Source organism: Amaranthus tricolor, chromosome 9 (genome assembly GCF_026212465.1).
Source record: "Amaranthus tricolor cultivar Red isolate AtriRed21 chromosome 9, ASM2621246v1, whole genome shotgun sequence".
In the NCBI taxonomy this organism is placed as follows: Eukaryota; Viridiplantae; Streptophyta; class Magnoliopsida; order Caryophyllales; family Amaranthaceae; genus Amaranthus; species Amaranthus tricolor.
The window spans coordinates 24,203,548-24,453,950 of record NC_080055.1 but is presented as its reverse complement, the minus strand read 5'-3'; the positions used below and the strand labels follow the sequence as shown (position 1 = coordinate 24,453,950).

At 33.1% G+C, this 250,403-nt stretch overlaps 23 protein-coding genes, 1 long non-coding RNA gene and 1 pseudogene across 34 annotated transcripts in view; 13 read left to right on the top strand and 12 right to left on the bottom strand.

Annotated features, from left to right (window-relative positions):
* The first annotated feature begins 3,372 nt into the window (after positions 1–3,372).
* LOC130824435 (cytidine deaminase 1) lies at positions 3,373–4,799 on the top strand. The gene has a single exon (XM_057689444.1). The coding sequence runs from the start codon at positions 3,584–3,586 to the stop codon at positions 4,553–4,555; it is 972 nt and encodes a 323-aa protein (XP_057545427.1). The 5' UTR covers positions 3,373–3,583; the 3' UTR covers positions 4,556–4,799.
* Positions 4,800–13,171: 8,372 nt separating this feature from the next.
* On the bottom strand, positions 13,172–14,261 carry LOC130824434 (PRA1 family protein F3-like). The gene has a single exon (XM_057689443.1). The coding sequence runs from the start codon at positions 14,047–14,049 to the stop codon at positions 13,420–13,422; it is 630 nt and encodes a 209-aa protein (XP_057545426.1). The 5' UTR covers positions 14,050–14,261; the 3' UTR covers positions 13,172–13,419.
* A 3,294-nt stretch (positions 14,262–17,555) lies between these two features.
* Positions 17,556–19,567, bottom strand: LOC130824432 (uncharacterized). Its single transcript, XM_057689441.1, has one exon. It carries the CDS (start codon positions 19,418–19,420, stop codon positions 17,960–17,962), a length of 1,461 nt encoding a protein of 486 aa, XP_057545424.1. The 5' UTR covers positions 19,421–19,567; the 3' UTR covers positions 17,556–17,959.
* A 1,199-nt stretch (positions 19,568–20,766) lies between these two features.
* LOC130824433 (enhanced ethylene response protein 5) lies at positions 20,767–28,560 on the top strand. The gene is made up of 13 exons (XM_057689442.1): positions 20,767–21,042; positions 21,157–21,275; positions 21,363–21,456; positions 21,565–21,654; positions 23,142–23,207; positions 23,439–23,528; positions 23,627–23,683; positions 25,557–25,618; positions 26,461–26,548; positions 27,128–27,204; positions 27,292–27,366; positions 27,661–27,766; positions 27,843–28,560. Exons 1-13 carry the CDS (start codon positions 20,875–20,877, stop codon positions 27,972–27,974), a joined length of 1,224 nt encoding a protein of 407 aa, XP_057545425.1. The 5' UTR covers positions 20,767–20,874; the 3' UTR covers positions 27,975–28,560.
* A 388-nt stretch (positions 28,561–28,948) lies between these two features.
* Positions 28,949–36,067, bottom strand: LOC130824431 (uncharacterized). Of its 5 annotated transcripts, XM_057689435.1 has the most exons (13): positions 35,841–36,067; positions 35,689–35,748; positions 34,687–34,738; positions 34,226–34,299; positions 34,019–34,135; positions 33,438–33,568; positions 32,939–33,024; positions 31,941–32,043; positions 31,733–31,852; positions 30,179–31,030; positions 29,624–29,734; positions 29,396–29,463; positions 28,949–29,073 (listed from the first exon to the last, which is right to left on the bottom strand). In XM_057689435.1, exons 1-12 carry the CDS (start codon positions 35,863–35,865, stop codon positions 29,398–29,400), a joined length of 1,797 nt encoding a protein of 598 aa, XP_057545418.1. In that variant the 5' UTR covers positions 35,866–36,067; the 3' UTR covers positions 28,949–29,073; positions 29,396–29,397. The 5 variants fall into 5 exon arrangements, with proteins under 5 accessions (XP_057545418.1, XP_057545419.1, XP_057545420.1 ...); XM_057689436.1 differs by lacking the exon at positions 34,019–34,135; XM_057689437.1 differs by lacking the exon at positions 34,019–34,135 and having other exon boundaries at positions 34,216–34,738; positions 35,841–35,877.
* A 4,704-nt stretch (positions 36,068–40,771) lies between these two features.
* On the bottom strand, positions 40,772–42,910 carry LOC130823415 (uncharacterized). The gene is made up of 2 exons (XM_057688034.1): positions 41,386–42,910; positions 40,772–41,271 (listed from the first exon to the last, which is right to left on the bottom strand). Exons 1-2 carry the CDS (start codon positions 42,908–42,910, stop codon positions 40,772–40,774), a joined length of 2,025 nt encoding a protein of 674 aa, XP_057544017.1.
* Positions 42,911–44,304: 1,394 nt separating this feature from the next.
* LOC130824430 (serine carboxypeptidase-like 13) lies at positions 44,305–58,269 on the top strand. Of its 3 annotated transcripts, none has more exons than XM_057689432.1 (14): positions 44,305–44,763; positions 45,224–45,369; positions 47,487–47,569; positions 48,264–48,386; positions 50,505–50,607; positions 51,441–51,478; positions 52,038–52,139; positions 53,126–53,221; positions 53,910–54,020; positions 55,197–55,268; positions 56,571–56,692; positions 57,419–57,532; positions 57,757–57,811; positions 57,939–58,269. In XM_057689432.1, the coding sequence occupies exons 1-14, from the start codon at positions 44,621–44,623 to the stop codon at positions 58,020–58,022; spliced, it is 1,392 nt and encodes a 463-aa protein (XP_057545415.1). In that variant the 5' UTR covers positions 44,305–44,620; the 3' UTR covers positions 58,023–58,269. The 3 variants fall into 3 exon arrangements, with proteins under 3 accessions (XP_057545415.1, XP_057545416.1, XP_057545417.1); XM_057689433.1 differs by having other exon boundaries at positions 57,946–58,263; XM_057689434.1 differs by lacking the exon at positions 55,197–55,268 and having other exon boundaries at positions 57,939–58,262.
* A 3,201-nt stretch (positions 58,270–61,470) lies between these two features.
* Positions 61,471–65,333, bottom strand: LOC130824429 (uncharacterized). Its single transcript, XM_057689430.1, has 2 exons — positions 65,092–65,333; positions 61,471–62,257 (listed from the first exon to the last, which is right to left on the bottom strand). Exons 1-2 carry the CDS (start codon positions 65,159–65,161, stop codon positions 61,938–61,940), a joined length of 390 nt encoding a protein of 129 aa, XP_057545413.1. The 5' UTR covers positions 65,162–65,333; the 3' UTR covers positions 61,471–61,937.
* Positions 65,334–66,536: 1,203 nt separating this feature from the next.
* On the top strand, positions 66,537–77,174 carry LOC130824428 (rab escort protein 1). Of its 2 annotated transcripts, XM_057689428.1 has the most exons (9): positions 66,537–67,282; positions 72,062–72,184; positions 72,308–72,407; positions 73,210–73,248; positions 73,350–73,608; positions 73,684–73,759; positions 74,295–74,505; positions 76,277–76,357; positions 76,613–77,153. In XM_057689428.1, exons 1-9 carry the CDS (start codon positions 66,591–66,593, stop codon positions 76,700–76,702), a joined length of 1,671 nt encoding a protein of 556 aa, XP_057545411.1. In that variant the 5' UTR covers positions 66,537–66,590; the 3' UTR covers positions 76,703–77,153. The 2 variants fall into 2 exon arrangements, with proteins under 2 accessions (XP_057545411.1, XP_057545412.1); XM_057689429.1 differs by lacking the exon at positions 76,277–76,357 and having other exon boundaries at positions 66,548–67,282; positions 76,613–77,174.
* Positions 77,175–79,412: 2,238 nt separating this feature from the next.
* On the bottom strand, positions 79,413–82,883 carry LOC130824427 (NAC domain-containing protein 17-like). The gene is made up of 5 exons (XM_057689427.1): positions 82,625–82,883; positions 81,284–81,834; positions 80,988–81,164; positions 80,231–80,855; positions 79,413–79,888 (listed from the first exon to the last, which is right to left on the bottom strand). The coding sequence occupies exons 1-5, from the start codon at positions 82,785–82,787 to the stop codon at positions 79,512–79,514; spliced, it is 1,893 nt and encodes a 630-aa protein (XP_057545410.1). The 5' UTR covers positions 82,788–82,883; the 3' UTR covers positions 79,413–79,511.
* Positions 82,884–90,202: 7,319 nt separating this feature from the next.
* Positions 90,203–102,605, top strand: LOC130824425 (uncharacterized). Its single transcript, XM_057689426.1, has 5 exons — positions 90,203–90,403; positions 90,957–91,028; positions 100,428–100,594; positions 101,625–101,736; positions 101,962–102,605. The coding sequence occupies exons 1-5, from the start codon at positions 90,365–90,367 to the stop codon at positions 102,175–102,177; spliced, it is 606 nt and encodes a 201-aa protein (XP_057545409.1). The 5' UTR covers positions 90,203–90,364; the 3' UTR covers positions 102,178–102,605.
* A 2,155-nt stretch (positions 102,606–104,760) lies between these two features.
* LOC130824424 (uncharacterized) lies at positions 104,761–118,682 on the top strand. 2 transcript variants are annotated; one of them, XM_057689424.1, is made up of 12 exons: positions 104,761–105,258; positions 106,276–108,141; positions 108,216–108,350; positions 112,672–112,791; positions 112,903–113,010; positions 113,495–113,596; positions 113,694–113,801; positions 113,890–114,261; positions 114,365–114,649; positions 116,021–116,407; positions 116,492–116,735; positions 117,385–118,682. In XM_057689424.1, exons 1-12 carry the CDS (start codon positions 105,168–105,170, stop codon positions 118,073–118,075), a joined length of 4,509 nt encoding a protein of 1,502 aa, XP_057545407.1. In that variant the 5' UTR covers positions 104,761–105,167; the 3' UTR covers positions 118,076–118,682. The 2 variants fall into 2 exon arrangements, with proteins under 2 accessions (XP_057545407.1, XP_057545408.1); XM_057689425.1 differs by lacking the exons at positions 112,672–112,791; positions 112,903–113,010.
* Positions 118,683–119,518: 836 nt separating this feature from the next.
* On the top strand, positions 119,519–124,277 carry LOC130824422 (transmembrane 9 superfamily member 7-like). The gene is made up of 7 exons (XM_057689420.1): positions 119,519–119,773; positions 120,723–120,887; positions 121,045–121,154; positions 121,309–121,414; positions 121,493–121,605; positions 122,382–122,523; positions 122,598–124,277. Exons 1-7 carry the CDS (start codon positions 119,660–119,662, stop codon positions 123,753–123,755), a joined length of 1,908 nt encoding a protein of 635 aa, XP_057545403.1. The 5' UTR covers positions 119,519–119,659; the 3' UTR covers positions 123,756–124,277.
* A 634-nt stretch (positions 124,278–124,911) lies between these two features.
* Positions 124,912–132,164, bottom strand: LOC130824423 (DNA repair protein recA homolog 3, mitochondrial). 2 transcript variants are annotated; one of them, XM_057689422.1, is made up of 8 exons: positions 131,852–132,164; positions 131,606–131,663; positions 130,614–130,831; positions 130,234–130,321; positions 128,353–128,525; positions 126,997–127,143; positions 126,536–126,667; positions 124,912–125,804 (listed from the first exon to the last, which is right to left on the bottom strand). In XM_057689422.1, the coding sequence occupies exons 1-8, from the start codon at positions 131,906–131,908 to the stop codon at positions 125,442–125,444; spliced, it is 1,236 nt and encodes a 411-aa protein (XP_057545405.1). In that variant the 5' UTR covers positions 131,909–132,164; the 3' UTR covers positions 124,912–125,441. The 2 variants fall into 2 exon arrangements, with proteins under 2 accessions (XP_057545405.1, XP_057545406.1); XM_057689423.1 differs by having other exon boundaries at positions 128,464–128,525; positions 131,852–132,149.
* A 14,657-nt stretch (positions 132,165–146,821) lies between these two features.
* Positions 146,822–152,980, top strand: LOC130824421 (uncharacterized). Its single transcript, XM_057689419.1, has 10 exons — positions 146,822–147,384; positions 147,504–147,598; positions 148,822–148,889; positions 148,975–149,018; positions 149,164–149,241; positions 149,317–149,470; positions 151,199–151,351; positions 151,862–151,972; positions 152,096–152,161; positions 152,243–152,980. Exons 1-10 carry the CDS (start codon positions 147,059–147,061, stop codon positions 152,339–152,341), a joined length of 1,194 nt encoding a protein of 397 aa, XP_057545402.1. The 5' UTR covers positions 146,822–147,058; the 3' UTR covers positions 152,342–152,980.
* Positions 152,981–155,204: 2,224 nt separating this feature from the next.
* Positions 155,205–158,279, top strand: LOC130824420 (heat stress transcription factor A-7a-like). The gene is made up of 3 exons (XM_057689418.1): positions 155,205–155,739; positions 156,453–157,197; positions 157,284–158,279. Exons 1-3 carry the CDS (start codon positions 155,386–155,388, stop codon positions 157,289–157,291), a joined length of 1,107 nt encoding a protein of 368 aa, XP_057545401.1. The 5' UTR covers positions 155,205–155,385; the 3' UTR covers positions 157,292–158,279.
* Positions 158,280–158,658: 379 nt separating this feature from the next.
* LOC130824418 (BTB/POZ domain and ankyrin repeat-containing protein NPR1-like) lies at positions 158,659–164,851 on the bottom strand. Its single transcript, XM_057689417.1, has 4 exons — positions 164,056–164,851; positions 161,492–162,239; positions 160,058–160,249; positions 158,659–159,124 (listed from the first exon to the last, which is right to left on the bottom strand). Exons 1-4 carry the CDS (start codon positions 164,641–164,643, stop codon positions 158,862–158,864), a joined length of 1,791 nt encoding a protein of 596 aa, XP_057545400.1. The 5' UTR covers positions 164,644–164,851; the 3' UTR covers positions 158,659–158,861.
* A 2,829-nt stretch (positions 164,852–167,680) lies between these two features.
* Positions 167,681–184,443, bottom strand: LOC130824417 (diacylglycerol O-acyltransferase 1A). Its single transcript, XM_057689416.1, has 16 exons — positions 183,695–184,443; positions 176,968–177,048; positions 176,807–176,880; positions 176,592–176,667; positions 175,569–175,636; positions 174,920–175,043; positions 174,138–174,224; positions 173,420–173,521; positions 173,186–173,322; positions 172,402–172,483; positions 172,255–172,275; positions 170,776–170,838; positions 169,910–169,957; positions 169,135–169,197; positions 168,962–169,015; positions 167,681–168,192 (listed from the first exon to the last, which is right to left on the bottom strand). The coding sequence occupies exons 1-16, from the start codon at positions 184,022–184,024 to the stop codon at positions 168,088–168,090; spliced, it is 1,515 nt and encodes a 504-aa protein (XP_057545399.1). The 5' UTR covers positions 184,025–184,443; the 3' UTR covers positions 167,681–168,087.
* An 11,388-nt stretch (positions 184,444–195,831) lies between these two features.
* LOC130824415 (U-box domain-containing protein 34-like) lies at positions 195,832–204,412 on the top strand. The gene is made up of 9 exons (XM_057689414.1): positions 195,832–196,170; positions 196,966–197,087; positions 198,241–198,362; positions 198,658–198,779; positions 199,723–200,042; positions 200,144–200,245; positions 200,973–201,401; positions 201,871–202,620; positions 204,085–204,412. The coding sequence occupies exons 1-9, from the start codon at positions 196,014–196,016 to the stop codon at positions 204,277–204,279; spliced, it is 2,319 nt and encodes a 772-aa protein (XP_057545397.1). The 5' UTR covers positions 195,832–196,013; the 3' UTR covers positions 204,280–204,412.
* A 2,711-nt stretch (positions 204,413–207,123) lies between these two features.
* On the top strand, positions 207,124–210,239 carry LOC130824416 (40S ribosomal protein S3-1-like). Its single transcript, XM_057689415.1, has 5 exons — positions 207,124–207,430; positions 207,528–207,699; positions 209,486–209,540; positions 209,627–209,758; positions 209,841–210,239. Exons 1-5 carry the CDS (start codon positions 207,253–207,255, stop codon positions 210,018–210,020), a joined length of 717 nt encoding a protein of 238 aa, XP_057545398.1. The 5' UTR covers positions 207,124–207,252; the 3' UTR covers positions 210,021–210,239.
* A 1,111-nt stretch (positions 210,240–211,350) lies between these two features.
* On the bottom strand, positions 211,351–216,938 carry LOC130824414 (mechanosensitive ion channel protein 10-like). The gene is made up of 6 exons (XM_057689413.1): positions 216,804–216,938; positions 214,300–215,896; positions 213,455–213,578; positions 212,304–212,597; positions 211,890–212,092; positions 211,351–211,790 (listed from the first exon to the last, which is right to left on the bottom strand). Exons 2-6 carry the CDS (start codon positions 215,697–215,699, stop codon positions 211,526–211,528), a joined length of 2,286 nt encoding a protein of 761 aa, XP_057545396.1. The 5' UTR covers positions 215,700–215,896; positions 216,804–216,938; the 3' UTR covers positions 211,351–211,525.
* Positions 216,939–218,163: 1,225 nt separating this feature from the next.
* LOC130824413 (uncharacterized) lies at positions 218,164–223,659 on the bottom strand. Of its 2 annotated transcripts, none has more exons than XR_009046717.1 (4): positions 223,368–223,659; positions 222,967–223,002; positions 221,359–221,530; positions 218,164–219,496 (listed from the first exon to the last, which is right to left on the bottom strand). It is a non-coding gene; the product is annotated as an uncharacterized LOC130824413 (long non-coding RNA). The 2 variants fall into 2 exon arrangements; XR_009046716.1 differs by lacking the exon at positions 218,164–219,496 and adding an exon at positions 220,881–221,262 and having other exon boundaries at positions 223,368–223,587.
* Positions 223,660–225,835: 2,176 nt separating this feature from the next.
* Positions 225,836–226,969, top strand: LOC130824412 (RING-H2 finger protein ATL52-like). The gene has a single exon (XM_057689412.1). The coding sequence runs from the start codon at positions 226,430–226,432 to the stop codon at positions 226,937–226,939; it is 510 nt and encodes a 169-aa protein (XP_057545395.1). The 5' UTR covers positions 225,836–226,429; the 3' UTR covers positions 226,940–226,969.
* Positions 226,970–227,168: 199 nt separating this feature from the next.
* On the bottom strand, positions 227,169–230,379 carry LOC130824411 (vacuolar protein sorting-associated protein 2 homolog 1-like; annotated as a pseudogene).
* Positions 230,380–247,015: 16,636 nt separating this feature from the next.
* Positions 247,016–250,403, top strand: part of LOC130824410 (uncharacterized) — a 6,705-nt gene continuing 3,317 nt past the window's right edge. Inside the window, exons 1-4 of the mRNA XM_057689410.1 lie at positions 247,016–247,322; positions 249,129–249,281; positions 249,756–249,849; positions 249,943–250,025. Of these exons, the coding sequence (XP_057545393.1) occupies positions 247,158–247,322; positions 249,129–249,281; positions 249,756–249,849; positions 249,943–250,025 (495 nt within the window). The 5' untranslated portion in view covers positions 247,016–247,157. The remainder of the gene's footprint in view (positions 247,323–249,128; positions 249,282–249,755; positions 249,850–249,942; positions 250,026–250,403) is intronic.

Here is a 250,403-nt window from a genome sequence, read left to right as displayed (position 1 = left end):
CAAAATCTTCAATTATGGTTAATTTGCTGGGATTTATATATAAAAAAAAAGTTATAGTTTCATAGTTATTTTTTTCTTTTGTCATCATATCTCTAAAGGTAGATTATATTTCAGTTGTACTGATTATGGAGGGATAATGCAATATTAATAGGTGTTTCCCTTTCCATTAGCATACCAAACAACAAATAATAACAACCATTATCCTTACCCTTACCCTTCTTAAAAGGTTCCCTTTCCATTCCATTTTCAATCTTTATACCAAACACCCCCTAAGTAGCCATGGTGATTGAGATCGCGATAATAGTGAGTGTTGGGAATTGAGGGTGCTTTATATGTAATTGTTGTTTTAAATCTTTTTCTTTTGGCGATTTTATATTAGTCATATAATGAGATCGTATTATATAAAGATACTGAAAAAATAATTATATTTATAAAATTATTATGTTCAATAACACTTGATTTGGAATGATTTATAAAGCTAAAGGTATGGCAATCCACATGCAATATTTGTGGGTGAGGGCTTAAGCTTTACCACCTCTAAGAGTCTTGTGGTATGGTAAAGGTCAAACAAATCACATAAGCAACACTTTCTTCTACTTGTTTGGAATCTTTTATGACTAAACCCCTTTGTTTTTTATGACTTTACCTACATTCATTTAATGTATACTCATCATTTCTTACATTTTCTTTAACTCTCATATTGATACCATCTATTTCTATACTTTAATAAAGATATTAATTTCAATGATAACGTGTTGTAATTATATTTATTTTTTCTACTATTATTTTTCATGATAATAAGCAAATTATTTGTTTTCATCAATATTAAGCAACAAATTTTTTTATAACAAATATATAAATATTCTCTATCATAATTAATATATTTTTATATTCAAATATAATATTCTTTTTGTTTTTTTTTCTTTGTCTATTTTAGAAATTTTCACCTTAGAAAAGACAAATTTAAATCTTAACATATAATTTTATAAAATACAACTTTAACAAAAATTTATAATAGCTATTTAGAAATATTAAAGCTCAAAACAAGTGTAAAAAGTAATTGAATAAATAAAAAATTACAAAAAATTATCAATTTAATTTATTTATAAGAATCAAACGGTTCTAAATAAATTAAGATATTCCGTGTATTTTGCACAAAAAGTTAGAACTAGTTATTTATAATATTTGTAACTTCTTTGTAGTTTCATGAAACTTCCTTGATGGAGTCTCATGCTTACTGACCCAATCATTTATCCCATCTTGGAACAACATTTGAGGACATATTATTATTATTTGTATTATTATATTACTTTACTTTAAGATATCCAAATTTATTTTATCAATTAATATTGATTTGGACATCATACATTTTTTTTTTAGATTATGTTTCCGTGTGACAATTTAAAATAAAATATTATATACTAATAATTATATTATTTATAGTATTCAATTTATATATAGAAAATGTTTCACGGTATGTATTCTACGAATTAGCTTAGTTATTGGAAAAACTTTTTACTTTTTATTATTTTGACTAACAAGTATATGGCTATATATTTCTATACCAAAATAAAAAGAGGTAATTTAATTTGTTGGACACTATAAGTTATCGCAAACAAAGCAAGTAAGGGAAGGAGGGAGCTAGCTCTCTTCTCGTTCGAGTTGTGGGTTGCTCAGTCAAGAAAACATGCTTGATTGAGTCTGAAACTTTCTATTTCCTTCTAATTCCTTTAAAAACTATGTGCTCGATCAAGCATCTAGCTCGTTTGATCAAACGGTCTGTACAATTAAATTTTTACGCAATTTAAAGTATGTTTTTAGCCAATGTGCAAGTGCTTCTCATGAGGGAGTGAGGGACATATATAGTATATCTGTAGGTATGGAAGTTATATATGTATCCCATACTCTATACATAGAGGGGATGGATCATCATTTTGCTTGTTAGAAAATCTAACATTCTATTTGTTTTGGGGCCAAAGTAAGGCTTAATCAATACCTTAATATAAAAACTTATAAGAATCAGTAGCCACTAAACCAGCTAATAAGCTTATTTTCAACTTAAAAGGTCTTTTTACGATTTAGCCTATTTTTATGATTAGTCATTGTTAATCACATAAGTCATTTTCTTTATCTGAATTTTCAATTTTACTTCTATCTATATATTTATGATCACTTATCGAACAGTAACTAAGGCATAGCAAATAATTAATATTACAACAACAAAATGAAACGAAGTAATAAAATATATTTATAGTAAATGATATATGTAGGCTTTAATGCTACATATAAGTATTAATGATAACAAATATTCTCTTATAGTTACTAGAAAGTAAAAGTAAAAATATATGTGCATTAATGCAACTACAACTCCTTATAAAACTATTGAAAATTTGAAAACAATCGTTTCACAAATCAAAAACACCCATCCACCTTTCTAATTCTCCTCCATTCATCTTCTCTCTAAAAATACTCCCATAATCTTTCCAAGTACCAATTTTTTTGTTTCCTCTTTAATTCTTTTCGTTGAATTTTTTTATAAAAAATTGGATAATAATATAATGTTTATATTTTTTTTTTTCAGTTAATTCAATCGGATAATTATGTCACAAGTTGAGTCTTTCATTTTAATCAGTAGGTATGTTATATTCTATTTTTCCATTTTTTGTTTTTTAAGATTTTATTTCCTTTTAATTTTGGCCAATTAATTAACAATATCATTTTATTGCATATAGGTAAATATGACTTTTAGAGGTGCAAACTTAGTGTGAAATACGATTTTTGGATTATATAAAGATAGAAGATGTAATTTTCAGGTTTTCTTTACAAAAGTAGAAACTTTATTTAATATTTTGAGGAAGTTTGTATTGAAAGATAATTAATTGCAACTCATATTATTAATTACATAGTATCTAATTATTTATGTAGCATCATTTAATAAAGGAGTTAGATTCTTTTCAAAAGAATAAAAATGGCATTAATGAAGAGAATATGTACTTATTATATCTTGTATATTTATCTCATTGTAAGTGTTTATTTATCTTTTTCATTAATTTTAGCAACTTTATAAATTTCACCAGAATTTTCAAATTTAATTTTTTGAATACTGGCCTTTAGGACTGTACATAAAAATTAGTAAATTACATTTATTATTAATAATTTTAGATTTTTAAAACAATCTAATATAAAAAATTGAAAATAATTAATAATTTTTTATAGTTATTTTAAATTTCCAAGAAAATATTTATAATAAAATAATAATATATAATTAATTCTTATATTTTCCAAGCAAAAATAACAATGAATTACATAAAAAAATATACAAGATTGGATAATATATATTATTTTTTTTTTAAAAAAAAAAATTGTCTCCTTTGAAATCCCACTATAAATCCCCCTTATTGTTGTACTTTCCTAAATTTATCCTCAAACACCCTCATCTCCCCCAAAACACACTCTTTCTCTTATCAATCTTTTTCCCAAATCCATCTCTTTCACATCTAATCAAAACCCATCATCATCAATTTCAATTCCTACCCAGAAATTTCATCATTCACCATTTTCTTATTAACAATCCCCACAAAAAATGGATCACCTCAAATTCATGATCAATAAATCCGAAGCAGAATCAATTTGCAAAAAATTAGGCCTAAATTCTGTCCTAAATCTTCTCCCAATCATAGCGAAATCGGCTCAAACCCTAGCTCGCAGTCCAATCTCCAATTTCCCCGTCGCCGCCGTCGGATTATCCTCCGATGGCCGAATCTTCATCGGCGTTAATGTCGAATTTCCTGGATTACCCCTTCATCATTCCATCCATGCCGAACAATTTCTGATAACAAATATGTCTCTTCACCCAGAAACCCATCTGAAGAACATTGTTGTTTCGGCGTATCCTTGCGGTCATTGCCGTCAATTTCTGCAAGAAATTCGTGGTGCGCCTGATATTCAGATCTTAGTTTTGAATACCCATAAATGTGATGAACAAACCCTAATTAATCGGCACCGGATTGATGTAGAAACAGATTCTTTTACACCTTTATCTCAATTTTTACCTCATAGATTTGGTCCTGATGATCTTTTACATAAAGATGTACCCCTAATTTTAGAAACCCAGAACAACAATTTGATTCATGATGCTGATAAAATTACCCAAATTGGTAATTTGTGTAATGGGTTTTCTCAAATTAGGGAAACAGAATTGGTTTTAGCTGCATTTGAGGCTGCAAATAGGTCCCATGCGCCGTATAGTGGGTGTCCTTCTGGGGTTGCTTTGGTTGATGATAATGGTAGAATCTATACAGGGTCATACATGGAATCTGCTGCTTATAATCCTAGTATGGGTCCTGCTCAAGCTGCCATTGTTGCTTATATGGCAGCGGCGGAAGGTGGTGAAGGTGGCTGTAATGGTGGTTTTGAGAGGATTTCTGGGGCTGTTCTGGTTGAAATTGAAGGTGCAACGGTTAGACAAGAAGAGACTGTAAGATTGTTTTTTAAAGCTGTTTCTCCTAAATGTAAGTTTCATGTCTTCCATTGCCAGAAATCAAATTGTTCTTGAATGGATCATGGGAATCATGAAAATGTCACTATTTATTCAGCAATAGTTACAACTGGTTCTGACATATTAGGTGGAAAAATATTCGTATTGAGCGGAAGTATAATGGAATGGAGGAAGTATTAATTATGTTTTATAATTTGATAATAATAATTAAGCTGTAATCTAATCATTGTGTATAGAAATAATTTTGAAATGGTTTAAGTTTCTACATTTAGTATTGGTCAATGTTTTTTTTTTTTTTTTTTTTTGTCTTTTGATTAGGCTAAAAGATCAAAACTTTTTTTTAAAAGTTAATTTACGATCAAATCATCTCAGTAAAGTAATTGATTAAAATAATTTATTATAAATAAGTTATTTTTAAATAAATATCACCATTGAAATTCAACTCTTCAAACCAATTAATATAATTGATTAAATTAATCACTCAAATCGAATAATTGTCACTTTACAGACAACCCCTAATCCAAGATAATACAATTTTTGAGTGAATGGATGTACTACGAAATATGAATAGTAATTCTATTGGAGCATAAAAGACTGTTCCATTGATTGTTTAGTCTCTCCTATGATCTATAAAAGGTGGTACTTAACTTACAGATTAAAATAAAATATAAATTATAATGATAAGTAGGGCTAAAAATTAATCAGCAAGTATTGTATGAGCTCGTCTCAGAGATTGTCCCACTGTGAGACGAGTCCATACAAGCAGCCCATTAGAAAAAAAAATCAAAAAAAAAAATTTGAATTCTACAAAGCGCAGTTTTTTTTTTAAGACTTTGGCTGATCCAATTAAGGCCGTCTTGTGGTGAAACGGTCTCAATAAAAAATTAGTGAAAATTAATAGTTTAAGAATTTTGATCGAATAAGAGGAGTAAGAAATTTTAGACTTAGAGACACTAAAATTTATTTTTAGGATATATATTTCTTTGTTCTGAAATACTTGTAATATTGCAGCTAATGTGTAAGAAAAAATATAGTTAAGTAGTATCTTATTTGAATGGTCTAATCGTATCATAATATTAAATTTTTATAATTTTTAGTTAAATTATACTTAAGATATAAATGATTAAAATTACACATTAAATTATACTTCCTCCTTTCTAAATTACTTGCAACATTTAGGATTATTACACTGTTCATTCATCACTCTTAATTTGCGATTAATTTTAATGTATAAGTTAATATAATCAAGTGAAATCTTGTTATAATTTTTTATCATAAGATATTAAGTATTAAATTAATATATAAAATTAGGTGAAAAAATATATATTGTAATTAATTTATAAGAGAGGAAGTATCAACTTTGCCCTTTCATAATGCCAAAAGGAAGAGCTAGCTTGCTAATGATTGCTGTGGAAAAATTTTTATTAGTGGCCACTTGGCATCCTAATTTTAATCGTACACGTATATTCATTACCTCATATGAATTGAAAACTTAGTCCAACAAACAACGTTACTCGCATGTTGTACTTTTAACTTTAATAATTCCTAATCAATAATCATATTGGTAAATTATTATAAAAGATAAAAATAAAATAATAATTAAATAAAATTAAAAAAATAAATTAAAATCACAAAATTTTCACCCTATCAAATTTTACCATATAAGACTTTATAAATCACTGATATTTACCAAGATCCCATCTTTTTACAGCTCATCTTATATGAGACCGTCTCACCATGAGACGAGCCCATATAAGTAAGCCCATTTCTCTAAATGATCACTTTGAAATTATAAGCAATCACTTTAAAGTTATAAGTGACAACTTTAAGACTATAAAAAGTCATCACTTTAAAAATAAATATACATTGGGCAATCTAATTAAAATGGTCTCACCGTGAGACCGTTTCATATGAAAATTTATAATCCTTTTAATTTTACAATATTTTCTATTAATATATATATTTTTTTAATTTATATTTGTATGTTTTTTTGTTTCTCAGGATTTTTAATTTTAACCCCGCAATTTAAACTTTGTTATTATCTTTATACTCATGTTATCGGTGGATATTACTATCTTTTAGAAACAAGAAAGTTCTAATTATCGATGCTCATTTCCTTGAATGTCATATAATCTGTGCACTACTTCCACTATTTCATCTAATTTTACTCAACATTTATTCAACATTTATTCAAATAATAATTTTTTATGGCCTTTTCTATTAGTCAAAAAAAAAATAATGATTAATACTCAATTTTTAAGTTGAACCCTAATAGCGAATATGAGTAACTTTTAATTTGACTTTTGACTCTTTTGACACACTTTTTTCAAGTAAACAACATCAATAGTTAAATTATATCAAATATCTCCATAATAGCTAAGTAAATTTAAAGTTATACTACAAGTCTACAACTATAGTAAATTGAGAAACCAAATTAAATAAAGTAAAAGTTAAATTTATTTAATTTACAATATAATAAAAAAAAAATTTAATTTTAAAAAAATTCCATCTTTAAGTAATCATCTATTAAAAATTTCACTTTTACATTATTTTTGAAAATCTGATCTTTGCACCTAATTTTCTTTTAAAGTACTTTCAGGTTGCATTAACTTGGAGTAGCAGGTTTACTTTAAAAAAAAGTTATGACACGTGTCACCAATAATTGGCTATTATATTTTCATTTAAAAAAAAACCCCAACTACCACCACTCTGCCTCCACTCCAAACCCCAACTACCAACACCATCTTGCCCACTCCCCACCCCAACTGCCACCACCATCCTGCCCACTCCCCACCCCAATTGCCACCCTCATTCCCCACCCTAATTGCCACCACTCCATCTCTCCTATCCTCTGCATTCAACACTACCACCATACTCCCACCATGTTGGGTTCCCACCAACACCAATCCACCACCATCCCATCTTCCTGAATAACCCATAACCCACCTCCTCTCTTGAATCAACTCGTAATCCACCTCCTCCATGGAAAACCCATAACCCTCTACTACCACTATCCCGTCCCCTGAAACACTCGCTCTACATAAGGGGTAAATAACTCACTACCATCAAACCTCCATCCAACCCTTGAAATTACAACCCACAAATTAAATCAAATAGGAAAGAGGGGTAAATAGCCAACCACCATCAACCAACACAACGTAGTCCTCCCACCACCACATGAACAACCGCAAATACACCACCACCTCATGAACAACCGCAAATACACCACCACCGTCAATCAACCACCACAAATTGAATCAATTACTTCTTCTCTAAATTTATAATCTCTTCTTCCTCAAAATTCCTATGAACTTGTAAAGAAGAAAAAATTAACCATTCACTCTTCCATTGTTATGATTCTAATTGCATATATTTTGATTGTAATTTTGGAAAGAAGAACATAATTAAAAAAATAGGATGCCCCAATTAGAGTACAAACTAACTCTTTATATAATGCTAGTCTAATAGAGTAGCAGGGGTGGAGGGAGGGGGCTGGTTAGGGTTGTAGAATAAGATATATATAGAGTGGTGGTGGTGGAAGAGCCGAAGAGGGTAGGTAGTAAAGGAAGGGGAAGTTCTTTTGGGCATATTAATGGTGGAGGTTGGGCAGGTTGGAAGGGATGGTGGAAGGCAGTGAGATGGAATGTAATTGTTCCCTTGTTTTTGAGTTTTAAAAATTTAAAAATAAAAGAAAATTAAAAAACTTACTTATTTAACCAGTAATAGCTAATTTGAATCTTTAAAAGAAAATGTAGTGTAAAGGTTAAATTTTTAAAAAATAATCAAAAGGTAAGATTTTTAAAAGAGAATCACCTAAAGATAGGATTTTTTAAATTAAATTTTCATAAAAAAAATTAGAGAATATTTTCAAGTATAAATTATTATTAAATGAAGTGAATCAATCCCAAGTCTTTCTTTAGGATATTCAGCATTTACTAAGCATGAAGTTCAATTACTTCATAGTTGCTGATGTGCAGTGTACATGCATATTCTAATCTTAAATTGTACTTCAACTAAATGGAACAAAGAAAACGGTTTCGTCGCACTCTACTTGCCAATTTTCATTTCACGGATCTTTGTGATAGTATCTTTCAAAGACCATCTATAATTGAACCGGTCAATTATATATGCTTTAAAATATTGTAAGTATACATTTAAAATGATATATGTAGGCATTTAAGATATTGAAAGAAGACATTTAGAATATGGTAAATAAACATTAAAAATAATATAAGTAGGCATTAAAAATACAGTAGGTAGACATTAATCGTTAATAAGTTAGGCATGAAATACGTCTAACAAAAAGACGATCTCTCAAGAGACTAGCTATTTTTATTTTTATTTATTTCAATCATGTCTTTAGATATAAATTCATCACTTTTATTTCTATTTTAATTTTAAATAGTAGTATATTTTATTCTCCGTTTTAAAAGCAAATGAGACAATTTGACTAGTACGGAGTGTATAACCCTTTGAATTTCTATATTTCTTTTAACTGTTTCCAAAGTTAAATGTTTGTTTGTTGAAGCTTTCCCATACTATACTTGAGATTGTGTCAAGACAAAGTAGATTTCATCTCTTAATATTGGAGTATTAGTTTACATATGTGATCCGTATTTGGTAAATGATTGTTCGATTATTATTTTTATAATTTGCTTGTTTGACTATTTATATTGACTTTTAAGCTAGTTGTATTACTAAAATTAGATATTGGTTGTTTGATATTTATTAGAGAAAAATATATAAAATAATTAAAGTAGCCTTTTCATTTTAGCTTGATAGCCTCAAAAGCATTTTACCCTATTTAATTGGTTTTTTAACCAATAATAAGCCAAAAGTTTACCAAAAATCCAACAAAAAGTAAATTATCATACACCTCTATGATTTAATTAAGGATAACAACGCTTAGGGCTGTATATAAAAATTAACAAATTCTATTTATTACCAAAATTTTAGGTTTTCAAGAGAATCTAGTACTAAAATTAGGAAACAATTAATATTTTTTGGAAATTATATTTATATTCCCAAGAAAGAATTAATGACAAAATAATAAATATAATTAAGAATCTTATGTTTTCAATGCAAAAACAATACTCCATAAATACATTAAAAAAATACAAGATTCTTTCTTATATATAACTCTTTAAGGTTATATATATTATTTTCCTTTAATTAAATAGAAAGTAAGAAAGCATTGTGATTGGTAAAGGTGCATATTCAGGTGTTCGAACATATTTCAGAATTGATCAGAATATTTCGATTGTTGTGTAATTGTGTTTAAGTAAATACTTTGTCAATTTGATTCGATTTTGTTATGCAGTTATTTTAGATTGAATATAAATTTTGTTAGCTATTTCACATCTCTATTTTTTTGGGATTATAAAGTAGGATGAAAACATGTTTGAAACTAAATAAGAATCAAACTCAATACATTACCCAAAAAAAAGCGATACACTACCAAAAGTCATTTTATTCATCATTTTGGTTTGGCTCTTCCTAAGCTTGAAGCTTATTTCTTATTCATAGAGAAAATATTTCATTTATACGTTCGTAGTAGCAAGCTATAGTCGCACAGTCAACCAACAAATTGTATGAAAGTGCAACTCGTTGCGAATTACCCTACATGCTTATTCAAAAACCCTTTGATATACAACTTCTCAATCGATTGTATGTTTTGCACCATATCATCCGGATACTCCTAAATATTCCTTTCAATTAATTGTTAAATCCCTTCTTGGAGTGCATAGTCACTTATGATGTTCAAATTCACTCCCATACATAATTTGTCTCTTGAAATGGAGTTCAAAGCCTTATTTCCATTTCCTTTGAAGCCTGCATTACATGTCTTTAGAGCTTCTTTTCTAATGAAGAATATGATTTGTCTCTTGAGATTTCTAAAAAACAATTGTAGCTTGTGATTATTTATCTCTCTTTTGTAGATTATCTTTTAATTATTGTCCTTAAAAGATTATGTATTTATTATTAACCCAAAAAAAATTATGGGATAATTAACTTATCTAGTCAATTTGGGCACATTAATAAGTACATCTCTTGTGCAAACAGGAAAAGAGAAAAATTAAGTAAAAAGTTAAAAATCAGAATTTTTAAAAAAATATTGCAAACCCACATAGAACATACTACTACTAGACTAATAAAGCACAAAGACAAAATGAATGATATTCAACTATGAGTAATGAGTTGAGCAAGCTTCCAACTAGAGATAGACATACACCAGCTTGTTCCAGAATATCACTTTCTCATTATTGGCACAAGGATCAATCATTACATTAAGGGTAGGAGGTTTTTGGATAGATGGAAATGCATGAAAAGAATTAATTAATCATGGTAATTTGTAAAATGACCAAAAAGAAAAACAAAATAAAGACCAATAAAGTAAACAAAACAAAAAAAAGATAAATTAAAATCCTAAAAGTCTCCTTCTATCAACTTCTTCTACATAAGGGTAATTTGCCAATAAAAATCACCGTTAATTACTTAGACTTCCTCTGAAAAGAAAGATGAGGATGATGGATTTGAAAAATGAATGATTTAGGGAAAATTATCATCTTTCTTCATTTATCATCTTTCTTCATTTATCATCTTTTTCCTCCTAAAGCAAGACTTTGCTTTCTAAATAGACATGACAACTTGATATTTATCTGACGACTCGATTTTAAACCGACCTGAAACATTTAACTAAAAATTGACCCGACGACCCAACTGAACACCTTTACCTTCTATTTCTCTTCTCTTCCTTTTCCTTCCTCTTTTCCCTTCCAAAATGATCAAATAAAGCATAATGCAAGAGCAAGACGACAAGCATTTAAGTTACATGACAACAATTTCATCTACATTTGCCGCCGACAATTCCCTTTCATCACCAACTATATCAATCTAAACTAGTACTCCACCTATCCCATGAATAATACACCTTTATATTTGGTATAATATTAATTTTAAATTAAAGTAATTAATAGAATAAAACAACACATAGATAAGTGGAAAAATGAGAGAATACGTTTATGCATGAGATTAAAAAATAATATTATTACCAAAGAAAAAATTCAAGCAAGACAAACTTGAATTAAAGAAATAATATGAACTATAACTAAAAATACAAAAAAAAATTTAATTGGACATACTATAAACAAATGGGCAAATTTCCCGTGAAAGAGGGAGTAGCAATATAGTCCCTCCTATCCATCTTTAAGTGTCCCATTTACTTTATGCACTCTATCCAATGTACTTATTTAATCCTTAATAAATCGAGTTATGTATAAATAAAAATTATAAAAAGTTGATATTAATAATCTTTACATCAAAACGAATCAAATAAGATCTCACATGACTATGTTTTAACTTATAGATTAATAATAAAATGCAATTTAAGAGTGATAAATAAACAGTGTCTCAAAAGTAAATGGGACACCTAAGCTGAATAGGAGGGAGTATAAAAGTACATTGCACGGGAGTCATGGACATAACTGACAACCTAAGACATTAATAATTAAACCAAACATTACCAATATTTAAAGAGGTTCTGAGTATGTTTAACATGTTTTACCGCACATGATCCTAAAAAATTAAAGGTCTCAAATATTAAATTATATAATATACGTCAAGTGTTTAAATATAAAAGTAATTATTAAAATATCCTAATTTTTAAACTTACACAGGACCTTTAAAAAATTCTATCAATTTTTATTTCGCCTTGCCAATATTATTAATTCGTTTCTTTGTTATCACTAATAAAAGTAAAGTTATGTAACTCTGCCTGAACATGAACGGGGAATGGGATGGTTCTTTACTGGCATTATAACAAAGGCGTAGGAAGAGAAATGAGCTATCTCCTACAAAAACTCACATTGCTTAGGCTGAAGAACCAAAGTAGAAATAATTTTACCAATCTAGAGATGTTCACAGACCTAGTTATGTAGAAGCTTCCACCGGTTACTATCTTCTACACGACAATTTAAAGTCTTAATCTCAAAGGACGAGAGTTACCTAAATAAATTTTAAAAACCAATAACAATGATGTTAGAGCGTTGATCCTAATAACAGTTTTTGAATTTGTCCTAAATCATCAGTAGTTTTCTTTCTGAAAGTTATTATTCGTATCTTCATGATTGTTATATCCATTTCATTAGGTTTATGTCATACAGGTCATCGGATTGATTTCAGCTTAGGTGTTTTGTGTCGGTTCAAAATCAGGTCTTATGTCCACGTTGATTTGATCGGCTAAATGTCGGATCGTTGAATCTGTTTTGAAGACTTTAGTATTAGGTCATTATTCTCCTTTGAAGGAAATTCCTATGGTTTATCGTCATCTACCTCTCTCAAGACCACCCAGATCATAGCATTTGTAAGCACGATATATAAAACTATAAGAGTATACAACCATGAACCATTGACCATTTCATTATCCTAATGTCAATATGTGGCTCCCGCCTAAGATGAGATTTGTGAATTTCGAATGTGGGCAACCTTACACTAATTACTAATAAAGCTGAAAAAAAAATTATTTCCAAAAACCTAATGGTAACAAACATAATATGCAACTTCACGTAATTAGAAAGTGCATTATAATTTCAGATCAAAAAACTACAAATCGTTGGCCCGATTGAAATAAGGGCCGATGATGATAGATTGAGTTCTCAACAAAAGCAATCAAACTAAACCAACAACCGAATTTCATACAAATCAAATTAGGCAAAAATCATTTCCAAATTGCCCTCAGTAATTCAACATACAAATCAAAATTTCGAACCAGAAAAAATAAAGGGAATCGAAATTACATTACCTATATCTCCCTAAAAAAATTGACAATTGCACAAATCAGTAGCAGAAATTGAAGCAAGTAAAGAAAGTAAACTTACATGAAACATTACAATTTCAGATTACACGCCGAGAAGAAGGTTCAATCATGACGCCGAGAAAGAAGACGACGCCGTATCTTTTAACGGAAGGCGTTCACCCAATCCACCAGTAGTACGGGTATATGAAACCCGTGTACCACTCTCATCCTCAAATCCACCCATTAATGGCAGATCCTCCGTCATTCTAAACGTCCCGTGCAACAAAATAACCCCCAAAGAAATCGATATGGCCGCCACGATATTTGTTGTAACATCAGTGAAAAGCAGAAACCCAATTGTTAAAGCAGCGAGAAAAGCGAGGACAATCTTATCATCGACACTACGACCTAGAAGAATTAAAGGGGAATCACGGAGGAAGTAGAGGAAAAGCCAAGCAGACATTGTTATGAGAAAGACGATGAGAGAAACTGGGTGCCATAAGAGAGAGGTGAAGAGGATTATAAGAGCGATTATGGCGTAGTTCATGCGGAAAAAAGAGAGGTTTGTTTTCATTCGAAGAAGGGATTCGTTAATGGATGAAGGGAGAGATAGAGAGGAAAGAGAAAAGAAGAGGTTCCATGGACGACGAGATGTGAGAGTTGATTGAATCTTGTTTTTAGCGCGTGAGATGAATTCGAAGTTTGTTAATGGAGGGTCTGGAGATTGGGAAGTGGGTATTGTTCCGTAAGTCGTCATTTGGGGGGAAGAACTCTAAGGTTTGTTAATGGCGGATGGGAGGTGTTTTGGTGGAGGTGGATCTGGGGGTTGGCGGTTGCAGTGGGAAAAGGAAATGGGAATCGACGAATTGTTGTAGAAAATTTGAGAAACAAAACAATAATCTTTTATTTAAAATATATTTTAAGAAAATCGGATCTCATCTTAATCAGAATCGAACTCATATCCTACGACTTTTCTTAGAAAATGGTATTTGTTTTCCAACTGAGACAAAACTCAATTCTAGCCTATTTAAAAACTTATTCAAACTTATATTTTAAAATTTTCATACAAGCAGAGTGAAAATCAAAACATGATTTTTTCATAAATATAAATAAATTAAAAAATATGTTAATGTGAGATTTTGTTACGTTCATCTCGATTATTAGAGTTTGAATATATATATTTTATAATTTTCTATGAAGTATTTTTAAATACATTAAATCTCGAATTATATTTGAAATTTGTACAAAAAAGTCAAATGTAATTAATCAATATTATGAATCCAAGAGACTATAAATGTTTTTTTAGTGGATGTTATTAAGAGAATGGAAAATTGTTAATAATAAATTAAACTTTGCTTGATCCGCCAAAAAAAAATTCAATATTATTTATTTTTAAATAATTTACCTGTTAGATATATTTGCTAAAAATAAATCAACTTATAGTTCATAACAATCTAAGAAACTTTAAAAAAACATTTAATTTTTATAGATGATGTTAAATCAGATAAATATGAATGAGAATTAAATAAAGTGTTTAATTTATAGTTATACTAAAGTAAAACACTAGTAACTTCATCATCTAAGATCTTAATTTGTTTGTGTCATTTTCTACTGAGAAATTTCTTCTTCAAAATGATATGATAATATCATTCTTTATTATCGTATTTGTATTTTCTTAATTTTTTTTTGGAAAAAATTACCTATAATAATTCATTTTTTTCCTCATTTTTTTATAATAATATAATCTATTTAATAACCATGTATAGTCCCAACTTTAAGGGGTTTTTACTTAGGCTAAATCAGGGTTACCAATTGATCAAGTTGCAAAAAAAAAAAAAAAAAAAAAAAAAAAAAAAACTTCTTCCTAGTTCATCCTGCACCACTACTACTCCTTTTCCTCCCCTACCCCACTGCCACCCGTCTACTCCGATGAGATTGCTCTTCCATCACTGCCACCCTTCCACTCCCCCAACCCCCTACCGTTTCCTACCTTTCATTAGCTAGTGCCCACCTCAGCCCCCTCTCCCACGAGTACCTATTATTGTGACCCTATTGCTTACAATATTCCCACCCTATCCTCTCAAATCGTGCCCATCACTGTTTGTAACCCTAACCCAACCATCAAGCAACGTTGCCTCCCTCCATTTTGCGAGCCCCATCGTCCTCCTCTGCCCATTTGTTTCGTGAGTGAGTTTTAGTGGTTCAAGTTGGGTTCGAGATGAAGGGAGGGAAGTGGGTTTTCTTCTAATATTTTTTTATTTTACTCATAATTTCTAGTATTTTTAAATTTTATTTGTATTTTTTGGTTTTTAAAAAATAGTTAACAAGTTTCATTTAAGTAACAATATTTTTTGTTAAGTGACTCTAAAATTGAGATTATTTAAAGCATCTATAATAATTGGTATATGCCTTCCTAAATATCTCTCTCCTATTCTTTTTTACCACATAATTTTATATTAATTTTTATAATTTACCTGTCATATTTTGGTAACTATTGTGCAATGGTAGGTTATCATAAACACGTCAAATAATGAATTAAACACCCAATCACCTTCGATATGTGAGTTCTTTTCTCACTTTTTCAGAAAAAAGTACTTACTTTTCTAGTATTGCAGCACCCCCATTTGATAAATATACCAATCTTTATGTAAGCGTGTTGGCATTGGTTTGGTATATCAATTTGCTTTCCTATTTCATTATATGTAAGCCCATTGCTCATATTCAATAAGTGTGACTATTGTGTCAAAAAAGGAAAAAGTTAGATTATTATTGGTAATTTTTTATTTTTATTTTATTTATTAAATTATTTATATTATTTTATTTTTCATTTTTTTAGATCTAATTTTTACTTGTGCTGTTTTTTTCTATAAGTAGTTATACTCTTGAGACAACATTGTTGCTCATATCCTATTTATGCTTGGCTCTTATTGTTTGGGGTAAAATCAATCGAATTCCTCTAGTTATCCATGTAAAGGGAGTACGATTATGAATTGTTTGCTACCTTCCCTCAACTAAACCCTGTTTTCGAGTGGGATATTGGGTATGATGATGATGATGATACTCTCTCCATCCCTATGAGAATGTACCAAAAATATTTGAAGAGAAATTTAGTGGATAGAATAATTGGGTTGGAGAATAAGACAAAAAATCAAATAAATGATAGAAATGATTGATAAAAATAAAGAGATAATAATTTTGTGAGTGAGATTAAAAGAAAGAAAGCGAAATCATTGTCAAAAAAAAATAATAAAATAAGTGGAACAAACTAAAAGAAACTCAAAGTAAAAGAAACTGAAAGAGTAACATTCTAATATACTTGCAAATTTCAAGATCAATCGCAGAGTGGATTGATCACTACAAAATTATACAAGCCTCGTGTGCTCTTACTCCCATTCCCCAGTAAATAAGAAATGTCCTAACAAAACACGTTTTCTCAAAAAATTTTTGCAGACTGAATGACATACATCGAGTGCTTTGACGACTACAACTATTGTTGTGAAACATACTCGTTAAGTATAGAGGTGTTTATTTGGGTTATCAGATCGATATCAGATGAGGTGTTTCAAGTCGATTCAAAATCAGATCTTGTGTTCACGTTGGTATGGTAAATCCTTTAATAAAGTGAGGTTAAAATACGGTTTGATTATAAGGTTGTGTAAATATCGGATCATCAAGTTTATTTTAAACACCTCTAGTTACACATTAGAAGCAATAGACAAGCTCAATAAATGCTGAGATCATAGCCATATCACAGAAGGGAATAATGATTCTCTAGTAGTAGGTATTCAGGTTCATTTTGGGAGGGTAAAAGTTAGCAATAAGCTATTGCTTTACTACACAATCTATCAAAAATCATCTGGCCATCCACTTGACATGTATCATAACTGTTAGTAAAAATAACCCACATATAATCCTACATCGAATAATTAAAGAGAGGTTGAGTAAAATATATAAACTTGATGGCTACTCCTAATACCAATTGATTTTAGAATGGAACTTCATCGGATTTGTATGCAGTCAACTCTCCTCCAGTAGGAGTCTTGTATACAAGCCCAAATTTATCGATAACCAGTGGCTAACAATCCATATAAGTGCTATACTCATATTATACACTATAACATCGAATTTCTACTTGTTTTTATGAAAATATTTTGCTAATATACGAGTCATTCTACCATAATTATTTTGCTTGTCGCATATTTGGCCCCCTTAATTTAAATTTCTGGCTTTGCCAATCATTATAACATCAAAGAATAAATTACCTTTTATTATCTAATCCAATTCAAAATCTTGAAGAATGCAGTAAGATAAAGTTTTACTTTTACATAAACTTTGTCAGATCATGATACAATAAAATGAGTGAAGAACCATCCTGGGTTGTAAAAAAATATTTTGCAATCAAACGTTGCTTGGATGAACATACAAAATATAGGTTGAAACAAGTATTCACAAAACCTTAAAAACATCATAATGGTTGTTCCCAGTGTCACATCATTCATTAATCTCCTTACGAATCGCAAATTAACATAAGCGAATTATGATCGATTTTGAGCTATTTTATGATCATTTTGAGCAAATTGCGAATTCAAAAAGCGAATTAACTGGCAAATAATGTTACACTGGTGCCTTGTTCCCTTTACATGAACTCACAAGTCACAACACTGATTCTACGCATCATGTAAGAGGATAGAGTTAGGAAATGAAGAAGTACCATTATTTGGGGCTCCTTTAATGTTTAGAATGGAAGTGATCAAGTTATAGATTTGCACATTTTCGAACGATGGCACCCGTCTTCCTCGAGCGAATCGAGGGCCATGGCCTATGAAAATAGTCCTCATAGAAAACAATGCATTATCATACCCATGAGCACCTCCACATTCCTTTTGGTTTGATTTCTTTTGTTCTACCTTAAAACCCTCTTCAAGAAGACCAATTATAGGTGGAATCCTATTACTATCAACATAATGAAGTCTAGTAGGAAGATCTTCCTTACGATAAACCCTCAAATGCTTTCCATTCTCAACTTTCCCTGATTGCAACCCTTCATTCATCTTCTTTACGACCTCCAATGGAGAAAACTCCATTGGAGGGCGAATCGCAAGCAATGGTGTATAAGATTGAACCCAATTTGAAGGAATTTCAACCCAAGAAGCTAAATCGTCTAAAAAAATCAACTTCTTATCACAAGTACCAACCATCCCATGATCACCAACCATAATAATATGAACATCCTCAAACACCCCTGTTTTCTCTAACCCTAGAATCAATCTCCCAATCATCTCATCAATCCTAACAATCGCATTCGTGATCTCCGGATCATCAGGGCCAAATTGATGGCCCTGATGATCCGGGTCCTCAAAATATAAGGTCATAAATACAGGAATTTCATCAATAGGCAAATCAAAATAACCAACAATAGTATCAACACGATCCTCAAAAGGCACAGATTCATTATATTTCATACAATAATCAACAGGACAAGTCCAAGAAGTTTTTCTCACCTCAGAACCAGGCCAGAAATATGTAGCAGCTTTCTTCCCATGCTTTGAAACAGTCTCCCATAAGGGTTCACCAAGCCACCACTTAGATTCATGACTAGACATTGTGAATTTATCACCTGTTTCAGGATCAATAAAATGATTATTGATAATCCCATGATAAGAAGGGTATAATCCTGTAACAATCGAGTAATGATTAGGGAAAGTTAAGGTGGGGAAAACTGGAATTAAACCCAGTTCAGCTTCAGTTCCATTTTCTATTAATCGATCAATATTGGGGGTTAGGGTTTTAAATTGGTACCCAAATCGAAACCCATCTGAGGAAATTAAGATAACTACAGGATGAGAAAGTTTCGATTGAGGGCGAATTGTTGTGTGAATGGTGGATTGGGGTTTTGAGGAGAAAAAAAGGAAGGCAAAAGAGAAAGCTGTAATGAGAGAAATGGAGGTTGTTAAGAGAAGAATAATGAAGATGAATTTGTTAGAGAAAATGGAATTTGATGAAGAAGATGAATCTGTGTTGAAGGATAGAAGTGAAGTTTTGGAATTTGGGTGATCATGTTCTTGTTCTTGATTAAGTGGGATGTGTTTTGTTGTGTAGAAATTTGATGAATGGGAATTTAATTCCATTGTTGATTATGATTGCGTGAATTTATTGAAAGTTGGATTAATGGAGGAGACTTTGCAATGGATGAAGAAGAGGAAAGACTACTTCCTCCCTCCCCAGTGCCTCCCCCTCATTAATCATCACATTTCCCATTTTGGTTCTTCCTTTTATTTACATTATTTCCATTTTTAGAAATAGACTTGGGGTTATTTTGTATGTGGAATTTGAGGAAAAAAACGTGATTTTGTCTTAAAAAAAAGTTTAATTTTCTAACATGTCAAATAAGTAATGAGACTTTTTTATCTTCAAAGTCTCATCTTAAAAGTCTAATCTTAAAGTCTCACAAGTCATATTCGCTACTTTGTTTTCATCTCATTTATACCCCCTCCTATTCAAGTTATTAGTCTCGTTTAGTTTTTCACACTTGCCGAAATAACATTTTAACCCTTAATATCTACAACCATTCTCCTGAGAGACGGTCTCCCAAGCCCAATCCATTAAAACTTATTGCCTACTCTTACTCTACATTTTCCCTAATAGGCCAACTCAATTGGAGATGGTTTTTAAAGAAACTGTCTCTCACTAGAATTTGTGTAATATCTATAATTGTTCTTAATTAAATATTATAAAAAGCTAATAATAACAATCCTTGTATTGAGACGAATTAAGTAAGATCCTAAATGACTATGTTTTAACTTATAGATTAAGAACTAAATGCAAATGAAGAGTGACTACTGAATAATTAAAAAAAGATGGGGCTAGTGGAAAGAATAGGAGGGATTATATTATAATTTTTTTAAACTTTATCTACATACTTTAATCTCTCTTTTTATTTCTTATAAAAAATTTATACTTTCTTTTTTTCATATTGCTTGCACCAAACTAACTTTTGCAATATTTATCCTATGATAATTTACATATTTCGACTATTATACGAGAAAAAAATATAGTCATGTGAGATCTTATTTTATTCGTTTCGTCGTATATTTTCATAATATTAAATTTTTATAATTTTTAGTTATTTATAACTCTAAATATCAAAAATGCGACAAATACATTAAATTACACAAAAATATATTTAGTACAAGTATTTTAAAGCGAAAATACTTTTTAAAACCGTCCCTTTCTCTTTGATACTACATCAAAAGAAACCAGGGAGGATGGGTGGAAGAATTTATATTTGAAAACATGGGAAATGAATATTGACAAATTAAAGGGTGGTTGAAATGTTGATTTATCAAAAAATAATTTAAATGTGTCATTATTTACCATAAATAGATAAAAAATTAAATTATTAATATTAATTTTTAAAACATAAATATAACGACCACTAAAAATAGCATAAAAAGCTGACTTAGTCTAATAACTCTTGAATACTAGTGTTAGTACTACTCGTCTACTCCCAATCCCAAGTCCTAATTTCTTATTGCTTCATTTTCTCTAAACTCATAACAAAGAGTTAAAGAGGAAGAAAAAAATGGCGTACATAAGCATGGGCGAAGCGCACAGAAAAATTACAGACTACCTTAACAACTTCTCCGACGCCATTGCTACTCAAGATGGAGCTTCTCTTCGTCGCCTTCTTTCTCTCTCTTCCGGTAATACCAAACTCCTCGCCGTTGCCGACGCTCTAAATGTTTTCCAGGTCTTTTTTTCCATTCTAGGGTTTTACTCTAATTTCGAATTTGATCCGCTTATACACTCCAATTTTATAGCTTGATGGAAAAATCTCAATTTTCCTTTGGTTTGAATCTTGCAGGATGTTAGTAGGTTAATCAGACAATCAAGTGAAATGTTATCACCCCTACTTCGCGCTTTACAGTGTTACAAGCTTGGTCAGTTGGTTGATGCTTATAATTCCTACGAGAAATTTTCCAAGTAATTGTTTATTGTACTTTTTTGCTTTTTAATTTTAGTTCAAGATTGAATTTGGGGTTGTAATTTTGAATTGGTTATTGTGTTTAGTGCCTTTATACAGGAATTTCGGAATTGGGAGTCTGCGTGGGCATTAGAAGCATTATACGTGGTTGCTTATGAGATTAGGGTTATTGCGGAGAGGGTAGGAATAACATGAACTCTTAACTGTTGATGCATTAGAATAAATGTGGCAGTACTGTACTACTGTTCTGTTGATTGTTACATTGATACTTTGAAATTGTGATTTTAGGCTGATAGGGAGTTGGCGTCAAGTGGAAAAAGCCCAGATAAATTGAAGGCAGCTGGTTCTTTTCTCATGAAAGTTTTTGGTGTCCTTGCAGTATGTTTTTCTATTTTCTTTTCTCAGCGGTTTGATTTGATCTGTTCATAGAAGTTGCTCGTTTTTATGAATTGAAGGGTGATATTTTGTGTAGATTTTTCCAAAGTTAACACTACCACTACATTTGGAAGGGCAAATTAAATTAAATTCCATTAGTAGCTAGGATAATATAGCTTAAATTTTGAAAATGCTTAGATGTGTTTTGAAAGTTTTGAGAAGTGTTGAGCAATTGGATGTTAGAGGTCCCTGGATTGCAGATAACATATGTTACTCAACTTGGGAACCATCTTTCATCAGAACTGAGAAGGTGTCTAAGCTCCTGACTTGACATTTTTATAATATAGTCTCCACTGATCCAAAATTAAGTGATTAAGAATGAAGTTTTCTAACCATATCAGAATTTTGATTGTCAGATATGGTCACGTTAGCCCCATTCAAAAGTCGAAGCAACATAGGTGAAGATATGCATGTAGGGGATTGAGGATACTATGGTTGAAAATTTCTTCGAACAATTTTACTTGGTGTCACATTTTACAAAGCTCTAATATTGTTAACAACGTTTGTAATAATTGCTTCCGTATGCGATTTCATATATCATCCCGATGGTATAATTTCAAATGTGACTGTTTATGAATAATGGATAAAGAGATAGAAATACTATTGGATATTTCTGCTTTTTATCTCATTTGGGAAACTTCATATCATAAAATCTCTTTTAGTCAATCTTACAAGTTATAACCAGCTATGAACATGGCACTTGGGCGAAAGACACTGCTTGGACCTACCTAGACCCTAATGAATCCAATTTTAGTTTAAGGATCTTTGTCTAAGATTAGGACCCTATGGATTCAGGGTTTGGTTTTATTTGTGAACTTTAGGGTAGCCCTTTAGAATCTTACCTTCCTTGCTCAAAATCTAGAACTTTCTTTATCATCACAAAATTCATATATTTTAAAGAAAAGCTTTTTAGGTACTATAATTATGAGTTTGACTAAAAATTGGAGTTTAATTGCTTATTGATGAAGGTGGAATTGAACTCTATGGAGTAACCATAATTTTCTTTACATTGTACTAGTGACTATGGATGACTCAATTAGTAATATAATATTGTTATGTCTGATTTTTCTTGTGTCAAGCTTAATTTATCTTATAATTTTTTTAAAAGAAATTAATTTTGAGAAGTTGACATAAAAAATAAATAAAAGAATTGGACTCAGATCCTAGATGAGGTTTGGGTCTAGTTGGACTTAACCAAAACCTTGTCATGCCCATCCCTAGTTGCAATTTGGGTACGTTCAACGGTTTCATATTCTTGATCTCTATAATGTAATTCAGTCTTTTGTTCATATTTTACTGTGTTTATGAATGACACTTGTGTTCAATTAAGTTATTGTGTTTATTTGAATAGAAGAGGGCTGTTACAGGCTTAATGCTTTGATCCAGTGATTTGCCTGAATGTTGTTGATAGACGTTGCTGTGTTTGGCAGGGAAAAGGGCCAAAGCGTGTTGGAGCCTTACATGTGACTTGCCAGCTGTTCAAAATCTATTTCAAGGTGCATATTGGTTATTCCTTAGTTCTTATATGTTTCGATTTTTCCTTTCTTATTTTGTAAGAAATTTTGTTTTTCATTCATCTATTTTGTTATTCATGTCCAATTAGTTTTTATCATATCAATAGACTTAAATTCAGTCATACATAATCTCAATCATTATTTTTTTCGTTAGGTCTAGAATTGCAAGTTATCTGATAATTTGACTGTGTTTTGTGATTGGCTTCATTACAGCTCGGTACTGTACATCTTTGTCGAAGTGTAATAAGAAGTATTGAGACTGCCCGTATCTTTGATTTTGAGGAGTTTCCTACCAGAGATAAGGTACTAACGTTTGCATTCCAAATTTTGTGATATCTTTATAGGTATTCAATTTTATGAATATAATATTGAGAAGACGTTGCACTCTTATGTTATTGTAGGTGACTTACATGTATTATACAGGTCGTCTTGAAGTTTTCAACGAAAATTTTCCGGCTGTGAGTATATTTCCGTTTTCTGTAATGTTTTGTGTGATTATATTGTAGTTGGCATCATCTTTTGGGATTAAAGCTTCAACAATGTTGTTGGATTTGATGGCAGTGTTGTTATTATTATACTTTTAACCTATGCTACCCGGACTCGTATACCCATGTCCGACACATGTCCAAGTGTCCAACTTGACTATTTTTATGTAAAAGTTTCAACATTCCAAACCAAATTGAAATGTCCAAGTGTTTAGCCGGCATTAGAAATGAGCGATGAACGATTACAGGCGGAGTCGCAGAAATCCATGAATCTGCTAAAACACTAGTTAATTACTAGAAGTTTATGAAAGTTACATATTATTAATAGTATTAATTTGTAAACCAGTTTCTTTTAAACCTTATGAGCGTAAATTTTAAACATATCTGCACTACTAAGACGAGAGTTTGTAGGGGAAACTAAGTCCTTTGAACAGCCTGTTATGGACTCACCTAGAGTGAGAGGATAGTGGGGCAACTAACAAGTAACAACTGCATGTAAATTAAGTCTTTTGACCACTAAAACAGCTTTTGCCTTTTCACCCATACCCATGCCCACACATTTCAACATATATCGTGAAATACTCACAATTGGAACAATATACCGGTTATCTAAATCAAAGGCAATAATGATCAACTAAGTTTAACTTCATAATCTAGGATGAAATGTGATTGAAAGAACACGATGAGCTATCATATAGGGTTGGCTTTTGTATTTACATACTAATGCTCCTTTTCAGACTACCAGACTCTACCTATCTCAATAAATTAGAATTGATTGAGATGTCAGCATGACCACCTGTGACATCAATCTCTGGAATTAAATATGCAGGGTTTGATTTCAGGAAAGGCAAACATCTATATTCAATCTAGAGTATTTTTTCACAGAACTTAGTTCTTAGGTCTTAAAACGTTGATAGTGTGATCTTCTGCTTATTAGTTGTTAATCTTTTTGTATGATTGCTTTTCTTATTCAAGCGTACAAGATCTTCGGATTGTAATATCTGCATTGACCGATGTTTCTAAACCCTAACTTTACACTGATACCTCAAAGTCTCACATGTTCTATGCCGAGCATCTGCTTCTCTTTATCGGTCATTTTATTGTGGAAGTAAGTCCATGGAATTGTTGTCTCCCTTCTCCAAATGCTTAAAATCGTAAGCTGTAGTTGTACTTCTTGTCAAAGCCTTGATGCTAAGACATGCTTGGGAATTGGGAATTTTGATCAGTTCTGACTTTTGAGAATGGATCACTTGTAAAAAGAGTCTATGGTTGTTGTGCCGGGACCGGGTCATAAGAAGCCATTTTCTATGTCTATGTTGCATATTGAACACTGGATAGCTTGCAAATATTTGGTTTCTTTTATTACTATATACTACTTTGTTAAGTTTCAAGTATTTATTTTAAGATAGTACTGAATGATGTGTGTTCGCTAGTTCAAATAAGAGCCTTTCAGTAGCATGATCCATATTCCATATGACTGTTGGGTGTGAAGATTGAATGTATCTTGGATTTATCAAATTTATAATGGCCTGAGGTTCACTACGCATTGAACTCTTTAAGCAGTACAAAGTAGGTAGGACAGTTTTCTCGTGCACTTACCCTTGAAAATGCAGAAAGACAACCATATTCACCAAGTCACTTGCATTACATGTAAATATTGTAGCCCCAGATTTGGCCACGTTTTCTGTGGATTGAGTAATTTTGTGAAGAAATCTATGAAACAATGACTTAACGCTTATTTGCTTTTAAAAAAATGTGCATTGTTAACTTTTGACTTTTTTTGCTGTTATAAAAATTTTTATGGTCTGCACATGATCTTATTTAGAAGTGTATCTCCAACTTGCAGGCTGATCAGAAATTGTCATATGCTCTAGCTCATTGCCATCCTGACCATGAATCCAATATAAGGTGTAGTACGCATTCCCTTCTGCACCATCTCTATTCTTTTAAACGTATTTATTTGAAAATGAAACTATAATGTCTAAATTTGAAGAGATTTTCAATACAAGTGATGCTCATCAAATTTTTCATTGTGTTTAGAGATTGGATAGGCCTATATGCTTGTAAAGATCAAAACGCATCTTTTGAAGCCTTGCTCTTTGGGGGTTTCACTTTTAACTTTAGGGCAATAAAATTTGTTGTGCACATAATAATTGCTTTCTATTGTTAATTTTTGTTTTGTGCTATAATTTACTCTATGCAAGCTAATTTTTGGTGATAATACTATCTTTTATGAGATGTTGCCTCTGCTCGAAAAGCTTTCTACCATTGATAAGCTTGAGTTAAACTTATTAAAAAATTCAAATACTTATGCTGTGTTTGGGAACCATGATTTCATTTGGAAATCTAAAATTTGCTCAAATTTGGTGCTTGGCAAATGAAATTATTCAAATTAGAATTTAAGCCAATTCCACCCTTATAATAAAGTAAATATAGTTGAGAGTTTGAGAATGACTGTCCAAACCTTATCATTCTCAAATTCTTTATTTATGATTTTATAATTCAAATCTATAATTTGAAATAAATTTCTTGTTTCTAAACGCAACCTTATGGTCTTAACTCTTACCTTCTACATAGTGTACCTGGAACTATAATCTAATATGGATAAAGAATTGCTTGTGTCCCTATTCTTGGCATTGATAAAATTTGTTTCTGTAATAGGCTGATAGCATTTCTTACAGATTTTATCATTATAATATTGTTTTGTAAGCTGGGTTCCCTAATTTTAGTTGTGTGTGTGGATATAATAGGATGATCCTCAAATATCTGATACCCGTGAAGCTTTCAATAGGTATCATGCCTGAAGATTTATTGTTGCAGAAGTACAATCTTCTTGAGGTATAATGTATATGTTGTTTTGCACGTTTCTTTCAGCTGGTCATGTCTGTTTGACTCCTCTTTTTGTATCTTTAATTATCCAGACACTTGACACCCTGAATATTTTGTGGAAACCTTACCTCAATATTCACCCTGAAACATTGATTATCTTGATATTTTAGAGAAAAACTCTACAAACAAACAGAAGTTGCAGAGTACACGCAACTTATGTTTAAAGGGGTTTCATGAAAGAATTATCACCAAATGTAGCAAACATGCCAACCTTAAATGTGTATTTATGCATCGGTAGTGTCAAGGCAATGTCCCCACTCGTTTCTTATTTTAGGACAAGGTCCTTATGTTCAGAAATGTGAACCTTGTCGCCTTAACACTTGAATATGTACCCGAAGTTGATTGTTGGTTCATGGGTTACTATATCTGATCTTTCTTTATGCCCGATACCCAAAGACTAACTCATTGAAAGTTTTTTTGTCTTCAAATATTAAGCACTAGAACTATGCAAATTGTTCAACACATCTGACCTGCTTGTTGCTACTAGTAATATACAACTTAAATTGACAAAATGTATGGACCATGCAGTATCAGGACGTTCTGCTAGCACTTAGAAGGGGTGATATTCGACTATTACGATGTGCTCTCCAACAGAATGAGGACAGGTTTGCCATGCTTATAATGCCTACCCATTCATAAGAAAAGACTAGCTATACTTTATGAAGCTGATTTAGTGATGTGTATTTGATTAGGTTTTTGAGATCAGGTGTCTACCTTGTATTGGAAAAACTTGAATTACAAGTTTATAGAAGATTACTCAAAAAGATGTAAGTACATTTTTTCTTCCTACTTTGGATTATAACAGACTTAAGTAAAAATCACTCATTAAATCGTACGCACTTCTTATTTGTGTGAAGTGACGTTTGCTATCAAGGGTTAATAAGAAACAACCTCTTTATTAGTTCTATGACCAATAAGGATAAGGTTGTGTACATCCAACCCTCTCAAACCCCACCCTAGGTGGGAGCCACTTAATGGCATTAGGGTAATGGAATGGAATGTTGTTGTTTGGATTTTCGATCATGTGGGTTATTTGTTGATGTATTCTTTTACATTTTTAGCTATATTATTCAAAAGCAAAAGGATTCAAGCAAAGCGCATCAGGTGAAATTGGATATTATCGTCAGAGCACTGAAATGGCTTCAAATAGACATGGATGTTGACGAGGTTGATAGCTTCTTTTTCTTCTTTTGGCTATTAACTTGTTACAGATCGGCTAATCTTTACTCGTGCCTTGATGCAGGTTGAATGTATTGTTGCAATTCTAATATATAAAAACCTTATCAAAGGGTATTTTGCGCACAAGAGTAAAGTTGTAGTTCTGAGCAAGCAAGACCCTTTTCCCAAACTAAACGGCAAGCCAGTGGGTTCGTAATACTTAGAAGGGGTTAATTATCATACAGAATAAGCTCACTTCCTTCCAGCTGCTCATTGTGAACGATCAATGTTCAAGCTTTTAATCAATTCGGTTCACTCTCATCAACTGAATAATGTCTTGTGCATTGTGTAATAGTTACGAAAGCATGCTTGTCGTAGTGTATCTCATTCTTTCACAGCTAGGGAAATTTTTTGTTAGTTAATAGTAAATTAGTATTTGAAGGCTAATAAATTCCCCCTTCATGTAGTATTAATGTGCTGTACAATTTACTTAATTGTCTCTACAATTAACTAGTAATTTGCATATAATCATGGGTTAGTCTGAGGGTTGAGTGTTTTTTCTTTTTCCTTTGTAAAAGTAATTCGAAACTCGCGGCGTGCACAAAGGGTTAGCACCCTCTTTCCTCTTGTAGGGATTCTCTTACCTTATTTTGAATAAATTCTCTTACCTTATTCTGAATAAAAAACATGATAAGATCTTGCAGTGCAATAATGGCGAGGATTGTATTCCCAAGATTTTCTTTGATGTATTGGTTGTTTTGAACAGATTGTGAACATGTTTTATGGTATAGCATGATCATAATCAAATTGACCCTTTTGATATCATTTATATATTTTTATATATTTTTATATTTTTTAGTTTAAAGTATTTGTTTTAGTTGAAATTTACTATATAACTTTTTTGTTTTCTTAGTTTGTGTCAAATTTTCTAGTTAAACCCTTAACATAGTATAAGAAAATACATTTATTGTTTAAGTGGTTTCCTAAGATACCAAAAATTGCTTGTCTTCCTCCCGCAGTCCTCTAATTTTATTGCTTGCTCACGACCATTGCCAATATCCATTGTCTTTATTCTTGAAGTTGTTCCTCTTATCGTTATTGCTTGCGCGTGTCTTCAATATTCACAAATATATAAACTAAATGAATAATCCGAATAACAAAAGAAATTAAAAATAATAACAAAAGAAATTAAAAATAAGGAACTTAGTACTACATTAGCAAAAGTAATTTGTGTATCTTTACATAGACTTAATTTGATGTTTATGTATGAAACTCTCATCCTACACTGGTTGCAAATCAACCCCTTCCTGTATTCACTGCAAGTATTAAGAGACTTTAACAATTAGTTATATTTCCGGTAAGATCTAGATTATGAGCAATTCTTTCATAAGATCGTCTTACAGCAAAACATATATAGTGGCTCTTTTAAACAACTAAAATGAGCATTCTAATATCCTAACTGTCAGTTTTAACATCTATAATGACTTGTTTGACATTAAACAACTATATAAAATGATATTTTAAGTACAAAAATGAATATTTTAATTAATTTAGTTTGATTATATAGCCCAATTCAAAATTGTTTTAAGGTGTGGCTGTCTTAAATGAGATTTGGTGATAGCAGAGTAAAAATGTTACCTTTATTTTTTTCTGTCTTTGAAGATTACAAGGAGAGCAAAGCCTACCATCAATGCAATCCTCATTACCTGCAAAACTAAAACATTTTACTTTATACATGTACAAGCAATAAGTAAATACAACTAGCATGTAGAGAAGTAATCCCCATACGCCGATCATAACTTATATGAGCAGGATATATTGAGTATGATGATGATAATGATGTAAAGAAGTAATCAGTAACAAAACCTGCCCGGTTGGTCCAGTAAAGAGTTTGTTGCTATGTCTTTCGCTAGACTCCGAGTTGTTCGATTCAATAGAATTTTTCTCGTTTTTACTCTTATCAACCATATGTGTCGCCTGAAACTCGGAGAAACTTTAAATTAAAAGTTTAAACTAGTAGTGTATAGTGAATAACAAGCAATTTTCACCCATGAAATTCTTTTTTTTTTTGGTATTTGTAGCTCTAAAACAATACATCACAAAACAAGAGCGAATACACACTACTAGTGTAAGCTAGGCCGGGCATTCATTTCTACGTGCATACATCTGTGTTACACAATTCAATGTCGTAAGGTACATAATCAAGCGACCAAGGACATTGCCTAGGCAGCCCGGGTCTAGATTTCCCCAGTCACAAAGCAAATAAGCACATACAAATATTCAATACTGTGCTAAAAAAAAGGTTCTTGTGCAGCAGAAACTCAAAATTAATAGATCATTGATGCAGTTATTAATCGAAAAAAGTGTATAGGAAGACGAAAGTTAAAGCTCGATCTTGTGGGTCATTATCTATGGACTGACCTTATCATGGTCATCTAGCCGAGGGCTGCAATCAGAATGAGAATCTTCAGGAACACGATCTTCAAACGGTCTATCATCACTTACAACACACCGGTAAATAACTTCGTTCAAGAATATCCATCCACGAAAACTATCGATTGCATGATGCTCAATCCCATGAAAGGCTTTCGATATTGCTCTATCTTGTGAAGATTTCCATCGTTTGCTTCTCCATTTTTTCTCCTTTAGATAAGAATCACTTGTAGAAAACTCATACTCCTTGAATTTATCGGAAGGAAACTTCTTTAGTCTTGGTAAAGCTTCGAGTAATGTCTTCAAAGAAAATGTTGTAGTTCGTTCAGATGTATACACTTTTTGGGTATTACTGCTTAACACTTTTCCTTTTCCTGACGTCTCTGAGATTAAACGCGATTGTGGAGTCCTAAATCTCGACAATGCAGGTTTCGTGTTAATAGGAGCATCCACATTCGTATTAATTCTTACCGAAGTTGTTTCATTTGATTCACTACTATCAGATAACACGCCCCATCTTTCATTTCCTACTTCTGTTGTTAACAGAGACGCTGCTATTCTAAATCTCGACGAAACTGGTTTACTACTGTTACAAAGAGGCTTCTTTAGGCTTGGAGTTACATTAGGAGGATCCATTTCAGTTTTATTGGTTAATTGGCCAATTTCTTTCTCTGTTTCCTCCGGCAATGAAGGAGTCGAGGTTTCTAGTTTGGTAAAAACTGGTTTAGTGTTGATAGTAACCGTCTTCTTTACGCTTGCGACTTTGGAGGGAATATCAGCTGTAGTTCTACTGCTTAATTCAGTTCTTGCCATCGTTTTATTAGTAGCAGGTGATTCTTCCTGATAGTCAAAATCATATCGTTAATTAGTTTTGTCAATGAACCAGCTCAACCAAACCCTTAAGCTGAAGGTTGAAGCCTCGAGACGTGTCATAAAATCTATTACGCCCCCTCATACGAGGGTCTTTGGGCTAAAAGTTTGAATACAACAGAAGTCTTCTCATACTTGGCACTAATAATCGCACTTAAAAGGAACGGTGTGATGAGATATGAACTAATGATTTGGACTCTAATACCATGTCAAGAAATCAATTTAACAAAAAGCTTAAGATGATGCTTAAAACTCCATGATATGTTATATATACTCTACAAAGTTTATATGTATCATTCCGAAGAATGTTCCATGCCTGAGTGTTGAGTCCATGCATGATAATGATCAAAATTTATGGTAAAAACTACCTTTTGAGATAGAAATGCTGCGATGAACATCAAGATGAAACAAATTCTAACAAAATTCGATGCAAATTCATTACCGTTACGACCATTTATTATTGTCTATCAAATCGAACATATCATCCAGCGTCACATTACGCAAATTGCAAAAAGTAAATTATGGTGGGTTATGGCTATTTTTTTGCCATTTTGAGAGAATTGCGAATTCAAAAGACGAATTAACTAGTAAATTATGCAACACTGTATGATCATATTTATCAATGAATACCTTTACTAAACTAGTTTCAAATGTTAGTATCATTTTCCTTACATTGCTCGGTTTTTTATCCAACTGATTTTGCTGCTTCATGTCTCGTCCCTGAATTCGCTCTTTCATCCATTGATCCGGCAATTTGTTGAATGCCCCGGTTGATTTAGACGTTGTGAATCCCTATTTCCAAGAAGAGTATAATTCTTTATGATCAAAGAACTAACATTAAAAATTTAATTGAAACATGACAGTTGATCACAAGCATTACTTCTTTCTTCTGATCAGCATGACCGTTGTTCACAAAATTAACACCGGATTTAGCTTGGTTGTTGGTAGGTCCCACATTACTCTCCTTGACTGAAACTTGTGAACTGTAAAAATTACTAATTAATAACCGTGATTTGTAAATTATCATAAAAAGACAAAAAAAATTATATTAAAATAAATAAAATTAAAAAGGATAAATTAAAATAACAAAACTCTCACCCTATCAAATTCAAACACATAAGAGTGATTTATTAACCTTACAAATAACCGTTATTTACTAAGACTTTCTCGTATAAATTCCAATTCACAATGCCAACAAAACATTTGTCGAAATCAAAAAGTTCACTCTTAGACTTGCATAATGTTAGTATACTTTCTCTTTCTATTATACTTGCTACATATAATTTTTTACGCAATCAAATGTGTTATTTTGATCATTTATAAATTGAAACACATCTAAAAATTATAAAAACTTAATATTATGAAAGTATGTGATTAGAGGATTCAAACAAGAACCCAGTTGACTATATTTTTTATTATACATTAGCCGTAATATATAAAATAAACTTGAACAATAAATAGTGTTAAATACCGTTATATAGTGAGTATTTCAGAACGGGAAAGTATAGCATATTCTGAAGCGTCAACCATAACCTTAAGCTTTCGGTTGAGTTGGTTCTTTAACATGGTATCGAAAACCAGCGTGACAAGTGGTCATGGGTTTGAATCTCAACTATGCCTCATAAAAAGTGAAATATTCGGCGTCATGTATGAAGAAGGTCCGTGTTGTATTCACACTTCTAGCCAACAGAGCTCTTGTGTGAGGTGGCGTGTTAGAGTATAAAACTCATTTTGGAGAGGTGGCGTGTTAAAGTATATAACTCATTTTGGAGTCTCAACCATCAGCTTAAACTTATAATTGAGTTGGTTCCAAACACATAATGCACACAATTGATGAATGATGATAATAGTAAGTTGAGGAACAAAAATGATGCAGACCTACCACCAGATGAACCTGCTAGTTCTGAACTACTATGACTCCTCTTCATAAGATCCTCTTGTTTTTTCCTAGCCGCGGATTCTCTCTGTGAATCAACAAAATTTCAACATATCATATAAAAGCATTTTTGCTGAAAGCCAGTGCCATCTTAAAACATTTCGGGGGCTCTGTTCTAATATAAAAAACGAGGTCCCTAATAATAATAGCGCTCTAAAACTACACGCATGTATTTAGTGCACGCATTTCTCTTTGACCTCTCCTTAGAGGGGGCACGGGTATGATCTGTCCACTATCCTTCTCCCTTCGGACACTGACTTTATATTTAGGACCCGCTATTGTAATTTTGCCCTGAGCTTTTCAAAACTCAGGGTCGGCCCTAGAGACAGACGGACAGCACAAAGGCCATGTAATGCAACACATCTAATACATCCTAAAATATAAAGCACAATGTTTGTCTTTGATACTGATTAATCTAAAAGCTCAGGCAGATATATTTACCATGCTACGAATTCGGTTTAGTTCATTTTGAGTAAGGTTAAATGTTAGTTTCAATCGGATATTGCCTCCGCCTTTAAGGGGGAATAGATCATCCCATATACCTTTTTCCGCAATTGATCTAGTTTCAACATCTGCAAAGCAATCTCAATTCTATCAGTTACAATTACATACTCGAGTCGAGACTGTTTTGCAAATTACTGTTGGCTGAAGGTGTAGGGTTGGTTGTAATAGTTGATTAGTTTGGCGAGCTGAAAGTGTAGGCCGTGATAATTTGTCACAAAATCACCCAATGGGCCTACTCATGTGGACACACCCACGAGGCACCCGTGAGCTTGGGTCCACAAACCCATGGGTAATGAGCCTTGACTTGCATAAACACCTGATGATGTTCAATCTTTTCCAAAACACTAATTGTTGTTAGAAACGATCTCTCCGAAAGACGCGTTAGACATATGGACTAAATAGCCCAATTAACACAAATTAAAGAGAAAATAAAAATGTAGATTTCTTATTTTGAGATCAAAAGACGGTTTCTTACAAGAGTAGCTATTTCCAAAATCATATGGTATTGGATTACTCACTAAGCATTATATGCAAGTCACAACCCACTATTTTAGGTGATGTAGGATATTCCTCATGTGTAGTATTTCTAACAGGGAGTATTGGCTGATAAGCCACCACCCAACTGTTTGAGTCAACTGTTATTGAGAAAAAATAGATCAAAAGTCAACTAAAACGTCATTTGCTGCTCAACTCGAGATTAGTTAAAACAACTTACAAATACAAACCTGTGAATGCAATTTCATTCCCTTGAGCATCAAGTATTGAGACATTTAGATTGTCTCTTAGAGTTGCTAACGGGCTAATAAATCCAAAAAAGTACAAAATAAACCATTAGAAGCTGTGTTAGAGTATATAACATATCCTGAGGCCTCAACCATCAGCTTAAGCTTTTGGTTGAGTTAGTTCCTTGACATGGTATCAGAAGCCAACGTGATAAGAGGTCACAGGTTCGAATCTCAATCACCCTTCATTTAAAATTAAATATTCAGCGCCTTTACATGCGCATCCACACGACAACCCATCTTCTAGCCCAATAGGCTCTCATGTGAGGGGGCGTGTTAGAGTATATAACATATTTTAGGGCCTCGACCATCAACTTAAGCTTTTGGTTGAGTTGATTTCTTAACAGAAGCAAGTAAACATAGTGTTAGAAACATCAATTGAACATGAAGTTAAGTGATTTTACAAAGAGGCTCCATCCTTATCCTGCATCTCATGTGCTTGCTTTCCTATGGACACTGCATTCGCCCATTATTCAAAGTTAAAAAATATATTAGAAAAAACAAATCCACAACTTTGATATGTAAATTACACCCCAAATAACCATAAATCCAATAATCAGAGGCGGAGCAAAAATAAATAAAATTTTCAAGCCCGTTTAAACAAAATGGTATTTTGGGGCATGTAAACAAATTAGTAATAACTAAACTAAAACATATGTAATGTAAACTAATCTAATTTAATATTTGAGACCCTTAATTTAGGGGTTTTGGGCGGTCAAGTATCATGTCCATAGAGTTGTTCAAATTAGACCCGATTTGACTTGATATAAAGATTAATGTGGACATAAAATCCGATTTAGACTGACAAAAAACATCTAACCTAAAAACGACCGAATGACCCAAATAAACACTACTACTTGCACACTTGAAACTACATTTGGCCATGATATGTCCACAATATTAACATAAGGGGCGGATAAAACAACACAACAATTTATTCCTAAACTTTGGGCCTAAAGCCATCTAATTTAAATTTAAACTAATTTTATGTAAACTAACTAAGGTAATAAACAAATTGTTATACGAGATTGTCTTATTGTGAGACGCGTTTTATATATTATATATAGGCTAAATAACCCAATTGATACAAAGTTATAAGAAAATCTGAAAATAGACACCTTCTTTTGAAGTCATTTCACCGTAAGATTACGATCTTTCACAAGAGCAGGCTAGTCTAGTAGTCGAAGACTTTTTTTTAATCCATATGACTAGTGTTCGATTATCAATCTACATGATGGATTAATTCATTCCGTGGGGATTTTCTGGCCTACCCAAGATCAAAATAATCTATAGTCTTACAAGTTTTCACACTTTACACGTGCCTAAAACTAAACCGCATTGTATATACTAACAATGAAGGTGTTGAAAGCATACATAATATAATCTAAGGAAAGCAAATCTCACACCTTTAATACTACACATAGATGAAGACTGTGGAGAAGATGGAAGTCCAACCAATTCTAAAACTAGCAAAAACAGAAAATAACTTGATAAGTTATACTTAATAAAAATAGAAATAATTAAAACTAATTAAAGCATTATCATTTATATTATTTACCTGAAACATGGATAGATCCTGGCATTGAAAAGGATGAATTGTAACACTTTTGTGAAATTCAATGCAAATTATTAGTTTGTAAAAGTTGTAAGAGCAAAAATTAGGATGATTTTGATATGTTTAGTGATAGGATGATTGGATGTGAATGAAGCTCAGAGTTGAAGGCATCATATCAAATGAAGGCCCACTTCCAGTTCTTGTGTTCCATTCCTAACCTCAAATTTTCACAAGGCAAAACCATTTTTTAAATTTGTCTCTTTCATGTCTTTTATTTATCACAAATAATATCATTTTTATCACGCTGACCGCCTAAGAGGTGTTTAAAATAAACATGATGATTCAAAATTTTTCTGACCTTGTAATCGAATTTGATTTGACCCGATTTACAATTATGTAAAAAATAATAAGGACACAAAATCAAATTTCAAACTGACCCGAAACACCTAACCCGAAATCAACTCGATGACCCGAATGAACACTTCTAGGCTGACTTAATGGACATTTATCGTTTTAAAGTGATTACTTATAACTTTAAAGTGATCACATTTTGGTCTTAAAGTGAGCACTTATAAACTTAAATTGATCACTTACAATTTTAAAATGATCAAATAGATAAATTAACAAATTATAAAGGTTAATCTCATGATAAGATGGTCTCATTCAAGACGAGCTAATTTATTTGTAGTTACTTTTGTCATTATTAAAATTCAACACTTGTATTTTTACACTATTTATAAGTTAATTTATCCTAATTTTCTTACTACTTTACAACATTGTTATATTTTTCTTTGAATGTAGTTTTTAAATATCAAATTTTTTATAATTTTTAAATATACATAATTAATAATATATATAAATGATCAAAGTGTTGCATGAAAACCTTAAGGAACAAGTTAAGTATATTTTTTTAAAAAAAAGTTCTTATAAATAAAGGTCAGGTAATTTTAAATTTTTAAGTAACTTTCTATACTAAATAGGGTTGAGAATTGGGATCCTCTCCATTACATAGATGAAAATAAGGGTCAATACTTAATCTAACGGTTTGGATTGTTTCATGAGTAAACCATAAATATAGATTAATTTATATTTTAGATATAATCCTCATCTAATTAGTTTTGGGCGTTTTATTCGATCTATCTTTTTCTTTAAAAATATTGAACAAAAATTTAAAACTTTAAAATAGTGTTTGGAATTTTGGATTTCATGAAATTCATGTCAAATGCTTGATTTGAAATCTCAAATACTAGTCAAGCTTTCAAATAGTTTCATGTTTCCATATTTTAACTTATATAGATCATCATCATACTCAATGTATTTCACTCATAGATAATTATGGTCGGGGTGAGGAGAAAAGAGAAACGACAGCTCATACCCATATAGGAGAGTGCGGTCAAAGAGTCCCTCGGCTTAAGAAGGGTTTTCAAAGAGAGAGGAACCTGCAACTATTCGAAAGCCAACTACTTACACCTACGTTAACCATGAATAGTAATCAACTAATTAAATATACACAACAAATAAAATACGTACAAATAACTAAAAATACGATAATGGTAAAAGAAGTGGCAAAGACAATAAGAGTATTTATACTATGCAATGTTTTAACACTATTATTGATAATATTATTAATCATTTATTTGTTGTTGTGAAATTTTGAGAAAAGAACCATATTTAGGTAGAAATTGATCAGTTTAACATTAAAATTAATCATTTTTAAGTTAAAAGTAAAATTTTTTACTTTAATTGATCTATTTAAGGTTTAATTTAAATTGAAATTGAAACCTTTAAGGTCACAATTGATAACTTTGAAGTTAAAATTGAATTTTTTTTCAATGTTTGGCTTTTAGACCGACCCATATAAATAGTCTCAATAGTCAATATGAGACCGTCTCTCCCGAGTTTTAGCGTTACTTAATTGATGGGACACTAAACTTTCTCATCAATATCCTTTTTCTTATTAACACTATACTCAAGGGGGTTATAAGTGAGATTAAGGTGTTTTGATTTTGTGATTCTTTAATCAGATATACATCGTCATTTTGATTTTTCTCAATATAATATATTAGTTCTTTCTACTGAACTTGTTTCATTACTTTTTAAACATGATTATATCTAATTCAAACATAATCCAAATCAAAAGTGAGCTCCTTTTTAGTTCAATATAAATTTTGATTTTTCGATTTTTAATAGGATAAAAAATAAAATAATTATAATCAAAATATTTCAATTTTAAAAATTCTTAATTTAAATTATGATTTTTATTCAAATAACATTCACCCCTTAAGTAATTACTAAATATATAGGCATGGAATGAGATTGTTTCACCTCTGATCCCTCCCTAATTAAATAATACTACTCCATTCCTAACGAAGTAGGTGAAGAATTTAAGATTGCGGAAATTAGGGTTTATGAATACTGTTTGTATTGATTTTCATAGTTTACAGATCCAATTATTTATACAAGAATTAGGATCTAATTTAGGAAATAAACTAAACTTGGTAAACCAGAAATTTCCCTAATTATAATGATCTAAATAAGCCAACTAAATATCTTGTGAATAAGTTGATTATTCCTACACTCCCCCTCAAGTTAGGTGATGGGATTTCCAATGCCTAACTTGGATAAAGTAGTTTCGAAGACTTCAGCTGAAACACCTTTTGTGAGAATATCCGCTAACTGATCTTCTGTTTTTACATGTGGGATACTGATGATCTGCTTCTCCAATTTTTCCTTTATGAAATGTCTATCAATCTCTACATGTTTCGTTTGATCATGCTGGACAGGATTCTCTGAGATACTAATAGCTGCTTTGTTGTCACAAAGTAACTTGCATGCTTCTTTTGGTGGGAAGTCAAGTTCATGTAAGAGCTTTCTTAGCCATAGTATCTCTGTTATTCCTTTTGCTACTCCCCTAAACTCTGCTTCTGCACTTGACAATGCAACCACCTTCTGTTTTTTACTCCTCCAAGTAACCAAGTTTCCTCCTACAAGAGTGAAGTATCCTGATGTAGATTTTCTACTATCTCGATCGCCAGCCCAATCTGCATCTGTATAGGCTACAAGGTCCAGATGCCCATTTTTCTTAAAGAAGACTCCTCTATTGCTCGTGCCTTTCAAGTACCTCAGGATTCTCAATACAGCTTCCATATGTGAGATCTGTGGTAGGTGCATGAAACGACTTACAACTCCAACTGCATATGATATGTCGGGTCTAGTGTGGGATAGGTAGATAAGTTTTCCTACCAGTTTCTGGTATTTCTCTTTGTCAGCTGGTTCTTCTCCGGGTGTTGTTTGGAGCTTATGATTGGTGATTATTGGTGTTTCTGCTGGTTTACAGTCAAGCATACCTACCTCTGCTAACAAATCTAGGACATACTTCTTTTGATTGATGAAGATTCCCCTTTTTGATCGAAGAACCTCAATTCCTAGAAAGTACTTTAAGTTTCCTAGATCTTTCATTTCGAACTCCATGAATAACTTTCCCTTAAGTTCCTCTATTTCTTTCTTATCATTTCCAGTTATCACCATATCATCCACATAAATGATTAAACATGTAATCCGACCGTCCCTTTTCTTCAAGAACAGAGTATGGTCAGACTGGCTTTGTATATACCCGAATTCCTTCATTGCTGTGGTAAACCTCCCGAACCAAGCTCTCGGCGACTGTTTCAAGCCATACAATGCTCTGTTAAGTTTACATCCTTCTCCTGGAGCAAATTCGTCTGAGAAACCGGGTGGAGCATGCATATACACTTCTTCTTCAATCTTGCCGTGTAGAAAAGCATTCTTTACATCAAACTGATAGAGAGGCCATTCTTTGTTGGCAGCTATAGAGAATATGACCCTGATGGTGTCTATCTTGGCAACTGGGGAAAAAGTCTCAGAGTAATCTATCCCGTAGGTCTGTGTATACCCCTTTGCCACAAGCCTTGCTTTGTATCTGTCAATAGTTCCATCTGCAAGATATTTAATTGTAAAGACCCATTTGCAGCCAACTGGTTTTTTCTTCTCGGGTAGAATACACTTGTCCCATGTGTTATTTTTCTTCAACGCTGAGATCTCATCCTCCATTGCTTCTTTCCACCTTGGGTTTTGGAGGGCTTCTTCAGCGCTCCGAGGAAGGGAACTTGAGTATAGACTGGTTTGGAAAGCAATAGCTGTTTGTGCCAAGTTACCCATCTCTCGGCTAATAGGATACCGGGATCTCTGTGATTCAAACTCTGGATCATACCGTCTTGGGGGAACACCTCTTTTGCTTCTTGGAGGTAATTCGTATCTGCATGGAGAATTAACAATACCCGATATATCATTATTAGTTTGAGGCTTTGGTTCAGATGATACCTCTTGGGTCTCCGAAACAACTTCTTGATCACTGGATGCCTTAGACAAGGTGGGTTCGGCCTGAGGAGAAAGTAATACTATGTTTTCCGTAGCAATATCTGTGGGATTACCTACTTGCTCTTTGTGGTTCAGATCATTAGTTACAGAATATGTGAGTCAGCTTAAGTCATCATCTGTAGTCTCCCCCTGAGGACGAAGCTGGGATTAAAAATAAGAATGCTCAAGGAAGTCACAATCCATTGTAGTATATAATTTGTTTTGAGTCGGATCAAAGCAACGATATCCCTTTTGATTATTACCATAGCCAACAAAGATACACTTAACGGCCCGAGGTTCAAGTTTATTCCGAACAGGTTTCGGCAAGTGAACAAACACAACACACCCAAAAATTCGGGGGGGGTAAGGAGTGGAATGAGGGAACAGTGGTGTAGGTATGGAGGACTTCAAGAGGAGATTTGAACTGAAGGGCTTTGGAGGGTAGTCTGTTTGTGAGGTAGGTGGCAGAGGCAATGGCTTCAGGCCAAAAATAGGATGGGACATGGGCTTCAAACATAAGAGCTCGCCCTATTTCTAGGAGAGTGCGATTCTTTCTTTCAGCTATGCCATTTTGTTGTGGGGTGTGAGGGCACGAGGTTTGGTGAATGAGGCCATGGGTAGTGAAGAAGTTTTCCATATGTTGGTTCATGTATTCCCCCCCCATTGTCAGATCGAAGTATCTGAGGTTTGGCTTTAAACTGGGTGACAATCATGTTGTAAAACTTGACAAAAACATCAAACACCTCAGACTTGTGTTTTAGGAAGTATATCCAGCACATTCTAGTACAATCATCAATAAAGGAAACAAAGTATAAATAACTCTGTTTATTAAATTCAGGAGCAGGGCCCCAAACATCAGAATGTATTAAAATAAATGGTTCATTGCTCTGATTTGAACTAGGAAAGTAGGAATGTTTGTGACTTTTCGCAAGAATACAAGCTTCACAATCTAAGACTACAGTACTTTTAACTAATGACGGAAAAAGATGTTTCAGATAACCTAGTGATGGATGTCCGAGACGTCTATGCCACGTCCATAACTGATGATCTGTGAACCCTTGAGCAAGCAAAGTGTGACCCGTTTGAATCGCCTCGTCCACATAGTATAGACCGTCACGTTCAGTACCACGCCCAATAGTCTTCCCTGTCTGAGCATCCTGCACAACACAACCAGAAGAAGACATAAGCACAGTACAGTTTAATTCTCGAGTCAATTGACTGATAGGCAATAACTTGTGAGATAAGCTAGAAATTAAAAGACAATTATTAATTTTGAGAGAGGGAGAAATAGCAACAGGCCCAGCTTGGTCAACACTCACGCACTCCCCATTAGCAGTTTGAATATAGGTTCGGGTTTTTGGATGAGTGGATAAAAGATCACGGGGGTCAAAAGTCATAGTATCAGTAGCCCCGCAATCAAATATCCATGGGGATGATAGACGAGGTTTGCATAGTAGACCAAGTTTATGGGTTTTGTAAGTGGGTTTGTGAGTGGTATTGAGAATGGGCCGGTTATGGGTTTGTTTCAAAATGGGCCGGTGGGTTTGAATGGGCTTAGGGTTTTTTGAGGGTGGGGTTATAAAAAGGTGGGAGTGTGAGTGTTTCCCTTTCCCTTCCTCACTAGCTTCTGTTTCCAGACCTTTCCCCTCCTTCCCCCTTTCTCTCTCTTCTGATACGCCTCTTTGCGCTTTCTGTTTCATTTCACCTTCAACACTATTTCTGTCTTCCTTTGCTTCTATGTGAATGGTTGGTCTGTTGGTGGGAGATGAAGCGCCAGCGGCCAAGTGAGCCTTGCCGCCGGTTCTTGACGGAGCCTTGGTGGCGGCTTTCCGCTGCTGGTGTTCCTCCCACCATTCCGGGAAGCCAATGATTTTGAAACATCCTTCTTTTGTATGACGGCTCCCTCCACAGTAACTGCATCTCAGGTGAGTTTTATCCTCTTCATTACGCCGGAATGAGACATCCGACCGGTGTTTAACGGCCAACCCACTCCCTATCTCTGAGGGAATTTTTCCCGGTGATGAAGTGTGGCTCATAATCCCACGCCTAGAGATTTCTCGTCTGATTGTGGCATAGGCCACTTCCACTGTTGGGAGTGGATCTTGATGTAGCAAGTCACGCTTCTCTTTGTCAAAAGTGTCATGGATTCCGGCCAAAAATTGAAATAGCCGTTGCTTTTGAATAAAGGTGTTGAAAATCGTTATATCCTCCGCATGTATCATGGGATTTGGTTGTCTTCGGTCTATCTCTTTCCAGATAGTGTTAAGTTTCCCATAAAAAACCTCCAAAGGGTCTCGATTTTGTTTCAAATTATTGGCTTGAGAACTCAGATCGAAGATCTGGAGTTCATCCCTTCCACTGCTTAATAGAACTTCGATCCCTCTCCATAAATCTTTTGCAATAGTGTAGTCTAAGAATTGGTTTATAAGGTCTGTACTGATATTCGAAATAATCCATGACAAGACTATCGAATCTTTTTGTTTCCATGCTCTGTAATTTGGATCTGTGATGCTAGGAGGATCGTCGATGATGTGATTGAGACGTCCTCTGCATTCCAAAGCTATCTGCATCATTTTGTACCAAGTCGTGTAATTTTGATAATTTAGCTTTTCGGTCAATTTTAGGTCAGGAGATATGGTTTCAAGGTTTATGTTGGGTTTATTCATTTGTTGAAACAGTTTGAACATTTGTTCCATCTATTCCATCTTTATGAGCTGTTTTGGGTTGGTTTCTGCCCTTGTTCTTTGGACAGGTATGTTTTAGGGTAGATGATGATAACCAATGGTGTTGTCGGTCCCGGAAAACACCTTTGGCACTGATACCATGAAGAATTTAAGATTGCGGAAATTAGGGTTTATGAATACTGTTTGTATTGATTTTCATAGTTTACAGATCCAATTATTTATACAAGAATTAGGATCTAATTTAGGAAATAAACTAAACTTGGTAAACGAGAGTTTTCCCTAATTACAATGATTTAAATAAGCCAACTAAATATCTTGTGAATAAGTTGATTATTCCTACAGTAGGCATGGTACTAATTGGAGAGGTCCATTTAGGAGTTCATGTGGATTTATATAATATCTCACATTGAGTTAATTTCGATTATTAGTTGTATGTAAATATCTTGACAATTTAATTTTAATTTTTATATACAGATTATTTTGGATCATAAGTTAATCAATAAACAACTTCAATGATAAGTAGACTTAGGATCTTAGGGGTGTGATTATCAATTTGAGATAAAATGATAACCGTTTAATTTGATCATAGGGTCAATTTCAAATCAGGTGTTTCTGGTCAGTTCACATTGATTTAATTTTTTTCATTATTTTAAATTTATTTTAAAATCGAGTTAAGTCTAATTTGATTCTAAAGTTGAGTAAATATCAGATTATCAGATTTATTTTGAACTATCTTATCATGTATAGCCTAACCAGAACCAGATGAGACTTAACGGCGTGAGACTTAAAGGACGAGAGATTATATTATCTTAATTATTTTATTACATTACAGGCTTGCGCCAACCACTTTCACCAATAATGAATTAGTTTTGCATTATGTATTTCGTCCTTTAAGTTTGCTATCATATTTTTCTTTTCGTCTCACGTAATTTTATTTTTTTATATAAAAATGATTTCAACAACTTTCATTGATCTACTCTCTATTTCTTTTCAAACGTCTTATTTTGCTTTTTGTACGTTTAACAATGCACTAATTCAATATTTAACATCTCTAATTGTACATAAATAAAAATTATAAAAAATAGATATTAATACACTTTATGTTGAGATGAATCAAATAAAAATCCCATTGGACTATATTTTAATATATATCTTAAAAATAAATTACAAATTAAAAGTAATTAATAAATAGTACTAAAAAAGCAAATAAGACCTTTGTAAAAAAATAGAGAAAATAATTCACAAATATATTTTATTTCTTTTTATTATTATGCACAAAAGTTATTTTTTTATCTTACCCACCATGAGAATTAAAGTTGCACAAACATTTATATCAACGCAAATACAAGAGATACGGAAATAAAAAAAATCATTAAAATTTAAATAATGTTAAAAAATCAACTCAATCAAAAACTTAATTAGCCTCATAGTTGAGATCGCATGATAAGTCATATGTTTTAACATGTCCCATGATAAGTCATAATTATCCATAGAAGTGTGCATGCAACACAGACTCTCCATATACCTGGTGTAAAAATATTCCATTTAAATTTGAGGGGTAGTTAAGATTTCCGATGTAACCTTAAAAAACCAACTCAATTAAAAAAGCTTTCATGATATATCGTACACTTTAATTAACAAATAAAAACGCAAAACATTTTAATAAGGATATTGATCCTCCATATCTTCATACCCAAAAAAGCTTTGGGTTGACCAAAAACAATGGAACACAAAGAAAAGCTAAAAATGATGAGCATAATATTTGTGATAATCTCATTATTAATATGTAATTGTGAAGAAGAATCTCATATTATCAAATTTCTACCTGGTTATCCTGCCATTCTACCGTTCACCCTTGAAACTGGGTATGTTCCTCATCATTTTTTTTTTGAATTGTATTTTGTAAGGTATGCTTATATTAATTGTCAAAAACCAATTCAATCAAAAGTTTAGACTGATAATTGACACTCTAACACGCACTTTCACATAAAAGTCTTTTGGGCTAAAATTATGGGTGTAAGACAAACCTTCCTACCTGGCGTTAAATATTCTAGTTTAAATGAGGGATGGGTGACATTCGCTTATTAAGAAATCAACTCAACCAAAAGCCTAAGCTGTTAGTTGACCTCCATGATATGTACTATAACGGCTACCTTTCATTATGATTATATGATACCATATAGATTAGGACTTCGGAATATGTAGTGTGATTCAGTTGAACCACCATCATGTCAAATCTCATTAGATGCCTACAACACAAGTCTATTCTTATTTATTATATAAATATAAATAAATAAATAAAAAGAAAATATATGATGAATGCAGATATATAGGAGTAGGCAAATTAGAAGAAGTGGAATTATTCTATTACTTCATTGAATCAGAGAGAGATCCTGCAATTGATCCTCTTTTGCTTTGGCTTACTGGAGGTCCTGGCTGCTCTGCCTTCTCTGGTCTTGTTTTTGAAATTGGTTAGTTTCTTTTTTTTTCTAATTTCTATGTGTTTTTAAAAAACATTTCTAATTTAAACAGTGTTTCAGTGTTTTGTTCATTATTATCCGCGTATATAGAGTGTTGTATCACCAACATGTTAATGATAATGAGTAATAATGTAGAAGAGGAAGGAGGTGTTTGGTATAAAAAATTAAGGAGTTAGAAACGAATTCGCTTAAGGCAATTTATTAAAGTTTGTTTGGTTTGTATTATTGTTAACCGATTCCGTTATAGTAGAGTAACAATTACTCTTAGATTGTTACTGCTCAGTTATGAGGAGAAATAGATTTGTTATTAGCTTCCTTGATTTTGAATCTCCAGTTTCTCTCTTATACAACACAACAAATAACCTTGTAGCATTTAATTCTCCATCCTCCATCATCGAACACAGACTGCAACCATACAACACCTTTTGTTTGCTTGTTCTTGATGTCACCGCCATTGTTGAAGCCAATCATATCTATCTCTTTACTACTTTGGCCAATTGAAAATGAAATCCAACTTCTTTCTTCTCTGATTTTGAAGAATTTGATGAGTATGTTGTAAAAAGAGGATGTTAATTCAATTTAGAATAAGGTATGACAATTGTATTGAATTGACAGAAGCTATTAAAAATTGAAATTCAAATTAATATGTGACAATTGAAATCCATCAACTGAAATTTAAAGATGAATTCCTGGGACAAAATTGTAAACGAAGAAATATGTCTTTTACTTCATGTTGTGGTTGAGTAATGGTGGGAGATTGAGAGGTTGTGTTGTGGGGTGGTTGATGTAAGGGTGCTTAGACTGGCTACCAAAAATAAATTGAGGTGTTTATTCGTGTTTTTTCAATCCTGTTAATGTTCTTCATACCAAACACTCATTAATGATAACGCTTATCGTTATCCTTACTCTTCTCTACCTATTCCCTTTCCATTACATTTACATTTCTCATACCAAACACCTCCTAAAAGTGAATCATTACACCTAATATAGCTCGGAAAAAGTTGACTCTACTTGTTAACTCAATTTAAACCTAACTCGAAATAAGTAAATTTGAGTTGAGATTTTTGATCAATAAATTTAATGAGTTGATCCGATCTGATCTTTTGTTAAATGGGTTATGTAACTTATGTTGAGGTTAAGTTTTTATACATGAAATAATTTATATAAGGCATTTAATTATACGAGTTGATTTCTAGTCAAATCAATCACTATAACCTGAACTTAATTCATTTGATGTTATTCTATTTTTCATAGTAAATACAAAATAAACAGTTCATAACTAAAAGTTTAATATTGGAGGGTAAAGAATAAGATGTAGTTAATATTAATAAAGATCTAGAAATGGAATGAAAACTCTAAACAATTTAAATGGGTCAAAATCGAGTTGACATGATCTATTAAAAATCGGTTCAGAGTTGTGATGTTCGACTCAATTAACTAAATGGGTTTGGTTCGGATTAAATGGTTTCTAACCCATTTACATATAGTTCGAACACAAACCTGACCTGACCTGATCTGTCTAAAAGGCCTACTTGATGATTACTCTAACGGCTCGTTTGGTTAGCGATACTAAATGATGGTAATGGAAATGATTTATAGTGTAAAAATTCATCAAAAGTTCCATATCATTCTCACGGTAGTGAGACTTTGATCACAAAAAGATTTTTTTATTTATAAATTTCCATTACCATCTAATACCACATATCCCAATGGAAATAGATTGGAATGAATTTTGTGAAGAAAATGATACGATTGAAGTTGAACAAACATGGCCTTCAAGATAGCCGAGAGATTTTTCAACCAAAATTACACTAATTTTTCATTTCCATTACTACCGTTATATTACCACCTATCAAATGGGTCGTAAGTTCTTAAACCTATCAAAATAGTAGGTAAGGTCAAATAATTTTAGTCAAGTTATTTTTGAATCAAAGTAATTTTTAAGAAGGAATTTATTCTATTTAAAAATCTTATTTATTTTCCCAATGACTATATAAACTTTTTATTAAGACAATTTGTATGATTATTTAGCTTATACATTAGACAATTCATATGGTTCCACGTTCTTCTATGTGTCGTTATTTATTGAAAAGTGTTAATATTTGCAGGTCCACTAACCTTCAATTACAGCGCTTCTTATTCATCAACCGACACACCAAAATTTCAACTAAATCCTTATTCTTGGACAAAGGTACTTGTACTGCATTTATTTACAATTTATTCATTTAAATCTCGTTTTTCCATTATAATGCTTGTGTCATGGTCATCAATCTAATATCCTGTATAAATTAGAGTTCAGAATAAGGAGGACAGCTAGTGAGCCGATTATACCTGTGCCCCTCCAATGAAAGGGTAAAAAAGATGCACACACATAATTTATCCCCAAACAGATTAATTCCTATAAAAATAAAACGCATACAGCTTACAACACAAATTAAGTTTAAAGTGTTAGTCCAAGAGTGCCACAATCAGTCCATGAAAATATTTGCTCACCGCCAATAGGTATATTTTTTTTAAAATGCGAAGGTAATTACAGAATCGAAGCTTATCTTAGTTGAAGCAATTAAGTAATGTCTTTAAACAAAAAATAGCTCTATCCTTTTCTCAATTTACCATATAATCTAAAGAAGAGGTAATTATAAAATAAATTATAAGTGTTAAATGAGATATTATGAGCGAAGTCATATCTAAAAATAGTACTAAGACAAATTTAGTTGGTTAAATTTAAAGACAGTAGATAGGACGAAATGAGAGGGGTGGGAAAGTATAAAAATAATTTGTTTAATATTACGTGAGAAATTATTATAAATTATTATTCATTACGTGAAGCTTCATTAATTAATAAGTTTGTTTATAAATGATTAATTATTATTTAAAATATTCAGGTAGCTAACATCATATTTCTAGATTCGCCCGTTGGAACCGGCTTCTCCTATGGAACAACTGCAGATGCATACTACAGTGATGACATTTTGCAATCACAATATATTTATGAATTTTTAAGAAAGGTTAGTGATTTATTTATTAATTATTAGTAATTTATTGTAATTATTGCAATTTAGGAAAATAATTCTCATTTTACAACAATGGAAAAAATAATTTCGCATTAACCGTTCACGTAGGATGGACTTTTTTTTTAAAATCCGCCAACCTAAACCGCTATTTAAAATAGCGTTTTGTGTTTGAACATAAAACGTCATTTCATCTGGCGGTTTTACATCGCTGTATTTTCCTTTTTTTTTATTTTGGCATAATATCAGAATTGCTATCTTAAGTAGCGGTTTTACCTGCTGCATGTTCTTTTTTTTTCATTTTGGATTAATACTAAAACCGCTGTTTAAACTGGCAGTTTTACTTGCTTGGATATTTTTTTGTTTCTTAATGAACCTCCAATTCAGATGGCAATTTTTTGTTTAGGCAATATTTTTTTTTTTTAATTTATATACATTGAACCCCTTAAATACTTTGTATATCATAACAAATATATATTACCAAAACAATCATCCAAAATAATACAAAAAATTCAATAAACAGTAAAAGGTTGTTAGTCACACATTTAACTAACTTCTATATATACATATATATGTTAAATTCAGTTCCATCTAATCAATAATAATAATTCAATTCCATCTTCAAATCCTAAATGTAACAAATTAAAGCAACTAATTGAAGAAAAGTTCAATGAACCATTTCATCGAACATCTTATATGCATCAAAATTAACAATGCTATTTAATCTCAATTGTGGTGCATCTTAGCTTATAACATGAAATTAAACAATGGAAGTGCAACATAACAATCTCAAAACTGTAATTAATCAAATTTCACAAACAATTATAATGAGGAGGGTTGTGTGATGAAATGCAACAAATGGAGGAAGGAAGGAAAATAGAACTGTTTTATGAAACAATTAAAACCGCCACCTTAAATGACGGTTTAGTAATATTGTAATTTTTTTTAAAGTATTGCTTCAAAGAAAACACCAATTGAGATAGCGTTTTAGTTTAGAAGTTACAACAAAACCACTATTTTAAGTGATGGTTTTAGCAAAAAAAAAGTTGTAAAAAAAAATTTTTCAGCTAGTCCTACGTGGACGGTAGATAGGGAATTATTTTTCCCAATAACGTAAAATGAGAATTATTTTTCTAAATTACAATATTTTGAAAAAAAGACTCTGACATTTTGCAATCACAGTATATTTATGAATTTTTTTAGAAAGGTTAGTGATTTATTTGTTAATTATTAGTAATTTATTGTAATTATAATTAACAATATGTAATTTTTTGTTCAAATTTTCAAAGGAGCTTATTTAAGGAAAACTATCATATCCTCTGAATTTAATCATAGTGCATTCTACCTTCGTTTCATTATAAATATATAATTGCTATTGATGGTAACATTTTCTCACACAACAAATTACAATTAAAAGCGAGTATTTTAATATTAATACTTTTTCCCCGATTTTAATTTGGTTTTGTGTTTTATTGTTTGTCGTTGGTTGATCGCAAATTGGTCGTAAACTAAATATTATAGCGGGAATTCTCCTGCCTGCGTTCATAAGTCTATAAATAATACACAACTTCCAATTTTAATATTAATTTGTCTGATTAAAATTAATATTAAATTAATATCATATTTTGTTTCTAATTTTTATTAAAAAATCGGAGAGAATATTTCTCCAACAATTTACTACAACTAACACAATTATACTAATACTAATACATCTACACTAATACTTAAGATAATTCACCAATTCTACTAATATTAAACTAACCCGACTAATACTAAACAAATATGACTAATAAAACTAAAATATTACAATTAATATTAAACAAATTTTTTGTAGTTGTTGTGATGAGTTATCCCACATCGATAAATTGAAAATGATGTGCATGCTTTATAAGCTATTGGAGACCTTCTTCCCATTGCCAGATGATTTTGGCATGTTATATATTTCTTTAACTTATGAAGTGTGTGTACCTCGTGTCTTTCTGTTAATATGCTGGCATTCACAATAAATCCAGCCTAATTTAACGGTAGTAGACGTTATCTGTTTTTTCCTAAATCTAAATTTTACAAATATTTTTGTATAATTTCCTTACACTTAAATGGTTTATGATATTGCAGTGGCTTACAAGACATTCTAAATTCAAAGCAAATCATTTGTACGTATCTGGGGACTCTTACTCCGGAAAAATTGTTCCAATCGTTGTCCAGGAAATCTTAAATGGTACGTAATGATATATTCTCTTTTAATTTTTTTTATACTTTTTGATAAAATATTTACACTTTTAATATTTTTAATTGTGTATGATTAAAAATTATTAAGAGTTAATATTAATAATTCTTCTTGCATTGAAACGAATTAAATAAGATTTTATTTCACTATATTTTTACTTGTACATTCAAAATAAAATACAAATTAATACTCCCTCTATTCCTTTTTGTTTGTCCATTTTAAGTTTTTCAACTTTATGAGAGAGAAATTTAAATTTGATTTTTTAAGTATATATTCAAGACAAAATATATTAATGTGGGATCTTGTTAGATTCGTCTTGATTCAAAGAATTTTAATATATAATTTTTACAATTTTTTGAGATATCAAGGCTCAAAATTTGCGTTAAAATACGCAAAAAAGTAAAATAGACAAATAAAAAAGAATGGAGAGAGTAGTGATAAGTGTTCAGCGGCCAAAACATAAATAGTACTAATAGGCAAAAAATAAAAGGGAATATTGCTCAAATCTTCACATAAAAATATTGTCTAGCCATCATATAACTTATGCAACATCACTTTATAATCCCTATGTCATTCAGCGGCATCCACTTAAGGTGAGACTTGTAGAGTTTAATATACATAATGTTACCCTTATTATATTCAAGTTAGTGATAACAAAGAGGTTATTTTCTATTAATCCTCGAGAATTATCATATAAATATACAATAAAATAATAAAAAAATGTCACATTGCATGTTTGGTTCTCATTTGTTTTTTTCTCTCGATGTTAAAAAAAAAATAGCTTTACTACAAAATCTAAATTCCACTATGTTTACCTTTTGTAGGGAACAAAAATAAACTTGTGCCAAAAATTAACATAAAGGTATGTACATACTTACTAACAACTAACAACTTTTTGGAAGATTCATATTTTTTGTTTCATCTTTATTAACTTTCTTCATCCATTTAAAATATTTTCTACCTTTTCTATTTATTATGTTCTTTTGAAAAGAACCTAATAATTTATTGATAAAAATATCATACGACATCTACAATATAGTAACAATTAATCAAATATAAAACAATTTTAATCAAACATATAATTCTATATAAAAGAAGTCACAATTGTTATAAAAGACACTTAATATTGAAGTCTATACCCTCCATCATATTATTATTAATACAGCCTCCTTCAAGCAAGTTTTTATAGCATTATGTAAATTTTTATTTTGTTTTTACGTGCCTTAAAACATACCTACTTAGATAAATTATGCACTTTTAATTACCTTTAAACGAATCCAAAAGGCATTGGGCCTATATATAATTTATTTTGCTTAAATCTTAAAACAAAATATTGAATTTGAGGTAATTCTTTTTCTTATAATACTTTATTTATTCGTGCTACCAGTGTTTTTAGATTTTAGATTTGCCAATGTTTACAGGGATATATACTAGGAAATCCTAAGACAAGTGATGATGCATTTACCAATGGAAGACCTAAGTATGCACATCGAATATCACTAATCTCTGATGAACTTTATAAGGTAACTAGGAGTATCTTTCATATTTCATTTTAAAATACAGTATAAATTATCCGTTATTTTTTCTGATCTGAACCTTATTTTCATTTGAATACCTCATTAATGAAACTTAACCTTATTGGCGCATTTGCTTATATATTTTTTGCTATATTTATTTTTGAATTTATTTATGATAAAATTATTTTTTTTAGTTGTTTTTAAGTTCTCTGATTATATATATCTTCTTTCATGGACAATAAATTTCTCAAAATATAATCACCGTTCCTTAGAGAATTGAATATTGTCTCAGTCGAGAGCAAGTAGCACTCCATCGGCTAGATCATTGGTAGAACTCTCACATAATTCTCCTATTTCCTAAATCTACCTTATAATTATAAAAAGAGATTGTTTCTTGAGAATCAAGTCTTATCTCAGTTAGAGAGCAAATATCACATTTCAGATTAGATTGTGGGTTTGATTTTTACCTAATCATTCCCCTTCTGTCGACATACCCTGAAATAAAAAATAGATTGTTTCTTAATAGACACTTTTTAAACTCCTTTTAATATCTATGCCTAGTAATTACTTTCTTGTCCCCTAATTTAATTTGTATGGTACGCCTAGTAATTACTTCATTAAAGAATATAACCCCACCTATATACCTCACCAAAATATCCACTTTTTTCTTTTATTTTTCGTGATTTTTGTACAAATCCCTGAGTGACTAATTTAGGATCAACTAAAAGTGTACATTAAAGTATTCGGGTAAGTTTCGAATATAATATCTCAATTCAGGTTATTTTCGATTAATTTTTATTATTATGTGTATTTGAAAGCACACAAAAATTATTTACCAAAGCTAATTTTTGAATTTCATAATGAATTATTATAGGTATCATTATACATTATTACTCTTTTATTCTAGTTTTACTTTTTTTTTAAATGTTTTTATAGAAAAATTAGTTATATTTAGTGAATAAATAACTTGAATTGATGTGTTTATTCCTCAGTCCGCAAGAATAAATTGCAGAGGTGACTTCACCAATGTGGAAGAAGCTAATACTTCTAATACAAAGTGCTTAGAGTCTTTCCAAGCCATGTTACACGTAAGTAATAAATGTATACATGTAATTAATAATCAATTTATAAAATTTCATATTATGACAATAATTTCGTTAGTATATCATATATAAATTCTAAAAAAAAATAATTTAAATATATATATGTCAACGAAACCTGATATCTCAGATATTTCACATCTGATATGGAGTATGAACAAAATAATTTACTAAAATCAGAACACTCAATTTTTTACTTGATCTAAAATTAACTTGAAATTAGACCATTAACTTCTTAATCCGAAAATTTCAACTCATGACTCGAAAATGATCCAACCAAATATACCGCAATAAACTGAGTCAAATCCAAACAAAACTGAAACCAGAAAGCTTGAGCCCACTTTACTAATTTTTTCAACTTTTTCAGTTTCATGTAATCATTTTTAATTCGAATATTTTTTTGTAAATAAGGTAATGAGGGGATCACAATAAAAAAAAATGTCCACGTATGTCAAAAATTAATTTATCTGAATTAAAGGACGAATTTTCAACAGAAAAATTTTAGTGGTTAAAACTCAAATCCAATCGTTTTATCCCATTTTATTGATTCCGTTAATTTTTCCAGTTTCACATCATTTTTAAGCTGGACATATTTTATCAAATTTTTATTTTGAGTTAATATTGCTTTTTGTAATAGTTCTAACGTATCTACATGATTTGAATGATGTCTATGCAGCTTAGAAATGTAGTGAATGAACCACATGTTTTAGAGCCTAAGTGCGTCTACTTGTCTCCTAAACCACATAAAATGACTTTAACAAAGGACTACATAAAACAACCATGTCGGGTACGGATTTTTCTTATCCTTCTTCTTCTAAGCTTACCTAGTTTGTAATTTAAAAAAATATAAAATAAAAAATATCTTACTTGGAAGAAATATAATAGAAAATTTAACTTAATTTAAAATTTTCACATTTAGAAGATCAATTTTTGAACATTTCACTTTTTGTTTATGCTAGAAAAATATGACCTTTTGTGTCATTTTTCTATAAAATAAATGAAAAGTGAAAATTTTAAAAGTTGATTAGATGAAGGTGAAATTTTTTAAATTAATTTTCTTATTGCTTCTTTTTTTGTCACTTTAAACATCTTTCTCATTTTATTGACATTTTGTTGTTCATAATGAGGAACCAAACTAAAAATTTAAGATAATGATAAGATCTTATGTTATGTTATATACTTTAACGCACCCCCTCACATGATCGAGAACCTCTTAAGCTAGAAATGTAGATGAAGCACAAACTCTCTTCGTACCAGGCGTATAATATTTCATTTTAAATGAGGGTTGGGTGAAATTCAAACCCTAAACTCTTGTCAACTTGGGTTCTAATATCATATCAAGTGGTCAACTCAACTAAAAGTTAAAGCAGATGGTTAAGGCCTTATGATATGTTATATACTCTAACATGGTTATAGGAGATATGAAACGACAAACTTGAAGAGGTTCTATCGAAAACCAAAAGCTTACATATGATATAAATCCTACTTTTTAAATGAATACAATTTATATTTCAGAACCGGGTCTTGTCTCAGTTGAAGAGTAAGTGTCTTTTTTTCAAATAAGGTTCTGAGTTCGATTCTCACATAGGTCTCTCATTCTCTCAAATATTGACGTGTTTGGTAAAATAGTTTTTAAGACATTTTAGCTCATTTGGTGGTCAAATCATCTAATGGTAGTATTTTGTAATTTAGTTGGTTCAACTTGTTATAATCAATCACTGTTGAGCAATGTATTCATTATAAGATAGTCAAACCAGTTATTAAAATCAATTAAACAAATTAATCACTCCATTTAATTATCTTCATATATCAGCTATTTGTCAAACCCTAAATCATATCAAGAAAACTCATTACTTTTGAAAATTTTCTATAATTGATTCCTTCACACTTTGCAATTTATCTAAATGATTTATATTGTTACTAATCAAAAATTTTATTTAATATTTCTTATCGTTTCTTAAAGCCTCAACTTTATATGCTTTCCTACGAATGGGCTAATGACATACAAGTTAGGGAGGCACTCCATATTCGAGAGGTATGACAGCTTATATATATATATATATATATATATATATATATATATATATATATATATATATATATATATATATATATATATATATAAATATATATATATATATATATATAAATATATATATATATATATATATATATATATATATATATATATATATATCATATTATATATATATATATCATATTATATATATATATATGTATATATATATATATATATGTATATATATATATATGTATATATGTATATTTATGTATATATGTATATATATATATATATATATATATATATATATATATATGTATATATATATATATATGTATATATATATATATATGTATGTATGTATATATGTATGTATATATATGTATATATATATATATATATGTATATATATATATATATATATATATATGTATATATATATATGTATATATATGTATATATATATATGTATATATATATATATATATATATATATATGTATATATATATATATGTATATATATATATATATATATATATATATATATATATATATGTATATATATATATATATATGTATATATATATATATATATATATATATATAAATATATATATATATATATATATATATATATATATATATATATATATATATAGTATTGGATTTCTTATAATAAACCAAAGTTTTATTTATCTTCTTAGAAGATTTTCAATTGTTTTAATTAAAAGAAAAAGTTATTCATAATAATTAAATTTTTTATTGATTTTTTATAATAATTTTGACTTTTGATTAATCATGAATAATCTCAATTTTAGAGTCACCTACTAGACCTACTAGAAATATTATTTCTCAAATAGTGACCAATTTTTACAGGTTAATAGCTTTGTAAAAAATTATATATTTAAATTAAAAAATATAGAGTAATAATAAATGAAAAAATAAACTTACCTCATTTCTCTTTTTAATTTTTTTATATTTTGGCTTTTTAATAATTTAATTTTGTTATTATTTTTGTTTTGTTTCTTCAAAATGACTTAATTTATAAGTCATAGGTTATCTTTCGTATATTCTTAGCAAATACTCCATATAGTTAAGATTATTAATTAATTGTTATCAAAAGTAGGAATCAGTATTATTCAAGACAATTTTTTCGAATAAAATTATACGGTTTAAAATATTACTCTAATAATTTGGATTATACTTATAATATATGAGTCATAATTGAGATTATTTTTATAAATTTTCCAAAATTTAATTCTTCAAAAATACTTGATAGTTTTAATTAGTTTAGTTTTTTTATACTCCATCAGGGTACAGTAGATTATTGGGTCAGATGCAACCATAGCTTAAATACGTATACACAAAATGTACGAAGTACTGTAGACTATCATGAAGGTTTCAAGAAACAGTTCTTACGTGCGCTAGTCTATAGGTGAGTCACATCTCTTAAGTCTCCATTCTTGTATTCTTAGAAGTATAATCTTATCTTTCTTATCACTTTTATTACAAGTACAATTCTCGTGAAAATTAAAAAAAGAGAAAAATGTGAGATTTATAAGGAATGTAAAAATATATGGATGAGATCAAAAGATAGGTTATGTATAAATAAGAATTTTTTTTTTAAAAAAAGTATAGATTATAGCCAAAAATAAAAATATAGCTATGTGATATACTAAATTGAAAAATGTAACAAATCTATAAAACATCTATAACTCTAAAAGGTGAAGCGGGATTAATTTTTTTTTTGGTTATAAAAATAGACTTTTAAAAATAGGTTGCAGGGCTGGATCCTCATATGGCTTCGCTCGTACATGTTTCTACTTCCATAGAAGCATTTTGTGTATGTGTATATATATATATATATATGTATATCAATTTTCATGTTTTAATGTAATTTTTGTTTCTGTGAGTTTGCACAATACAATTTAAATTTGTGAGAATTTTAAAGTTTTATAATAAAAAATTAAACACAAATCTTGTGAGAGACCATTTCTTATTTGATCAGCTTATTATTATCTTTTAGTTTAATTAAGCTTTAATAGATTGCAAATAGAAGACGTGTCTCAAAAAACAGTCTGTCAATAGACCGACTGAAAATCAAAGGAAAAAGTCAGTATTAAGAAATTTTTAATTTTGAAGTTTTGATTTCATGGTTTAGTGGAGATCAAGATGCAGCAATACCATATGTTAGCACGTTAGAGTGGATCAAGCAATTAAATCTTTCAGTAGATATCAAGTGGAGCCCATGGTTTGTTGATGGACAAGTTGCTGGGTTAGTTTTCTATAAACCTCAAACTCATATTATATTTATTATTTTGTGAGAGAGTATCTTTTTAAATAATAACCTTATATTTTTATAAGCTTTATTAATTAGACTCTTTAATTTTTATATAAAATATGTTACAATGAAATTGTCTCATATAGCAGTTTGACAAATTAACAAATCTTTCCACTAAATTAAGTTGTACATTCTAATCATTGTATAATTATGCACAGATATGTTACGCAATATTGGAGTTTCCCTTATCGTTTAACTTTTAGTACAGTTAAGGTGAGATGATTCACTGATCTTTAAAAAATTTTAATTTTTGCTTTACCTTGATCTGCGTTATGTAGCAAATTTAAAGAAATAAAAGAAATATTGCAATAAATTGATGCTTATTCAATTGTTTTGTTAGGGAGCAGGGCACACTGCACCAGAATATAAGCCTCGAGAAAGCCTTGCCATGATAGATAGATGGCTCGGATTAAGCCCTCTTTAGATATTTTGTATTTCTTAATCCTATTATATTTACGAAATAATGCAAATCATAAAAAGATCTCAAGAGCTTTTTAAATAATATATAGAATAAGTATCATACATTCATACTTGATGTTGTTGCTATATGGAAATTGAAATTTTAAAAGTACTCTTTTACACGTTGTAATAAAATTTACAATTATAAGTAGATTTTATTATTGAGATACACGCAAATTTGTGTTAACATTCTAATTATTTTAAATACGTACAAATACTGTATTAATGTAAATATAGTATTGTTTGCATTCACTATAACGTAAAAGGACCTTTTCAATTAAGCGGGTGCAACAAGAAACAGCAAAGTTACTACACATTCTTCAGGCTAATAAGATAATTCATAGAGTTCATCAATTTTTTTTATCAATATTTACTCACTAAATTTGTGTCACCGTGAGACGTGTTATATATGAATTAAATAGTTGAGAACTTGAGATGGTTTTTAGTCAGAGTAGTTCATATCTATTTATAATCTATAACTATTGCTAAAACAAAACACTGCTGACATCATCACTAATTAATATTGCTTAAGTGTTATAACTAGGGATGGTCATGGGTCCAGGATCCTGTTGGACCCGCTCCGGACCCGCCCTTTTTTAAGGGTCTGGATCTAAATTTTTGAGAGCCATCGGATCTAGGTTGGATCTGGATCCAAAAAATATTTGACAGATCCGGGTCCGGGTCCGGGTCCTAAGGTGGAGACCCGAACCCTAAACTTTTAAATTTTATATTATGAATTTCTGATTTTTAAATTCTAATATTAATTTTTTTATTATTAATATATAATAATATAATGCCTTGGGCCCTTGATCAGTTGATTACTTGATTCACTTGATTGCCTTCTCAAGTTCTCATTCTCAATCTAGTAACCCTAAGTCCCTAATTTTTTTCTCATTCACTTGATTCACTATGTTTCTCATTTAGTCTTTTATATTTGATTTTTAATCATGTATTTAGACAAGTGTTTTTACATTTTAGTAATTATTTTGTATTTGAATTTGTTGGACTCGAAGAAGTGTTTGTAATACGACAATAAGTTGCTTACAAAAATACAAAAAGACTCGCAAAAGGTACAATTTTGACAAATTAAAGAGGCTTTGTATAAGACCCATTAAGGAACAATTAAGGACCCTAGACCCGTCAGATCCGTAGGGTCTGGGTCTGGGTCTGAAAATTTTGGATCCTAAGGATCCGGATTCGGGTCTGGATCCATAAAAAATAAAAGGGTCCGGGTCCGAGTCTGGCCAGACCATGACCATCCCTAGTTATAACTGTTGTGCGATAGCGGAAGCAAAGATCGAAAACAATAATGAAACAATAAAGATTCAAACAAACAATAAAAAAAATCACACCGAGAAATTAACGTGGTTCACTATCAACGTGATAGCTACATCCACCGGCACCGAGAATAAACTTTTCACTATAAACCGGGAGATTACAAGATGAACACGAGAAACCACAACAATGGCTCTCCAAGCTTTTTCTCTCTTAGTTTTCCTCACTTTATGTTTTGCATTGCATTCTCTTTCTAATTCTAATTACATGGGGCCTTCATATATTATACCTCACAATAAAAGAAATTAGGGTTAAGAAAATACAAGAGAAACCGTCAAAAACTAAGAATAACCGGCCAAAAAACGTGCCAAGAAACCGTCATTACGCGAACTGTGAAAAGGAGCAGAACCAACTCCGCGCCCCGCGGACCTGATCAGTACATACTCCGCGCCCAGCGGAGGTCTCTCTGCCTGGCATCTTGTTCGAGTCACTCTTTTCCAACAATAACCTTAATAAAAAATTTTCTTCTAAAACTCAATGATTTCCAAAACTCAATGATGATGTCATTGTTATTATGACTAATATTTATGTCTTTGACTTTTGGCTTATGTTGTGATTTATTTGTCATGAATTTGATTTTCGCAATTATATGCACGCACAATGCAAATACAATGTATGTAATGTATACAACAATTCAGAGCGAAATAAGATATAATTATGATATAAAATTTATTTTTTAAAGTTTTAATTTCTTAAATGATACAAATATATCGGAAAATTTAACGCAAATTCTTGTATGAGATGGTTTCACTATAAGACATATCTCATACTTGAATTAAATAGCCAATAATAGAAACATTTATCTTATGGGCTTCTTGTCTTAAGATCGTCTCAGTGTGATGGTCTCATATAAAATGAGCTGAAAATTTAATAAAACTATGCTTCTCAAAGACACCAGCTAGTTTACTATTATTATCCAACTTGCTGCTAGACTTGTGCAATAAGTCGAGGCTCGTTGCGTCAATTGATGGAAACCTCTATTAGGTCATTCAATCTTTAAATGCGCCTTTATCTACATAAATATGGAGGGCTAGAAACATGCTGGTGGACTTTAAAGAAGCCTTTATTAAATTATTTTACGAGTTTTTAGCCTTTATGAAATTATTTTACAAGTTTTTAAGCCTTTATTAAATTATTTTACGAATTTTTCTGCCTTTACTGTTTTTTAGTCAAAACTTTGTCTTTAAGTTCAAATGCAATTTTGATGGCATTATTTAGCGTTAGTAAAGAATCAAGAGAAACAACAAACAATTGGCTTTTTTATTAAACATGTGTTCATTTCCCCAATTTCTTGGGATTCAAGGTAATTTAAAACATGGTGTACTAATTAATGTCTCTTCTAATCAAGGTTTGGAAGATAGTTTTAAGTATTTTAATAGTTGGAACTAGGAATGGTCATGGGTCCAAGATCCTGTTGGATCTGCTCCTTTTTAAGGGTCTGGATCTTATTTTTTGAAACCCATCGAATTCGGGTCGGATCTGGATCCAGAAAATATTTGACGGATTCGGGTCCGGATCCCACAGACCCGGACCCAGACCCTAGACCCGCCCCTTAGACCCGGACTCGGACCCTATACAATTAAATATTTTTTTACTTTTTAGTAATTATTTTGTATTTGAATTTCATAGACTCGAACAAGTGTTTGTAATACGAGAATAAGTTGCTTACAAAAATACAAAAAGACTCGCAAAAGGTTCAATTTTGACAATCAAAGAGACTTTGTTTAAGACCCATTAAGGATCCATCAAAGACCCTAGACCCGTCAGATCCGAAGGGTCTGGGTCTGGGTCTGAAAATTTTGGACCTTTAGGGTCATGATCCGGGTCCGGATCTGGCCAGACCCGCTCCAAACCCGTCCCATGACCATCCCTAGTTGGAACACCGTTTAATTTAAATCAAGCATATTAGCATTTTTCCTTGAAAAATTATATTGTCAAAGCTCAAAGTAGGAGATGGGTGTTCAGTAAAATATCTTATTGAACAATTTTTAATTATTTAGGTACAATAAAAAATAGCATGGTCAATATATAATGCTAAAATTTGATAATTTAGCTGATGCAAACCTCTCACTAGCGTATTTAAAATCAAATTTCATATTTATTGATAAAATCAACTGGTCAAGTCAGATGCAAAATCCACCATACAAAAATTTGGTACAATGTACAAACAAAACCAAAAACAGGCCACAGTAAGGCAAGATAAGCCTATTTTAGCCCCAATCTATTTAGCTCCATTTCACAAGCCTGCCTGTGACATTGTTCTTTTCACATTCGCGTGCTACGATCAATCATATGGCTTCCGAATGGGCCGAAACTTGAGATTGAGATCTGCTACGTTCTCAACATCTTTATCTCGACTACAATTCGGCCATATAACTTTTCTCGCGCCTTATGTGTCATTCAATTGCAAAATGCACGCAGCATCTCGAAACTACAAGGAATGGAGCAACCGAGAAAATGGATCTCGCCTGAGATCAAGTCACAACATCCGGACAAGCAGCCTTCAAGAAAAAACAGAACGGCTGGCTCTTATAGGGAAGAAAATTTAAAAAGGAGGGATCGATGTTGCACGTATAAAATGCTTCAGAATTGCCTTTTCATCATCGATTTGTTTCTTTTCACTTCTGTCCTTGGGTTTAAGCTTTCTCTTCTCGTCAAGTATCCACTTGAAAAGGTCTCGTTGCTGATCTTCAGGAATAGGCTCATGCACCTTAACAAGCTCTGCAATGGGGGTTGTTGGTATAATTTCTGGCTCCGCCAAGGACACCACAGTCGGTACACTGGTCTCAGTAGGTGGTGGAGCTTTTTCATGTTTTTCGCTTTTTGAACTTCCACCTTTCCTTTTTGCCATTGCAAAGATATAAGCTGTGCATTTGATGGATTGAACGTTAGTCAGCGTCGCTCCTAAAACATATTGGCAGCTACAGAAAAAAAAAATGGATCACAGAAAATTTAATTTGACGAATTAACACATAAGTGATTCTCCTAATTGATAAAAAGTCAAGGTCGTCAAATTTATCGACCGATATTACTCCACGCTGTCAAGGTGTCAAAAACCGCATTTTATGCCGGATTGAGGGATATCTCAAAATTCCGGCCAATATTTGGCATTACGACCACGCATCACTCTCGTTAACGCCTCACTTTGTCATACTGCAATTGTAACTGTTACCGCATTTTTGCACTGTGACCTGAAGGCTAATGGTTGAAATCAACTACTGTCCCAATAAGAATCTGAGTAGCAGAAAATAGTTTGAACTTTGAACTAATTGACTTTTTATCAATTTAGAAGGCATCAAAATTGGAAGTTGAGTATTGATCTTGAAAGCATTAAGGAACAAGAAGAAAAAGAAACATGCTAACACTAATAAGACACACTCTTCTCAGCATCTACACTCAACAATTGCTGTTGAAACATGGGGCAAAAACGCATCCGAGTTAACTCAACGCCGTTTTGGAATGGTTTTCAAAACTAATGAATCGTTTAATGCTGTTTTGTAACCTTTTTTGGCCGATAAGACCGGTTCAAGCATATCGAGCTTCTTAATGTTTCACGTTAAAGGTAGAACGACGCACAATTCAGTCCAAGTTCAAGCAAGTTCGCGATCAATGAAGAGATTCCAAGCAATTACAAAGAAGTAACAGTTAAGCCTAACTCTTCCAATGATCATGCACATGTAGCTGAAGAGCAAGTCCAAGGGAAACATTTCAGTTGCTCATTGAAGTCAAAGTTACCAAAGTCATCTTAATGCTAATTACTTGGCTAATGTCGGTAACAAAGAGAAGACTGGAGAGTTTCTCTCTCAGGCCACAGCCTCTCATACAGTCGTAGAAATCAAAGAGATGCCAGCTGATGAAGCATTATAAGAAAAACTTCAATATGGGATCTAAAAGCATCAGGATGGGAGAGGGGTAATGAGCCATGAATGCAAGGGCTCAATGATGATAAACATGAACATTATTTAGGTTGTCCATACTCAGAAAAGATTAATTTTCGCATGTAATAAGAGCTTAACTCATCTTAGTTAAGTTAAACATCCTAGGGTAGTAATGATTGTCCTTTATTGCACAGTTTTAAGGAAATAAATTAGAGGGTTGTTAGAGCGTATTCACGACTAATGAGAGCTAGTAATGTTCATCGTTAAAATGATTTCATTAAAGTTAATAAGTGCTTAAAAGTTGATGTAATATCCTCCTTGCATGGATGGATATAGGTCTAGAAAAATTTAAGTTGTAGGAGTTCTCCTTAGAAGTTAGAATGTATAACCATTGACAAGTACTTAATAGTGTTTCCTAAGGTATTTTAATCAGGGATTACATTAGTTAAATTCTAGGTTAGGTATGAAGCCTTATAAGCATACCTATAAATAGTAGCCAAGGTACCCATCGAAAGGTAGACTTGAATTTTGAACAAATTTTGAACAAATAGTAGCCTTACATCACCCTCACACACACTTATCACTAATTGTTCATTTGTTCCCAAAGCTCACAAGTGAACGAATAACTTCTCTTACACCGCAACGTCACATATAAAAGTGCACGCATTGGCAATTAATAGTGTAATGCGAGTCTCACACACTATTACTTTTGTCAGGAGCTTTATTCACTCGCAACTTGCACTTGCATTTCTATTGCGCTCACTCTTCTTCTCATCACTTACACTTAATCCCCATTTATAGGACACAATGGGCACAAAAAAAACATTAACGGAACGATATTCAAATAGTGGCTAACATATACTTCCTCCTATCCACTTTAAATGTCTCATTTGCTTCTGCACACTTGCCAATGCACTAATTTAATCCTAATATCTTTAATTGTGTATAATTAATAATTATAAAAAGTTGATGTTAATAAAATTTACATTGAGATGAATCAAACAAAATCTCACTTGACTATGTTTTAACTTATAGATTAAGAATAAAATACAAATAATATTGATCGGTGAATAATGCAAAATCCTAAATGAGACACTTGCAAAGATAAAAGGAAGTATCAGTAATCAAATATAGGTAGCAAAACTGTTGTTCATGCTCAACAACCTTCCGCATCTTCTTTACTAATGCTAAATATTTTCCTAGACAAGTCCATAAGGGTTAAAGTTTTAGGTAGGTCTTCACCAAATTACGTAAAAGATCCTCCAACAGCTTCTTTCTTCAAGCGTTGTCTAGATTTTTCTTCTCATAATCGTTTTTCTTTTAGTTTCAAAAATTCGATAATCTATTAAAATACTACTATTTAAGATTTGGGCGAATTAATTGAGAATCATAGATTTGCATAGTAATTAAGGGATTTCCTTTACACCCTTGGAATAAGGTTTGATTCTCAACATCTACTCAATTTAACTCCCTCCTTACCTGCCTCAGCCTGTACAAATTCTCTGGAAAGGATTTGGGGAATTAGGGAAATATACTTCAGTGAACAAAAAGTAAATAAGTGTCAATGAAGATCAGTATTCAGTAATCATTCCCTGGTGACCTAATTTCAGAAACAATTTCCTTCATAATTCATCAGGCATTGTCCAAATAGAAACAGCAAAACAAGAAATAACCAATAAGAACTCATAGGAAACAGCAAAACAAGAAATAGCGAACCCAATAAATGTGTTTCAATAGAAATTAACATTAGCAGAAACCAAATATAACTTGAAATTAAAATAAGCAGCGAGAGAAAAGGAGGAAAGAGAGAGAAGTGCAAACCTCCAACACCAAAGTTAGCAATCATGAAGATTCTCCAAGCAAATTTGTAGCGTTGCATTCGGGAATCCATGGATGCCAACGGCTCAATGCTCGATGCTCGATGCTCGATGCTCGATGCTCGATGCTTAATAATGGCTGCTCTGCTACGGCTACCTTCTTTCTCTAGCCCTTCGCATTTTTAGCTTCGTTTAGTTTTATATGTTAAGTTGAAAAGAGTACTTTTACGAGTTCTCAAACGAGATGGTCCGGACTGTAGTCAAATGTACACTTATATTTCTAAAAGTGCTTTTTTATCATCTGAAAGTGAGCAATTATAACGATAAAGGTGGAAAAAATTAATATTAATAATATAATATTTTACACATTTATCGTGAATAATTTTAATTTTGGATTATTTACTAATAACTTTTGTCATATATTTGTCTATAATATACCAAATTACTATTAATAGGTAGGGTATACTGTCGGCAAATTAAAACAAAGGTCGATTATTCAAAGCGAATTAAGGTCAAATGTTGAATTTTTAGAAAAAATAATCTAAATATAAACATAAAATTAATAATCTAAATTATTAATGTTAATTTTTCTTTAAAGTAATTATTTTTTTACTAATTATGGGTTCTCCTCGTATTGAGATTGGTATATACAAGAATTTGTTGAGTATTTGTTCTGACTTCTTAGTTTCCCAACAGCGATTTATACTAATAGCCTAATAGAATTTGTATTGGCAAGTGAGATGAGTATGATGAAACTGAGACTACGGACTAGACTAGATTTTTGGTGAGACTTTTTTAAATATATTATTGTTTTTGTTTAGTAAATAATATAAATGTGTTGGAAAAATGGTTGAAACTATTAAATAAAAAATATTTTTGAAAACTAAATAATTTTTTGTCAAAAACTATCTAATAATAAAAGTTAAAAAATTAACTAACTCACTTTAATTTTTATAAACAAACAACTTAATTTTACAGCAAAATCTAATATAAATTTAGTAGATAATAACAACTAATTAGAACGGTTAAACAAGAGAGTTTTTCTATTTTTAGTCATCTATTTTTTAATTTGGGGTAGCATAAGAAGCTCCTACGCGTAAGTCCGTAGTAGTAAGAGATAAACAATCTTTTGAGTAGGCGGTGTATCAAATAACAAAAAGTTATCAACCACTAGATTAACCGATAGCTAACATACTTCCAGTTCTAAAATACTTGCCATATTATAGTTATAAACTCTATTTATCGTTTAAACTTATTTTATAAATTGCGACTAATGTGTAAGAAAAAATATAATCAAGTGAATTTTGTTTGAATCGTTTAGTTACATACTTTTATAATATTAACTTTTTATGATTTTTAAATTTGTATATTTCAATATATAATTAATCAATATAACATATTAAATTGCCTAGTCAAATATAAGGTATGTAGTTGGTTGTTTGACTACATTAACCAACCAAGTAATCTCTCATCTTCAATTTTGTCACTCCAAAAACATCAACAATGGCGTCGGAATCCTCTCCATCTCCGCCACCGGAATTCCCACCTGTAGACCCAACTAATTTTGACCTGATCGTAATCGGCACCGGATTGCCCCAATCAATCATCGCCGCCGCCGCTTCAACCGCCGGAAAATCTGTCCTTCATCTCGATCCTAACCCTTTCTATGGCTCCCATTTTTCCTCTCTCTCTCCTCCCAACCTTTCCTCATTCATTCTCTCTCCTCCTTCTCGACCTTTTCTATCTTCTACCATTTCCGAAGAATTCGATGTACTTTCTCTAACTTCTCGTTCTTTATACTCGGGGATCGAGATCTCTCCTTTACCTAACGAATTGGAGGCTCTAGCTCAGAGATTTTGCTTCGATGTTTCGGGACCTAGGGTTTTATTCTGCGCTGATTCAGCGATTGATTTGTTGCTTAAATCTGGTGTTAGTCATTATATGGAGTTTAAGAGTGTTGATGCCGTGTTGTTTTATGATGCTGAGAGTTCCACATTCTCGAATGTACCAGATGATAGAAATGCCGTTTTCGCAGTTGGGAATTTGAAATTGACTGAGAAGACTAAGTTGGGTCTTTTTTTTAAGCTTGTTAGAGATTATTTGAGTGGACAAGCAGCTGATGTTATTTCAGATGAAGATTTAGAGTCTCCTTTTGTTGATTTTTTGGACAAGAAATTGCCTCCTAAATTTAAACGGTACTTCATACATTTATATCCTAATTCCTTCAATTTATTTGTTTGTGATGAATGTAGATAGAGTTATGATTATTGCTTGTCACTTGTGTGATAAAATTCAGTTTAATTGAAATCATTACTCTGTGAATAGATGATAGCAACTCCATCCTCTCCCCCTTTTTTGATAAGGATAAATTTATTGTTAAACGAAGAGCAACATACAAGGATAAGGGTGAGGTCAAAGCAATTAGAATCGAGATTCTACTTGGAATCGTTTAAAGATATACAATCAAATCGGTAGGATCGAATCGTAGAATCGTTTGATCCTACAAGTAAACTTATATTCCCTCCATGCCTCTCAATTTGCACCCCTTTCTATTTTAGGTTGTTCCACTCATTTTGCACCCTTTCCTTTTTATGGCGATGACCCCACTTTATTTCTTTAAATCTCGTCTACAAACTTATTTTCTCTCTCCATCATAACCGCTCGTTCCTATCATCCACTTGTTTTTGTCTTATTCACCAACCAATTTTCACTTTCCACTAAATTTTACCCAAAACAAAATGGTCAACCAATTTTCACTTTCCACTAAATTTTACCCAAAACAAAATGGGTGCTTTCTCATCGGGACGGAGGGAGTATATGCTAAAATATTTAGTGCCTAGTATTAATTATTCATTTCAGAATTTAAACTTGTGAATTCAAGTGCTGTTTGAGTTATTTTTTAAGTGTATGTAAAAGAAATTATTAGAGTTAGTTGATACCAAAAATTAGTAATAGTTGAGACTAAATATATTGGATCGGATCATTGGATCGTAGAATCGTGAAATTGTGTTATGATTCTACATCTCGAAAATTTGTTTTAGTTAGAATCGTAAGATTCTACCAATACTATGATTATACCTATGATCTCAATCGTTCACTGTTTTTTGGATCATCAAATCGTAGAATGGTAGATCAAAATCGCTATTTTAATAACTATAGTGAGGAATCCAATAAAAGAATGAGAAAATCACATTATGATTCTCCATTCATTACTACAAAGATCATCAAGTGGAAAATATGGGAACAATCCATTGGATCTAGCTTAAAATGTGTCTAAGGAACTTAGCTCTCTCCCAAACATCTAAAGAAAGAGCTCTATCCCTAATATTCTACTATTTCTTCCCATCCAAATGGACCTAAGAATGGCGAGGAAACAAATATCCAAAGAATTATTAAGGTGACCCTTAGTACCAAAACCAAAGAATCTCGTTCGAAAGAAATCTTAATTTTTGCGCTAAATAATCTCATCCACATGGTCCAGGCAAACTTGTTGTGGAGAAAGAGACGTTGATTTTCTTCCATGTTATTGTAACGAATTATGCACCAGTGAGGGTTGAGAGAGAATGTTAGATTTTGGGAGGATAACTGGGTTGCTCATCAACCTCTTAAAGGTCTTTTTCCTAGATTATTTAACTCATCCACTAGACATAATGACTATGTTGCATCCTTTACCCAAATGACAAAGGCTAAGTCACATGTAATTCCTGCTTTAGACATGACCCTCTTGAAAGAGACTTTGAATCTCTCATTAAGCTTCTTTTCATTTTAAAAAGCTTTCACGCCTCCTCAGACCCATATTTTAGGATTTGGAATCGCGACACTTCTTTGAGGTTCTCTTGTACATTTTTTATTTTGTTTATCTCAACCTCTTCATAATCCGCCTCATTTCCTCTAGCCATTAAGATTTGAAAATCTAAGGCCTCCTTTAAGATTAGAGTGTTTTCTTGGCACATGGCCGTGGATAAGCTCAACACCTTGGAGAACCTTTAAAAAAGACACTCCATCTATTTCATTTTTGTTTGTTCGTTTTGATTTTCTCAGATGTCAAAACCCATATTTGAACCTCAATATCTATGAGTACTATTATAGAAAACAATTAAAATAAATATTTAAAAACTATACATTAAGAGGAATCTAAATATATTCTAGTTTCTAGCTTCTAACTTCAAAATTCTATATACCTCTCAAAAATTATGTTTGATTTTTTTTCTCTCCTAGAATATTCTATAATATAGAACTAAAAGGAATGGATGGAGTATCATTTTGCATTAGAGTGTTTGCTAGTGAATCTCTATTGACAGTTTCTGCTTAAAATGTTGATTATTGGATATTATGGCTTTGCCGCTTTGGATTTGTTTTTGTTGTGATAAGCTAGTGTTACTTTATAGATGTTCGTAGCTTGCTCTAGGCTTCTTTTCTTACATTACAAGCACTTTTGCTATTTAGAGTGAATTTAGCAGCAATAGACTTTTATAATGGGAAAATGTCATACAAATGTAGAAAAATACAAGCCTAAGACTGGAGGTCCCATAAGGAAGGAAAACGGCTAGGAAATTCATCCAATCCTATGTACGTCCAGTGATGAACTTTCAAGCCCAAACCATGATGGATTCGAGTTAAGAAATATCCAATGCCAGTTCGAGTTCATGATAAAAAATAAAGATTATCAAGCCCATAGGGTAAAACGTGTGATTGTGTGAATAGGCGTAAACATCCACGGTGGCGCCAAACTGGACGATTGAGTCGAATCGACTGAAATTAGGATTGGTTTATTGCTTTAATCTCAAGATGAGTGATTCAAGGCTAGATTTGCTCATGGATACATGGAAAATAGAATTCTGGAAAATTAAATGTTCATGTGGATGCTCAACAACAGGAATGACTGAAAATATCATTTAAAGATTTATGAGAAAGAAACTATAAGAAGTTGACCATGACTCCAAGTGGACATGAACAATAAGACCATATGTCACGTCCAACCCCAACTTTTAGCTAGGTGTCCATATGTGACTTTTCACTGTGTTTGTTGCTTTAATCCAAAGTGTCCCATTTGACTTTTTACCATATTTTGCTTGTTAAATGGACCACATAAGAAAGAGAAATTGTGTAATATTTTTGAATTTTAATAGGGATAAAGTGGAGTTAGTAAGGGTAAAGGCGTGAAAAAATTAATTTTAGTGAGGGTAAATGGGTAATGTTAATATACTCAAAATAGAAATGAGACATTTAGAATGACTTGAATTAATAAGGAAAGGTGAATAGGAGGGAGTATTATCATTTTGACTAATCAGTCTAGGTTAAAGAAATTAGCTTTTCCATTTTTTCAGCATTTATCTGATTTTTTAGACAATGCTTGTGCGATATTCCGATTTACTATTAGTATTCATTCGGTGGAATGGAATATGATGGTGAATTTCTTGATAAAAAACCTTGAGAACATTATGTTCGTGTTTGGACATATTACTCTTTTAGGATTGTGAGTAAGAAAGTCGTCCATGGCTCCAAGCTTATAACCCTTTAGCAAAGTTATTGTGCTCTTGGAAACATTAGCTTTGATTTCGTAGTGTATCTGTATCAGAATTCAAGTTGAGTTTGTCAACCTATCCTAACTCCACACAAAAAATTCCACTTCCACACCATCCAAGTTGCCATCACCTGCACAAAACACTACAAACGTCAACCATATTCATCATATATCATGATCTCGAACTCCAAAACCCTAACCCTAGATTCACTAGTTCTCTATGAATCTTTACTTATTTTTTACAAGCCCAAACTCCTCTAAAGTCTCCATCATTCATCCAACTCTTATACAACCTCATATAATGATTCAATCTTTAAATCTTTTCCATCATCAAACGTTGTGTGATTAGAGGCGGAGTCTTAAAGAATAAATGAGTCTTGTAGTTAGGCCTATGATAGGAGTTGTAAGCATGCCTGGCTTATTCTATAAATGAAGAACTCAAGCTACAAAACAAGGAAGACTTGAATTAAACTAAACCTTGATTCCTTTGTATAATCGCTATTGCCAACCTAGTGGAGCACAAAGCTACAAACCACTCTCACAGATTTCTTTGTGCTTTGAGGATTTATTCTAGTTGGTCTTCTAAGACTTGTAGCTCAAGCTCTGTTGTTCATTTCATACATGACCATGACCCTTCATACAATGCTCTAAGTATGATCCACACCCCATTACGCTACATATAGGTAGCTAATATTTGTTTGCAAGGAAATGTAACCGTTTATAGTGTTTAGAGCAATGACTGATTTAAAAGTGTATCACCAAAGGTCAAAAATACGTGTCATATACATTCGAAGTTGAGCTTTGAATATTAGTTCCTTGATCTAGGCTTTGCTTTTGTACTAGAACCTGTTTTGTTCATTATGTTCATAATTCAAATTTGAATTTTGAGTGAGGAAGCCTGAAAGCACAGTCTAACCAGGCCATACATTTATACCATTTCCAAACAGTTAATTTTGAGCTGTATATCTGTTAGTAAATATATATTGCTCTTAATGCTTTTGCTGCTATATATGTCTTTACTTTAGTTATCATTTATACTTTCGATCTTTTTCATCCCACTTTATGTTTCAGATGGATCTAAATAATTTAAGTAATGATTTTTTGTGATGATGTTTACAACTTGATCTCCTAAATCTTGACATTAAGGGCCTTTGGATTAAATACTGAAGTGAATGAATAGTGAAAACATGTGTAAAAAAGTTGTGTTGAATAGGTAATTGAATTGAGCTGAACAAAATGAATGAAACAGAATAAGTTATAGCGAACGGGTCTTGAGTCTTGATAGCATTCGCACTTATTAGACGTGCTTAGTTTTTTGAGGTTTTGACTCATTGCAGATTGACTAGGTTTCTTGAGATATTTTTCTCGGTTAAAGTTGATTTAAAGTTGGATGTGCTTTGGCATCTGCCTATATGTTGTACTTAAAACTGTTGTTTTTATCTCCTCTTAGGATTATTCTGTATGCCATAGCACTTGCAGAATATGACCAAGAAAATTTAGAAGTCTGTAAAGATTTGCTCAAGACAAAGGATGGTATTGGTCGTCTAGCTTTGTATCATTCATCAAAGGGGAGGTAAATGTTTTTAAAATTTACTGAGTACAATGTAATGCCTCTCTTATCCTCTTTTCCCTGTTTGAATATGACTAAGGCTGAATTTGTTTATCTGCCTCGTGAACTATCTTCATCTTGTTTAAGATTCCCAAATGCACCAGGTGCTATGTTATATCCTATGTATGGCCAAGGAGAGTTGCCACAAGCTTTTTGCCGTCGTGCTGCTGTCAAAGGATGCATATATGTAGGTGCTTGAGAGTATTAACTAGATAGTCTCATCTTGCTTTGATCATTTTTTAAACGCAACTTACCTGCTACATATGTTTGCCTCAACTCTTTTTTTATCATTAGCATTGAGTTTATGATCAGCCAGAATTCTGTAGTGCCATGTTATAATGATGCTGCCTTTTCTTTTATGCTTTTTTATCTGCTGAAAACAGTAAAGTGGTCTTTATACATCATATTGGAATTTTTTGTCAATACTTGGGGATAAGAATTAATAGCGTATTTGTATTTTTCGTTTCAACTGTGTGGAGAAGGTTAGATATCTTCCTCCACCCCTGTTTCTTTTGTCACTAGTTTCTTAAGAGGCGACTGGATGTGTTGTGATGGTTTAGAATTATTAGTATTTTTCAAGTTCAATATGTGAGCACATATTTTGTTGGATAATTGGAAGCTCACGTTACTAATGAAAAAAGTTCAAAAGTAACTAGGCTGCTCATCTATGATAAGCTGACAAATCAAGGATTGCTGCTGATTGTGTTTTCACACTCGTAAATTTATTTAATTAGTGTGCGTGGTTATCTTAAATGGCATTGATCCTGATTAATATGACCTCATGTTTCTAATTTTTCAAAAACCGACCCTATTTGAGTGGCCTTTCACTCTATGTCCAGTGTTTTCTGATGCTGTGAGAGCCAATTTTGAGGTCATTTCTGTCCAAGTTGATATTTTCTTTGTTTTTGTCTGTTACGAATTTGATACATTCTTTAATGAAGGTAGTAATTTCATGCTTGGCTGCTACTAATTGATTTGTGATCTTACAGGTACTACGAATGCCAGTAACAGCTTTGCTTGCAGATAAGGTGTGGATATTTGATCAGTTTTGTTTGTGCAACTAATTGCTCTGTTTGTAATGGAAATTCTTCATTATAGGACTGCACTTTCTGTTGTTTGAATACTGCAGGGTAGTGGGAAATATAAAGGTGTGCGATTGGCTTCTGGTCAGGATATCTTCAGTCAGCAATTGCTTATCGACCCCAATTTTGAAGTTCCTGAAGCTTTGGCTTTGTCTAGGTTGGGTGGCGAACAAGGAGGCTCTCAGAATTCCATCATAAGAGATGTGAAAAAGGTGGCAAGGGGAATTTGCATTGCAAGGACATCATTGAAGGCAGATGCCTCACAATCAGATGCTTCTAACCTTTTGATAGTGTTTCCCCCGAGATGTAAGATTGTATGTCCTTTCTTTCGTGTTCATGTATTGTTTGAGTGGACAATATTGTCTCACTGTTTTTCCTCAGCTTTGTACCCTGAGCAGGTAACAACAGTCAGAGCTCTCCAACTATGCAGCAATTCAGCAGTGTGGCCTGTTGGCATGTAAGTTTCAAAGTCAAAAATACCTTTGCTTGTCTAGTGTGTCTGGTGTGTTTTTAATGATTTAGGGAATCAGCTCCTGCTACAGCTTTTCTACAATAGACGTTTTAGATTAGAAATCAGTATTAATTAGTCAATGCTTTACTTCTATTCTCGGGTCTCCTTGTTTCTTGGATGAGCCTTTTGTAATCATGCTGTCAAAATTACCTTCCCTCTACAAATGAACTGGATATCTTGCTGTTTGTTTGAAAAGTTGGGCAAACATAGAAAATATCTGGGACTCTTCACTCTATTGTTTACTTCATACGTGGGTAATAGTTGATGGTTTGCATTGTCTTGTTCTCTGAAAGTATTTGATATAGCCCCTATAATTGTGCAATTAATTGGTAATTATGCTACATTTTTTTTTAATAGCTTAAATAATAGTACGTAAGTACTTCTACTTTTTTGATATATTCAACTTTTAAGCTATATTTCTTTCAGATGTAAACTCCACTTCCTCTAATTTCAAGATGTCTCATGTGCTTCTTGTCTACAGGTTTGTTTTTCATCTCTCCACTTTATGTGATGATGCCAGCAAAGGGAAGAATTTGCTAACTGCTGCAATGAATGTTTTATGTACGCAATCTATTTCTGAAACGGACCCTTCTGAAGACCCTAAAGACAATTCTGCGACTCAGAGTGGTGTTACTGAAGAACAAAATCCTGCATTCATCTGGACTGCCTTGTTTATCCAGGAAATAACAGAGGTTTGACTTTTTCCTTTATCTTACACTTGTCAATCCCAACTAAAGGGCTAGAGAGTAAAAGTGACAATTGTGATTTCCAACCCACTTTCTCTCAACCAGATCATAATTTCTGTAGGTTCTTTCTGCTTTAGAACTAAAGCTTCCTTTTTAAGCTTTTTTTTGTGAACCTTTTTAGCAGAAGTGTCTTTCTGATCAATATCTAGTTCAGTCTCTATGGTACTACTAGTGTTTTGTTGTACTTCTGATCCAAATTTGGTTTTTTTTACTCTATTGTATCTACTTGGTAGCTTATTGTTGCTCAGACCTCATTTGGTTAAATCCTTAATTTTTATCCTTTTGAAATTTCCTATCATTTCTTCTTTGATAATCATATCACATCCAGGCATAAACCAACTCTCTCCCTCCCCCCCCCCCCCCCAACCCCCCCCAAAAAAAAAAAATTCTTACAGTTTTCTCTTGTTCTCGCACCTCTTGTTTCATCTTCAACTTCTTGCTTAGCCAATGTCTTTTAACACTTAAATAACAGGAAAATTTTAATGTATCTGTCTTATGAAGAAAGCTTTGGTGAATAACTTCATACTAAATCAAAATCAACAACTAGCTAAGGCTACTGTTAGTAGTCAAACATTAGATTAGACGAGCTGTCTCCGAAAGGGTAGATATTACACAATAGCGATTACATGAGAAAAGTTGGAGGAAAATGGTTTTTAAAGTCCTGCGGAGGCTCGCAAGTTGCAATGGTGATCCCTTTACAAATAAAATAAACAAAGGGCCATGAGAAGGAATGGAAGGAGAGGGGAGATTTGAGAAATCGGTAAGAGGGGATGATCTTAATAACCTGCATCATCAGATTGCTAGCTGGAGAAGACTGCATGTGATTATGTAAAATTGAGGGAGAAGTTTATCATTGCAATGACTTGATACTGAATTAAGAGAGTGTCAACTCTCCTCTTTAATCCCGTAATCATCCACGTAATGAGCATAATGAGGACTTTTTACAGCTTGACGTCAATGACCATAGTAATTTCTTCTTGGATGCAATTTTCTCTCTTGTAGATTGGCATATTTAGCCAAGATTAACTTTTTAATCTGCATTGTAATTACTTGGTTTTTGTTCATCATTTATCTCGGCATTTGGACTTTCATTTGATTTCTTTAAGTACTTGAACTTAATCTTATCTGCATATGGATGATGCCTTTGATGACCTTTGACAATATACTTTCCCTCTTTTACCTTTTTCTCGGATTCTTGAACTAGACTTCTTATTTGACCCTTATTTACAATGAATCTTTTGACAACGTTTATTCTAGTCTTCGACATATGATGTTCATCCAGGACTTCCACATTACTTGACCACTGTATGGGATTAGTTTTCTTTCTTACCTTTAACGCTCTAAGGGTGCCTCATCCTTTTTGCAGCTAAGAAATTAATGGTTACCTAGCAAGTTAAAGATATTGCCCTTTTGCACCAAGACATTTTATTTGTCAGAAATACCCTTGGCATTTCAAAGGAGAAATGAATGTAGTGGTGCTACGCTTACAATAATTAGCACTCGGTATGTTCAAATTTTCGATTAGAACTCTTTCTTGGAAGAGTCCCCTGTAAGTGATAAAGATATTCCTTTTCTGGGGTTTTACTGGGGTGGCTTGTGGATATGTTGTTCTTCTCGTTAGCTTTTCGTGTAGTAGCTGACAGTTCGTCCTTTTTTGTTGTCTACTTTACTTTCCCCATCATATAATAAAACAGTTAGCTTTATTGCTTCATTTCAGGAATCAGTTCATACTATCAGCATCAGCCCCTCACCTGATGGAAACTTGAGCTATAGTAACCTCATTGATACTACCGAGAAGGTAGATCTACTCGTTTACAAAAGATGGATTCTTAAGCATATAATTAGTATAGAAGATACATTTTCTTTTCGTTGTTGCTAGACCTGTTTGGCCCTTATTTGATTGCGGCAGTATGTGTAAAACTTTGTAACTGCACCGAATTTATGATGTTCTAAGATGTGTGCCTTATTGGCGCTTCCACTTGAGAGAATTGGTGCCGGGGAAGCATTCTTTTGTTTTTGCACTAACTTGTTTGGTTGATAATGTTACCTGCAGATGTATCGACAAATGTTTCCTGGCGATGAATTTTTTCCGGAGATAGCTTCTACTGATGAACCTGACGCTGCAGAAGACGTGCCTGAATAGTGGTGAAATAATATGAGAAAATGTAGCAAAGTGGTAAAAGCTACTTGACTAAAGAATTGGCATGGGCTTTGAGTCACTAGAATAGTTATTCAAGAATAGATGTTTGCTATTTTTGTTATGTATTTCACCATAATTTTGAGAGTATTTTTTTGGTACTTTTTCAAAAATCTAAACTTTGGGATTTTTTAATTTTTAAAGTGGATTGGAAACATGAATTATTGTTTTAATCTCTCAGCAAAGTGGTAAAATACATTGATTTTTATCAAAAGAAATAAATAAATACATTGACGAAAGTTTGTTTAGTTATAAAATTGGTTCTTGGGTTGTCAAAAATATATGCAATTTGAGATAGTCTTTTCTTAGATGGACTATATATCACTTTCATGGGGAGAAATTTGGATTTGGTTTTCGCTATCTCTTTTCTATTTTTTTTTTTCTCGGCTTATCTTATACCCAAAAAAAACCAATTAAATTATACGGCATTTGTCCCATTTACATTTACTTTCTATGAAGAGTTATTTCATTTGCACTATTTTATCTTTTGGTAATAATTTATACAATTTTCTATCAAATTCATTTACAATTTTTTTTTTATCTCACCTACTAAGATTTAAAATATGTGAGTTTTACATGTTAGATGTAAATGTGTTGTGTAAGAACTTAATTTGTCTGATCAAGAAGGTATAAAGCTTGTATTACCTTTATTAGATCATATTGGAAAGACAATTAAGTGCACAAGGAGGGAGGAAAAATATAAATGACAAAAAATATTCATTTAGAAGTTGAGTTGCCTTTTAGAAAATATTATCTATTATCCTATAGTCATAATTAATATGCCAATGAAGACCAAGTATTTTAGTTCTCAAATTTTTTAGAATGCATAAGAATGCTACATGATGAAATTACTAATAATACCTTAGGTTCAAAAGTCATTATACACGAATAGTAATTACTAGTATTCGTGAATCAATATTATTTTATTTTTTATTTTTTGATAAGAAAAAATATAGTAATGTTGAATTTTATTTGATTTATCTCAAAACATACTTTTATAATATAATCTTCTATAATTTTTAAATATACACAACTAAACATATTAATAATAAAAAGGATGCATTGGATTACGTGAAAATAAAATGTATAGCAACTAATTTAAATCAGATGAAGTAATTTTAATATTGATGTGTAAAAGAATACGCCCTTAAGTATGATGAATAAGTAGCTACTATACTTTCAAAAGATTCCTTATATTTATGGTGATGCTTGTATTATTGATTTATTTTTTAAGGTTGAAAGTTTGTGTAAGTAGTTATATTTTATGTTTTTTTATATCTACCTATATATATTGCGGATGGGTGAATGATTATATTGAATTTTGTAAAAAAATTTATGAATATAAACTACTAATGTCTGATTGGGGGACCTCAAATCACTAACCAGTACCCACCTTCAAAAGTACGAACATATGTGCCATCAATGTAACATCAATCCATGGAAGTGGATGCTTAATGCTAATATTATCAATAGTCCAAATAATTTTATAACCTTTTCTTCTAGCTCCACCTTCAATCAATGGAGTTGGATGCTTATTTGTGTTATCAATTTAAATTCCCATAAGATTATAAAAATTCTTAAATGATCAAATAAAAAGCGCTAAAATTCCTAATTTGGTCAAAATTGCAAAGGATATCTTTACTATTCTAACCTTTACTATTACTACAAAATTTGCTTTTAGTGCATGTAATGAGTTTCAAAAGAAAAGAGATCTTGACATGCTCCAAATACAATCCGGATATGCATTTGGAAGATAGCTGGTCTTGCATGAGATCATCTCACTATGAGACATACCTATATATTAGCCTATTTCTTTAATTATTTTAAGATCGTAATTGATCGTTTAAAGGTTATAAATAATCACTCTAAAAACTATAAAAAATAATTATATAAAATTATAAGTGATCACTTTAACGTTATAAGTGATCATTATAAGACAAAAAGTGTATATTAAACCAGCCCAATAGAAATGGTTTCACCTGAGACTGTCTCATTTAAGAATTAGTGTTTGCAAGGATTGGGAATAAACCGGAAGAACACAAGTAATGATGATGGGTGATAATCACCCGTCGATGTTTATGAACACAAATACATTGATTAAATTACCAAAATGAAGACAAACAAACAACTCTAAACAGACAACTTTCAAAATAGACAGCTTAGTATGTTTACCAAGTCTAAATCAACTCCCCTTTATACTCGATATTAATGCATTAATGTTTTACTAATTTTTTTCTTATAATATAGATGTAAGTAGAACATTTACAGTCATTTGTAATTACATTTTCTTTGAAATACACCTTAATTATACACTATTTTTAACTTTGTAGAAAAAGTAGAACATTTGTAATTATGTTCATTGCCTACATTAATACATTAGAACATTTATTAATATTTTTACAATTATTTTAATTACTTGTTATTATTGTAAATGTAAAAAAATATCAAAATTGACCAAATTATGTGGCACCAAATCAAACCTTAACCCGGTCATGAATCTTACACAAATTGGGACTGAACCGAAACCAGTCATGACCAGTTGAGGTTCGGGTTCAAACTTTTTATCCGAACCCACACTACCTTTTCAGATAACACAAGTGGCATGCATTAAACACATTTAAATGCCAAGGCAATAAACTATACAAGCAAATTCCAGTGAGTAAATTTTGGTGTTGATATATAATAACACTGAAAATTGACATATTTACTACCATTGGTTCTTCCCTCAGTACACTAAACCATGAAGGAAATGCAGTCATAAATTCATGCGCCAATGTAATTTTCCATAAACATTGGCATTTATACCAATAAAAACACATACAATAGCAAATAAAGCAGCCAAAAATGAAAAAAAGAAGTATCCCTTTATCCTGGATCCTACACCTGCACTAGAAGAAGACTTGGTAGCACTACCTACACCAGCAGAGATGGTACTTTTAGAATTTAGCCGTAACCTACTGAAACTTGACATTCTCTGAATTGCCTTGTTCAACAAAGCACTCTCAGCAGCTGATGCAGGGGCAGCAGGTATGGAATCCACAAACGACCACAAAGTCGATGACCAAGGTTGAGAGCTATCAACCACTTGTTTTTGATTTGATTTCGTAGAGATACTTGCGTTGTGTGTGACACCTGAACATGCCCAGAACTCTAATATTAGCAAAAGTTTCGAGGCTGCAGTTTATATCGAAGAGCTTTCCAAGCCGACCAAGGAAAAGCTGCTCCTTCACATAGAATCATTAAAAACACCCTCAATCTTCCTCTACCACCTCTGGTGAAAGGTCTTATTGTAGGAAAAAATTCGAGGGACAAAAGAAAATTATATATGTTCTAAAACGAGGAAGCTAATCAATCTATACGCACAGCAGATCAATAGTTTCTAAAAGCTATCTGCTCAAAAAATGCATCTCGGTTAAAAAAAATTGCTTCATTCAGCCAGGGTGAAGTGTCAGCATGGGAACTGCAAGTAAGTACCTGAGGATGGTAGGGATGCAAAGCCTTTCTGTGTCTCTGAGAAGTTGGTGAGACAAGGATTTGCTGCATAAGTCCACATCTCGCCCCCGTCTGAACTGATGCCTTCCTCATATGATTGCATTCCAAAGTCTACTTTGTTGGCTAATCCACCTTCATCTGACCTGAGGTATGAATGCATCTCAGAGTTTACTTGGTGCACCAATTCATCATCTTGAAACATGGTGTATGAATAACCTCCAAAGTCAACTAGGTTAGTGGGTCCACCTTCCTGAGTACTAGGATATGAAGTCACTCCAAAGTCACGTTGGTGGATTGACTCACTTTCCTGTGACCTTGAATACTGAGCTGGAGGCTGTGGTTCATCATTAGGTGCCAAATTACAAAGCATGGCCTCAGTATCGTAAAACAAATCAAAATTGCTCAACCCATCTTCGACTCCTAACTGAGAATCCAGAGGGAAAGACAATTCACCACCAATTGGCTGTGAAGGACAGGTACTCGAGCCTTGGACAGGCTCAGGACCAAGAAGATCATCCATTTCAATATAATCACCCTCCAGCACGAGTCTATTGGTTCCAAAAGACGGATTAGTTACCGTGCTCTGATTTTTTTCTTCACCAATAAACTGCAACAGAGACAAAAATATAGTCAGAAGATGCAGAATTTAATGCAGCGCAGTAAGATTGAGATTTCCCAAAACAGGAATATGTTTACAAAAACAAACACCTCAGAAGTGACAATTCAAAACACAACTAACCTCGGAGAGTGCTAGCTCAAAGTCTACAGCAATAACCGGAGATGGTGCAGGCCCACTGGGAAGGTTATTCATAATCCTACCGGTATCACTCACTGAACGGTCTACTTGGGCATTCCTACAACTACCAGGAGGAGAAACATCAACCACTGTACTCTGATTTTCTTCTTCACCAAGAAACTGCAATAATCAGAAAATGCAAAATTTAATGCAGTACAATAAGGTTAAGATTTTATAAAACAGGAATATGCTTACAGGAAACAAACACCTCAGAAGTGACAATTCAAAACATAACTAACCTCAGAGAGTACTTGTTCAAAGTCATCAACAATAGCGGGAGATGGTGCAGGCCCAGTGGGGTGGTGATTTATAATCTTGCCGGTATCACTCACCATACGGTCTACTTGGACATTCGTACACCTATCAGAGGGAGAAATCTCGACCAACTGTTGAGGAGCATTAAGGCAATCATCTTCAAGCCAATCTTCCTCCTTAAAGAGAGCTCCATACTGCTCGCCATTTTTAGGACCTGGACCACTCTTCTTGAAAAGCTTGTAGATGACATAATAATCAACAACATTTTGACACCTCTTAAGCTCATCTTCCTCCAGGATATATTCATGCATCACCCAATCTGTACGCTGACCAGAAGGAGCACGACCCTTGTAAAAAACTAAAGTCTTCTTAATACCAACATTCCTCGAGTTGCAAGAAATAGTTCTGTCTTTTCCGGTTGCTTTCCAGTACCCTTGTCTGGTAGCCCTGTTTGCCCTCAACCCATTTGGATACTTCCTGTCCCTGGGGCTGAAAAAGAACCACTGTCGATCTCCATTTTTCAAAAGAGATAAACCTGCACCCAAAAGGATAGCACACCAATCAATATGAGCGATCATCTATAAATCAGATACAGAAAAAATAAAATCATAACATTTGGTCACAGAAAAGAATGAACATCATCTATAAACCAGGAACAAAGAGTTTCTGCACAGTCGAAATACACAGCTTGTGTAAAAACTACAAAGGACACCACTTAGAATGCTAATAGAAACCCAAAATTTAACATAACCTTTGAAATAAAACCATGACACAAATTAAACATACCCTTAGATATGAAGTATACCAACTAAGTTATACCATTAAAGCGGTGCTAAAATATAACCCTAAATAGAACAGAGTTTGAAAGACGATCGAGTTCCTTGATCACAAAAACTAAAACCCTAAAAGAAATACTTGGACAGTTTACAAATTATACTCTAAGAGATTAGAACCCCATCAAAAGAAGTCAAGGTCCCTGCAAAACCATAACAACAACCAAAAATCAATACAACAAATCAACATTCCGACAAAACTTTAAGTAAATCATTAAGAATCAATCAATACTTCACCAAAGAACCGGATCGATTTTGAAGTCAACAACAAAAGAATGAATCCACACAAATTCTACAAAGAAACAATGACGATCATATCATCGAATCAATTTTTATAAAGGTGATTATCAAATCATACAAACCCTAAAAAGGTCACCAAATCAAATACGCAACCTTAATTAATCAAAAAAATAAAAACAAGAACCCTATGCAAAATACAGTAGTCATCAAAACATTAAAAAATCATTCTAACAAAGTAAAAATAATTCATACCAGGCAAATCATCAGGTTCACACTTGTAAACATCAACATCAGCAATAATATCAAGCTTCAATTTACGACGAGAAATCTTGCGTTTAAGGTAGTAAAGGATGAGTTCTTCATCAGTAGGATGAAATCGGAAGCCAGGAGGCCAACCGACGAAATCGGACGCCATTGGAGAGATTACTAGTTGCAAAGAGAATGAGAGCCAAAACTGGCTTCTTCAACACGAATTCGATTGACTGGTAATCGCGCTTTATATAAATTTATTTTGTGGAAAATTTTGACGCTAAATACTGAATTTACTGTAATATCCTTATGATTGTCTTGGTTGTAAGTGTTGATAACAGATCCGACGAGTGACGACCTAATATTTACTCGACCTTGTAACTGAATTCGATTAAACCGATTTCAAAATGAATTTAAAATTATATAAAATCAATGCGTACACAAGATCAATTTTGAACTGACTCGAAACATCTAACTTGAAATTGGTCCAATAACCCAAATTAGCATATCTATCTCGTATTTTATATTAAAAAATAAATAAAATGAAGAAACACATTAAAAGTTTGTGAGCAAGGGTAAAGTCAAATAATAAAGTTAATAGGCTGGAAAAATATGATAGTAATATTAGTAGTATACTAGTATCTAATTTAAAAAATTAGCGATAAAAATAAATCGTGAAAGTAAGTTATGAGAGCCCCGTGCGGCTTCGCAACTATTTATAATAAGTATAAGAGCATGTTTAGTGGTCGATTAAACTGAAGACGAAAAAAAAAAGAAAAAATTAGCAACAAAAATAAACCGTGAAAGTAAAAATGAGAGCCTTGTACGGCTTCGCCACTATTTATAAGTATAAGAACATGTCTAGTGGTCGATTAAACTGGAGACAAAAAAAATAAAAAGAGTTTCACCTTTTTCACTTGTTTTTCTTGTGGGTATCTCTTATTTTAACTTTTATTTATTTTGGGTAGTAAATAGATGAGTTTCACCGCTTCTTTCACTCCTGTAGAAGAGGTAAAATTATTTTTAATAAATTTTTCTTCTTCTCTCTTTCACCTTTAATTTATCTCTCACTTTCCATTAGATTACTTCTTAATATGTCAAGTTATCTAAAAAAGTTTAAGTATACTTTGTTCATTTTTTTTTAGTTGCCATAATTACTTCCTAAAGTAGTCTTGTAAAAAAATACAAAATAATTTTTTTTAAAAAAAGACTATTGTACTTCCTAAAGAAATATATGTAAATAGGAATAGTTAATAAGAAATATGTGTAATAGTTAATAAGATACGAAATAAGAAAAAAATATACTTCAAATAAACATTTATATGATTATTTTTTACTTTAAAAATAATATAATATATAATATAAAATACATAAATATAAAAATATAGTAAATATAATGAACATTAAATCCCTAAAAACGAGTTAGACTTGGAGATTAATAAGAAGTAGATATGTTGGGTTTGTGCACGATTCCAAAATTATTGGCTCAAGTAGTAAGTAGTTATGGATTTTGGTCAAAGTACTCATAGAGTCACCTTCCTAGAAGGTTCTTTATATTTTTGTTGGTCAAGTGTAATTGGTTATAATAATGTGGTTTTGTATGGTCAAAGAATGAGTTCACATTTCATAATCAACTCAAATTTTAGTTACATTCTTATAAAAAAAATTAGAAAAATTTGAAATTATAATCCAACTATTCACCTATTTGTCGTAAATAATTTTAACTTTGGAATATTTTTTAATAGATTATTTTTTTCCCTAATAGAATATGGTGATAGCAAACTAAGAGTAAAAGTTGAATTATTATAAAATAAAATATTATGCTAATAGTAAATTAAGAAAAAATGTTGGATTATTATAAATAATTTTAAAATTGAGTTATTTACAGCAGATGGGTAAAAGATTAGATTATTAATATGAAGTGTTCCAAAAAATATTTTACTGAGTTGCATTTTGTATGTTTTATGTAGTCTTTCAAATTAATAATAATTTTCATTTTATTTCTAATATATATGAATAATATAATTTCAAACAATGAAACAAAATCTGACCTTTTCTTCTTCTTTAAATTCAATCAATTGAACATACTTTTAAGGTACTGATGTTTAAAAATAGATGTCAAATCGATCCGGGTATCCTATTTTTTTATAGTGAAAATCACTATTTGGTTTCCATCCGAAAAATCAGATATCCAGTTTAATCAGGATCAGATACCGGATATCCGATTTTCAATTTTTTTAGAACAATTTTACATTTTTTCTAAATAAATATTTAAGCTTACTTTGCTTTCTTTCATCAAGCTTACTTTTTAAACTTTGAATACAAATTATTTGGGAAATATGGTTGAATTTTCAAAAATCTAAATTAATTACCAACAAATTAGTTATACACCTTAGTTGTAATTGATAATTGTATTTCACATATTTGTAAATTTAACAACCAAAATAAAAAATATATTAAAAATATTTATATATTTTTAAAAATTTAAAGTTCTTTTAAAAAGGAAACCAGAGATTTGGATATCCGTTTTTGCCAATATCCCGATCCGGATCCGGCTCAAAAGTCGGATACCTCATACCCTATACGAAATATCCGATTTTCATAAAACGAATAATTTATCCGGTTTTTACAATCGGATACTGGATATTCTAGATAAGATATTTTTGAATACTCCTACTTTAAGGTGTTCATGGGCGGGTAGCAGACCGGACATGCTTATAAAAGATTTTCTGCTGGCTCAAATTTTCAAAAGTCCGTTTAGCATTGCGGACCTAATTTTTTTGCTGCTACCCGCTCTTATTCTTAGCGAGAAGGCCCGGTGTAACCGCCTCGAATTATGAAGGCAAACACTAACTGGAATTTAGTATTAATCAAGCGGAAGCTTACTTTTGCCAACACAATTAAGAGGTTACTTAAAGGTCAAACCAATATCCAAGCAACATAACGGAAGTCTTAACTGTCCAAAATATAGGAAAATTACAACCAAATCGAAATAAGTCCAAAGTTCAAATTACATCCTTAAATTAGTCTAAATCTAAACTAATAGTCTCTCAAATACAATAAAGAGATCTAAACAAAAGGGGAGTCATACTCCAACTCGGGTTCAACTTCCCCTCGCATATCCATTCTCCGTCGAGGTGCCATAGGGGTTTACTCTAAAAACAAAACCATTGGAAAAACATACAAAGCATAGTATCAGCAAAAAGGCTGAGTATAAACACACTGGTGTCCGTCAAACAAATTATTAGAATCTTTTTTTTTTTTGCGTAAATTCATTTTGAAATATGCTTTTTCATTTGATAAATCATATTATGATTCAAATTCAGTTCAATGGCTCTATAGTCATTTCAAATTCTCATTTTTCATCATAAATCATAAGATCTCAATAGATCCAAATCAATTTCAAACTCATATCATAAGTTTACATGGGTACTCTGTGAGTCATTCTGTGACTCGTTTGGTAGTCGGTCTACCGTCCACGACATGTCCGACAAGTGTAACACAATGGTATTGTGAACAATACGCGCTCAGCATTAGTGAACCGTTTAATTATGCACACAACATTTGCTGTGGCATATGTACCCGCCATTTAGGCTAAAACATTTTTTTGTACATAATATATATCTTGTAATTTTAATAGCATTTGAAAGTCAAAAATATTAACTTTTTCAATATGATAAACATCTTTTATTTGCACATAGCAAAACATACTTTATTTGCGACTTAGCAAAATCAAATTATAATATTTCCCACATGGGTAAAACATGCTTAGCATAATCATATCATTAAACATAACCTTTGTATTATATTGGGGCATCACTAGCATGTATGGAAATGCATCGTAACAAAAAGTAATTAAAGTTCAATACGATTTTTTTTTAAGGAAACCACTAAAATGTTTCGTTTCAATCCTTCTTAAAGTAAATATAACTTAAAAGGGTTTTGAAATTCATTCAAAATAACTAGAATATGATTCATAAGTCTATAAAATCATAACGACAGAAGATTTCATAAAACACTATTTTCTTAAATACGAGATAGTTTTGCCGGTAATAAAATCGATAATTGATTTACAAAGTACATATTAATTCTCCAACAAGGCCCAAATTAATCAAGTCATTAGAATACCTTATTTAAAATGAATTTAAGGTTGTCCCATCAGATTATAATTGGTTATGCGAATTTATAACGATCTTACAATTACTTTCGACAATTTGGGTATTTACCGTTATTTAAATGGTGTCTTAAATCCGTAAAATTTATAAACCATCTAATTTAAACTTAATTTATACTATGAGGCAGTAGGTTATTAATACAATTATAAATTTTTTTATATAGGTCTATTTTTACCCAAATTTAATTAACAATATTACACTTTTTAATAAATAAACATTGTCTATTAATTTGATAAATTAGTAAATAATTAATAATTTGTTTTATAAAATTATACCAAAGTTCCAGAAGTCATATAATATGTTTATTAGGCTATTTGAACTTATAAAACTCATGAATGATGTTTTATTATTTTGTATAGATATTTTATCGATAAATCGAATAAAATAGGTTTAAAATTATTTTAGTCCGAATAAAATATTATAAAAATTATATGATATTCCAGAAGCTATTTTAAGGGGTATAAAATTTTAAATAACCATTAAAAATCATGTGGGGTATTTTTAATAATTAATATTGTTATTTTACCAATAAACCGAATAAAATTTATTTAAGTCCATATATGGTCACGAAAATCCATATAAATTTTTGAACATGTATCTACTATTTATATAAGTGTCTCATAAAATTTTCATGTCCAAAAGACGTCATTTAGTATTTATTTTATATTTTAGCGTTTTCAAACTTACCGATTATTAATAACCGAGTAAAAATTATTAAGGTCCGTAAATGTCAACGAAACCTTCCCAAACTTTTACCAATTTTACCTACTGTCCATATGAGTATGTGATAAAAATGTCAAGTCCATATGTCTTTGTTTGGTAATTATTTTATATTTTACTATTTTACAATTTACCGTTAAACAATTTAACGATTATTCAAAAAATAATAAAAAAATTCCAAACTAAATATATTTTGGCCAAATCTTGTTGGAGACATTATAATATGTTTTTATTAATTATTTTTGATGATGAAGAGTTCATCTAATACCATGTTTTATAATAAGAGTATTTAACACCTTAAAATCCATTAAAATATCAATTTAACGAATAATCTCAACAAAAAGTATCCAAGAAATTTTCTTAACATATAGCTACTGGAAATTTCTTTTAAAATGAATTTCAAATATTTTCAAATTCATATAATCATTTCCATCACAATAACTTTCACAAAGTAGTGTTAAACATGCCTTTAAACATACAATAATTTATAAAATCAACATGCATGATGCCCACAATAATAATACATGTAATAAATTATTCCATACTCAAATTTATCATTTTGACATCATTTTTCAAGATTTAAGAACTTCTCTTTGGGAATTTTATTATTTTTTTTTAAAAAAAAGTTTATACACAAACTTTCCCAACTTGTTTTTAAATCCTTTAAAAATCACCCCATGTGACATACCTCGATTCCAAGCCTATATAATTATTCCGTAAGTTCCTACGCGTTCTTAGAAGCGGTTCTAACTTCGGGTCCTTGCCCTTCAAGTCTCAACTCCAACTCTTCAACTAAACATATTGCATTCATCCAAAAATCAATAATAATTTTGGATTTCTAACATGCACTTAATTTTTCCAAGTTAGAGTTGTTAGACTAATACTTGTGATGATTTTAATATATTTGGAGTATACTTATTATGTTGAGCAACATACTTAGTTAAGTCCCATAATTTTATTTGAATCCTTTAAGTAACAAAATTTAATGTTTGTGGAAATACATCTTCTTACTTTCTATTATGGCCGATTTTTATAGATTTATAAGTGATGATTTTCTTAGTTTAGAGATAAAATACTCATTTTATAATGATCTTAGTTTATAAAAAGATTCATGTAAAAAAATATGTTTTACATGAACAAGTTTTAACAAAAACTAGTGGAATAAAGAAATGAACATAACTTACTCTATACTTGGTGGATTTCTTCAAGTTTGGTGTCCATGGAAAGCTCTTAAGATGAAGATTATTTTTATGGGAGATTCGAGTTTATAAACATAAATTTTCAGAAGTTTTAAATGGGTTTTTGAAGAAGATTTGATGAGAAAAGAAAGTGTTTTAGTTATTGAAAGTTTGAAGGATTCTAGTGTTTGTTCATGGATGAACTTGGGAGCAATATGTTGGGGTTTATGGCTGAATAATTATTCAGAAAATAGAGTGTTTTTGCTTCAAATATTTGCCTCTTGCATACTTGTAATGATGCACAAGCTTTGGGGTAGAACAAAAGGGGTTCTTGGGTAGAGTTTTTAGCTTGTGTATATAAGTATACAAAAGGCTATAAGGGGGAGTAGGACAGCTTTAGCATGGCTGGTTGGGGTTGTTTTTTGGTGATTTTTGTCCATCATTTGATCTATTATAGTGTAGGAAAGATTTATCTAAGATAGTTTAAGGTTTGGGTAAAAATTGTTGTACATGTAACAAGTTATGTAACTTGTACTTCATGTTTAAAAATCACTTGTATATGTGTGAAATATTTAATTTACTCCCATCATGGTTACATAATATGCTTGGGTAATAATAAAAAAATTTTTCGAACTGTTATGAGTAGTTGCTCAACTTTAAGTTTTACCTTCAAAGTTTACGTTATTTGTTACGATTCGTAATCACGTTACGAATTAACAAGTTTCTAATCATTGTAGAGATTTTTCAAATTATTACCATCACTAATTAAATTATAATTAGTAACGAACAAATATATAAGAATAATTAGGCGCTAAAAACGACTAATGAAATCTCCTAATAATACGACTGTTTCACCCGGGGCATGGGCATGACTAATATAAACAAAAAATACAATCTTTAAAAACCAAATAAACATTCCAACCGAGAAATATGGTCACAATACTAAGTCTAAAATTAAGTCTTTAATATCAATGAAAATAATTCGAGGTAATGTTCAAAATATTCTAAGTACAAAAATATTCAAAAAAAAAACGAGACACCTGATGATATATGAACTATGAACTATCTAAGTAATCAGACTATGCACTTAGATTATATATGAACTATGGTCTATGTAAGTAAACAGAAAAATTAGATTTTTGAACATTTAAAAGTTTTTAATTTTCAACTATAATTAAGTTGCATAACTTATACTTTGTTAATTGATTTAATATTTTGAACATCCAACTATATTACCAAAATAATTTATTTTGCAAACTATACAAAATAATTTTGATTAAATAAATAAAGACTATATGCATAAAAATTTTATTTTCAAAAGATCATAATAAAAAAGTTTCTTTTTAAATCGAATATTCCAATCGAAACCAAATCACTCTCACACTAGAATTTGTGTTTATACTTTGCCAAAAACATACCAAATATTCGAATTTATGGATCCGCTATTAGATTTTGAACATCACTAACCCCAAACTTGGTAACAACTATCCTTAAAAATAAAAAAAAAATAAAAATAAAATTGGTAACAACTAACAAATGACACCCCGTTTTTGTCCTCTTAAAGGGTTTTAGGAAACTCTTTTTGATAGGTAAACTTCGATAATTGGGGTTGTGGCTCCCTCTTCCTGTTGTAGTTCGTTTGAAGATCTATTTCTGGACCTCCATTGAAGATGAAGATGCATACGGGAGCCTTCAATGGCAACATGAAGGTATTCTCTTCTTCAATCTGATTTTCTTACTTCTCAATTGCTTCAATTACTGCGTTTATCTTTTGATTTTGGCTCAAACAAACCTCTCCAGGAATGCTCTCTATGTGTTTGTGAAAATGCCTAAAATACATATTGTCTAATTAGATACATCTTTCACTATTACTACTGTTAGTATTGAACAATTTGCGGGATGGGTATATTGATTTTCATGGGTCTTCATGGGGAAAGCTTATGGGAATGAGAAACCATAATGTTTTCTCATTATGCTTCATTTGTGTGACTAATGAGTTGAAATGTTGCCTTTTTCTCATGAAAATCTGCAGATTCATATCTTTTTGTATTAGGTACTTACTGTGAGTTGTGACTCACTCATACATTCTATAAGAATTCAATTCATCAGTTTGATAAATATTTTTCTTGCAATTTGGTTTCGCATCCTGCTTGATCATTGGCATTGGGGTTTAAACATTGTGTTGTTGTTTGTTATGCAGTGCAGGCTAAGTAGTTTAGTCGACTTCTGGTTTCTGACATAGCATGTATTTTCTTTGTGCAGAAAGCACTTGCTGGTTTGAAACGCATTAATTTGGATGGTCTGCGTTGGAGGGTTTTTGATGCCAAAGGCCAGGTGCGTTTTTTCATTACTTTTTGAAAAATGATTGTATGCTCCTATCTACATAATGTCCTCGATTGAATTGATAAAAAAGTAAAGCTTGTGCATTGTGTGTGACTCACGTGCAGGCCGCCTCGAACATTTTTAGGGACCCAAGTGAAAGTAGCAATATTGACCCCTAAAAACGAACAGCAAATCCATTCTTTTTTGAAGCATTTAACACATGCTCAATGTCATCACCACCATTTGGTATACCCATTAGTATTAGTAATAATTTCATTACCGACTTCTATATTACATCATCAACACAAGCATCACACTAGGCGACAAACATCTATACTATTAACGAGTCATGGGAACTTGCAAAAGTAAAACCCATCATATTGGTCTTCAATATTAGCTGCTTAAATTCTATTGATGATGAATTCTAATGATTTGAAATAATCTTTGACGCAACTATTGCCACACCTTTGTACAAATATGTCATGAAAAGTGTTTTAGACTTCAATTGTGAAAGTACAATTGTATTGACTTGTATCTTATATGCTGGTGAGCCTAAAGTAAAATGTAAGTACCACATTAATTTCATAAATATATTTATCTATTTTAAAATTTAAATAATCTAAAACATAATTACTACTCAAACTTGAGATGATCATGATTAGAAATACTTATTAGGTGAGAATAAGCCAAGCCACTACTTAGTAATGTCAGACATTGTCATGTTTTTCTTAGCTTTGCACCATTAGGATTAAATTAATGAATCAATTCAAATATAGTTGTTTAAAACTGGCATAAGAAGTTGAGGGGGCCCTCATCACAGCGTGCACTGGTTATTAGACGACCCTGCCTCATGCATTAGATTTGTTATCTAAGGGAAAGACTTTTTGTTAGTCGCTTTAGAAGGTCGTTTGGGGGAAGGTTATGAAATCATATGTGGCCGAAAGGGGTGAATTAGAGGATGATGACCACATGTTTGGAGGAGCGCAAGTGGTGCACGAGGAAGATAAAAGAGTCCCTGCACAACTGAGGCTGAACACAAAGAAGTGTTGGACTCTAAATGAGAATATTATGTGTTAATACATTGCTTTCCAAGCATCGAGTCTTTGGATAGAAACAAGCAGTTGCGCAACCAATACACATTGAGTTGTCGTTATAAATCATCTAGTCGACGTCAATTCTAATTAAGTTCATCAGTTTTGAGTAGAGAAGCAAGTGCTCTTTAAAATTCTAAGTAGACTAGAAGTTTAGTATTATGGGGTCTAATACACAATATATTATCAAATTTTATTTATAATTTCATGTACTTAGAATTATATTCAGGGTTAGACTCTTAGTGTAACTAGATGATGTAGTACAAATGTACAAGTGATACATTTGGAACCTTTGATGAACATTTTAAGGGTATGGGTTTAGGGATTTAAAGGAGGGTTTCAAAGTGTGTTGAGGGTGAAATAAAAGGCGTGGAAGGGATGGATGGCCATGACTAGCTTTGGGTTTGTTTTGAGAGAGATGTTTTTGTGTGAAAGGTATGGAAGGCCACAATTTTTGTTTATGTGTTTAAGTAAAGCAAAGAAAAATAATGGGATAAATTTAGCTACTTGGTTTTGATTTCGATCCTCAAAAAGATTACCACCAAAAGGATGGGGAGGGAAATAAAAGGTTTTTTTTCCTCATTTGAATACCAATAGGAGAAGGAAGCAAAATGGAAAGAAGTAAATTGGAACCAAAAGGCCCCTTCACAATTTATATAAAATAAATCCTTTCAACATTAAAAAGATTTAGAAGGCTGACACACTCGTCTTCTTTCCACTTCCCTCCCTTACCCTTCCTTTCCCTTCCCTACCCTTCCCTTCCCTTCCCTTAATTTCCTTTTAAAAATGTTATCCAAACATAGTGTAAGGGTTTTAAGAACGCAAATAACCCTAGCTAGGGGTTTTATAAGTATGGACAACTTAAATTTGCTCCCAATCTTAAAAGAGTAAATTGTAAGACAAAGGCAAGAAAAAACATCTCAATATTGTTTTGAATGATCCAACTTGTTTTTCATCTCATACACCGAAGGCACTTTAAAGTTTTAGCTTTTGCTTTTTTATATAGGCAAAAGAAAGCTCAAAAAATAAAATTTATAAATTGAAACTAAGTTCAAAAATTTAAATCATAATAATAAGTCCATAAAACTTTGAATAGGATGCCAATTACTCTTGATAGCTGAACCTAATTAGATTTATGTTGCGCCTCATGCTGTGTCGCACGTCTAACATAATTGAACATGTTCAAAATTGTAAGTCATAATAACCTTGATATTGCTCAACCATAATATTCAAATGTTCCATTGAATAAGTCATAGATGTCCAAAGCAATCCTTAAGCTCGTTACCTTGATTTTCTCAACCTCTTGACCAATTCAAAACATATTTTAAAATTTGAAAATCAAATTTTGAATTATAAAGCTTCAAACTTTAGTAGTCACGCACCAATTCACCACACACATGGAGGTTGCAACTTCTTATTTTTCTCAACTATTTTGGCCTATTCAAAATATGATTTAAACATTTTAAAATGTAACACCCCTGAATTTCCAACCCCTTAAACGAAACTAGAATCGTGAAGGAAGGGAGGAAATTCGGGTGTTACATAAAAAGAAAAGGGGACATAATTAAAATAAACACTAAAGATTAATGGAAAGGGTGAACAAGTGGAAATTTCGGCAGCATCTCTGCTGAAAACTGAGGATGTGACAAGGATATATAAAGGGATAACATAATTAAAATAATCTAAGGCCTTTAATGCCTTCAAGAATACATCACGACGGAAAGAATTATCGGCGGCTTCTCAAATCATCAACTCTAATGAGGATCGTGGTTCCAGTGTTAACGCATCGATCTGACGGATACTAAAGGAGTATCCTCACTACCGTACATCCAAAAAAAACTACGCAGCGGAATTATGGATCATACAAGGAGTCACATGGCTCTATACAAAAGAAATTATACAATCCCCAAAAAAAACTTTACAAGTGATATAGAAGCTACAAGCATTAGACAATTTGTACACAATGGTTACGACCGTACTCCGCTCTTTCCTCCAGTGCAAAGCAAAAGAAGCTCCTATATCTGTCACGTCACGCTATGATCCTCCTGCTGCTCAACATAATGACCATAGTCAGATGTGTCATAGCAGGAACATCATAGAGAGTCATGAGCAAACAACAACAAACACATACACGTCAGTAATTAATGAACTTATAATAATTGAAGTCATTGAACAAAACTATAGACAACGATATAGTATGGCAATAACGAGTCTACTCATCTGTCTAAACAACTCTATTTACTCATAATTTCTCTTTCAACTACTAATCTCTCGAGTATATTCAAAGGTAGTGGATCCTTTCTCTATTCATGGCATAGTGACACGGCCAAGGGCGTTATTGGCCATCCGGCGCCCATGGCAAAGTATGAGCTCATGCCCCCTCCAGCTGACCCTCTCGGGTCCTACCTTCGGGAAAAACTAACACACTGGGGTACTAAACCAGTGAAGAGGCCACCATATTGGGGTTTGCAAGACCCGCTTGGTATCACCTCGGTCAAGGGGCGGTATCGGCCATCCGGCGCCCAGTGACCCAAGCATGCTCATACCCCCCTTACAGTGGTCCCGTCGAACCTCACCTAGGGGACTATTAAATCAACCGGACATAATCCAGTTGAGTCACGCCAATTAATCATACATCAAGGCTCAATAAGTAGGAAATCATTTCGATACCACACACAACCATGGTGCGTTCTCTACTATTTAGAAATCTGTTCTTATAGTCTCCTAATGCTTTCATTCTACTTACCTATATCACTATTGATAATACTTTGTAACGATAAACATGATAATAAATTACTGCGTGTACGTACCTACAAGCGTCACTGCACGACCACAAGTTACAAAAATCACCCAACTAAGGGTCTACTTTCCTCTTATAAACTGGGAACCTATACAAGTTAGGAATAGAACTAATAAGCCTACTTGTCTCCACTTAAGAGCATCTAGCCTCTACAACAAGCTATCATCCACCTATTCAAAGTAACTTCCACTTATTATAACGCATACTAAACCAATTCACATTACTCAATCTATATTTGTTCATAAGTTGTAACATTAACTCAACAGTCGAATAAGCTTTTACAACCACTAAACCAAGGATCAAATAAGCTTTCACAACAACAAAGTGTGCGTTAAGACCATTTCTTTAAACCTATGGGACTCGAGTAACAAAACTCTATCACCATATCATGTCATCAACAAATAACACTTGTACAACAACACTAATACCAATAACTTGAATAATGTTGATGTTAGAGATAACCTCAAGTTGTCGTATAACTCACTACAACATACAAAATTACTCACAATGGCAAAGAACACGAAAAGAAACACTTCCACTAATAATTAGCGACAATAATAACAATAGTTTCTTTCGACTTCCACAACGGTAAAATTTAACTCTAATAGCCACGATCGTAACATAATTAACTAGCAATAATACTCAATAACATAAACAATAACCACCATCATTTTTTTAACAATACAAGTGACAATTAACCCCCACTTTTGGGACTAATAACTTCAACCATCTATTCTACATTTATCACCATTCACAATATAATCACATATTCAAATCTCATACCAATTTATTAAAGTTATAAAACATCCCTTAACACAAAAGTAGTACAACTTTTATTTACATTCATACTTTAAACCTTAATTCATAAATATATATTCAATTCATAAATCCAACTCTTACTCATAGCAAGATTCAATAATAAAAGAAAGAAATAATACAAAATCATCATAAAACTCGTAAACTTGATAAAAATCCCAATTAAAACTAGAAGGAAAAATCAATTAGAGGTAGGTGAGATGTCTTACACAGGGGAATTAGAAAAGGAGTGAAGACTAGATGGTTGTGAAGGACCCACGCGGCTGGACCGTGGCTGTTGGTGGCGGCAGCCTTCACGGCAGAAGGGGGAGGAGCAACTGGCGGTCGTGTCTGCAGCAGGCGCACAGAAGGTGGTGGCCTAGTTGCTGGCCGCTGCTGTTTGGAGGGGAAAACGCAGCCCTTGCTGCTGCTTGCGAGGAGAGGCGAGGGCGACTGCTTGCTGGTGGTCACGTAGGCGGCAACTGCTTGCTGGTGGGGAAGTGAGGAGGCGGCAGCTGCTTGGGAGAAGAGACAAAGGAAGAGAATGAGAAGGGAGAGTGACGGCTAGCTTGAGTGTTTAGGGTTTTTACGGGTTTTATACTTGTTATTGCTATTATTATTATTATTGCTATTATTGCTATTATTATTTTTATTATTATTGTTATTATTATTATGTTTATTTATTTATTTATTTTTATCTCGATTCATTTTCTTGCGAGACCCAATTAAGAGACTCACCTTCGTGGGCTCACACATTTTAATAAAATAACCATTTTGATTCGAACCTTTTTATTTGAGAAATCGTAACTATATATATATATATAAGTTAACATTTAAATCCGTATGTGAAAGAAATTTATTAAAACTAATTCGGAAATAATTTAATATAATTGTAAAATCTTTAAAAGCTATTAAAATATTAAATAATTACGTCATTAAAATCTCGTGGTGTTACAAAAACTAATTTAAAAAATTAGAAAATTTGCCAATCCATTCGAGGAAATCGTGGAGAAGAGTTTCCACATAGTCGAATATCTTTACTCACATATGCACTTTTACTCTTCATACATTTGAATTTCAAACTCCTTGAGCTTGTTGAATTTGCAAACATCATGGGCTTAGGAAATAGTAAAAGTTGAAGTTTTATGCTAACTTCTAGTCGTTATAAAGCCCTTCGATCCTCTTGATTTGTTTGATCTTAATTTGAACCTGGAATTTGGCTTTTGAACTTGGAGATGTTGACTATCTACTTATGGCCTCTTTCTTCTCATCTCTTCCTTTCATGCTTCACAACTTTTCATTACAACTCATAAGAATACCAGCCCAAAAGCAAATAGACTAACATTAATCCTGAATAGTCGAGTAAGGTTTATTGATATCAAAATTGCTTTAACTAGGAATAAAGACTCTTGACTAAAGATTTGGATGCCTATTCATGTTCTTGAAAATAAGAACACTTAATGTCATTACTCAAATGAAACTTAAATAAATAAAGACTCAAAGAATCAATTTAATATAAAGGACTCAATTTTTAAAATAAATATAGACTTGGTCTGAAAAGAATAAAAAGACTCCATCTTTAAATAAATAAAGACTCACTCTAGACTCTAAAGGACTTATCTCAACTTGAAATTAATGAACATCAAGAACATAATTTTCCTTGTTTATCATGGATGGACTTGTCTTTTGCTTCAGTTGAAGGCTCATTGGATTCTTGATGTGTTCTACTTCGAACTCCATCACTAGTTATATTTTGTTTAGTTTATTGGGTCTTGAGTAACCCACTCATTACATTAAACTATTTGTTCAAGTGCTCTTAAGTTTCTTGTGTGTGATCAAGTGAGTGAACGCTTAACTTTTTTGTGCGGTTGAATTGTTTATACATGTTCCAAATTCGAAAATCAGTGAATACAACATTGCCAAAACCTTAATTTTAGTGTCGGCTACATGAAACTGAACAAATTAGTGTGGAAAATCGCCACTAACAATGTAATTCAATTGTATCTAATAATACTAGTTACATATATAATATGAATTGACAACTAATAAATTACAATGATCATCCACATATACTCTTCTTGTACATTGATTCCTATATGTTGTTATATGCTAATGCAAATCCCAATTTTTATGTCATTCATTGTTCCTATTATGCGTGTTATGTCCGAGATACCTTTGTCTCATTTAAGCTTCTCAAAGTTACAACCTTCTACTCTTTCAATTGTGCATTTTTGGTCTTTGTACTCTACAAAGTCAACATACATGATTTTTCCTTGAATCGCAAAATTATCAAGGGCAAGTTATTAGAGAGGTGAGATATTCCTTTTAAGCACAACTAAAATTCAGTTTCTTTCCTATTTGTAAGTGAGATTTTGGTTGTACGCTTATTTTGTTTGTGTTTGATTAGTTTCCCTAATATTTGGATACATCATATCCATTCTGGTGCATTTAGTATTAGATCATAGTTCTCTTGGGTTAGCATGAGGTATTGGCTTTGCAGAATATAAAAACAACTACAGCACATATGAGCACATTCTGAATATGAAAATATTTGAAAGTTGGAGCTTTGCAACAAAATTTATGTCTATAATTATAAGTTGACTTTTATGAAGTTGATTATCTGTGGTTTTTATTAGGTTATATTCCACTACAGAAGTAAACAAAATAATGTGGAATTATGCGGGTGAAATTTGCTTTGTGTTGCTTTCCCTTTTTTTTGGTCAATATTGATAATTACGGTTGCTTATAGATTCATGATCAAGTTTAGTTTCATGGCCTAGCAAGAAAGAACTTTTGACAATGATAGATATTCTGTGCAGTGTTGGTTTTTGTAGGTTGGTCGTTGTGTTTGATGTGGTTTGTGAATTTTCTTTGCTTGGGTGATTGTTTATTTTTTTGTGCTACAAAATTCACAAGATGTAGAGAATGCACCGGTAAAGATAATGCATTTATTTGAAGAGAAAAATGCAATCACCTTTCAACATATGGCATGTATCACTCAAATGTGTGACACAAATAATGAATGAGCATGGACTATTGACTGGACTGTGGAGGTTGATAGGCTTGATGATCGTGGTTTACAACTAGAGGTAGCAGATTTAGATGAATCATCCTAGAATCCAGACTTTGATGGATCATCTTTAAATACATTCTTAAATATCTATGTAATTTAAGCATCATGAAAGTGAAATTTCCACCTTGTTTCAATGTAAGCAAACAAGCCCTTTAGTACTTGAATTTTTCTTTTCAACACAAGCTCTAAACATTTGAGGCCTTTTTGGGGAAACTCCTCATGTATTTTATAGCAGCTCAAACTTTTAAATAGCAAAATCAACATTCCACAACCATCTTTGACAACTAAATTCCAAATACATGTAGCATGTCTCATTCGAACAACATTGCTAATGCCGTGAGTATTATCTTAAGACCCACTCAAGAAGACATTTTTCAACAGGTGTACTATTTCTAAAGCTCCTGAACAGTTGAAAAACATGAATATTTTTCTTGTGCAGCTTTTAATTATCAATTAAATGAGCACTTAGGCACATATATAACAAACTTTGACCAAATAAGACTATCTTAGATGACAAATTCTTAAAGAAATCCTTTAAAATCTTCTTTTTTATCAATAAAGGACCATAACATTCTCTTGTAACGATAGCACATGAGTGAAGGATGAAATCAGAATATCAACCTTACAGAAATTGTGAAACCTGTCTTGCTCAACAATTTTCAATGGAAACTAATCAATGATGATCATTTTAGCAATAGCTCTTTTCTATGTTTTGGAAAACTCTCAGCTCCAATGGTGCCATCAATGTTAATTTTGTTCTAGACTCGAATTCTAACAGTGTTTCACTTTTGTCCATGAAAAAAGGATCTTTTTTAAACCTGCTAGTATGGGCATTAGTTCCATATGATCAAGAAATGTTTGTTTTGCAATAAATACACTAAGGAAATTAATATCATAGAAGTCTCATCAAAGCATTATATGTTTGTTTACATTCACCTCTAGTTCAGCATTAGCTGATTTATTTCTTGTTTTTATCACCTTTTCCCTTTTTCTTATTTATTTATTTTTTTGAACCTTCATCAATACGTCCTATTCGAAATTACCAGATACGCCAGATAAGAGTCATCCCAAACATAGTACTTAGCATTACTCCTCAACATGTTCTTATGTAGGGACATCTGTGGTGTTACTTCTTTGGCCACAATGTTATTTACAATATTAACATACCATAATTGTACCGTTCATAGGGTCATAATGTATCATCAGGAAACATCCCGTTCACTAGATTTCGTGTGTGCGGCTTGTCCTCCGCTTTTACTAATCGCCTTAGATGATTAGCAACCAAGTTTTCGCGCCCATTTTCCTTCTATGGTTAACTCGTTCAAGAGGAGGATCCATCTTATCAATCTCGGTTTAACATCCTTTTTAGCCAAGCCCGAAGGTCCATCTTGTCCTCAAGGTGGGTAATAGCGTGCTTGCTCTCTTTGAACATATGCAGAAATTTGTTGATGTTGCTGAGTAGCTGTTTGAACATCAGAATATCATTTGATCTCCCAGTTTTTCATTTTCATTTAACTTCATTCGCCTTCTTCTGAATTTCGCAGGAAGCTTTCACCCAAGTGGCGTTTGGTACTTCACTTGTGGAGTTGTGGGCTTCAACTTTCGCTTTTATGCATAATTTTCTCACTAAAATTTTTGCTGCTTTGGCTCAGGTTCTTGGGAGGTTAGCATCACAAATTTCTACTGTTCTCCAAGGGAAGGATAAACCAACATACACTCCTAATCGTGATGATGGAGATATGTGCATAGTCCTAAATGCAAAGGACATCTGCGTCACAGGGAGGAAACTTACAGATAACTATTATCGGTGGCATACCGGGTAAGCACTCCTAATTAACTAATTAAGAAGTGATGTTACTGTTATATTTTTCCTTTACCGAAGTTTGATCTTAAGCAAATATTAATAAAACGGTTAAGCACTCCTAATTTAGCTCAGACTTTATATAAGATGGACATTGTACTTTGAGTGCAGAAGATAGCCTTTTAATTTCTGTGTTATCTACTTATATATTCTGTTTTATTGCTATTTGCTTAAGATCAAACTTCTGTAGATGATAATAAGGCAGTAACATCAACTTGTTATCCAGTGAATTACTGTAGTATAGAAGATAAATGATGATTTCCGGTACAAAGACACATTTTGAGGTTCAAAGTTGGGGCATTCTTATTTTGGGTTGATGTAGTTGAGAGGCAAAGAAAGATAAACTAAAGTAAATGAAGGTGAATTAGAGATGATGAAAACGAAATCGTGGTAAAAAAAATAAAATAAAATGGTTGTTGAATGAGAAGGATGGAGGATAGGGGAGATTATTCCTCATGTTGTTGGGTAAATATGTATTCCCTATTATGAGGGGAAAATAATTCTTCTCTCCATCTCCTTTAAATGCATTGGGGTAATGTTATGTGTCGCCTCTTCCATCTCCCGCATACACAGTCTGTCACATGATTCACTAATCTCCTTGCGAATCACGAATCAAAAAAAAGTGAATTATGGTTAGTTTTGTGCTATTTTAGGGTCATTTTGAGCGAATTGTGAATTCAATAAGCGAATTAACTGGCAAATCATATTACACTGATAGGTCCTTATTCTCTTGTCTTCCCTTCTACTTAACTTTAATTATCAGTTTTCGACCTGTTTCTTTCTACTACATTATGATTTAGTCCTAATCTAAGCATGCCTTTAGAGTAATTTGTCGTATGAAAACCACAAAGGGTAAAAAAAGATTGGTCTCAGTTGGTTAAACTGGTTTGCAAAGTGAGGTCTCGGATGTAATTTTTTCTATTTCCCGCTTTGATTAGATATCTTTCCCCCTTTTTTAGTACTAATATCTGTTTTTATGTTATTATAGATATGTGGGCCACCTTAAGGAAAGAACTTTGAAGGATCAGATGTCAAAGGATCCCACTGAAGTAATTCGTAAAGCTGTTCTCCGAATGCTTCCCAGAAATAAATTACGTGATGTAAGTGCTATTAGATACGTACTCCTATAGGGAATATTATCCTCAATCAATTTATAAGCTCGTCCTTTAAACACTTCTAATTTTTTGTGTTGTTTTGTTTCTGGTCTTAATTTGCCTTAGTAATTTCCTATGATATGGCATCTTCACTCGACTTTGTTTGCAAGAGGGTGTGTATGGGAATGTATGCAATTGTACGCCTCACTTTAACTCGTGTAATGGATACAGGATAGAGATCGGAAACTTAGGATATTTACCGATGAGGAACATCCGTTTGCTGATAGAGCCCTCGAGCCATACATGATGCCTCCTAGACAAGTGCGAGAAATGCGACCCCGTGCAAGAAGAGCCTTGATTCGTGCACAAAAGAAAGTAGATCAACAAGGTGTTACCGCTAGTTCCAAAAATGGGAAGAAGGAAGAAAAAGCGGAAGCGAGTTCATGAAGGTCTCGAAGGCATGATGTTTCTCCAATCAAGAGCTTTCATGTATAAGAATATTTGAATGCCAATGGAGTTTACTCAACTAGAAGTATAATCAACACGGTACCGTGGCTTGTATGGCTGGCATTGGAAGAACTTTGACATAGTTTTTGTTTTCTTCCTTGTTAGATTTGATTACTACCGTACCGACTAGTTCTAGATATAATTGGACAAATTGTTAATGATGCAAAGTCTAATTGTTTATAATGGCATATTAAGGGCTTATTAATTGCTCTTGCTTGAGAATACACTTTCCAAATATATAGTCATGATTGGTACCCTAAAGTTAAGAGGAAAACTTCCTTTAGTAGCACTTGGGTTCTTCATGTGATCCCTCTTCGTAAAGTCTATCTATCTATCTATCTTGTCATCTTATCGATCAAGCAGCTATTCTTAACATTTGCAAGCTTATTCTTTAGCTTCTCATTACAAAATTACAATCTTCTGTTAGTCGGTTATGTTCATCCTATCTAAAAGCACCCTTTCTTCTATTTCTCATTCACATCTAACGTAAGACGTATGTTCTCTCTTGTCCAAATGCGATTAATATTCATATAGTAACCACCGTCACAAATGTTCTTATCACTGATACCTCATAAAAAGAGGGCGTGATTGACATTTAAGTTATTTAATACAATATAAACTGACAATTTTAGCAGACTTTTAGCACAAGATAAACTGACAATTTTAACGTACTTAAATATTTTAAGTCTAAAACACTAAGATTTTTGAACACTGAATTCTAATTTTCCTAAAATCAGCCATGCAGGTTAAATTAACTCAATAACAAGTTCAGTTCTAAATTTCTAACCAAAATTGAATTTTAGACATAGAATAGAAATAATAGAGATCGAAATTTTAAGGGATTTTGTTGAAATAAAGAAGAAAGAGTTTTAAATCTCTTATTAATCAACATAAAACTGCTGACAATGTCAACGATTCTATATTAGATAAAATCGCAAATAATATCATTATTTCATTCTATTTCTCCATCCCATATGAACCATGATTTGAGAATTAAAATTTAGGTGACATCAAATTTAGATTTATTAAGCTAATAGTTTAAGCAAAAATTCTTTGAAAGCCAAAAATTGAGTTAGATTGGATTTGAAAAAAGGGCAAAGGGTGACGTGCAAATTCCTATTAGACACATGCCTTCCTTTAACTACTCCATGTATGATGTTATTGATGTATCCTATAAAATTTGTTTACTTAAAATTTATCTTATTTTTTTTATTTTTGGTTATAAACTATATTTTTTTAATTCTCATATGTAACCCCCCTTTATTTTATTAATAAATTTCTTTGAAGTGATCAAAATAGACCCGATGATCTAAGATTTATCCGATCTTGTAACTGCATCTAATTTTACCTGACATAAAAGATAGATTAATAATTATATAAAAACTAACATGGATACAAAACCCGATTTTAGATCGATCATAAATATCTAACCAAAAATCAATCCATTAACCCGAATAAATGCCTATTATACCCACAATTTTATTTTTGTCTGTTTTTTCTTGATTTCTTCATTAAATACGTCAGAATAAATTTGGTGGGACAAAATAAATAATTAATTAATTGTCCTTTAGGAGGACTATAATCTATATTATTTTAAAATCCTTTTCTTTTTGGTTGATTTCCAACATTTCCTTTCAAAACTCATAAAATTTCTAATTTTTGAAACCGACTTTCACTTGACATACACTTTAATTTGGGTAGACCGCAATATCTTCTCTTTCTCCCTAATTTAGTACGACTACGTTTCTTTCCCGAATTTGGCAACGTATGTACAATGGAAAATTAACTTCTTTGGCAATATAAACCCGGAAATTCTCAAAATAAATTAGTTTGATTAGTTGATAATAAAATCAATTATTGTTTAATTTAAATAAATTATTCAATATAATTATTAAACATAAATATAATTATTATAATTATTTTTAATATATGTGGATTTATTTCTAAGAAATATATTTTATAGGTTGGTTTATTTAAAAATAAACAACATATTTGAATTATTTAAAATTAAATGATAAATAAATTTGTTTTTGACATCGAGTAAAAATTAGTTTATTATAAATAATTTCTTATGAGGTAAATTAAAAGAAGCATAGGAGTAAGTATACATTTGACTTATTTTGACTATTTTACTATGCTCGTTTGTTTGTTTGACTTTTTGACTAATTTTTGACTTTTGATTTTTGGTTAAGTAAATAAGAAAAAAATATTTGATAAAGAACTTCTAAATGGTTAAAAAATTAACTTTAAATTAAACCCAATAAACGATTACAAGTAGCTTTTTAATTGATGTTTGATTTTTTAGGTCACTTTTTCTATAATAAAACAACCAACAATTAAATTTATTAAACATCATTACACCTAACTGATCAACTAGTACTTCCCGCCGATCAAACCAGCTAATAAAACCAAACTAACACATCCAACTACAAGTCATTACATACCCGGTACTAATACTTGGGATTATTAGCTGGATTATTAAGCTTAAATCTGTAATTATACTTCATTAAACAACATTTTTAGGGCAGATCCAAGTACTAATAAATTGTCAAGTAGAAGTATTATCATAATTATAATATTATTTGTTCATCAGTTACTGCTACATTCATAACTGTTGACAGTACAAAACTGCTCTTTGGCAAGGGGAGTTCTCAGCTTTGCCCAGCTTTACTGCTCATATTCTGAGGTGCAGAAAATAACTGAGCAAAAAAAAAAAAAAAAGAAAAAAAGATTGCTTGGTTTTTGGGTTTTCTCTAGATTTGATTCTTATTGCTTGAACATTACTTCTTTTTATGGGTGTTTTATGATTTTGATTTAAGCCCATTTATCAGATTTAGGGGTTAATTTTTGGGTTTATCTCAAAATTTTGGTTATGGGAGTGTTTAATTTTATTGAAATTTAGGGATTGGAATTTCAATTAGCTTCATGGGATGGGTTTGATGCGGCAATTTACTTGGCACTTGATGAATCTATGCTTCATCATATTCATTTCTGTTGCCATTGTTGTTCCAGGATCTTCAGGTGATTTCTATTTCCCAATGTGATACTTGTTTTTAGATTTTGATAATCTAATGGTTTTTTGAGATTTTGATATTTTAAATGTAATTAAATTGGTTTTTTTTTTTGAGAATTTGATATTTTAAAATGTAATTAAATTGCCATTTTACTGTTTGATTTTATCTGGTTTTGTTCTCTTTATTACATTTTCTGGTCATTTGTTTGGGAATTATATTTTTTTGGAAGTTTACACTATTTTTTTTATATGGGGGAAGGAGATTTTGCATATTCATAATGCTAAATGTTGCTAAACTGTGAAGTTTTCAAGAGATTTTAGAATGAGGTCATGGGTCTTGATTTGGCTTCATTTTTTCATACTATTCTTTTGTGATTTGCACTTATGTAAAATTAAGTTAATGTCTTGGTCATAGCGTCAAAATGCGGTAACGGTGGCAATCGCGGTAATGAAATGCTGATGCAGTAACGGTAGTGATGCGGTTATCATAGCGCCTAATATTAGTCAAAACCATAAGATATCCCTTGATATGGTCCAAAACGCTGTTTTTTCACACCTTTATGACTCGAGAAATATTGGTTCGTTTATGAAAACCTTTGCAATGTGGCCTTGTTTTTACTCTATGGCGACATGGTCTTGATGATAGATGCAATAATAAATTAAAGTTCTGGCCAAATGACTTGTTTAATCCTAAATTTGGGAATGAGAAAACCTTTCCACTTTTGGAACATTGCAAATGGTTCTCCAATTGTAGGATTTTCCCTCTTTTATGTTGGCCTCTTCCTTACTTAAGGAAACACTTTCATGCATTTGAACCATAGGGCAAAAACAAAGCCGCATCACCATATCATCGTAATGTGATTTGGGTTAATGTGACCGAAATATAGACCATATTGACCGCAAAATCTGTTTTGCACTATTATCGTGATCGTGATAGAAATCGTATTTTTGCACTAATTCTGTAGTTATGATTGTGAAACTAAATGGTTTAGCCATTTGATTTCTGTGTTCGTACTTATCTGCAGGTTTGAGTGAACCTCCGTCATCTCCGATTCCTTCCATTGTAGCACAAGTGCCTATTTCCATCCATGAACAAGGACCATCTTTGGCATCTGCAGACCCACCACCCGGGACTACTACTCCGATTACTGTGCCATCATTTGATCCAACATTGACACCATCTGCTCAGCCACCTAATGCTTCAGATACCCCCCTGGCTGCACAACCGCCCGTGGCCATACCTCAATTTGAACTACCAACTGCTGAGCCAGTCGAAGCTCCACCTTTCACATCTCATTCACCACCGCCAAAGTTTTCGCATCATACATCCACCATTCCATTTCCTCCTATTTATGAGACCCCAATAAGATCAACTCCACTAGTTGTTCCATCGCATGCTTCACCTCAGCAATCAGTTGCCAGTCCACCTCAAAGCTCTACTCTGCCACTCCCTGCAAATCCACCAACATCGAAGCCCCAATTTCCGGTTGCAGAAACCCCAGAAGGGTTCACTATCCCACCCTCTAAAGAGGCATTTTCGTATACACCGTTGCAATCTCCTCATAGTTCAGCTCTTCCACTAGCTGCTAAGCCACCTGGTTCTGAGCCCCACCTGCCTGTTGCTGAGCCACCAGAAGGGATAACACTGACACCCCCTATTCATGCAACACCATATGCACCTTTGGTATCCCCTCTTCATAGTTCAGCTCTTCCACTGGCTGCAAAGCCACCAGATTCTAAGCCCCCTCTGGCAATTGCCGATCCACCAGAAGGGTCAACACTGACACCTCCTAAGCAGCCATCACCAAGTATAGCTTTGGGAGCTCCTCCTCATAGTTTAGCTCTTCCATTGGCTGCAAAGCCGCCAGATACGACACCCCAATTGCCTATTGCAGAGCCACCACAAGGGTTGACTCTGCCACCTCCTACAGAAGCATCACCAGATCTACCTTTGCCTCCCCCAGCCATGCCACCACATCCCTCAGATATGCAGTCTCCTCCTCTTTCCTTAAATGCATCATCTCCTCTGCCTCAGTCGGGCATGCCAAATGTATCATCTCCACTAGCTCCACCGGTGCCACCACAACCATTCCTCCCTAAAATGTCTCCCCCACCCCAACTTATCTCACCGTATGCATCTCCCCCAACTTCTATACTACCTTCAAATGCTTCCCATTTGGCCCCTATAACGTCTCCTCCTTTCCCAGAACCTCCGGCAACTTTACCTTCACCAGCTCTTCCTTTGCCACCAAAAATTTTATCTCCCCCATCTCAATTTGTTCCTCCAATCGTACCCTCATATCCACCTCAAATATTCCCACCAATTGTATCAGCTCCTCCTGTATGGATCCCACCAATTTTATCCGCTCCTCCACCTAAACAAATCCCGCCACCTGCTTCTCCTCAAACTCCTATGGTGTTTTCAAATGCTTCTTCTCCACCACCTTTGCTAGTCCCACCACCATATTTACCTTTACTTCCCACAGCTGCTGCACCCCATGCTTCAGATGTACTGCCGCCAACCGTTCCATCACATGCATCATCTCCCTTGCCTCTACTAGTTCCACCTCATGCTTCATCACCTTCCTATGTTCTGTCAGCTCCACCACCAGTAGTGTTACCTCACATCTCCCCCCCAAGCTCATCCATAGTACATGAAGCAGTTCCACCTCGTGCTTCTCATCCATTCCCTTTACTGACTCCTCCTATTGCTCCAGCTTTCCCTGTAATTCCATCCCCTACTCTATTAGCCCCTTCACCATCTGAACCATATCATTCCTCTATCCCGCCTTCTCCAGTAACAAAACCAAGTATTCCTGCTTCAACCCCTCGTTCTTCTCATAGAAAGGAATCTTGGGGAAGGGCTCCTCTACCATCACTGGCGTCTCCTGGTATGAAAAGTGAAATATGCTAGTTTAAACACAGTTTTATGTTTAATTTATCTTTACTTCTTTTTTTTTGGTAGAGCGATCACCTTCTTCAAAAACATTGCCTGAAGGTGCGCCACCTGCCCACCAAGATACTCCACGATCTCACCCTCCAAGCTCTCATCAAATAGAAGCACCAAAGCAGGCTCCTCTTGTGAGATCAAATGCTTCAGGTATGCCATTCGTCTTTTGTTGGTTGTTATAGGTTAAAGCAAACACTATATTGTGTATTGAATTAAGTGATAAAAACTTTCTCCATCCAAGAATTACCAGCTCAAGAAAGAGAAGTTCTTTGTTGGGTGTAAACTCTACATATAAAAAGCCAATGCAGGCTTATGGCATGTTTTGGGTTGAAGTCATTTGCGTACATGCCAATTCGTTTTGTGCGAATAAATTATCGCGAGACAAGGTGATCAAAATGTATCATGCATAGGAGAAGGTTGTGTTGCGTGAGCCTGGACATAGTTTTGTTTTATGAACTTGCTGGGCTAAAGGTGGTCTTGTGGGGATGATCTTATTATATGGCATGGGCTACTGTGATTTACTATGATTACGATTGCAAATTTTAAATCTTAGCCGTCTAGCTCGACTTTAATGTAATGTGAAATCTGATTGGCTAGAGATTGCGTGTCTAAGCAAAATGAAAGTGCGATTAACCACCACAAGAGGGGGTGAATTGAACTGTAGGAACTTATATAAATTTTAAGGATTTTTTTATTTTGTAAAAATCGTACAGAGAATTATATCTAGAAACTTCTTGTGCTTTAACAAGATTAACAACCACGATCTTGACTCATTCTCCACTAAAGGGAAAATGACTCTCATTATAACTATTAGAAAATCTGAGCCAACACCTGCGTTCCTTTACAAATTTAAGTCCCTGCCCCTCTTTAACCCTTACTCGTTGCCTGTTTACTCACAAACTTCACAAGCATATTTCTCGCAAATCTTTTTCTTTACTCAAAGCCACTTTCAATACACAATGTAATTGGGGTTCTTAACCTCAATTGAAATGTAAAACTTGGTAACTCAACAATTTCTCTAAAACAATATATATTAAACTCTATTCACAACTTTCTGGAGGACTCAAACAAATGCAACTTAAAAATCACAAGTTATGAATGGAAGTTTGTCAACTAAAACTGAATCAGAAGGGGATTTGAAGAACTTAAAGGGGACATTAAGCTTCCCTCTACCAAACATGTTCAAGATGATAGGAATAGGAAAGTGAAGTGAGAGGGAAGGGGTCAAGGCGTGATCAGTCCATTTCATTATTCATTAAAAATCTCCCAAGCCATGGCCTATTTTGGTCAAAATCTTTCTGTCCCAATCACTGTTATTATAAATGAGGTATCTGCAACCCACGCTTTTGGGACTAACCATATCCTGATTGTTTATCCAATCCCTGAAGTCCCTATTCTCCTACTCAATAATCCTAGTGCCATTCATTTTGTGGTGTATGTCATGGACGACATTGCGTGAATAACACAGTTTGGTATATCTTGTGGAATTTAATTGTTGAACTAGAGTTAAATAGTTAATGTGTAGTGTTGCTAGAAAACAGTGTGAGAAAGAAATTGAGGGTTGTTCAATTGACTATGCACTAACCTATTGAATACATCAATTATAGGTTCGATTGAGAGTTGAACGACGGGATTAATTTGCGAGATAGTCTACTTTGATCGAACCAAACCCAAAAAATCAGGTTTTGGAGGAAACTTTAAGACTAAATTTCATACTAACAATGCATCCGATTGAACTGAGATTTGTTGTAATGTATCTATCAACACTGAAGTGCAATTCGCCTCCACAATTGGTGCAGTCTGTTGTCAATTTGTCATCACCTGAACCCCTAGTGGTCTACTATATTCTCCTTTTTGGTTATGACAACTTTTTGCGCGTATCGACAAGAACAATTTTGAATTGAAAACAAAAACACACTTTATGTTACTGATCCTTGTACTTGATACGATACTTGCTAATATGGATCCGATCTTGTTCAAAATTGATCGCTCAATGAAGATCAAGCTCAAAGATGTCTTTTCTCCTGAACACCTAAACAGCATATAAGGACATTAAGTATGTGAATGGAGGTTAAGAAAAGGTGATCCAAAATGTCCAGAGGACCTTGGGGTTTATGTTGGAAATCGTGCTTGAAACTACTGAGTTGAGCTTGTTTAACTCATCAGCATCAAGAAGCTTCTTAACATTGCTATAAACCTCCATTGAAATTACCGTTTCCTCATGACCTCGAGCAATACCTCCAGGTTGAGGAGTAAAAAACTTGATGTTCATCCACAAGTTCTCAGCTTACCTATGTGAGATGTTTCTTCATTAATCAAAGAGTTAGTTTCATAGTAATAAAGCAAACCAATTTTAATATCATTGTTCATGATTGGCTTACAATATATCAAACTCATAAAAAATGATAACTCTTCTATAGTCATGGTCCTTCTCCTTTAATTATAAACATTACTCCCTCTGTCCCACTCATTTTGTATCAATTGCCATTTTAGTATGTCCCACTCATTTTGCACCATTTCTATTTTTGGACAATGGCCAACCACTTTCTTCTAAGCTCATCCTTAAATTTAACTCTCTTTTAATTTCATCTCCACAATTCATTATCTCTTCATTTATTCAATATCAACTTTTTTCTTAAAAATCTCCCTTTTCGCTTTGATGCATTTCTATCAAGATAGAGGAGTATATGTGATACCCCAAATTTAGCTTGAAAAAGGATTGATAGATTACTCATATCAACAAGATACATCTCCTTTTCATGGGAGCCCATTTGCTAAGAACTCCATAGTTAAGCGTGCTTAGTGGGGAGCAATCTTAGAATGGATGATTTCCTGGGAATTTCCTAGGTGCGCATGAGTGAGGCCAAAGTGCGCTGGAAATACTTGTGTTGGTTTGTGGGGCCAGTCTATAGTCTCTATGGGTTGACACCACCGGTTCGAGGGGCCGGGGTGTTACAGTATATGCTATTATTAGATGCATATCCTAGGAACACAACCTCATTATTCTCTTATATAAATTTCTTGGCTTTTATGTGCACAAAACACTAATAACTTAACACTCTAAAATAAAAAAAGTTTATTTAGCTACCCTAAAATAATTTATAAGGGCCTTTGTTGGACAAAGGTCAAATCATTACTTTGTTGATAATGTAACACTAGCTAACAATATAGTTATTGAAATTGACTTTACCTCTTCGAAATACATTCCGTTGTGTTCAACTAGTAGACAAATTATGATCCATACAAATCATCAAACTTCGAATTGTCAAATTGAGTTCCATGGAACTAAGTCCTACAAATAGCTTTCAACTCATGCTCTAGAATTTGCTTGAGTTCACCAAATGATTCTATGAAATGCATGTAGGGGTGTTCAATGGACCGGGGCCCCATTTTGAGCCCTTGTCCGGCCCGTATTTAGAAGGGTTTTGTAAGGGTCGGGCCGAAAACGGGCTCTACTATGATTAAAATGAAACGGGCTATAAAAGGGCTCAATAAGGGTCGGAAACGGTATAAATGACAATGTCAATGTCAATGGAGATTATTAATATTTTTTCAATTTAATTATTATAAATGATAATTTTATTGTTATTAATTGATAAAAGGGGATTAAAATAATTGTTGGTAATAAAATGGGCCGAATTGGGTCGGACTGGGCTTTGAAAGCCCGGCCCATTTAAAGCCCATATTATGTTTAAAGGGCCCTTATCCAACCCGACCCATATTTACTTAAGCCCGGCCCAGCCCTTATCCGGCCCATTGAACACCCTAAAACGCATGTCTTGAGTTCTATTCAAAACTTTTTTAGAGATTGGCTTGGTTTATAAGAAATAATTTGGATCATACTCGTCTAGGACCTTAATATACACTATCAAAAGCGTAGAGGTCAACACAAAATTTTTCAAATTAGAAAGCAAGTGGATGACATGTACAGATGCGATATTGATTTATAGATTAATGGTACAAGATGGAAAGCCAAGAGGCTAATCGGTACAAAGGGAAATCTGATTTATTAGCTCATTCAATTGAGGAAAACTAGATGGAAAGAGAGAAAACACACATAGACACAATCATACACTCAGAATAAGGGAGAGTTTTTAGAAAATAAAGGAACTTATGGAATGTATTATTTTTCTTGTTCTTGAACATTTGTCTTTTTTGCTTAACATACATGAAGTCTTTGTGATACCACTTTTTATACCTCTCTAGTCCCTAATCCTGTTTTAAATGCCATCCAAACTAGGCTGTTCTGGATTAGTCGAGAGCTTTAGATCATAGATACATCTTTTCCATCACTTCTTTTGATAATAATTATTGTTTTTTTCATTTTCATTATACTAAATTACTAATCAATAAATACAGATTATATATTATTAAGTTTTGAAGTTCAGTCGTTTGTGCATCAAATTTGCCCCTATGTTGTTTATTGAATCCAGTATCAATGTATTAATTTAATTTGAGCCTTTTGTGATAGAACCTGATACTGTTCCTTCATCTGCTCATCCTCCAAGCAAAAATCCTGCTAGTAGTAGATATCCATCAACTGTACCTCCTAGTGATCAGTCACCAACACATAAAATTTCTCCATATCATGGTAAGTATATGATGAAGATATATCAATGTCCTTATTGGAAGATTAATATGCAATAATGTAAATATATTGATTCGTTCTTTGTGGAATCATCAACTTACAAAACTCCTTTAGAGCCTCAAATTGGGACGCACAGCGCAATTGCTCCGGCCCCATTCTCATTCATAGTTTCTCCAGGAAGTAACGGATCTCATCATTCTCCACATCATTCCCCGGCTATAGGTACATATTCGTTTGTTTCACAATTTTTGTTGGCGTTAGAGGCATATGAGCTTTCTAATTAAGCTCTAAACAAACTTTCCGGAGGCTAGTAAATTAAATTAAGAGTTTGAGAAAGTGACTGGGTATGCTGAGTAGATGATGCATCTCAAGACAAAAAAGTAATCCATAACTTATTAATAATTCATTCCATTACCCCAATGCCATTAAGTGGCTCCCACCTAAGATGGGATTTAGGTGGTCGGATGTACGCAACCTTACTGTTGTTTTAGATAAAACTAACAAAGAGGTTTTTTCCGACTGAGCCATGGTAACAAACACCATGCGGAACTTTGCGTAAATAAGAAGTGCACATGATTTAATGAGTCATTTTACTTTAGTCCATTATAATCAAAAACCAAAAAACTATAAATCTTTGGGCCCATCGAAATAATGAAACATAATAAAGTTAACACTGATAATTTTTGCTGTTCAATTTCAATATCAGGATCTTCTACAACAATGGCTCCTTCACCATCTCATCAAGAAATTCCTGAAATTTCTCCAGCACCTTCACCTCTTTCAAAGGCTTCATCTGGTCATTCCGAAAGTGAGCTAAAAACTTCTTGACATGTGTTTTAAATTTCAAATCTGTTTAGACTTTAGAGATGGGTTATTTATTGTGAAATTATTTTTCCTTTTGCAAGTTCCGTTTCCCTCTCCTAAAATTTCTCCTTCTGGGTCTTCAACAAGGAACAAAAAGAGACCACTTGCACCACCAATTTTGTCATTACCACCTCCACCTCCAAATGCAGGTCTGTAAGCCCTTACCCCTCTTTCTATTGTAGCTGTCATTGGTTTTTTTTATATGCATATTCTAAAGTCGGTTCATTGAATTTGTAGACTGTGGATACCTTACCTGCCCTGAGCCGTTGACAAATACGCCTCCAGGATCACCCTGCGGTTGTGTTTCACCAATGCAAGTTGGGATGCGCATCGGTGTGCCTTTGTATACTTTCTTCCCTTTGGTGTCAGAGTTGGCAAGGGAAGTTGCTGCAGGTGTATTCATGAAACCAAGTCAAGTTCGTGTGATGGGAGCCAATTCAACAATTGAAGAGCCTGAAAAAACTATTGTCCTAGTTGACTTGGTACCCCTTCACGGAAAATTCGACAACATTACAGCATTTCTTACGTTTCAGAGATTCTGGCACAAACAGGTAGTCATAAACAAGTCCCTGTTTGGTGATTATGACATACTGTACGTGCGTTATCCAGGTATTACCTTATCATCAATTCTTTTTCAAGTGAATTATGTAAAGGGGAAAGGAATGGTTATTTCTTCTTAATTCTTAAAGTAAGGATGTTGATCACATAACAGGTCTCCCTCCCTCTCCACCTATGGCTCCTGCTGACATTGCTGTAATCAATGGAATGCCTTACTCTGTTGGGGACCCCAAGAATTTGCCTCTGGGAGTTGATGTGACTAAGGAAGGGCATAAACACAAACTTAGTGGCATTATAATTGCTATTATTTGTTTTTCGGCAAGTGTTGCCTTGTTGATCTGTTGTTTCATTGCATGGCTTTTGGTATTCAGACATGCAAACCATGATCCTCAATCAGATCAAATTCCACAAGCTCTACCTTCTCTTGCAAGAGCATCAGGTAATCATAACATATACTAAAAAGACTGTAAAATGCCAAGTGTCTCAATTTTAATACCTCTGCTACGTGAAAATTTTTGATTGGAGAATTAAAATTGACCTTTTGATGTTGGTTGACCATGTCTGCATCAAACTGTTTTCTATTATTTTTAACCGGTCTAATGCAATCATTATATTATTGACCTTTGTAAGTTTTAATTGTAGAGTTATCATTTTAAAAATTTAAGAAATAATCAATTTATTATATTTTTTCTATATTTAAATTATTATGTCTGATTATAATCATAACATATAATATATTTGAATGGAATATTTGAATAAGATATAGATAATACGTAATTGAATCACTAATTAAAACTATTTTTTCTATATTAATATATATTATAAAAATCCGTGCATTTCACGGGTTTCTATACTAGTACTATATAATCCTTTCGCCAAGTATATGGAGTTGTTTGATGTTGTCCAACATAGTCTCATTATATTGATTATTTTTTCGGTGGTCAAATATTTTTAGTCATTCCATGTTCCTTCCACTGGAGAAATCGCAAAGCAACCTTGGTGAGAAATGTCATCATATTCTTTTATGCAAATTTTGAGGCTATACTACTTGTACATTATCATTAATTATCAACTGTGTAGTGTTCTAGAAATTCTACCTTCTTAGTATTCATGTGAAAAAAGGAATGAACTAATGCACTGGGAGAGGTCCTATAGGTCCCATTTGTATAAATGTGGATCATCACGTCTCTGTGACATGTCTTAAGAAATGTAGCTATAGAAGGGAGCAGTAGAGCAATGAATTATTAGAGTTCGGATAGCCATTATTAATGTCAACAAAACGAAGAAATTGATGTAATATGACTAACTCATAATTTAGGATTTAGAAGTTTTTAAATTTTCCTCTTTATACAAAGTTGAAATTTTTTTACAGAAAATAATCCAAATATGTGTTAGAAAGAGCTAATCAGGTGGCTCACTCTCTATCCTATAGTTCTTATTTTCTTAGTTGCTTGAGGGGTACAGGTATGATCTGTCCGCTACTTCTCCCTCTGATTGACTTTGTACGGGACACTAGGCATATGACCAAGACCATTTTAGATCCGGTATAAGAATCGCCTCTATTTCATGTAGAAGAAGCTACAAAGGCCTATTCAATGACTCATTTGCCCCCCTCCCTTCTCCAAGAAATTAAGCGTTCTTTGGTTTGAGCATCACTTTAAGGGTTTCCTCAGGTTGATTGTTCATTGCTAATGTGAAATAACATTAATAATCGAACATTGATCTGATATGAATGGGTACACTCGGTGTACTGAATTTCATACACAATGGAAGACTAATATGAGTTATGATACAATTATTTGTGATACAGAACCTGCAGGAAATTCAACTGGAAGTGGTCCAAGTTCTTCTTTATCAATTGGATCAAGTCTGGCCACATATGCTGGATCAGCTAAAACATTCACTGCAAGTGAGATAGAAAAAGCCACCGATAACTTAAGCCCATCAAGGATACTTGGCGAAGGTGGTTTTGGTCTCGTCTATAGCGGCGTTCTTGAAGATGAAACTAATGTGGCTGTGAAAGTTCTTAAACGAGATGATCAGCAGGGTGGCCGGGAATTTTTGGCTGAAGTTGAAATGCTTAGCCGTCTTCACCACCGGAATTTGGTCAAGTTAATTGGTATTTGTACTGACGAGCGCTTACGCTGCTTAGTTTATGAACTTATTCCAAACGGAAGTGTTGACTCTCATCTACATGGTATCAATAATACTGGGTTTTTTTCCATCTTTCTTTCTTTAGAACCAATACCGCCGAGATAACTTTCGGATTTTATGTTTTTAGGGATAGATAAAGAAACTGCTCCTCTTGATTGGGCGTCTCGGTTGAAGATTGCACTTGGTGCTGCACGGGGTCTTGCATATTTGCATGAAGATTCTAGTCCCCGAGTCATTCATAGGGACTTCAAGTCCAGCAACATCTTGTTGGAAAATGATTTCACACCAAAAGTGTCAGACTTTGGCTTGGCTCGAGCCGCTATGGATGAAGAGAACCGACACATCTCTACACGTGTTATGGGTACTTTTGGGTATGAATATTATTTTGCCCTCTTGTCTGATATTCTGGATAGATTTACTAATTTTAAAGTTTCTTTTTGTTTGATCTGTTCCATGTTTGTAAATGCTGCCTTTTGTTTGAGAAACCCGAGTTACTTGTCTTAATATGTCGATCGGGAACTTTTAGAAAACAATGAATCTTGACTTTGATTTCTCAATTTATGTGTATGCTGAGGAGACTGGTGCTGCACTAGGGTATACAATTTACATGCTATTTGAAATAAATAATGGGCATAGTATAATGTTTAATGCATAAGGAGGAGCTTCCTTGACTGGTTCATGTTTGCAAAATTATGAATGCTTATCTTGGCAAGCAGATCTTATGCCGTATATGGGAGCTAGGCTGTGGCGAGAGGTGTTCATTCGAGTCATGGGGTCGATTTCGGGTCACGTGTTTCGGGTCGGTTCAAAATTGGGTTTTGAGTCCACATTGATTTTTACATAATTTTAAATTCATTTTGAAGTCGGGTTCGGTTACAAGGCCGGGAAAATATCGGGTCATCGAGTCTGTTTTGAACTCCTCTAGCTGCGGCCCTGTTGTTGTGTTGTCAACGAGCACGTCTTGCACCCTGACACTAAAAATTTCATTGTTTCATATTCTTATTTTCTTTGTCTATTCAGGTATGTGGCTCCCGAGTACGCCATGACCGGACACCTTCTTGTTAAGAGCGACGTCTACAGTTATGGTGTTGTTCTTCTCGAACTTTTAACTGGAAGAAAGCCTGTAGACATGTCACAACCACCTGGTCAAGAAAACCTAGTTGCTTGGGCAAGGCCATTCCTCACTACTAAAGAAGGACTAGAGTTGATCCTCGACCCCTCGTTAAAATTAGATGTACCATTAGATAGCGTGGCTAAAGTGGCAGCAATCGCATCGATGTGTGTACAACCCGAGGTTTCCCACCGTCCTTTTATGGGCGAGGTTGTACAAGCTTTGAAGTTGGTGTGTAACGAGTGTGATGACTCAAACGACAGTAACTCACGAAAAGGAAGCCGTGAAAGTTTATCTATCGATTTTGATGCTAAAGGAAGCCCGATTTCGGAGAAACAGTATCCTTTACCGAGCCATTTTTCCTTCCAAAACTACACCCCCGAACTAGATATCGAGAAAGGTACGTCAGTGTCTGAAATTTTCGGTGCATCATCAAGGACAAATGGGCAGGAATCTGAATCATTCAGAAGACACTCTGCATCAGGCCCTTTAAAGACGGGTAAGGACCGACGTTTTTGGCAGAGAATAAGGAGGCAGCCTAATGGCGGAAGTGTAAGCGAGCACGGTATCATGTACAGATTATGGGCAGGATCACATTGAATTTTCAAGAACTACTCTTGTTAGCATAGATCTTTTTTTTCGTTTTTCATTTTTCGGTTTTCTATGATTTCGGGTAATTAGGCTTATTTGTTGTTTTCATGTGAATATCTTAAAGATGGAGATGAGCGGAATGCTCATGTTTATAAGTTTTTATAGGAATGGAGATTAGAAGAATGGCATTAGATGAATATATGGTGTTCATGTAAGGGATTTGTATGTTTATTTAATTGTATAGAAGATTTTGTATCAATGTCAAATGTAGATTTTTTGAGGAAACTCGCATGCTTTCAAAATTTTACTCAATGCATGTTTTGGTTCATGGCTTCATGACTATGATATGGCCAGAGGCGGACTCAAGATTCTAATTGTGAAGCAGGCGTAATAGCCAGTCTAGTAATAACCGAAACAACTAACGATTTAACCTTTTGACCTTAGAGCCAAGTGGAAAATGCCCCAGCCCCATGATAATATTTTTGTTAAAAACAATAATCATATGCTTTTTTAAAAAAATGTAATTATAACAATTAGTTGAAGAAATCCTTGACCTATGGGGTTGGTTTGAGCCCGACATAATTCAATCCAAAATTGACCTACTTGAAATTAATCCGACCCGAAATAGATCAGAACAAAAATAACCTAACTTGAAATCTTCTCATTGACAGGTCTTAGTTACTACCACTAATGCTCCCTCGAAAACGAGTGGGTTCTTGGGAAATAACACTGAGTTAAGTCCGTAAATCCTGAGTCCAATCGAGCAAATATTTAGCTAGATATGCGGGTATATTGACTCCTCATTCGGAACAATCTTGAACAAGTGTCAATCTCCCTAACTCAAATCTAAATTGGTTCTGTAATATGCCGGTATATTATCTCCTCATCTGTATTTTTATCACTCTATTTCCGTAATTTTATAGGATGTCTCATGAGTTTTACTCTCCTTAGTTGGAGCAATTTTGAACATCTCTCTTGTTGTTGTATATGGGTACTACAGTCTTTCTTCACCAATTGTCGCCCATCTTGTTTGTTATCTAAATCTTGTTGAACGGAATAATTAGCCAAGTTACTCTAATATTCGTTTCTAACAACTCCATACTCCAATAAATATACCATATATGACCCACCCACTTTCTTTAGCCTCGTTTTCATCAAATTATCCTCTACTTTTTTTTATGTTCATCAAAATTCTCCGTACATTGATTCTCAATGTTTTCATCTTGAAATGAACGTTTATATCTTCATCTATAATACTCTTTATTAACATATATCATTTGTTTTTCCTGCGATTACTCTCTTCTCCTTACCTATAGAAGATTCTCTAACCTAATCCGATAAAAAAAAAAACCAATTAAATATATAAACAAAAAAGAAAATTCAATTTGATTTTGATATGATTTAATTATTTTTTTTTGTGTGTTTAATTAATTAATTTCACTTCTAAGGAATCGTGTGTGTGCCTTTGCTTCATTTCCTCTATAAACTTCTTTCTCACTCCTCCCTCATTCTTTTTTGACATTTTATTTTCTACACTTTGCAATTTCACTCTTCTTTATCTCTCCCCCCTCATTTCGATCTGAAAGATCGAAGATGGGAAGCCATGGCAGCCATTCATGGTTCTTCTCTCTTTTCTTCTTTCTTTTCCTTTTCTCACAAACTCATTCCTTTTACCTTCCCGGTGTTGCACCACGAGATTTCCAAAAGGTTTCTACTCTCTTCTCTTTCCTTTTGTTAAGATCACTTCGTTTGATAATTCATGGATGTTATTGTATCTTTATCCAATACGTTTGGGGCTTTAGGGTTGTAGGTTCTATGTTCTAAGCTGTTTGATTTTGGATTCAATCTTTTCTGCCTTAATTTGCCTTTTTAGATTTCTGATTTATGATCTATGTGTTATAATTTTTTTTACTTTAGAATTTTTGCTTTGTTCAACTCAATCTTAGTGATGAGGTTGTTGATTTCGAATTGGTTTTTCTTCTTTGGAGGTTCTCCACAGATATGTATGTTTGTTTTTTTACTGCTAACCGCCTAACACAGTGCATTAGAAGTTATATTCCAAGTTATTACTTAGCTGATCCATGATCGATATTTGTGGTAATTAGAAGATTTGATAGGCTAATTTTGGAAGGCATTTAATTAAGTTTGGTTATTGATTATTACTATATAATATTTTGGTGTACATCGATACCCCGTCTGGATAAGATTAATATTTTAGTCGCCTTTGGTGGAATGTAATGTTACAGAGAGCCGCTAAGGTATTGCTGCAGACGGGATTCAATTCCAAATTCCCTTATTAGATTTATAGGAGTACTTTTTAGGTTTCTATGTTAAATGAATCATTAATTCATGTGTACTTATTTACCTAAAGTTGTGGGTGTTTGCTACCAAGCGTCAATTGAAAACAACCTTATTTATTGTCACAAACAACGGTATTTTTGCTTACATTTGATCCCCCATACCTCACTTACGCAGGAGCCTTTTTTTGGAGTTAGGGTTGGTGTTTGAATTGCATACTCTGTAATATGCTGAGTTGTGGTTTGAGAACAATTATGTTCATTCTAATTATGTAAACGAGTAGATTGTTAATGCATACTATAAAATTTAAAATTATGGAGTGATATATTGTTGAATTTTTTGTTGTCAATTTGTGTAGGGAGATCCTCTTCAAGTTAAGGTCAATAAGCTTTCATCTACAAAGACCCAACTTCCTTATGACTACTATTTTTTGAATTATTGTAAGCCCAAGAAAATTGTTAACAGCGCAGAGAACTTGGGAGAAGTTCTTCGTGGTGATCGAATTGAGAATTCTGTGTACACTGTAAGCTGTCTTTTTTGTCTGTTTTTATATTGTAATTTGAACATGAAGTTTATATTTCCTTTTGTGGGGAGAATCTCTTTACGGTCACAATGGTAGCTTATAAATTATAGGAATTTTCTTTGCTTTCCCAAGTCTGACATATCTACTGGTGTAACAGTTTAAAATGAGAGAGGAACAGACGTGTCAGGTGGGCTGCCGTAAAAAACTCACTGCCGAGGATGCTAAAAATTTCAAGGAGATGATTGATGATGAGTATCGAGTTAATATGTAAGCACTGGTTGCTGTTAGCCCATTTTCTTTGAGCTACATATGAGCATCATATCTTACGCTTCAGTTGTAACTGTCTACTTAATGAATGCTGTAAATTTATGGCTTGCTTCTGCCTGCTTATTATTATTATGATTACATTGTGCTGGAACAGGATTCTGGACAACCTTCCAGTTGCTGTAATAAGGCAAAGGGGAGATGGACAAGCCAAGGTTTATGAACATGGGTTCCGTGTGGGTTTTAAGGCAAAGTACTCCGGGGTATGTTGTTTGCAATACATTTAGCTGTTCTGTCGCCGCTTTTTTACCTGATCCTGATACCGAAATTTGCTATGACAGAGTCAAGATGAGAAGTACTTCATCCATAATCATCTAATCTTCAAAGTGATGTACCACAAGGATCTGGAAACTGATGTTGCTCGCATAGTTGGTTTCGAGGTTACTCCACACAGGTTTGTTTTCCAGCTTTGTTCAAACCGTTAATTGTTTCTTTTTCTTAAATTGTTGTGTTGTGATTTCATTTTTTTATTCTTTGCTTGTATCATTCTTGGGACCTTGACTCAAATACTTGAAGTTATGGGGGGGGAATATTTCCCCACATCTACTAGGGTTAATATCTACCCCAAAATGCGGAAACTAATTCCCCCACTCCTCCTCCATCACATTGCAACTACTTCTTCCGTTTCAACAACCTTATTCTCTTGATTCAATATCTAATAGCCTTTGTTTTTTCCTTATTTTGATTGTTGTTTCCCCTACTATTTACTCCCAATTCACGCATAGCCGAAAATTAACTGAACCTTTAGGTAAAAGAGTAAACATGAGTGATATTTGTTTTCTTAATTGAGTTGTACAGTAGCAATAAATATATTTGTTATTTACAAAGTCTTAAAAGTGTGGAATTTTGACAGTCCTTGTCACTTGTCAGTTGTCAGAGTTTTGTAGAAGTTCTAGTAGCCATTCTCTTTTCTGTTCACTGTCTGCTGAATGATTGATTACTCTTGTTGGTCAGTGTGTTTGTATAAAAGAGCTCAGTTTCATAGCCTAATTAAAAGCTGGTTGGGAGTTTGAGATCTGTTGCACTGATATATTGTATTTGTAGCAAGTTTCCCATAATAACATCTTGTTTATATTTTCTGCAAGTCTGGCATCTATTTATGGAAGACATGTTATCTATATTTTTATGTGCATGGTTCTGCTCTGCTGAATTCATTTGCTCATGTAACAGTGTTGCTCATGAGTACAAGGAGTGGAAAGATGAAGATACCCAATTGGTGACATGCTCGAAAAACATTATTCAAAGTGGCACCCCACCACTAGAGGTTGATGCCGACAAAGAGGTTGTGTTCACCTATGATGTCACTTTTGAGGTGAGTTCTTCTGAACCCTTCCAAACATCTCTGTATTAATCTTTCGTCTTCTAATAATTGTCTGATCTATTCAGGAGAGTGATATTAAATGGGCATCCAGATGGGATACATATCTTCTGATGAATGATGATCAAATCCATTGGTTCTCCATCATTAACTCTTTAATGATTGTGCTTTTCCTCTCTGGTATGGTTGCGATGATCATGATGCGAACGCTTTACAGAGATATAGCAAACTATAATCAGTTGGAGACTCAGGACGAGGCACAGGAAGAAACTGGCTGGAAATTGGTTCATGGGGATGTTTTCAGACCTCCACTAAACTCTAGCCTCTTGTGTGTATATGTTGGTACCGGAGTTCAAGTGTTTGGAATGACTCTGGTTACTATGATGTTTGCGTTGCTTGGATTCCTTTCACCTTCTAATCGTGGTGGCCTGATGACTGCTATGGTTCTGTTGTGGGTCTTCATGGGTTTGTTTGGTGGTTATTCATCAGCTCGTTTGTACAAGATGTTCAAAGGCACCGAGTGGAAGAAGAACACGTTGAAAACTGCCTTCATGTTCCCAGGAATACTCTTCAGCGTTTTCTTTGTGTTGAACACTCTGATCTGGGGGGAGAAATCATCTGGTGCTGTTCCTTTCGGAACTATGGTGGCGCTGATGCTGCTATGGTTTGGTATATCAGTTCCATTGGTTTTTGTCGGAAGTTACTTGGGATTCAAAAAACCACCGATGGAAGACCCAGTGAAAACAAACAAAATCCCAAGGCAAATTCCCGAGCAGGCATGGTACATGAAGCCCATCTTCTCAATTCTAATCGGAGGAATCCTTCCTTTTGGAGCTGTTTTCATTGAACTTTTCTTTATACTGACATCCATATGGCTAAACCAGTTTTACTACATATTCGGCTTCCTTTTCATCGTCTTCGTCATCTTGATCATCACCTGTGCTGAAATAACAATCGTCCTTTGCTACTTCCAGTTGTGCAGTGAAGATTATAATTGGTGGTGGAGATCATACTTGACCGCTGGTTCCTCAGCCCTATACCTATTCTTATACTCCATTTCCTATTTCTTCACCAAGCTGGAAATCACAAAGCTGGTTTCTGGGATCCTTTACTTCGGGTACATGTTAATCGGCTCATACGCATTCTTTGTATTGACGGGCACAATGGGCTTTTACGCTTGCTTCTGGTTTGTGAGAAAGATCTACTCTTCCGTGAAGATCGACTAGTTATCGGAACAGGTCAAAAATTTAAAGGTTTTTACTGAGAATTCTCGCGAATCTGCAATTCCACTCCAAACTGCAGAAGAACAATATAGGAAGATTTTGTGTTGTAGATTTTTGTATGTTGAAGGTCAGCTGAATTTTCGAACATCGGGGCACGCAGAAACAATTTTTATTTTGCCAGACAGAGTCTTAGACCAGGTTATGGCTGTGTACCAATGTGCTATAGAATATTACTCCCTATAATATTTGTGCTTGGATAACATTTTTAATACTTACTGCCATTTTTATTTTTAATATCAACAGAATTGGCTTTCATTGAATGCTCACTATTAGCTTCTTGCTGCTGTTTGTTGCGAGGGATGCACAAATGCCATTTATTTTGCCGGCCAATGTCTTAGACCAAGTTATCGTATTTTTACACCAAGATATGTGCACAACTAATATCAAGCCATCAACACATTCTTGTTGACAAGGTTTAAACATTTCCATTTCATATGTTTCCCTGCTTTTGAAAAAAAAATTAAATTGAGAATCTCTCAGCTCTACATATTCAAATGATACTTTTTTTCGTTCCATAAAAAATAATCTAAAATATAATCGGGAAAATAATCAAGAAAAATCTCAGGCCCAACCCAATAAGACTTAATGTATATTCTTACCCTATATTTTTCTCTATGGGCCGATCTAATTAGAGATGGTATCTCAAAAAGATTGTATCTCACAAGACTTTGTGAAAAATATCTTTTATGAAAAAGTGGTAAAAATGTGTCGATAAGATGAAACATATAAGTTAAATGTGGATGAAAATCAAAGTAGTGTGAGTTATGAACACAGTTAAAATTGAAGAAATTTAAAGAGACAGATTAAAGAGAAAATAAGGCTAATTCTTTACAGGACACAAAAGGAGTACATAAAAGACTTAGTTATAATACACCTGGTTCTTGCAACTGATAGTAACATGTTTAATAGAGAAATATCACTATACGTAACAAGTATAATAGAACGGATAAACTATCATATTTGTTTTTTTAACTAGCAGAATGTAGATTTACAATATGATTTTACAGAAAATAATTTTCTTTTTTCGAAAGAAATTAACAAAAATAAGAGTAAATACTTATCCAACATAATTAGAATAAAGGAATAGCAAATAGTAGTACTAATCGTAGAAAAACATACATGTTAAATAGATTCATTCTCTATACAATTTCATACATACACACCCAGTGTAGTTCAGAACCTGAGAGGTACACAAAATAATTTTCATGCTCTAAAATGTTACATGACTACGAGCTAAACTAATATTCAACAAAATTCAACAGCCGCCCTAAAAGAAAGGCATAGGAGTAACTTCATTACTAGACTATATATAGTCCTATAGCTTCTCAAGCTCTATCAAACTTGAAAGAATGCCGTACGCTCAACCACATAGCAGCAACAGAAAATTCATAAAAGCAAATTTTCTCGAACTTGTTAATCTCCGAGGGCATTGTTGTGAGGTTCCAAAACATGCATGATTTCGATATATCTAGTAAACCAGCAATTCTAGTTTACTGTCACAAGTGAAATATACACCTTCGAAACTACATGGAACTAACCTCACTCTTCCTAAAATGCATGATGCGGTACGGCATAAACTTATGGATTCCAGTATCAACGGCTACCGGAGGAAAAAAAAAAGAGCTGATCTTATGCTTCTGCAGCTGTCCCTACATCTTCATCAGTTGGGTCAGGCAAAAGTGCATCTTCCTCAGCCTCTGCAACCTCCTCGGCTGAATGTAGTAATTTTTCTCTAAGAGTCGATGCGAGTTCTTCAGCTGCACTTACATTCTCACTTAAATACTTTTTAAGTGCATCTTTTCCATGAACGGTTTGACCATTGAAGCGGTAATGGCCACCATTCTTTTCAATTAGCTTGTGCTTGACACCAAGACTTATAAGCTCCGCTGCTCGAGATATACCCTTGCCAAACTCAAGTTCAAATTCAGCATTTTTAAACGGAGGTGCATGCTTATTCTTTATGACCTTTACAAGAACTTGGCTCCCAATAGTCTACGGAATAAAACATCACAGCTAGTTAAGAGATAAATATTTCAAGGTTGTTGTAATTCTTAACCCATAACGTATAACCTTTCTTTTTCGAATCATCAGATACTTAAACTGTTTGCAATATGACTTGAATTATTATTTGTAATGAATACAGGTGATTCTGTGAATAACGCATAGTCATGCTAATATACACAACTTCTACATGGCTAGAAACTTACTAATTATCATGCCAAATCAAGTGAAACTTTTGAAAAACCGACCCAGAATCCAAATCTCCAACCAGTAGAAACATGCAAAAAATACATCAGACACTACTTTGACTTAGTATAAAAAAATTATTTCTCCATTATTTATTTGCGAACCACTGTATTATTGTCAATTGAAGCCATGAAGCAAAACCTTCCCAAAAAAGAGAAATAGTCCTATATCATATTTTAGCATCAAGTCATGATACCAACATAAGAGGTATAAAGTCCACCACAAGTCCTCATAAGAATATAACAGTAAATATCCATTCTCTAATTGTTATCTGAGTATATAACATGAAATCTCTAATGCATAAATAATCACTACCCCCCACCTCCAAAATTCTTTTAAAACAAATTGGTTAAGACAGAAATTAAATAAATTTATTTTACAAAGAAAATAGATCTTAAAGCATAAAAAGCCCATATAAGTTTAAGTTCCATCTATAAAACCAACCTTTCAGGGGCAAAAAGCAAGTTTACATATACCTCTTCTCCTTTCTTGACAAATGCAGTTCTCCTGATGTTCAGGCGAACTGATGCATAGAACTTTAAAGCATTACCACCACAAGTTACTTCAGTGGGACCACCAAATCCAAAAGTTGAGATCTTTGCTCTGACCTATAAAAATTTAATCCCGTCAATATAAAACCGAACAGCTCCAGAAGGAGACAAAAAACATTATACACTTGAATAGCTAATAGAGACTTTCAAGAGTAAAAATGATTATTGATAATAAGTACACTTCAGATTATGTTTACAATAATTCTCAAGCAGCTCTTTAACTTTACTCAAGAACACAATATCTTAGCCTTCATAGAAATGCTAACAGGCTCACAATATAAAACATGATAATCAATGATGAGATATAGTTTTTACCAAGTTTACAATATATTTTTATAATCCCTATTAAACAGGAGAGAAATACACCAAAGCTCTAATATCTCTACCTGATTCAGGAATAGCAATATACTTTGTGATTGAGACAATGAATGGCTTAATTTACGAAGTGCTTGACTCATTAATCTTGCTTGCATTGCCACATGTGCGTCACCCATATCACCATCAAGTTCTCCTTTTGGCACTAGCGCAGCCACCTGCAACAGAGAAAAATTCAGTGTTTATCAGTAGAGTACATAATCTAAGGTCCTGGCCACTTTAACTACAAAGATAATGTTCAGAAATAAAACATTTAGAAATATATATCATTCTAATGGGCAGAAAACAGTTCAAGACAGTAAAAATCAATTTAATCATGAAAATAATTCAGTTGAAGTGATCACTTGAGCATGCTAATGACATAATAAAAGCACACCAAGCAGACCATAAAAAAGTGTATTATTACGAGGGGCTTTAATGTTATAAAGGGCAAAAAGAAGGGCAAGGAAACAAATAAGATTATTAAAAAAAAAAAGCGTCCCTTTAAGCTATTTTGTTTCGTTCATTATCATGAACTCACTATCTTCCCTTTCAAATTAACTTGCAGATATATGGGCAGCATGAAAAATGGAAAAAGTTAACTGCTCTAAAGTCCATAACTCCTGTCTTCCAACATCCTCATCATGTCTCACCATGAGAGCATCTTCATCAACTACACCAGTCCAACAGATGAATTATTGAGGTAGCGGTAATGGCAACGGAGGTACTGGTGGAGGGGTGTGCAAATTTTGAGTGTGAACTATGATGACGATAAATGTTTTGGCAGCAAGTTCTGCAATCTGGGATGCCGTTCATGATGGCAATAAACGTTGCAGAGAAGGGGAGTGCAAAGCTGACTGAGCCAATTAAGATTGTGGTTAGGTCGAGGAAGTTGATTAAGGTGAATTGGAGGTCAACCTGAAGATAAAGGTAGCTGGTAATTAGTGGTGAACAATGGTCAAGGTTGTTCATGGTGTGGAGACATTTGGGGGGATTCAAGTCTGTGAGTAAGAGGGTAAGGAGTCAGGATGCGGCTTTAATATGACATTACGCTGTTGGGTAATCCAAATGGAGAAAAAAAATGAAAAAAATGAGTCAGACAAAAACAAAGGGAACTTTACAGGGGTTTGATATAGCAGTCTGTAATTTGAATCGCACAAGGTCAATTCAAATTACAATAGGACCTCATATTAAGCCAGCTACATATTTTGGATTGGGGCTTTGACATCATTCACGTTGTTGAACAAAAACACCAAACAACGACAGTAATTGAAGAGCTCCATCACCCAGATGAAGGAAAAGTATCTGTAGACAGATGATAAGGCATACTTTTCGACAAGTGCTGGAATGAGGGGAAATAAATGCATCAAGCTAGAAAGGTTCCTTACGCTATCTACCACAACAACATCAACTGAACCACTTCGAATAAGAGTGTCAACAAGGCTAAGAGCTTGTTCACCACAATCAGGTTGTGAAAGAAGCAAATTTTGAGTATTTACACCAATAGCTTCAGCCAGAGCTGGATCAAGTGCATGTTCAGCATCAATGAAGGCACAATAGCCTGCACAAATATAACAACGCATATAAATCAATGAAATTGGTGGTCAACGAAGCAAACAATAGATATTAAAAGATCTGATTTGACCACTTAAAGGTTGAATAGCATTCATTCATTATTGATAAGCAGTCCAATGCTGCAGGGAATTTAAAAAAAAATATTTGTAGAAGAACTTTATCTTCTCCTACCAAGCCAGAAATTACATATGATGGTGATCCTTGTCCATTGGAGGTCATGAAGTATCCTATCATAATTAAGCAAGTGGTCACCACTCACCAATATCCAAGAAGTTTTCCATAGCCAAGTTTACGCAAGAGAGGATAAGTGCTACTACAACTTGGTGTTTGAGCTTTCCTAGTTCATCACAGTTCTAAGTTCTTAATAGGTCTTAGTAGAATTAGTAGGCTAGTTATTTCCTTTCAAGTTTAACTTTGTTTTAGCATTAGTTGTAATTAATGTGGTCTGAGATAGTCCCAAGACGCAGAGAGGAGTCCAAAGCCACTTCGAGCCCAAGTCTGAAGTTGGGGCCTAAATCTACTAGCTCACCACATCTGATTTTGGTTTTCAGAAAATATAAGAGACGTTGAATTTGTTAAGGAGTTAAGGAAAGCAAGATATTATCTTACCTTTGGCAAAAAGAAGATAAAATATTGAAAATATAGAATTTTCATGTGGATGGTCAACAATGAGTAAAATTCTATCTTTTGATGGATTGATGATCAAAACAAGTTAGTGTTCAATGAAATACATGTGTGAAGAGAGATGTGCAGCTTACTTTTCAGCAACTTTGTCAACTTTACTTAATTTCCTATTATCCTTTCTTGTTGCATTCTCTTTCTTCAGAAAAAATCAAAGTTTGTACTGTAAATATTTAATTACTTTATTCTTTAAAAGGGAGACGGATTTTGATCAGAAACTGCAAGAGCTATCTGTTCTTATCTTGGCTTCAAAATACTCTTTCACAATTGGGAATAAGGAGACTCATACATGCTTGTTAACCTTGAGCAAGTTAATGGTATTCTTGGAGATCTTAAATTTGATTAATGTGGTATTTTCTAAATCGAATTTCAGATTTATGTTGCTTAATCTATCATTCATCCATTCGACATTCATCATCCCCACAAAAGATTAACCTCTAACACTCTCCAACAACACCATATCCCTAAACCTTAAACACAAAACCAAAACTCAATGCCCTAAACCTACAAACAGTCTACCATTGAATCATCAACCCCAAATCCATCCAACACCCCCCCTTAATCCACAAACCACAAAAGTCTCTAACTTTACCCACTATAAGCAATTAAAAAAATCCCATGCATTTTAACCCACTTCTAACCCAGCAACAGATTAGTTCTAAAGTTTAATGTGTATCCCTATGTGCATATTCAGTGCTTCATCAACTAGAGATCAGAAAAGTTGGGGAAGTGATGTAGAAAGAAACAAAATGACGTAAAAGTTAAGAGCATGCACCGCATCGAATACATTCTAAGCACTAATTCAGTGCAATGAAAAATAAAACAATAAAAGCAAAATATGTACACAGATAAACAATTTATTGCGACATATTAAAATGGTTAAGAGAAGGAATACTAACAAATGTTTAACTAATTTCCCATGTATATCTTTCTAGGATAAAAAATGAACAAAATAAATTAAAATCAATTTTGAAACAGAATAAAGAGGGTTGACTGAATGCTATTAAAGCAACCTCCAAGCTTCTGTGCTTCAGCAATTACATGAAGGGATAGTGTAGTCTTCCCAGACGCCTCTGGCCCAAATATCTCCACTACACGCCCCTACATGATCCAACAAAGAATTCATGATCAAAAGAATAAAACAAGATATATTATACAGAAACCCATTAGCCTATTAGTTACCTGCTCAAGGTAAAAATTCCAAAACACAATCAGATGACAAGTATATAAAGTATGCGACTATTCCAAAGAAATGGTATCCATCTTAGCATCAACAAGCTCTATTTAAAATATAATACTAGAAATAGAAACCAAGAATTTTCCTTCCAACATCAAACATTTGATATTCTATATATGGAATACTAAAAGCCAGCAAATACCCAAAAAAAAGTACCTTAGGAAGTCCGCCAATACCTAAAGCTACGTCCAAAGCAAATGATCCAGTAGACACCACTGGGACATTTCTAGGAGTTATAGAACGACCAAGCCACATTATAGTTCCTTTTCCAAAAGAAGCCGAAATTTGGTCTAGGGCTTGTTGAAGAGCCAATTCTTTCTTTGACAAACCCTCTTCGTTAGAGTCACTTCCATCTGATTTAGATTTTCTCCGACCTTCACCAAAGCACCCATAGGAGGTTGGCACGGTGCAAATGAATTTAAAAGAACAAAGTAAAAGCAAGATCAAAACTCAAAAACTTAAAAATTTGTCTTGAGAATCAAAGGGTTAGCCAAGTAGTTAAAAGGCTTTCCCTTTAACCCTTGTAAAAAAGTTTAGATTCACACCACCAACTAAAAAAGATTCATTCCCCCTTTTCCCTTGCCTTTACAGATTCTCAAACCTTACCCGACCAAAAAAACAGAATGTGTTATACAATACCATTAAAGTTTCTTTTTCAATAGAGGAATTTTTTTCGTGTACATGTGGGAATCAAAAAGATTACATGAAAAACTCCCAAGTGATATGGCAATCAACCAAAGAACTTGAAGTTATATTTGACATTTGGACTATATACAAAACAAACCAAGACTTGCACACCTTAGTCAAAACGGCAAATTAAGCAAAATAGGTTCTCAAACCATATCAAAGTTTCAAATTATTTGAACAAGCTTCATCATGAAGGACTTATACAACGCATTTTATGTACTTTAACATGAAGAAAGTAACCAATCATCGAAATGCATCGCTGCTGCATTTCAAAGAAACACAATGTCCAACACAATCCAGTTTTTATGATAACAATATCAAACAAAAAAAGGCATCATTTCAAAATCAATCATCGGACAGTTTCCCTTTTAAATCATACAACCACGCATTCTTAACAGTAAAAACGAAAAGCAGATTTAGCTTTTAGTCAGAATCCAAAAATTAATAAATTGTGAATTTACCTTTTGAAGAAAACTCTCTACACTGAGAAGACATGCCCAAAATCTCCTTCTTGAAGCTCTAGGGAATAAAAAAAACAGTCAATAACCGTAAAAAATTCACAAACGCATTCTATAATAGTACTCCTAACTACAGTTCATTTGTTCAACAAAATCAACAACCACATATGCACAAATTTATGTCATGAGTGGTGAAAAACCCAAAAAAAAAAAATTAAAATTAAAATGTAAAATAATAAGGAAAAATACCTCAGGAGGAAACAGAGTGCGGCGCAAAGAAGAAGCATGGCGAAGAAGTTTCGCCATAGAAACAAATTTTGTAAACAGGATCAAATACTGATGAACAAAAGTAAAGACAAATACTAAAATGTCAAAGAATTTTCAACGACAAAAATTGACGAATTAGAGATAGAAAATAAAGCAAGAGTATTTGCTGGTTTTTAGGGTTTATGGAAATTGGAGATAGACACCCTTCCTTGACTTCTTCCCTGGGGTTTGTGTCTCAAACTAGGGCCTTTTCCCTCCCTTTCCGATTTGTCCTTACAGTTTTCCGTAAGCATTTTTATCAGTTTTTTTTTTTAAAAAAAAAAGTTCATTTGTACTTAGCCCCATACCATTTTTCACTTTGTTAAAGACTAAAAGTTATTATTTACAAGTTTGAAATACTTCTAATTAATTATAGAAATTAATTAATTATATGAATAGAAGTTATTTTAGATAATTAATTGAAGTTAATAACAAATTGAAGTTAATATTTATTGAAATTAAGATGAATAGAATTTATTTTAGATAATTAATATATTACTTTATTAAATGATTAATTTGGTGGAGATAAAGTATGAATTATAAACATTTAAAAAATATTTTGCAAAAAAATGAAAAAAATATAAATATCACAACTAATAAAAAATACTTTTTTAATGTCTATAGAAACAATGTGGAGAGCATAAGGAATATAAAAGAGCTAAAATAAAATTAGTGAAAAATATGTAGGATCATAAGCATTATTAGAATATTAAAATGAGGATAAATAAAATTATTTTTGTTCAATTTGTGACATAAATAAAAAGATTTTTTATAGCAATAACGACGACACCTATAGAAGCGACAGGGTCACTCCAAGAAGACCCTGACGAAGAACGAAAAGCCCCACACCTGCAAAATGATTACAACGGAAACAATGACGTGCCATGAGACGACTGTAGCCATATGCAAAAAGCTGCAAATACTCGCATAAGGGAAGACACCACCCCTACCTCGTACTCTACCACTGTAGGAATATTAAAAGACAAAGAGGGGGGGCCTGTGGTGTAAGAGTCAGCAAATCAGCTAACCCCACGTAGGCTTTGAAAATGGAACCATTCCCCTTCCTACTGGTCCCAAGAAAGATTCCATCAAAATAAAAAGCCTAAATTGCCATTGGAGTTTTTGGAGACTCATATTCACACCCACTGCTATAAATACATAATGTCATGCATTATCTATGGTAGAATAACTGTCTACACTTTTTTCCAAGTATTCTTTACGTTAATATTCTCTCAGAAAAGATACTCAAATTCTCTAAAAGAAATACAGGAGAATCCATAAAAACTCATACTACCTTTATCATCAGAGGAGGACCCCTCTCCGACCCTCGTTTGTTACTTTGCGTAGAATATATAGTGAAACAACCAGAAAAGCGACTCAAATCCTCCCCAATCGTTCACATTCATTGTGAACCCTAAAAGGCATTTTTATTGGCTTCATTGAGAGTGTTAATTGTTCTCTTTACAGTCGAAACACCTTATATATTCATTTTAACAAAAATTATTTATTTATTTTAATTTCAGCAAATTAAACATAAATTGATTTATTGTCATCAATTTCACTTGAAAAAAGCTATAACATACTAATTGAAGTTTGTCGTTAAAACACCTAGGTCCACTGATTTCATTCGATTACATTGTTCATTCCTTTTCACAATAATTGATAAATAACATTTTATTATACTTGCTACATTTAATTTTTTCGCACAGTTTAAAGTGTTATTTCAATTATTTATATAATAAACTATACACAACTAAAAATTATAAAAAAGATAATATTATGAAAGTGTGCGATCAGACATTCAAACAAAATCCCATTTGACAATATTTTCTTACACATTGATCGCGATATATAAATAAGTTTAAATAATAAATAGTGACTATTTGTTTTGGACCACACCAAAGTATGTCGCCCAATCTTCAATTTAAGTCGCCCAAAGTTAGGGCGACAAATCTAAAAAGTGACACGATAAGTGTCAGCCCTATCAACATCGCACATATTTGGGCGACACACTTTAGTTACTGACGCCCATACTTACTTTTGGGCGACACATACGTATGTAGCCCATAGTTGAATGTTGAGCGACGCTTAGGTCAACGAAGCCCATAGTTACTGACTTTGGGCAACACATACATATGCAGCCCATATTCAAGTGTTGGGGAATTTTTGAAAAAGTTGAGCGAAAAAAAAAAAGAATTCAATAACCGAAAAACTAAAGTATTTCAAAAACTGAGCGTGAAACTCCCAGACCTAAGGTTTGGGGCTATTCACAGTTAGTAACTGCGAACAGGTTAAAAAAGACAAAATAGCTGTTCGCAGTTACTAACTGCGAACAGCAAAAAGACAAAATAGCTGTTCGCAGTTACTATTTAACCTAAAAAAAATTTTTTTTTTTCTGTTCGCAGTTAGTAACTGCGAACAGCTATTTTGTCTTTTTTGACCTGTTCGCAGTTACTAAAGGCGAACAACCCCAAACCTTAGGTCTGGGAGTTTCACGCTCAGTTTTTGAAATACTTTAGTTTTTCGGTTATTGAATTCTTTTTTTTTTTGTTTTCGCTCAACTTTTTGAAAAATTCCAGTGTTGGGCGATATATTTTATGTGTAGCCCATAATTATATATTTTAGGCGACACAATCAAATGTGTAGCCTATAGTTATATGTTTTAGGCAATACATTAACATGTGCAGCCCATAATAAATATAGCACATAAAATCACTTTATTATTATCACCTATATTGTAGCTTGATTATCATAAAGTCCATAATTATTAATTGCACAATAATAATAATAATAATAATAATAATATATTGCTTCTTATACAAAAGACCAAGTAATTTGCTTGTATATGCATACACATTTAATTTGAGTTCTTTTCATAAAAATTCCACTAACAAAAATATACAAAAATTATAATGGCTATGTACTTGATGGTTATCACATATAAAAAGATGAGTATCAAATTACTTCTTTACTAGAGCAAAATGTTATCATTTTTCAGCATTACGTACCATTGACCTGAAAATATTCAAAAATGTAAATTAACATATCAATAAAATCTAGTCTTATAACTAAAACAAATGAAAATAGCCATATACCTTAAAACTTAACTTCGGCGGGCAAAAAAATTAATCCAAAAGCACCTTCACAAAGGCAATGCATAAATTATACACACAATAAACTATACACACAAATTAGTTCTCCAAGAGAAATAAAACTCAACATATATTCATACCAAATTGAGTTGAACCACGCATCTTTTTTGCCATCTCGGCCATCATATCTGGCCTTAATTTGTTCTCTCTGTCGATCATTTATTGTTTTAATTGTTCAATTTCACTTCCGAGATAAGCTTCTCGTTCAGCTGATGCTTGCTGTATTTGTTGGATTTCTTCCCTTACCTCAACAGCCCCTTTCAGTGGTCTTTTTGAGCATCTTGGCCCAAAACCAAAACCTCTTATATAACTAACCATTACAGCTCTTGAAGACCTTTGATATGCTTCTTGAGGTGTGAGATTATCGACACCATTTTGTTCAATTTCCTTATGATGAAGATCCTTTAATGCTTGAAGATTGGCCTCTGCTTTAGGGTCTAATCCTGTGTTGGCATGCCTATTATTCAAATAAAACATCGGTTAATCACATTATTTATAATTAGCATTGAACTTAATCAAAGTAGTTTCTATCACAATACCTATGAGTTCTTTCGTATAATCGCACATAAAGGGGTTCTTCATCAATGTGTTTTAGATCCTTGTTCACATCCTTCTTCACAAACTTGTTGCGAACCTTAAGGTGTAGAAGGAATTTCATTCATCTAATATTAAGAAGAAAAAACCGATTTTAGAACAAAAATAAAATAAAAAGTCGTTATTTGCTTCAATTAGTTGACATTTTACCATTTCATCCAGAATTCTTGCAGTGGAGTTTGCTCCATTTGAATGGCTTATTGTTTGCTTCAATCTAGCAGTCTTATTTTTTTCACTTATGCTCTACATAAAAATTAAATAAAAATAATGAATAATAACACATAAATAAAACAATTATATAGGGATATATTTAAATTCACATCTGGTTTTTTGGATCACTCTAATGGCGATCAATTAGCCAATTCCATTCATTAGCATCAATCTCAGAAGGCTTATTAGCTTTTACTGCAGCTTTTATATAGCCTGTATAATATCTCACCTTCAACCGATACCGCCAACCTCGATACAAAGCTGCACATTGACTGTTCAAAAATATTTCTTTCACGTCGACTCCATCAATATATTTTGGCAAAGTCCACTCTCCCTAACCTATCTACTACAATCACTAATAAACTCCTCAGATATTTTTGCAGCTGGCTTAATTGTTGGGTGTTTCTCCCTCCACTGACGTGACTTTAAACCCCTAGGTTGCCCACATTTATAATGACCTAAAAATTTAATTATATTTACTAGCAATTTAGCATCAAAAATAATAAGTGAACATATGTTTAGACGAGTTTTTTATATTAACCATAAGATAACCCAAAATTACAACAAAAATTATGATGTATTAAGTACCAAAAATACTAGCAAATAATCAGAAAAACAACAATAAAACTGCGCCACAAATAGCACCAAATAGAAGCAAAACTTCAATAAAATAGCTGTAAAAAACGCACAAAAACGGCAGCCAAAAAGCCCCAAAACAGCAACAATTTAGTAGCAAATAAGTATAAAATCCGCAAAAAAAACAGCAGCAAAAATCTCCAAAACAGCACCAAATGAGTAACAAAAGAGCCCCAAAACAACAGCAAAAACAGGAGCAAAACAGAAGCAAATAAGTACCAAATCAGCAAAAAAATAACAGCAGCAAATAAACCCCAAAACAGCAGCATATAAGTACCAAATCAGCATCAAAACAGCAGTAAAAGATCACCAAACAACATCAATTACGCAACGAATCAGCAGCAGCAACAACATGAAAATAGGAACAAATACAGACATGTCCTTGATGTACAATATCCTAGCACAACCAGCAAAAAGACAACATATATAAAACAATAGATCCTCCAACAGAAGCACAATACCTGTTGCTGATTCTGCTCTTCTAGCTTGTTGCAATCTTCGATTTTGTCTATAAGACAAGTGAGCTTCCTGAGTATTAGTTCCACTTGTGTCACATTGTGTCTCCTGAATATTGGTTCCATTTGTGTCACATTGTGTCAAGGACAACTGGGTTTCTTGAACTGCAACTATTTTCCTATATATCAATAACTCAATTAGTGACAATAGAAGTCTAAAGACGCCATGTTATAGAAATACATAATTAAAGATATTACTATGTTAAATCAACCAGTGTTTGTTTTTTGATATGGCAACCCGCATGGTGAAGACTAGAGTTGATATATAGCTTTTTCTACAATTAAAGATATTACTATGTTAAATCAACCAGTGTTTGTGATGCGTGTTTGTGGGTGGAAATCGTTCTTTGTAGTGCAAGGATCAAATGGCTTAGCTATCTTAATCAAGAGAACACTCAAACACTCAGAAATCCAATGGACAACACACTGACTCACACAAACATGCCAAGAAAGGGTTTCTTGTTTTTCTGATGAAGGTGAACAGAAACCTTAACCGTGTTCTACGAATGGACTAGGATAGGAAACAATGCAAGGGTTATGAAGCCTTGATTGCTAGGTGCCTTTGAGAATTCAAACCACTCCGTGATAAGACTTCCCTCCGGCCAAAAGGCTGCTCCGCAACCCCTTGAAGAAGTTTGTAAACAAACTTCAAAATTCAGAAAAATCCTTTTTCTGAAAATACCTCGAATGCTATTGCAACTCAAATCAATATACAAGCGTGTCTTATTACAGAGAGAGCCCATGTATTTATAGGCTTTGCATCCTAAACTAGCCGTTACAATTAACTAACAAATACACGTGGCTAAGACTCAAACAGAAACAAACAGAAAGGCTTCAACACTTAGCCAAATTTCTGATTTTTACACATCGATGACCAGGCCTCCTTTAGCTTGCTCTACTGTCTTCCTGGTGCACTATTAGTAAGACCCTTGGCCCTTGGTGGCTTGGCCCATGTAGAGAGATGCCATTCCAGCCCTCCTTCCGGTCTAAGTGATCCCGGTCTGAACTCAGGCGGTTCACCAAGGTCAGCTGTTCGCTAGGTAGCTCTGTGGCTCTGTTCTTGGAGTCTGTATGTCCTGTTGGGGCTTGGTTGCTGTTCCTTGTGATGTTCTTGCTTTCCTTGATCTTGTTGAGCGTTCTTAGGCCCATAGCTGATTGTTGAGGAGTATCTATGGGAGCCCTTCGTGTTATATGTGCATTTGGCGTAGATGACAAGTCCAATGCACTGTCTTGTTCCTTCATGTCCTTTGTGCTGTTCCCGACCTTTGATACCATATTTGTATCAACTCCTCCCTCTTGGGAGAGAATTGTCCTCAATTCTTGTGCCGGTTCGTGTAGGGTCAGGTCTCCTATGTTGAATGTGTGGGAGATATTGTACTCTGCTGGTATTTGAACTTCAAAAGCATTTTCCCCATATTTCTTCTTTACTGGGTAAGGGCCTATGGCTCTGGGTATCAATTTGTTTTTCCTGAGCTGGGGAAATCTTTCTTTCCTCAGGTATACCCATACAAGATCTCCTTCTTTGATGGCTTGTTTGATTCTCATGTGCTTGTCTGCTTTCTTTTTATACTTTGCACTTGTGCTTTCCAGGTTATCATGCACTTGCTTGTGTACTGCTTCCATTTGCTTGATCATCTCCTCAGCTCCTATTCCTTTGCTGTCACACATAGGTAAATTAATGAGAGATACAGGAAGTAAAGGGTTGATGCCATAAACACATTCAAATGGTGTGAATTTGGTAGCATGACTGGGTGCTTTGTTATATGCAAATTCAGCATGACAAAGCTTTAAGTCCCATTCCCTAATGTTATCCTTTACCAAAATTCTGAGCAGAGTACCTAGTGTCCTATTAGTGACTTCTGTTTGGCCATCCGTTTGTGGGTGATAGGCGGTATTAAACAATAGTTTAGTGCCCAACATCTTCCACAAACTCCTCCAAAAATGGCTTAGGAACTTACAGTCTCTGTCTGAAACGATAGTTTTGGGTATGCCATGCAACCTCACAATTTCAGCAAAGAACAATTTTGCAATATGTTGTGCATCATCTATCTTGGTGCATGCAATAAAATGAGACATCTTAGAAAATCTACAACCACCAAGATAGCATCCTTTCCTCTTTTAGTTTTAGGAAGAGCCATCACAAAGTCCATGCTTATGTGTTCCAAGGCCTTTGTGCAATAGGTAAGGGAATATACTCTCCTTTGTGAAAAGTTACCTTAGCCTTAAGGCAAGGCTCACATTTGAGGATACGTTTACCTACTGTGCCAAGCATTTTAGGCCAATAAAAATGCTTTGCAAGCATATCCAAGGTCTTTTGTATTCCAAAATGGCCTGCAATGCTACCTTCATGCACTTCCTTCACTAAAACAGATCTCAGGGGAAGCTTAGGTATGCACAGCCTGTTTCCTTTAAAAAGGAAGCCTTGGTGAATACTGAATAAACCTTGAGGCTTCTCTGTGCACAATTGATAAATTTCAGAAAAATCAGAACAAACAGAGTAGTGATCCTTAATGAATTCAAAACCCAATATTTTGGATCCTACTATCCCAAGTAATTGGTACTTCCTACTGAGGGCATCAGCTATAATGTTGGTTTTCCCTGCTTTATACTTAGCTGAAAAATCAAATGTTTGCATGAACTCCACCCATCTAGCATGCCTACTGTTCAGTTTGTGTTGACTATTGATGTGCTTTAAAGATTCATGGTCTGTGTGCAAGACAAATGGTTGTATTCTCAAGTAATGGGACCAATGCTCTAAAGCCCTAACAATTGCATAGAACTCCTTATCATAAGTGGAATAGTTCAACCTACTGTGGTTTAACTTTTCACTGAAAAAAGCAAATAGGTCTCCCCTCTTGAACAAGCACAGCTCCAATCCCTACCCCACTGGCATCACACTCCAACTCAAATGGTTTGGTAAAGTTAGGTAGCTTCAGGATGGGGGCTTTGCACATCATCTCTTTGAGGGTTTCAAAGGCCCTCTGAGCAGCAGGAGTCCATTCAAACCTCCCCTGTTTGGTACACTCTGTTACAGGTGCTAAAACAGAGCTAAAATTCTTTATAAACCTTCTGTAGAAGGAGGCTAAGCCATGAAAAGATCTTACTTGTGTCAAGGTAGTGGGTGTAGGCCACTCCTGTATAGCCTGTACCTTGGCAGGGTCAACTCTCACTCCCTCCTTTCCTACAATGTACCCTAAGAAGCTCACTTCAGGTAGGAGGAAACTACACTTCTCAAGCTTAGCATAAAGCCTCTGTTTTCTCAAGACTTCAAATAATTTGTGGAGGTGTTCTATGTGTTCTGTGACTCCCCTACTGTAAACAAGAATGTCATCCAAATAGACTACTATGAACTTTCCTAAGAAGGGTCTAAGCACCTCATTCATCAGCCTCATGAAGGTGCTAGGGGCTCCAGTCAAGCCAAAGGGCATCACAAGCCATTCATAAAGCCCATACTTGGTTTTGAATGCAGTTTTCCATTCATCCCCCTGCTTCATTCGTATCTGATGGTAGCCACTCCTTAGGTCTATCAAGGTCAGCTGTTCGCTAGGTAGCTCTGTGGCTCTGTTCTTGGAGTCTGTCTGTCCTGTTGGGGCTTGGTTGCTGTTCCTTGTGATGTTCTTGCTTTCCTTGATCTTGTTGAGCGTTCTTAGGCCCATAGCTGATTGTTGAGGAGTATCTATGGGAGCCCTTCGTGTTATATGTGCATTTGGCGTAGATGACAAGTCCAATGCACTGTCTTGTTCCTTCATGTCCTTTGTGCTGTTCCCGACCTTTGATACCATATTTGTATCAACTCCTCCCTCTTGGGAGAGAATTGTCCTCAATTCTTGTGCCGGTTCGTGTAGGGTCAGGTCTCCTATGTTGAATGTGTGGGAGATATTGTACTCTGCTGGTATTTGAACTTCAAAAGCATTTTCCCCATATTTCTTCTTTACTGGGTAAGGGCCTATGGCTCTGGGTATCAATTTGTTTTTCCTGAGCTGGGGAAATCTTTCTTTCCTCAGGTATACCCATACAAGATCTCCTTCTTTGATGGCTTGTTTGATTCTCATGTGCTTGTCTGCTTTCTTTTTATACTTTGCACTTGTGCTTTCCAGGTTATCATGCACTTGCTTGTGTACTGCTTCCATTTGCTTGATCATCTCCTCAGCTCCTATTCCTTTGCTGTCACACATAGGTAAATTAATGAGAGATACAGGAAGTAAAGGGTTGATGCCATAAACACATTCAAATGGTGTGAATTTGGTAGCATGACTGGGTGCTTTGTTATATGCAAATTCAGCATGACAAAGCTTTAAGTCCCATTCCCTAATGTTATCCTTTACCAAAATTCTGAGCAGAGTACCTAGTGTCCTATTAGTGACTTCTGTTTGGCCATCCGTTTGTGGGTGATAGGCGGTATTAAACAATAGTTTAGTGCCCAACATCTTCCACAAACTCCTCCAAAAATGGCTTAGGAACTTACAGTCTCTGTCTGAAACGATAGTTTTGGGTATGCCATGCAACCTCACAATTTCAGCAAAGAACAATTTTGCAATATGTTGTGCATCATCTATCTTGGTGCATGCAATAAAATGAGACATCTTAGAAAATCTACAACCACCAAGATAGCATCCTTTCCTCTTTTAGTTTTAGGAAGAGCCATCACAAAGTCCATGCTTATGTGTTCCAAGGCCTTTGTGCAATAGGTAAGGGAATATACTCTCCTTTGTGAAAAGTTACCTTAGCCTTAAGGCAAGGCTCACATTTGAGGATACGTTTACCTACTGTGCCAAGCATTTTAGGCCAATAAAAATGCTTTGCAAGCATATCCAAGGTCTTTTGTATTCCAAAATGGCCTGCAATGCTACCTTCATGCACTTCCTTCACTAAAACAGATCTCAGGGGAAGCTTAGGTATGCACAGCCTGTTTCCTTTAAAAAGGAAGCCTTGGTGAATACTGAATAAACCTTGAGGCTTCTCTGTGCACAATTGATAAATTTCAGAAAAATCAGAACAAACAGAGTAGTGATCCTTAATGAATTCAAAACCCAATATTTTGGATCCTACTATCCCAAGTAATTGGTACTTCCTACTGAGGGCATCAGCTATAATGTTGGTTTTCCCTGCTTTATACTTAGCTGAAAAATCAAATGTTTGCATGAACTCCACCCATCTAGCATGCCTACTGTTCAGTTTGTGTTGACTATTGATGTGCTTTAAAGATTCATGGTCTGTGTGCAAGACAAATGGTTGTATTCTCAAGTAATGGGACCAATGCTCTAAAGCCCTAACAATTGCATAGAACTCCTTATCATAAGTGGAATAGTTCAACCTACTGTGGTTTAACTTTTCACTGAAAAAAGCAAATAGGTCTCCCCTCTTGAACAAGCACAGCTCCAATCCCTACCCCACTGGCATCACACTCCAACTCAAATGGTTTGGTAAAGTTAGGTAGCTTCAGGATGGGGGCTTTGCACATCATCTCTTTGAGGGTTTCAAAGGCCCTCTGAGCAGCAGGAGTCCATTCAAACCTCCCCTGTTTGGTACACTCTGTTACAGGTGCTAAAACAGAGCTAAAATTCTTTATAAACCTTCTGTAGAAGGAGGCTAAGCCATGAAAAGATCTTACTTGTGTCAAGGTAGTGGGTGTAGGCCACTCCTGTATAGCCTGTACCTTGGCAGGGTCAACTCTCACTCCCTCCTTTCCTACAATGTACCCTAAGAAGCTCACTTCAGGTAGGAGGAAACTACACTTCTCAAGCTTAGCATAAAGCCTCTGTTTTCTCAAGACTTCAAATAATTTGTGGAGGTGTTCTATGTGTTCTGTGACTCCCCTACTGTAAACAAGAATGTCATCCAAATAGACTACTATGAACTTTCCTAAGAAGGGTCTAAGCACCTCATTCATCAGCCTCATGAAGGTGCTAGGGGCTCCAGTCAAGCCAAAGGGCATCACAAGCCATTCATAAAGCCCATACTTGGTTTTGAATGCAGTTTTCCATTCATCCCCCTGCTTCATTCGTATCTGATGGTAGCCACTCCTTAGGTCTATCAAGGTCAGCTGTTCGCTAGGTAGCTCTGTGGCTCTGTTCTTGGAGTCTGTCTGTCCTGTTGGGGCTTGGTTGCTGTTCCTTGTGATGTTCTTGCTTTCCTTGATCTTGTTGAGCGTTCTTAGGCCCATAGCTGATTGTTGAGGAGTATCTATGGGAGCCCTTCGTGTTATATGTGCATTTGGCGTAGATGACAAGTCCAATGCACTGTCTTGTTCCTTCATGTCCTTTGTGCTGTTCCCGACCTTTGATACCATATTTGTATCAGTTTGTTTTTTGTAGTACAGGATACACTCTACAGAGTGATTGTTTAGCCAAAAACAATACAACTATAATCATACAAGAACAAAAAACACATCATATATCATCATGACTGCAAACGCCATGGAATTCCAGTATACCCAGTTCAACTACATTTACAAGGTTTTGTCAAACTAACAATCTAGCTATTGATTCAAAGATAATCTAACAAAGCTATCATAAAAAAACAAAGTTGAAGAAAACAAAAAATCAGTTTCTAAAGAACCAAAATTCAGATTAAAAAATGAATTTCTAAAAGACAAAATTAAGTTTCTAAAGAACCGAAATTAAAGAAACAAAAATTACTTTCTAAAAAAATTAAAGAAAATAAATCAGTTGGTAAACAAAATTAAAGAAAAAACGAAAATAAAAAAAAAAGTCAAGAAACATAAAACATCAGCCATGGAAGAGAAGAGCAGCAACCAAATTAAAGATACAAAAAAATGAAAATCAAAAAAACAAAATGAAAGAAACGAAACCCTGAGATGGCGAAAATTTGAGTTTTGGAACAAACCTTGAGAAGAGCAGCAGAAGTAATGGCTTCGTGCGGGAGAGATGGAGAGCAGCATCAACAACGTGGGAGAGATGGAGGAATGACAGTTTTTTTGGGTTTTTGGGTAAGTGATGAACTTAGGTTCTTTTTGAGGGATTTTAGGGTTAGTGATGAATGGCGCGGGAATTAGGGCGGCAGAGAATTAGGCACGGTTTTATTTTAGGTTTTAGGTTTTGAGAGGGAATGAAAATTTAGTTTTGAAATTAAGGTTTTAGGCGACACATTTTTACTTATGGGTAGCCCATACTTCCATATTTGGGCGACACGTTATATATTGTAGCCTAAACCCACCTTTGTGCTTCATACCTTTGTGCTTCATGCATTGTGGCTTGTGGGTGACGCTCTAAGTAACCTATGTGCACACACTTGTATATGACGCCCAAAAGCCTATGAATTTGGCGCCCAAGATTATTTTTCATGTAGTGTTGATATGACCATATGACCAAACGATTAGCCCTAATGTGCATTTACTTTAATTAATATTAATCTCATAAGCGACGGTTATATTTTGTCTTAGTTGAAGCAAGTACCACTTTATTCAAATAAAGTTCTAAATTCAAACCTTATGATTTCTTCTAGTTTACTCCTTTTGTCTTTCCATTTGAATTGCCATAAGTACAGTTAATTGTTTATAAAAAAATTGGACAAAACGATCTACTTAATACGGAATCAAAAACATGTGCGGATGAGATAAAATATAAGTTGAATGTGTAAATAAGAAGTAAAATAAAATTGTAAATCATGACTAAAAATATAATTGCAGCAATTTTAGCTAGTTTAAAATGAAATTGTAGCAATTCAAAAAAGAAACTTATTAAAAGGGAAATTCTATATAGTAACAATGTGTTTTTAAGAACGTAAATATAGTGTAGCTTTATTACATTAATTTTTGCCCTAACTAAGAGCGCAAGGCTACTGTCCTCGTTCACCATTTGGCAAGATTTCTTTTTAAGAGGCAACCTATCTTGAAGCGAAACACAAACAAGGTTACCTGCAAAGAAACTTGATTCCAAATTTCTAAGAGGCAACCATCAACTATTAATCTGCAACACAATTTCCAAATCATACCACCCAAATCTTAGAGCATTAAGATCTAACAAATTCTTCTCCCATCTCGAGAATACAAAAGAGGGATAATATAATAAGCAATCTAACTAATGAATCTTCATTTCCATACTCCTTCATCACCCCCAAATCGGCTTGTTTGAGTAAAGGACCTTGTACATCATTAGTAGGCAATGGAACAAAACCACCAAGATCAATTGTAATAATTAACCATTAAACACAAACAACCATCTAATTGACCAAAAAAAGTATCAAACCACTCTTAAATATATCACCATAAATATCAATTGGATAGTTCATAAGTGAGAACCTTTCTGTTTGAAGATCAAACCTAGCAATATACATGTGTTCAAAATCCAATTTCTGGTCAATTAGTACTCTGTAATGCAAATTCTCATTAACAAGAGCACCATAAAAGTTTTTGTAGAACAGACAATACGGGAGAGCATCAACAGTTTTCTATTTAGTAAGTGGATTGAATAAGAAAAATTTAGATTTAGAGAAATTGGAGATATCATGCAAGTGACGCCATTACAGGAACTTAGAATTTTTTTGGCTATCTAAAGGGTGATTGAGCTTCGAAAAAGAGAGATATATTCATGGAAGAGAAGTTCAAGGAGTGAGGAATACAAGTCGCTGAAAAAAATGGGTACTTAAAGGCTACTCTAACGTTATTTGCTTATTAATATATTGAAAACATAATTCAACAAATTTGATGGTACGTTGTGGAAGTTTTTTTTAATAAAAGTTACCACTCTGCGTTTCTTACGAGCTGTGCTACCACATAAAATGTCCCTTAATGATCTAATATCTATTTTGTGTTGTTTTGTCTTGTGGCTTCGCCCGTCGTTTTTCAAAGGGAATGATCAATATATAAATGTATTTATTCATGTTACCGCGTTGATTTTGGGTCAGATGTTTAGAATCAGTTCAAAATAAGATATTGTGACCATGTTGTATTTTTACATAATTGTAATTGCATTTTAAAAGTCAAGTCAAATCAAATTTGATTAAAGTATGTAGATTAAGACCATTTCTTTTGTAGTAAATAAACTTCAATTTTTTATACCGTTAAGATGTGATATAGAAAATTGAAGTTTATTTACTACAAAGGAAAGAGTGTTAATCTCCATAATGCAATCCTATTAAATTAAGAATATATTTTGGTTACTAGAGTGGCATATCTTGATTAACATTTGAATTTCAATGCAATTTTTTTTTTAAATTGAGGACAAATGTTGAATTATTATAAAATAAAAGATTATGTTGATAAGATATTAATAGTAAATGTTGAATTATTAAAAAATAATCCAAATGTGAAATTATTCACAATGAAAAAGTGAATTATTAAATTATTAAAAAATAATCTAAAAATGAGATTATTCACATAGGAATGGGTGAAAGATTGTATAATTAATATCAATTTGTCATAAATAAATAAAGAATAATTTGCGAATTACAACATTAAAGTTTAGCACTTTTGCTTTACAGTCTTAATGTTTATTTTTTGCAAATAATAGTATCAAAGTTTACAAGTTCAAGCCAAAACACAGAATTTTGACCACTTAACCTAAAATTCCGACCGTCAAAATGGTCGAAATTTAATGTTTTAGCCTGAACTTACACATTTTGATATTTTGATGGTTACAATTTGCCAAAAATAAATATTAAAACTATAATTTATAAAAATGCTAAACTTTAAAATCGTAATTCGTAAATTTTTCATAAATAAATTATTTAAAACAAGCAATCACCCAAGGAAGAGCGACGTAGAGACGTGGAAGCCATTAATAACTGTCGGGAAACAAGGAAGAACTACCAAATCCATACTTTTCCTTTTTCTTAGCCCTCCATTTATCCACCGTCACCACGTCAGAAAATCCCCTCAATTTTTTTCCACCTTTTTCCCCCTCCTATAAAAACAAAAAACCCCTTAAATTATTTCTTTCTTTCTTTTCTCTGTCATCTGTAGAAAGAGAGAGAAAGCAACAACACCAAAAAAGAAAACCCCCTAACCCCAAGTTCGATTTGATTCCACTGTTCTTCTTCTTCATCCTCCGAAATTTCTCAATAAACTAGATCGTTCTTCCACAATGAACAACAGAAATGCTTTACCTCCTTCTCTTGTTGCTAATCTTCAGCAAGTTTTGACTTCTAGAAAAAATGTTGAAGTTCAATCCGAGTCCAATACCGAGTTGACTCACTCATCTGAACAAAATCAACAGCAACAGGAACAAGAATCTACTCCTGGTTCTACTGTTGATGATGAACCTGTTGAGGGGAATACCGAAGATGTGAGCTCGAAACCAGTGATTTTGGTTACTAATAGCGAAGGAATTGAGTCGTTTGGTTTAATTTCTCTTGTTGATGCTCTTGTTCGTGATGGTCGCTTCGATGTTCACGTTTGTGCTCCTCAATTGTAAGTTATTTTTTTCTCGATTTTGATTATTGATTATTTTACCTTTTTTATATGGGTTTGAGTGTTTTTTTTAACAAATAATGTGTAATGATGGAGTTTTTGGTGTGTACTGTTTGTAGTGATAAATCTGCATCAGGTCATTCATTGACAGTTCGTGAGACAGTTGAAGTTACTTCTACTGAAATTAGCGGTGCCACTGCTTTTGAAGTTTCTGGTAATATATCTCCGTTCATTTACGTTTACATTTTAGGAGTAGTTTTGTTCGGAGCTTTTGATTAATCATTTTTATATTGGAAAATCACCATTGATTTGACCAATTATATTGGAAGGACTCTATTGTATTGAAATTTGAAATGCTAATTAGCTTTTTAAGATTTTGCTCTCCAAATTTTGCAATTACAGGTTCAATATTATTGGCTGATTCATCATAGGTTATAGTTTACTAGTAGGAGTAAGAGTGTAAGACATCCAAATTTGTTGACAGTAATTTAATCTAAGAAATGAGTAAATAAGAAGTACACATGATTTAATGCACCATTTTAATTTAATATAGTTCTAAAATCGACGATTTGCTGTTGTTGGGTTTTAAAGTATAATGAACTTTATTAAAATGCTCATTAAATATTTTGTACTTATTTATATAAAGTTGTAGATGGTGTTCTCTAACACTTTTTAATTGCAAATAACCTCTTGTTGTTACTTCAAATCCTCAAACCTCTCCTAGTTGGAAGCTACTTATTGACATTGGAGTAATGAAGTTTTAAAACCAAAGATTTGTAGTTCTTTAGTTTCAAAGAATAATGAACTTTATTAAAACGCTCATCAAATCTTATATACTTAATTGTATGAAGTTCATATGTACTTCTTATGTACATTATGAATTTTATTAAAATGCTCATTAAATCTTATGGGGTTGGAGTGTTATTGTTATTGTATGATTTTTGGGAATTAGGTGGTTGGGGGATATATGGCTATTGCAAATAGTTTTTTGGAGTTGCATCTTGATAGTTTTAAGTTCTTGTTGTTCATAGCTTGTTTTTATGCTATGCTAAGGTCTTTCTATAAGTATTTACGGCTTCAATTTTAAGAATAGAACGTGTTGCCCTGTTGGTGTTGATCTGATGGATTCCATTTTTTCAGTGAATATTAGTGCTGAGTTAAATGAAACTGAACAAAACCTGTAGTGGAAATATGAGAGAATCAGTAGTTAGCTAACTTAACAATTGGTGAAAAGATGAGAGAAGTAGTGAAAAGGCATAATTGAGCCGAAGACTAAAGTGAACTAAACCTAAAATAGTGTCTAGTAAGTTGGGGGAGAACATTTCTCTGTGGATGATTTAGCTTACTTTTATTGTTGGCTTGTATCTAATCTTCGTCTCTGATATGATCTTGTGTCAGCAATAAGAGGCTGAGTCTTTTATTTTATACCTTGATCAGGTACACCTGCAGATTGTGTGTCATTAGCTTTATCTCATGCATTGTTTTCTTGGTCAAAGCCTCTATTGGTATGTTCTCTGAGGTGTTGCACGCTTAATTTAGTAAAAGAATCATCTCATGTTAAGTGTTAACATCACCATGATGACATTTCAGGTACTAAGTGGAATTAATAGGGGATCAAGCTGTGGCCAAAACATGTAAGTATTTGGTGGTTCTTTATCCACATTTTAATGATATATCTCATGTTAAGAGTAACCAGCAAGTATTTGAAGTTTTTTTTCCTGCACCTTTTTGGGCCTTGTGTTTATAGGATCTAATGTGTTCTTTCATATGCATGATTAGGCTGTATTCAGGTGCCATTGCTGGAGCAAGAGAGGCATTGATACATAATGTGTCATCACTGTGCATATCAATGGAATGGTAATTGTCTTTGTTGTTGCTATAGCTTATCTGGTTGCCTACTTTATTTTAAAGTCTTTATCATTTGTGATGCAGGAAGAAGGATATATGCTCTGAAAATGATTTCAAGGATGCTGTTGAAATTTGCTTGCCGTTGATTAATGCTACTATAAGAGACATTGAGAATGAGAGTTTTCCTAAAGGTTGCTTTCTTAATGTGGAAATTCCAGTGTCTCCTTCCACGAACAAGGTTTGTGAGTGCTGTTATTCTTAAATAATCTTTGTTTTCCATATTAGTGACTTATGATTTATGTGTTATTTAGATAAAAAAACTTGTTGCATCGTTGACGCAAACTGAAGCTACTCCAGCCACTTTCTAGTATTTAGCGGGATCTCTAACATTCCTTGGTAATAGATTTAAGTTGTCTCTGTTGTCATCTTTTTCATCAGAAATACATTAGTGTTCAGAATTGCAAAACATCAATTCGAGCAAACATAATGGGATTTCATTTATCTCACATTGCTGAACATATGCTAGGGCCTAAGATCGGACAATAGACAGTAAAATAGATGTGGAGCAAGCCCTTGGACTTAAATTTCTCAAACTATCCATATGGATCTATGGAACTGTTCTTCTACGATACTTCTATTACTGGACCAAATTTTGAAGTATTGATTTTAACTCTCAGTGTGAGACATTTGCCAATCTATGGATATTTAAGTTGCAATATTGTTGTCATGACTCATGCTAATACATTAAGCTAAGTCATGCCGTGCGACGCACTTAAGGAGAATAGTTGTGCTAATTCTTTTGACTTTTATGTTTTCCTCTTTTTCTTACTTTTTCAGTGACCTAACTTCTTTACTTTGCCCCACTATACATGTATTCTTTTTTTATGAAAAACAAAATTTTTATCTTAAGGAGTACATGGTAGATTGAGGGAAGGCGGGGTGGAGGAGGCAGTGGGAATCGTACCCAAGACTTTGCCAAGAAAAAGTAGTACATGCTCCAACTGTGATAAGGCCTGATTTTCGTGAACAACTATATTAAATTACAAATTACTAAAGTCAGATAAAAAGTACTTTTATAAGGCTTCCGTTGTAAAACTATTAGCAGTATAGAAAAATTTGTATAATAAACAAAGTTAAATTTGGAAATTAAACTAGGCACTGTTATATAAGGCTGTTAATCTTTGATCTTATGTTTTGACGTTTTTTGGAAGAATAAATGCTTTTGCTCTTTTGCAGTTTGTTCAATATTATTGTGTGTTATTCAAAGAACCTGTTTAAATATGACTGCATGGTGCATCTTGAATTTAGTTTCCTTTTGAACCAAAGCTTTCATGATTCACTTTACTTATTTTAGCAATTGAAGGATACAATGCTAATATCACATCAACATTATTTCTATTTGAGAGTCGCTTTGATATAAGTAGTGGCTGGATTGGAGTTTCACATTACAGTCATTCCGTTGGCTGCTTTAATATGTCACAAATTACAAGGCTCTTTGCTTGTGGGCAATTTACAATTGAAAGCACCCTTATTGGAAAGGAATATCACAGTGAAGATCTTCTTTCCTATTTTGTTCATCTCATCCTGTCGTTAAACCACATCACAAAGTTAAATAGATTATTTATTTTGATTATTTAAGGTTGTTGAGGTGGCCAGATCTGGACCATGGCCGAGACTTGCAGCACATGTTGAGGCACAAAGAGTGATATCACAGATGAACTCTGATCTATTGGGAAAAATTGGCATGAAAATATTGTAGTTAATGTTTTTGTTGTTCCTGGTACATCTAATGCCACGTAGCATTGATTTGTCATGCCGATGTGGACCTGCCATGTGAATGCTAATTAGATTTGGCACATGGAGTATTTTATGTATATATGTCAGTGCGGTGTTCAGATATTTATCAACAGAAACCCTTGCTCTGCTTGGCAACTTTATAAATTATTTTATTTGCTGTACTTGGTAGGGATTCAGATTGACAAGGCAGAGCTTGTGGAGATCTAATCTATCCTGGAGAGCCATTTCTGCATACAAACATCCATCTGCTATGAATTTTATGGCCCATCAGCAAAGCCTTGGTATTCAGCTTGCTCAGCTGGGACGAGATGCATCAGCAGCTGTTAGTTCTTTCTGAACTTTTCTTTATTGGTTACTACCAATGTAACGCGAAATGAAATTCGATTTAAAACAAGAAACAGATGTTAATCTAGGTTTCGGAAACATAGGAGACGAAATTTCATCCAGTAGAAGCTAAGATAGGGCCATGGTGTTGTCCAAATACATTAATTTTAAGTGGGCAATAGATAACGCTAGTCATAAATGACAAGTCTTGTATCACAAAAATGAAAAATAATAATATAACCATAACAAAAGGCCCTGACTTGTGCGGAATATTGAGTTGATGACTGACTCATAACAAAAGTTTTCTATCTTGATGCAAACGAGAAACAAGAAATGTAATATAGTGTTATGAATCGAGTAATCTTATCTGTTACTGTAACATTTCGGTACAAATGGTTCAAAATGTGGTACAAGGTGTGGTTTCAAGTTTTGCGCTTGAATAATTACTGCGGTGTCTAAATGTGAAATACATGAAATCTAGTAATCTTATCTGTTACTTATTTTGCAGGGTGCAGCACGCCGACTTCAAGCAAATAAAAAGAATGTAGAGGTTGAATCTGTGGGAGTTGCGGGTAAACCCAAGACCCAACAAACAATTAGAAAACATTACCGTCTTGAGGTACGTAAATCGCAACTATGTACATCATTATTCAGCAAAAGTTGCCTTATCACTCGGTTCTTGTGTCTCTTTTTGTGTGGTTCTTGCAAATGGTAATAAAGATAGTCTTTCCCTGATCTGCAGTTCTTGGATGAAGAAAAGGGAGATGCAGACGATGATTTTGATTTTAAAGCAGTACAAAACGGATTTGTGAGTTCTTATCGTTTTAGTTAATGAAGATTTGCACCACCTACTTGATTCTTCAATGAACATGTGTATTTCGGATGACAGGTTTCTATAACTCCACTGGCTTTGTCTTCGGACCTGCAGACAGAGGTTCATTCATCGGTTTCAAAATGGTTATCATCTGTCTTTCCAGGGGAACAATGATGTTTCCTCAACGCAGCACCAGAGAAATTATTTTCGATTTAAAGACAGGATCTACATATTTGGAACTGTTTCTTTTTGCCTCTGATTGAGGAAAGCACATATATTATTTGTTCATGTGCTGACTTAGATGGGTGTGACTGTGTGAGTGATCAATTTCTTCGCTATATGAACTCCTTTTTGCCAATTCGTTTTTTGTTTTGAACGAATCTTCAGTCATGTTATTCTGAATTCTTTTTTGTACAGAGGTCTCTGGACCTTTCTTCATATGGTTCAATAGCTGTAAATCTACGTCAGTAAACCTGTTTTTTGTGATTTGGTTGTAACAATGCACCAGATTTGTGTTAGTGAATACCTTGATTTTTGAGGGTTTTTTGAATGTACATCCTGTTATTTTGTTGTAACGATGAACAAGTATTTTGCAGACGTTATGGGGTCGGGAAGGGTGTCTATAATAATTTGATCCGAAATATCAAGTATTTGATTTTAAAATCGTGCAATTTGGATCGACTGTTCAGTTTTTGAACTATTGAATCCAGATTGAGGGTTTTGAAATCATTTATCAGATTTTAAAGTTTTTTTTTTTTTTAGATTTTAAAACAGAAAATTCTAAAAAGACAAAGCCCTAAAGGTATACGTAATGAAAAAGTAAATACGAGAATAAAATGAAAAATGAAAAATATATAATTTTTATGAATTGACAATTACGTAAAAAATTTAAAACAAATTTAAAAGAAAATTGTAACAATTCCATAAAATAAAGAAAGTACTAAATAATTCCTAACTTTGAAACAAATACACGACCTTAGTAGTAACTCTAAGCAATACGTTTCAAGACGTGACTTTACAACTCTTTGCACTTGGAACATTTTTACCTCTTAATTAACAAAATCATATTATTTGGGGTAAAATTTCCTTAGTCTTGTCTGTGAAGGTAATACAGGTATGAATTATTCGACACTTTTCCTTATTCAGATCTTATTTTCGAGTGTAATATTGGATATGATGATGATAAATTAACAAAATCAACTAACCTAAGAATTCAAAATCTAATTTAATTTTTAAATTGGATAAAGTTCATCTTCAAAGAACAAATTCATTTTGCTCATCTCATAGGAGTTTTATTAAAATTTTTCAAAGTCAAAGAGATTGTTGATTGGCCTTTTAGGTGAACATAAGACTAAAATCATTAACTTTTTATGTGAACATAAGATCAAAAGATAATGTTGAAACTCTACCATGGGAATAATAGATTAAGATCATGTTTGGATTGGTTTTTAAAAAATTAAGATAAGAAACATAAAAGAAATAAGTAAATTCATTAGTGCTCGTTTGTTTTCTAACGTAATAACCAATTCCATTACAAGAAGTAAATCAATACCTTTCATTTGTTACCTCTCATGTACCATTTGTAACAATTGATGTTTCTCTTCCCCTATTTTTCATTTTGTTTCCCTCCGCTTCATTTATACTCTCAAGTGTTACCATTTTTCTCAAGTATTTTCAAAAAAATAATATCAATTATTATTATTATTATTTTTGTTAATGTTGATATTACAATTATTATTATTATTATTATTATTATTATTATTATTATTATTATTATTATTATTAATTTTCAAATATTTCTATTTGATTCTATTTATCTATCTCTAAAAAAAAACCCTAAAAGTTTCAAGATAATATGTGGTTTAGGAGTTTCTTTGTTTGCTACTATCTACTCCATAAAAAACTTTTTCTGCGTTAAAATAGACTTTTTTTTTGTTTGTATGAAAAGCAATACGTTGTTATTGTTATACAATGTACAATAACTTAGGTCAAATGATCAAGAAGTGATATTTTCAATTTCTTGAAAAAGATTCATGTCCAAAAACCAAAAAATAAAGTCTTACTCTCTCCTTTGATTCAAACTTGAAACCTTATAGAATAAAGATGTCTATATAAACATCTATTTAAGTGTCTTGCACAGTTGCACCATTTACTCTAATGATTCACTTTATATTGTCAAATAACCAAAAACTACCATACAAAACAAAAATATTATTTCAACCTTCTTAGGTTGAGAAAAATTGAAAAAAATTAATCTTATTATCAACTAAAACCAAAAACTTAATTAGATCAATACTCAATCTAATAATATATTATATATTCTGCCATACAATTAAGTTTAAATAACAAATTTATCAAATTCGAGTCTATGTTTGATAAGTGATGTACAACCAGCTTAAGTGTATAGACAACTTAGAGTCAAAGTGTCTTATTCCTAATCCATGAATAGGGTAGCCCTAAATGCAAGCGGCTATAATTAATGCCACGTATTAAGCAAAATCAATCCTCCTATAATGAAGCCCCATCCTTTCATCTATTAATGGGTCCCATTATTATAACTAAAAACAAATTCAACCGAATTTTATAAACAATAAAATTTAAAAATATAATATTAATAAGTCTAATATAGATTTAGTGTACAATACGTGACACTTTTCTAATCAATTGCTTTTATATATGTTCTTATCCATACTCGGAGCATTTAAGATTTAATATACGCTATTTTAATGTGCATTAAGTTCATTCTCCAACAAGGCTTGCTAAAAAATAGAGGTGTTTAAAACAGATTCAATGATCCAAAATTAACTTGATTTTATAAACGAATTTTATTTAACCCGACGTAAAAGTAAAATTACAATTATGTAAAAACTAATATAGATACAAAACTGATTTCTAACCAATCCGAAACATCTTACCCAAAATTAACCTATTGACATTGAAAAGAAATAAATAAAAAAATACATCAAAATCGTAGCACCGTATAGACGCTACAAATGGCAAGTTCTCCTTAACTTTCCTCTTGTGAATGGACACTTGACAATCTTTTTCCACTTTTTTCAGCCTCTCTCTTTCCTTTTTTAGACAATTGCTTGCTCTCCACCTCTTCACAATCATTCCACTTCTACATCCACCTTTACTCACTTTCCTTTCCTCTTTTAGCTCAACCCCAAAAAAACTAAATATTCTTTGTGAATTTTTCTTTTTTTTTTTTTGTGATAATGGATCTTAAAAACGATTTATCACTTGGGTTACAACTTGATGGTGAAATTAGTTATTCTAATAAAAAAGAAATTAAGCTAAATGTTATTTCAATCAAAGAGGAAGAACAAGAAGAAGAACAATTCATGGAGGTTCCAAAACCATTACAAAGTTTACAAGAAGTGGGACCTACTCCATTTCTAAATAAGACTTTTGAGATGGTGGAAGACCCAAAAACTAATTCAATTATTTCATGGAGTGTTACTTGTGATAGTTTCATTATTTGGGATCCTCATAAATTCTCCATTGAATTGCTTCCTAAGTATTTTAAGCATTCTAATTTCTCCAGCTTTGTTCGTCAACTTAATACTTATGTAAGTAAATTTCCACCTTTTTTAATGTTTATAATTACTAGTTTTCTAGTTTTTGGTAATTTTTCTTGCAATTTTTTGTTAAATGATTTATAGTGTGGTTGCCTGGTTGGTGTATCAGCAACTTTCCCTGTTCAATGAATATTGTATTATATGGGTGAGGACACCACTAGTTGTTGATCCCATCATAGACCAATGTAAAATCAAGTCGGCCAAAGCTTAAAGCAAAACTCAGGTTTTTTTAAGTTTATATCATATAACTCAAAAATCTCATATTTAAGTTATATATTTAAGTTATATATTTAAATCTCATATTTAAGTTATGTATTTAAGTTGTATATTTAAGTCATGTGGTATGCTTTTGAAGGAATAGAGGGAATATACCCTATCACGCCTCTTAGGAACCATCTTTATCAAAAGGTTATTAAACTGAGAGTACAAACTCAAATTTCTCACATGTTTAAGTCATGCTATAAGCTCGAAGGACTTAAAAAATATATAAACTATCACACCTCCTAACAAATAGGAAGTGTCTTCATCAAAAGCTTAACATATGGTGACACCCTCACTATCTAGCCAATAACAAATTTATGAATATACTTCATAAGAAAGGATGAATTTCTCTACCTTATACCCAATAAAAAGATAATAAATGAAGTGTAATATTATTTATTGACGACCATTGACATCCCTTGAATTATTCATACTTGGTATAGGGATTTAGAAAAGTCCATCTTGATCGATGGGAGTTTGCGAATTCAAAGTTTCAAAGGGGGGAGAAGCATTTGTTGAAGACAATCAAGAGAAGAAACCATGCTTCAAATAACAATGCTAGACTACTATTCCAAAAAGAGGCTGAAATACAAAACCTTAGGAAAGAACAGGAGGCACTCACACTCGAAATCCTCGATCTGAAGCAAGAACAACAGGAATCGAATACATGCTTAGCTTCAATGGTAGATCGTATAAAGTCGGCTGAATGGAAGCAAAGGGAGTTCATTATGCTCATTGCTAAGGCAATGAAAAGAACTCCCTCGTTCCAACAGCTGATTCAAAGCTACCGAAACAAGAAAGATCTCGGTAATGGACAAGGACAAGTATCGAAGAAACGTCGATTAACTGCAAATGACAGTATAATGAACACATTTATGGAAAAGGGTATCATCCATCATTCTGTTTTCAAGGACAAGGACAAGTCTCAGGACACTGATGTATGTCCTAGCTTAGTGCCGGACCAGAAATCGAACTTGACATCAGAGACTAGTAGTCCTGATTTGTCTTCTGGAAACTACATAATGTGGGAGAAGTTAATGGAGGATGAGGTTATATGTGAAGAGAACAATAAAGAGAATGCATTTGTGGTTGATCAAAGTAAGTATGTTCTTGAATTGGAGGATTTGATTGCAAAGCCAAATAGTTTAATTGGGTTTACAAATGTGGGTGAAATAGTTTGTCCATCAGGTAATTTCTTGCACTTGTTTTGCTTATATATTGATTTGTATCATAAATGGGATGGTATATAACATAATGCTTATTCTGTTGTGCAGGACAGTAGGACATTGATGTGCAGGAAGAAGGAAGAAATAGGACATTTATGACTTTCCTATTGATTAGAGAGGGTTCAAAGAAAGTGTAGTTCCTATAAAGATACATGTATAGTGCAAAAATACAGTCGTGGAAACGGTTGCAAACTGGTATCTCGGTTTCAGTAAACTTAAAAATCTTTACGAAGTTTCAAAAATCTTAAGTGGTATTTCGGTTTTAGTAAACTTAAAAACCTTAAGTGGTATCTCGGTTGCAGTAAGTTTAGAGGTTGCAGTAAACTCAAATACTTTACGAGATTCCAGTAAATTCAAATACTTTTACGAGGTTATAATAAATTTAAAAACCTTTATGAGGACGCGATGCGATGATGTGACGTGACCTTACAGTATGGATATATGTGCAGTGTTTGTATGCTAATTTTTCTCTTCAATTTCAGTCCCCAATCCCACTAACAATGTAGGGAATTTGTTATTGTACTTAGGCTTACATTACCTTTCTCTTTAGGTTATGCGTCCCTATTTGTATATGCATTATTGTTCACATTTGGATAGGGACTTTAATAGTGGTGATTGTATGATGTAGTTTTTGTGTTATAACTTCTGTATCTATGAATGAAATTTAGATTCTCTAATAATCTTTGATTTACTACATTTACTGTTAAAAGAGTTTAGTCAGGCGGGGGACCACTCCTTGAAGAACTTTGATTCAATCACATGCTACCACGAGATAACTGTACTTCATTTTGATTCATTCTTGTTTGAAACATAAGCAAGCCACACCGAAGGCCGGCCCGTTCTCTTGAAGAAAATGCAATCATTTTGGGTTTAGCCCTCTTAGTAATATATTATATAATATAAAGAGTACATAATTATAACAAAAATTACTATAGGTCAAAGGTTGGAATAACATATTTGTAATCTAAAATTAATGGATCAAACTTAAATTTGAACTATTATTTTTTGGTAGACTAATAAATTTAATGAATACTATAATGTCATTACTATTTATCTATATTCATCTTTCTTTTAGTATGTGTGATTATATTTTTGCTATCTTAATTTTAATAGTGCTTTTTTTTAGACTTAAAAGGCAAATATATGAAATCAAAGTACTTAATTTTTTTTAAAAGGGGTAATTTCAGAAAAGCTTTAACTCTATTTGTTAAATATAATTTTTATTATGATTCAAATTCATTTCAGTGTATATAATTTTAAAAAGTTGATAGCTTAACTAGCTTTTATATAATAAATATTTTGCTAGTATATCGACAATTTGACCTCCTTTAACTCAAAATCCTGGCGTCGCCCTTGCTTTGAAATGTGATGGGTAAATCACTCTTATAATAATAGCTAGAAGAGGAAGAGGCTGCAATGGTAGTTGGTAATGCTCGTCTAACTATAAACTTATAAAGGTTTATAACATATAATTATAGCATGTAATTGTTAAATCAATCGATCGGCCAAAAATTATGGTACAGACCAAAGTGATTGAAATAGTAGGCCAAGATGAAAATGAAGAAACTATAATACATAAATTTATATATCTTACAGGCGGAGTTGTATTTGATCGAGCTGGAGTTACTACCTCTTAAGATGAGTCTTACCGTAAGGTCGCCCAAATGCTGTCGAAGATGATGATGATAGTGTGGAACGTTCGAACTCTTCTTTGTCCTCTGAAAAAGCCTTGGTTAAAGCATCTTGCAATTCTTGGTATTTTTGTTTCTTCCTTTGGCGTTCCTCTGGTGTATCTTTTCCTAGAAATGCAAGCTGAGATAAATCTTCGGCATCCATGATCTGATTGAGGACCTCAGAGCACCGAGGAAAGAAACGCTTCCCAAGCTCAACTGCGAAAACATTGTCTTATAAGTTCTTATAACTAGGAATACAATACTGTTAATACATGTTTTTAGTCTGAAACAAGGAAATTCTATTTAACTACTAGCAGTCTGTTTGATTAACGGTACTAATTGGTGGTAATGGAAATGCCTTATAGTGTAAATTTTTATGATAGGTCTCATGTCATTACAATGGGAATGAAAGTTTGAACATAAAAAAGTATTTTTGTTCTCAATTTTCCATTACCAACTAATATCACATATTTAGATATAATACATTGGAATGAAGAATTTAAGATTGTTTAAGGATAATAAGCATGGTCATTAAATTTGTCAAGAGATATTTATACCAAAACTACACAAATTTCCATTAACATTCTCAGTAATTAGTATCGATTACCAAATGAGCCGTAAAAGTTTAAACAATAGTAGAGTATCAAGGCAATTCCGATCATGGGCGAAACCATAAGGGGGCTGGCACTGGCAGGGGCCCGGCCCCCATGGCCCACCTTTGCGGTCCTTGTTAAGTTTGGCACGTGCAGATTTTTTGATTATATACTAGTATGACTATTAGAGTAAATAAAATTTGGTGGTTCAATGATAAGAGAAACTTTAATATTGCATGGGGTAAGAGCTTAGAGTCTTAGCAGCAATTTTTCAATAAAAATTTTGCTTCATACATTTTCGGACTCGTTCAATTTATTTTCTGCTTTCACCCCTAATGCCACCTTAAGTGTAACCAGTGGTAACTGTTGTTGTGCACTTGTGCTTGAGTAAGAGGATTAAAGTGAGATAAGAGAAATAATGGATAAATTCTACATTATTTTGAGTATGAATCAATGGAAAAGAAAAAAAATGGCTGTCAGACAAAAATGAAGAAATAAACTTAAAAATTTTTGTAAAATTATAATCAAGAAATCAAGGAGTTGATGCTCTATTTACCAGTTCGAGAAAGTGCCTTCATTCTTTGCAAATGCTCCTCCTTCAACATGAAGGGTGCCTCATTCAAGTCCACAGCATTTCTTCGTGCATTAGCTATATTTTTTGATAAAGTAAATTCAGAAGTACCATCCACTTGAGCAATATCCATAGCAACTTTGGCTTCTATTGGAAAAAGCAATCGTGCAAGAGCAACTAATGAAACAAGAAATGAAAGTCAAATCCAAGTATCAGATAATGCCACAAAACTACTACTGAAAGGCACTCCAACATAAAATTCAAAACAGAAGGAAATGCAGTAGTAAATTAAACACCATGAAGAGAAGAAACAATTCTCAAGGAGAAACGAAAGAAAAGATTGATCACAAAAACATGATACAAATATCCTAAAAAGGAAGTTGCTTGATCAATGATTCCATCAATTTGATTTCCAAATTATAAAATCCTTGGTCGAACTGTAATAAAAGCCATTAGCGAGAAATCTGCTTCTCTTTTAGATAATAGCAATATATTTCAGTTGATTTTATTCAATAAACAGGGATCAATAATCTAAGCTGAAACATCGAGCAGTGGCAAGTATACAAACTTATAACAGGAACACATTTTTTTAATCATTTGGGAGATTAGCCTAATCAGCATGAGTCACTGATGTCAGATAACATAAGAAAATGAACACAAAACTCTATAACAATGACATCAATTACAAAAGATGAGAGCCTTTGTATGTCTGCAATATGAAACATTAGAAGTGCATTTAAAACAATGTGTTAATCATGTCACAAATATGTATGCCTGCAAGTCTGCTCTGCTGATGTATAAGCACACGTACTTGCCACCTTGGAAGAAACCCACTTATTATAAACCAGTTACTGTCGCTTAGACAATCACAAAAATCCTCGCACCCACACGTATTTCAAAAGACATTATAAAGAACCCAGTAACTTCAAGATGCCAAAAGTATTATTAACTAATGTGTCACACCCCAATCTCTTGCACGTGAAATTGGACTGTTGGAGGGGACTCATTAGGGACAGAGACATGGTGCGTTAAAGGTAGCTCATCGGTATGTCATTAACATCGGCATGTATGCTTTCTACAGATATGTATGCCATTGCTATAGGCTTGGTGAACTACTTAAAAAATATTAATTGGAGAAGTAGCCGTTTGAAGATATCTCTCGGCAAAAAAATGAGAAACCTTGGAGAAACCCCTTCTTAAAAGGCACGCTCCAGGATTTCCTTGACATAATAATGGATTTGTCTGTTTAATTTAGTATTAAACACTGATAGGCTATGCATTATCTGGATTTGAATATTACTAAAACGTCCAATTTTTAAACCCCACAAAAAATCAATATATCAATCAACAATCATACACTATCATATAGGCAAGTATTACAAAAGAGAAATTAAATGTGGATGAAAACATTAAAAATACCTCTATTCTCAAGATACAATAGTTTCATACGCAGATCATCCCCTGCCTTTGCCAGGGATACGGAACCTTCTCCGAGCAAAGGTTCTCTTCTTTCGGCTTGTTCCAGTATTTCAATGCACAACCGATCCTTTGGCGAAGCCTTCCCTTGTTCTGTAGGTCTATAAAAGTCCACATGCTTTGTTAGTCTCTTTGCTATCTGCACAGCCTTTCTGCCATCTGGTGTTGTTGCAGAAGCATGGGCACCCTTGGTTAGCAAGGATACAATGATTTTAGGCTCTTTTCTCATGGCTGCAATGTGCAGCACAGTGTAACCCCTTACATTTCTGAGGTTAACATCTGCTAGCCCTAGCTCAAGAAGCTCTGTAGTGGTTTTGGCATCACAATATGCTACAGCATAATGAAGGGCAAAAGCACCATCTAGACTAGTATGGCCCTCTTTTAAAAGCATTCTAACTAACTCAACATCATCAGACTCCAAAGCTCTGTGTATTCTCTTCACATGCTTATCAGGAAATTCAACATATGCAGGCTCAGTCAAACCAAGTTCCTTGCGCGTGTCGATTATTTGTTTGACAGTATGATGTGCCAAAAATTTATCAAGGGTGGTAACATCTACATCAATCTTGACAATTATGTCAATACACCTGTCTTGCAAACTTTTGCACACGCTTTCACACACTTCAGCAACAGATAGCACTACTAGAATGTCATCTGCTGAGACCTTCTCAAGAATATCCATGAGGTGCCTCTGCAAGCACAAAATTTAATCAGGAAAACACCAGAAAATATTAACTGGTGTTGAATTTAAAGCTAGGAATAATGTCAGGAGGCCTATACAAATAATAAGAGATGCACATCCCAGAAAAAAAGTAACATTGAACATGACCATATGTAATATGGATTTTATAAGCATTAAGAGAAAAACTATTGTGAAAACTACTCTCTCTGTCCACTGTTTAAAATTGACTCCAATGGATATAACTAAATACTTGGTCTTGTAATAATAGGAGTGTACAAGATGCAAAAAATTTTCCTAATAAATGGAAGAATATATGACATATGAGATGAATTTGAAGAAAAGATGTCTACTTTCCCCCCTCATTCCATAGTCACATAATGGTACAAGGCTACAAGCAATTTTAAACCACAAATTTTAGCATTAACATAAGTGGTAATCATTGTCAAAACATACCTATTTAACTTCATGACGGGATCATAGAACAATATAAAAATGTTATCACATACATGCATATAAATCAAGGTACAAAACTTCAACTCTTCATAGATAATCAACATTTGATCTATACTTGAGGTGGTGAACTTTTTTAAAAGTTCATCTCCTCTATTCATTTCTATTAATTGTAATATGCTTTTACAATTCTAATTTCTTCATTCATTCTTCACTAGTTTATCTCCAACGTACCTCTTAAACTTTAAGCTTCTCAAAGTTCCAACATTGCACTTTCTTAACTAGTATAAACTACTACATTCTTTAGTCTTTCTTTGCATATGACCAACGCACATGACCAAACTAAAGTAAAAGGTTGGTCATTGACAATCAGAGTAAAATATCATCATATCTTGTAACGTGGGTCGTATTCAAATGTAAGTGTTTTAAACTTCGATAAGAAGATTACAACATCTTAAAAGGCAAGGACACAAGGTTAAACACTTAGAATGATATCTTCATCTCTAATGCTAACATCCCCATTTCAAATCCTATCCTCAACATTATACATCTAAGTGTCTGCAAAGGCTCCAAGTCCATCACCATCTTATATAAGGTTCAAGTAAAACTCCTAATGGAAAAACGCATAATTCAAAGGAAAAATGAATCGTCGAAGTTTGGGTCAGATAAGTTTATAAGCCTATAACCATGCGGTTCATATTTGTGAATCTGACTATTGACTTATAACTCAAAGAAACATCCAAATAAACAAATAATGAGCTTGTTACAAGGCCTAAAATCCTAATCTCAGCCATATATATGGCCTAACATCCGATCCTCTGCCTAACGCATTAATAGCTCTTCTACAAAAGTGTTGCCTTCTCAGAAGATTGAACCAACTATATACTTATTAAGAGATAAAAAGAGGTAAATTACTTGCAAGAAATCAAAAGAAAAAGCTAAAAAAACTCAATATCAAAGGTACCAAAAGATTCCTAATTGATTTTATGATTAAATTTAATATTCTGGAAAATAAAGTAACCACGCCAAAGTTCCTGGGTGTTTTATTGTTCATCTGTTTTGCTATTGATTTACTGCTTAACAATCAAACACATGAATACTGCCGATGCCAAAACTCTCAGAGGTACAATATTAGAAGTTTACAATTCATGTCTGTTGACATTAATTTGTAAATCAAACTCTTATTACCTAGAGTCCATGCAAACTTGCAATTTAAAAATGCAAACTTTCAAAAGGAGCATGAATAACTGCCTGTTAGTTTTACACTGACGATTCTCGCACAGAAACGCAAAATTCAAATTCAACTAATTTGAGTAACAAAAAACAATTCAGTACTAAAAAAAACAATTAAAGTAGTAAAAAACAAAAATATTACCTGATACAGAGCAACCAGTTCGTCGATCTTGAACTTGTGAGACAAATATAGAACCTCGACAAGAAATTCAACAGTAGGACGGCAAGCTATATGGGAACAATCATCATCAACGCACATACAAACCTCTTTAGGATTCGGTCTAACTTTACCGCTATATAAATATCGTAAAACCGCCACCAATGAATCAAATCTAACCTCAACATCACCTGCCATATCCTTAAGCTCAAGTCTCACCAATTTTTCTGTTTCCTTATCTTTCTGTTTTTCTTTATCTCTTTTGGAAGCAAATTCAGCTCTAAAAAAGGAGCTTCGAGACGAAAGGATACACCGGTGAATGAAAATTTCGCGAGAATCTCCGGAGATGATAATTTTAGCGTCGGCGAATGAGTCAGACTCGGAGAGAGAAGGTTGAAAAAGAGTTTCGAGGTTTTCGGAGAGACGATTGAGAGCTTCGGATTCTGGCTTGGCGGTAAGACAGTTTTCAGCAGCGGTTGGGGTAGTGTTTGTTGCGACGCAACAGATGCTGCTGCCATTACTGATGTCGTTGGAATCGGAAAAAACCGTCCGAGAATCCATCACGATCGTCATTAATGGTGGAATTGGAAATTGGAATCCGCCATTGAAAGACTGAGATTTTAGGGAGTTAATTGGGAATGTCAGGGAAGAGTGGAGGAGGAGTCAAATGAGGAGAGAAGGAGGAGAGAGAAATGAGAGGCATTTTTTGGGCGTGGAGGAGAGAGAAATGCTGACGGTAGCGAGGAAGGAGATACAGGGGTTGACGAGTATAACGAGTTCACTTTAGATTTTGTGGAGTAATAAAACATTTAATTTTAATCAAAGAACAAATTTTTCCACAATAATTCATCTAAATTTATTTTTATACAAAGAAAAATAAACTAATAATCACCAACAATTTCGCAATTTATAGCTGATAGTCATCAACCTAGTCATCAACCTAGTATCCCGTATAGAGTTAGGATCTTGGAGAGAGGTAGTGGATAAATCATACTCGTACACGCTCAAGAGAGATTAGTGCTGAACTCTGAACAAAATTTGGTTTAAACCGTAAATTGAATTGGACAAAATCGTAGTTTTATTATTTAGTTTGGTCTATAGTCTTATTAGTCTAAACTGGATTTTTTCAAAAATTATTATAGTTCTCGGTCCATTCCCGATTTTTTTTTATACACTGACCATATCGGAAACCATACTATGAACGAAACCCATAGTTTTTTATTTTTTTAAAAAGGTTGCTATCTAGATATTTCGGGATGTACTTTTTTTATGGTACTAATATATACTTGAACTATGTTGATGCAATCAACTTATTACGTATTAGTATATTTGGTTATTGTAGGTGCGAATATTTGTATAAACAAATGTATTAATTTTAGAAAAAAAATTTAAAACAAAAAATCATAGACTAGACAGTTGTAGAACGGTCTGATCCCAGTCTGATTTGAAGGTTCAGATGGTCCGATAAGATCTAAAAGTATTTCATACCGAAATTTTAAATTTGAACTGATTTGAGGGTTAGATCAAACGTAACCGGACGGGTGCACCCCTAGCAATATTGGACATTAGTAGTTTTATAGGCGTTACTAGTTCTATGTATAAATCCATTGTATTATTAGTGGTTTATAACCTTTCTATCATGTTATTGCTATTTGTATTTGCTGTTTAATAAATGCAATTATGTGTAGGTTTTTAATTTGATTATATGATTGATTGGGCTATTCTGAAATTTCAACAATCACAGTTAGCAGCTCCTGCTTGTAGGCCTGTATGTATTTTTGAATTGTGCACGAGGCCTTTTTATTTATTTTTTCTGATAAATAATCTTTATTGACGAGAAAATACGTCATACATTAATGGGATGGGAAATTCAAGAAACAAATAAAGATATCTACAATATCATATTCCAATTATTCCTACATAAATCATCAAGAGAGCAATGGTTAAATAATCCCTGTGTCTAAGCCTAAAGTGACACTAAAAAAACCACCTTCACCCGTGTTACCTCAACCTGTAGAGATCAATTATTGAAAATTCTCCTATTCCTTAAGGGGGTGTTTGGTAGATAGGAATGGAAATTGTGAGACTTGAGATGAGATTCGGGGATAAGTCTTTAAGTAAAAATGTGTTATATCTTTGTTTGGTAAAAAATTTTAAAATAAAAAGGAAAATAATTAAAAGTAGCTACAAAGTTACTAATTTACCCTTATTATACCTTTGTCCATTCTACTTCATTAATGGCAAAAGTGTCAATTTTTAACAAATTCAAATCTCACCATAAATGTTCTACCCCTAGGACATTAAAAAGTGGGACTTTAAGAGTTGAGATTTAAATTTCATACTCATTCCCCATAAACTAACATGGTAATTTACTTAATAAGTCTCAACCCAGCTCCCACATGACAAACACCCCCTAATAACCATATAGAGCATAGAATGGTAAAAGAACAAATGACCCACATCTTTTAAGATCATTATCAAGTCCCAAACCACAATGGTTAATCAAAAGAAAATCTCCATTCCTTCTTTTAGCAACCCATTCTTCACCCTGATCTCAAACAACCTTTGTCATAGTTCACTCACTATCTTGCAATGGAGAAATAAATGATCATTATCTTCTCCATTCTCACAACATAAAATACACCAATGGGGATTTAGTATCATATAAGGTCTCCTCCTTAGCTGAAGGTTCTCCATCGTGTTCACTTCCTAGGCTTTTTTTTATGAATCACCATTATTTTGAGATTTGATCTGCTAATTTCACCTCTTTCCTGTTGCTTGTTAGGGTGCTGGTGTGGGAACTAGTGCAGGGGTACCTACTCCCCCAATTGCTAATGCTGAAAGAAGTTATTTGGGTCAGTATTTTTCTTTTGCTTTTTTTTTATCGGTAATTATTATAACTTTTATTTTCAGTTGTCAAGCTCGAATCATGTGCTGTGGTACTATGGTATAAGGCGAGATCCTTTGCTTATGGGTCGTGATGCACGTACAGGAGGGAACGATTGTGATCCTTTCCGATCTCGTGCTGCTGCGGCAATCCGATGCACAATGCAGAGGTTTTCAAGAGGCCAAAAAAGTTCACCAGTTGTTGAATCTTCAGATGCAAAGCAGCAATCTTTTGGTAGGATTATAATCATAAAAGATCATGACTCCGCACTCAAGGGCATTGAGAGATTGCATTTTGATAATGAAAGGGTCCATTATATTATACTCTGGAGTCTTCACTGACCGGGAGTGTGAGCCATGGTTCATTAGTTTCTGTACAGGATGTTTCTGTTATCCGAGTATGAGCTAACTTCCAGAATTTGGCGAAGGTACTTATTTCCTATCCGAGTTCATTGATGAACAGCAAAGGGAAAGGTGATAATCTAATGACATATTGTGCAACTAATTAGATCCTATGAAAGCATAAGTAAAGAGAAAAAAGTTGCAAAATAAGGAAATGAGAATTTGATGTTTATATATTAAAAGAGGAAAACAACCGTAATTCCCAACTTGAAAACAATTTGGACTAAGAACCGACTCTGATATGTACAATTTCGAATTCAGAAGAAACAAACAACACAAATATCAAACTCTGGTAATAGGATGGGAATATGGGATACAGAGCTACCACGGCAGCATATTGCCTGAAAATCTAATATCTTTATAATGTATAGCAATCCAGAACTTTACATGATAACTTCATATAAGTTGATCAATTAAGCACTAAATTACTCGAACTCTGAAATCAAACAGAAACAAGAACACATCATGTACAAATTTAAATGAAAGCTTCTTATCTCGATTGAATATGTCTATGACTCGATTTGCAAAGGGGGCACGTGATTCGGGAGTCAAAATTGCTAATACAGAAAATAAATGCTTGAAATACGACTCACTTGGCATGAGGTATTAGCATGAACCAACATTTATATAGTAGCTTGAAATAGAATGGTAATAGGGATCTCTGCAAGCACGAGCCTTCTTTCATTGCGTTTTACCCATTTGACGTACTTTTTTTACAGTTGGAAAGTATCATGACAATTTGCCTTTGCGGTTCATCAGATCATGGTAATAAAGGAGAACACACATTGGTTGACCAAATACGCTGAAGATGAACCAGAATATCATATTTCCAACCTGAGGACGAAGAACAAGAAGATGAATTAGCATGCTGCACGAAGCACTGATATGGTTTAAGCCTACATCTACCTGAACCAATCAACAATTCCTAGCCCCTAGGCAATGAATTGTCAACATTGGTAAGAAAATGAGAATGCAAATGGAGTATGAGATTGCCACAGCCATGTGCAAACCAACTTACTAGAGGTTGCACCAGAACGCAACATAAGCAGTAAATTGGTTGTAGTCGTATGTAACTAAGTCGCCAGTTCTCGCCTTTTGAATTCATGATTAGCTCAAAATGACACAAAAATAGTCGAAAACCGACCATAATTTGCTTTTTTCGTTTTGCAATTCACGAGGAGATTAACGAATCATGCGACTCGCAGACCTGGGTTGCACTTTCATGCAAATCAATTCCTCTAAACAAATCTAATGAAAGAAGCAAATATAAATTTTGCTAGAGCTTCTCCTAATCTTTATTTTTCCAAATATTTACTTCAGGTCACATTAATTTTAATAATGTCACTGGCCAATTCCAAGCAAATCACACTCAGAGAAAATCCACCACACCACCCCTAAGGCCAACCGCCAATGGATTAGAAGAAAAAAACTATCATCCACATTCCAAATTTCCCGCATTCCCTCAATCTCTCTCTCTCTTTCCACTGAACCCATTATTTTCAACTTAATATGAGATCAAGTATTTCCGAAAATCCTTCATCTCCTGGAGTGGAATCATACGAGTAATAGCAGGTAGAAAACTGGCAAAGTTTGCAACACATACCATCGAGTTCTGGAACTTCCTCTGCACAAAATTTGTCAGCAAGACCAAGGGAACCTGGATTGGAAAAACATATATCAACACAATCAGCAAGAAGCCAAGACGTGTAAGCTATAGTTAGTCTTCCCAGATAATATGAATGAAAGAGCAGAAAAAATATTGACAGCAGATTTTACCTGAAACATAATGCCAAGAAAAGCCCAAAGTTTGAAAATATGGCAAGGGACGCCAATGCACAGCTGCAAAACCAAACAAATAAAATCAAAACAAAAGATCTCTAAGCTTAAAGCACAAGTTTGAAGCTACTAAAAGTTTTGAAAAAATGTATCAATTATATTTAATCATAATGTAGCACTAGGAACAAACAAGATTTTAGCTAGCAAGCCATACATAATCCAGTATTAACATGGGATTCATCGGGGTATCTTGCCATGGATAATTCATCTGTTACACTTTCTCCATGTCTTTATTCCTCTGACATCAAATTTTTTATCTCGTAAAATGAACAGCACACCTTACCATCGAAAGTAATCTGTCCTATACTCTTAATTCAGAATCGAATTAATATTCCAATCACTTGTAAAACAAGACCGTTGTAAGACACAAATTTCTTAATCATTTCTAAGACTGGAACCCATCAACTACGGAACAAATTCCTACATTGAAGGTTCTGTAACTGGAACAAATTTCTGCATAATATGTGTTGCAATTCAGGTGCTGCTATGTTATATAATGATGTAGAATGAATGTCTTTCATTCAGCCAAATAAGACTCTGAGGATGATGATCGAACATAAATTCTAACAAAATTATGATTATCAACCAGAACATGCCAGAAAAGACTGTTAACATGATGGTAACTTGGTAAGGAAGAAATTAGTTGCGTCTTAGATGCAGGGTAAAAAATAGGTTTACTATCACAGTTTGAACTGAGAGTAATTTATTGAGATACCTCATGAAATATGGCAGATAAAAGAAAGGCAATCAATACTGCAACACCCTGAAGAAATATAAACAGAAGTTAGGAACTCCATAATTATAGCATGACCAGACATGTTGGAACTTCGAAGAATAAAATTGCAACCCTAGTAAGAACTTGGTATGATATGGATACAATTGCACTAAAGCAAGAGAACATACTAATTTGCAAGGACTCAACAGGGTCGGCCCAATAAACCACCGATCGTATTCACATACTCAAGGAAAAGGACAGCTAAGAATTAGTTAATTAATATTTTGAATATTTTATGATGTCATTATTTTTGTGAGTGATGTCATTAGTTTGTTATTTCTGTTTGCTTAAATACTTGAGGCATGGATTATAATGGGTATCAAAAAGTTTGTTATTGAGCTTGTTTGTTGGAGAGAGCCTCCTCTCGAAGTGGGGTAAACTTTTGTTACTCTGATTTTCACAGCAATATACTCAATCAATTTGGTGGATTATTTCTGGAAAGTTCATTACTGATTTCATTATTCTCTGATATAGTTGATTCTTTACATAATTTCTCAGCATCTGTAATTACTGACAAACAAAAAGGCTCATCATGCAGATTAAGGGAAAAATGATCAATAAATCAGCTGCTACATGCAGTGCAAGGAATCGGGAATCACAAGCCATAATTTTTTTACTCTGGGAATGCTCCCAGTACACTGAAGAAGTGGAATTTATACAGAGGAAGACTCACAATAGAAGTATGTACTATGGACATGGAGTATCAACTATCAACTAAATGGAACATATAATGTAGAGACAGGATTTCAATTCAACCAGTAATTTACATTGGAAGCAATTTATATATAGAAGAAAAGTGAAAATACCTTTGGTAATCCATTGCGCAAGCAGGGAAAGTAAATGTGGCGAACCATCCATTTATGTACAGGCTGTGGGTCAAAATTACAATTTAATAATACTATGACAGGATCATACAAACAAAAAAAAAAAAAGCAAATACCATATAAATCTGACACTTCTCAATGATACTAAGCAATGCCAAACTCAACAAGCAAGCAATTCAAGAAGTTCAAACAAAAGCAGCTCCAAGAAACAGTATTGGCTCAGCATTAGTACATTAGATAGACTCTATTGTTCAACAAAAGGAAGTCAGGAACAGAAAACAGATATCTGACAAATTCCTTTGAATGAACCACGGAACCAAGGAATACTAATCAAGTTCACTGAACCCAATCACAGTTTCAGATTAACTATATGTTATATCCCATGGAAGCAACAGTGAACGGACTGAGTGACTAACAGAGACAAGACAACTCAACGTAAAGTATAATATTTATAACCCACCAAAACTATATAAATAGTTGCATACCAGAAAGACACCATAGAGGTATCACCCATACCTCAAGGGAAAAACTTTATCATAAAACATAGGTTAAGAAACATTCCAGAAGCTATCATATAAGTAATCTACAAGGGCTAAAAAAAGATCCAAGCCTTGCTCAGAACTTAACATTAACTCCAGTTACCAGCCGCCTCAAAAATATGTTTGCATCTTTCTTGTACCCCCCGAAATTTTATATTTACGAGCTATTCATTTCGTCTAACATATTCCATACAAGATATTAGAGCTCACCCATATTATAAGGCTTGACCTAAAGAAAGATGACTTAGGGAGTTGAAAAAGAAGAGTAGGTGCACTTTAAGCAATGGCTTGATGTAATGGAATAAAGAATACTCACTTTTTGCCAACTCTACCTTCAACTTGGACTTTGGAATGCCTAATAACTAAATTGATAAAGAGGGTCAAAAGGTAATATATGTGAGTAAACAAATTGAGTTGATCAAGAAAAGCATGTAACATAAGTACATTGAGCTGTTTTGCACTTGACTGATGGAGGTGTAGGTATTACTTTAAATAATGCGTAAGTGGAACATAAATTTGAAATATCTCATCATTGGATATCATTTTGGACAGGAAGTTCTCTCTCTCCATATACTTCAATCTGTTTTTCACTTTACAACATCATCATTAGTTTGGACCCCTCCTGTCTTTTCTACATAACTCAATCTTAATAACTAATGTTTTCACTCTTCGTGCAGGAAGCTGCGATTTAAACTAGATTGATTTTATAGACATGCAGGAAATCCACTTGCCAAGCAGTGCAGAATTCAACATAAAGGAAATTGAAATTGGAATAACAGTCTACATAGAACATCATAAATAACAAGTTCACATGATTAAAAAGGGTCCATCTAATACAGTCCATTAAAATCAGAAACCAAAGAACTATAAATATTGCTGCAATGATATATAAAGCATGCAAGAAAGTTTTCAGTAAACATACCATATTCCACATCCTCCAATACTGATAAACACCATCAAATTGCAAGCCCATAAAACAGAAAATGGTAATAAAATCATCAGCAACGAATCATACCCTCTCAACAGAAGAACCTAGAAAAGTAACTACTTTCTCATCAAAACAGCCTACCTCTTCAAACGTTCTTGCATTCCACCAATCCTTATAAAACTCACGGTCACCAAATTTAAGAAGCTCAGCCAGTATATTTAACCTAAAAAACACATCCAAAGTAATGATTCTCATGTAGTAGGATAATAAAATGACAGGCTGTAAAGATACATTAAATTGAAATCACAACATTCCATTCAATATTCACTAAAGCATCAAAATTTTTCAATGGAACCTGGGTGATAAATTTAGTTCCCAAATGAAAATATCATGTTAGCATCAAGTACAAATGTTTATATAGATGTAATGGAATTCACTAATCCACCTATGAATTGCGAATTTTAAGCTATTTTGGGAGAATCACAAATTCATTAATAGGTTGCTTGTTTTGACTAGCAGATGCCACTTTTTTTTTTGTAATAACAAGAGGAGAAATGGAATTAGCATTCCGAATCCTGTATTTGGTTTTTCAAAGATCCAATTCAGTTTCTTCATTATCAATTCATGCTCCTTCACTTTTTTATTCTACATGTCTATACTTGCATCCTCCTAGAACAAAATACCCAAGACTTGATAATTGTTTCAACTTAAATTTTTGAATGAAAGAAAGATCTATCAATATTCTTAAAAAAGGCCGTATACTGCCAACGGGAAATAAGTTATTCTAAAATTTGATTATTCTGATGATATTCAACAATCAAGCCAAAACAACAAGGGAGAGAATAATACGTTTTTCCTCACATTTAGTCAAGGTAACTTCAAAAATATGAATTATGAACGTAAACATGTGTAGCATTAGACTTACCAGAGGTGGAAGAAGCAATAGAACATGCACAACCACACATACAAATTTGGGACTGAGAGCTTTAAAACCCTTTCAATGGCATACAACAAGTTCCCTTTCAGAGGATGTTGTGAATTCTGTACAATGGGATTGATATACTACAGTTTTATCCAGAAAAAAACATTGTCAAAATAATCTCTTAAAAAACTAGGAAAGTTAGGGAAAAGGAGGACATATAGGATGTAAGGGACAGACTTGTTCTATGATGAACCCCATGACTCCAGTGAAAATCACCAGTTTCAAAACTTGACGAGCCACCCATCCTTTTCGAATATAAGCAGTCCTAGGATAACTTGGCTGCAAAATCAAACACAAAAACAGAGATTAAATAATTTTTTTAACTGGCTAAACAAGCACACTTCATCATAATGGTTTAGTAGGTCTTAAAATGTGCGAGACATGCCTATTCCTTGGTGAAAGAAGAGCTGAGTGATACTCTTAATTTACAAGAAAATTCAAAAGCAGTGTTGACGACCAGGATCAGCAAACGACGTAATGCAAAAGTCAAGAACAATATATTTTCAACTCCATTGAAAAAGAAAATTAAGAATGATTAAGGAAGTTGCTAAATTGCTAAGCTGGGCCTTGCAAAAAGGTTGTCCAACTATTCACTAGATTTACAAAAATGATAACTGAAAGTTTAAAAAAATATTTTTACACAACTTACAATTATCCTCTCCAAGATAAAAATCGACGGTCAATTACCAACCTGATTACCACAGGCACTACATTCAAAAGTTAAGTGCTTTTGTGGAAATATCAAAGAGATAACCAATAACCATGGAAAGGTTGGCAAGCAATTGATAGAAATGATCTTTAAAAGATAACCATGCCAAGTATTTAACAGAACAAGACACAGAAAAAAAAACCCCTAAAAAGCACAAGCATCAACGTGAATAAAAATTCAAAACACCTGGAAGCATAGTGTTGGAGCAACCATGAAGTACACCAGACTCTTGAAGTTGACATCATAAGGGAAATCCGCCTTTAATGCATCCTCCTGAAACCATACTAAAAACAAATAAGGGAAAACATAAATATTATATCACGAGGAGCAGGATATAGTAGTTTTATAAGACAATCACCTTGAGAAGAGCAACTAAAGAAAACTTCCAAAGGAAATAAAAAGACCCTTTGAGAAAAAACAACTACCGAAGGAATGAAGAAACCTACTAAAGGAAAAGTGCCTGCTTAAATAATACAAAGAAGAATAGAATTGATCTATTTAGGAACTCAAAATCAATAGCTAATAAAGTAGAAATGTCGCCATTTATTTCAATCATAAACTCATAAGGCAACATATGATCAAAGGAGAAATATCTCTAATATGATGTTTTGAAAGAAGACTATATCTTTTCATTTCCAAGGTATGAGTAAGGGAATATATCCTGTTTTTAGTGAACTACAAAACGTACATATAATTTCATTATTTTCAGAATATTGTTGGTATCAAATACTATGGAATATGACAAGATAATTGAATAGGACTATACCTATAATACCATTTTCACAAAGATCTAAGCAACGGTACATTTTTGGGCAGATTCAACAATTCAGGTGATTAACTTCAAACATGTTTCAGTTTCATACATAAAATTGGTAATACTACACACAGAACGATGATTTGACTTAATATACCATAAAAAGAGGAAAATGGAACAGAAAGGAAGAAAAAGTTGAAGCCTTATGCATTACCTTAGTAGATGATTGAGCGATTGCTCTCATATCGTAGCTTGTGTGGGCATATGATACCAACTTTAACCACGTGGTGCAAGTAAATAGCATTAATGTAACACCCGAAAGAACAGCAGAATCACACCTGTAAATTACCATGTCCCATAAGAAAAAACTTAACAATTTTAGGACATGACCCTGACAAAATATAGATATCTGATGAGCCCCACTAGAACAGACCATGAGTAATAATCCTATGTTACCTAATTTCCCATGATCTGCAATCACTAAAAAAATCTTCAATTTGAGTTTTAGCTTGACAGCGAGCATATTTTTAACGAGCAAAGTTTGTGTTTTGACAGTAAGCATAGTTTTTACACGTTAAAACCATAAAACATTCTGAAAAAATTAAGGTGAGATAAATGTACATTCATAAAGAATTAGAGGTGTTCATTGGGGGTTGGTTTCAGGTCACAGATGTTTCAGGTCGGAACTCGGATCATAATCAAGTCTTGTGTCCGCATTGGTTTTTACATCAATGTATATTCATTTTTGTAGCCTGACCAAAGTCGGGTTTGGTTATACAAGGTCGGATAAATGTTGGTTTGGATCTATAACTATTTTAAACACCACAAATAAAAATACATCAAGTGGTCTTCAGGAAACTAACCTGAGTATCACAAAAACTGGATATAAAATGCAAATCGTGGCTATTAATGTATGAAGCAGGATGACAACCTGCACAATCATTCAAATGATTAATGGATAGTCTGACAACTAAAGCTTAAGCCTTAAGCCAATTAATCTGGGACAAATAAATCAACTGAGAAATAGCAAATAGAATGCATGAATTTCTGAAATGAACTTGTAGAAAGAAAATTAACCGACTGTCCTAAGAGGTTCCCCTAAGCAAGATAAGGAGGAGAAAATCATAAAAATATTGTCTTATTCCTATAACAGCTATATTTGTAGTATAAAACAGAATACTTATGTTTCTTCTTGTACCCCATTCACATAGCCACTCAAGCCCAGATCTCCTCCAATGTAAAGTTCTCTTCAGATCAATCAAAGCGAATGTAATAGCTAAGTAGCACAGATGTTCAATCAACGTCTTTAGAGTTGAAATCAAAAGTCAAAATAAAATGATTACAATAGAGGCCCTTGAGCACACACACTCTCCTGAACGTCACATTATCCATTTGAGAGCTACAAAACTAGAAATATCAAGGAAAATCAAAGAAAATTGTTTAATAACCAACAAGATTCTCTGACACAATCATCAGAGTCACAAAATGATCTGTTGTTCCGAATCTGTAAGAGTATAAATCAAACTAACTGTTACATTTTTCTTCTATTGGAATAGAAAGATTTACTTTTTTGAGAAAGTGCATTGATTATTGCTTTACTTTTTGAGTTTCCACATTTCCTAGATGTATAAAACAGGGTTTCCTCATCTCCCCATTTTACACTATATTTGTTCTACATACTCCTATGGATGCTAAAATTGTATTTGCTGGACCAATGACTAGACCTGCATTGGCCAAAGATGATAAGGGGACTTAGGTTCACAAGAAGCCTGAAACAGAGGTTTGTACCTACATCTGGACAATAACTAATTTAAAATCACAGCAACTTTACATTACACGAATCACTCAACAGCTGAATGTCATTAAACTGAATTTGGAACACCTACCCGATTGGATATACGCCTTCTTTGAGCCAACTTTTCTACCAAGAAAGCAGCCAGTGGAAAAAGTGGAAGTGAAAGGCTGCAGTAAAAAGGACCACCAACATAAGTGCATGAATACAGAAACAACATAAGTACATAAATACAGGAACACCGTATACAACATATGACTTGTAAGGAAATGTATTGATGTTCAATAGAAGATACTATAAGATCATTACCAGCACATAAAAAGAGGCCAATCTCTTAACGACTTTGAACTGAACCAGAAACCAGCTCGTATTAGTAAACCATACTGCAAAATTGTGTAAACATCAACTTAACTTGCATAATGAGGTTCGGAGGGGTAAAGAAAAACAAATGAGGTTCGCTGGTAACAAACCTTCATCAGATTTTCGATGATAAGCCGGCTGTTTACAGCAACAAGTATCACCACGCAAAGATTGAAGAGACCAGCATGACTCTGCAGCATATTGTTCGTTTAACAAATCAGGATTATATAAATAGATAGAAGACAAAACAAGCACAAGAAAACATTACCTAGAAACTCACCAAAAGACACACAGCTTCAATAAGTATTGCATACTAAAGGAGAAAAGACACTCAGCTTCAAGAAAACATTGCCTATGAATGGTATAAACTCTAAACTCAGCCCCTAAAGGACTAATCAACCATAAGTTATGAAAATTGTTGATGAACATATTGACAATTTCATGAGAATCTAACGCCCACATAGATCTTTTCAGAAACCAAACCATACACTGAATCCAACGTACCAACAAGTAGCAAGGGGACAAAGCAGAGTGCTGCCAAAGACTACATTGGTTTTCCTTTAAACTACAAAAAACCCATTACTTTTAAATACAGAAGCATTCAACTAATCAACTCAATTTTAACACCTGCAAATGTGACATTCAATAAGACATTCCATATAAAGAGTATGTAACACCCATATCAAACACAAACATTCTCCAAGTTATACCAGTAGAACAATGCTGAGGAATGTAAGCAGGAAGTGCAGGAGAGCTAGAACTGAAGTACTTATCAAAATCAAGCACTATTTGTTAGCTTAGTTTTCACTAGGTTAAAGTAGAAATATATCCTTGGCCCTTGTAAGTTGTAATCATATTTGATTACTCCAACAATATGAACTTTTTACTGTTAATAATATCATCTTTTCCAGCAAACATGTCAGGATTTCAGTTTAGTATCACTAACAAGTAACAAGGGTAAGGATACATATATCCCCCAAGGCCCCAAATCTACGCTTAGGAGGGATCACTTAATGGCATTGGGGTAATGAAATATTATGCTATCTAGTTCTTGTCAATGTAAATTCATGGTTTAAGATGGTGTAGCACCGGACATAGAAGTCAAGTGATACACGTTCAAGAATTGAGAGTTCACAATTAGGAATGTGTATGAGATGAGGGAAAGAGAGGGTTTTTCGAGGGTTAACAGATGACGTAGGGTTTGAGGGAATAGGATTAGGCGTATGGTTTGACCATAGGGAAGGGTGATGTGTTTTAGGGTTAAGAAGTGGCGTAGGGTTTCGAGAGAGGGAAATGATGATAATCTTAAACGATTCAAATTCAAAGCTTTAAAATTAAACTTTAGAATATGCTTAAGATTGCACCATAGTTCTCACACGTATTTAAACGAGTTTGAAATTGAATCTTGCACAAGAATAGTTGATCATGAGTTTTCATATTCAAAGATGGTGTTTAAATTATTGCACGTGTGTAGGCACCTCACCCTTCCTTTTCTCAGCTTCTTACCAAATTCAGACAAACTTGTCGAGCAAAGGTGAGGAAATTCATCCATTAGTGGCCACCTATTTTGTGCTTTATTTTCATGCCTTGTGACTCGTTCTACAAGGACTTAAATTCAACTTTCAAATTTGAGTCCAAACTTGAAATTTGAATGGATTTTTGGCCATGAAGCAAAGGAGGGCCAAAATTCTATAAACTTAGACGATTTTGAGGCCCTTTTTACATTAAACTTCCATTATCCAACTTTGCAGCTTGGACTCTAAAAAATTTGGCTTTTTTCTTCAAACTTCACGTGTAGCAGCATCTTAACCCATTTCTTCTTATCACATCCTCTTTCGCAGTCCTTGATTGGGTAGATTACAAACTTCAAAAAGAAATACAGACTCAAAAACATCTAAATGAAGTTATTTCCTATGAATCACAAGCAACAAAAAAACATAAATCTATACAAACTACGCAAATTTTGAATAAACCTTGGGCCTAGACAAAGCGACAAAGCTTGAGTTTAACTTCTATAATGAAAAACACAAACCTAAGCTAAGCAACTAACAAACAAGAACAATAAAACTCTAAGTTAAAGCAAACAACTTAAAATACTATTCTAATGGATTGAAACAGACTTTTCAAATGAACATCAAGATAAGTTGATTTTGAGTTCATAAATGGCACCTCCAAGGGTTGACCTCCATTTCAGCAAGATAGAAACTATAGTTATGATGGACCAAGATCTCCATTTATACACATTTATAGTGAGTCATTGACTATGACTCGGTATAGAGGGAACACTAGTTTACGAGTCTAGGTCCTTCCCCTTAAACCTTTTTTCGTTTAATCTTGTTTTGAACATTCAAGATACATCTAAACTAGAGAAACATTCTTGGAAGTTTTTAAAAAACAAATTTACAACATGCTTGCACTTAACGATATGAACATACAACCAATACACATAGGTTTCTTGGAAGCAACACTCACAGCAACAAATATTTGTTTTTCTAGTAAGGCATCCTAATGAAGATACAAAAGTATGAGAAAGTAGCCTAAAACATTACTCATCCCCAAAACAGGCAAATAATTGTAATGCCAATATAACAAGGGAACCAAAAATAAAAATAAAAAAAAAAGTTTGGCACAAAAAGCCTACTGGATAGAGGGTACCTTGGGTTTTTTAATATGAGCAAGTTTGGGAGTATATTTGCCATATTTTGGATAGGGGGTACCTTGGATATTTTAATATGATTTAGTTGAGGAGTATATTCTAAAATATGATCAATCTAGAACGGGGAAAACTAATATAAATGGGAAAGAGGGGAAAAGGAGAAATTCAGGGTAGAGGTGTTCATAACCGGGTACCCGACGTTTCGGGTACCTGAAAGTCGGGTACCTATTTTAACGACCCGTGTCCCAACCCGATTTATCTGGATACCCGGATAAATCGGGATTCGGGTCAAAACAACAGGTACCCGAATTTTTCAAACTTATACCAAATCTAATTTCACAAATTAGGAACAATAATCCAATAGAAGTACAACAAAATAAGATGCGAAATTCATCACTGTAAAAGCATATCAAATAAAAAATCATCGGAAAATGAAGCTAGCTTTAGAGATTTTGAGCAATAAGTAGATTACAATACTGATTGCCAGTACTCCTAACAAATAAGTTTAAAATATTGAAAAAGCATATCAAATAGAAAATTATACTAAGCTGGGTTGCATGCAGATTATGATACCCTTCAAAAAATTCTCCCTCTAATAAATGGGTCAACGGGTACCTAGATAAAAATTATTTTGTGGCCCATAACACAACCAGGTAAAGATGAGTCGGTTACACGACCCGTAACTTATAAATTTTTCTGTGTTGTGGCCCGCGCAAGTCGACGGGTCGAGTCAAACTGGATTGGGTTTTTTGAACAACCTTAATTTAGGGAATATTTTGTATACACAATGGTGAGTTCATACTCATTCCTGGAAAAGTAACAAGTCTCTCGAATGCTTGTAATATCTTTACATTTTCTATACTCTATTGTAATCTTTCATTTATAGTAGTACAAGATATACATTTCCATTTTCATGCTATACTACATTTTTTCTATACATTAGTTATAAATTTGATCTTTACAAGTTGTTCAACAATACATTTTCCAGTCTAAAGACGATTTCAAAATTTTATCGAAATATGTAATTAGTTATATAAACCAAACAAATCAACGTGGTAAATACTCATCAACAACGATTATACTTTATTTCACATAAATTGACGACTAAAAATTCAATTCCAATGATCATCCACACAGAAACTCCTATATTCATTCCTATATATTGCCATATGCTTCAGTATTTCTCAATTCTTTGTGTCATTGTACACTCATGTTATCCATGTCAAAACTCCTCGAAGTTCTATCTTCCCATTTCTCTCTATCTACGACTTCAAGCTTCTTTATTAGGATTTTATTTGGAATTTTATCCTTAACTTTACGTCGACCCTATACGTATATTAGTTATTCCTATATTTCTACAACGATATCTTTGGAAAGTCATTCTAATCCTTATAGTTATGGTGGTCGAAAGAAATCAGTATACTTTGTCTTATGTATCAATGCAATTGTAGGGTGGAAGAAGAAGTGATTTTATCATCAATCAAGACTTGTTGCTACAATAGAGTTCACATTGTTCAAGGAATCTTGCACTCAACTGTGAAAGCTAGCTGATAGCTTTAACCACAAACATGAACAAAGATTGCAACTCTTATGACCATTCTACAAATTGCAACATGCGCATTCAAGCTAAGTTATTCATATGCCTTTTCATTCCAACCATCCAACTCACATTTTCCGTTTCATTCTCCTTATAATTGTATATAGTGGGAGTCGTTGCAAGACCAACGTCCTTAATTTTCGGTCCTTTTATCCTCAATGTTTCACTACATGTTTTCTTCTTATATCCTTATTTTGAGTTTCTTCTTTGAAGGTATATTAACAAAATTTATCTCACCTCTTAATATAATATTTAGAAAATGGCTACCTTTGTAACTCATAATAAAATGGTTTTAAAATAGAATGTTCCTTTCAATCTTATGATGTAATGTCATAGTGATGCGGCCTTCTTTTTGCACTATGAACTCCCAATAATGAGATGAAAGCCATGAGGAATATTTGTACAAAAATATGAGGAAGAAACTTTAAGAAGATCAACTAAATTGCTCGTTAAAACCCTCAACAACTGTGGACAGAAATCTTCTTGAAGAAACAAGAAGCAGCGGAAAAAAAGATGTATTAAAGATTAAGCACACTCCTGAACTTTTCACATCATTTGATCAATCCTGTTCAGTCTCACCACACTCCTGTGTTTTGACTTTTGAATGAAGGAAAGAAAAGCAAGCATGAACTCACAAATCTGAATTTGTATTGATATTTTCTCTCTACCTTAAAAGGGTTAGGAGAGAGAGTATTTATAGAAAAGAAAATACAACATGTGAAAAAAGGAATAAGGCCGAAAAAACTGAAAATAAAGCAACGCATCAATCATTATATAAAATCCATCACTTCAGTTCAAGGGTGATGAGTGATGATAAACCCATGAAGTCTAACGACTCAAACAACAAAATAATAAAGTGGTAAGTTGATACTCCAAGCAAGTACTAAACTAATCAATTTGACTTGCTTAGATTCAAACAAAATAGAACAAATTAAAACCCAGAGCATCAAGTACAGGTTCTTTTGTTTAGTATTGCCTTCACACACGTATCACCTTAGAAGAACACTATGATCACATATCATTCGAGTTCCATGCTAGTCAATAGTAATGTTTGCATAGGAATCCATGCGCTTTAAAAACTCTCTTTAGGTTCGATAAATAATTCAACATCTCATATATAATCTCTACATTTGACTAAAATCACATAACATCTTCATCTATGTTTTACTACCTTATATGTTAAACAAAAAATGAAACACCACCCATAAAAAAAAGTTCATCCTCCATAAGTTTCTCTCTTTCACTGCATAAAATCTCTAAGTGCATATAGAATACATAATATCCTCCTACAACTTTCTCACAATTTTCCTACTCTCTTAATTTCAAAGTGTCTGCTTCACATTCCACACTACTTCATCATCATTATACACAGTATAATCCCAAATCCCAATAATAGACTAAGATAAGGGTTTTAGAAGAGACGAAAGACGGCAAACTACACCCATAAAATAGGATGCGACCAAAGAGTCTCACAACTTGAGAAAAACCTACAACGAAAAGCAAAGCAAGAAAAGACAAAAAACACGAAAATGCAATACAAGATAAACATTAAGGCTAATAAAATAACCAAAGAAATATAAAAACAAGGTGAGACAGGTGTAGGTGAATTTAAATATCCAAGGTCTAAGACACAAATACGACGTCTTCAACTAGTTTTATCTCTAATCAAGTCCACATAAAGGTGCAACTTACTTATGTCATTCCTAACTTGCTCCTTCCACAATTTTTTAGGCCTATCACAACTTCTCTTACCATCAACCCTTATACTCTCCACCCTTTTCATGAGTGTCAATGGACTTCCTTTGCTTATGTCCAAACCAACTCAATCTATTCTCACTCACCTTTGCTGAGACGTGCAACTCCTAGCCTATCTCTCAAAACATGATTCCTAGCTTTATTCATCCTCATGTATCCACTGATGTAGCTTAACTAGCCAACACTTTGTCCCATAAAACAAGGCGGATTGAACTAAAACTAGGTAGAATTTACCTTTTAATCCAGTCAGAAAACTCCTTACACATAGCAAAGTGAATGCTCTCCATTAAAGCAATCCAGCTTGAATTTGACGTGGTACCTCTTCATCAATCTCCCCATTGCACTGATTATTGATCCTAAATATTTGAACTTACTAGTTTTCACAACATCTTCGCTAACGGTCCCCTGAGGTTCTCTCACTAGTTCTTTCCGACTACAATTGCATCGTAAGTATTTAAATCTCTCCCCCACTTGCTCTCCCCATTACTTATTTGTGCTTATTTTATACTCAATTACTTGCTTCAAGATATAAATTTCTCCTTAATCAATTATATGCTCAATAAACATTAGCTCTTCAACTATGAGCCAGTAGCCAAGATTTGTGTAGATTAATTTTAATCAAGAATTTCGGGTAATTTTGAAGAACAAAAATAACTCCATAGTAATAATTCAACCTTCAAAGAAATTGTAATCATTTAACTACATATTTTCAGCTGCATTGAACCAAGTCTCAGCATACAAGTACATCACAGTAAAAAATACAGCTCCAACACAATCAATCTGGAATAAACTGCCTCAAGATTTAAGGATAGTAAAACGAAAGGCAAACCTGTCTGAAAATGGCGTCAGAACTGAGAGGACTCTCCTTAACCTTCCGGTGAGCCGGTGCCGATGGTCGATACGAATACTTAACCGCATATTCAAAACCTTGCACTCCACCGCCATCAGCAACTTTCTCGGAATTATTCTGTTGACAATTTTCTTTTTCATCAACAATCATATCAAAATCACCGCCATTAGAAACTTTCTTCAAACTCTCCAATTCCTCCATCATCGTCGAAGAAGAAGTCGAGGCTTTAAAACTATCAATTCCTGTCGCGTTTAATCGCCTACGAACGGATTCAACATGCTCAGTCGGTGGCGAATCCGAGATCGCCATCGCTAAATAGCTTCAAATTACAGATTTCTCGATTAACTTGGAATCTTCATGCAAAAACTGACATAAGATTTGATTGAAAAACAAAAAATTCGGAAAAAACGAAAATAATAACTTCGAGAGAAAGAAATAAAGACGGTATAATAAGTGTATAAATTAATTGAAGATGAGAAATTGAATGAAAATTGGTTCGTCCAAGAAAAGCTTGGGATACTCTTTGTTGTTGTTTTGTTAGGAAATGGAAGAGAGAAATGAAAACCAGTCAATGTCTGACAGAATGCAGATTATATAGTGAGTTTGCGTAAGCTTTGCCCACGTATGGATCGACGAACCAGCATCATCGATTATACATGATGCCTCTGTTTATCTTTTTTCTTTTCTGGTTTCTCCACCGGCACCGCAACAATGGTCTCTTTTGTCGTTACCCCTTCTCAAATCTAATTTAGATCGATAGTAATGGGTCCAGGGATACTAATGGGTCCAGAATTCTGTTGGACTCGTTTTGAATTCGCCTTTTTTAAGGGTTTTATTTTTTGAGACCCACCGAATCCGAATAGGATCTGATTCTAAAAAATATTTGGGGTGTTCGGGTTTCGGTCTAGAACTCGGAATCGGACCCAGACCCTTGTAATTATTAAATTGTCTTACACTATTTTGTGACTTTTGTCTATTAATCTGACTTCTACCCAACCCTAATATCCTATTTATTTTCCATTTATATCTATAATATATAAATATGTGCTAAATAGTACAAAATTAGTATTATATTGTCTTACATTCTTACTATTTTGTGACTTTTTTATTTATATATATTTATATAATTAGTATTTAATATTTGTAAAACACGCTAATGACTTACAAAAAGTTCAAATGTGACAAATCAAATAGATTTTTTTAGACCCATTAAGAACCCTAGACCCATCAGATTCGAAGGGTCTGGGTCTAGGTCTGGATCTGAAAATTTTGGACCCTTAAGGTTCGGATCTGGGTCTGGATCAATAAAAAATAAAAGAGTCTGGGTCATGGTCTGGCCAGACCCGCCCCATGACCATCCCTTATTCGGTACAATAGTTTATAGAAAAATTATCTAGAATAATTTAACTATGATTTTCTTATAATAATTTCACCTATTGGGTAACTCGATAACCTGCTATTATAGATAATTCACCAAAAAAATAAATTGAAAATTAATGTAAAATTAGAGAAATTTTTGAAAATTTACATAAAAAATTCTGAATAATTAAAAAATTAGGATTCTTTTAAACATTTTTTTTCAATATTTTTTAATTTATCTTTTTCTTAAAAAAATAAAATTTACTATAGCAAGTCATTCGGTTATTGAGTTTACTCTAGGAAAATACCCTCCAAAATTGGGATTATTCATGGTTAATCAATAGGTGGGATTATTGTAGGAAAATCATGAAAATATTGGATTATTCTAGGTAATTTTTCCATAGTTGTAATTTTAGCTTATTTTGATATAAATAGAGGGTAGAGCGGTCAAATCATTCAATGTTAGTGTTCAGTGACTTAGATAGTTGAAACAACTTATTGTTATGATTAATTTGTTTTCGAACAATCTGCTTATAACAACGGGTTTAAAATCAGTTAGTCAAATCAATTCAAAAAATTAGCTTGTCAAATTAGCCACTGTCGTTTGTCAAACATCCTCACAAACTATAAAAGGTGTTGAAGTGTTTGATTAATATTTCAAAACAATTTAATTTTAATTTTTAGTTTTTGTAATTATATGATATTGATTTATGTATACATTAATACATGTTATTATGAGTTGTCTTAAATCACATTCGATTTTGGTTACTTGGGTAAATTTAACATGATATAATTTTAAAAGATCTTGCCGATGAACGCCTTCGGAGTGTTCATTATTAGCGATAAAATCAAATTTATATAGTAATTAGAATATAGTTTAAACTTTTAATTGTATAAATATTAGTTTGGAATTTATCACTAAATCTCGCATCAAAATATATAATATTATATTATAATAAATCTTTTACTTTGTTTCCTATTTTACTCTTTCAAATATATTATTATTCTTTTTAATGAATGTCCCAGGGTGTCAATTAGCTTTTGCCTTTAACAAATAAGCATGGATTACGCAAACAAGGATGAGATCAGGAAGAAGAGGTAACACACTTATAAGTTTAAAGAATGTTCACTACTAAGATCATTTGGTAGTAATAATAGTTATTTCTCATGTTTATAGACAGGCATATCATCCTATATAAATATTTAGACCACCAAAAGGGTTAGAAATCTATTGGGAAGGAACATACAACTAAAGATCTCTTAACAGTGATAAGATTAAATGTATAACTTATAAAGGGCTAACTATATTTCGGGCTCTGATACCACAATAAATTTTTCATTGGTCTTATACACAATAAGAGTATAAGATCCGTACAAAAGGAGAGTCGATTGTACATAAACCTAATGAGATTGCATATCGTATGAGAGTTAGCAATAATTCTCTATAGAAAATTTGTGAGAAAGTATAAATGCCACGCAAAACTTTTCTGATTTTTCCATTATCAATAAATTTTAATTTGTCCCGACAAGTTTATGTTAGGAAATTATTTGTTTCTTAGAGCAATCCAAGCATTGCTTGATCAAATAGACGTAATTTTCCACGAAATCATGTGTATGTAAACATGGACGACTAGATAGAGCAAACCTTTTATGAGATGCGAATACACGATATATCACAAAGTCGGTCGAGTAGAAACGTTCAACTGAACAAAAGCGCTCGATAAAGGGCGAGGTGGTCGTTGTGAGTTATAGCTTAGGTTTTGTTTGCCCAAGTAGAGTAAATACTTAATTCTCATCACTTGCCAGTTGCCACCATGATCATAATATATAGAACATTAGGATGTATAACAATGCAAATGTCTCGAGACATTGAATTTACACATAATTACATTTATTTGATTTTCTTTGCAATTGAATTAATTCAATTTATTCACCTACTCAATAACAAAGTAATTATGAAAAACATTACACTTATTGCTCACGTGACACATTTAAGTTGTGTTCAATCTATATTCTCATCTCGACTTTTTAAAGCGGACACATTATAAGATACTACTTCCTCCGTTTTCTAATGTTCTTCCCGTTTAGAATATTCTATTTTGGAGAGAAAAATTTGATTAAGAGTTTTCGTTAGATTCGTCTTAATGTATACCTTTTTATTATATATTTTTTATAATTTTTTGTGATGTGTATTTAGACATATTAAGGCTTAAATTGTACTTTGAAAATTGTGTAAAAAGTAAATGAGATGAACATTTGAAAACGGAGAGAATATAAATAAATTCCCTTAAAAAGTAAATTAAACTGTTTGATCAAAATATATAATGTTGACTCATTATATATGTGGGATGACGTAATCATCAATTGGGTATTGACCTCGTACATTTTAAAAATAAAAACGAACATATTATTTGTAATGAAAATGCAATATAACCGGCAATTCACGAATCATGACTATCACTATTGGAAACTCAACATGTTAAATTTTTATTTTAGATTTAATTAATTCAGTTTATGAAAATTATTGAGTTTTCCTCAACATTGTTTTCTTAATTAATTTTAAATTGAACTATAAAATTTAAAATAGTATATTGTAAGAAAAATTATTGTGAATAATATAAACTTTTATTAATTTTATATAATGATATAAATTTTAAATTAACTGTGAATGATACTCCCTCCTATTCACCTTATTAGTCTCATGCTTAAATAGGATTAAGTCACCCTATTAGTCCATTTCCATTTATAAGTGTATTTTTTATTTTATTACCCTTATTCACATTACTTTATTACAATTAATCTAATAAAGAACCATTAACAATTTACTTATTACCTTTTCTTTCCCCTTTCTAAGTGGTCTCATTTGACCCACCTAAAAATTGGTGAAAAGTCAAATGGGACTAGTTAAAAGAATATGAAGAATTATTAAGTTAGTGGGTGTTTGACCATAATGCCGATTTTTATTTATAGTAGGTCATTCAACAAAAAAGAATATTTGTGGTTAAACAAAAGTTAATAGCATTATGCTAAGAAAACACCTCCTAAATTAGTATATTATTTATGGTTAATTAAAAATTGTTATTTGGTATTATTGTGGGAATGCACTATAGTAACAAGTTTGATAAAGTGTTGGCACCATACATCACTTTAGGATTGTGATCCAAGTATAACGAGATACTCCATCTGCTTCTTTACGGATAATTCTATTTAAGGTAGTTTTCACATATAATTCATTTTTTCATAAATTTTAATTTTATCAACATAATTTAATTGTCACTCTTGTAAAACACTTTACATATGAGATAAGATTCTACATCGATAAAATAGTGGATTGTGGACTTACATATATATTGGGTGAACTAATCCTTCTACTACCATATGGCAATGATTCTCACCAAGTATATGTGCAAGTCAACGCTCTTGACCTGTGGGTTTGTGGGTACGAGCCTACGGGTGTCCCGTGTGCACATGAGTGGACCACGGTGAGATTATGTGACGACTTGTCACGGCCTAATATGGTATCAGACTCGAATATGGTTCATGGTATGATGTGGCTCACATGTGAGGGGGAGTGTTGAAAAATACTTTATATGTGAAACAAGATTCCATGTCGATAAAATAATCGGTTATGGACTTACATATATATTGGGTGAGCTAATCCTCCTACTACCATATGGTTTTGGAAAACAATAAACCTCACCAAATGTATGTGTAAGTCAACGCTCTTGACCTTTGAATTTGTGGGCCGAACTTATAAGTGTCCCGCATCTATACGAGTAGGGCACAATGAGATTATGTGACGAATTATCATGGCCTAATACACACCTCCATTTTCTTAATAACCGTATAACAATTTAATGCAGATAGAAGATCTATATGTATCCGCTGTTCAGTTGTGACTTGTGAGTCCGACAAAGTAACCCACACTCTAGGCGTAATTCCTTGTGGAGTTGCTTCACAAACATCAACATAACTGCCAAATTCTATAATGTTTTGCCGATTATTGCCTAAGCAAAATGACCAAATCTTCAAACACTTAATAAAATTAAATTTTATAATGCTTTCATCATAGTTTGGCACATTCTCAATGGATTCTATTACTTTAATTATTCATATATTTAACGTATTTTTTTATTATATGACATTTACACATTTCTCTCACTATTATGAAATTACCTTAACCTTAAAAACATCAATATTGTACTTATTGCAATTCTTACAAGACAAAGGGAGTAATCGATATTCAGGTGTTCAAAACAGACTCGACGATCCGATATTCACCTGATCTTATAACTGAATTCGATTTGATCCGACTTAAAAATAAATTTACAATTATGTAAAAATCAACAAGAATACAAGACTCGATTTTGAATCTTTTATGGACCAAATGACTTGAATAAATGCATCTTCATTTTCTTTTGGTCAATTTTGGATGACTTATTATCATTGATCAACTTGCAGTGAATACAATAAATAAATATATTATTTATTTATTAAATTACTTACTCTACTAAGCAGTTTATAATCTAGCTTATCCTACTCTAGTCTATCTCATAGAAGGTTTAAAAAAACTTAAATTTTTACCTAATCAATTCATAGCTCTTGTTTATAAGAAAGTCAAATTGAATTAGCAATGCAAGTTCATTCTATTCTAAACTGAGATGTTCATTATTTAGTTTTTTTAATGTTATGGTTTTATTTATAAATAAGTGTAAACCTTTTAATTCTATCAATATAGGACTCTGAAAAGGAGTTTTAGAAATTTAACCATCATTGTTAAAAGTGTTCTATATAATCATGATGTTGATTATTAAGGACAAAAGCGGCACTTAAGACCTAAATGTTTATCGTATAAATATTTTAATTTTATGTATAAATTTATAATTAAATTTAGATATAATTTATATTATTATCATGTAATATAAGTTATTAGTATTTTTTTATAAAGTATAAGATTAATAATTTACATTAGTGCATTGACCTTCTTACCAATATGATACTAGTTACAAACTCTTTTTTTGGAATGAAGTACTTGAACGGAGTCTAGGGTAGGTTAGAAGTTGGTGAAAATTTGAATAAAATAAGATTATTTAACAACTTAATTCCAAAAATAAGCTTCGTGAAAACTTAATTCTCAAAATAAGCGTCCGTACATCAAAACCTAGCCTTGGAGTAAGTCGCTGTTACTAACAGCGAAAGACAAAAAAAAAAAAAATTAAAAGTCATAAGTCGTTGTTACTAACAGCGACTTAGGGAGTTGACCAGTCAACTCCTTAAGTCGTTGTTAGTAACAACGACTTTAAGGTTAACTGATCAACTCCTTAATCTCGTAGGTTGGAATGAGAAAGTAACTGAGAACTGAAAACTTAAAATTCATTAAGTTGCTGTTACTAATAGCGACTTAAAAAATAAATAAATAAATAAAATATTATTTTTTTTTAAGTCGCTGTTACTCTAAGGCTAGGTTTGGATGTACGGACGCTTATTTTGGGAATTAAGTTTTTACGAAGCTTATTTTCGGAATTAAGTTGTTAAAACATCTTATTTTATTCAAATTTTCTTATGGTTAGGGGTGTTTAATGGGTCGGACCTCTATTTTGAGCCCGTATTTGGGCTGTTTTAAGAAGGGCTTTGTGAGGTCCGGATCAAAATGGCTAGGCCAAAAACTGGCACTTTGAGTGTGCTACAAAAGTGATTAATAATGGTCGAAAATGGGCCTTTAAGAATAGCTTAATTCATAGATAATTTAATTATAATAAATAACAATATCAATGGAGATTATTGACGTTTCTATATTACAATTACTATAAAGAATAATTTAATTATTATAATTTGATCAATGGAGATTATACTAATTTCTAGTGATAAAAAGAAAATTTGAAACAAATAAGCAAAAAATTATAAAAAACAAATCAAATAATAGACAACTTTTGAAAATATTTCCCAAAGTAAGTAGTTTTTATCAACTTGTGCCTTGGTAATGTTCCCACTTAATAACAGTGTCCATTACTACACTGAGTCAAAAAAAGTCAGCTTAATAATTTAACATTTGGAAAAAATTAATAATTTAAGACGAGAAGGTTTAAGAGAATTATCAGTGCGAGCAAGATCTTAAATACACATGACATAAAATATTCTCAATTTGATTTCTCTTCTTTTCCTTTTCTTTTAAATTAAATAATAATAATAATAAAAAGAATAGAAACCAATTTCACGCATTCCACTATTCATCATCATCTTCAACACAAAAAAAAAAATCAAACCCTTCTTTGCCTTCTAAAAACCTTCGAGACCCATGCCTCTCATCCCGTCATTCCTTGTCTTCGATTTTCAAAGAAAAACACAGCTCTACCCATCTTCTTCATCTGATTTCGAAGCAACAATTTCCTCAACCATCTGATTTCGCTCTTGGTTCTTCAAGAAACGTAGTCTTTCGCTTGATTTTTTTGAAAAGTAACAAACTAAAGCTAATCAGGTATAATCTACTCGATTCTTTCTTTGATTTTCAACACATTATTTCAGCATTATCTTTAGCTTTTCTCTGATTTCGAACCACCATAAGTGTAGAAGCAGCCAAAATCTTCCTCCCTTGACTTGAATTCTACCGATTTGGGGAAGGATTGAGTGAGTTTTTGGTCCTGTTGATTAAACTTCAAATCCAAGCCGAAAATAAAGCATTGAACCTGATTTTTTTCGTTTCTTGCTGCTGCAAACAGAAGGTACTCCTTCTTGATTTCTTTCCTTGTTTTTCCTTAATAATTATGCTCTTATTCATATACTTTCCCTTGTATAATCTTTCATTCATGTGTTAAACCCTAAATGTTGTTGAATCTTGGAATGTATATGAGTTAGTTAGATGAGTTATTAAATTGGAAATTTATGGAAAATGTGTTATTAGTGAGTTATGTGATGATGAGAATTTAATTCTGGGCTATGATTTTAGTAGTAGATTATTCGAATGATTTAGTAGTGGTTAGTTCAGTGTTCTTGGATGTAATATTAACATTTTCAAATTATGGTAATGGTTAATTGTTGATTGATTGGTTGTTATTGAAGGTATCTAGGGTTCGTGTGGAAATTATTAGTTGAATGGATAAACTAGCTGAATCTTTCTTTTGGATAGTTTGTTAATCTTGTTTAGTTTCTTGGTTTTGAGTTTAGATGAACATGGAAGTGTTCGAATTGGAATACAAAAGGAATTGTGGAGACGTTAATCTTTACAAAAATATAAGCTAGACAAAGCAAGGTTATTTATTTTGATGATATTGAGGGTTGGAGTTAGGACTTGCACAATCTCTGAAATGAGAAATATTAGAATAGAAGGTGGAACTAAGATGCATTCTTAGGATGAAATGCAATGAGCTATATGAACCTAGTTGTAGTATCGTATGCTTTGTTGTGATGCTTCAGGAGGCGACATTATCGAGGAGCCCTTCTAGTGATCGCGAAGTACCAGACTTAGCTTCTTGAAGCGTTCTTTTTGGTGAGTAGTAGCAGTCCCTTAAAGGGTCTGGCTAGACTACATTCTTGAAAATAAACTTTTTACTAAAGCTCTTTTGAAATTGGAAAATGTTGAGACAAATTTTGTTGTGAATGCTTATGTTGATATTATGATATGGTCAATGGATCGGACTTGTGAGCTGGTCATTGACGGAGTTGAGGAACATTGTTCCCTACTCCCTGTTTTTGAAGCGAATTGTCATTCAAATATTGACTAGCTTCACCCGAGAGCGACATAGCCTTAGAGTTATGGGGCAACTCTCAAACTAGACTCCCTGTGCGCACATAGATCTAGGAAACTGATGTTGCTTTTAAACCTATGATTTGAATTGTTGTGTTTTGTTGTTTTGGATTGTTACTTCTCATTCAGTTTAATCCGACCTTCTGTTGTTTCCAACTTTTAGTTTGTCTACAGATCGGAACTAGTCGGGAATAATGGATTAGCGGAGGTGATTAGAGGTTCCAAGGATGTATATTGAGCTGAGCACGTAGGAATTTACAATTTTGCATTAAGATTTTGGATAAATGCAAATTTGATTTGGTTGTGTTGGTTATATCGAACTTGTAGAGAATTGTGTGATCATCCTGTGTTTTAGTTAGATGTTTGTTTTGAGATGTAGCTGAGTTAATTACGTTGAAAAGCTGGTGTCCCCTTTGCTCAAGTTTTGAAAGTGTGATTTCAGTTTCTTGGGAAACGAACCCAGTGATGACCCTATTTACTCAGTCAACGGTAAGTCGGATTGTTACAGTAATAATCGGCCGCTCTTAGTAACAACGGCCGATTACTGAGCTGACTTTTTTGACTCAGTGTAGTAATGGGCCGCTGTTATTAACAGCGGGCGATAGTCGAACAAAAGTCAAACAATGGGGGATTTGTTCAAAAATAAAGTAGAAGTCAGTCAAACAATGGGCCGATGTTATTAACAGCGGACGAATGCTAACTAGTAAAATTTAGTGTAAACTATCGCCCGCTGTTAATAACAGCGGCCCATTGTTTGACTGAATTTGACCTTTTATTATTTGCCCGCTGTTATTAACAACGAACTTATCTTGACCACAGCTTCGTGTAAAAGTGCTTACTTTGGGAATATTTTCAAAAGTTAATTGTTATTCAATATTTTTATATTTTTTTGCTTATATGTTTCAAATTTTCGTGATAAATATGTTTTGGGCCAGGTCGGACTTGAAAAAGCCCAGCCCATATTAATTTTAAAAGGTCCTTATTCGACCCAACCCATATTTACTTAAACTGGACTCGTATCCGACCCATTTAACCCTGCTAGACTCTAGTCATATTTCATTCCAAAAAATTGTGATAGGTTATAACTTATACTGGTAGTATTACGTTGAGTATTTAGCTCATAAATCATTTAAATTTTATACATTAATGTATGTTGATTTCAAAGTCAACCTAACAAAATCGGTGGAATATTTTTAAGGTAAAATTATCAGGAATGATACAATTTTTTGCTTATTTGCCTAAAATGATACTAGCTTTTGATTAACCATAAATAATACCAAGTTAGAGGGGCGTTTCCCTAAAACATACCTAACATGTGTTAAAAATCAAATTATAGAAAATTATATGACAAAAAATTGGTATATTAATTAATAAACTAAAATTGATATTATTCTAGAAAAAAAGCCCCCTAAATTGGTATTATTCATGATTAATCAAAAGTTGATATTATTATACTCCTATTTTAAATTAACGAAAAATTTTATTATACATGGTAATTTTTCCTATTTTAAAGGCCATCAATTTTTGCCTCCTCACATAAAATTATGTTTGTGACATTCATATCATTTGAGCTCCTTCTATCTAATCTGAAACTAGTTCAATAGTGAAAACGAAGAGTTTACATAAGTAATTTGAAACAACGAATATTATTTAGTTTACAGAATTAACAAGGTGAAAAAATATTTTTCTCTGTTTTAAAACTTTGTCCTATTTGCTTTTAGCATAGTTTTCTAAGTATCTATAAATTCGTTTATCTTGTGTTTGAGAATAAGTATTTTATTTTAAATTATAATTTTAATCATGAAATCATAAATAAAGAATTTGAGAATAGCAAAGTTTAGGAAGTCATTTTCAAATTCTGAATTTTTAAGTATTTTAAAAATAATGATGGAATTGATTTAAATTTAAATTTGAAAATTTTTAATTTGTCAAATAATAAATTTGAGCCACTTCTATATTACCAAATGAAATCATTGTTCCCAAACATAATATCTTATGATTTTAATATGAAGACAAATCCAATAATAACACACATAAATATAATTTAACTCATATGTATCTATTAAAAAACCAAATTTAAGTTTCTCCAAATATTTTAAATAATACAAACTTTCAAAATGGAGTAATTTATATGCGGTTTGCCAAAAGTCCACTATAACATTGATATTTTAAATTAAACTAAAGTAAAAAACATAAAATAATTTATTTTAAAAAAATATAATTGGGATTTTCAGAGTATCAAATCCTAAAAGTTAAATTAAAATAAGTCAACTTGTTTTCTCATGCATCTCCTATTGCCAAAAATCCGTTGGTGTGTGAGACCAAATAAACCCCAAAGCCAATTCTATTATTCTTTTTCATTTATTTCTTTAAAGAGCGAAAAATTTGACTAACATTTTGAGAGAGATATAAAAGATAAAATATATTTACGTGAGATTTTGATTGATTCGTCTTAATGTATAATTTTTATTTTATTTTTTTTATAGTTTTTATGATGCATATTTATTCATTTGATGCTCAAAGATTGCTTTGAAAAATTAAGCAAAAAGTAAACGGGAAAGACAAAAAAAAAAGAAGAGAGTACTAAAGATCACTAAACTATATGTAAAAGTAAAAGTGAGAAAAGATGAGAGACACAAGTTTTCAAATGAGAGGTTTCACTGTGAGACTGTCTTTATTAAACTAACCCAATGTATATTTATTGTCAAAATGATCACTTAATAACCTTAAAGTGATCAATTAAAATCTAACGCGTTTAGAAAATAGTGATTAATTAGAAAAATAAGTTATGAGTTCGTCTCATGGTAAGATATTCTCATACAAAACTTGCCGAATAAGAAAATATGAGTGTGGATAAAAATTAAAAGTAGAAACGAACTACACAAAATAAAAATATTACAAAGTTAAAAGGAGATACTAAAATAAGTGAAATAATTTCTTACAACAAAATAAAGTACTTGATATTATTTTTGTTTATTTGTTTAAATGACTTTTGAGAGCATGTAATATTCGCTACATGTCCATTTCATGAAAGTCAAAAGGCCCTCTATTTGTGTTACGTGCTCGTCTCTTCTTCCCATTACTTCCCTTCCTAACAAAAACTTTGCAAGATCATCCGAGACCACAATATAACCGGCTACCGCCCACCGGCCACCATTAAAAATCTTCGAGACGCAACGAGTTGGATTAACAACAGTGATGACCACCGTAGTAGTGGCAGTGAATATCGGCGGCAATGGCCGTGGCAACGGAAGCAAACGGGCAGTAAGATGGGCCGTGGAGAATTTATTGCTTCAAGCTCATCACGTTTTGCTAGTTCATGTCATGCCCATCATCACCCACATTCCTACTCCTTGTATGTTTTTTTCTTTTTCAATTTTTAATTGAGTTAATCTGAGGGGGTCTCTCATTGAAGCAAACTTCTTAAAGATATTTGAGCATTATATAAAGGAAAATTGTCGAAGATAATTCAGTCTTTTACATATTGGCTATTAATAATTCCACTTATTGATTATTTTTAAAAACCTCATTTTTAATATGTATTTACTTCTGGCATATCCGGTCTGGAAGGGGAGGGGATGGGGTTGTAGTGGTTGAGATCACTAGATATATTAGGAGTTAATACGTAGCAAATGTTGGATTTTGATAACCTCATCTTTGATATGTATTTTGTCCCATCATATCCGATGTGGGAGGGGACGGTGGGGTTGTAGTGGTTTAGGGGGTAAATTGTAGTGGTTCAGATCATTGGATATTTTGAGAGAAAATACATAATACATGTTGGATTAATTAGATAATAGTTCAAAGGTGAGATTATTCACGTCAAATGAGTGAAATATTAAGTTATTTTTGATAATTTTTATTTATATTAAAGCAAAATATTATAGACTTATAGCCTGAACTCATTTTATTCTAAATGATATATTTAAGTGATTCAAATTATTTTTCTTCATCGTGTTGAAATTTTTATTTTTTTTAATTAAAACTCTATATCATGATTCATGACATTGTTAAGTATGTGCATTATTATTGATAAAATTCTTGGTTATGAAACTATTCTTTAGTTTGAACATTTATAATTTTATGAGATTATTTCTGATAAAAATTTATATTATAAAGTGTGATAATTGTCTAATGATTTTATTTTCAGCTGGAAATAGTATACCAATTGCACAATTAGACACAAAAGTTGTAGCCAAGTACATGGAAGATGTTAGAGAAAAAGCTCAAGCAATCTTCATACAATATAAGAGGCTTTATAGACCAGGCGAGGTAATACGATACTTCTTTAAGCTTCTTCTTTTTAAGGATCTAAATCATTAAATTGTTAAGTTTGTCGCTAATTATTAAAATAAAATAGAATTTCCATTTAAGTCACCCATCTTAGCATTTTCCCTCCCCTACATACATTGGCGGGCCCATTAAAAAATATTTTAATCTTCTTAAGAAAAATTGTAAAAAATAATGATTTTAAGTAAAATACGTCATGATCCTTCCAATTTTTTGTCCAAATATTATAATTATTTTTTAGGACTTGTCCAAATATTATAATTATTTTTTAAGACTTCCTGAAATTTTGGGTTCACCATCGCCTATACTTATAACTTTCAGCAATTTAGGAATGAGAGTTCCACAAATAATTGTATATCTTTTGCTAAGAGTATGTATCATTAATAAATATCACAAGGGTTATGAAATCAAGCAACAATGATCAAATCAGTGTAGGAATAAGAATCATTATTAGTAGTCATAGTAATCAATATAGTATTCCGCACAGGTGGGGTCTAGGGGAAGGAAGGTAGCTGACAATCATAAGAGGAATACGCACACTCAAATAATCCCCCATAGCCAAATTAGTGACGAAATAAAAATCATTAATAGTCATAATCATCAATTCAATATCCCGCACTATCGGTGTCGGAGGAAAGGAAGGTAACATAGATACCATAAAAGGAGTGCGTGCACCTAAACAATCCCCCAAAAGAATGGACCTTGCAAAAAGAAATGTGAGTGCCATACATCTCGCCTGAAAAGACGCCATTAATAACGAACTTTTAAAAAAAATGTAAATTATGATCATCAGGGTTGTCCCTAGTTTGGTCTCTAATTTAGCAACGACCCATTTTTAATCGTTGATCTGGTAGATATTTAGCAATGATCCACATTTAGCCGCTAATGTAGTGACCGCCTCTTTTGGCCCCTAATTTGGTTGCTAATAATTTAGTTTTCTGTCGCTAACTTATTATTAGCGACAGAATCTAAACCATAGCTAGTTTCGACCTACTAATTTTTTCTCAATCACTGATAATTAAAGCTCTAAATATATTATATATTCTAACAAAAAATAATTTGTCTCTATTTCATTTTTCTTAGAGTAAATGTATAAAATGATGATCTATAATCTCAATCAATTTCTTTCTTTCAGTTGGAATTCGAGACCTTGCTGCTTGAGGGTGAAAACATTGCCGCTGGACTTGTAGACTATGTAAGAAAATCAAATGTTAGAAGCTTAGTTTTGGGATCTGAATCACTTAATCGCATTTGGAGGTAAAATATAACAAACTAACTCAACTAAAAATTTATGCTGATAGTTGAAGCATTAAAATATATTATATATTCAAACACGCCTAACCCCCTCTCACATGAAAGTCTTTTATGCTAGAAGTGTGTGGATTCAATCCAAACCCTCACCTCATACCGAGTGGTGTGAGCTTTGAATTTGTGACTTTTTGTCTCGTAAAATTCTGATACCATGTTAAAAAAATCGACTAACCAAAAGTTTAAATTGATGATTAAGATCCAGTATATTTATATTTAACATTTTGACTATTGTGAATACCAGGAAGATAAAAGGACATGGCATACCACAATTAGTGTTAAAAACTGCACCAGATACTTGTGATATATTTGTTGTATCTAAACGAAGAGTAAAGACCAAACTCGCTACTTCAATGACCTCAAATGGTATGTGTTTCATTCCTACTTTTGCTTATTGAATTAAGATGCCTCATTTGAGGAGATATTCATTCTGTCAAGGAATTAATTCTGATAAATTTAGATTTGTACACAAGACTCACACAAGAGAAGAATTGACTACATATAAATCTGATAAGGTTTCATCCTAAAATAACCGATAGTAGAAGGAGTAATCTATCAAACTTATATGTTGGTCAATCTCTCTCTAATATTTCGATGTGGGATTATATGTGGATAATTTTTCCAAAAAATTCAACAACAAGTTTAAACCGATGGTTGAAGCAACAGAATACGTTATATACACTATGATGCCGCAACACATAAGAGTCTTTTGGGTTAAAATTGTGGTAGTATCGCATGACTTTCTGCTTAATGAATGGATATGCCTATTTGAAAGGACATTCATTATGTCAAGGAATCAACTTAACCAAAAGTTTAAGTTGATACTTAAAGAATATCATATATTGTATACACTACAACACCCCTTACAACAGCCTTTTTGACTAAAATTGTGGATGGAACACATGTCATTCTCATATATGATGCTAAATATTCAACTTAAGATGAGTGATAAAAATGATTTGAACATGTGACCCTTTTATCATATTGGCTAACTGGTTTCTGATATTATATCAAAAAACCAACTCAACTAAAACCTTAAGTAGATGGTTGAAGTCTTAACTTTTCGCTGAAGCCCCAAGATATGTTATATGTTGTAATTTATGTGTTCGGTCAGATTTGGATATGCTATTTTAGAATGTGTAGTTCTATGTTCTTATGTATGTGTGTCTAACATGTCGAAGTCAATTTGATTCAATGTAAATTTCATTTTAGAGTCGAGTTGGGTCATTTTTGGGTTCAGATCACTCGAGTCCAATTTAAACAACTAGTAAGTGATTTCGGAATAATCGTGTTTGACGTTGCTTTGCAGCTACACCCTTCATTGACATACAAAACACATCAAGAGAAAATGATAGTAATAGACTACCCATAGTAGTGACGACAGGCCAGACTCCCCTACACTCTTCCTCTTCTGTTGAAGGTTGTAATAGTGCTGTAGCCTCACCCTTGTCAGATCATCTTCAGTATAATAAATCAGATTTTAATTCTAATGCACAAGAAGGCTCCGATAACTTCGATGATTTTCATGGTCGAAACATTACTAGTCATTCGTCTATGGCGTCTACTTACACTGATGTGTCTTCAGGAGCTCCTATATCTATACCTGATTCTCATATGTCCTACCAAGAGGTCTGTGTTTCTTTCTCGACCCATTTTTTATGTGATACACTAGAGTTTCCTAATACATGCTCCGGCTATCTTACATGTTGTAAATGTTCGTTTACTGGTAGTTTGATCTGCATAACGAGGTTGAACAACTGCGACTTGAGCTACAAACTACACTTGCTTTGTATAATCGAGCTTGTGAAGATCTAATCCATACACAGAAGAAGGTAACGATTTGAAAATATTTCCAAGATCGATACGATGCTAAGAACTTTGATAAACAATAACAATAACAATGAACTAAACATTGTTTGATAAAGTAAAACTAGCGAAAGGAACACAAAGATTTAAGGAGGTTGCTATGTGGGTGGCTAATAGATGTCTAAGTAGTTGTAATTGTTATATATTCTCTCCGTTTCAGTGGATTATGTCCCATTTAGTTTTTCAACTCTACTATTCACAGTTCATTCTTAATTTGTACTTTATTCTTAATTTATGAGTTAAAATATAGTCAAGTGGGATCTTATTTGGTTCGTAACAACACAACGATTATTAATATCAACTTTTTATAATTATTAGTTATGCACCATAAGAGATATTAAGACTTTAATATATTTCTTGGCAAAAATGTGCTCAAGTGAAATGAGACAAAGTCATTGAAATGGAGGGACCGAGGGAGTATTTAATTATTTAATTAGTCATATAAATTTATACTCTTTGGTAAAAGTAGAATCATGGTAGTTTTAAAAATAGCTATATACACCACTAAACGCTACTACGTAATCAAACGTTGACTTTTTTTAAACGTTGACTTTTTTTTATAAAAGTAGAGTTTTAGACTCATAAACCAACTAATAACTACTTAAACTACTACGCTGAACACATCCATAAATGGAAATAATTTTCAAACACATCCATAAATAGAAACTGATTATAACGTGCTAAAAATGGTAGGTACGAATACTTTCCTCAGAATGTGTTGTGGAAGCAGAAAAGATTGATGCTGCAACAGGACGGGAAGAAACTCTAAGGAAAATTGCAGAGTTTGAAAAGTTGAAGCACATGAAAGCTGTAGAAGATGCCCAAGCAGCTAAACATATACTTGCCAAAGAATCTCATGAAAGGCAGATAGCAGAACTTAATGCTTTAAAAGAGTTCAAGGAAAGACAAAAAGTTGTTGATGCGCTCATCTCTAACGAAAGGAGGATTAGAAGGTACACACCAGATGAGGTTAGAGTCGCTACTGATGAGTTTTCGGAGAAAAACATAATCGGTGAAGGTGGTTATGGTAAAGTTTATAGAGGTAATCTTGATCATACACATGTTGCAATCAAGGTGCTTGAGCATGACGCGACTGAAAAGAAGGAAGAGTTTCTTAGGGAGGTATAACTTTTTTGATTCTGTTGGAAAAATAACCCACGTGTGATTCCATATCGAAGAATTAGAGAGACGTTGACTAACATATAAGCCTGATGAGGTACTCTTCCTATTATCAATTGGTTATAGGAGGGAACTTCAACGACATTGTGTGCAGTTAACTCTCCTCTTATGCAGATCTTTTTGTGTACCAACTAGAGGTATTCAACGGGCCGGGCCAGGGTGGGTCAAAACTTGCTTAAATCCGACCCACTTTGACCCGTTTTTTAAAAGTTCATAAAATGGTAATTTTAATATATTTTATAATTATCCGGCCCAATCTGGCCCTTTTACACCAAGGCCCGTTAATGACCCGCCCCGTTGAACACCTCTAGTACCAACCCAATAACAAATTTATCAGTTTTATGTTTGTAATGGTAAGAAATCTACAAAGTTGTCCTAATTAGTGTATGTGTTGTCCATCTGCTTTTTGCAGATTAGAATCTTGAGCCAGTTATGCCATCCAAATATTGTTTTACTACTTGGAGTATGCACAGAAATGGGTTGTCTTGTGTACGAGTACATGGAAAACGGAAGCTTGGAACAACATATATTCTGCCATAATGGAAGAGAACCTCTTCCATGGTTTGCAAGGTTTCGTATAGCCTTTGAAATTGCTCGTGGCCTTGCATTCTTACACCGCAGAGAACCCGAACCAGTTGTGCATCGTGATCTTAAACCCGGGAATATCTTGTTAGGAAGAAACTATGTAACAAAAATCAGTGATGTCGGGTTAGCAAAACTAATTTCTGATAACATTCCTGATTCAGTTACCATGTTTGGAAACTCTTTGCTCGCGGGAACTTTGTATTATATAGACCCTGAGTATCAAAGAACTGGTACCGTCAGACCAAAATCAGACCTGTATTCATTTGGGATAATAATACTTCAGTTATTGACAGCTCGAAGTCCAAATGGGCTTTTATTAGTCATGGAGAACGCAATTGCCAGCGGATCCTTGCCATATATACTCGACGATTCCATCAATGACTGGCCGCTTGCTGAGGTAGAGGAGTTGACGAAGCTTGCATTAGAATGTTGTAAACTCAGATGCAGAGATAGACCAGACCTTGAGACAGGAGTTCTACCCATTTTGAAAAAACTTGCTGATGTTGCTGATGTTAGTATGAAAGTCGAACGAAGCAGCATTTTTGCACCGAGTCACTACTTCTGCCCTATTCTACATGTGAGTTTCACTAAATTCTCTATATATTGTATATAATTGCAGGTAGATACTTGAAATCCTATTCGAACCCAATATATTGAGTCACTTCTGTTAAATTAGGTTGGACTTATTGTGAATGCCAGCATATTAACGGGGGGACACAAGTGCACACACTTCATAAGCCAAGGAGATATATACCATCCCAAAACCATATGGCAATGGGAAGAAGGTCTCTAATAGCTTATAAAGCGTGCACACCATTTTCAATTTATCGATGTGGGATAACTCATCCCAACACCCCCTCACATGCGAACCCCCGTCAAGTTCGCATGTGGGAGTAATCAATTAGGGTAGGAACGCCATTCTTTTCGAACCTACCATTTTTAAATTGTTGATCGAACCATCGGCTCGGATACCATGTTAAATTAGGCTGGACTTATTGTGAATGCCAGCATATTAACGGGGGGACACAAGTGCACACACTTCATAAGCCAAGGAGATATATACCATCCCAAAACCATATGGCAATGGGAAGAAGGTCTCTAATAGCTTATAAAGCGTGCACACCATTTTCAATTTATCGATGTGGGATAACTCATCCCAACACCTTCACCCTTGGCTTTAGCGGGCATGTTCTATAGCATATCTTAGGGCCTCAACCATCAGCTTAAGCTTTTGGTTGAACTGATTCTTTAATATGGTATCGAAAGTCAATGTGGCAAAAAAATTACGGGTTCAAATCTCAACCATCCCTCAAATTCTACGAGGAAGACCTATGTTGCGTCCACACTTTTAACCCAAAGGACTCTAGTATACTAAAGCGGCATGTTAGAAAATATACAATATCTTGGGGTTTCAACCATCAACTTAAGCTTTTGGTTACTTGACACTAAAAACATAGTAGATAACAAATAGTATAGACACTCCTGCAATACACGAATTTGTTAGTATAAAAGTATATGTAAATATAAATTTAAAATAGAAATCAATTACATGTTAATATAGTTTTTTAATGAAAAAACTTGCTTGTTAAAATAAGTAATATTTAAAGTTCTCATACTTTTTAAGATAAATATGAGTAATCATCCAACAACGTTATCATAATGATTCTTTGTCATTTTCAAAATAATTTTTGATTATTATATATCTTTTATGTCTTGATGAAATATTTTATAAATAAAAATTCTAATGAAAATACTTTATTGATTAGCAAATATTTCAACATAAAAATCTAAATATATTTTAAGAAATTTTAATTGGAAATCTCATGTAATTTTTAATTCAAAAATATAAAAGTTAAAGAAAAATTTAATGAACATATCTAATTGTGATATGCTACTGATATATTAAGGAATAAGTGATTTAACTTTGATAAGATTTATTTTATATGGCAAATCATTATGAGAATGCCATGTAGAATTTTACAGTTTTTTTATTAAATTGTATGATAGTTGATATGATTGAGCCTTCTACCCCATGTTGCAGGAAGTCATGGACGATCCACATGTCGCAGCAGATGGTTTTACATATGAACGTAGAGCCATAGAAGCATGGCTCGAAAGGCATGATGTATCACCAGTCACAAACAAAAAATTGACCCATTTTAATCTTACACCCAATTTTACCTTGCTTACTGCCATACAGGAGTGGAAATCTCGTTTAGCTGCTAAACATTCCTGAAAGTGATTTTACCAGAAACTGTATATTTGTGCACAAAATTGATATTCATTTTACTGATTTTCTTGTTGCTTCTTACGTTTATACGAGCAAACGAGATTTCATTTAAATATCATAACTCCTTTGAATGACGATTCATTAATTTTAATCGTTTCTTATGAGATCGCGCTAATTGTACAATGAAATAAGAGCTAAACTACATTCAACTAAAACAGTATAATAGAACAATCAAATTCCTTTGTATAACTTGAAATTTATTTTAAATCCGTGTTGAATAGATTAGAGAGGTGGAGTAAAAATCCCGTTGTTATTATTTGAAACTTCTTGCACCTTCATATTAGTTAAAAGCATTATTCCAACTCTTTTCATCACCACAACAGTGGGAAATACTTTACATGTGAGGAAGATTTCATATCACTAAAATAGTCAATGCACATTATTTGTGGGTTTGTGGGCTTGAGCCCAAAAATGCCCCTGAATGTATCCACACGTGAGGGCTCATAACATCATCACGTGACAAATTGTCATTTATCACAACCTAACAACAATTGTCATTTGGACTTGGGGGTGAATAATATCCAATTTGCTATGAAATTCAGGTTCCACCCCTTCATCTTTAAAGGCTTTATAATGAATATTTTCCTACAAGAAAAAAGAATGAAATTAAAATTATATCTTGAATGTATTATTCTATAGAATAGTTAACATTTCACTCCCATTGTCCTTGGTATTAGCCTATTAGGTGCATTGTATCAACACAAATTCTTGTGAGAGACGGTCTTTTTGAGAGATCATTTCTAATTGGGCCGGTCCATTATATATTTATTAAAATATTGTAAATAGGCATTAAAATGATGTAAATAAATATTTAAGATATTGAAAATAGGTATTAAAGATACGGTAAGTAAGCATTAAAGATAATGTAAGTAGGCATTAAGAGTACTTAAGTAGGCATTAATCTTTAATGAACTAGATTAAGATTACGTCTCTCATAGAGACGGTCTCTCAAGAGACTAGATGTTGTATCAAAGCTACTTTGTAAATATCGGGTGTAGAGGTGTTAAAAATACATCTTGCGATTCGATATAACCTGACCTTGTAATCGAACTTTTTTCGATCCGACTTCAGAATAAATTTACAATTGTGAAAAAAATCAATATGGATATAAAACCTAATTTTAAACTGATCTGAAACAGATGACCTAAAATTGACCTAATACTTCAAATTAACCTCTAATCATGAGATATTGTTAAGATAGAGCCAAATAGCCCAACTAAATAAATTAAAGTATCCCAATTTGTATTAAAATATTTACTTCCCAAATAGCCCAACTAAATAAATTAAAATATCCCAATTTTGTATTAAAATATTTACTTTTAATTATTTAATGTTTAATATATCAATACAAGTGTTAAATTGACTATGTGGATACTTGAGCATTCATTATTTTTGGATTTGGACTTCTTATGTACATGTGATACATACTCATACTAGAGTTGCTCAAATTAACATATAAAACATCTATTCCGAAACAAAGATAGTATATATAATAATCAACTGTTCCAATGGAATATAAATAAACAAAGTAACACAATTATGTATTGCACAAACACCTATACAATGTTAATATAAAAGATGATCGCAAGTAAAAAGAAAAAACAGTACCACAATTTAAACGGTCATACCGTACGACAATCTTAAATTGAGCTAAATAATATACTTCCTAGATCAATTAAGACATTTACTTTTTTTTGAATTAAGACATTTACTTTAGTTGTTTAATTTTGATACGTTATTATGAATGTTGAAATTGTCACTATAGATTTTAAAATACTATTTTAAAAAATTTAGACAAGTAATATTAGTTGTGCTACTCTTGTGAGAAATCGTTTTTCGGTAAAACGACCTCAAACTAAGAGCCCATATTCTCATTATTTGTATTAGATGTGCTATTTAATTCATATATAAAGTACGTCTATCAATGAGACTGTTTCATACAACAATTTGTGATATAAATTTTGAAAATTGTTACCTTTAAGATCAAAGTTGAAAAATGCTCAGAAAATGAAAAAAATGTCCAGGTTGTTACACACGCGAATTTGGTCTGCCCAAATTGACGGTCTCAATATGAGGCTGTCTCGTCCAAGAAAAATTTGAAACAAATAAGCAAAAATATATAAAAAAATCACGTTATAGCCAATTTTTAGAACTACTTTCCAAGATAAGCATTTTTCCCAGCAAACAAAGGCAGAGGGTTCAAAAAAAAGTAAAGGGTCTGTTCGCTGTTACTAACAGCGAACAAAGCTAAAATCTGGTCAAATAGAGGGATCTGCTATTTTTAGCTCGCCTGTTCGCAAGATAAGCAATTTTTTTTCAAAGTTGTGGTTTGAGGCTCTTCGTTGTTAGTAAAAGCGAATAAAGACTTGAAGTTTAAAAAGTCAAAGAGTTTGTTATCTGTTAGTAACAACGAACAAAGACTGGAGGTAAAAAATAGTCAAAGTCTTTGTTCGCTGTTAGTAACAGAGAACAAACTCTTTGACTTTTTTTAACTTTCAGTCTTTGTTCACTTTTACTAACATCAAACAACCTCAAACAACACCTTTGGAAAAAATTGCTTATCTTGAAAATTATTTTGCAAAATTAGTTATGTATGAATTTTTTATATTTTTTTTGCTACTTATTTCAAATTTTCTCGTCCAAGACCAGCTGTTGGGTATTTGCTTGATTGGATGGCCCATTGGAATAAGCAGTACTCAATTATCTTCAGCCCAAGCATCTCAACCCAGATATCCTTAGCCCTAAACCCTAATTGTATATATAATCAAAAAAATCTACACCACACGATTCTCAGCCGCTTCATCCTTTTAAATAACCCATTTCACAGCGGCTCCATCTAGGGTTTTTAATTTCTAGGGTTTCCTCATCGTTCAGTAACTCTTCCGCTTTCGTTCTCTCTCTCTCTAGATCTCTGCAATCATGGCTACTCAAATGAGCAAAAAGAGAAAGTTCGTCGCTGATGGTGTGTTCTACGCCGAATTGAACGAAGTTTTCACCAGAGAACTTGCTGAAGATGGATACTCTGGAGTCGAAGTTAGGGTCACACCTATGCGAACTGAAATCATCATTAGGGCTACTCGTACTCAGAATGTTCTCGGTGATTTTCTCATTTCCTCATCCTTTTGATTCGTTTTGATTATGTGTAAGATTCAGTGGTTGTATTTGTACAATTTTTTTTTTTATGAATGAAATAGGTGAGAAAGGAAGGAGAATTAGGGAATTGACTTCGATTGTGCAAAAAAGGTTCAAGTTTCCTGAGAACACTGTTGAATTGTATGCTGAGAAGGTTAACAACAGAGGACTTTGTGCCATTGCTCAGTGCGAGTCTCTTCGTTACAAACTTCTTGGTGGTCTTGCTGTTAGAAGGTATAAATACATTTCATCATTTTAAATAATCAGCTGAAGGTTATCTATAGATTCCTTGTATGGATTGGTTATTATTATTACTGCAATTTGGTGACAGATAATGAATTTTTTGCATTGCTAATAGATCGATAGAATCAATTTAACATGTAATTTTTTGGGGTGCTAATGATCCTTTTCAGAGTATATTAATCAGTGTCTAAATCTTTTGATATGCCTAAAGTTGAGATATTTTGGATGCTAAATTCATTGACTTAATGAATGTCTTAAGATTTTACGCTTTCATTTGTTTAGCCTATTTTTGTTGAATGGCATGCTTTGCAATGATACACAAAATTTATTCTTTCATCATCTGTTTTATCCATTTTTCAGCGTTGGTTTGTGTTGCGTTTGTGAGACTTTTGATGTCAGTTTGATACTATGTTTTGTTCACGGACTCTGTTGCTTATTGACATCATAGTCTCAATCTGTTGACACTGCTGATGGTACTTGAAATCAATTTGCTCTTTTGTTAATTGCAGCTTTTCTATGGCCGGTGACATTGTAGTCTCTGTATCTAATGTCAATTTGTCATCTATAAAGCAGATCGGCGGTTTTGTACCTATTCTGTGTCGGAAGATGACTAGATAAAAACAATCTTCAGTGCTAGCATCCTCATGAGATGTGTTGATTTTCATGTTGTAAAACTGCAAGAGGGTACATTATAGAAATGAATATTTATTGATATTTCTGACTCTACATGAAATCAAATTGGAAGTTGCTTGTTTTGTTAATTGCATCTTCTCTATATCCCATGACATTCAGTCTCTTTCTCTATTTTCAAATGGTCATCTATAAAGCAGATTGGCGGTCTTGTACCTTCTCTGTGTCGGAAGATGACTAGATTTAAACAATCCTCTATGTTAACATTCTCATGTGATGCATTGATTTTCATGTTGTTAAACAGCAAGAGGGCACATTTAAATTATGGTTATCTATCTTTCTTTTTATTATTGATGAAGTTGTGGTGCTTAGCACCTATCCCAAAGTTTTGGGAAAATGAGAAAATAGATGGGGGAGTATATTATGAGGTTCTTGGCTTGAATTATTTGTAATTAAGTTCTGTAATTGGCTATTCTTGTTTTGTTCTGAACTTCCTCTGAGCTCATTGCTTCACTTGAAGTGGCGTCTAGTGGGTAGAAAAAGATAAAGAGAAACGGATTGTCTCAAATTTCTGAGGTTGGTAAAGAGGCGTAAGGCAAATAAATAAGATGCGAGACGCTAACTAAAATGGACTGATAGTAAACTTGCATTACTGTGTGCTGGGTACTTCCTCTATTGTGGCAGTAGCATATTGTGTTGTTCTTTTCAGTGCTGTCATTTGTTTTGAGGCTTAGTGATAGTTGATTGTTGAGCCTCGATGTCATCTATAAAGCAGATTGGTGATTTTGTACTTAATTGTGATGGTAGATTCAAAAGAAAGTCTGCAATTCATGAGATATTATGATTTCATGTGGTTTTTAGGGTGAATCATGTTTACTAGTGCCACGCGTGCTTGAGTTTTTCCTAAAGATCTTTTTTTCTATTAAGGGCTTTGCCTTTCGTATTATTATGATATACTGTCAAGGGTGGAGCTACCTGGTATCAAAACTAGCGTGCAACTACGCTGCTAAGTGTGTTGAATAAATTGCATGTGTGACGTGTGTATTATTGTTTTAAATTGTTTCTATCAGTGTATGTAACAGCTACTTGTTTTTGGTTCAATGCATCACTAATTCTCCTGTGGAATGCTTGATTCTTATTTTTTCAGGGCCTGCTATGGTGTTTTGAGGTTCGTTATGGAAAGTGGAGCCAAGGGTTGTGAGGTGCTTTGATCTAATCCTGTTTTTATCTATTGTGCAGTCTTTGCGCGATTCTTGTCTTTTCAACTTGTAATACTTTGTTTGCATAGGTTATTGTCAGTGGAAAACTGAGGGCACAACGTGCTAAATCCATGAAGTTTAAGGATGGCTACATGATCTCCTCTGGTCAGCCAGTTAAGGAGTACATTGACTCGGCTATTAGACATGTCCTTCTCCGACAGGTATTCTTTCCATCATCCTGTTTTTTTTGTATTCTCATTTATATGTCATTGCTCTAATTCCGTTTTGTATTACTCAATGCAGGGAGTTCTCGGTATCAAGGTTAAGATCATGCTCGACTGGGATCCAAAAGGAAAGATGGGACCACCAAAGCCACTCCCAGATCTAGTTACAATTCACCCACCAAAGGATGATGAGGTATATGCTAGAGCTCCTGCTCTGACTCAAGAAGTTGAGCTTGTAGAACCTATTCCTGTTGCTTAAGGAGACAACTAGGCTAGTTTATATATGTTTGCTGATAAGTTTCTGAGATCAAGTTTAATTTTTCTCGGTAAGGTTTTGGGCATGACTTATTTTTAAATGTTGAGTTTTGTACTGCTTTAGTTCTGGATAGCAAATATTTGGCTAATATTTTGATTACTCTGCTTTTGAATATTGGCATTTTGAATTTTTTTTGGAAGTTAATGTATTTTTCATATCCTAGAGTTATGCGTTAAAAAATTCTGGATTTATTAAACTTCATTATAATGCCATACCCAACTATCGTAGTTTATTTTGTAATTTATTTTTGAGAAGAAAAGAAACCAAAGATATTTGTGCTGTGTGGGCCCAACCCAACACGTCTGCGGCCCCTTTTGTATGTTCGTGATGTGTTGTGTGCCATTGTTTGTGGCTTCACTAAACTCAATAGGCTCGTGTACCATATAGCATGGTCTGCGGAGTCTTAGCTTGAGTTCAATTTCATGTCAAATCTGTTTTGTTTAAGAGGAAAAATTTTATCATAAAACGAAATGTCCCAACTAATTTAGGCAACTCTTTAGGGACGTCTAGAGAAATTCTTGTCTAAATGTAGTTTCATTGTTTTTTAGCACTATTCATTATATATATATATATATATATATATATATTTGTTTTTTTAACCTGTAATTTTAAACATGGTTTTTTCATTTTAATTTATAGATTATTAAGTTTTAAATTTTCAATCATCTTAAATGAAAGACTATAAAGCTTAAATAATGTCATTTGTATGTTTCAAAAATGAAATAGAATAACTAATATGAATTTTGAAGCATTTGATGAATTTCTTGATATTGTAAAGTCGTAAACCCCTTTTTTTTTTTTCATAATCTACGCTTTCTTCTTGGGCATGGTTATGATTGTAGTCAGCACTGTGGGTAAAAAGTTTTGACTAAAATTAATTATAAATGTAGACTAAAACCAAAATTCAATAAAGTTACTATAAGCAGTATTTTACTTTGGCGTAATACTAAAAGCCATTTATAAAACCTTTTTTTATAAAAAAAATATCATGTTTTATGTGTTTAAGGATATAAAAGCTAAAAAAAAAGAAAATTATTGGCATAAAGAAGCTATATTAAGGACATGTTCGAAGTAGTAGTTAAGTAAAGCTAAAAATACTATATCTTTGTTTAGCAAAATAGCAGTTTAACTAGGTTCAATGGTGCAAATAGTTGTTTTAAAATCAAAAATAGTGTTTTTTTTTTAAATATATATATATATATATATATATATATATATATATATATATATATATATATATATATATATATATATCAAACAACTATCATAACTATTTTTACTAAACTATATTAATTTACACAATTAATTTGACAATATAATATTTAATAGATACAATTCCAAAGTTACATCAACCCATGACTAGCCATTATTCAAACAATTAAAATCTACCTTATAACTACATTGTGTCGATCACAAAGGCAAGACACATACATACCAAGAGATTGCACCTAGTTTTGAGCATGTGGTGGTGGAGCCCCTACATACGAGACATGCACGTCTAGTGGTAGAAGATTATATTTTACTTTCAACTCCTCTAAAATTCTCTTGAGTTCTAAGACAAGTTCAGATCTTCTACTACCTCTTTCAGCTACATTTTGGAAGTTGATAGTGTGAGTGACATAAAGAGCCATCTTAATCTTATTCATGTCTATTATTTCTTTTACTTGCACACTATGACCTGATCGCCACTGCTCCGGTTTGCTTTCTATGTACCTACACACAACAGAATATAAGATTGAATCGCTTATGAGTCGCTTTAGATTTATATGATTGAGAAGTCAGGTTAGTTTATGAAAAAAACAAGTTACTTACATTTTTATTCTAGTCTTGAGAGCGGCGATAGTATCTACCGTAGTAGAGAAGTCCACTGCAAACTCTACTGAGTCACTCATCTCTGGACTTCTGTAGAAGTTGCTTATAGGTTTTGTTGCCAAAGAAGAATTTGGATAGATAATCTTTTCATTATCATATCTTAAGAAAATTGTCGTCAAGATATTCATCTCTTCAACAACCATCTGCCAAAACATATCAGCCGATTAATTAAACCAATCATCATCATATTTAGTATATCCCGTTCACAGAAGTTGTGTAAGGAGGATTAAATCATAACAGATCATATCTTTACACAAAATAAAGAGGATGCTGTCGGCAAAACCCTTGACTCGAGAAGTTAATTAATGTAAATAAATGCAATAAAAGTCAATATTCAAGTCATTTTCGGCTTACCTGAACATTGTCAATCACACAACGATCTCCTACATCAAATGGATGCATAATGAACACAAAAATGATAGCTTCAAAAACAGTCTTGACACTATTGCCAAACATAAACACCACAAGTAAAAATTGAGATGTAATGAAGACGAGAATTTTAGTGGTCAAAAACCCCATCATAAGATTCCATACTATAACTATGATTATCAAAACCACGCATGAAGCTACTCTATTCAGCTCCTCCACAGCTGTTTTTGTATCGTTTAACGAATGAGCCAGTGATTTACGCTCCAAGTAAGAATTAACCTGCAATTAATTAGTAATTATGTATGTTTAGTATTCAAGCTCGGAGAAAAAGTATGCATGATTTATTTGACGAGCTTGTTTGATCAGCTGAAAGTATTAGTTGATTTGCAAGTTATTTGAGCCAAGTGTGGTGGAAAAGTGTTCGGTAAAAATTAGTTGTTGGGTGTTGAATGTTTATTGGATAAAAGTAATCGGTTAAAAAATTAAAATTCATATTGATTTTGGAAGTGTTGGACAGTTTACTTTTTTACTTGCTTTTTAGTTGGTTTTTTAGTTGGTCAAACTGTCAAAAAGTGTTTAGTATATGACTTTTAAGTTAGCGGAAAAATTTGCTTTTGAACCAAAAGTATAAGGCTACTCATTGTAGCTTTTTTCATCGGTTTTTGGTTTTTGACCTACTTTTTCTTTTATAAGCAGCCAACGACATGCAAATATTTTTTGTCAAACATCACCTTAACAACTTACGTTAAAAACTAGTTTAAGGCGTTGGCTTATATTTTAATACTTTCAGTTAGTCAAACCAACCAACAACCCCAAGTAATACTTATTTGCTAAACAGACTTTTAGATTTTTCCTTCAATACCCGTCATCCAGTTCTGAGCCCATTAAGGCTCAAGATCATGGTTTGAGACAGGGTTGTTACCCAGACACTTACTTTGAGAAGTATTTTTATTCGAAGCTTAATTTAGGAATTTTTTTATAAAAAAGATTATTTTATTCAAATTTTCACCACTTTTTGGTCATTTGAAAAAAAAAAGCTAAAAACTAAATACAAAAGAAAAAAAAAATGAAACATTTTCCAAACACACTGTCAAGCAACATAGCTAATTACTAGTGCTTTACAATCAGCGACTTACCACCCACTTCTTCAATGCTGTCTTTGTGATCTTTCCTGTTTCGACAGCACCCTCGAATAAAGGAAATACTTTGTTCACTTCATCCATTTTCATAAAACGTAAGAGATCTTCCTCATCAATATATCTAGTTCCCCAAAATCGAAAGATTTATATCAAGTATTCATAACAAAGTATACAAGTTCATAGTCGGACTCATATTTATCAACTCAATATTACAATACGAAGTCAGAGTCTGGAGGAAAGGTAACAGACAAACTATATACGTATATAGAATCATAGTTATAGTCAAAGTCATCAATCCAGTGTTACCATACAAATTCAAAGTCGGGAGAAAGGTAGCAAACAAACCATCATAGTCATAGTCATAAAGCCAGTATTACAAAGCTAGGGTCGGGAGAAAAGGTAGCAGAACAAACCATACACATATACAAAATCATAGTCAATCATAGACATAGTCAAAGTCACAAGGCCAGTATTACTATGCAAAGCTAGGGTCGAGAGTAAAGGTAACAGACAAACCATAAACGTATACAAAATTATATATACAGTCATAGTCATAAATCATTTACCGCACTAAATAAGAATCAGAGAGAAAGATAGTAGACAAACCATACGCGTATACGTTATCATAGTGATTGTCATAGTTACCACAAAACCAGGATCGGGGGAAAGATACCAAACATAACATACACGTATACAGAATCATAGTCATAGCCATAGTCATCAACCCAATATTACCGTTCAAAGTCAGGGTCAGGGGAAAGATAACAGACAGACCATACACATATACAAAATCATAGCAATCATAAACATCTAGAAATGTGAAAGCAACTTTATGTCCTTACTTGTAACAAGGTTTGGAAACATTGTTGAAGATAGTAACTGCAGCAAGTTTTGCTTCCCATTCACTAGTAATCTCTTTGTTTTGCTCACTAGTATCATCATCTTCACCATACTCAAGTGTGTTCGAAATAGTAGACAACTTTGTTCGCCTTATAACATTGATCAAACCCCTCATAGTCCAAGCTGAGACCTTTTCCTGGTTTATTTTGTGCAACTTCTCAACATTAATAACTTCTTCTTTGACCGCATCACCTTTTGTTATTCGCTCTAAACTCAAGCGGCCACTGTTTTTACCAGTGGTTGCTAAACTTTCTTCCATCTCCATACATGGAGGCCCGGAGAGCATTTGAAGAACGTATTGTTGAAACAATGAATCTTGAATTCTATCAAAAAATCGTGTTACATGAAAAGACAGAGCTAACGTCTTGATCAATATGTTCTTCATTAGCCAAATTCCGACTCCTACTAGACAACCGGCTATTGCCATTGTGATATAGTGTAGTATTTTTTTGGTTTTCCTTGATCTATTGCTACCATGGATAACCAACAAAATCCATGCTACAAGAACGAAACTCAACCAAAGAAAAACACGTACACTCTTCTTTAGTCCATACACGAAATACAAAACTTTTCGCTTAAACAAGAGTTTTCGTTCTACCATGTAAACGAGGATGGTTATGAGCCAACCAGTCACCAACCGGCCACAAAATATGACTATGACAAGAACACACCATTTCCATAGTCCTAAACTCCATAGTGAAGTATCCTCCAAATGTTGAACGGTTAAGCTAGCGGTTAACAAACCGATCAAGCCAATAAAAACGATCCACTCCAACAATACCAATAGTTTCAATTTCTTTCTTAACAATAGATTCTTTTGAAGATTGATCGACTTGTAAACATCCACATCCTCATCTTCATCACCCTTTTCTAGTACAGAAAACGGCGATTTTGGAATAACCGGAGTGCTTACACTAATTCTCGGAGACACCTTAGGTGAATGCCTAATGGGTGTTTTCGAACCCACCAAATGTATATCTTCATCACTCGGATATGGTGGCTCGACTAATCTAGACTTAGTTTTCGACAAAGATGATCGAGCTAACAAAGTTCGCCTTCTCATTGATTCATTCGGAATCTTTGGAGGTCTTTGAGGTGTTGATAAGGGGCTTACAATCTTTGAAATTTCAGGGGACATTTGGGTGTTTATAGAAATTTTTCTTGTATGTTGCACATTGTTTTCTGATTTGGGCCCACAACTAGATCCCTCTTGGGAAGTGCTTATATAGCTTGAACTTTCACCCCCCTTATTCATTTCAGATATTGCTCCAGCAGCAACTATAGATACTACAACATCATCAGTTATTACACTTTGTTCATATAATCCTTTGCTACGCTCCATTGCAAATTTAGTCCTAACACTCAATTGGTCACTAAAAACATCCCTCTGTGAATCTAGACTTGGGCTTGCCCAGACTGTACCCAGATTCTTTAATTAACAATTTTGTTAATATTTAATTGTGTAACGTATAATAGAGACGAATGTGGAAATCATACTCCGTTAAAGGATATTAGGGTAGACCCTCAGCACGAGATGACCTGTAAATGAAAATAAAAGATTTAGAATATGTTATAGGCAAGATGATGATATATATAATAGAGAAGAATAATACTCGACTTGATTAAGTATATGTATGGAGGTAAATATTCAGTCTATTGAATTTTAAACATAATTTAAAAGAAGATTTTCTCTATCAAATTGTTCGTATATAAAATATAAGTTCATATTTTATATGGGTACATTCACTTACTAAAAAGACCCACTAAGAAGCTGTAAAAATACACCCCTTTGAGGGTAAATTAAAGGAGGAGAATGGAAATCTATTTTTGCCTTTCTTTGACAAGTAAAATTTTATCTCACTAAAAACAATACTGCTACATCATAGTAGCTATATGTGGGTATTAACTTGAGTATCGGAAGCATCGTCCTTGGAGGTCATTTTGGGGTGCTTGGTACCATATTTTGCAAAAATTCTATGATTTTCCGATTAATTACCATTTTACCACCACAACCACTCAATAATACTCTTTTTATTTAATTATTTACTATTTTTGATAGGAACTCAAATCAAAAAAATCATTCAATAATTACCAAAACATCTTACTCGTTGTAATCATAATGATGAAATAAGTAAAAAAAAAAAATTACTCTTTTAAGAGAACAATAATCTCAAAGTACAAATATAAAAAATACCCACTTTCATTCATTCAATCATTTTTTGTATTAAAGGCAGAAAAGTGAGAATCGAATTTTTAATCTTATCCCATGTTATTTGATAGAGTTTTAAGTGTTCCAACGAAAATAAAATCCGATTTTATATTGAATTATTTTTACTTTAACAAGATATAAAACTTTTTATCTCTAAACTCTTCACAATAATTAGAAATTAGCCAATCAAAATTGAAAACTAAAAGAAGTACTTTTGAAAGATGTAATTTGACTAACCTGAAAGTTTATATTTGAATTTGAGAGTTGCAGAGATGATATGGGGAATTTGATTATAAGATCAATGGATTTATGGAGCAGAAAGTATTTATTTTCTAAATTATAGGAGTGGAGCAAAGTGCCCATATATAATTGTGTATTGAATATTTTAAATGTGTAAAAATGGCGGTTGGTATAAACAGAAAGTAGTAGCCTATTACATGTCGGCTTAGCTTAAATCATCAAAATATTATATTTAGCACATTTAACGTCCCATGAAATTATTAATAGTTTCAAAATTCTATATCACATTATTAATAACAAGTCGTGTAAGAGAGCGTCTTATTATACGACGAATTCTTATAAGTGATTATTGTGAAGTATAAGTTATTATTTTATTATTATAAATAATTACTTTTAGATTATAATTGGTTGTTTATGGATTATAAATTTATAAGTGATCATTTTAAAACTTTGAGTGTACATTTGACCAATCCAACAAAAAATCAAAAGGCAGTCTTATTTGAAAATGATGAAACAAAATAAAAGAATAAAAACTATACTACTATTAGTCTGATGTGTAATTTGATGATAAATTTCAAATTTATCTATATTAGGTATTATATAATTTAAAATTTAAAATATATTTTAGTTTACTATTCAAAAATGTTTTTATCTTGAGGGGAACGTTGGTTAGCAAGATACTATTATATATAGTAGTCGTCAAAGCACTCTTTTAGTTATTGACTATTGAGGGTTGTTGACTTGTTGCAAACAATTCATTTGATCTTTTTTGCTTTTTTAGGTGTAAATAGAAAGTTGGTGGTCTAATTATCACGTTTAAAATTAATTGTTCTAACTAATTGATAAAATCAGTTAGTCAAATTAATCATTCTAATCAACTACTTTTATTTTTATCATTATCAATTACTTCCTCCGTTCCTTAATGAAGTTTCTATAAGGGATGTTCAGGGGAATTATAAAAAATGAAATTTTTTGGATAGTAATGTCAAGGAACCAACTCAAACAAAAGCTTAAGCTGATGGTTGAGGCCCCAAGATATGTTATATACTCTAACAAGTAGATATATTATTTTATTTAATAATAATTAAAATTGATTTAGGAAAAGTGAGAACCATAAACATTAAAAAAATATTAAAAAAAATTAAGTAGAAAAATATGGCAACCACAAAGAATAAATTTTTTTTTTATAAAGTTAGTGGAAAACATGTGGGAACCATAAACAATCTAAAAATATTAAAATAAAATTGGTAAAAATTATGTGTGGATGATAAGCATTATTAAAATATTAGAGGAGGATAATTTAAAATTAATAATATAAGTAGAAAATTTCTCCATAATAACGACAAATAGAAGACCCAAAATAACAAATGATAACTTTTTTAAGATAATTAAGAGATATCGATTATCAAATGTTTTTCAAATTACTAATATCTCTTTTTTACAACTAAAACACCATCTCATGAATCAATTATTATAGTCTGTGGGACCATTGTTCAACAACTCAACACAGTGACGCCTGCCCTTTTTGACAACTATTTTAATAATTATTGGTATGCAGCTCCCCAAATTACACTATTGAATTTAATAATAATAATTTGCATGATTCGAGTTTCATGTAAAAAAGCAATAAATTAAACTTTAGTAAAAAAATAATCGAGTTTCAAATGTATTAGTTTAAAATCTCCAAAAGCTGCAGAAACAACTCCCAAGCTCCAAGCAAGCAGCATCAGTAGCTAATTGCATCAAGCAAAGCAACCAAAAGCAAACCAGGCCAAAAGTTGCTTTACAATGCTCAAACTACACCAACAAACAAACAACACCAGAAACCAGCTGGTATAGAATCAGTGTGTGAACCAGTAGTTTATGGAAGCATTTGGTACCAAGCAGCGGCAACAGACAACATGCGCTTCAAGATTTTAATTCAAGAAAAAAAACTTCAAAACTTCACAAAAGGAGTATATGAATAAAGTGATATCAGGATATTTGAGTTGAATTGGATTTTCAGAAAGTCCAGGTCGATTTTTCTGGCTAGATTCAAAATTTGTTTAAGTTTATGGTGCTGAGGTCGGACTTGATCCTTTATTATCTAACTCCAAAGCGAACGTACTCCCATCTGGCTGCCGTTTTAGTTCTTCAGATTTGGGTGCAACATATTGATGACAGATTGACAATCAGTCTGGTAATGCAAAGTTATTTAAGCAAACAACTTAGCAAGGACGAAGAAAAGCAAAAAAGTAATCTAAGGTGCCAAACAAACAAATAATAAGGTGCATATGCTAAGATCCTCTCCACAACAGCACTCATCTCTTTCCATATCCTAAGAACCTCCTCATCTTGTGCATATGCTTTTGGAGAAGATTAGGCAAAATAGCCACCAAACCCTATCTAACTCAAGAACAAGTGTATCATCTCTTTGAAGCCAATCCATTCTACATCGTGAGCAGTGCGCAAGTTCAAATGACCTGCTAGGATATGGTAGCTTTTTGTCCCTAAAACACCAAGATAAGCAGGGGTTCGTCTTTCCAATCCAATCTGTATTTGATTTTGATGAACAGCATTACGTGCCAAGGACATAGCAATGACATCGGATGAGAGAAGGTACCACCAAAACTCGCAACACCACAACCCACATCAAGAACAGTTCTTAATCTACCTCCATTGTTGATGACATTATATGAAAAGTTAAGCATCTGCGAATGAAGAAAATATTTTTGTTGTCAGAAATTTCATTCAGTGGATACATTCTACATGAAACGATACAGGTGATGGCCATTATTCAATGAATGATTTCAATACTCTAATTGAACCATGAATTAAGAAACAAAGTAAAACTCAGTTATTGTTAAGCTCATGACTACAAAATGTTAATCCAACCATGAATAAAGGGTTACATAAAACAAAACACAAACCATAAAGTCCATCTAACATATGCAAATACTTTGCCAAGGCAAATTACCAAGAAGCCAAAAGTTCTCTACAAGCCAAAGAAAGGTATAACCCATGTTCAACTCAAACATTCTATTAAAAATTGACAACTCTTATCAATCATCATCATTAATAAATCACTTGAAAATTAACCATCTCAATAAGCATCTACCAAACATCTTAGTTCTTAAAAAACAATATTCACATAATTAAAAACATTTTAGTTTTTAAAATTATCCCATACCTATTTTAAGAAACTTTTATATTTTATTGCTTAAATGATTCAAATTTTCACAAGATGGGTTGAAAGTGACTTTTTTATTCTCGTGTCACAAATCCAAAAATATAACTAATTCAGAAGGAAGAAAGTAATATATTTGAAATATAAACCAAACGTCACAAATTTAAATTTTGACCATAATATAAAACAATGAAATCTTTGTATATGATTTATTCAAGTTCATATATAAGAAAATTGTTACATTTAAAACCCCAATTATTTATACAATTAATCATCATATGTAAAAATTAAGTAAACTTATAAATGTCAAGCTTTTATGAGCATTAATTCTATTGAAATCTAAACATTATTCATGTGCATGACAATTCATTTTTACTATTTTTTATTTTATATTACTACTATAAAAGGAATAATAAAGCGTTTTTTCTTATTCGTGATTGACACAAAAAAGGAATAAAGTCAATATAAATGTTGATAGATACAAAAAATACATTAAAAATATTTCTTTATAAGTGATTCACAAAGAAAAAAAAAATAAAGTCAATTTAATTGCATACAATACATATAAGATTTTTTTAACTCTAAAAATTTAATAAGTAATATCTTATTTTCCACTCATTTGATTGAAACTCTTGACTTTTAACTTTATTAGTATGTTTTTATAAATTTGCTAAAAAATTTTCCAAAAGGATATAAAAATCCGAGCATTGTTTTTTGTGGGATGGGCGAAATTGAAAATTTCACGAAAAAAAATAACGACGTAATGAAACCGCATCATATAATTAGATGTTGTTGATACTTGATAGAGGTGCTCAAAACAGACCCGATAACCCGATATTTACCCGACCTCGAAACCGAACCCGACTTAACCCGACATCAAAATGAATTGAAAATTATGTAAAAATTAATGTGGCTTGAAAGTTATATGCTTCAGCTTTCTCCATAAAATAGGCTTTAAAAATATGTTTTCAGTACTCCATTATTTACAATATTACACCTAAATCCTTATCAAGGAGAACTTACAATACAAATTTCCTCTTCCCTTCATTTCTCTTCTGTTACATTTGTTTGGTTACTTGCTTCTTTACAATGGAAATGACCATAATTGGAAGAGATTAAGCTAAATCTATAATAATATACTGAATCATATTACAACAAAAATTACCCATCAAAAACAAGAAATATAGCACCTAGGAAAGGAAACTGAGCGAGTCTCCTCCCTATACACATCTGACTTCGCAACCCGGTTTCATATTTCGTATAATGCATCCCCAACACGCGTTTTTTTGTCTTAATCATTAAAAAAAAACTTAATTTAGAAAAACAACACAAAATGTGATAAAAAACATAATAAATCAACATATGTTCATGACATTAGCAATGTACCTCCTAAATGATGTCCTTCAAATTTCAAAATATCCTCCATTTCTTAAAATCAAACTATTATTTGAAACTTCTTCCTCCACGATGAAAAAACAATCTCCATTATCGACAAATAAATCGATCTTAAAGCTGCCATGCTTCTCAAAGACGCCATTAAATGTTCTCCAACTCCATTCTACACAACCAAAACAAATCTAATGAAATACACAGATCAACGAAAAAATCAAGAACATCAAAATACCCAGATTCAATTAATAATCCACCAAACACAAAATCAAACAAGCAGCTAATGAAGTCCATTTATCAGTCCATAATTGATGAAAGCTGATCAAAATAACAAATTTGCCCAGACAAAACAAACAATTAATCATAATACCCATAAGATAAAAATCCAAACTTCATCAAAATTCAATTAAAGAAAGTAAACAATGAAGAGGAAAGAGTACCAAGAACCAAAATGACGCAAAGAACGATGAGAAAACAAAGAAATTAAAGAAAATGAAAATTCCATCATAGTGTGAGCCTTGTAAATGTATGCCAATTTCTTCCCCAGATACCAGACAACTTCTTCTTCAGTATTAACTCCCTCAATTTGAATCAATGAAGTGTTTGGGTATTAGTTTGATTTCAACCAAACATACAAAATTTATAGAGAATTCATGCATCATATCAAGTTAAGTATTTAGCTCCTAATCATAAGGAAAAATATTTGATGTAGATATAGCAACACTAATACTATCTAAAAAGACCTTACTTCATTTTTCCAGGGTACTCATCAGCTAGAAAAGTCCTTTCAGTTCAATAAACCATGAAAGGCTATTGTAATACATCAACATCAACATGACTTCACATACATTTACCATTTTTGAGAGTACAACTATCTCGTCCAACATTAAATAAAAAGTTGCAAAATCATATTTAATGATTCTTTAAAAACGGTGGGTTTTTTAGTCCTCCACTTCCTTTTTTTAACAAGGAAGCAATTCAGAGACTTGGTGATGGACTTATGGTGTTGTTAACACATGGTTCTTACAATTAAGTCCACCAGAAGGCCAAATTCCCTTCATGAAAATGGTGTTTCATAGGCCAGGTTCAAAGTTTAGGCACAAAAAATACCATGGTGGATGAGAAAAACAGCTGTCTTTATACCCAATTACACTAATTCAAGTGTTTTACTTGGTTGGTTTGCTGGGAAAGAAGCTCTAGAGCTCCAATCTCTCGACGATGAGACTATAATTGAAGGTGTTTCAACAATATATCAAGTTTCATCCTAAAACAAATCAATTCCTAGAATTATGCAAAAGAGAGCAAAAACCCAGAAAACAGAGCAATGGAAATACAGATTCTAAGTTCCAATTCAGGACAGTTTTAAAGAGCAAATGGGGTACTAATCCTTTGTTCTTGGGCTCATAAAACAATCAAAATCATATATGTTTAACACCAATAAAGCAAGACAAATAATATTCACTTATAATAGCAACAAAATTATGATAACAAGCAACAATCTTTCCAACACCAGTGTCCTACTCATCATCATCAATAACCAAAGAAAAAATCAAAACAAAGCTAGAAGGCAAATTAGCTCCAATAAAAGGTAGAAATAAGACACACCTCGGTATTGATGATTGTCTTTGTATTTCATTTTCCCTGTTTTCAACAAAATGAAACACAAATTAACGAACGAACACAAAGTCAGTAAAACAACAATGAAATGTAAGACAATCAAATTGAAAAAATAAAAATTGAATCAAAGGAATTTGAAAACAAAGACAAAACCCAGAAAATTGAAATGCAAGACAATAAAACAATAATGAAAAGAAAGACACAGATAAAAACCCAGATTATAAACAACAATGAAATACAATAAAAATAGGCATACAAAGTCAGTGTATACGAATCATCAACAATAGAAACCTTAAATTTTCATTGAAAACTAAATCCCTAATTTTTCAACCCGTAATCCAAATGAAAATCTTCTTAACTATACAAATAATGTGAAAGTTTTCAACTACCTGAAACTCAGCAAAGAAATGGACAAAGTCAAAAGAAAATCAATAAGTACTTGAAAAGCAAATGAAGGACCAAGAGTAGAGGAAGAAACTGAGATGATTAACAGAGAATAATAAAGGGAAGAGTAGAGAAAGAAACTCAATAATGAGAAAGGAGTACATAACAGCAAAGAGTAAAGGGATGGTGAATGAACTGAGGAGATAATGAACAGGGCAAAGATGGAAAAGAAAGCAGATGAAAAAAATTGGGAATAGATTAATGGAGGGTTAGGATTGTAAGCTAAAGACACGTGTCAGCAGCTGGAGATTAACTATTCCTTATATATATATATATATATATATATATATATATATATATATATATATATATATATATATATATATATATATATATATATAAAATAGTAGATAATAAATAGATTAGATGATTAAGCTGATAAAATTTATCATTTGTGGTATTTAAAATTAGAACTAAATCTCGGGTATATCTTGTTTAATTGTTACATATGGTTCTTTTATATCAAAATAGTACTTCTATATGTTAGGGATACTTTCAAGAACCAAATATGAAGAGCTTTTATTAATTATTTGAAATTATGAACATCCATTAATGATAGATAAAAAAATATTCAAGTAAAATATTCTTTTCGTTCTCAAATTAATGTTCTTCTCATTTGGAATGTTTCATTTTAAGGAGAGAAATTTAATTAATATTTTTGACACATATTTAGAAGATAAAATATAATATTCACGTGAAATCTCGTTAGATTCGTCTAAATACATACTTTTTATTATGTATTTTTCATAATTTTTTATTATGCGTATTTAAAAATATTAAGGTTTAAAATAAATTTTGAAAATTATGCAAAAAATAAATGCGAAGGGAAAAAAGGAGGAAGTAGATTGTTTTTACTCTCTATGTTTCAATCCTTAGCACTAGAATAGAGATCGCTTAAATAAATTGATGATGAAGAATAACAGTAAATTATATTCCTAAGTTTACAATACTTGGAAGAATAATAAGCACAAAATACAAACTGATTTTACAAATATGAACAAACGTATTACAATGACTAGAAATGAGAATAATACTTATAAAATTACAATTTATGATAACAAGACTAAACTTATAAACTAACACTATACCAAAGATTATTTAGACACTTAAGTCTTCAGAAACTTGATACAAAATTGAGACACATTTAGATGTTATTTCGACCACAATGGTGCTTGGGTTGAACTTCGGTAATACACTATAGACATACAACGATTTGCACTATAATATAACACTATGTAAAGTTGCAATGTGAAGAAATAAGTGTGTTTATATGAGAAGTAATTTTCGAATTATAAAAGTAAAGTTCGCTAGATTACAAAATTATAAACATGTAGAGAAAAGAGGAGAAATTCAAAAATATAAATTTTGAAAAAATGTATGTACAAATGAGGCTGGATGTCTCTATTTAAAGACTTGAAACAATGCAATGTAATATAATGTTACATCCCTTCATTACATCTCTTTAAAGTAACACATTCCTTCATTACATATAAGGGCTCGCTTGAAATGAGAGTAAATATTTAAAGGGAGAAAAAAGTCAAACCAATGTAACAAAGATAATTAAAGATGCAAAAGAAGTTATTAAAATAATTGTGATAAAGGTCGAATGAGAGTAAATTAATAAAGATGAACAAAAAAAGGTTGATTTTCTTCATTTGGAGGTAAAGAATTCTTCCACCCTATCTTAGGGTAAATTTATACCCCAAAATAAGAGAACAAATTGCTACTTTTTTCATTATTCATTACATTCTAATTAATTCTTCCACCTCTCTAATAATTAAATTCCTTTAATCATTGATCTTTGTTTTTCTAATTTGACTTTTATTTACTTTTTAAATATTTACCCTTAATACAAGCAACCCCTAAAAGTAACACATTCCTTGATTACACCTCCTCAATGAAAAGTTGCTTTATTCCTCAATCCTCATGCAATATTAATATATTATGCATAAATATTTCTAACTTGAAATATTTAGCTTACATTTTGTGCAACTAGACCTATTTTTCATTTTTTGATAATTAACGAAGATTAAATTCAATTTGTCGTTTATGGACTTTATTCCTTGTCCTAAGCTTTGAATCCACAAAATTTTTCAAAGTAATTTTTTTGTTTTTTAGAGAGATAATAATGTTATACAGTGATATAAAAGTATAATTATAAGAAAATAGATTCAAGGACATTTTCGTAAAAAATGACAACACAATAAAAAAAATAACTGACATTTAATAAGCAGATAAGTATCCTTTGTTTATATAGGTAACTGTCCAATAGCTCGAGTTGAAGGCCAACCTTGGAGGAGATTTATTGTCAAAATGAAAAGATCTCTACACAACTAGATATTTTCTCTAAAAATATCATCCTATAAAAACCCTTTAAATTTGTCTTATTTTCTCATAATATTCTTAAACCCATCCCATCTAAATAATTGGCTCAACATTTAAAAATCAAAAACTCCAAAGGGTACCTTCAACTTAAAACTTTGTGAAGCTCTTGTCTATTTCCAAAAACACAATTTCTTATTTAAGATGGTGTACGTGAATTAATTTTAAATCGAACTAGATAATTCAATTTAGAGGTGTTTATTTGAATCATCAGGTCGATTTCAGGTCAGATTTTTTTTATCGGTTTAAAAACGGATTTTGTGTCTACATTGATTTTTACATAATTGTAATCTGTTTTTAAGTCATGTCAAATCGAATTCGGTCACAAAGTCGAATGAATATCAGATCGTTGGATCTATTTTGAACACCTTTCACTTCAAAATTAATATATCCATTAGCATTTAGCCCTTGTATAAAAATTTTTCTCGCCATGAGACAGTCTCATTCGTACTAGCAAAGACAAAAAGATTGAAATGTCAGCTATACTAGTTTGGTTGTACATACAACTTTATCATCACTCACACTATGATCAACGAGTAGTTATGATAAAACCCACATATAAACCAAACAATCCCTTGAATAACTATTGTTTATACAACCTCTACTAAAAACACCCACCAAAAAAATGGGGGACTCACCCAATTATCATCTAACTCCACCATCATTCACAGCTCAACAAACAACTTATAACTACAACATAAGCATGCTCTACTGTGGCTTCTTCGTGGTGGCGACAGCCGGACTAGTCCTCGCAATCTACCACTGTCTTGCACTGAACTGGTGCAGTGACTACCCTCCTGTGTGGCTGAGAACAGCCCAAACTGGCCCAACTGAACAGCAGTGTCAGGCCCAAAAAGTAATCGAATTTAATTCGATTCGTTACAAGTTCAAAAAGGGAGAAATTGGTACAAATAATGAAGAGTGTGTAGTATGTTTATGTGGGTTTGAAGAAGAGGAAGATATTAGAAAGTTGGTTAAATGTAAGCATAGTTTTCATGCCTTGTGTATTGATATGTGGCTGTATTCGCATTTCGACTGCCCGCTGTGTCGTGCACCTGTGGCTGTGGCTGTGTGCAGTGTGGCACGGTTAGATAGATCAGGTTCTGTGGTTTTTGATTCTGGTAATCCTGTGTAAATAAAAGTATACTCTGTTTAATCTTGGTTTTATTTTGTGAATGTTTGTTGGGTGAAAATCTGGTGGCGGATACAAAGTGATGTTAATGTTGTCGATTGATATTATTTGAAGTTGAATGAGTCGGTAGTAGTATTACTTGTATGATATCTTTTTGATCGGGTTTTAACTCCTCCGACAGAATAAAAAAAATTTTTAAAAAAATTGTGACAGGGCAAAATTATGATGTAGGCAAAAAAGAAAATGATAAGTATATTTTTAAAAGTTGACAGAGTTTTAACGGCAAATGTTGCGATGTAAACACAAACATAACTTTAATGTTACGATATGGAAAGAAAACAAATGCTGACACGGGCAAAAGTTAAAATCTTGTTGCTACTGAATGAAAATATTGGAAATAAATTGAGCTTATAAGATTGTGAGAGTAGTAAGGGCAAAGTTTCAGATTTTTTTCTTTTTTTTTTGGTTCCTTGCAATCTCCATCTCCTGTAGAGTGTAGCATAGACGATACTCGTTGTCTCGTTGGTAGCCACATTGAGTCAGGGGCTTAAGTGAACACTCGTATTTTTAACTTCTCTGTAATCTGCACCATTGCATCGCAGGAAAAACCGAAAGGCCAAAAGAAAAAGAGTATCAAACATCACAAATTTAATCCATAAGAATTCTTCTCAAGAGAAAAAAAAATGGCAGTAGCTTCTTTATAAACACCATTCATCCCCCTCCATTCCTGTTTACCAGGCATATACAACAATATGGCGCAAAATTGACATTAATACATTGAACTCTGTCGTTCGAAGGATTGAGACCGATGAGACTACATTCTTCTCAAGTTATCTAATCTTGATTGTAAGTCATCATCAATTCCACCGTCATCATTGCCTGTCGATTCCGCCTGTGCAACCTTATTCTTAGCTGCAGGTGCAGCCACGGCAGATGATGGTGCATTAACAAGCTGCAAAAGCGGCAGAGTCAAAAGTTAAATTAGTTTATTTAAGACGTAACATCTGCTGAGAAAAGAACAACTAAAACGAGCAAATTACCTCTTGGTTGACATCGATACCAATTTCATCAAGAACCTGGTTAACAAGCTCATCTGTTTCTTCCTCCTCCTCATCACCCTCCAAAGCATCACCAATAGCATCTGCCATGACTTCACTGGTTCCGCTCATTTTGCCTCTCAAATTCTTGCATTATTTTCTGGAGAGATGGTAGATTCATCTGCCTATTCATTTGCCCCATAGCCTTTGTGACTCCTTTCATTGCTTCTCCCATTGCTTGTGTAGATTTCAAAGTCTGCTTGTTCATAAAATTAAATTATCAACTCAGAACAATGAAGGGAGTGGTGGAGAGTGGAGACTACTACAACCAGACACTAAAACCCAACCATCCAGAGTTTGACAATAGCTGTCAAGATACGATGAAGAAAACAATAAAAGAAATGATTCATCCCTTGACTGAGCATTAAAGCTGTCTAAAAACTCCTAAATGACCACTCAATATGATTCATTATCCCCTCTTGTTTAAATAGGATCTCATGCTACCGCTAATTACACAATGTAACTATAGAGAGTTTCTTAGTAATCTGGCCAATAATCTCATTAATCAGAACAACTCCACCATTAAAAAATTCATCTCCTACCACATCAGTTGTGTCAATTTGCCATCACAAAGAAAACAGAGCCTGTACTTGACTTTTTAGAAACTCTTCATTATTAGTCTTTTAATTCTAATCTCACCTGTGGGTTTGGGACAATTCAACGATCGCACGCGAGAGGAACTAAATGAAGATAATGTACATGAAAAGTTGAGTTCTTTTAGAAAAGAGGGATAGTTATTTGAGGACGTATTTCTGTTTGAGAAAGAAAGCCGCAGGTAATACTCGTAAATGGGCTTCAAACACCCAGGACTGTTATTTAGCCTTAGTATCCAAATGCTGATAAACAGTACTATGATTAATAAAATTCTTTTTACAAAACGTAAAGAAAAGGTGAAGTTTCACATGCCTGAATCCTCAAGGAAACGCCCTGAGTTGTGATTTAAGCTTGTAAAATTTCTCAATCTGATGTCGTGTTCTAATTAGATCTTTCGCCATGATTCTGACAGCTCCCTTGCAACATAAAAAGAACTTCACAAAATTATCAATTGTTAAGGCCAACAAGACATCTTCAGTTAATTTTAGTCTCGTTAGTCTGCCAGATTTCATACCACATGAATCTAAGTGAATATTATAGTATATGTCAATACATTCACCAGCTTTGTACAATGACTACCAATTAAAGAGTGCACTTAGAAATATGCATTCTTAGGGTAATCGATCTACAATGAGATAGGGCTTCATTTTATCCAACATCGTTTTTGCACTATTCATTACACCTACTGTCTCCATCCAAGAACAAAGCTAAGATGCCAAGAACATCCCAGTTCTTCAACTCAACTTGCTTTTCCAAATTATATTCTTTTTTGCACTTACTAAACCCTAACTAGTATGGTCATGAGCCACAATGCTTTTCTAACCCCGAATGCAGGGCATGCATGATACCAGTGCATTAGTGCAATAACAAAGAGTCAAAGACACTAGCTATTCACAGTTTAAGAAGGTGGGCTTTCAGCTAATGAAACCATTATCATTCCATCCATTGGACCATTACGGCCTGATGTCAAACACCACTGTAAGTTTAAACTCAATTTAACATTAGTACATAGTTTTACAGTACAACTTCGAATGGCCTGAAAGCTAAAAAAAGTTGAATTGACAAACCATTTGTCCTTGCTAGGCAATCTTCTTGATTTCCACAATTAACTTCTTCTCTTGAGTTTGCAAACCCTGTCTCTCTCTTTCGATTTCTCGTATAGACTTATCAAGCATTCTCTTGTTCTCTCGCAGTAATTCTATCCCATGGAAAAACAGCACAAATTAAGCTATGCATACCTATTTGTGAAATCTAAAAAAATAAAAAATAAAAACAGATTTAAAACACCAAATGGCAAATAAATGAATTCAATTAATCTAGTTCCAGCAAAAAAAACTCAATTGTCATCTTATTAATCATTAACAAGATTTAAAATTCAAGACAAAAGAATAATCTATTATGATCAGATCAAAAACCCTAACTATATCAATACAAATTATAATCTACAATCGCATAAAGCAAAATTTTAAGATAATTGGAGATGAAGTTAAATAGGAAAAAATCGGAAATCAGAAAAAAAAAATTAATTGTAAAATAGATGGAACAAGAATATTGACCTACAGGAGTTTTACGCTTTCCGAAGATGAAACTCATGATGATTATAATTGGTCCAAAATCACGCACTAGTTTTTTGGATTGATGATTAAGAAGCAAGTAAGCAACCGATGAATTCAAGAATTGGATAAATTAGGTTTTTGGGAAAGATCATCCGCCAGTTATCAAATTTACATGCAGGCTGCCGCCAATCCATATTTTTTTTTTAATATACTTTTACAAAAAGTAAAAATTATTAGGTGAAATATACATACTCCTATTAAATTTTGCCACTCTTTTTAATATTTTCGTCATCTTTTATGAGATTAAAAAATAACTTCATACTCAAAAGTCAAAACCATATTTAAACTTTTGTCTTGAAAACTATATTTAAAAATTACTAAAATTTACTCTCAAAATTTTTTCAGTTTAAAACTTGAAAACTGGAAATTTACCATGCAAATGTGAGGTGATTTTAAAAAAATCTTCATCAATTTGAAATTTAAAAAAAATTAACAAAACTGGTTCAAATGGCACAAGGTTCAATCGCAAAATGTGTATAATTTTTATTTTTTATTATTTTGTTATTATTTTTAGTAAACTTTTTTATTGTTGTTAGTAATCAATTTGTGATTATTATTTACTTCTTTTTTTTGTTGTTATTAATTAATAAGTGATTATTTATATTAAATAAACTCAAAAAAAAAAATACTAATTATGCAATTTTATGTTAGTATAATTAATTTCTTATGTGGTCATTTTACTATTAAATTATTTAGTAAGATAGCTTGTAATCATAGTAGAGCAAAGGGTTTGTTTGGGATTAAAAATCTCATATACACGAAATATCCAAAATATCTTTGGTTAATGGATCAGAGGTCAAATATTTACGTTAATATTGATCGTCAAAGTCAATATTATAATGATGGTCAAAATCGCATGCTCATCCTAATCAAACATTACACAGCAACTTTCCACTTTCATCATGATTGAAGACACTTTCCAGGGTAACCGCCCATTATCTCAGATAACTGTTGTCCACTATGTCACTTCCGTGATCATGTTCTCCATAAGGTAGCACTACTGAGATAACCAACCGATAGTTATGATTCATGTACTGAAACTCTTATAAATTGATCATTCTTTTACGAAAATCGGGTTACGCAATCTTACTCTCTTACACATACTTATACTTCTCACATTTACCTTTTCTGGTCTGACTTAAGCATCGGAGAGGCTTTTCGGAACATCAGCCCTCATGTAGTCTTTCTTTGTGGTTGCAGGTACACCATCGGTGGCAATTAGATCACCTCACTTTCCTTAAATCTAAGGTACTTCTCACTTAGTCTTTTTTTGGGGGTTTATTGTCTGGCAACAACTCTACGCCAACGCATTTTTGAGGCCAGACGACCTCCATGTTAGAAGTGTTACCGAGTAAGCTTGTCGTGCTAGGCATGAGCAAGCGAAGTCTAGCACTTTAGAACAAGTGTGTATACATATGGATGACCTATGAGTACACATAGTTACTCGGGATCAAGTGATGAGGAAGGGAGACATAGTGACTATCAGGGGTCTGTGAAATAGATTATATATATTGAACGATTGCCTAAACAAAGGGGCATATTTGTGTGTACACATGTTGAGCCTAGTAATTCTGGCAGTCATGATGATCCATTAGAGTGCCTAGTGGATGATGTAGCTCCGCGAGCTAGGACACGTATGCAGGCAGCCAATAAAAATTGGGTGAATACTACACTCTAGAAAGGTGGACCTACGAATATTAGGTTGTTGCTTAGCTATGGAGGGCACATAACTAAGGTTATTTACAAAGTACTGAGTGTACGCCTCCAAGTGTCCTACTAGGAAGAAGACGGTGGAGACCATCATTAGACTTAAGAGATATGCTGAAACAGTCGTATTATTAGAAGATTTTATTAGTCGTTTTTAGCGCCTAATTTTTCTTATATATTTGTTCGTTACTAATTATAATTTAATTAGTGATGGTAGTAGTTTGAAAAATCTCTACAATGATTAGAAACTTGTTAATTCGTAACGTGATTATGAATCGTAACAAGTAACGTAAACTTTGGAGGTAAAACTTAAAGTTGAGCAACTACCCATAACAGTTCGAAAAAAAAAAAAATTTTAATTATTACCCAAGTATATTATATAACCATGATGGGAGTAAATTAAATATTTCTTACATATACAAGTGATTTTTAAACATGAAGTACAAGTTACATAACTTGTTACATGTACAACAATTTTTACCCAAACTTTAAACTATCTTAGATAAACCTTTCTTATACCATAATAGACCAAATTGAGGACAAAAAGCACTCCAAATCAGCCCCAAAACAGCAGCCCCTAGCTGCCATACTAGCCCTCATTTAGCCCCAAAACTCACTTACACACTCCACCAAACTCTCTACCCAAAGCCCCTATTGTTCTTACCCAAAAACACCATCATAACAAGCATGCAAACATGATAAATTAAGACATATTTGCTGTCCATATTTTCAGCTCCATCAACCTTCTTTCACTCCTCATTTTACTCCTTATTTCATCCATAAGCATAGTTGAAGTTCAATCTTACAATTCCTAGCAAAAACACCTTCTTTTCTCATTAAATCTTCTTCAAAAACCCATCTAAAACTTCTGAAAATTTATGTTTATAAACTCAAATCTCCCATAAAAATAATCTTCATCTTAAGAGCTTTCCATAGACACCAAACTTGAAGAAATCCACCAAGTATAGAGTAAGTTATGTTCATTTCTTTATTCCACTAGTTTTTGTTAAAACTTGTTCATGTAAAACATATTTTTTTATGAATCTTTCTATAAACTAAGATCATTATAACATGAGTATTTTATCTCTAAACTAAGAAAATCATCATTTATAAATCTATGAAAATAGGCCATAATAGAAAGTAAGAAGATGTATTTCTACAAACATATAAATTTTGTTACTTAAAGGATTCAAGTAAAATTATGAGACTTAACTAAGTATGTTGCTCAACATAATAAGTATACTCCAAATATGTTAAAATCATCACAAGTATTAGTTTAACAACTCTAACTAGGAAAAGTTAAGTGCATGTTAGAAATCCAAAATTATTATTGATTTTTGGATGAATGCAATATGTTTAGTTGAAGAGTTGGAGTTGAGGCTTGAAGGGCAAGGAACTGAAGTTAGAACCACTTCTAAAAACGCGTAGGAGCTTACGGAATAATTATATAGGCTTGGAGTCGAGGTATGTCACATGGGGTGATTTTTAAAGGATTTAAGAACAAGTTGGGAAAGTTTGTGTATAAACTTTTTTTTAAAAGAAAAAAAAATAAATTCCCAAAGAGAAGTTCTTAAATCTTGATAAATGATGTCAAAATGATGAATTTGAGTATGGAATAATTTATTACATGTATTATTATTGTGGGCATCATGCATGTTGATTTTATAAATTATTGTATGTTTAAAGGCATGTTTAACACTACTTTGTGAAAGTTATTGTGATGGAAATGATTATATGAATTTGAAAATATTTGAAATTCATTTTAAAAGAAATTTCCAGTAGCTATATGTTAAGAAAATTTCTTTGATACTTTTTGTTGAGATTATTCGTTAAATTGACATTTTAATGGATTTTAAGGTGTTAAATACTCTTATTATAAAACATGGTATTAGATGAACTCTTCATCATCAAAAATAATTAATAAAAATATATTATAATGTCTCCAACAAGATTTGGCCAGAATATATTTAGTTTTGAATTTTTTTATGATTTTTGAATAATCGTTAAATTGTTTAACGGTAAATTATAAAATGGTAAAATATAAAATAATTACCAAACAAAGACATATGGACTTGAAATTTTTATCACATACTCATATGGACAGTAGGTAAAATTGGTAAAAGTTTGGGAAGGTTTCGTTGACATTTAAGGACCTTAATAATTTTTACTCGGTTATTAATAATCGGTAAGTTTGAAAACGGTAAAATATAAAATAAATACTAAATAACGTCTTTTGGACATGAAACTTTTATGAGACACTTATATAAACAGTAGATACATGTTGAAAAATTTATATTGATTTTCGTAACTATATATGGTCTTAAATAAATTTTATTCGGTTTATCGGTAAAATAACAATATTAATTATTAAAAATACCCCAAATGATTTTTAATGGTTATTTAAAATTTTATACCCCTTAAAAAAGTTTCTGAAATATCATATAATTTTTATAATATTTTATTCGGACTCAAATAATTTTAAACCTATTTTATTCTATATATCGATAAAATATCTATACAAAATAATAAAACATCATACATGATTTTTTATAAGTGTAAATGGCCTAATAAACATGTTATATGACTTCTGGAACTTTGGTATAATTTTACAAAATAAATTATTAATTATTTACTAATTTATCAAATTAATAGAAAATGTTTATTTATTAAAAAGTGTAATATTGTTAAATAAATTTGGGTAAAAATAAATCTATATCAAAAATTTATAATTATATTAATAAACTACTGCCTCATAGTCTAAAATAATTTTAAATTAGATGGTTTATAAAATTTTACGGATTTAAGACACCATTTAAATAACGGTAAATACCCAAATTGTCGAAAATAATTGTAAAATCGTTATAAATTCGCATAACCAATTATAATCTGATGGGACAACCTTAAATTCATTTTAAATAAGGTATTATAATGACTTGATTAATTTGGGCCTTGTTGGAGAATTAATATGTACTTTGCAAATCAATTATCGATTTTATTACCGGCAAAACTATCTTGTATTTAAGAAAATAGTGTTTTATGAAATCTTCTGTCGTAAAGATTTTATAGACTTATGAATCATATTCTAGTTGTTTTGAATGAATTTCAAAACCCTTTAAAGTTATATTTACTTTAAGAAAGATTGAAACGAAACATTTTAGTGGTTTCCTAAAAAAAAAATTGTATTGAACTTTAATCACTTTTTGTTACGATGCATTTCCATACATGTTAGTGATGCCCCAATATAATACAAAGGTTATGTTTAATGATATGATTATGCTAAGCATGTTTTACCCATGTGGGAAATATTATGATTTGATTTTGCTAAGTCGCAAATAAAGTATGTTTTGCTATGTGCAAATAATAGATATTTATCATATTTTTGACTTTCAAATGCTATTAAATTACAAGATATATATTATGTACAAAAAAATGTTTTAGCCTAAATGGCGGGTACATATGCCACAGCAAATGTTGTGTGCATGATTAAACGGCTCACCAATGCTGAGCGCGTATTGTTCACAATACCATTGTGTTACACTTGCCGGACATGTCGCGGACGGTAGATCGACTACCAAACGAGTCACAGGATGACTCACAGAGTACCCATGTAAACTTATGATATGAGTTTGAAATTGATTTGGATCTATTGAGATCTTATGATTTATGATGAAAAATGAGAATTTGAAATTACTATAGAGCCATTGAACTGGATTTGAATCATAATATGATTTATCAAATGAAAAAGTATATTTCAAAATGAATTTACTCAAAAAAAAAAAAGAAGATTTTAATAACTTGTTTGACAGACACCAGTGTGTTTATACTCGGCCTTTTTGCTGATACTATGCTTTGTATGTTTTTCCAATGGTTTTGTTTTTAGAGTAAACCCCTATGGCACCTCGACGGAGAATGGATATGTGAGCGGAAGTTGAACCCGAGTTGGAGTATGACTCCCCTTTTGTTTAGATCTCTTTATTGTATTTGAGAGACTATTAGTTTAGATTTAGACTATTTTAAGGATGTAATTTGAACTTTGGACTTATTTCGATTTGGTTGTAATTTTCCTATATTTTAGACAGTTAAGACTTCCGTTATATTGCTTTGGTTTGGTTCAAGTATTATACTTGGATATTGGTTTGACCTTTAAGTAACCCCTTAATTGTGTTGGCAAAAGTAAGCTTCCGCTTGATTAATACTAAATTCCAGTTAGTGTTTGCCTTCATAATTCGAGGCGGTTACATATGCCTGATGAGTTGTACAAAGAATTATTTTTTGGGTCAGTTGCCTTGAATCATGCATCAGCACATTGATTGTACGTTGATATCTACTTTTAATTATTACATTTAGCACCTAATACATAAATTAACATAAATTATCAAATGAGATGAGACGGTCTCACATGAGATCGTATCTATTGGATCACCTATGATCTTAAAGTGATCACTTACAATCTTATAACGACGACTTTTCATAGTCATTAAGTGATCACTTATAACTTTTTAGTGATACTTATAGTTACTTGCCTCATTGTCCTAGTGTTTAAGTGCTTCTTACTTGCTCCATTTTGTTTATTTATTTACTCATCGTATGTATTATATTATTTTAGACCTAGTTTTACTACTTTTTTTTCTGCAGGTTGTTTTACTCTTAAAGCAATGATGTCATTCATATTCTTCTTTTTTATGGATTAAATTGACCACATTTCTCTCTAGTCCTCTACTTTCAGAGAGTATGAGTATGGATTGTTTGACGACTTCTCACCCAAGCCCTATTTTCAAGCGAAATATTAGTGATCATCATGATGACTTATAATCAATTAGTGAAATAATGTGATTATATGTATCCATCTTAGTGAAATAATCTGATTATGTATGTATCCATCTCAGACAATCTAGTACAACGTGAGCTAATTAATTATTCTACGCCTCCCTCGCGCTTGCCATAGGCCACAGCACTAACGTGGTCATACTACAGCCGGGAGACACTTTCAGCTTCCATTCCCTCCCTTTTAAATCAAATCTGATACTAATTTTTTTTACTTTTTGATGATCAGAACAAAAACCAAAAACAATAATGCGTAATAATTTAGGCTCCATCATGTGTCAGCGATTTTCATACCATTTTCGCACAAATTATCATTTCATGCCTACGCAATTTTACTCCACCATTGATTCCGGGAATCGCCAAGTTTCTGTATCTTTGGTTCAAGGAGCTTCTAGAGGCATTGGCCTTGAATTTGTCAGTATTTTTCTTCCTTATTCAATCTTCAATTGTGCATTTCGATTCTTGATTATGTTGCGGAAAATTGCTCGATTTCTTCGAAAATCGCTATTTCAAATAGCAAATTTCATACTTACGTGAGAGGGTATTGGTTTTTCAATCAATATCAATTAAGAAATGTGCCTTGAATCTACCTAGAAGAGGTAGGTACTCTTCACACACACCTTGCTCTTTGGTGTATGATAGACACATTTGTCCTTTCCTGGTGTTAAATTTGTGGATAGTGATAGATATTGTAACACAGCTCTTGAGTGTTGAACTCAACCAACTTTATTGTCCTAACTAGCTGATTGTGAGTTTGTTTTTAGTTTTTCTAACATAGGTCTTGATCTCAAACAACTTAGTTATTACCTCTTGGCAGGAACCTAGAGGAAATTGGGGAAGGAATGGATCCCCAAGCCCAATTGAATCTCCTAACCGAGCAACTCAGAGTCATCCAAGAGACCAATGCTCAATTAGTCCAGTTCATAGCCAACCAACATGCTAGTGTGGATGATGAGACTAAGTTTTACAAAAGGCTTGCTACCCATAGGCCTAAGACCTACAATGGTGCTACAGATCCAGTTGTCCTTGAAGATTGGATTAATGAAACTGAGAAAATTCTTGAGGTGGTAAACTGTCCAGAAAATCTTAAGGTTAAACTTGCAGCATTCTATGTAGTGGGACCTGCAGAGCTTTGGTGGAGAGCCCTAAAAGGTGTCTCAGCTGTCTCCACATCTGCTGGTGGAGCAACACAACCCACTAGTTGGAGATGGGAAGATTTCTTGAAGAAACTAAGGGAGAGGTTCTACCCAGCTGCTCTACAGAGACAAAAAGAATCAGAATTTCTTTACTTGAGGCAACATTCTCTTAGCGTTACCGAATATGCTAACAAGTTCTTGGAGTTGGCTCGATTTGCCCCAGATTATGTGCTTGATGAAAAGAAAAAGATGGATCGCTTCTACAATGGTCTCAACTTCAGCTACCAAAAGTTGATGGGTCAATATGAGTCTTTTCAAGCTATGTATGAACATGCTGTGGAGAAAGAAATGGTCTGCAAGAGAGAGGAAGATGCGAGGAAAAAGAGATCTGGAGGAGACCAGGGAGGTCAGAGCAAGAAGCCCAGAGCTGAGGGAAACTTCAAGGGGAATCAAAACCAAAACCGCTTCAACAGCAACAGACACCCACAAAACTCCAACCCGTTAAAAAGTCAACTGTGTGATAGATGCAAGAAATGGCACTCTAAGGGAGTCAACTGTGAGGGTAAGGCTGTGTGTCTGAATTGTGGAAAACCAGGTCATTTGGCTCGAGATTGTTGGGGCAAGAACCGGGGAAACCCCGGGAATGGTGGAGCACGATACTCAGGAAATCAAGGGAACCAGCGTAACAACAACTCTCAGCTTCGCCTTGAATATAAAGGAGGCAATAAAGCCTCATCTTCTGGAGGCCAAGGGAACCAGCGCCCGGGAGGAGGAAAATTCTTTGCCATTACTACAGCGGAGGAGCCTAACACTTTGATTCCTAAGACAGAAGGTAAAGTCATTTCCGGATTACTGTTATTGCTTGGTAAGTTCGCCCGTGTCTTATTTGATTCTGGGGCCGACAAGTCTTATGTTTCTAAGTCATTTGTGAGATCCTTGGACTGTTCTGTTAATGTATGCCCTATAATGCATAGAGTTGACTTACCTGATGGATCAACGGTATCATGTAATACAAAGTTGATTGATTGCCCATTAGTGATCCAGGGTAAGGAGTTCCATGTAGACCTGATTGTATTTGACTTAGGAGGGTTTGATATCATTCTAGGAATGGACTGGCTAGGTAAACACAGGGCAGTGATTGAGTGCTATGAGAGGAATATAAAGGTTGAGAAAAATCCAGGGGAACAAGTAACTTTTAGTGATGGGACCATACCTAATATTGAGCCAGAGATGATTGAGAGGCTTACAACCTTTCCAAAGAGAGGTGGGGAAGCCCAGGTCTACCACATGAGCGAGTCAACATACAAGGAGGTCGACTTAAGTCAGATCTTGATAGTGCGAGAATTTTCTGATGTATTCCCTGATGATCTACCTGGGTTACCTCCAAAGAGAGAGATTGATTTTCACATTGACCTAGTTCCAGGGTCAAGACCGATTTCAAAGGCACCATATAGAATGGCACCACTTGAGTTGGCTGAACTAAAAACCCAACTCGAGGAGTTACAAGATAAAGGGTTTATCAGACCAAGTGTATCACCATGGGGAGCTCCAGTGTTGTTTGTGAAAAAGAAAGATGGGTCTTTGAGGCTATGCATTGACTACCGGGAGCTGAACAAAATCACCATCAAGAACAAGTACCCACTTCCTAGAATTGATGATTTATTTGACCAGTTGAAAGGAGCCGGAGTTTTCTCTAAAATTGACCTGAGATCTGGTTACCATCAGTTGAGGATAGCGGAGGAAGACATTCCTAAAACTGCTTTCCGCACCAGATATGGGCACTATGAGTTTAGAGTGATGCCGTTTGGGTTAACCAATGCCCCTGCAGCATTCATGGACTTGATGAATCGAACATTCCATGACTATCTTGATAAATTTGTAGTGGTTTTCATTGATGATATCTTAGTGTACTCTAAGACAGAGAAAGATCATGAGGAGCACTTAAGATTGGTATTAACACGATTGAGGGAAAGAAGCTTTTATGGGAAGTTGAGCAAGAGTGAATTCTGGTTGGATCGAGTTGTCTTCCTAGGTCATGTAATCTCAAAAGATGGCATAACAGTGGACCCCGAGAAGATAAGGACTATCATTGATTGGCCAGCACCGACTAGTGTAACTGAGGTAAGAAGCTTTATGGGTTTGGCAGGTTATTACCGAAGATATGTTGATGGGTTTTCTAAGATCGCACTACCGATCACCAGTTTGGTTCGAAAGAATACCAAGTTTGTGTGGTCACAAAAGTGCGAAGATGCTTTCCTAGAATTAAAAAAGAGGTTGACAACGGCTCCAGTGCTTGTATTGCCCGAGGATGGGAAAGAGTTCACGGTATACAGTGACGCATCTTTAGAGGGCTTGGGTTGTGTACTCATGCAAGAGGGAAAAGTGATTGCCTACGCATCGAGACAATTGAGGCCAAATGAGAAGAACTATCCAGTGCACGATTTAGAATTAGCCGGAGTCATATTTGCCTTAAAAATTTGGAGGCATTATCTCTACGGCACTACTTGCAAGATCTACACCGATCACAAGAGTTTGACTTATCTGTTTACACAGAAGGAGCTTAACATGAGGCAGAGAAGGTGGCTAGAATTGATGAAAGATTATGACCTCACTTTGGAGTATCATCCAGGGAAGGCAAACCGTGTAGCAGATGCCTTAAGCCGAAAACCGAGAATGGTCATTAATGGACTAATTTCAGTGCCCTACGAGATTTATGTGGAGATGAAGGAGCTAGAATTGATTGTGGTTAAGAAGGGATCATACGACAGCGTTCTCAATGCTATGAGTACAACACCGAGTCTACATGAGGAGATCCGTGAGCTACAACAGTATGATGACTTCTTGTCAGAGTTGAAGATTGGTATTGAAAAGGGTGCAGTAAAAGACTTCAGTATTGCTAAAGATGGGAGTATTCATCTAGAGGGAAGGTTATGCGTGCCCCGAGATCCTGAATTGATAGAGAAAATACTCAAGGAGGCACATTCGACTATGTATTCTGTCCACCCAGGACGGGATAAGATGCTAGCAGATTTAAAACAATACTTTTGGTGGATGAACATGAAGAAGGATGTTGAGGATTTCATAGCTCGATGTCTAGTATGTCAGCAAGTCAAGATTGACCACCAGCGCACTCCAGGGGAATTGCAACCACTTCCCGTGCCTAAGTGGAAGTGGGAATCAGTAAGTATGGACTTTGTTGTTGGATTGCCCCGTTCGAAAAGAGGAAATGATTCTATTTGGGTGATTGTTGATCGACTCACTAAGACTGCCAGATTTATTCCTGCTAAAGTAACTTGGAAAGCAAAACAATTGGCCGATGCTTATGTGAAAGAAGTACTTAGGCTACATGGTATACCGATGACAATAGTTTCAGATCGAGATCCAAAATTTGTGGCTCGATTTTGGAATGAGCTACAAAGGGCATTCGGCACGACCCTTAATTACAGCACCACTTTTCACCCAGCTACAGATGGGCAGACGGAGAGGACCATCCAGACTCTAGAGGATATGCTTCGGGCATGTGCCCTTGATTTTCAGTGTTCGTGGGAGGATATTTTACCATTGATAGAATTCTCCTACAACAATAGTTACCAGAGTAGTATTGGTATGGCTCCGTATGAGGCCTTGTATGGCCAAAGGTGTAGGACACCACTTTATTGGGATACCGGGAGGCCCGGCGTGCTCGTTGGACCAGAAATGATCAGAGAGACCGCTGAACAAGTCAAAATCATTAGAGACCGGATGAAGGCTGCTCAAGATCGACAGAAATCCTACGCAGACCGTAGGAGGAGGAAACTTGAGTTCCAAGTCGGTGAGAAGGTGTTCCTTAAAGTCTCGCCAACAAAGGGAATCAAGAGGTTCGGAATGCAAGGGAAGCTTGATCCTCGATACATTGGACCCTATGAAATTTTGCGCAGAGTTGGGGAGGTAGCTTATGAGTTAGCATTACCCCCACAATTAGCTAAGGTTCACAATGTGTTCCATGTGTCGCAATTGCGCCGGTATGTGTTTGATCCATCACATGTTCTCCAGCATGAGCCGATTCAACTTGTTGAAAGCTTGCAGTATGAGGAGAAACCCCTGAGGATCCTAGGTCGAGAGGTTAGAAAACTCCGTAGCCGCACGATTCCACTTGTGAAAGTGCTATGGAGTGGACAGGATGGCAACAGTGCTACTTGGGAAAAAGAGGACGACATGTTAATTAGATACCCTTACTTATTTGAGTGATGTATTTATAACCATTAGTTTGAGTTAGTTTCGAGGACGAAACTCTTGTAAGAAGGGAAGACTGAAACAGTCGTATTATTAGAAGATTTTATTAGTCGTTTTTAGCGCCTAATTTTTCTTATATATTTGTTCGTTACTAATTATAATTTAATTAGTGATGGTAGTAGTTTGAAAAATCTCTACAATGATTAGAAACTTGTTAATTCGTAACGTGATTATGAATCGTAACAAGTAACGTAAACTTTGGAGGTAAAACTTAAAGTTGAGCAACTACCCATAACAGTTCGAAAAAAAAAAAAATTTTAATTATTACCCAAGTATATTATATAACCATGATGGGAGTAAATTAAATATTTCTTACATATACAAGTGATTTTTAAACATGAAGTACAAGTTACATAACTTGTTACATGTACAACAATTTTTACCCAAACTTTAAACTATCTTAGATAAACCTTTCTTATACCATAATAGACCAAATTGAGGACAAAAAGCACTCCAAATCAGCCCCAAAACAGCAGCCCCTAGCTGCCATACTAGCCCTCATTTAGCCCCAAAACTCACTTACACACTCCACCAAACTCTCTACCCAAAGCCCCTATTGTTCTTACCCAAAAACACCATCATAACAAGCATGCAAACATGATAAATTAAGACATATTTGCTGTCCATATTTTCAGCTCCATCAACCTTCTTTCACTCCTCATTTTACTCCTTATTTCATCCATAAGCATAGTTGAAGTTCAATCTTACAATTCCTAGCAAAAACACCTTCTTTTCTCATTAAATCTTCTTCAAAAACCCATCTAAAACTTCTGAAAATTTATGTTTATAAACTCAAATCTCCCATAAAAATAATCTTCATCTTAAGAGCTTTCCATAGACACCAAACTTGAAGAAATCCACCAAGTATAGAGTAAGTTATGTTCATTTCTTTATTCCACTAGTTTTTGTTAAAACTTGTTCATGTAAAACATATTTTTTTATGAATCTTTCTATAAACTAAGATCATTATAACATGAGTATTTTATCTCTAAACTAAGAAAATCATCATTTATAAATCTATGAAAATAGGCCATAATAGAAAGTAAGAAGATGTATTTCTACAAACATATAAATTTTGTTACTTAAAGGATTCAAGTAAAATTATGAGACTTAACTAAGTATGTTGCTCAACATAATAAGTATACTCCAAATATGTTAAAATCATCACAAGTATTAGTTTAACAACTCTAACTAGGAAAAGTTAAGTGCATGTTAGAAATCCAAAATTATTATTGATTTTTGGATGAATGCAATATGTTTAGTTGAAGAGTTGGAGTTGAGGCTTGAAGGGCAAGGAACTGAAGTTAGAACCACTTCTAAAAACGCGTAGGAGCTTACGGAATAATTATATAGGCTTGGAGTCGAGGTATGTCACATGGGGTGATTTTTAAAGGATTTAAGAACAAGTTGGGAAAGTTTGTGTATAAACTTTTTTTTAAAAGAAAAAAAAATAAATTCCCAAAGAGAAGTTCTTAAATCTTGATAAATGATGTCAAAATGATGAATTTGAGTATGGAATAATTTATTACATGTATTATTATTGTGGGCATCATGCATGTTGATTTTATAAATTATTGTATGTTTAAAGGCATGTTTAACACTACTTTGTGAAAGTTATTGTGATGGAAATGATTATATGAATTTGAAAATATTTGAAATTCATTTTAAAAGAAATTTCCAGTAGCTATATGTTAAGAAAATTTCTTTGATACTTTTTGTTGAGATTATTCGTTAAATTGACATTTTAATGGATTTTAAGGTGTTAAATACTCTTATTATAAAACATGGTATTAGATGAACTCTTCATCATCAAAAATAATTAATAAAAATATATTATAATGTCTCCAACAAGATTTGGCCAGAATATATTTAGTTTTGAATTTTTTTATGATTTTTGAATAATCGTTAAATTGTTTAACGGTAAATTATAAAATGGTAAAATATAAAATAATTACCAAACAAAGACATATGGACTTGAAATTTTTATCACATACTCATATGGACAGTAGGTAAAATTGGTAAAAGTTTGGGAAGGTTTCGTTGACATTTAAGGACCTTAATAATTTTTACTCGGTTATTAATAATCGGTAAGTTTGAAAACGGTAAAATATAAAATAAATACTAAATAACGTCTTTTGGACATGAAACTTTTATGAGACACTTATATAAACAGTAGATACATGTTGAAAAATTTATATTGATTTTCGTAACTATATATGGTCTTAAATAAATTTTATTCGGTTTATCGGTAAAATAACAATATTAATTATTAAAAATACCCCAAATGATTTTTAATGGTTATTTAAAATTTTATACCCCTTAAAAAAGTTTCTGAAATATCATATAATTTTTATAATATTTTATTCGGACTCAAATAATTTTAAACCTATTTTATTCTATATATCGATAAAATATCTATACAAAATAATAAAACATCATACATGATTTTTTATAAGTGTAAATGGCCTAATAAACATGTTATATGACTTCTGGAACTTTGGTATAATTTTACAAAATAAATTATTAATTATTTACTAATTTATCAAATTAATAGAAAATGTTTATTTATTAAAAAGTGTAATATTGTTAAATAAATTTGGGTAAAAATAAATCTATATCAAAAATTTATAATTATATTAATAAACTACTGCCTCATAGTCTAAAATAATTTTAAATTAGATGGTTTATAAAATTTTACGGATTTAAGACACCATTTAAATAACGGTAAATACCCAAATTGTCGAAAATAATTGTAAAATCGTTATAAATTCGCATAACCAATTATAATCTGATGGGACAACCTTAAATTCATTTTAAATAAGGTATTATAATGACTTGATTAATTTGGGCCTTGTTGGAGAATTAATATGTACTTTGCAAATCAATTATCGATTTTATTACCGGCAAAACTATCTTGTATTTAAGAAAATAGTGTTTTATGAAATCTTCTGTCGTAAAGATTTTATAGACTTATGAATCATATTCTAGTTGTTTTGAATGAATTTCAAAACCCTTTAAAGTTATATTTACTTTAAGAAAGATTGAAACGAAACATTTTAGTGGTTTCCTAAAAAAAAAATTGTATTGAACTTTAATCACTTTTTGTTACGATGCATTTCCATACATGTTAGTGATGCCCCAATATAATACAAAGGTTATGTTTAATGATATGATTATGCTAAGCATGTTTTACCCATGTGGGAAATATTATGATTTGATTTTGCTAAGTCGCAAATAAAGTATGTTTTGCTATGTGCAAATAATAGATATTTATCATATTTTTGACTTTCAAATGCTATTAAATTACAAGATATATATTATGTACAAAAAAATGTTTTAGCCTAAATGGCGGGTACATATGCCACAGCAAATGTTGTGTGCATGATTAAACGGCTCACCAATGCTGAGCGCGTATTGTTCACAATACCATTGTGTTACACTTGCCGGACATGTCGCGGACGGTAGATCGACTACCAAACGAGTCACAGGATGACTCACAGAGTACCCATGTAAACTTATGATATGAGTTTGAAATTGATTTGGATCTATTGAGATCTTATGATTTATGATGAAAAATGAGAATTTGAAATTACTATAGAGCCATTGAACTGGATTTGAATCATAATATGATTTATCAAATGAAAAAGTATATTTCAAAATGAATTTACTCAAAAAAAAAAAAGAAGATTTTAATAACTTGTTTGACAGACACCAGTGTGTTTATACTCGGCCTTTTTGCTGATACTATGCTTTGTATGTTTTTCCAATGGTTTTGTTTTTAGAGTAAACCCCTATGGCACCTCGACGGAGAATGGATATGTGAGCGGAAGTTGAACCCGAGTTGGAGTATGACTCCCCTTTTGTTTAGATCTCTTTATTGTATTTGAGAGACTATTAGTTTAGATTTAGACTATTTTAAGGATGTAATTTGAACTTTGGACTTATTTCGATTTGGTTGTAATTTTCCTATATTTTAGACAGTTAAGACTTCCGTTATATTGCTTTGGTTTGGTTCAAGTATTATACTTGGATATTGGTTTGACCTTTAAGTAACCCCTTAATTGTGTTGGCAAAAGTAAGCTTCCGCTTGATTAATACTAAATTCCAGTTAGTGTTTGCCTTCATAATTCGAGGCGGTTACATATGCCTGATGAGTTGTACAAAGAATTATTTTTTGGGTCAGTTGCCTTGAATCATGCATCAGCACATTGATTGTACGTTGATATCTACTTTTAATTATTACATTTAGCACCTAATACATAAATTAACATAAATTATCAAATGAGATGAGACGGTCTCACATGAGATCGTATCTATTGGATCACCTATGATCTTAAAGTGATCACTTACAATCTTATAACGACGACTTTTCATAGTCATTAAGTGATCACTTATAACTTTTTAGTGATACTTATAGTTACTTGCCTCATTGTCCTAGTGTTTAAGTGCTTCTTACTTGCTCCATTTTGTTTATTTATTTACTCATCGTATGTATTATATTATTTTAGACCTAGTTTTACTACTTTTTTTTCTGCAGGTTGTTTTACTCTTAAAGCAATGATGTCATTCATATTCTTCTTTTTTATGGATTAAATTGACCACATTTCTCTCTAGTCCTCTACTTTCAGAGAGTATGAGTATGGATTGTTTGACGACTTCTCACCCAAGCCCTATTTTCAAGCGAAATATTAGTGATCATCATGATGACTTATAATCAATTAGTGAAATAATGTGATTATATGTATCCATCTTAGTGAAATAATCTGATTATGTATGTATCCATCTCAGACAATCTAGTACAACGTGAGCTAATTAATTATTCTACGCCTCCCTCGCGCTTGCCATAGGCCACAGCACTAACGTGGTCATACTACAGCCGGGAGACACTTTCAGCTTCCATTCCCTCCCTTTTAAATCAAATCTGATACTAATTTTTTTTACTTTTTGATGATCAGAACAAAAACCAAAAACAATAATGCGTAATAATTTAGGCTCCATCATGTGTCAGCGATTTTCATACCATTTTCGCACAAATTATCATTTCATGCCTACGCAATTTTACTCCACCATTGATTCCGGGAATCGCCAAGTTTCTGTATCTTTGGTTCAAGGAGCTTCTAGAGGCATTGGCCTTGAATTTGTCAGTATTTTTCTTCCTTATTCAATCTTCAATTGTGCATTTCGATTCTTGATTATGTTGCGGAAAATTGCTCGATTTCTTCGAAAATCGCTATTTCAAATAGCAAATTTCATACTTACGTGAGAGGGTATTGGTTTTTCAATCAATATCAATTAAGAAATGTGCCTTGAATCTACCTAGAAGAGGTAGGTACTCTTCACACACACCTTGCTCTTTGGTGTATGATAGACACATTTGTCCTTTCCTGGTGTTAAATTTGTGGATAGTGATAGATATTGTAACACAGCTCTTGAGTGTTGAACTCAACCAACTTTATTGTCCTAACTAGCTGATTGTGAGTTTGTTTTTAGTTTTTCTAACATAGGTCTTGATCTCAAACAACTTCTTGATTGTCTTTACTAGTTAATAGTGACTTTGAGGCTTTTAAAGATATTCTACCATAGATTTTGCTCTCAAACAACAACTTAATTGTCCTTACTCGTTAATTGTGAGGGAGCGGTAACATATTTTAACGTAGCATTAATTGCTACACAACCTAGGTTTTAAAAACATTATTTGGGGAGTTCAGGATCGAATACGTATGGCTCTAAGCCATCCTAGTGCAGATGATGAAAGATTTTGTAATTACGCATATGAAAGCTAAATTTCTAGCATAAGAATTGCTTTTGAACTAAAATTATTATGGATTGCTTAATCTAGTAAATGACCGACCCTTGGTTGTCTTCATGGTAGAACTAACTAGGTGTGTAAGATTTCTATACCATTTTGAGAGACTTAGGACGGTTCTCCACAAGACCTCTACTTATTAGAATTAAACGAACTAGAAGTTATGTAAATTGAACTAAAAAAACTCAAAAAAACAACATTACATTCTTCCCATGCCAGCTTGTGTCTTCGGTCTAAGTAGAGTTAGGAAGGGTCAAATGTTTGTAGCCTTAACCTTGTAGTAACAAAGAGAGTGTCTTGATTGATCCTTGATTGCAAACCATAATGCAAAAATAACCACATTGCATTGCTTCGGTCGTGCTGTAAAGGTTTTGAAAAAAAGGTATTTCCTGTGTTGTAATGGTGTACCATGTATTGGATCGTTTAGAGGGATGTCTCATGCTTTCGGTTGATATTTGGCGATATAGTAGCCGCATCACTCCCGTTACTGCGTCATTGTGTCGTCATTGCGATGACAATCGCTATTGATTTTTGCACTTTGTTGCAAACATCACATTCAACTTCACATAGCTATGTTCCAATGTGAGAAGAGGATAGTATGATTGACATTTTTGCAAAAGCAATCTTGCTTCTGGTACTTCTATATTTGAGGAGATATGTGTGTAGATCAATATACAAAAGCAACTAGTCTGAGAAGGTTTACAGGTCAATTGTGTGGGGCTGCTTTAAGTCTTCCACCCTAGTTAGATCTCGCTAAAAATTGTAATGATGTATTGATTGATAAGGATTCTAGACTTCCTAGATGCTAATATCACTTATCCTAACTTTTTGGAGAGAGCAAGGTGGTCTTAACATAATCAAAGAATTAAATAAGAACAATCTGATTTAAGCTGGTGTACTCTTTCATGATGCAGCTGCTTCATAACGTTCCTAGATGGTATAATAATTGAATACACAAATTTGGTATTTGATAAGCAAGGTTAAATCCCTCTCTTTTAATTCAATCCAACCCCTTACTTTTGTCTCCTCAATTATTTTCACAAGAAGTTAGTTTGTCAGTCTCTTTGATGCCGCATCATGAGTTTGGAGCTGTACACACTTTTTTCATCATCGTACTTGTTCTAATGATTGACTTTACAGGTAAGACAACTTCTACAAAGGGATGAAAAAGGTCATGTACTTGCTGCATGCCGGAATCCTGATCAATCTACTGGACTGCAGGAGCTGAAAAATCAATTTTCTGACCGACTTAATCTTTTGAAGTTAGATTTGACAAGTGAAAGTACTATTGAGGTTTGAAACTCCTGCTTATTTGTCATTCATGATGATTCCCTTTCCCCTTCCCCTTCCCCGGCTTATGTCCACCTACCAAATCGAAGGATTTTGTGAACACTGAGTACCTCCTTTCATATGAAAGGAACCATAGCACATTCCAAAATAGTTTATCAAGTATTTTTTTTCAGTCATGTGCTTCCTTCAGCTTTAGGATCTACACTGCTGCTTTAAGCCTATGGTTACATATACAATCTTACTTGAAACAGCATGGTAGCTGTGTGCCTGCTTTAGATATGATTAATTTTGTCTTCATGAATTAAGGAATTCGATGCACTTATCTGTTTTTGTACTCACATTCCTGTTCCCAAGATTATTTTGATGATTTATGGGATGAAAAATATTCCCAAGACTATTAGTGACTTTTATTGATGATGGAGACTGAAGACCAAATATGCTCTTGACTTCACTGTAAATCGTAGATTCATATTTCAGGCCGCTGCAACTTCTGTGAGAGAAACACATGGTTATTTGAATCTTCTTGTTAATACATCTGGAATTCTGTCCGTTCCCAATGTGCTTCATCCAGGTATCATTCACTGTATTTTTAGCTTTTAATGTTATTAAAATTTGAGTACGTAGCGAAAAAGTTGATGTTTATTAATGTTTCATACTAATGTAGAAACGACATTGACAAAAGTACAGAAATCTTCCTTGCTGCTTTCTTATGAGGTCAATGCTGTGGGTCCTATCCTAGTAATCAAGGTATACTTCAATATTGAGCTAATTGCGCGTGGTATATCTGCAACTATTTCTAGTCTTGAATGGTTGGCTTACTTTTGGATCTCCACTGCGGCCCTGCCCCATCCGATCTTTGCTTTTTATTCATTGCATCTTAGTTATGCATATAATTATAATTATTTTATACCACCTATCTTTTTGTAGCATCAACAATGAGAGCTATTCTAGCAGAATTGTAATCTTGGTATACAAGAATTTTGGTTCTACAACTATGTGGTCTAGATAGGTACCAAAGTGACGTGATTAGTTGAAACAAAACACAAGTTGAAACTGTACTTCATCCTTTTCTTGCAATCCTTGATAAATATTTTTTGCCTTTTGATATTTAATTTTTTATTTACA

What these genes read in the sequence shown, in the direction of transcription:
- LOC130824429 (XM_057689430.1), bottom strand. Translation starts at nt 65,161, where the DNA reads ATGGATTCCCGAATGCAACGCTACAAATTTGCTTGGAGAATCTTCATG. An exon ending in TGCTAACTTTGGTGTTGGAG is followed by an intron (nt 62,258 to 65,091) that starts GTTTGCACTTCT and finishes TCAAATGCACAG; the next exon opens with CTTATATCTTTGCAATGGCA.
- LOC130824420 (XM_057689418.1), top strand. Translation starts at nt 155,386, where the DNA reads ATGGATCTTAAAAACGATTTATCACTTGGGTTACAACTTGATGGTGAA. An exon ending in TTCGTCAACTTAATACTTAT is followed by an intron (nt 155,740 to 156,452) that starts GTAAGTAAATTT and finishes TACTTGGTATAG; the next exon opens with GGATTTAGAAAAGTCCATCT.
- LOC130824427 (XM_057689427.1), bottom strand. Translation starts at nt 82,787, where the DNA reads ATGGCGTCCGATTTCGTCGGTTGGCCTCCTGGCTTCCGATTTCATCCT. An exon ending in TGAACCTGATGATTTGCCTG is followed by an intron (nt 81,835 to 82,624) that starts GTATGAATTATT and finishes TTTTGGGTGCAG; the next exon opens with GTTTATCTCTTTTGAAAAAT. An exon ending in TTGAACAAGTACTCTCTGAG is followed by an intron (nt 81,165 to 81,283) that starts GTTAGTTATGTT and finishes TGATTATTGCAG; the next exon opens with TTTCTTGGTGAAGAAGAAAA.
- LOC130824423 (XM_057689422.1), bottom strand. Translation starts at nt 131,908, where the DNA reads ATGGCGAAACTTCTTCGCCATGCTTCTTCTTTGCGCCGCACTCTGTTT. An exon ending in TAGAGAGTTTTCTTCAAAAG is followed by an intron (nt 130,832 to 131,605) that starts GTAAATTCACAA and finishes GCTTTGGTGAAG; the next exon opens with GTCGGAGAAAATCTAAATCA. An exon ending in GTATTGGCGGACTTCCTAAG is followed by an intron (nt 130,322 to 130,613) that starts GTACTTTTTTTT and finishes TGGATCATGTAG; the next exon opens with GGGCGTGTAGTGGAGATATT.
- LOC130824433 (XM_057689442.1), top strand. Translation starts at nt 20,875, where the DNA reads ATGGCGTACATAAGCATGGGCGAAGCGCACAGAAAAATTACAGACTAC. An exon ending in CTCCAACAGAATGAGGACAG is followed by an intron (nt 27,205 to 27,291) that starts GTTTGCCATGCT and finishes GTATTTGATTAG; the next exon opens with GTTTTTGAGATCAGGTGTCT. An exon ending in AGAAGATTACTCAAAAAGAT is followed by an intron (nt 27,367 to 27,660) that starts GTAAGTACATTT and finishes TTACATTTTTAG; the next exon opens with CTATATTATTCAAAAGCAAA.
- LOC130824431 (XM_057689435.1), bottom strand. Translation starts at nt 35,865, where the DNA reads ATGCCAGGATCTATCCATGTTTCAG. An exon ending in TAAACCGAATTCGTAGCATG is followed by an intron (nt 33,025 to 33,437) that starts GTAAATATATCT and finishes GTTGATTCACAG; the next exon opens with AGAGAATCCGCGGCTAGGAA. An exon ending in TGGATAAAAAACCGAGCAAT is followed by an intron (nt 31,031 to 31,732) that starts GTAAGGAAAATG and finishes TTTGACTATCAG; the next exon opens with GAAGAATCACCTGCTACTAA.
- LOC130824417 (XM_057689416.1), bottom strand. Translation starts at nt 184,024, where the DNA reads ATGGCGATCTCGGATTCGCCACCGACTGAGCATGTTGAATCCGTTCGT. An exon ending in CCAGTTTTTGTGATACTCAG is followed by an intron (nt 175,044 to 175,568) that starts GTTAGTTTCCTG and finishes GGTAATTTACAG; the next exon opens with GTGTGATTCTGCTGTTCTTT. An exon ending in TTCTTGGCATTATGTTTCAG is followed by an intron (nt 169,016 to 169,134) that starts GTAAAATCTGCT and finishes TTTCCAATCCAG; the next exon opens with GTTCCCTTGGTCTTGCTGAC.
- LOC130824430 (XM_057689432.1), top strand. Translation starts at nt 44,621, where the DNA reads ATGGAACACAAAGAAAAGCTAAAAATGATGAGCATAATATTTGTGATA. An exon ending in TGTCCAGGAAATCTTAAATG is followed by an intron (nt 50,608 to 51,440) that starts GTACGTAATGAT and finishes TACCTTTTGTAG; the next exon opens with GGAACAAAAATAAACTTGTG. An exon ending in TCTCTGATGAACTTTATAAG is followed by an intron (nt 52,140 to 53,125) that starts GTAACTAGGAGT and finishes TTTATTCCTCAG; the next exon opens with TCCGCAAGAATAAATTGCAG.
- LOC130824425 (XM_057689426.1), top strand. Translation starts at nt 90,365, where the DNA reads ATGAAGATGCATACGGGAGCCTTCAATGGCAACATGAAG. An exon ending in TTTTTGATGCCAAAGGCCAG is followed by an intron (nt 91,029 to 100,427) that starts GTGCGTTTTTTC and finishes GCTTTGGCTCAG; the next exon opens with GTTCTTGGGAGGTTAGCATC. An exon ending in TATTATCGGTGGCATACCGG is followed by an intron (nt 100,595 to 101,624) that starts GTAAGCACTCCT and finishes ATGTTATTATAG; the next exon opens with ATATGTGGGCCACCTTAAGG.
- LOC130824422 (XM_057689420.1), top strand. Translation starts at nt 119,660, where the DNA reads ATGGGAAGCCATGGCAGCCATTCATGGTTCTTCTCTCTTTTCTTCTTT. An exon ending in TTAAGGCAAAGTACTCCGGG is followed by an intron (nt 121,415 to 121,492) that starts GTATGTTGTTTG and finishes TTGCTATGACAG; the next exon opens with AGTCAAGATGAGAAGTACTT. An exon ending in TTCGAGGTTACTCCACACAG is followed by an intron (nt 121,606 to 122,381) that starts GTTTGTTTTCCA and finishes CTCATGTAACAG; the next exon opens with TGTTGCTCATGAGTACAAGG.
- LOC130824428 (XM_057689428.1), top strand. Translation starts at nt 66,591, where the DNA reads ATGGCGTCGGAATCCTCTCCATCTCCGCCACCGGAATTCCCACCTGTA. An exon ending in TATCATTCATCAAAGGGGAG is followed by an intron (nt 72,185 to 72,307) that starts GTAAATGTTTTT and finishes ATCTTGTTTAAG; the next exon opens with ATTCCCAAATGCACCAGGTG. An exon ending in GATAGTGTTTCCCCCGAGAT is followed by an intron (nt 73,609 to 73,683) that starts GTAAGATTGTAT and finishes GTTTTTCCTCAG; the next exon opens with CTTTGTACCCTGAGCAGGTA.
- LOC130823415 (XM_057688034.1), bottom strand. Translation starts at nt 42,910, where the DNA reads ATGGAACAAATGTTCAAACTGTTTCAACAAATGAATAAACCCAACATA. An exon ending in TGTGCTTATGTCTTCTTCTG is followed by an intron (nt 41,272 to 41,385) that starts GTTGTGTTGTGC and finishes TGCTTGCTCAAG; the next exon opens with GGTTCACAGATCATCAGTTA.
- LOC130824414 (XM_057689413.1), bottom strand. Translation starts at nt 215,699, where the DNA reads ATGGAGCGTAGCAAAGGATTATATGAACAAAGTGTAATAACTGATGAT. An exon ending in CAGCATTGAAGAAGTGGGTG is followed by an intron (nt 212,598 to 213,454) that starts GTAAGTCGCTGA and finishes AATTAATTGCAG; the next exon opens with GTTAATTCTTACTTGGAGCG. An exon ending in GTGTGATTGACAATGTTCAG is followed by an intron (nt 212,093 to 212,303) that starts GTAAGCCGAAAA and finishes ATGTTTTGGCAG; the next exon opens with ATGGTTGTTGAAGAGATGAA.
- LOC130824435 (XM_057689444.1), top strand. Translation starts at nt 3,584, where the DNA reads ATGGATCACCTCAAATTCATGATCAATAAATCCGAAGCAGAATCAATT.
- LOC130824415 (XM_057689414.1), top strand. Translation starts at nt 196,014, where the DNA reads ATGACCACCGTAGTAGTGGCAGTGAATATCGGCGGCAATGGCCGTGGC. An exon ending in CACCCACATTCCTACTCCTT is followed by an intron (nt 196,171 to 196,965) that starts GTATGTTTTTTT and finishes TTTTATTTTCAG; the next exon opens with CTGGAAATAGTATACCAATT. An exon ending in TCACTTAATCGCATTTGGAG is followed by an intron (nt 198,363 to 198,657) that starts GTAAAATATAAC and finishes TGTGAATACCAG; the next exon opens with GAAGATAAAAGGACATGGCA.
- LOC130824432 (XM_057689441.1), bottom strand. Translation starts at nt 19,420, where the DNA reads ATGGAATTAAATTCCCATTCATCAAATTTCTACACAACAAAACACATC.
- LOC130824418 (XM_057689417.1), bottom strand. Translation starts at nt 164,643, where the DNA reads ATGACGATCGTGATGGATTCTCGGACGGTTTTTTCCGATTCCAACGAC. An exon ending in ATTGTATCTTGAGAATAGAG is followed by an intron (nt 160,250 to 161,491) that starts GTATTTTTAATG and finishes TTGTTTCATTAG; the next exon opens with TTGCTCTTGCACGATTGCTT. An exon ending in GAAGGCACTTTCTCGAACTG is followed by an intron (nt 159,125 to 160,057) that starts GTAAATAGAGCA and finishes ATGTTTTCGCAG; the next exon opens with TTGAGCTTGGGAAGCGTTTC.
- LOC130824416 (XM_057689415.1), top strand. Translation starts at nt 207,253, where the DNA reads ATGGCTACTCAAATGAGCAAAAAGAGAAAGTTCGTCGCTGATGGTGTG. An exon ending in GTGGAGCCAAGGGTTGTGAG is followed by an intron (nt 209,541 to 209,626) that starts GTGCTTTGATCT and finishes TTGTTTGCATAG; the next exon opens with GTTATTGTCAGTGGAAAACT. An exon ending in GACATGTCCTTCTCCGACAG is followed by an intron (nt 209,759 to 209,840) that starts GTATTCTTTCCA and finishes TACTCAATGCAG; the next exon opens with GGAGTTCTCGGTATCAAGGT.
- LOC130824421 (XM_057689419.1), top strand. Translation starts at nt 147,059, where the DNA reads ATGAACAACAGAAATGCTTTACCTCCTTCTCTTGTTGCTAATCTTCAG. An exon ending in CACGTTTGTGCTCCTCAATT is followed by an intron (nt 147,385 to 147,503) that starts GTAAGTTATTTT and finishes TACTGTTTGTAG; the next exon opens with TGATAAATCTGCATCAGGTC. An exon ending in AAGCAGTACAAAACGGATTT is followed by an intron (nt 152,162 to 152,242) that starts GTGAGTTCTTAT and finishes TTCGGATGACAG; the next exon opens with GTTTCTATAACTCCACTGGC.
- LOC130824424 (XM_057689424.1), top strand. Translation starts at nt 105,168, where the DNA reads ATGGGTTTGATGCGGCAATTTACTTGGCACTTGATGAATCTATGCTTC. An exon ending in ACATCATTCCCCGGCTATAG is followed by an intron (nt 113,011 to 113,494) that starts GTACATATTCGT and finishes TTTCAATATCAG; the next exon opens with GATCTTCTACAACAATGGCT. An exon ending in ACCTCCACCTCCAAATGCAG is followed by an intron (nt 113,802 to 113,889) that starts GTCTGTAAGCCC and finishes TTGAATTTGTAG; the next exon opens with ACTGTGGATACCTTACCTGC.
- LOC130824412 (XM_057689412.1), top strand. Translation starts at nt 226,430, where the DNA reads ATGGGGGACTCACCCAATTATCATCTAACTCCACCATCATTCACAGCT.
- LOC130824434 (XM_057689443.1), bottom strand. Translation starts at nt 14,049, where the DNA reads ATGACGACTTACGGAACAATACCCACTTCCCAATCTCCAGACCCTCCA.